At 37.4% G+C, this 243,985-nt stretch overlaps 1 protein-coding gene across 2 annotated transcripts; it reads right to left on the bottom strand.

The window, feature by feature from the left end:
* Positions 1 to 3,630: 3,630 nt before the first annotated feature.
* On the bottom strand, positions 3,631 to 236,982 carry cntfr (ciliary neurotrophic factor receptor). Of its 2 annotated transcripts, XM_088011037.1 has the most exons (13): positions 236,647 to 236,982; positions 196,359 to 196,399; positions 141,647 to 141,728; positions 105,138 to 105,371; positions 44,218 to 44,335; positions 42,293 to 42,459; positions 35,000 to 35,163; positions 16,949 to 17,017; positions 16,688 to 16,808; positions 15,766 to 15,795; positions 6,377 to 6,503; positions 5,211 to 5,238; positions 3,631 to 5,108 (listed from the first exon to the last, which is right to left on the bottom strand). In XM_088011037.1, coding segments are annotated over exons 2-12 (1,116 nt in total). In that variant the 5' UTR covers positions 196,362 to 196,399; positions 236,647 to 236,982; the 3' UTR covers positions 3,631 to 5,108; positions 5,211 to 5,237. The 2 variants fall into 2 exon arrangements, with proteins under 2 accessions (XP_087867163.1, XP_087867164.1); XM_088011038.1 differs by lacking the exon at positions 15,766 to 15,795 and having other exon boundaries at positions 3,631 to 5,238; positions 236,647 to 236,978.
* Positions 236,983 to 243,985: the final 7,003 nt, after the last annotated feature.

Below are 243,985 nucleotides of genomic sequence, written 5' to 3'. Positions count from 1 at the left end.
CCTGCTGTTCGTGCTACAGAGCCAGAAGACACTTGGCAAAAATAGGATGAAAACCTGAAAAGGTAAGAGATCCAGTGACCAGGTATCGTCAATGAATTCAACTACAAGGTAGGTTTAAGTGACCTTATCAATAGAATGAGGGGCTGAACAAGGAAATGGACACTTTACACATCTGGCTTCAGCCGACAGCTGTCTGCTGTACCAGACAGACCTCACTGTATGTGACACACCAAGGAGGAACGTCAAGCAGTTTCCTGAAATTTGTTTGGAAGTGGCCATGATTTTCTTCTCTCAGAATGACAACTCTGACTTTTCGGAGTGGGAAAAAGCATCGAGTGAAGGTCGTGCCCTGTGTCTCAGTCCTGAGGACGGGTAATGCCCATCTGCCAGAGGCGGTAAACCTGAAGAGAGCTGCAGAGCAAACGGTAGCTCTGGGAAAGCTTGAGTGCAGCGTTACATGCGAGGTGTTTCTCTTCTTACTGGCAGATCGCAACTGTTACAAAAGCCTTTCACTCCGAGCTTTAAACAGGAAAAAAAAGCTTGAGGTAGATTTGAAATGTTTCATGCTTCACGCCATGTTCAGGAGTTTAAATAAACAATTTAAACAGCAGCAATGGAAAATGTTTGGAGAGTTTTTCCTACTTTGAAGCGACATACGTCTTCCCATAGGTGTTAGCATCACTTTAAATGAGCCACATTGATCAAACGGGCACAATTATGGTTTAGCATTTTGTCTCGACACAGGCACACAATTACGCAGGCATCAAGGAAAGAGCTGTGCATGTCGTTACTCAGTTGTGACACGATTGTGCTCTATTGACATTTAAAACGAATGTGCTCATACGAGGACATCGTTTTTCCTCAGAAACTACATCAGCAACAAAGAGCAGATAATGTCCTAACAGTTTTTAGTGCTTTTTACTGCATTGTCAGCCATTGAGAAGGCAGAAAAAAATCCATTGTAAAACAACGTTCCTAAAACCATAAAAAAACATGGACATACAGTACAGCTTGTTCCTAAAACAGAGAATAGTAGTGGCTATGTCTATTTTCTCTTTAGAAACTAATATTCTATAGTTATCAAAAGGTTGAAGCTCTTTCCAGGATTTCATATTCATCTCTTTTGTTTCACAACTCGTGGCAGTGGGACATTTATATTACATGCTTGAATAGCTGCGAGTCAAAATACCATAAAAAATTTCCCTCTCTGTTATGTTTTTTTAGAGGCATGAACAGAGTTCATTTTGAAGCACCTGTAGGAAGTTTCCCAAGCTGCTGTGTTATTATCACTTTATTAAGTCAGAGGGTGTGGGAGAAATAATCTCCTTCGGCAGACCAATTAGTTTGGCTGCATCAAATACGAAATTGGCACTTTAGTCATAAAGCATTAAATCAACGTAGAACCTAGAGAGGAATGGAGGAGGAATGTACTTTAAGGTATTTTACTCATCTATACAAGGGTTAACAGTATGTGTAAAGAGCACTATGTTATAATTAACTGATCAAGTATAGCTTCCTTTTTGTCATGTTTCAATTCTTTAGACCATCTGACTATTTTTATGAACCCTTTTAACTTAGAGTAAGCTTATCGTTTTAGAAAGCTGAGTTTCTTTTTTCTAGCTACATCCAGGTCCAATTACACAACTTTCAGACTTAAGAAACACGTATATTGAAATTGTGTGTAAAAGACCCTTAAATGCAAAACTTTGCCGCAATCTAAGAAATTCAGGACTTGATGAGAAAGAAATCAATCGGCATCCGTCAGATTCACCCAGAACACAAAGAACGAGTTGTGGAAGGAATCACAGTGGCAGTGATCTAGACAACTTGCATTAATTGAACCATAATTCTGCATAGCGATCGTAATTGCACCACTAGTTATTAGGTAGAACTTATTCAAATATTTAGTTTTTTGTCTGGTACTTAATAGTTTTTCTTTAATGATCTCAAATATTTAAATGTGATACGAAGAGACAGGAAAGTCTGGTTTGTAAATGATTCAAGGAACATTTGGTCCAGTTATCTTTCTTTATGTGTGATGTAACAAAAAGATGATATAAATAAAGTAACAAAAAACCACATCTTGGTTCCAGAGATGAGGTGAAATAGACTTTACGGCAATGTCTGGAAGATATGTAAAGAATCTGGATGAGTTTATCAAAGTGCATTCTTTGAACGAAAAACAAAAACTCACTCTTTTCCTTCTCTTTCTCGCAGGGGAACAGAAGCTACTCATCTTTGCTGCGATGAATCACAAGATAAAGACTTTTATGACTCACCCGATTGTACTACGGCGTTAGTCGAGCTTGATTTGCTGACAGTGTTTTCATGCTGATCCCTTTTACTTTTCATGCGTCGACAACTTGATATTTATGACAAAAAAGTGTTTTTCGACATTTTTCACAAAGCCACTGTGAAAAGATGTACTGAACATAACAAACAGACATTAGTCAGATGATAACGCTGCTGTGTTTGAATTGGTTCAACACTTCTCTTGCCATCATTTTTCCCAGGCGTTTGATACCATTTGAAATGCTGAACATATGGTTGTTACTTATGCATTTGGTTTTTTCTTCTACTGTTCTTAATTTTTTGCACAGCACTTTCGTCCACTGTCATTTTTAATGTGCTTCACAAATAAAATGGATTGGATTGGATCAAGGCTGAAAACAAATGAATTTATTATTTTTTTTATTATATAAGGATTCCAGCAGTGAACCTACTGACAGTATGTGAATTATGACTTTTGTTTGACTTTTTGCTGAATCGATTGTCTTTATACCATTTCACAGAATTTCCTCAAGCTTTACGGAGATAATCCAGAAAGTATTATTTTTTTGATTTTAGAAACTCATGGATTGAGATCGATGCTCAATTGGGCTGAAAATGCTGTTAAATTATTTAAATTTTTATGCTTTTATCGCAACCCTTTGATAGTTACGCTTTATTTTCTGACTTTCCTTTGATGTTCAGTAAAGCACTTTGGATTGCATTGTGTACGAATTGGATTATAAACATTCATTATACCACTGATTTGTGATATGTCACAACAATAATAACTGATGAATATCAGACATGCACTTAATGAACATATTATTATTGGATTGGTCTCGAGCGCCATCTTACTTTTTTATTTGTGACCAAATCTCACACTCTCCTTTTCTGACATAAAATGTTAGAATTATAATATTTTATGTCAGAATTCTGAATTGTAGGTGATAAAACTTTGAACTTACGATATAAAGATAGATTTCTAATTAGTCAAAAAGAGCGTTCCTACTTTCCACCCAGTAATAGAATATAAAATTAAGCTTTGATTTATACGGTTGGCTTATATATTTTTTACTTTATCAAACATTTAATAGTCATTAGCTTGATAAAAAATATTAATGTCTGATTCAAAACAATTATTTCAAATTCTAAATACATAATATTTCTGGGAAACATGCAGAATCTGCTTTAATTTTGTGATTAAAGTTGCTAATTGGGGAGGAAAGAATGCATCTGTGTGACGACATTTTGATACGGTAAACTTTGAAGGTGATTATTAAAAGAGATGCACCAACTTGCTACATTTCCATTGCATCTTACTCTAAAAGGCGACATGAAAATGATGCCAGTTCATCAGAGTTCATTGTGAAATGGTCACATTTAATGGTTGAAACCTGTCATTGTATATACATCTATAAAAAAGACCTCAGGTACAGGTTACGACATTCTAATGCTAATACATACATTATTATTATCATTATTAATAATATTAAATAATAAACTTTGTTCATTGTTAAAGTTACATATCATAGTTTACAAAATAGAATCAAGAAAGTAAGCCATTATGAATGTCTGAAAAAACAAAAACAAAAAAAAAAACAAGGGGACAAACAAAAAACTAAAGCCCTATATGCATCTTTTTATTATTTGTCCATAAAATTCAAAAATTACAATAAACACATCAATATTCATTTGAATAACATAATAATACCTGCTGATATTGGCTATTAAAATGTAAACTGAAAAAATAATAAAAATGTTTGTAAAGGCGCCAGACTTTGGAAAGCAAACAGATTCATGTTACTGTTTTTTTTTTATTACAGCATAGAGCAGAAACAGAAACCAACATACTGTAGCTCATGTCAGACCCAAAACGCAACGTTGCTGTGAAAACAAAGTCAAACCAAACGCAAATTTGTGAGAAAACAAATGTTCCGTCTGAAAACCACTTTATTTTTGTTCTTTTTTATTTTTATTTAATTTTTATTTACCTTATTTTGTATTTTTTAGTTTTTATTTTTATTTAATTTTTTTTTTTACAATCCAGGTCCTTCTTATCAGTTGCTGTAAGCACAATGTAAAGCTAACGGTCTAAATAAGTCGAGCTACCATTACTGAATTCTTCAAAGTGTTAGTCCCCAGATCGAACAAAGGCTCCCTCCATCGGTTCGATTCAGTCGTCGGAGGCGTGCGGAGCACCGTCTGATGGAGGCTTACAGTGGCGTCTTTGTTAAAACGACATGTGTGTGTGTGTGTGTGTGTGTGTACACAAACAAGAGCTGCAGATATCCTCAGGTTTGATACATATAGCACTTTTCAGCATCACCACCCCACTTGCATATGTACACACTTTCTGAGCACAGGCACAAGCTTCGGGAAGCTCAGTGAAAGAATTTGGAGCCACTTGGTCGGGGTTGCTTATGAGTCTTTGGCATGATGGTTGAGCTGTATGTGGGGGCGCTACAGTAGCCACACACACAAAGGCACGACTGCGGTAAGTGTGCATTTGTCTGTGAAGCGCTCTGCAGTTTAGAAAGTAAGGGAGAAGGTCAATTAATGAATAAAAAAATAACAATGAGTTGGTTGTCCTGCTCGGAGAAGGAGCTTTCTGAACCAAACAAGCCAACAAATCAGTCTGCCGCGGCTCATCGAAGCCACAGGGGCGTAACATTAATCACTTTGATGCTGCTGCTGTCGTCGTGGTTGTTCTGCTGCCTCTGCTGCTGCTCTTGTTGTCGACGTTGTCGTTTGCAAAAGTTCCTCTGAAGAATGTCTTTGTCCCCCGTCAGCCAACAATGACTGTCTGATTTCCCCTCTTAAGAAATTTTGGTGAGTAACTGTGTGATGGACAGATATGATCAATGCACTGTATCCTCAAAAACATGTGCAAAATAGAAAAAACACCAGCCTCCGCCTCTTTATCTTGTTCTTCCTCCCACCTGTTGTCACTCCATGGGATTAAAACATCTGGAGAGGCAGAATGGAAAAAAATAAATACAAAAAAACAAAGCAATTTAAGCTGTGAAGCAGAAAAAGTGTTATCTCTCGTCTTTTTATAAACCTTCAAATCTGATTAGCAGTAACTTGACAAAGTATTCATACCACTTCAACTTGGAAGAGGTTATAAAAGCACATTTATTATTATTATTATTATTGGGATTTTATGTGGTAGACTTTATGGATGTTTGAAAATTACAAAGGAAAATCATTCAACGTTCAAAAAATCCTCAAAAAAAGAAGAGGAGACATAATTTCAATTTTAGGCCTAGATCTACGATGTAAAAGTGTGTAGGAAAACTAAAATTTCATATCAGCATGAGCACAATATCCTGAAATAAAACACAGTGGTGGCAGCATCATTAAATGGGGTTCCTTTGATTCAGCAGGAACAGAGACGTATCTTTGTGACCCAGTCAAAGTCAAGACAATATCCAACTATTATTTTATGGCAGAATTTGAAAATGGATCATGGATATTATCCCTCTGCCTGATCTTAATTGTGTTGCATAGAAGAATGGACAAAGAAAAACCAATCTGGCAAAACTAGCAAAACCTAAAACATGAAGCTGAAAGTCGGTTATTTAGAGAGTTAGTGCAGTTGGGTTGATTACACATGAAAGCTACACTTTCTGTTTTACAATTGTAAGAAAATGAAAAATCCATTTATCCTTTTGGATTTATTCTTCACAGATATGCACCACTTTGTTTTGATCTATCAAATCAAATACCAATACAAAACTGTGCTGTCAACTAAAAAAGAAAGAAAAAAAAGAGGAAAAATGCAAGTTGCATTTTTACATTTCCAAAGCTTCAAACACAATCAGACACTTGTACTGCGTTTTATTTCAACCTCAAATAGACTCTACAGAAGAAACTGTAAAAAAAAAAAATCTCCTGTGGTCATAAAATAAACTCCCCACACTGGAGTTACTCTTGGAATATAAAAACATTTTCATGACAATAAAGTCATGCATTGACATGTTGATGTATACTGTACCAGTGAAGTCCAAAATCAATTTGGATATGTATGTGTGTGTGTGTGTGTGTGTGTGTGTGTGTGTGTGTGTGTGTGTGTGTGTGTGTGCGTGTGTGTGTTGGTGCTCACCACATGAACAACAGCATCATCCCTAACAGCAAAGGAGAGAAAAATGTGACGACCCTGGCAGCTCTGCCCACCGGAGGCTCGGCCTTCTGCGGCGCTTTGGAGGACGGTATGGGAGAAGTCTTCGTCTCTGCAGAAAAACGAGTCACCAGATTGTTTTAGTCATTCCCTTACACACCTGGTCAGTTGGATTTGTTATTTAGCTGTTTGCTGAGGTTTTTTCCCCCCCTCCATTTGCACAGAGTACAATAGTGGAGATCCTGAGGGTGAAAATCTTTCAGTCCATCGTTCTGATGAATGGAGTGACGAAAATGCTCATCATAACGGGAAGGAGCAAACAGAAAGGAAAATACAGGGAAGAGCAAAATCAATTCTAATCTACAAGCACAATCAATGGGAGACTTGTCAAGGCAGTTATGAAGTGAACAAGACAAAAAAAAAATAGATCCATTCTGCATAGAGCGCAAACAGGGGGGAAGAGAAAAAAACTGGGGGACAAGGAAAAACAAGATAATAGTCAAAAAGGAAGGAGGAGTACACTATGGCCACATGAGTGCAGCTACAAGAGGACAGTAGAAATCCATTTATCCATACCGTACATTTATATCTTCCAGCTGGTACTTAGATTTAATTATCTAACAGATGCTGTGCAGACCTTTAGTTCTGTATTAAAAAATATCCAATGTACAGCAAAAGGATTACAAGATTCCTTCTGATCCTAATCAATAATCCCGGCTGTCTTAATCCTAAGAAACCTGGCATTATGCCAAAAGAAAAGAAAAAAAAGAAGCATTGTCTCATTGAATCATGGACTTGATCAGGACAATAGATCACAATTAGCCTATTGGTAAATTCTGGTGCCTTTCCCTAAATGTTAAGTGATGTGCTTTGTGTCTTCCAAATAAATTAATACAACTGCAGGCCTGATCAGTGCCAGACCTGTGGAACCAATGAACCCCTTTAAAATAAAACGTTTCTGACAACATGAAGTAGGCTAAAAGCTCTCAGAAAGGCAAGAAATTCAAGAAAAGACGATAAATAAATGACACGCATCTATCTGACAATGTAATTCCTGAGTTTTTTGCACTTCTGCAAACATGTGAGAACCATGATATTCATATGGAGAAAAAAAAAATGGAACAATCTTCCAAGGAATGGATGACCAAGAAAATGAACAGTAGAAGACATTGACTACTCATCCAGGCCACTTCTGAACAACTAACGCTGCAGTTCCCTTAGTTCAGTTCAGTCAAACTAACACAACATAACGTTGAAAGAAAATTATCTAACAAAAGGCAGGTTAACATGGTGGTGAGAGTGGCGTATATAATCAAGACAGAACAGCAGTAATACAATTTATTTAATGATCTGAACCATGTAAGTGTGACAAAGAGTCTGAAACAGAAGCAATCTGTAAGAGTGGAAATATTTTCCATGGCGCTAGTTGATGGAATTCATGGAGGATGGTGGGAGGCGAGGGGGGGTAATTAATGGCTTGTGGCAAACATAAATATATGCTAAAAGTCCCCACACACTGATGAATTTCTTAGCTCTACAGTTTGGTTTTACACTGCCAGACAAATTAAAATATCAAAGTTTAATGCTTTATAAAACTGGGCTATTGCTACAGCTGCAGGCAGCACAGCAGATATTAACTCATGCAGGATGTTTGCCGCTCGATCTGTGAAGAGAGTATATGATTTCCTTTTCCTTCCAATTAATGACTGTTGTGGTGTGCTGCGCTGGGAAGTCGGGAGATATATTAGACGGAAGCAACCAGGTGTGAAATAGCCAGAGAAAGAGGGAACCGGGGCTGCGCTTAACACGTTCAGCAGCACAGCCAGAGCAACGCTTCCTGCCTGCAGCAAAACATTCTGCTTAGGACCGGAGACGAAAACAAAAAATTATGCAGAAATAATGTGCCGGTGACAAGGAGAGACATTTATGGGGTGTACGGCAATTGTAACGAGCGAGGTGAGGACAGGTAAACAGAGGAGATGAGACAACGGAGAGAGAGACGGAAGATTGATAAACTCCGCCGTGCGGGAGGAGAAAAAAAAAAAAGCAGGTGAAGACGGAGAAAAACACTAGAAAGGAAGCTTTTAAAAAAAGCTAATATGACGAAAAAAAATGCTGAAGGACTTGAACTCCAACAGCCTCCCGTGTTTATGCAGATTATGTTGATCGCAGACGCTTTAGGTTGTCTGAATTTAAATGACAGCTGTGAGAAAATCATGAATACAGCATCTGTGATGATCCAGGTGTGTGTGTGTGTGTGTGTGTGTATATATATATATATATATATATATATATATATATATATATACATATATATATATATATATATATATATATATATATATATATATATATATATATATATATATATATATATATATATATATATATATGATTTATGACATGCAATATTTATTCATTCATATTCAGACACATATTTAGACTCTGCTCTTTGCCAAAACACATTCAAGTTATAAAAGCAAAGTGGTGAGGGTGATTGTTTTCACGCAACAATATTCAAATCTAAACCAAGTTTTATGAATCACAACAGTATTGTTATTACAACAACAAACCACTATTGTGGGTTTCAACCACATTCTAAAATACGTAAAAAACTCAGCATCGCTCTTTTAGGGATCTGATACCATAGTATATATAAATACCAGCAAAGCAAGGTAAATAAAGAATAGATTGCCCGATAGCAAAATAATAATAATAATAATAATAATAATAATAATAAAAACCTATTACAGAATATAAACTAAAAATGCTCCTTCTGTTAGACAGGTGACCGGAATCGGACGATTTTCAGCTTGACCTGTCTGGCTGGTGACCGGCAAACGAGACACCGAAAAATCAGATTTTCTTTTTCTTCGGTCAGTAAACACACCTTAAAACAGGAAAGCAGCATGCTGGCTCGTCATGCGGGATGTGTGGTGTTTTCTTTTTCTTCTTCTTTTTTTTCAAACAGGTAAAAAACAGAAAAAAATTACAGCTGGGATGAAAATCATGTGGGAGTGGGAGTCCTTGGGGAAAAAGTTTGTATTGTGGCATTTGTGTTTTTTTTTTTTATTACTATTATTTGGGAAATTTGGTACCTCAAAACCTCTTGAAACATAAATAGAGCTGATTCATATTTTTTTTAGCTATATTTTTCACTAATCAAAGTATCTGGAAACGAGTACATTCAATAATTCAGAGGTGTGTCGAGCTCCATAAATCGGTAATGCAGATCTGAGGAGAACCATATTTGTTGTAAAAGCTAAATGTAAAAAAAAGCTGAAAATGTGTCGCACCAGGTTGGATAAAACGTTTATTTCGACTGCCCATGCAGTGAAAAATGTGCTAACGAAGTTAAAAATATATCCAGCTGTTGCCATGGGAAACCAATGGTAAAGTGTGGTATGTTTGGGTCATCAGATATCCACAACAATTTTTCTTCACTATCAACCTAACAACTGGCTTTTCAGGAGCCATCCCATAAAAATAAATAAACAACAGAAAAAAAAACAATTTTGTGTGCGCAGTACTACTGAGACTACAACTCAGATTTGATATAACAGAGGATATTCATCAAGCATACTGTTGGGCACAGTGGAGGATCTGTGATGCTGTGGATCTGTTTCTCTTCCAAAGCACTCGGCTCCTTCACATAGAAACCCTGAGAGTCACATAATCTATGTAAAGGTTAAGAAAATTTCATTTAGAATAAACTCAAGTTAAATTCTGGATTATTCTAATGTTTTCAGAACATGAACTCCTGAGCTGTAGTTTACCACAGCAAAGGAGTCCTTCACTGTACCTTTCTACAGCAAAGGATGAATTTATTTTTTTCTGTCTTTTTTTTTTTTCCTTCTTCTTTCACCTCTAATTTTACAGCTCAGTATATTCTAACACATCTCAGTGTTTTCATAGCGGTGAGAGATTCGAAGGTGCAACCGTGTCTGTCACCTTTATGGTTGACTTTGGGGAAATGCGAATTTCACTCCAGTACATGTTGATTTGCTGATGTGTGTCGTCTAGTTTTACTGAATCTCTTCTCTTCCAGAGAACGTAATAGAAGAAAGGACCTTAAGTCACCTCAAGACCAACCTCAGTGCTGCAGGTCTAATGCTTGCCATGAAACGCAAACTAATCATGTATAAATAACATCAGACATGAAATATATTAGCAATATCTAATGTCACCTGGCCTGCTTGGTGCTAGACAGTGTACAGTTTCTGTCTGAGGGAGTGAGACAGGCAGAGATTTACATCGAAGAAGGTTACGACACAGAAGCTCCGCTGTGGATCTTCTTTTCACATCCTGGAATGTGGCGGGTAAGCACCAATATCTGAGGATGGGATTTCGAAATGCCGTGTCTGTCACCATGCTATTCCTTCCACCAGAAGTCTGTTGATGCCAAGAAACACAGCCAGCCACTACTCTCTGTGCAGTTTGAAACTCGGAGACACGCACACAGAAATAGACCGCCACAGAGCGGCGATAGAGACGGGAAGGAGGAAGGGAAGAGATCGAGAATACTTAAACATTTGCTTAGACTCACCAGCACAATCAATAAGTCAAAGGAAGTGTTTTCAATTACTGTTTGGATGAGCAGCCAGGAAATATCGGTCATGGTGGAGATGGTAATAAACTGAGAGGAAGTGAGGCCTGGCAGAACTTTTGTTTATTGGCCTTATTATGGACTGGAAATAAGACAGTTTCCTTTCTCCATACTAATGTGATTCTCCTTGAATAGCAAGAGTAAACTAGAGAATTAGAGGATACAAAGTTAGTAAAATTCTATGCAAATCTGAAATAACTGTAAAATGAATGGCTTTACTGCTACATGTTGTTTTGATGTCTCAAGAGATTTTCCTGTTTAAATCAAGGATTATAATGTTTTTATGTAAGGAAAACACATTCTGACTGCATTAAAAAATAACCAACCCACCAATGATGATCATAAATAAAGTTTCTAGAGTGTTTTTTAAGAAAAACAAATCCTTAGGGCAATAATTCACGACAATTTTGTTACATTAAATCACAAGCATTTCTAAGGTCTTCTTGTAGTAAACTAACGCAAAGTAGTGTTGAACAATATTTTTCAAGTACTAAAAACTATATATGAAAGTTTTGTCATGTGCTTAAAACTAGGCAATTCTTAATGTGATGCCCCTAAATAAAGTTGATTTCAAATTACTGCCTTCAGAAGTCACATAGTTCATCTCACAAAGCTCAGCTGGGAGATTCTATTAACAGGAAAACTTCAACCAGTCTTCAATAAGAAAACCACTGCTAAAAGAGAGTCATAAGAATTTTCATTCACAGTTCGCCACAAGCCACATAGAGCTGACAAAAAAATAGAATGAAATATGTGGAAAAACGTGCTCAAGTAAGGCCAAGAGCCAAAACTTTATGTGGGAGAAAACTAGCACAACATCACACCAAACACCTCATCCCCATGATGAAGCATGGAGGAGGCAGCATTGGACTGTGGGCATGTTGTTCATCAGATGAGAGCATCTGTTGAATGTGTGACTGTCATTCAATGACATGTTGATTTGCTGCTACCTGTCTGACCACAAATCTGATATTTATGCAACAGCAGCGATAAAAAGCAATAGGAAATGTTTTTAGCCGTGGATAACGGCAGAACAAATATTTGGCAGAAGAAACACATCATTCCATTGTGAAAAATAATAGCGATAGCATACTTCTGTGCTTCTTCTCTGCTTGTGTTTGGCGTAGAATCAGTCAGATCATTGAACTCCATGCCACACTTTTTAGTTCACAATCATGCTGTGTTTTGGTTGCATCGAGTCATAAATCCCTATAATCTCCTATTTAGTTTGCGTTTCTAAAATAATTTAACACCTTCTTAACTCCCCTCTGCAGGACAGACTCATCCAGTTCAACAACAGGCAAACATGAAGTCATTTTATGGATATCAGCGGAGCAACTGCAGCTGCCACACACAGTCCTCTGCACAGCTGGAATCAGTCACCCACCAAGTGACATCTTTAGAGAAGGGAGGAAAGAGAAAAGAGAGATTTGTTCCAAGTGTGGGGTGGCAAGAGGTAGGAGTGAGAGGAGTGACTGATCAATAGAAAGAAGTTAGAGAGAAACAGAGACCTAAAGGCAAAAAAAAAAAAGAAAAAAAAGAGAGAAACAGAGGGGAGAAGAGACAACAGGACGACGAGAGCAGAAAGGGAAGCAGCGAGGCGGCAGCTGGAACGGGCAGACGCATGAGGAGAATCCCAATAACCTGCTGTTCTTTCCTTGAGAGCGAGGATAATGCACTGTGTGCCGAGTGTTCAAGTGAGAGCGGACAAAGCGTGCCGTATTTGATTGGAGGGCCGTGTTTGTGTGTGGCTTTCTGACTGCGTGATTGTTTCCAGCAAATGTGTCAGAAGATGGCACATATGTGGAGGGTTGTTTTCCAGCCAGTGTTTGTCCCTCTGCAGGCATGCATGTGCTCATTAGGTGAGGACTGTGTGACAGTATACGTGTGCAGTGCTGCACTTCACCAAAAGAAGTCAGCCTTGTGCTGTAAAACTATCGCCACGTGTTATTGGACAGCCAGGCAGAGACGGACAACGACACAGCAAACAGGCTGACCGTTTGGATTTCATGGTGTAGATTCAACTCTAACGTCTTAGTGAAATTGCTCAATTTATCTTCTCGGTTTTCAGTTAATTAAGACAGATTATTAGCATCTGAACATGGAAGTGTTTAGGTATAACACGTAATTTAAAAAAACAAAAAAAAAAAGAATTGTAATTGGACAAGAAAATAACTCTAGTTTAGTTTAAGTGTGAGGTGTAGTCATAATTAGATCGCTGCCTTATCTCAGGCTGAGCATGACCCATGAAATTCTGAATCCTCTATCAAAAAAAAACAACCTTAGTTGCTGGATCAGAATTTGTAATGGGTTTGGACTTGTAAAATAGTGCCTGACCACTTTATTAGGTACACATGATTAACTCCTTTGTAACGCAAATGACGAATCAGCCACTGGCAGCAACTCGGTGCGGTTAGGCATCTAGATGTGGTGAAGTAGTTTTGCTGGAGTTCAATAAAAAGCATGCCAAAGAGGAAGGAAGGGTGTTGAAGTGGCTGTAACCACAGCATTGTTTTTGCCAAACAGGGTGCCTTGACTCGTTTCCAAAACTGCTGATCTACTGAGAATCTTTAATGCACAACAAACTCCTGAGCTCAGAGAGTGATCTGAAAATGAGAAAATATCCAGAGAGCGGCAGCTGTGTGGACAAAATATACCTTAAAAATGGTATTTCCCGGTACTTTTTATTAATATTAAAAGTAAGTATGTCGCAATAAGCAAAAAATGTAACTAACTGCATGATACATTACAATGAATTTGATGATTTCCATTCTGATCAGTAATATTTTCTGAAGGAAACTCCATAATCAATTTCTTTCATGGTTTCGGTTATGTGTGATTTGTATTTCCAATTTATTTATCATTCTTGGTCATTTAAAAAAAAAAAAAAAAAAATTCTTTTGGATTTATAAAATATCTTCCAGTTCCAGGAATGAAAGCGTACTGATCTCTGAGAGGGAGAAATTATATTATTACGTTATTGTTAAATTACTTGACAGTGATCTCAAAACAACAGTATTATAATTTATCACAATAATTTCTGGGACAATTTATTGTCCAGCAAAATTTGTTATTGTTAAAGGCCTAGTTAAAAGTGGATTTTTAAAAAATAATTTACTCCAGAAATCCCTCACAGTACAAATTTACACACAGTTAAATTACATCTTCATCTAATGCTGTGAAAAGGTGCTTGTCCCTTAAACATATCTTCTGCTCGAGCTTTTTTGTCACATTTTAATGTTGTAGTTTATCAAACAAACTTAAATATCAAAGATAAGTCAAGGATAAAGTCAGCTAAAACAATAATGATCTCATTTATTTAGGGAAGAGATTCATCAAAATCAAACTGGTCTTACTGTTTATGAAAATCTCACTGCCTCTGTTCATGAAATTACGAACTAACTGATATCAACCACAAAATATGAGTTCAGTTTTAAAAGTCACACCTGCAGAATCAAGAAATCACTTAAAATGAACCTTTCTGACAACAATGAGCTTGTTAAAATATCACAAACGTCAACGCGTCCTGATCTAAAGACGTTGAAGAAAAATTCAAGAAGACGAGAAACTAAGAATTTTCATCTGCCAGTCTGGAAAGGTTTAGGAAACCTTTCCCAAGGCTTTGGAGCTGCGCTGAACCACAGAGAGAGCTGTTATCCAGACACATGGTGTCGAACTTTTCCAGGAGCGGAGAGCCGGCTAAAATTACCCCGACTCTTCAGAGGTCACAGAAGAACCTGGAACAACTTGTGCTCTGCAGACTTCACTTCCCTTTGCCAGCATCATTGTTTCATGATTCCACCAAACAACGGGAAATAGGTAAAAATGTCATCCAAGTGAGAGTTCCAACACCAAAACTTCACTAAAAAGAATACAAAGTCCTGTCTCACATTTGCTGAAAATTATCTTGATGATCTTAGGGTGTTAACCTCTCTCAGGAAGCCAATATTGGCCTAATAGTGTTCAACAACATCATAAAATTCCTTCTCTTGTGTTTGTTTTGCACAAGACAACAACGGGTTTCTCTTCGATCATACGCCTCAGCAGCCCCAAAAGCATTTGTGATAGCCAGTTGCATACATTGTTCATCGTACGGTAATCTACTGATTTGATTATGGGACAAGGACAATCCTGGGCTACCCTGAATCAAATTCAACAGAGGGATCTGCACACAGCTAAATAACTTAATCATACAGAGTTATGCTTCTTCTTAACTACTGTGTGCCAGTAAGGAACACCATCTTCTCTGGCACTCATGCCTACACAGTGCAGTCTTTGTTAGGACTGCTTTTTATATGGAGATAATGTCAAAGTACAACGTCTTGCTCAACGGCGAACTCTCACAACCTCTCCTCACATTGCTAAATTCAGACACAGCTCCTTTTAATTTAGATTTCTAGAGTAAATCTAAAGTATACCATTGGTCAATTCTCCACATATATATTATATGTAACAATTAAAAACCAAAAATAAAGAGTTTTACAATTTTTTCCCCCTCTACTTCATAACAGACGTATATTCACCCAGTTACTATCCGAGGTTGTGATTGCAGTAAACATGGCTGTTGTCACTCAGTTATTTTTTGAATTATTTATATTTTATATTTATTGAATTATTTTTTACATACAAATCAATAGAGTTTTGTTATTGCAGTATTTCTAAAGTATGTTCAACAGAGTGTTCATCCCTGAAATACACTTCTTGGTGTTCAGGTGCTCCCAGTGTGCTACCAGAGTTTCACGCCTGACACACGTCGATGTCTACTTACCAACCTGTCTGCGGGTTTGGCAATACTCATCTAGGGGTGTAAAATGAAGAAAAAATTACATAAGAATAAACTGCAACAAAACACATTTGGAAAAATTCTTGTTATACTGCAAAGTACGCTGTAGTATTAGAGGCAGTCTGGAGTTGGATGAAATACGTGAGTGCTCTTTTAAAAGGTAGCACTGTTTTCCCCCTGAGGCAGTTTTCAGCAGCTCGGGTTGATACGTGACAGTTTGACTTGAGGCTGCTAGATTTTTATTTATTTTTTTACCTTGAACTGTAATAGAAGAAGCTAAAGCCTTACTTATAATGCTTAATGTGTACAAAGTGTTATCTAAATAAAACTGTTATGCAAATTATAATTTCATGGCAAGGTAATTATAAAGGCAATATTATTTAAAAGCTGAAGGCAGAAGGTGAATTATGAAAAGCTTCAATGGATAAATGTCAAAAAACTTTATAGAAATGGCTACAAAAAATACAGCAATTTGTAAAACATAATGGTGAGTTGTATTTGTGCCTAGTAAAAAAAAAATATTGTCTTAGTTTCCAGTGAAACACTGGAATTGATGAAGTCAAAATATGAATCTAAAAAAAAATGCATTTTTTTTTAGAATTAAGATTTTGTTGTTTGGTATCACTCTCTTTAAAATCACATAATGCTGTACAAGTACAATTTGTGAAAATATTTTCCTAGGTTTTTAACTAATTAACAAGTGAAAACTTTACTCGTTTTCTCCTGTGTCAACAGGATGCAAGTAGTCAGATACGTTGTGGAACTCCATCATGCAGATAATGGCGCCTTGAGGAACCTCACAGAGGATGTTTGTTCATTCAAATGTGGATCTTAACTGCAGCAATGCACTACAGTGTTCCTGTGCTCGTTCCTCAAAAGAGGAGACTTGATTTAGGCTTCAACCTACCATTAGGAAAGTCCACTTCGGTTGTGGTAGTGATTGGCAGAGGATCCTCAATCCAGGGTGTGGCATGTACAGCAACGCTCCAGTCACTCCATGTCCCAATCTCTGTGTCCTTAGCAGCTATCTGTTAATGCAAGGATAGCAGGAACAAAGATGTTTCTGACAATCGGTGTTATTAAGCGTTAATTAAGTATTGGTTTAACACCTTGTTTTTTGAGTTTTTTTTTTTTAAATGAAAGAAATAGGTTAAAAAAAATTGGTTACCTGTATGATATATTCCTTCCCAGCATAGGCATCGGTAATGGTATGCGAAGTGCTGTCAAGCAGCTCCACCTAAACAAAAAGCAACATAATTCCCCCAATTTAGAGCAAGAAACAGAATGGGAGTGAAATTGTATCATAAACTGGAATTAAAATCAACTAGTACGAGTTCTGCTCTTGCATATATGCATTTTTTTTTTTTCCTCAGACGTCAGCACTGTGAATAAGATTAATGCATTCTTGAAAGAACTCATACTTTTAAGCAGGCTGTGTGACCCTGGGGACACAAAGTGGTCTGAATTGTGAAAACTTCGAGCTTAAAAGGGCAACTATGAGGTCTTGAGTCAACATTTGATCCGGATGTCTAACCCTTCCATTGCCGTGTCCATAAATTATGATCTCAGTATAGAAATACTAGCTTGAGCTTTTAGCTTTTCGATGATTTATGGCGGGAAGACCTATTCACTATTCTGTGAATAGGTCAAGTGTGTGGCTTTAACCTTCAGGTGTTTTACACTCTGTTGATGAATTGACTGTAACCTGATGCCCCTCCGCAGCCTCCGCTCTCCACACATACAAAAACTCCTACAGAGGCGAATACATAATTGATGATTACACCAGAGAGAACTGGCATCAGTGCCACATAATTTTCTGACAGAGAATAAACTAAATGTTTGAGTAACAGGGGAGTGAATGGGAAAATGATTTGCTGCTCCTCTGTAATTTACGGTTAGAGCAGTGCGTGCGTGCGTGTATGTGTGTGTGTGTGTGTGTGTATGATTGTTTGCCGGTGGCCTGCTTCTGAAAGGGTGAAGGAAAAATAGTGAGAGGGAGGCAACTGCACTTTCTGTTTGCCCCCTGAAGTCAACACAAATCATTATGTGAATGCCAGATGCATTCTACAGCCAACAGTGTCGATGTTCCTAGATATAGAAAATTCTACTGCGTAGTTAACTATTTATATAAAGATGTTCAGCTTAATCTAGATCACATTACGGGAAAACCTTGACCAAAACTGAAATATTTCAACGAAGCAATTCTCTCACTGACAACAACTTCAAGTACTTGAGAATGTTATGGAATATTCCTTACATTTGTCTCAATATCAAGTTTATTTTTGCATTGCTTAGTTTCAATTCTGTTGATTTATACAGTCATACTCAATATAATAGAATATTATACAAAAATTGGTTTATTTTGGTAACTCAATTTCCAAAGCAAAAACATATGAAATAGATTATTTACACACAGACAGATGTTTTCGAGTCTGTTTTTCTGTTAATTATAATGAAAACACATTTAAAATGAAATTATACATCAGCCCAATACAGAAGATAAAATTAATACAGAAATGTTGACTTAGTGAAAAATATGTAGTTAATTTCAAAAGGCAATTTGAATATGACAGATGGACATTGTTGGGTTGCTTAGTTTCATTTACTGAGCAGGACTGTGTAGCACCAATCCATAACAAACATTCAAGGTAATTTGCATATCCAGATTTTAAAAAAAATCAAGTCAGTCTAATCAAATAAACAAGCAGTCATAGACTTTTACCACAAACTCTCACACTGAGTTAGTTCGTTGACAAATAAACCATATGTCATATTGCCATTACAATGTTCACAAAGCCATTCTACTAAACTAGTTAAAGTTATTGGTGAGTGAATGTTTTTTTTTCTTTTTTTTTAGATTTGCAATGTTTATGTAAGTCGGATCACCGTCATTAGAGTTTGAGTTATTTGCCGCCGTTTACCTCTTCGTTGCAGAGAGAAAAGTGTTTCAGAGTGAAAACAAAGCAGTGGAGCAGAAAGAATGGTCATTATTTCTGTAATACTGGATTTTGTCAGAAAACAGATATGGGAAATGTAAAAAAAAAAACAAAAACAAAAAAACAAAACAAATAAAAAAATGCATTTCAGCAACACTTCAAGAGGCCAAAAGGATAAAAGTGTCCGTCACTCTAAAATGGAATCTGTCATTGTGAATGAGATCGTGTTTCTTTTTCAGGAAAGAAGGATTATAAATAAAGGACAACCATCCAAGCAGCACTACACTAATCAGGTCTTTATAGTAAGAGGTGCCAGACACAAACCTAAAAGCCCCCTGACAGCCTCCTGGGAGTTTGCCAAATGGCTCCTGAATGACTCTCAGATCATGCAAAAGAACATCCTCTCCTTTTACAAAATGAAGACTGTACTATTCAGCCACAATTTCCAACTGTGAGAGTGGAGTAAAGCCAGGCACTGAGCATCACCTCATATACTGCTTCTTGGGTCAAACGTGGTAATATGATTTCTGGAGACCAGTTTGAATGGACGGAATAATTTCAGTGGTTGAACTTATCATATTAGGATACCAACTAGTGTAAGTACGAAGAATAAGGAGCATTCCTTCTGGTTTTGGAAGCTGTGCAGATGGGAATAATTGTGCAGTTGTTATGATGTGTAGCTGCATCAACAACATGTTGTTCTAACTTCTGGCAGCAGCTGATTAGCGTCTGAAAAGATCAAGTAATTCTTGAAATATGACTCCGGAAGAGTTGAAAAGGAGGCTTCAGGGAAAAACCTTCAGACGGAAAGACCAGAGAGGGAAGGAACTCAAACCATCTCTTCCATCAGTCATAATGGGCGAGAATTACATCCTCAACTCAAACATCTCAGCTCAGCTTTTTAACCATACGACCAGGCAAAGATTTAACAAGGACCAGCAAAAGCAAATGAGGAGGATTAGCAGTGATTCCTAACTACAAGCTATTAGCATGCTAGGACAGTCATGAAACAATACGGCAACTGTTGTCTTTCAAAGGCCTCTTCAGATTCGTTGAAAGACTGATTGCTACCAGAGCTCCTTCGTGCCTACAGCGTCACCATCAACAACGACTCTCGATAATATGAGTTACAAAAACAGTTGACTACCCTTTGGGATTAAAAAACAAAAACATTGAATTGAACTGAGTTAATGGGTCACAGCCCTATTTATACTCAGAGGAATGCATTTGCTTTATCATGTTAGCATCTCTAGTTAACTATGAGATTGAAGCATTTGTGTTTTTGCAGGAAAATTACAAAAATGGTTTATCGCTATACCAACACTTTCAAGATAATTTATTTTATTTTTGATCTCTCTTTCCAGAAAGGCTACTCTTATCATATTATATCATGCAGCGGCGTGATTCAGTACATTTAGCCTGAGTTAATGGAACATTTCGATTACGTAAATCTGGTGTTGTTTTAGATGGAAATGTGTGTGTTTTCTGGCTTTTCCCTGCAGTGTGAGCGTGCACGGAAGGGAGACCTGCTGCAACGCATATCCACTATTTCACTTTTAATCAACACTAAACAGATAAGCCCCCCAGACACGTGAGAAATGTAAATACACACTCACGCACAGGCAGCAGGGAGAGACAAATGCATTTTTATCACATTACCCTGTACCACCGCCATGGTACAAAGGCCTTTTTGGCAGCAAGGGCTACAGTCTTCAATCCATCTCCCAACTGCATCGCCACCCACCCAAACACCCTCCTGTACGGCACAAGATTAAGTGCCGTTTTCATTGCTCCCTGTTTAGCCACTTGGTGTCCCAGTAATGTATGCGTCTCTCTGGAAATGTTTATTCCAAGAAGTTTACGACATATTCTCCCAGCTGTTTAGATCCAAGAACTGTCAGATACACAAACAGGATTGTATCACAAAATGCTGTGAAAAAGTATGAAACCTCTTACAGATTTCTTCAGTTTTTTCTTCATAATGTTCCAGTGTCTGAGATAAAAAAAACAAAAAACAACTCTATGTTATAAATAGGCAAAATGAGAAGAAAGAAAATGCACTTATCAATTATCCATCCATATATATATATGGTTATGGGAAGGTTGGTGTCTATGTCCACCCTATATTGGGATAAGAAGCATGATGCCCTTGACACTTCACCAGTCCATTACATCAATAACCATTTTTTTTCAAGACAGAAAGCTCAAAAGTTCACCAGCTCTGGTTATTTACGAAGTAAGTTAAAAAGAGCCAGTCTGACAAAATGAAATAGACCAGAAGATCCCAAATAGCAACACATCAGGTTAAAATCTAAAGAAATTTAAGAAAGAATCGGAAGCGCAGTCAATGACATCTATTAGTCTGGAAGGGATTACAAAATCTTTTATAAGGCTTTTAGATCGCAGCAAACCATAGTGAGAGCAAATGTCTATTAATGGGGGGAGCATAGAACCATAGTCAACCTTTCCAGAGTTGGACGACCTATCGCGCTTACTCCAAGATCACAGCAATGACCCGTCCAGAAGGTCAGAACAATTTCTAAGAATAAAGCCTAAACTACTGCAGGTCTTTCCTCAGCTGAGGTCAGTGTTCATGATTCAAAACTAAGAAATACACCAGGAAAAAAAAAAAATAGCATCAAAAATAGAGCTCCAAGTTGAACATCTCTGATCAAAAATAACAAATAGGCCGATCTCACAATCACCAAAATAACATCTTGATGGACTAATAATTTGTGGGAATATTCTATCGATGAAAAACATACACCTTCGTTTGAAGGTGAATGTCCCATAATATCTGATGTGAAAACACACAATTTTGTTAAGTAATACCATACTGACAGTGAAATATGATGGGCTAGTATAATAGCCTTGGCCATTTTTTTACTGCTTAAAGACAAACAATTTGCTGCGACAATGGCATCATGAATTCTGTGCTCTAGCAGTAAATCCTGAAGGAAAATGCCAGCTGATCAGTTTGTGACCTCAAGCTCCAGCACACTTTGGTTATTAAGATGATTTGAAACAAACCAACAACTGCAGCTCTGAATGGCACCAGAAATACTTTTTCACTTTATTAAACATGTATCACATTGGCGTGCATAACAGTATGTGTTATGTGTTTTTTTTTTCTAAACATAGGCCCAAACACTCATGTACATATATAAGAGAAAATTAAAGAAATACAAACAAATTTGCAAAAACCCCAAATTAAACAAATGTGAGTAAAAGGCCAAATGTTGACGAGGTTTCACACCATAGACATCGATACGGAAATACACACACAAACGCACACAGACAACAAGGAATGCAGATAACGGCATTGGTTGGATATGCTGGTTAGACTACATCTAAACAACAGAAAAAAAAATCTGCCTCAGAGGAAACCCACACTTCTGCTCACACACTCACATTCACACATGGTATGCTCTACACTGACGAGTGACCGTACATGCAAACTGTGCACAACAGACTCGCATCCTGAAATGACGCGGTTGGAGCATACCGCTAATGGAATTAAGCCTAGAAATGTAGCGCTTGGTTAGGCAGATAAGACTAAAGACTCAGCTTCCTTCCAAACAGAGTGTGAGTTGGGGTTGGGGGGGGCAGCCAGGGGGTGGCAGACAAAGAGAGGCTGTTAACATGAAGGCCAACGTACAAGGATTTAACTCTGCTGAGAAGGTGAGCGATGAGACAGAGATTACAGACAAACAAAGGATGCATAAGTTCTTTGGGTCTATGAGTGGGTTAATTTGTCAGAGTGAATGTGGGTTTTCATATCCTGAAGAACAGAGGTGGGAAACTCCCACCTGCAGTCTAGCAGTTGTTGGTGGTGGGCAAAAATGATATGGTGAAATGCTTTTTCTGATCAAATAACAGGCTGCTTTAAACATGTACTGGTGATGTCACATGTCAGCTGATTCTGTGACTACTTTAATAGGATGTAAAGGAGAAAATTAAAACCGCCAACATTTTTGGGAATCACCTTTTGCAGGTGTAAGTCTGTTGAGGTACGCATCTCACCCAGGAGCCTGGGAGTCCAGCCCTGGGAGGGCAGTGTCCTGCAACATTTAAAAGCATCCCAACCACCTGAACCGAAAGGCTTAATTCCTTCTTCAGAATGAAGTCCAGTTGTATAGAGTACAGCTGATAACTTAAGCATTTGATTCAGGTGTAATGAAGCAAAAACATGCAGAACTGGAGTTTTGCACATCAACAGATGGAAATTTTTCAGGCCTAATCAGAAGGGATGGATAACATCAGTGATCAACTTTTAGATCTGGCAGCAGATTCTCATTTGGAACTGGGTGTTGACTCTAACGAATGGAAACACTTTGAATTCAATCATTGTATTGTCCTGCTACATCGTGAACTTTAAATTGAGCATCTTTAGGGTAGTCTCTTAACCTTGACTTTCTTCTTGGAACTCTTCCATAAAGGCCAGACATTTGCATCATACTGTTGACAGTTTCTCCCATCTGAGCTGTGAATCTCACTTTTTTACAAAAATGAAGCAAGTTAAAAGTTGGCCCTGGAGTCTTTCTATAGGTACAGCACTTACATCACCAGTGCTGTTCTATTTTGGGATAAAACTTCATGTAAGTACACAATTCTACGAGATAATGCACTAACTATGACAAACTGAAAAAGTATGGCTGAACACACAAATACTATGTCAAAATGAATGAGTTTGAGTGAAAGTGTGTGTCTGCAGAAAACAGTGAAGGAGAGATACTGGGAAATTCACTGTCACACATTCAACACATTGTTACAAGACATGCACACACACACACGCATTCTCAAATGCAATCCTACACAAATCTTAGACAATGTGAGGGGTAGAGAGAGAGAGAGAGAGAGAGATGTCCTCTGGGATCGCATAAGGAGCAAGAAGAAAAATAAGTAGACTTTTTGCTCTTCTCTACTCATGCCACCTCCTCTTCCCCACCCTTTCTCCTTTCTATCCTGTTATTCCTTGACACATATACTCTGTCTGGCACTTGTATTTAGAGTTGCAAAACTTCACATTATTTTTTGCTTGGGATCAATAAAGTTTAATCTCATCTCATATATATATATATATATATATATATATATGCTCATTGAAATGCCTCAGAGTAGCAAAGGGTGCAAGACGCTCCGAATAACCTCTATAATTACAAAAAGCGAGTAATCAAAGTTGCTCAAAAAAATGTTGTGAAGTGGCACTCAATTGTGACTTATTGAACTGAAGACAAGCTGCGTTTTTTTTCTCCAGCTGAAACCCTACATTACATGCACTGTGTAAAACGATGGATAGCATTCTTTTTCTTACTGTCTCACTAAATCAGACTAAACCTTTGCTGTTTAAAATCAGGCAGGTTACAGAGATAAAAACCACAGATGATGATGTCATGTAAGCTTCTGTTATTAATATTTCCTCGACCTTGGAGCTAAAATGAGACATGCCTGTTATATTTTTCTTTTGGAAAAATCTAAAGAAATTAGCCAAAAAAAAAAACAAAAAAAAATCTGGAAAAACGTCTATGACCTCCTCAATCTGGTTAATCCTTGAGTACAATTCCCAGAAGTCTGAAGAAGCCACATTCATCTGATCAAACAATTATATGTGAGTGTAAACAGCATGGGAATGTCTTGGCACTGTAGTGTGTGCAACATATTTTAGTGTGAAAGCTTTGTATCACCCCAAATGAAAATAAAAGACGTCAGCCGAAGCTTATAAATACACAGTTTGCATAAACACGCAGCAACAAAGACTTTAACTGCTGTATGAGACCTGTAAAGAATGAGTCATAACATTTTTTCATTAAATTTGAACTTTTAATGTGTAAGGCTGGGCAGGATTACCAAAATGTATTCTACAGACTAATGTAGTTATGCCTATCGTTATATTCTGATGAACAAGACAAAAAAAAAAAAAAACTTGGAAGCCTGAGAAGAAAAACCAAACTGTGGAGTTCAGGAGCGGCAGCATTATGTTGTGGGAGCTTTTTGCTGCAGGAGAGACTGCTGCACTTAACATTGTATGAACATATGAAATATAACTATTAGAAGTAAACAAATTATTTCTGATGTTTATTTAATAGAATAATGTTGGTAATTCTTACTGACCGATACAGGAACAGTTTAGTCTGATCTAATGTCAAATGCCGAGAAGAAAAAAAAAACAAAAAAACGTGAAATTAGACGTTTCACAAAAGTGATAGTTCAGAGGTGGAAAGAGCTATCGAACAAAAAAAAAAAACACCCAAGAACGGACTGACAGATAAAAAAAAAAAGTGCAAAAACAGAAAAAAAGAGACAGTACGAATGCAAAGAGAAGGAAAAGCACACAGAAGGAGACATGGAGGGAATTGGCGTCGGTGGTCAGATCTAATCCAGTGAGCATGTCTGTTGTCCTGGAAAGGAAACCCAATTATATGGCACTTCCACTGGCCCAATGGCTCTCTGTGTGTTTGTGTGTGTGTGTGTGCGCAGAGAAGGTTGGTCTCATTAGGCTGACTGACAGCTCCCATTTTTCCATAGCACTTTCCACCCATTTGAAAACTCACACACACGCATGCACATAAATGTTGGGTCCAGGGGTAATTTCTCAAACAGTATTTCTCTCTTTGAAACCCCAATCGCCATAGCTGCAATTACTGTAAAAGGGATCCAACCTCCACATACACATACACGCACACGCATGCGTGCACACACCCCAAAGGAAGTGAACTAATCCTTCTACCTTTAAAAAGCAGTGTGGTAATTTCAACACCACCACAGGAGAGGTGGCTTTACATTAATTGTGGTTTATGCTGTCATGTCAGCGTGTCAAAAATGTGAAGCATGAACATGTCATAAAATTCAAAACTGAGATCAGGATTTATCTCATTTTCCTCTCTTTCCTCTGGTATATTTCAATTTTTGTAAGCATGTACTTCATCCTCTCCCTCTGCAGATCTGGAGCAAATTAAACCTACAAAATTTTACAGGCAAACTGTCAGGTACCTCAACTTATTTGGATTATAATTCTGTGACGTGTTGTTGGGGGTTCTTACAGGATTTTTTAAATGGTTGCACAGACTTCTAATTTATGGCAGCCTTTGACACAGCGGATCATTCTGTTCTTTTGAACCACTAAGCCAGAATCCATGGCACAGCACTGAAGAGGTTCATATCCTTTCTGAAAGATAGAACTTTCTTTGTTTTTACTGTCTTGACTTAAATGCTTAAATAATCAAATGACTGCTGTAAATATTGTTCCTTATAGCAAGGAAAATAGGTAAAACATATAAATTTCTTACTAGATATGTATTGTAAAGGACCTCAATTTACCAAACTAATCTGTATTGAAAAAATATAAATTACTTGATAAAGTATCTGTGATCAATTAAAGTATTGGAAGGCAAAAATATTGAAAACATGAATAAGCAAAGTTGCAAAAACAAAACACAGAATCTGTTTTTAGGAATATTTAGAAACATGCCATAATGGATACAAGCAAATAAGACTTTCAAGACCTTCACTCATTGTTGCAAACCATGGTAACGCGTTACCATGGTAATACATTCAGAAGTATTTTTAAACTTCTGAATGTTTAAGTGGGGGCCATTGAGGCCATAACACGGAACAGAAACATATAATTTCACAACAATCCATCAATGATCAGGAGACCCTTGCAAGATTTCTGACAGATGAGTGAAAAATAAAATAAAATAAAATAGAGATTTTGAGATGAGGTCTTTCAAAAAGACAGCAAAGTGCTCAAACAACATGGCTTCCAAAAACACCTACTATAAAAAATCCACAGCTCAAGCTTGTTTACAGTGTATTGTGGTAGATTTAGACAAGCCAATAAAACACTGAGGGAATATAGTCAGGCCAGGTGAGAACACCGTGGATGTCACTGCACAGAATATTTCGTGGATGAATTGAAAAACCTATTGCCCCAGAAACACTGTGCCAACAGTAAACTTTAGAGCCAAGCGTATCATGGTATGGAGCTTTTTATGTCACTGGCAGAATTTGTATTACTGAAGAAAGGATGAAGGGACAGATTTATTATGACATGCTGTTTTAGGAGTCTGTAGCACAGCGGCCTCAAACTCCAGTCCTCAAGGTTCTGCAACTTTTAGATGTCTTTACTACAACTCACCTGGCTCTAATACTATTAGATCATTAGCAGAGCTCCATAAAGCTTGAATGTGTGATGCAGTTTCACCATTTAATTCAAATGTTTAGAAGGGACACGTCGAAAAGTTGTAGGACTCTGGGACTCGTGGACCGCGGTTTGCAACCACCGCTGTAATAATCCTATTTATAACCACAATGATCTGAATTACACAATCAATTGGTTTCAGAGGAGCAAAATAAAAGTGGCAGAAGAGCTGAGTCAATGAGCTGACTTGAAGCCAATTCAATAATTATGAACATAATTTGGGACTACATTTCATGAAATAGGGTCCAAGAAACTTGAGCATTTGAAGACGGTGTGTGTGGAGCATGGGGGCAGTTTTTTTCTAGTGAGTTTTTAGTGCATTTCAGTGAGTGTGTTCAAAATGTGTTTCCTGTGCAATCACACTTCACAGCATAACCTAATTTATGGACTTTTTAGAGCTGGCTCTTTGCATATGTTGACTACTTGGGTGGCAGCTGAAATCTAGTGGAAATTTTAGAACCAATAAGCAGATATTCACTGGAAAAAAAAAGAAAAAACCCTAGTAAATTCATAAGTCATTAGACACAAACTCTGAAAAAATGGGCATACGTGTTTGACAGGCTGAGGATTGACATGGTGATGTCAAAGTCGATAGAATCAGAGGAGAGGGTAGTGTTCAACATGGACTACAAAGTATCCACAAGCTGTTTTTTGTGACTTTCCTTTCTTTCATCTGTCTCTCTGTGACAGCTTTTGTACTTGTATTAAAAGATACCCTCTGAAAGCTTTGCACAGACATAGACTTTATTTTCTACCTAACAGAAGCACGCTTATTTGACAATGTCTTTGCGACTTGCGGTACATCAGTGCAAAATGCTTTGGAGCTAATGCACAAGATTCTCTCCATCTGTAATGCATTTTGACAGCAGAGCTTAATGATGATGACTTTCAAGTGTGACAGTGCTGGATTTAGCAGAGTGTGGGTCTCTTCAGTATGTTTGTGTGTTAAAACCATAGGATTTGATAAATGATCTGTCTGAAGCGGTGTCCTTTAGATGGGATGTTTTCCCCAAACAAGGTCTAAACATTTATCATGTGTACCCGTAAATTGATGGCTTGAGGGACGGATGGTTAGACAGGTGGCTTAACGCATGGGTGGTAGGATGCATGGATAGACGAAGGAGTGGGCGATAGCGAAACATTGGATTGTGAGGAGAGGCAGAGTGGGATGGGGAGGTGGAAAGCAAACTCAAATGAAGGATTTTGCAGGTTTATGAAAGGAAAAATACAGAACAAAAACTTTTTAAACAAGTTAGACGTTGACAAGATGAGAAAACAATTTATCTTTCTCAAAGATTTTGTCAGCTTGCGTTGAATAACATGCATTTAAACTGCGACGTTGGTTTTCCACGACAGTAATATTAACTTATCCTGCTTTTGTTGGCTTGAGACCTGTAATTTCAACCCATCTCATGTTATGGATAAATAAAAACCTGTCAAAGAAAAAAAATAAACTTAGATGTCATGTTTTCCTATCCAGCTCTTTTACTTTGAGACACTAAATTATGGGTGAGTACCATTTCACCATGTGTCCCTACCACTTAGTCATGACCATTCACACTGAGGGGTGGCTGACTACAACCACTCAATGAATGCAAGTTAGTTGTTAGCTACGAGATATTTCAGCAATTATCATAATGTCTCATTTCATGTATTTTATTCAACTGAGATTGCCAGCACAACTGATTTAGTCAGTTTAGTAATTAATAGTGTCCAATTTGGCACCTTCAGATGTGGTATAATTTGGTATCATATGCTTTGAAAAAACTCAACAAAAGCATATCAGTACTGGCATATTGGAACTCCAGCAAACATATTAAAGAAACTGGTAACAAGTGATAGTGATTTTGCCTGTTTAAAAGCCAGCAAAAGTGTCAACCACTAAGATTCACAACTTTAAATGATAGAACAAAGTGTCACTCCTTATCTGGACACACAGCAAGAGGCTGTACAAGGAAATAGGATTCAGCTTTGGATTTGCTGTTTGCAGTTGTCATTTTTACTCATCTGATTTATTCAGATCAGTCCAGCTGTGTGTAATGTAAGCTTAATATCTCTGAAGTACAGATAGCAACACTGACTGCAAGAGAAGTCTCAAAGTAAGGTAATGGAGGTATTAAAGGAAGATGAAATAGACAAAGGAGTTTAATTTAATGCCCGGGTGTAATGCAAAGAATAAAACTAAAAATATGAACAACACGTTTAAATAATGATCATTCAATCTGCATACTTTTTAGGTAACAGTGGAATAATTAATTTCCTGCTAATTCTACAACTTGTGATTTGTGATTTTCAAAGTCTTGATTTTACTTAAAGATAGATGGACTGGACGGTTCCTGGCAAGTTATAGACTAAAGAAAATATTTTAGTGTTTTTACTCAAGCGGTAACCGAACAGGCTGGAAAAGGACACACCCTTTAAAGCAGAAGATTTAATGAAAACATAAAATCTGGTAGGATGTTGAAGTAAGACAGAGAAAATGGGAAAGGCTTTATATATAAAAAACAATGTTTTAGGACATTTTGAGACATTTCTGTCTGTTGTTCATTCGTGTTATTTAACAAGAAGTGAGACTTCAGTGAATTACAGGAAAAATGCATATGTGATAAAGTTCTGTTTCAATCTGTGGAAGTCTTTTAGAAAACCTTCAGAGAATATAACAGGGACCAAGGCTGACAATTAGTGATGGTAATTGCTAATATTCAATGCTAAAGGCAGCTAAATATGTCAAATCTGTAATAAATTGTCTTTATTTAAAATGATGCTGACACTCTTGTTTACGGTTTTCTGTCAAACTATGGGATAAAATAGGTGGAATAAATAACCATCCCTTCTACAGATAACTAATGGCTGCTCATTGCAAAAAAATAAAAAATAAAAATAAATAAGCAATAGGAAATAGGATAGATGGATTTGAGTATTTTATAGTTAACAGTGGTTCAAGTCCAGACGTGTTTCTGTAGAAACAAATGTATGTCTCTGAAGTATGAATGAAGTGTTCCAGAATTATGAGGGGACTTTTGGCTAACACGTGTGGACCATTATTACATGGATCAGTTGGAGGACAGGATGAAAAGTCTGATATTAAAGTGAAACATTATATTAAAGAAATAGAAGCAAGAAGGAGAGAGGAGAATGACTAGGGGCTGAAAAACACAAATTCATAGTATAAGAGGTCAGAAGAAACCATGGGGAGAGGAAGGGAGATGGATGGCTGAGGGAGGAAGTGGAACGGCCGACAGAAGGAAAAGGGAGAACATATGTGGAATAAATAAATGAAGGGAAGGTTAAGCTGTGGTGGTCAAGCGAACACAGATTAAAGGAAAAATAATTTTAAGACCGCCTTCTTTCTCTGCTCTGGCTGCTTTACTCACTGTGCCCTCTTCTGTTTTGAGTTTTAGTAAATTGTTACTTTTTTACTCCATGTTGTGGATGAAAAACACAGATAATGTGTTTATAAAACAAGACAGAAATGAATTAAATGAATACAAAATCCTTCACTTCTTTAGGTGTTCTGACAACTATTTGGGCTTTTTATGCACAAGATAATTTGCTAATGTTTTTATGATCTGTTTTTAAAGAAGATTGATAAGCTATTTGATGGTTTTAGCTCTGCTCTTATGCATCCACGAGCCAATGGAAACCCAGGGCTTGATTGCATATTAGTCTTAGTAATTACAAAAACAAGAGTCTATATGCCAATGTTCAGCTACTTGTATACGTGCTTTCATGTGAGTAAATGCATCTGACTGTAAATATGAGTTCTCATGCATGGATACATGCACTGAAACATGGTCGAGTGGAGTTTGGCAGAATCTATAAAGGGCTAGTCCACCATAGCTGATGCAGTTACGTACAACGAGTTGAAAACGGAGCAGTCTGAAATTGTTTTTATCGCAGTTATCGGACCGTTGCTTTAATTGCTGCTCAAGTCTGAGTTCACATCTCTGTGAGGGAACAGTGCCACAAAGAGCCATGGGAAATAAACAAATTCACTGAACATTTACAGATGTACAGATATTTTTATTCTGATACAACTTCAAGTGAGTGAAAGATATAGCCTAAGCTATGATTTACTGTTTCACATTTAAGACCACCTAAGGTAAAAGTGGAAAAAATATGGAAACAGAAAAAAAAAACAACAACAAAAAAAAACAGGGTCTTAAATTGTTGTATTTGAGCAATTGTTTGTGTAAAATACACCAGAGCCAAAGAGCGAAGCTTGAATTTACACTGAAGAAAGAGATAGCTTATACTGCACACACAATGTGTTTACCTAGGGAGCAGTGGTGGCTAAATAGCCACTTCTCTGGAGCACTGATGCATGTAAAAAAAAAAAAAAAGAACAGTTAAACAATACAGATGTGCTGATGTTTCCTTCACTGCGGAAGTTGTGTAGTCATAGAACCTGGTCGATGTGCTGCATATTAAAGTATGAAAGAGTCATGCATTAAATTGGCTCAGTAGAAGAACAATAATCCCAAAATGCAGATCAGAGCAGCAAAATCATGAGGCTGAAAACCTTAAGATTCAGTCTGTTGTTATAAGTCCGTCATGACCTCTACCATTATGGAGACTTGATAACACTAAAAGGTTCTAAATGCATTTATTTTAGAGCAGTTTTTAGAACTATAATATATTTTTGTAAGTCCATTTCCTCAATTTAGCTTATCTTTAAAAATGTTTCCGTTAGAGGTTATTCCACTGTAGCTTAACATGAATTTCCTTTAATAATCTATTCACTTGTGTACAAGGAATGAGAATAAGCATGGAGAACGTGGTAGGTGCAATTCTGCATGATGTGTAAGCAATTTCAGTCCATCTTTCCTATATTATTTCAGGTGGTGTAACTTTTCATTTTTGCTCCCTCAAGCCGTTCATGTGCTTTCCTTGATCTTCAAACATCTACTAACCGACAGCTTTTAGAAATTCACTTTCAAAGCCCACACTAGAGCTTCCCCTTTCTTGATGTCTCTTGGATTGTCTGGCACCCACAATGCTCCTTACATCTGATCACACTGATCTCCATATGCCTCTTTCTCTTTTTGCTTTGTAGTTCTCTCACCAACCCTCCATTTGGCCGTCAACTTCAAGTATTATGATCTATGGCCCGTGTGTCTTTTCTTGCGTCATATATTTTCAAAAGAGGATTCTGAAGTATATAATATGTCAGTCACCTTTGTCCTCCACTGAAGTTAATATGCATCTTTGCACGACTGCTTGTATCATTTATATGTCCTGCTCATTTCACTTTTGGGTATCTACCAAAGTCTGCTATCCATTAACGCCTCTTCTGCTTCTCTGATGTGCTTCATTCATCTCTACTTCAAAACTTTTCCTCATTTTCCTGTATCCATCTGAATCTCCATCACTCTTGCGTATCTGGGGCCGTCATCTCTTCATTCCTCAAGACGATGGATGGTTTCCTCTAAAGATGACTCTGATCACAGCACAGCTTTCATTTCAGACTCCACACACATTTCATAATGTTCCATGTGAAAGCCATACACAAGCATCCCTGTTGTCTAACCACATCAAAGTCAAATTCCTGAGCAACAGTAACCACTTCAATTAACCTTTGAGGCTATGGTGATTGACGTGATGGTATAAGGCCAATGAGCAGCGTGTCTTATTTTAGAGGCTTCATTAAACTCTTTTAAATGAATTATGTCACAGCTCAATAACTTTTAGCAATAATGTTCAGTGCATCAGTGTGTATCCAAAGACAAATATTGAACACATCCACTCTAAAAGCAGTAATGAGTCATATGCTGCAATAACGAGGATAAAATGGTTCCAAAAATAGTGTGGCTTTGTCAGTATGATTGAACCAACGTTTTAAAACAGCCAAACCCACACATAAGGCTACCAGATCTCTAGAATCTATCGTAAATGACACATTAGCAAAATGAAAGTATGTTTGTTGTATTCAGCCTGGGAAGTATTATAAGGCAATTTCTAAACTTTTTAAACTATCATTCCATTGTGCATGATAGTTGTGTACAATGTGTACAATGACTTCGTTGTACACGCGAGGGAATAATCTCATGCGTACAATGTTCAAGGCAGTTCAAAGTAGACAAATTCAAAACAAATTCACCCCAATGTCAGATCAAGCAAAAAGCTCAAGAGGTACATCTCAGACTCTAATATTGGGGTTCATAATAATACAGTCAGATAGAAGATCATTCTTCTCTCTAAAAGAAAAAAAAATAAGATATCCCAATTTAAGTTTGCAATCTTGCAGTTTCCTTTTGACAGACGAGGCCAATGGAAAGATGTTTGAGTACAAAGTATAGCACCAATGTTCCATAGTGACTGTAGGTCATGGTGATGGTTTCAACCAAAGGTCACACAGTAGACATCAGGTTTACCATTAACTCATTTTTACACCAAAGTATTCTAGTCTCAGATATTCATTGGAGTCATAAATAAAATAAGAAATCTAATCTAACATGATGGAAAAGAAAATTACCAGACTGTTGGAAAGTGCCATTCAAAGTGTAAAGTTAAACATGATTCAAGTGATTTTCTTGAATCTGAAGACAGGTGTGCAGAAACAAATACTGCAAAATGATGACCTCAAGTTATAGAAGCTAATGATGTTTGTATTGAAAGGTAATGATTGTTTTTTTTTTTTACTCAACTACATATATTTTAAAATAAGATCAGCTACAACATTGTTTTTGAGGTGACCGCTTTGGCACAAAAATAAATGGCTGTCTAGTCCAGAGTTAAAATATGCAGAATTACCTTCAGGAAGCCACACTCACCACAGCTGAAATCAAGAACTTCAACCACAAAGATATTCATCAGAGCATACTACAGAGAAACAGGGAGTTTGGATGTCGTCAAACCTATTTATGCAATTTCAAAATTGCGTGTCGTTGCTCAATCCAAATATTGACTTAAGGTTTCCCACCTATGTTTGGTTCATTTGTTGATTAATTAGCAGTACAGAGGGAAAGAAAAGTTTCACTGTTTGTCAGGTTTAAATTTCACTTTTCCTTTTGCAAAGAATTGAGTCTGAATAACATCCTTATCCATTCCAGCCACTGAATGAGTGGTAAATATGGTGAAGAAAATAAAATTAATATAGCTGTATGAGGAAAGCCAACAGTCATATAAAAACAACCCTAAGCTTGATCAATTTCTTTAGAAACTACATCAATCTCTGTCCCTGAGGTGAAAACCTTTTCTGGTGCATGGCTGCAGCTTCACCTAGAAGAAAACCTGTTAACACACTTCAAATACATTTACTTCTATTGTTCGTCTTTGAAAGGAGGAACAACAATGCTAAGTGGGGCCATATATTTGGTGAACTTCATGGCAAATTTGAAACTGAAACAAATCAACTGCAGTGACAAGCAACCTCTAAATAACAAAATAAAATGACAACACCAGCAATACTGATAGAGACAGATATTAGAGAAGGTGTTGAAAGACATATGTATGGATTACTAGGATATATAAATGGTCTACAATTCTTGCATATAAGATTTCATTTGAGAGTTTGTAACCTTAGATCTTGGAACAACACCTTAGCAAACCACTGACAAGCACCATAATAACACTACAAGGTTCGACCTTGGTGGAAAGAGCTTTCATCCCTGGAATTCTATAGTGGACACATATGTTTTTGCTATAAGGAGCCCTTAGGGAAGTGAGCCCACAAAAATTACTCAAATGGAGTAACACACACCAAAGCAGCTGAGAAATGATCCCTGTGTTTCCAGGAATCAAACCAACGGCCACAATTGAAGTAATTTTACTAAAACTTTTCTCAGAGGCATTTCTTTGGAAAATTGTTTTCTTTCATAAAAAGTCTTGGTTTAATTAACTTTGAGCATGATTTCTGAACATATATAGAAGTATAGATCCGGTTGCCATGTAATTCTACGTGACTTCATGTCACATTAAAACCACAGACTTCAATGCAATTTATTTTTACCCTGACTCTGCCCCTAAACCTTAGCAACCGTAAGAACAATTAACACCTTAGTCCCAAACCTAAATCCCAACTCAAACACAATGCTGCAACAATGTAATAAATGCTAAAGCACAGACATACAGTCGTACTCACATGCTGCCACTTGTCATGTATGAGTGGCCGGTATCGAAGGAAGTACTTCAGAGGAAATGTGTCTATATCGGGCCATGTGGCAGGGCTGTGCCAGGACACCTCCAGCCTTCGAGGGTTTAAACGGATCGGGGATGCCGTCACGCGCTCCGGGGGGTCCGGTTTTACTGCAAAAGGTGGACAAAACCAGCATTATGGACAAAACCATAGCAGTCAGTCAATGGTGATGAACATCTTCCAATGTGTAACCCTGTAGTTCTTAAATATCACTGCGTAGCTGATATTTTAAATGTTTTTCCGCACAACACTGATATATTTTAGACTGACGTGGGGTTGGAAACAAAGTAAAGAGGAAAAATTGTATTGAAAATCAGAAAGGATGGTTATGTGTAATTATGGATGGTCACAAGTTAATGTTTTTAAATAATTTCCAACTTTTTATGCACTGCTTTTAGTGCATAGAACAGTTTATTTCTGTTCTATGTTTCAAGTAGAATGATTTAGACGACTACAAAGGTGTTTATGCTGTAGGAAATCAAGGCAGAAAGGAGAAACTGGAGGAAGTGTTGCAAGGGAAATATAAAAGGCCATCAGACCTGATGAGAAGGTATGTAAAAAAACTGTTCACTAAGAAAGCCCTGAATGATTGTGACATTGAGATTGTGACAATTCAATTTGGAGCTTTTCAGACTATATTGAATGACCCGGTCTTTGTTATATCATTCCCACAAGGGAGCCCACTGGCCTGCATCTTCAGCTACAGGAAACCCTTTGCTCAAGTAAATGCACAACTACACACACATCACAATGGGAAATGATAGATAGCCACAATTATAATCTGCATGTCTGATAAAATGGTGAAATGCATACCATCATACACACAGATTGGCAACCAAACGAGAAGCACACTGACAAATTCAAAGTAGCAGCAGACAGGAAGGCACAGACAAAATAAATAAGCAATTAAAAAGAAAATGTCAACAAAAAAGCCTTTTTAGCCCATCAAAAATAGGCATGATGACATGCAGTGTGGATTCGCAGTGTCTCGTGGAATATTGTTGAACAACTGACACAGAGATCTTTTAAATTTCAAATCATTGTATGAATGGGTGGCAGCTAATTAGAACTTAGCAACAGAGAAAAGGGAGACGGTAAACATTTTTCAGTAATAATTATTAATTGAGGGAAACGATGGTTGTGTGAGTGAGGACAGGAAGCTCAGGCAGGTTTCAAACATTTACTGTAACTGTGAGCATAAAGTTTGTCAAGTGAGCAGAAACATTCTGGTATAATGGATTTTAGATTTAGTTTTCCCTGTATGAAACATGAGGCTGGTGAAAATATAACCCGTTTCGTTTTGTGGCTTAAATGTGAATTAAACAGAGAAAATGTATAATTCACATTTTCTCTGTGTCTGAGCCAAATGAAGAGAGCATTTGACTGCAGACTGGTTTTATGCCAACATTTTAAGTTCCTTTCATTTTATAATATGTATGACATTAACTTAAAATGACTTTTTAGTGCAAAACAACATCAATATGGGGTGAAAACTTGGTGCAAACTGTAGCCAAATCATCACGAGTAAAACATGGATGGATTACCTTGAGAAAAGTAAAACTTGCATAACTGCTGTGTGACTTTCCAATTTTCCAACTGGAGATTGAGGTAACAAAACAGCAGCAGGGTGAAATGTGCCGACACATGGACACATCAGAGAAACGATGCATGTCAGAACGGGAGCAGAAAATATCTCTACATTTATGTTGTAAGAATTGTATTGTTTTGGTGAGCACTATTAGTATCATCATACAACAATGTAATGTAATAAACTCAAATTTCAGCTATGCATTTTATGATCACTACTTCTGGTTTAGTTGGTGCCTGTGTTATGCACTGATGCTAGGGTTATTCCAAATGTAATGTCATCATTCCCCAGTGCCTCATAGCTGTAAATCTCGGCTGCCTAGTGATTACTTTTTTTTATGCTTTATAACATATTTTGGTCCTGAAAATGAATATGAAGTTTGTCAGCTTAGAGTTTGAGCACAACTGAAAGATAAAATGAGTAAACATTATAATAAAAGCCTTACTAAAACATGCTTATATTTGTTAGAAAATATGTAAGATAGAAAAGGAAAAGAAGTAGATGCATTTCACATAAGTAAGATGAAACTAGGAAATATTATATTTTGCTCTTTGTCCCACGAAATGGATAAAAGAATATGCACATGAACAAACCAGATAAATCTGAGAATGGAGTGCCCAAAGGCTTTTAAAGTATCACTCCAACTTACAAAGAAATAAAAAAATGACAGCTTTTCATTGTATGAGTAAAAGAAAATCTTTGTTTATTCCAAAACCTCTTAAGAATAGTTCCTTTGAAGGTATTATTTCCAATGCAGCATCTGAAACACACTAAAAACAAGAAAAAGCAAAATGTAAAGATACAATCACCATGATTGAAAAAAAAAATCTCTTAATGATTATACAAATTTTAAAAAAAGGAAAACAAGGAACTTGATAAATTTGAGTGCAGATGTATTTGTGCATATGTGGATTTGGCTTTATAAACTTTACTTTCATTGCTATTATCCTGTCATGCCAACCCCTCTGTCGTTTGTTAATGAGATGCCTTGAAATCTGTGCTGTGATAAAAATCTGAGAGCTGTGTGACATACATTATCCGAGAACAGAAGAAAGGAAACAAAAGAAAAGCTGTCTTCGTTAAAGAAAAAGTTTCAATGTTCTGCTGAAGCTGAACAAAGATGTTTCTCTAAAAGCTAATTTTTTACGCACTTACTTTTACAAGAGTGAAGCATCTGAGAACAGTATTCATCCACTTTTTTTTCCCTTTTACACCATTATAGACTTGTCCTAATAAAAAGGCTTTCAGAAAATCTGGACTCTGATGCACCAGATGATGGGTTCTCACGCAGTACTTTGACAAACAATAAAGACGAAGCAAATCAGTGCTCTTTGGTTTCCCATGAAATCTTTCCAAAAAATCACTTCATAAAAGGAAATGGAACAGAAAAAAAAGCATATGTTGCTGACTCTATTGAAACCAGTCAAACGCAGGACACCCATTCATTCACAGACAAATGCAGCTAAGCTGTTTTCTAGTGTCAAAACTGTCCTGCAAGCAGTGAGCACTAAATTAAATTAAGTAAATGATAGCAAAGAAACTATTAAAATTGATTAAAGCACAGCCTTCTATTTTAAGGAACAAAAACACTTATCGCACCAGAGAGTTTGTCAAACAGCAATTATTCTGATTTACAGCGAATTAGATTGATCTTTTCCAAATGTACAGTTCCAGTGAGGTTTACATAGTCTCAGAAAAGACATATGAAATGTAGTTGTTTTTTTTTTACTTTTCAACAAAAAATCCAGACGTTTTCATGTAATGCAGGTATTCGCTAATGTCAAAGGTACATGCGAATGCTCACATGTTTACATACACTCACACTTTGGTTGAGAAGTTGCAACCTTGACCAAACTCATGCAAGATCCTTCAATATTTTTGCCTGAATTTTTACTGACACAACTCTTTGGAACACTTTCTTCCTTTTTTTTTTTGGCATGTACATGACTTTTAAGTATTGTCCACGGTATTTTCAAAACCTTGAGGCCAGAATGTTGGAAAGGCCATTCCTGAAGTTGACAGTTAATCTGCTTTATATATATTATCAGAACGAGTAAAAAAAAATATCACTCTATTGGGAATATCCAATTGTGCACAATGTTCAATCACTTTAAGGGAAAGTTGAAACACTGGTAAATAGTATTTTATTTTGAATATACTCTCCTGTGTTAAATAGTCAGCCCCATGCTTGTATGCACAGTGCTCTTGAAATGCTCACCTGGAATCCTTCACACCAGCTTCCCCTAAATGTAATTTCGAGCAATTAACTCCAATCCTTTCCACTGCTCATTTTCCCCTTTTGTAAATATTTGTTGAGTATGTTTAAAAGCCGAGTTTGTGCCAGAAAACCAATTAAAACGAGCTTGACCAATCCTGCCAAGTACCAACGGTGCATATCCAGTCAGAATTATGCAAGAATATTTTGAATGGAGGTTGTCTTGTAAACTTTCCTCTGAATAACAGTCGGTTTACAAGAGCACTTATAGCTTTTACACCTCTTCATTCATTTACTTTTAATAAGGTCATTTGCTGATATAATATTTAGAACCTACAGACATAATATTAGCTAACTAGTCTGGGGATTCTTTAAGCATTCAAGTTGTGACTGAATCAACACCAAGCACATGCATGGACACGCACATCTCCTCTCATCTAATTTTATCCAATTCTGGTTGGATGAACAGGGACAGTTGAGGAACATTTTCCTTCCACTCAGAATTGAGAAGTGCACAGGCAAGCATAAAATTGCTTTATTTATTTACGATTTGCCTCGTTGTCCCTGAAAATGAATGGCAGAATTAAAGTTAGAATAGCAAAGAAAGACTCTCAGCAAAGCAGGAATGAAGTGCAGATGAAGTAAAGAGAGACAGCATTTTGGTTTAGTGCAAGGGGAAAATGTCTTTTCAAAAACAAATTTTATATATATATATATATATATATGCAAAATATTTAGCGCAGAAAATAAAAGGTTGCTTTTGATCTATAACTTGTTTTTTGTCACCGAACATTTTCATTGTGCTAGGTGATTTACTTTTATAATTTACTTTCTACAGTTATTGTAGAAAGTAAATTAATTTAAAAATTGCAGTCTTATGAGTCTTACCAAAATTAGTGCGTTATAAGGTTTTAGGCTAAAAACAACTACACAAGAATGATTTTTGGCAAGTTTGCAAAACTTCACAAGATGCAGTTTGAAATCTTTGAGTGACAAACCTTTTTAGTCATTAAGTGCATGGAGCCCTTTTTAGCTGCAGCTGAGAGTTCCCAGTGACTGTTGGCTGGTCATGCTAGCTGGTTGGAAGCAATTCCAGTTCACACTTCTGCACAAATCAGCTCTAATCCTCAGATGCTGTTGGCTCTCTGGTTGTCGTCTGATTATTTTATTCGGTTTCTCTTGGGATGTCCTGACATTTATCTCAGTCTAATTCACTGCTAGAATTTCATTTATTACTGTAATAATGCTGAAGTACCTGTCCTGGCTGGGACTGTTACCTATTTTTTTTTATCAACCACTTTCACAGGTTGTGTCATTTGCTAGTGCAAGAATGTACCTTTTTTTTTATCGTTTTGTATGATTATCAAGATTAATGTGTTTTAATATATACCTGTGTAACACTATTGTGTATCCTGCTTACTTTTTCTGTGGTCTTAGATCTACTGCTTTCAATAAATAAAGTTAAACCCTCACCTTTCTATCCATCTGCAGCTGTGCCATATTTATTGTTCATAGAAAACTTCAGTCTAAGATGGTCTGAAGAGTATTTAGTATGGAAAAGAAGGACATGGGCAATTTTAGTGCCATAAGTTCATAGCTTACATTTGCAATTTGAAAGCAGGGTTTCAATTTGTAATAGTTACACACAAAACTGCTGTTCTCCTTCAAATATTTTCTATTCTGTTTTAGGGGAACCAGGTTTTTACAGCTTTTTCATTTCTGTTTTCATCCGACATCTTTTTTCTTCTAATTGTTCAGCAAAAATTCAACATATTTTTACACCACAAAAACCTAAAGCGTAAACTTTTTTTTTCTTAATAATACAATGTGTGCAACTGCACTCCATTTTCTGTTTTAAAGACATGAACGACAACCTGCTGATGTTTTTAGATCACATTTAACCAGAAAAAAACAAAAAAACATTCATTTCAAAAGGCTTGAGAAAAACAAAAAAAAAAGAAAAAAGAAAAGCACCACCTTGTTTTCCTTCTCATTGTAATGTACATGATTTGGCTCATGATGAAAGACAGAGAGCAAACAAAGGAGGGAGATGAAGGGGGGAGAGCAGAAAATGAATGTGAAGTTCCAAAAAGTGCATACAACGGGGAAAGTGAAAGCAGATGGAATGAAAAGGAAGTGGTGGGGTATTTCGATATCTCCAAAAGGGATATTTCCTCAGCCAAGGCGCTAATCCGGCTACCATTAGCATTTTCATGAGTCCCGTGTCTGGGGGCTGGCAGAGCATGTCACTCCTTCACTCGGTTGCTTGTATTCACACCCGCCCACACAGATACAACACAAACTTTCTCTTTCTAAATACCAAATGTTTTAAACCAACACACGTTAACACAGTCTCAGGGCCCTGTTGCTGCCTTTGTGCGTGTTTACGTGTCATGCAAGCCGGTGCCACGCTGGCAGTGCAACAGGGGGGAGGACTGCTCATAGCACTTACCCTTATCTATCAAAGTTTCCCCCCCAGTCCTCCCTTAAAACGAATTTCTCCCCTTCACTGCTTTTCCCTTTAGAGTTGCTGATGAATTCTATTACTGCTGTTATTATGTGATGTTCAGGACAAATTCCTCCCCATCAAACCTGCTCTTCTTTAAAGAAGATGTGAAAAAATAATTCAATGAAAGAACTGACGCTCAGGTTTATAAAATATGCTGGCATAGCAGCGGAATATTGACTTGCGATTCATTTGAATTAAATCAATTTAAGGCAGCACGAACGGCTGAAACTATGCTGCTTTATTATCTGGTGTTGTCAGTAATCACATGGGAGAACATCAGGTGATTGGCTCCTCAGACGGAATAAATAATAAAAAAAATTAAAAAATCCAGCATTCTCCTGAAGTTGTTTGACATTTATTTGCAGAGTGCATTTTCAATTCCCTTTGCCTCTCTGGCACCAACTATTGCTGTATGTGCAACAAAACTCCAAAGGAAACTAGAAGTGTCAGAAAATCAGTTATCTGTGGTCAAACGACAGCATTATTATGTTTTGAGTGTTGGCATCCTCAAAGGGTCGCTTTGACACACTTTTTTTTTCTTTTATTCATTTGCCAGAAACCTGTCAGCAATGGAACAAAGATGCTGGATCGGTCCCTGAACTAAGCTGTTGTAGAATTTCAATAAAACAAAAAAATAAAAAATAAAAATAAAAAATCTACTGCAGACTGGGGGAGTGATTTAAAAATGTCAGTTTCCTCTAAACCCCTTAAGCGCATAACCCAAATTAAAGCATTTAATTTTCAACGAAACTTCATCAGAAATTATAAGTGACACCCAAGCCCTGCAGTGCTGAAGCGGTGTGATTAATTTCCTGCCAAGCTTGTGCTTTAGTCACCTTTAGACACAACTGGTTTAAAAAGGAGAGGAAAACTCTAGCTGCATGGAACGTACACTAAATGAGAAACAGGAGAAAACATCCATCTTACCTATAGTGGACTCCTCAAAGGATAGGGTAGCGGAGGCTTTCCCTAAGGCGTTTACCGCTGTCACATTAACTTTGTATGGGCTGCTGGAGAAGACCTCTGGGAACTGAACATGACAGCGATTCTTGTGGACCGGATCTTTCTGCACATAGAGTGAGTGCTGGTTGTGTCTGAGGAGCAAAATTAAATGATAAGGTAAGGGGAGGAGGTGGATGAGGGAGGTGAAGGTTGTATGTGAAGAGAAGTTTTTGACTTATCCATCAAAGTTAGGATTTTATTTACATGAGACTGGTGATAGTGGAATTTTAATTAGACCAAAAACCTACATTTTTTCCAATTCTTAAACTCTACCAACCTTTGACAACAAAATTATATATATATATATATATATATATATATATATATATATATATATATATATATATATATATATATATATATATATATATGACTTTTTGATGTTAAAATTGCAGAGCCGATCCAAGGGTCCATGAGGCCAACGAACACACATTGCAGTGTGTTCAATTAGTTGTGGGAGTAATGTCACACCAGTGTCACACTTGCAAGTTGCTAACATTGTGGTGCTAACCGTTACTATCACAACAAAGAACTAACAATTAATATATTCTGCATTCAAACATGAAAGGGACATTGACAAATAAATGACCAAAGAAGAAGAAGGTCTCAGGTCCTAATAAGCAACTGAACTTTTACTACGTTTCATGTGTGTAGGGTAAATATTTGGTACTAAACTTCAGTGTCCATACATGTTTTACACATTATTCATTGTTATCTTGATTCTGAATCATGTTTGGGCCCGTTTACTCTTACAAATTATGATCCCGAATAAAAAGAAAATAACAGAGTCCCTGCTGGTTGATAGTTGTTGGAGTCATTTAACCATATTTAATTGCAGCATAATAGGTTTGATGCTCGGCCGACAAGAAATGTCCTTCAGAACATAGAGATGTCATTATGACATGACTAGAACTGCAAATGTATGAATAAAACAAAAGGACTGAATTGCTAATGGGTCGCTGTTACCCCATTATTCAAACTATTCACTAAAATAAGATGCTACCTAATCATTTAGTCTTTAGAGAACCACTGATTTATAGCGACTGCTCCATCACACACACAATGTGATGTCACTTCTGGGCCTCATTCAAAAAGCCAAGAAGAATAAACATGAATGCTGTCAATTATGGTTTGTAAAGAAAAATCTAAATCAGCTAAAATGAACATTGTCAGCTCAAAGCCACACGACAAAGTAGGGTTAGAAATGAGCCACAGATCTCCAACCATTGCCTTTCTGCTTTGTACTTTTTTTTCTCTTAATGAACGTTCTTATTTACTGCTCTGCATATGCATCTTCACTTTGACATTTGCCTGCAGGCTGAAGCCTGTTAAACCTCCCACACATTTGAAGTAAGCAGATCTACATTCCTTCAAGATCACTGAGTCAACAGTGAATCATAATGGAACACTTCATTTACTGCAGATAAAAGCCAGATGCCAGCGCCTAGCATCAGAGTTACGAGTGACAGTTAAAGTCCTGCTTCGGATTACAAACAGCCAGCTTGGAAGAACGCAGAGCTGAAAAAGCATCACCTTAGTGGTTGCATGCCACGCTGTTGGATCCCAAAACCACATAATTTTACTATCAAATTTACTGCTAATGTTTTTTTTATTATTATTATTTACCAATTTTTCTTGTCCTAGTTAAATTTTTAGCAAAATAATATTGTGCATGACACAAGAATCCAGTTGGTGCTCTAGAATCTGAAATCCTATTAAACATCATTCTGCTGGATCCTATGTAAAATAACTAGAACGATATACAATTTCAGATATATTTTTTGATATTTTATGCATTACTTATTTATAAAAAAAAAATTAAAAAGTGAATGAAAATGAATTAGACTTACTGAACATCCACTTCAAAGCTGGATGGTATGTACGTAGGATGTGTCAGGTGCCAGCTGCAGTAGAAACCTTTAGGGTAGGTGTTGGACCGACAGGTGACTTTGGGCTCCTGAGGGGGAACTACACAAAGCAGAAACAAAGGAGCACAGAGAAAGGTTAACAGAAAATACATTTTTAAGCAATATGCACAGTTTGAGGCATGTAAGGGAAAAAAAAAACACAGCAGAAGAAGAGATCTAATCGAAAATGCATTAATCAAATACAAAGCAGCTACGGCTAATTAAACATTACTTTATTGCATAATTCATTCTTTGATCTAATTTATTTTTTTATTAAAAATGCCACAGCTTCTTCGTTTGAATTAAGCTGTGTCTTTGGTACGTGTTATTTGAGATGATTTCACTTTATTTAACTTCCAATGCTGGCACATTTTCTTGCACTGTGCATCCATTTTTAATATCAAATCAATTAAAGTTTTATGAGGATGCTGATGAAAGAAAGGAAAAGCTTAATCGTGTGCCTAATTAAAATTTATATGTGCAGTCTCAAATCCTTTTACAGTTCCATATACTTTCTATAAACCTTAAGCTCACACATAAAAATTGTTTTGAGAAAGCCTCCTGGACCTGATGTGTCATTATCTATGAGTGTGCAGAAAGTATTGTATTATGCTTTTCTATTTTAGCATTAAAGCAGATTTATGATTTTGGACTTGCATACAAACTTTATTTATCTTAAATTATTTTTATAATAACTATTTTCTTAAGATGCTGGATGTTTTGTAAAGTGACATAATTAGCTGTGCAGCTGCTGGAGAAATCTTTACGTCAATATGTCATACTTAATAATTTGACAATAGCATAAATTTTAAGGGGAAGTTTTGAAGAGACGGGGAGAATAACTCAAAGTTAAAAACGTAAGGTACATGTAGAGAATGGAGGACAATCAATCTGATACATCCATAATTGCCACAATGTTTTGCCTAAATTTGTTCAGCAAACGTCCCACAACCAATTATCCCTATTTTGTTCATTAGTACTCTAATATATTTACTCAACAAAGGAGCAGAAACTGTGCTTGATCGAGTTATTTGCAGCATTTACTGAAAACAGCCCCTTCAAGCTACACTTGGCCAAACACACACTTACAACACACATCCACACATAAAAGGTTTGCTTAATTGGCTGCTATGGGGTCATTTAACTGTCGCACACAATCAACTGCGTCTTAGCGGTCACCACAGCAACTAATTAGCCTGTCAATAATAGATAATAATGGATACCAGGGACGGTATCCAATCGCGCTCAATTAATCACAGAGACTAATTGGGGCCATCTCAATCAATTGGCTTTTCATCTGAGAGCTTCAGTCAAAGTCACACTAAAGCACACTGTCGCACACAAGAATATCACTGCAGACAATTACTGTCGGAGTGTGGCAACACATACACTGCTCCTTCAGGCTCTGTAGAGCTAGTGGCAATCAGTCAAACCATCTTATTATCTTTGGAGAAAAGAAAAGCAATGAATGACTGGTTAAGGAATTATTAACAGCAATGAGGTCAAGAAAACCAAAAGGGGAAAAAAATTTGTATATGTGTGTTTAGAAAGTACAAAATAATGCAATATAAAGAAAACAACGTATATGAAATTAAAAAAAAAGAAGATAAACAGAAATATTTCCAAACTAGCATCAACACTGCAGCTACTTTCAAAACGAAGTTGGATCAAAAAGCTATTTAATATTTCTATGAAATATTATGTTATTAGCATAGAGCTAATTCACAACAAAAGTCATCTCAAGACACTTTACAAAAAAAAATCACTTCAATTCAATCACACAGTTGATCCTAGTTACCAAGCAGTACAGTATGCTCAATTGATTATTCAAAGCAGTTATTAGCTTTGAGAGCTTCTTAAAAGATCAAGTCTGTAAAAAGCCAGTAGAGAAAACTTGACAGAAGCAGAGCTCAAAGGGTTCGTCACAATGAAAAAAACAGGACATTTAAGTTATTTTAAGTGACATGTCATGGTTTTTAGTGGCAAATGAGCTGGTCCGAGTACGTCAGAAGCTGCAGATTTAAATCAATTTTCACTCACAACTCTTAGATGCACACAGAATGGCAGAATGGGAACATATGCAGTGGGCAGCAGGTTTTTTTTTTTTTGGATAAAAATGACTTTTTTGATCTCAGTGGTCAGAGGAGAACCTAGATGACACTACTATCGTCCAACAAACTGGACAATAGTAGATTAGAGAAAACATTGTCTGGTCAGGCAAATTTTGTTTTCAGCTTTGAGATCCAGATGACACCTTCAAAGTTTGGTGCAAGCAACATGAACAAATTGGCCGTCTGGCTTTGTTTCAGCAGTTATGCTGTTGGTGGTTATGGATATTGGACACAGTCATTTAACTGGTTAATACCAAGGTACCTAATAAAGTGGCAATGTGTGTAACAAAAAAGGTTACTATTATTTGACTTATTGAGCTATTTTCCAACATACAATGGTGGTGAATGAAACTGCCAAACCAGTGCAAGAAATTTTAAAGAGGAGAAAAAAAGAGGAATATTGAAAGCTGAAACATGAGAGCAAAATAAAAGTTGGGGGGGAAAAACAGACACAAAGGGAAGCATATCTGAAAAGACGAAAGGAAAAAGGGACAGAGCCAAAACAGCATTTACTTCAAATAAGACAAATGTGCTTTTAAAAGTTTTTTTTTTTGTTAGACAAAAACAAATGCATGGATATGCACAAAAAAACACCTGCTGCACAAATGCGTCAGTTACTTGAAAATATCAAAAGCTGTCCACACACACAGAGAACATAGATATTAAACAGAGAGCTGGAAACAACAAGGGAGAACACACCAGTTGGATAAAAAAAAAAAAAAACATGAGAACAAAGACAACATGAATATTAAAGCCCATGAAACAATAATTCAAATTAAAATTACATAGTGCAGGTTTCGACCTCTTTTGTGAACTGTGCTGACATATTACCTGAATCAATGGCACACAGGACACCGCTCATGAATAAATGTTATTTGAATTAGCCTACTTTTATCATCTGGTTTGGATTGTGGTATCAAATGGGATTGTGAAGATGTTTTTTGTTAGCCTCATGAAACCTACACCTGCACATGTGCACACGCGCACATGCACACGCGGCTGTTCGGGTTACTTTTAAGTGGTAATAGGTTGCAGACTGTGGCTCATAAATGATAATAAGGCTTAAAAAGATGGGGGAAGGTAGAACGGGCACATATGCATGTAAATCTTTTCACATCTTTTAAAAATTGGTAGCTATGTCAATTTTTTATGAATAAGTGTCTAATATAAAATATAACTGTAACATGAACACTGGAAGTTCTGTTTCAATTTTGCTTTACTTTGAATAGTGGCCATTTATTTTGCAAATTGTCACAAAGGGAGGAGATTAAGCCTAGCAAAGATGAGCGAAGCTGGAGGATTTTATTGACTGCATTTTAGGGGATTGTTGCCTTTCCAATTTTCCTATTCCTGAGGCTCAAATTAGGGAAGGTTTTAGAAATGGGAGACTCAAACCATATATTGACAATGTGGCCCCTAATAAACTTCTCATGATCTCTTTATTTGTAGCTTCCAAGTAACCAGATTTTCTTGTAATCTTTGACAAATGCCCTGACCAATAGTTCCCCTGGCTATCTAAAAGTAGTTTAACATTACTGTGTTGACACAACATTGTTTTTCTTTCTTTGAGTCTTGAGACTTTTCTTGTAGCAATGATTCATAGGTCAAAGCTGGGGAAATGAAAATTAAACACTTTCAGAAGTTCATAGGGAACCTTTCCAAGGAAAATACAGTGGAAGGAAAGTATTAATAAATCTTTTTTTTTTCCCACTGAAAGTGGAGATATGATCGTATCTCCAAATATGTTGTCTCTCCAGTGTGTGCATAAGAATTCATACCCTTTGAAACTGTTTAGCTATATTTTACTCCAATATTTTCACAGAGTTGTTCATACATTTAAAGTAAAAGGAAAGTGATGCGTTTTTTTTTGTTTGTTTTTGCAAATAAAATAAAAAATAATAATAAATTTACATGTACCCAAAAAGAGGGGGTTGAGTACATACATTCCACTAAATGCATTGCAGTTTAAGTCTAGGACTTGACAAAATAGCAAAAAGATCAAGGAATATCTTTGTAAGGCATGTCTATTTTGTTTTAAATAAGAGAAGGGCGTTTAGTTAAATCCTCTCCTCCCTAAATGAGCATACATTTTAAATAAGCAGACATGCTGAACACATAATAAGAACAAGGAACAACATTTGCTGAAGCCGGAGAATAACACAGACGTTCTTCGTATACACGGATTACATTGCATGATCAAAGTCAGGCTGTAATTAACCTCAGAGGAATGTATTTTTTTCTCCCCCCCTCTACATAATAACATCAGCCAACAGCTTCTTATCATTCTCTCTTTCTTTCCAAACTTTCTCTTCCTCTCTGCCATTAATCCAAACCTGTCACACAAAAATACCAGGTCTTGGTGTAAAGGATTTTTTTTTTTTTTTTTTTGGCACAGAGGGGTGTATACAAACATACACACTCACAAGTCAAGAAATGTGATGAAAGACAATGACATCCAGCAACCTGGTTGCTAGGATGCAGACAGAGTAGTAATTGCTATTTAGTTGTGTTGGTAGCCTCCCTGCTGCTTTGTTTCTTGAGTGTGTGTGTGTGCATATTAATTTATCTCTAGCATCGAGAGTGTTTGTTAGCGGTGAATTCTCTTGACGTTGTAGTAAAGACAGATGCATTCTTCTTCTTGATTGAAACTTCTCTTAATTGATCAACTTTGTAATGAAAATAAGATTTATCGCATCAACAGAAGCGGAACATTACTACTTTTCCCAAACCTATCATGGATAATACTTCTCACTTATGTTTCCCTTGACTGAATTTTTGCATGTGGAATCAATTTAACTTTGACTAACACGGTTAAGCGTGCGATAAACAAGCCGTGGATGTTTCTAACAACTAACGTATTCACCTATCAGTCCATTTATCTACTGTGTGCATCCTTTAATGTTTGATTCGGTGCTTTGTTCTTCTTAAAGATTACTGGATCCTCTTGAGCATGTGCTGCGTAACTCATTTAGGCACACGGCTCCACTCTCTGCGTGGCTTTGCCTGCCAACACCAGGCATTCTGCATTTTAGATCAGCTTAGCTGTGTGTGTGTGTGTGTGTGCGCGTGTCATGGGAGGAAGAGGAATGTAAATAAATTTGCAAGACAAAGTCATAAAGACACCGTGGTGCCTTTTGGTCCAGACCAGCTGCCATGGTTAAAGGTAATGTAATTGTAGTATAATATTTTTTATCTGGCACCCCAAAGCTATACAGATCTGCTGTGAGATCATCTATCTTATTTAAATTCTGCAAGTCATTACTGTGTAAGTGCAACATGAAGAGCAATATCTCAAATTGAAATCAGACCAGTTTCTGCTTTTAAAAGTACTTTTGCAGTTGTGATGCATTTTAAAAGCATCTGGACTTTGTCCTCACACACAAGGACAGCTTGCAAAACACTTTTTTTTGCAGTTTTTGCACGGCTCATCCACATAAAAACATTACTCCAATGAAACAAGTAAATTTTTCCTACATCTATTGTCCATTATAAGTTTATTTCTACAAAGCACTATTAATTAAAAAAATGTGAAACTCACTTTCTAAAGATGAAAGTGTTATCACCTTATTAGCCAAGTTTGTGAACACAAGCAAGGGATTTGACTTTTTTTGTTTTGTTTTTACTTTTACTTTTTTCTTGTGAAAATGTATAGATGTAGCACATTTACAGGTAGCGAGGAGGCACGCAGTTCAAATGCCCAACTATTTCCACCGATTCTTTCAACGCAGATGAGAAGCGGCTCGACTTCATGCTCCGTTTCTGATGACCCAGCTCCTCATCTTATCTTAAGTGCCGAGTCCGGCCGCCCTAAGGTGGAAGCTCATTTTAGCTGATTTTTATCTCTGATCTTTGCTCTTTTGGCCATGATCCATGTCCTTTGACCATAGGTGAAGGCTGGAATTTAGACAGGCAGGTAAATCAAGCAGCTTCTTGGGTCGGCCACGACTCTTTGAAACATAACGGATTCACCTCTGCCCCAGTCTGTTCGTCTCCACATGAGGCAGAAACCGAGGGTCACATTTGATTTAGTATGTTAGAGATGCTTACTTGTCCTGTTAACTTTATGTACTCTGCTGTTTTTTGTCTTTCTTATATACTCTTGGCTCAGAGCTAGTGTTTAGCTGTATCTCCTTCCTGGACAGAGAAATTTACAGACTATAGCTGCCACTGACTATGTCTCCTTTCTTTGTTTATCTATTACATAGACAGTAAGCCTGGTTCAGTGCAAATGTTGATCAGAGAACTTGCTGCGAACCTTCTTGAAAGGCTTCCCCATATTCCAGTTATATTCTATAACTCTGAATTCATGGCCAGTGGATATCGCTAAGCATCAGCATATAGGCAAAGAGATCGCCAAAGTGAAAACCCTAAAAATGGGATTTGGCAAAAGCAGCCTAAGTTCTTCATTTTTATTACCTCTTCTTTGTCTCCCTCTTTATCGGCATCTTTTCCCCAGCCTCCCATCTAATCTAACAGCCACCGTTCTTTAAAATCAGGGAGTGAATGATGGATAATGTGGGGGTGGGATGCAGCGACACGTACACACACACGCACACACACACACACGTACACACACTGCACAAAACAGTGATGCCCTGGCATTCCAAGAATGCCTCTAAGCCAAATGGAAACAGCCGAGTGTGAGATGAATGAATGGAAGGAGGGCGAAGACTTTATGAGAGCATCACAAGCTGATAAGTGAGAGGTAAGAAGAGACAGATAGAACAAAAGGCTCATGCGAGCATGTCGGAGAAGGTCAACTATCTGTTAGCTTTGCTCTGTCTTCAAAGTTCACCTGTTTAATGATTTGGTCCTGCTCCCTTATCTCTAATTATCTGTGCAAACACAGAAGTAATTATCAAGCCAAGATCCAAGCAGTAACAGGCCTGAATTATCATTTAAAAGCATTTAAAGAAACATGACAGTAGAGGGGATGTTGAAAAGTTTGCACTGATCTCTGCTGCTCTGAAGGAAGGTGAACATTAAGGCTTAGATTACTCTGTGTCACGCGTCGCCGTCCCCCTTTCGTAAAGACGCACTGTCTCAATCAGCAAACACTGGAACCATCGCTCAAAGCTCGAGACGAGCCGCACATTACAGAAAATACAAGACCATTTTAAAGCAGCTTCACACTTGGTAACAAAACCTCACCCCGAGCATGCTTCACTTGAAATTGTATTGACTTTTCAGCTATTTCCTGCAGCAGGGAAGATGTCTGATAAGAAAGGTTAGGAGATGATCGGATAGTTTCCATGACTTCAGAATTGCACAAATACTCAAAGAAGACTAATTCAAATAAATCAAATAATCTGACTTGTTAGAAATGAATACGTCACAAAAGAAGTATCCAGAACACAAGGTGAACGGAAACAATTTAGCAATTGTCACTGAAGAATTAAAATAGCTTACTTTAATTGTTTGCTACTGCCAATTTTTTAAACTCTATGGCCCTTTTCACCTATTTGCTTTCTATTTTACAAACTGTGTAACTCTAAGAATCACACACTAGTGGTATCCTCATGCAGAGAGTTTGAGCATGGAAAAAAAAGACAACAGCAACAAAAACGCTTACTCCAGGCAAAATGTCTGTAGAATCACACACGGTAAGAGTCTTTAAATATTTGCTCAAATTTATATCTTCTGTCTGTGTGCACTTAATTTGCCTCGGACCTCTGCAGAAACTAACCACATTTAATCCAGAGGCTTTAAAGAGGCCCAGAATTCCTTTCCTGGTGCTTCTTTTTTTAGCAATGGTTTGTTTTAATTTATCTTGTCAGAGCTGCATAAGCTGCCAGAAAGAAAAGTAAAGAAATGGAACAGTGGTTATTCTGGGACCATTTATCCACCTGTTGTCTACACTTGCTTCTCCTTGCAGGGCTGCAGGGAGGCTGGTTCCTATCCATGACCACTGAGCGAGAGGCAGGGTACAGGTCACCCGGGCAACACATGGACACATAGGACAAACGAGGATAATTTGGAGAAACCAATTAATATATTAGTCATGTTTTTGGACTGTGGAAGGAAGCCGGAGAACCCAGAGAGAACCCAAGCTTGAACAGAAAAAAAGCATGCAAAAAATGCCAAATCAAGTACAACACAAGCAAGTTTTATAAAGTCAGGCTGAAACCACGGAAAGTTTTGGCTGCTTGAAAAGGGAAATACGTTCAGCTGCTCAATTAGTTCATCTTTTTATGTCAGAAAAATCATGCAATCACTCTCAGAGTAGTTCCTAAAATGTTGGGCAGTTTCTGAATCCATACATGTTCAGTAGTGAATGTAACAAGTCTTAGAGTAGATTTGTTTCAGTGAATTATTTTGCATTGAATGAATAATAAGATAGCAAGAATTTGAAAATATTTTTTTATGTTTATTTTGCCTCATCTAGCAATTTTTCTGTCCTGTTGTCTCAAATGTTTGGTTCCTTCTAGTGCTATACATCTTTACTTTTAATTTGTTCATAATTGCTGCAGCAAACAGTCATCTTTCAATATGCAAAGAAACATTAAAACATTTTAACTTTATCTATCCCAATTTGAGAATTAATTAATCTATGCTCCAAGCTTCTCTGTATAAAAATAGAGGGAAAACATGAGACCATCAGACTCATGGTGAATAAAACACTTAGGGAAAATTGCAGATAAAGAGAATGGATTAAAGAGGCACCATTTGAGCTGGAGACAATGGAAGAGTCCCACTGAAGTCAGAAATGACTCAGAATGCTATATCAGTGCAACTAAGCTCTGTGCAGCCTTTTACATCACAAAACTAAAATTTGAACATTTTAAAGCTGTTGAGAGGAGATCCATCTCGTCTCAGTAAGAGTTACAGCTGTGTGTCACCGTGGCAATGATCGCCTGGGGGGGACTGTGTCACTGCTCTGCAACAGTTGCCTCTAAGCTGAACTGTCCAAGGTGGTGTGATGAGCGACAGGCAGGGATTGACCAGTCAGACGTGTCAATCTGCCACACGCACAAACAGCTAACTGCCTTTCACAGAAAGTGAGAGATGATGGAAGGCAGGTATCGCACGAATTTCTGGCAAGTGAGACGGAGGAGCTGACTTCTTTAAATTCAGCTGTCAGATTCAAAGCTTTAGACAGACAAAGAGACAAGCGGAATGAGATAAAAACGGTCATTTCTGTAAAACTCAGATATGCTGCTTCTAAATTAGCAAGAATCTGTGTGCAGTAGCGCTTCATATTCTGCTTACAGGAATTATTAAATGTGTCACATAGGCTCACAAACATGAAATGATTACAATGGAACTGAGAAAATAGCATAAAAGCAGCTGCATTCACCGCAAGAGCCGCTGAGGAAAGAAAAGAGTGGTTAGTTACAGCACGGCATATATCAATGTGGGCAAATCAGCCAATCAGTGCTAAGGAAAATTAGTAGTGCTCCTGGATTGGTTGCTTTGCAAATGCTAGCCAGTAGCATGTCAAGTGGCATGCATTGTGCCTAGGTATTTCAGTTTCTAAAGCTGACAAAGACGACTTGGTGAGTTGGTCAAAACAATCTTTAAGGAGGCTAGTAGTCCGTGCAAGTCTTCAAAAAAACAACAAAAAAAAACACTGGAATTGAATATCTATTCTGCTAAAAGAAAACTTTCCAAACAACAAACCAACCAGTTTTATGACTGTTCTGGTTTGATTTCTTCAACACATGTCTGTTTCCATTCATTATTCATTATTTTAGAACTGATCATTTCTAATGCAAACAGAATGAAAACTTGAAGGGCATCACGCTCAAGCTTTGAAAGAAAAGAAGCCAAGCAGACAGATGTTGAACCACTTCCAGTGACAAGTACAGATTGGTGTGACTTTTCCAAAGTCAAATGGGGAAACTTGAGCAAGGACATGGCTTTACAACCCTGAGAAATCATAGTGAAAAGTTAGATATAGTTAAAAAAAATAGGGAAAGTATTTGAAGCCATTATGTTCCAAAAAGATCTCATACAGATAAAATGTATTCTGACCTCCCAAGGACAGTCAAGTCAAAAAGAATAAAGCTTTACAGCAGAGAAACAAAAGTGTGAACAAAATATTTTCATTGCTTAAAATGCTGTGGTTTTACGTTTTTAGTGCCGTGGCACCAATAAAACAACAACAACAAAAAACTAGCATAGAAGGAAAGCTAAAATAAGGAGCTAAAACTGAAAGACGGCAGTCTGTAAGGTTCAGTTGTTGAGCAAACAACTCAAGTGCTGAAGGATCTCATTCCTTCAGCACTTTGGCAGAAGCCCACATACAACATGATGCTCTTATCTAACCTTTCTTCAGTCCTCCTGAGAGCTGTTGGACTGAGCAGCCATAGAAACAAATAAACACATAAACACAGACTTTGAGCTTAAGGTATGGAGGTAACACACAATTCTACTTTTGCCTGGTTTTGATCAGGTTTCTGCCAAAAGCTGCCCAAAGTGGAGACAAATAACTGCAGGCTTGAACCCAAACAGTAGGTGTATGTTGCTGAGACATTAAGAAATAATGATCAATGAAATAATACACAGTATTTGGTTATTTGAAATGAGATGATAAGAGTTTTGAATTTAAATCATTTCAAGCTGCCAATTTCAGTGTTTACAAAATCTAAAACTAAGTTGTTGTTTTTTTTTATCTTAAAATGGATTGAAAAGGTTAAACTTTTACATACACAGGTGAAAAAGAAAAAAAAATCACTATACTGAAGAGAACAATAAAAAAAAAACATGACAAAACTAGTACACAAACAGACTAATCATAATTAAACGCCTAACAATGAAAGAAAAAAAATGTAGGTAGAAGCACTAGCTTGTTCTACCTTCACTTTGGTATACATCAAAAACAAAACAGCAGAAACTTTTCTTTATATTTTTAAACACATCATGGAATTACAGCTAAGTCAGTAGACAAAAGCCTACAAGAAAACAACCAGACCTTAAAGGTTTTGTTTCTAATTACTTGTTTAGTGATCTAGTTCAGACTCGTTCACTCTAACCAAGTCTAATTCAAATTAGTTTGAATTAAAAATGAAAAACATGCAATGCAACTGAACAGATGAAACTAACATTATAAGCCACGAACAACTAAAGACTTAAATCTTATAGAGCTTATAAATCATTCATTCATATTTCTGCTTGGGAGCTAAATTGCTGCAACATGAGCAATTAAAAAGTGTGGTTATAGATTAGCTAGAAAGCTGTACTTGTTTGAACATAAGATTTTCTTCCAACTGGGTCTCCGTCAATGACTATATAACCTGCATTAAATACTTATTTAATTTAATTTTGGAGTTATAACTAGAGACGCTCAATGAGGGCAACAATATGATTCTTTTAATAAAATATTAATTAATGCATTAAATATTAATTTTGTTCTGTCTGTAGGTACTTTTTGAATAAATATCCTATGAGGTCCAAAGTACCATCCGCTCCTCTTAGATCGTTTCAGTAATAAACAATTTGTTTTATGGTAGTTGAATTAAATAGTTTGTTTATGTCATGTTTGTGCATTTACATTCTCTGTTGTGTCTTGTTATCAGGGCTGTGGAATTTTGCCAGTTTATGGTTGGACTCAGACGTTTTGCAGCTATTTTTCAAAGCTCCACATGTTGAGTATTTGACAGGAAGATCAACACGTTCTCTCTGTAAGAGTCAAAGAGAAAGGCTCTGGGCAGTACACAGTGTTTCTTTCATGATGTCCCTTTGTGTCCCTTTTCTGTCCAGAAAATATGTCATGAAATATTTCTCCTTCTTTTTCTGCTTTCCACTCATTTTGTCATAGCTTTCCCTTTCCATCCCTTTGTGTTTTCTCATCTGTCCCGAGTTCGAGTCGTGAAAGTCAACCAACATCGAACCTTTGATCTGTTGATTACAAACATCTCAGCAGTCTGGGCCTGCACTACGTTACAGCTGTTGAAGATGGCAACCTGTTATTAGATTCTGTCCAAGCTGTTTTTAATGGAGGAGCAGCTGAGGAAGGAGAAAAGCGACTTTTTTTTTTTTTTTCTTGTGAGAAATGATTTGTATGTTTATTGTTTCACTTCTAAAAAAAAAAAAAAAAAAAAAGTTTGACTCAGTATCGGAATTTAACCACAAAAGACAAGTCGGTGTCAGAAATTAAAACTAAAATGACATAAAAAAAAGAAAGTGAGTGGGAAAGACTGAAAAGAGGATAAATGACACTTATTGTTCCTTCCTTTTGCTGTCAGTTCTCAGTAATGCTAATCATTAGGATAATCTGACAGGATGACACACACACACACAGACCCACACACACGCACTCTATCCCCCCCCTCTTTCCCTCATGCTGCATTCCAGTGCCCACTGTCAATGAGAGGGAACCACCACATTACATGGTTGTTTGTTCCTTTTGTACGCTCGGCCGCAATGCTATTAGACCTCGAGAGTATGTATATGCATGTGTGTGTGAGCGTGCTTGAACAGCTATTTGTTATGAGAAACAGTTTTGAGTTTCAGAGTGCTGATTTTCATGAAAGTCCCCAGTTTTCTCACACAGCTTCAAAGGGCTGTTTGAGGTTTAAGACTTGGGTTTGGGATTATGGTGAGCATTAAACTAATGCTAAGGTTAGAGGAAGGTTTGTGGTTAGGCACTTAGTCATGACACTTATGGTTAGGTTTAGGGGGTTAGTGGATGCATCATGTCAGAAAACGCCGCAAAAAAAAAAAAAGATCGCAATGAGAACATGTGTGTGTCTGACTTAAAGCACTTTCAAGATGAAACCAGAGATGAAAAATGATTCTTAGATTCTAAGTTTGTGGAAGTTATGGCTTTTTTAATAGGACCACATTTTCCTTTGCAGGGGACAACAGCTGCAGTTTCTCAACCGAATGAGAAACTGCTTAATAACTGGCTTTAATTTAAACTAAACAAATTATATAAAAAATAAATATAACAGTTTTACATAAACTTGAAAATTTGAATCAGATTTTTCAGCAACTCAAGTCAACAAACAAAACTCATTTGTCATATACAATACAGTCATAAATTATGAACAGACTTTTTAAGTGTTAAAGTTGACAAAAAAATACACACTTTAAACATGTCACTGAGTGATACTTAAATTATGGAGATTCTCTTTGACCTTAAAGGGGCGCCATTGCTGCAAATTTCAGCCTAAAATATTATTTACAATCACATTCTTAGAAGCGTTGGTTCAAAGTAAACCGGACAATTGCTCTGAAATATGAACTGTCACAGTGTACCACCATTTCCTGCTATGCTTGTCCAACTTTCTGGAGACAAAGCCCCAGACTCCACTTTCTCACCTTTTATTTTCATCTCTTGTTCTTCTCAGCTATCAGGTACAAAGGGTGCTTGCAACAAAGGCTTAGCTCCACTTGTCTCACTACAAGTTCAGCATTTCAAAAAGCCAAGGTTCACCTGCAAGCCTGCTTCATTCTCTCAGTTTTGTTTTCTCCAGCTGTACAAGTTTGGGTTACATCCCCTCAAAAAGCTGACACCTCCAACTAAAGTGGACTTTAGAAGGAAAGTGCACATGACCAAGTGTTAAAGGTCAAGAAACATCGAAATCCCTTTTCTGAAAAATAAAAAGGTAGCCAAGTAATTGGAGTCGAAATGGGCAAGAGAGTCTGCTGTGAACAAAATAAGTTTGCACCAGAAGAGAAACAAATCCTCTTCTAAAATGTAGCAATGAAATTAAATGGGCATAGCATTAGTGCCAAACATGACTACAAATGTCTTATTGTTATGTTCCACTATGTTGTTCGTCATTCTTTGCTTTAGCCACAGCATCAATCTTGTAACAAGTTTAGTCTCGTCACACTGGGTGTGACACTGGGAAATCCCTCAGTATTTTGCCAAACTTGTCTCACACACAGACATAAACCCACCCACACACTCACACTTAAAAATTATTTGAATCTTTAATTGCAAATCAATCTTGAAAGTAGAATGGTAGAGGGAAGTCAATGGTATTTACGTTTGTTACAACACAATTTAATTTTGTTCTGCTCCACTATTAAAAAAGAGTATTTTGAATCGTTTGAAAAGAAGTGGCTAGTAAAACAGGCCAATAGAAATTTGAGAATGATGTAATTGCTGTTCGTTTTTAGTTTGTGGTTTCTGGGCGATGCCGTAAAAATGATTTATCATATTTGTAATTGTATTCATATTTTTTTTATTGATAACTAAAGACTGCCGTTAAACATGTATTAATGTTCTCCATTACCAGAACTTGTTCACATAGTGTAGTGTACACAGTCTTAAAAGTTCTTCATAAGACTCTTATCCCTGACAAATGAAAGTCTGTAGAAGCCCTTTGGAGGATTTGCGACAAGGACAAAAACGCTGGAATGACTGCACTCACTTTTTAATGGACTTATGACCCAAAGACTATCCTCACGATTTCTTCTACAATGTTAAAGTGAAAGACATAGATTCAGCGTTAAATCTCAGGATCCTCTTTTTGACCGAGTAAACAGGAAAAAAAAGTTCTCAAGTCTCCACAAGGTGAAATCATTCTTATTCTCAGTGCAAGTTGAAGAGGCCACACAGTCTTGGGCTTAAGTGGGATGCAGTACTGTTAAATAAGGGGTTGTGAGTGTGTATGCGTGTGTAGTTGTGTGTCCTAAGGGGAAACAGGGATCTTAGTTTAGAATAGGTAACAGTGGAATGTAATTGAGCTGAAAATTGAAAAGCGGAGCCATGGCAAAGCCGGGCCAGCGTGCATGCGTGTATGTGTGTGTTTACGTATCGCCATGTGTTGTGCGGGTACAAGCTTAGGAATGTGTGTTTCTGTGTGTAGCACCTGTGCTTGTTTGTGTTCTAAAACCAGAGAGGGATGCCAGTGTAATCCTTGCACAGCCGGACCCCCAAGGATAGCAGAATTTCACTGCGGAGTGGGTGAGCTGCGCAGGCATGCATATGTGAGTAAAAAAACCTAATACACACACAAAAAAAACACACACACACATGCATGTACTCACAGGCCCATGCCAACTACCTGAGAGACTGAAGAGGAGAAGATGAGTGCATGTCGAGCTCTTCCCTAAAACACTCACTTGGAAAATTGCAAACATCTTTGCCAGCTCCACTGAGCAACACTTCTGACGAATCAATCTGAATACTGCATACAAAAAACAAGTAGCCGTAGAAACTGATATGTAGCAACAACAATTGTGTTTAGTTGTCTGTTGGCACATTTGAATAACCTGGTTACATGATATTGCAGGTAAATCTTAAAATCAAAAAATAAGTATAGAAACAAAGCACAAGAACAAGAACACTAACTGACTGAGATAAAGTATAAAAAGAAAGAATTGTCACTTTGCAATGTAATCATTTGAGTTCTTGTAGGGTATTTACACTGCTTATGTTTAATTAACATTATTTAAAACAACTGTGCATGGTTTTCTTTCTTAGAAGACTTCTTAAATGTCCATTTCACTTCTTGGCCCTACCATTCACTGCTGGCTGCTTCTATGTTTCATGCAGGATTTTGCAAGACATTTTTTTTCCAGGTTTTCTAAAGTGTTTCCTCTTTGGTCTGAAGAATTTCACTTGAAGCCAAGTCTTAAGTTTTTCTCCCCAAGTCCAGGTAAAGTCTTTAAGATTTTTGCCCCAGTGTCACATCTCGATTCATTTACCTCTAGTCCAAGCCCAATATGAAATCTTAAAGGTCGAGTCCAAGCAAAATGACCAACACGCAACAAATTTAGCCTAATAATCTTAATGTCAATAGGTGTCACAAGCAGTAAAGCAGCCGTAGATAAACTGAATGTAAACAGACAGCTTTGCTTTGACTAAACAAGCTACAAATGAAGCCCAATGTAAACTAGAAAAACACACACTGAACTTCAAGCAGGTTGGGTTATTTTAGTTTCACTCCACTAGGCTTCACTTTATTCCCGTGCTAAATGAGTTTGTTTGACAACCCTGTCAAGTGGTCCGCACAACAAAAAGTAAGAGAAAAAGACAAAAGGAAGGAGCTTTTCCCTCCAGTTTTTACCTCTTCTCCTCCCAGTTCTTTACTGATTTAACCACTCAGCTTCGATCAGGTCTGCAACTCTCCCCGTTTTGGAAGTGTGATTGTATCCATGCAGGTTCTTGCCCTTTAGGTGTGGATTCGTGTGTGTGTGTGTGTGTGTGTGTGTGTGTGTGTGTGTGTGTGTGGTCTGCAGACAGTGGTTATTCGACCGCTTGATAAGCAAGACACAGAGGCAGTGACAGCTTCATCCATCAACATGTCTGTCTGACAGACAGGTCTCTGTAGAGAGGTCACCATTCACATGCTGGTCTCCGTGAATGTGTGTGTGTGTGTGGTCACTCAAACAATCCTGTGTTGGATCTTGATTTTAGCTGAGATTTGACTAAAAAGTCTGGGAAAGTCTCTTTCTTCTTCTCTAAATGTAAGACGATCTATTTGGCCTGATTTTTCGGTTTCCCTTTTCCTCGTTTGGTTATCATTATATTCCTTCTGCAGAGTGGGCTTTGTACCCCCTAACCTTGACAAGGATTGAAATAAAAATAAGGGGAAAACAGACCAATGTCTTTATATGTTTTATTCAAACCTTGGAAAAGATGTTCCATATTCATTCATTTTGCCCTGACAACGCTCTTATGACAGAACATGCCAGCAACAAAAAGAAAGACTACTGTCACTCACTTCCTGGCAGGACTGAAATGGTTCCCAAACACACAACAGGGTTCTTCTCCTTGGCAACACAAAAAGGGAAACAAACTAAAAGAGAAAAATGACCCTCAAATGAATTGACCCCTAAATTTGTTGAGACCTACTTATGCATTTTTCTTCTCCTAAAAACACCTTGCTGGTGGGAACACAAACAAATTCATGTCACTTGTCAGATAATTCCCTCAAAGCCAAGGGATGCCGGGAATGCATCACTAGCTGGCGCCATAGTAACCAAACAAAGATCTTATCTAATAAATAATTACTAACACTTTTTGTCATTAGCTCTCTGTCATTTTTTTGCAGGATGGGAATATGAAATTTGATTGTTAAAAAGATATAACCTCCACCATAACACAATTATACCCCACATAATGCAGTCTGTGCATTCTCTCACCCGGTGTGTGCTAGAGATAGCACCGGCCGACCCTCCCCATGACCCTGCAAGGATAAGCGGGTTTAGATAATGGGTGGATGGATGGCATTCTGTGGCGTCATGGAAACAAAGACAACACATATAACATAGAAATGTTAACACCGAATGTCTTATGCAGTATAAACGCTGGAGTTGTAACAAGACATTAAGCTCACAAAACAAGATGCTACAGCATACTGGATTCAAAGAAATGAGATGAGGAAAGCTTTGAGCAATGCATCTCTTATGTTGGTCTGCTTTTAGGGTGGTATTTATACCGAAGAGCATAGGAGATGTCTTTATTTCCCAAGCTAAATAGAGGCTTCATGAATCTCAAACTACATATAAAAGGAATCTCTGTTAAATGCAGACGTACCCAGTAAATGCTGCCCAGACTCATTAAAGACTAAAATAGCCCTTTAGTTACTACCAATACCAAGGTGTAAGGTAGATGCTAACTGTAGGGCATTAGCTGGACATTGTATCCTCACAGCACTTTCTAATTGTCTTCATGTCGTTTGTCACTTTGTCAAACGACATGAAAAAGAGTTTGACTCTTTCTTCCAATAGGCTTCTCAAAGACTGATACGACTGACTGTCGAGGACACACTTTCATATCTGGAGCTAATAATATTAAAATGGACTACTTTTACCAAACAAAGTAATGCTAACAGAAACAAAATATTTTTTTGTGAGTTTTGAGAGACTATTTTGAAAAAAAACACACAAAAAAAACAACATAAAATATATATATAATGTCTTATTGTCACTAAACAGCCATTACACAAAATAATCAAACAAAAGAAGAAATTAAAAAGCACTTCAGAAGTTCAACTTGTATGGTTGTTTGGTTATAAATAAGATCTAAAAGTACTTTTGCCTACTTTAGTGCAGACATGTGTGTTTAAAACAGTATTACAAATATAAGTCTGATGATTTTCTACAAGCTAGAAAATCAAAAGTCCTCTGGCATCAATTTGAGACTTTTTTCCAACCACCAATTAAGACCCAAAGTACCCAATTATTATACATGAGGGCACAAGAACAGGCTATATATTCCCAGGTATAATATTTACAGAGGTACAACTATCCTGCTGTGTTGAGCAAATAAATCAATTCAGGTTTTCTAAAGGTTGAGCTTCACTGACATTCGGACACTAAACCACATAAAAGAGGAAGAAATATGCCGCTATTGGCTCGTATTGCTCAAAGTGCATAGCCTGCTCCACAACAAGAGGTGAATCATACTCAGATTCCAGACTGCAGCTGCAATGTGTTTTATGCAGGTGTGATGTCATTACCAGATAAGAGCTTTGACTTTTAAGGCAATTCAAATGCACCATGTATTAGAGCTAGTTGAAATATTCTCACACAGTTTGTAATATTGTTTGAGTGTGTAGAAAGTTATTTTAATTAATCCATGACTTCCACTTCCCCTTGGATGCACATATGGCACAATACACAAGACAGACTACGGAATAAATTTGCCCATGTGTACAGATACTCACTACTTATTGAACATTTTCATTTTAACAGTTTTTGGTAGGGAAAAGGAATATGTTAAATAATATGTATCATTAATATGTACAAGCATTATTTATCTTCGCGTGGACAAGACATAAAAATCCTTTAGATATGTAATTACACTTTGGGAGATTCAAAAACATTGGACATTTTAACACATTTGTTTACAATTGACAGCGGACACAGACGGAAGTTGTAGCAGTTGTGCTAAATGGATTTAAACTAGCTTAATTACCTGCATAAACTCTGTGTCACAACAGCTCTCAATGTCTCAGCTGGTGACTATGGTACTAATGGAGCGTAACGACTGGTAAAATCCTAACAATTGACTTTGCTGTGTTTTTACAACACCAGCATGCACCTGTCCCTTTCACCTCCCCATTTAAACCCTTGTCTAAACCTCTTCAGTGCCCGTACAACTCTCCCACGCCCTGAGTTTTAATATACCTCACATTTCAGCTGAGATAAATGTTCGACAACATCATGAATATCGTTTATTTATTTTTTCTCAAACTGGAGATGAAACTGCTGCAAACTGCTCCATGTCGTCTGGGCACATCTAAAATATTTCAATGATCTGATCTTTTGTCTGTTTGGTTCCATTCATTGAGCTATTTTCATGCCTTTTAACATTTCCCCCATGTATTTAATTCTTTCCCACCCATTTTCTCTCAGAGTCAGCCCTTTCAGTCCAAACTACATTCCAGGGAAGCTTGGCTTTATTGTTCTGAATGACATCACAGACGTGAAGCCATGACAGGCCGGACAGGAGGAATGTGGCGCAAGAGGGGGATACAAACCATTAAAGATTGTAGAAAAAAAAAGAAAAAAGAAAAAGAGAATAACTAGTTGATGGAGAGACTTGGCCAGAGAGGGAATGAGAATATTTGAAAAAAAGAAAGAAAGAAAAAAAAAACAGAGGGGTGAAAGAATTCCATTCAGCAGGCCATGAATGGACTTCGTACAACTCTCTCCAAGCAACACACACACATTCTCACCTACCGTCTCTTCAGCCCTCCTCCCCATCAGCTCTCTCCCCTGCGGCCTCTCTCTCATCCCTCCGTCTCTGCCCTCCTTCCCTGTTTGTAGTCCTTTCATTAATCTCCTTTAGAGGCATCAGACAACGGCACCTCCTCACCAACACACAGATCCCAGGGGAGACCATTTTCTTTTTGCACAAGCAGCGGTTAGCACAAGGTCCAAGCAGTTGCACACTTTTTGGAGACCAACTTTTCACAACAAAGGCCTTGCTAAGCCCATGCATCAGTTATTAGGCTTACTCGACAGTCGTGTATTTACAAATCAACCAAAAGCAAGGCAAGGCAAGCATGAAAAAGATGAAAGTAAAACTAAACAAAGTGATCAGTTAATTAGATGTAGAAAAGTATGAACCTGGTGGTATCAGGAAATGCTTCTGTTGTGATTTGTACATGGCTTTTCACAGTTAGACGTGTAAAACGCTCTCAATAAATTTATCTTCTATTACAGTGGCTTCAGTTTGCAATGAAAATCCAATTTTTTTCAAAATCAAGAAATTGTTGTTTTTACAACAATCACCAGGTTCAGTTTTACTAAAAACAAATTTTGACTGAAGCAGTTTTATAATTAACCTGATACATTTGTAAGTTTATGAGACTGTTGAGGGTTTTCTTCCTCAACATGGCTTCATATTTGACTTGGATAAAAACATAAAATGATACTTAGGCCAATTTCTCAGTCCTTTTTTTTTAATGGAAAAGACGAGAATATTTCAGGAAAGTAAAGCAGATACGTCTTGATGGAGATTTTCAGCAAACATTTTGGTAAGTTTCTGGTTGAAACAAAAGTTAGAAATGGGGATGTTCTTTGAGAAGACCCAAGGGAATACCCAGGCTTCACTAGGGGGATTATATGTTCCTCCTGTCCTAAGAACACCTTGGTATTATCAAGAATAAAACTATAGAGCTGCAGTGCTGAATGTTTCATTTACCTCTTGCCTTCTTGGTCCATTGTTCAATTAGATGAATGTGTGGACAAATGTACGATTGGTTTAGCATGCGACCATTAAACCATCCCTTGTTGTCATGATCACAAAATAATTTTGTTTTGCAAAACATTAAAATAAAATGAAAGTTTGAAAGAAACAAAATTAATAAATAAAAATGCATATATATGAATGCTTCCACTTCTTATTCCATGCCAAAAAGTTAAAGCTTCTAAACGTTTTGATTGTCCAAAGTGCAAATCACTTGTTCAGCTTCACTTACAAAATTAGGTTTGCTTGTTTTTTTATAGAGACAGTAACAGAGGACCAGCCGCTTTTACAAGAGATATGGACTGCATGAGGACATGAGCGTAAATCATAGAAAATCTAATAAATATGTCATCAAGAAAAAGTGCAACGTGGATACTTGGCATCAGAGAGTCACTCTATTTATTTATACACTGTCTTCATTACAGACAACTTTGTTAGAAAGCACTTCATGTTATTAAAAAAAGTAGGATAACATCATAGGGGTGAATTATTCGCACATTAATAAAATAATGTAAACATTGAAAGCTGACATAATAAGACAACATAAGCAGCCTTCAAAGATAAATAGTATCTTAATTCTTTAAAAAGCATTTTTTGTGTGAATCAGCAACTTACTTGCATCACTTCATGAGGAGTTATTTAGAAAGAGCTACAGTAATCGGTGGGGACACGATGGCCTTCCACACGGATCACAAGCCGGAGACCAGAAAAATAGGATATATGCAGGATATGGGGACGTCCACAATGGCTAACTGTGTATGAAATTTATTCTAGTGACCACAGAATCACACATGGCAGATTGATTTCTCTTGGATTTCTCAGCAGAGCCACTTCAAGGAAAAGTCCGACAATGTGACGGAAATAAAAGGAGCAAAAGTTACCAAAAAAAGAAAGGGAGACTGTCAGACGAGTGAAACTGGAGCCTGGGAGAACGAATTGAATTATAGGAAGAAAGACGTCATATATTGAACAAAAGACAGGCACTAGAGTTGAAAAAAATATCAGAATTTGTCAACATTCAAATTCTTAGAAAACATTAATTAAGAAAACACAGATTCAGTCAAACTCACAGGCACAGTATAACCCCCTTAACTCACATTTAAGGGTTTAATGATATTGAGTGTGTGGATGAACATCTAGAAGCCTGTTTGCCAATTCAGTGAAATTATTTCACTCCATTAAAAACAGCAGAGGAACCTTAGCCAAACTAATTATAGGGATTTATGTCAAATGCAAGAAGAGCGAAGAGACAGTTGCAAAGGTAAACAATTTTCAGCCTGTGTGCCTCTTTGTTTATGTGTGTTTGCATAACTATACACAATCAAGCCGTCCCGTCATAATTATCCTGTCTGCAGACTGAACTCAGGGTTAATCCGGTACACAGAACCCAGAATCAGCTGCAAAAGTCTGAATCTTCTCCATCAAAAAATTAACCTGCTGATCCAGATAATTGGCAGCGGAATCATAGACAGGAATAATTACAGTATTCCAGACATATTGGCTCTCTTGATAAAGATATATAAAAAGCTAAAAAAAAAAAAAAAATAGTAGCATAATCCCTCACTGAAGAAGTTTGAAAAATGCCATCTTTAAATCGACTGAGTGCACACCTATTGAAACACATTGAAACACGTCACATTTGAAAATTTACATCAACCCTTACAAAACAAGCCTAAAAAAAACTGCCATTAAATTCAAAACAAAGCAAAACAAAAAATATAGCTTATATGAAAATACCTAACTGATAATCTACAAGTTTGTTTCCATGTGTTTAATATGACAAACAAGGGTGGAGACCTGTATGGACCTGCTAGTTAATTTTACTTTGAAATGTTCATTTTTAACTTTACAACTCTTAAGCCATCATGATATTTTAATCGTTTTCAGGCTGAAATTTATGATCAGTTCAATCCAGTTATGCAGACAAAAAATATGTAACATGTAATAAAGATGAGTGTAGTGGCACATAAACAATCAACAGTGCCCATGCAATGTGATGACTACCAGACTGAAAATAGAAAAACACTGAATACATTATCTGCAGACACCAAAACAGTGAGTGAGTGAGTCAGCTATTACCAGGTGAGTGATGGAGCGTTGTGTTTGAGCCGACTCAAAGCAACAGCCTGCCTCTGCTTCCAGGAATACTCAATTTTAGCTCATCTTTTCTCTCTGTGCCAACTGTCTGTTTTGTATAATATCCACTTTAGAGTGGACAAGGCTTAAATATTTGTTTTAAAAGTTTAAACATTTTTGTGGATTACAGAACAGAAGAGTTCAGTAGGCAAATTTGTAGTTTTCATTGAATGCACTATGGGCCAATTAAGCAGCATTGTACATGAAGGTTAAAACATTTGAAGTCTAAAGTTAAAAATTCAAATAATTTGGTTTTAAAGTTTCAATAAGATGCAGGACTTTTTCCCCCCCAGCTGTTTGGAGTATAGGTATAGGAATACACAGCTCAGACTGTTCTGCACCTGTTGCTGCACACCGTCAGTCTGCTGACTGAAGAAAGGCTCCCGCACTGTTTCTTTGATTTTAAAAAGGACAAATCAAAAAAGGTTTTGTATCACAACACACATCTGTAGTCATGGATATAACACAAAAGGCGAGCCATCCATCAATATAACTGGTTAAAACAATTAGCTAGTTATAATTTGCACATAAATTAAGTAGGGAACTGCTGGAAGCCTGATTAGTTTTTTTCAGCTAATAAGAGCTCGTTATATTTGTCTTTCTCTACAGAGAAACTGCTACTGTATTTAGTTTGTATTTATGCTACATTTTTGCTACAAATACATGTTAAAGGTATAAATATTAGGAGGATAATTATACAAAGTTTTACAAATGTATCTTAAATATTTGTGCTAATACAGCAATGATATTTTTTTTTACAACATAACCACACAACCTTACCCGGACATAGTACACAGTACAGATAACATAAAACTCAGCAAATCATGAGATGAACAGACGGCACTCTCACAGGATGAATAGCTCATCTTTTTTTTTTTTCTTTTACTTTATGGCTTGAAATATTAAATATTTGGTTTACAATAACGTTAAGTGGCCTAAGCCTGAGTTATGGTGCCATAGAGGCTTCTCTGTTTGTTTTCTTGTTTATGGTTTTGAAATATCAATCCCATGTTGTAGACTAATAAGACTAAGTGGTCTGGGTGAACGAATTATGGTCTGAGCACAAAGCGTTTTTTTTTTTCCTTTAAATGGAACACACTCACGTGCGCTCACACTGATGTTCTATCAGAGGTCGTTTCTGAATTGGACTGTCTGAATGTGTCTTCTTACGCATTCAGGCCTTGCAGCAAAGCACAAAATGATCCAGTTAAAAAGAAAAGAAAACAAAACAAATTGGATGCAATTTTATGTACTGAGCAGAGCTGGAGTAACAGTAAATCAAATGCTGTAGTGGACAGCTGGGATAAAACACCAGAATTACCTATAGTAATACAGTCCTGGATAATACTGGATAGTCAAAACTACTCGTCTGTTTTGATATATATTTTTAAAATCATAACCAGCTTGTGTGTCGAAATTAGTTACACTGTGCCCTTTTCTGCCGTTAAGAGTCCAAAGAGCCTCTTTGAATCCTTGATGGAGTTTAAGTTCAGAATGTTTTTTATAGATGAGACCTATTCTTCTCAAATGCCATCCCTGTAAAAGTTTGTGGGGCCCCTTTGTGTGAGCCCTTTTGGTTTCACTTCAAGGCATTTTCTGCACAAATTTACTGCAGCAAGTCCCAGAAGCTGTATAACATAACAGTTTATAAGCATGTTATCACTGAAACAATCATAAATAAGTGTTTTAATTAGCAAGCAGCTTGCTATTCATAGTATGCATGTGGGTTGAGGTGGGCAGTACTTTAAAATGTGGCCTACAAGTGTAATAAAAAGAAAAAAAAAGGTATATTTCCTGGTGAACTTCAGCCATTCAGGATAAAATGTCAATTGAGGACAGGGCTATTTTGCATCTTCAGAAGAGGCCAAAGTACCCAGAAAGAATCAGTCCTCAGAGAAGAGAAGACACAATTCTGCAAAGAACAGCATGCACAGATTAAATACAGAGCTTGAGGCAGTGAGGCCATTATGAATTATAGGCACGACACCATGAAACATGCAAACCCAGTGCTAACCCCTGCACCACTTTGCAAATGTAAACTACAGCATGCATTTCTCCGTAAACACACCGTCTATGGAGTGTTCTTAGAAGAAATTAAAATGATGGAAAGCTTCTAGTCTAAAATTTGTTTTAAAAAAATGACACATGTAAGTAAAAAAGAGAGTACATGTCCACAAATGTTCTAAATATCTTTTAAACTGCTACGCAAGTGCATAACATACAGATTCCACTGACAGATGAGCTATGACTTACAATATTCTGTTAGGACTAAAATTCAAAACTATTTCAGCATTTTTTACAAACGCATGTATTTCTCAACGTGTGGTTCGAGTCTTATGGGGGAATTATAATAGGGAAAATAATGTCTGTGTGATAATTAATGGGATTAAGAGATTAGACTGCAGATTTTGCTTTAGCTGACTACATCCCTGCAGCAAGCAAGACTGATGCAACGAAGATGGGAAGAAGAATCGAGATCTGGTAACTTGGCCAGGAAAAATCCTGCTGGTTGTGGATGAACCTCGTCAGAACCGAAAGACTTTGGACTGTTCACTCATGCCAAATTTGTGTTTTCCTTGATCAGAAAGGACGTACCTTAAGGCAACATTTTTCTACTTTAAGACTTTCAACTGAAAGAGAAGAACATGCTGTGAGGGAGGGTGTGTTGAACATCTGAAAACTATTTTTCCTAGAAGAAATAAAAGGGGGTTGTAGAAAAAAAAAGAAAAACTATTATATTTCTCAAAGGATATTTTGTATATTTGATCAGTTCAATAATACATGCTAGTTTATTTAAACATGGATAATAAAGACTTTTGTTTTGTTTTCTTTGACCTTCCATCACACTGTTATGCACAATGATGGACAGCCTTGAGGTAACAGTCTCACTGACTCACACTATTTAACTTTAAATAAAATAATAATAATAAAGACAGAGTTTGGGTTTCACATCTGGTGGGAACCCTGGGGGATCACACTCCGGTTTGACTGAAGTGAAGCCCAGATCGTTCTTCTGAGGTAGACCTGAGACAGTTCCTCCGCAGAGGACCTGGATTTGACACTGGTCACACTTCACCAAACGTAACGGACGAGCAGGGGAAGCAGCGAGGGTCCCGGGAAGAAAAACAATGTTTTAAGACCAAGGAGTCGAAAAGGCCAAGAGAGAGCTAACAAGAGACAGACAGCCTCAGTTTTTTTTTTTTTTTCCAGTGAGTACCATCCGACCACTTTCAGCGGTTTTATGTACAAACACACCGTCATTAAATTAAACTAATCTCTATTTCCTCCGTTGCTGCATGCTCCGAGCCACATCCTGCAGGATGTGTCCTCCGGTATTTTAATCATGCAAACTATTCCACATTTCTGTTTTTGTGTGTTTGCTGCTGAAGTGCTCTACTTCACCTCTTTGGAAGCAATAACACAACAGCGTCTAAAGTCTGTCCTGGATGTGGAATACATTGAGGTTTACGGCTTCATTTCCCATGCAGCTAAACACTACCTGCTACTATTAACAACCGTCGAGGCTGACTGTGCATCAATCATGTAGCCGCACAGTAACAGACTGGACAAGGCCAAGAACGGACCTGGCCAAGACCACAGGTCAGCAAATCGCTTGTCATAACAAGGCAGGCTCCTGTCTCGCTTCATCCTGGATATTTGTGGCCGGTTTGTGCTTGCTGTTTTAGTCTAAAGGAATTATGGGTTAGGCCTGTCAGAGGAAGTACATATCAGAGGTTGATGCACTTTTTTACAATTCAAACAATGGTAAACAACATGGCTGAAGCCTAAATTCTTAACAGGTTAACAGAATGACACTAAACTTTTAGCAATGGTACCTACAGGTAGAATCACCATTTTCTCTTTCCACAAATCATTTTAATTACAAATTGTGTTTTAACTGATTTCTATTCAATCTACAATAATGCAGTCCAGACTTTGAAAACTATGCAAATTATACTTTGATTACTTGCCTTATTCATGCTTTTATAGACTGCACCACTGGGCTGGTTTGATCTTCCTCTTGAGACCACATTTGTTATGAATTAGCATTACAAAAATAAACTGAACTCAAGGAAAGAGCCTATAACAAAACCCATCAACAATTATCTTTGTGCTTTCACAGGAGTCATCAACTTCCAGATTTCTTTCAGATGTGACCTGCTGAATTTCCAAAGACAAATGAAACCTGATTTTGTTTTATTTCAACAACTAAATGTAAATTTAAACAAATAAAAACTAAAAATACTTGAAAAAAGCATGTTGAGATTAAAGTAAACAATTACAGATGGATAATAAATAAATACATAAATAAATCATTTTAGATGAGATATCGGCTAAGGCTCCTTCAATGGTCAATGGGTATTTTCACAGATGCTGTCACATCTTAAGATGTTGTCTCAACCATCAAATCACATTTATTGCTCAGTGGGGCAGGAAACTACTATCAAACAAACGACTTTCCTTTGATAAATGCATTCCTTATATTGGTTATATTTAGCTTCTACTTCCCGATACAAATTCTGATTTTCTATGTGGCCTGACCTGCTGATTCACGTTTTTTAAAGTTGGTTTTATCTCAATAATGATTTCATTTTTGAAAGAAGCATTTTCATAGAGCTGAATAAAGAAAGCGCCTGATTTGCACAACACAGCCCGTTTTTTTTTTTTTTTTTTCTTTAATGCCTTTATTTCGGAAAAAGGAAACAAAAACGTTAAAAAAAGGTGCTCTGAGTCAAAACATAAGAAAATGTTTAGCCCAAATATAACAAAGACTCCTTTGCAAAGCATTGTGCAAGGCAGCTAAAAAGGAAGGAGTGCATTAAGAGAGCAGACATCAGTAATGATTCACTTTGAAATTCATTCATTGTGGCATTAGTAATAATACACTTGTTCCTCATTATAAACACATTAGTGTTCTTCTGGCAGGTTGAGCGGCTGGTCTGGGTCTGCTCTCCATTATGTTGAAATGGTACTAAAAAGGCTAGAGCCTCTTGTTCTCAGGCCCATTTAAATATTGCATATTCAAGTAGAGTTGAGATGCATTTGTTGGAAAGGTTAAAGCAGATTTAAACCGACAGTGAAAAAAAAAAAAAAAACTCAAACTAAGCCTTTTGGATCACATTAGGTTAGTCTCTTGTGAGTAATGACGGGGATCTCTGGAGGAAGTACAGTGTTACATAATTTGGATATTCTTTGTTGTTTCTCTTATTACGCTCTTGATCATCTTGCCCTGTGGCTGTCGTTTGTAAACAAGCAGTTATAATTACACACAGTCCCTCTTGCAGAAAGAGCCGAAGCAAAAGTCCTTGAAATTTTGCCAAGTTAAATGCAGATTTTTTTCCTTATAACGTATTCAAGCTCCATTTCTTATATTCCCGTTTTTCTAACATGAATACTAAGATTGGATTTTTTTTTTTTTGTCTTTAAAGAATTAGGTAAATAAAAGAACTTTTTCAGTTCATAAACTAATTAAAAAATGTAAAGAGGCGAGTTGTTTGATGTTTATGTATTAATTAAATCAGAATTGGAGAAAGAGCATTTTAAATGCGTTTGATTTTCTTTTAATGTTAAAAAATAATTTAAAACTAACCCGATGGCAAAGAAAAATATAAATTAGCCCACATATGTTTTGGGAGAACAAACTGAGGTTTGGCAGAATATGAGACTTGTTTTGTTTCTCTTTACCAGTGTTTATCCTTTTTTTTTAACCACAAAAACATGTTACTATCATTATCATTACTGCTGTTATTATTTTTATGATATCAGTTTTGTACTTGCGGGTGAGAATAGTGTATGTGCTGAAGTGAAGAAAAATCTTCAGATTTATTTGTAAACATTTTGTGGCTAGAAAAATTTAGTGTATTAGTAGATTTTAATGAAATGCAAAAAGATACATTTTGTAACTTGCTAGAGAGAAAATCATGTTTTATTTAAAAGTAAAAATTTAGTTATGAATCTGGATTAAATTATAGAGGCACTGGGGGGGAGGGGGAAATGTTTTTGGTTGTTGATCAGAACTTGGCCACAAACGTTTGGCCAGTGCATCTCTAAACGGTGATATTCCGACAATGTGAAATATGTCTCAGTTTGTTCTTTTTCTGCCACAACAAACTTGAAAAACAGCAAGTGAGAGCTTGTATGTCTGATTGTGTGTATTTGTGTATAAAAAGGGCCGGCTGTGGCGTTAGCTCGATGTGGATGGAATGTGACACAGCTAACCATTTTGTGGTGGAGCACAAAAATATAGCCAATGTCACCTAAGAAAGACATTTTCTATTCAATCGCCCAATATAAAAATCCCACTGACATGCACATAAATAAATTCAGACAATATAACACACTACAACGAGCAGGTAAAAGAGAGAGAGAGAAAAAAAAAGAATATTTGAAGGCTGCAATAGGGTTTTTGCTCAGAACTGAGCTGCTGTTGATTGTGCGGTCACTTTGAAGGGCAATTTCATCTGGCTGACGGAAATGTGTGTGAGGGAAGTGTGTATTTTTTCAGCATCAGGGGGTCAGTCACCTGGAGTGTTAGGGAATTTTCTATCCAAATATTCCTGTGTAATTGAAGAACTCTGGGTAGAGAGCTGATTGTGTGCATGTCAGTGCGCTCACCCATGTGGGCATTCATCTCGTCGAATTATTTTGCAAGTTATAGTCTTTAAATGGACTGTGTGTGTGCGTGCATGCATGCGTGCGAGTGTCGGGTTGGCACTGGGCCAAAGTGAATAGAAGCCTTGTTAGTGTTTTAAATGCCTTCTTGGATCTGACAGGACATGTGGAGGCATATAGGCATGCCAGTGAGCTGTGTATGTATGGCAGTGTGTTTGCATTTACTGTGCAGAGTCTGAAGGAGCCGCTCTGTCAAAGTCCCATAACTCTGATAGCATACGTGTGTCAAGAATACTTTCTTAAAAGGACTGTAATTAGACGTACCAAAAAGTGCACTTTTTATATTAAAATGTTGATATTCCGAAAACCTAAATTACACTTACAGCCAATATTTGATATTGACAAAAGGATACAAGTTGCTTTTAGGTTTTGTGGGGATATTGGAGCAAAATCTCTAATGGAAAACATTTCCCTTGTTGGTTTTCTTTCTTTTTTACAGTTTGCCCATTGTTTTTTGAATGTTTTTCTCAAACTTGAGAAACGAATCAAAGAAGCCTATCAAAACAAATCAAATGTCAAAAACAAGGCAGGGGTAGGGGGCTATTTTTTAATTGCACATATTTGAAACTATGCCAAAGTAATCTTAGAATGTTTGTGTCCTTTACAATTACCATGGGTTCCATGCTCATTTTACCAGTCATTTCATCATACCATGTCTAAGTACATAGAAATGTTTTGCATGTTATTGGAACAAGGCAGTTTCATTTGAAAATGGATTATGTTTTGGGTTTTGACAGACTGTACTGGGGGATGTTAACAGATAATTTGTAATCCAAACGCCTTTGCTGATTGGACTGTTCATTATCTGGCTGAAATGGAGAGGATACAACATTTTCGGTGGGTAAAGAACCATGTGTTTAAACTTTAAATAATATTTATTTTCTGTGAGTGAGCAACACCAAGTGACATATTTAACTTACAGTTTCCAACCAACAGGAAACTTCTGAAACTTTTGTGATAAACTCTACACCTTTCATTTCAACAACACTGGAAGACATGATGCTATCAGAAAACAACCCTGTTGCATCACCTTCCTGGACATTTAGCATTACAGCATGATGGTCGCATCTGATAGGCTACTGGGGAGTTTTTGGGTATGTCAAAAAAAAATTCTGCCACAAGTTTTACAGCTCTCATATGCCAAATCGGATGTGTACCACTGGTAATGACAAAATGGAAATATGAGTGACCAGTAATAAAACAATATTGATAACCTAATCCCATAATAGGCTATGCAAGTTTTAGACTCACCTGGGTCAGATAATCCTTTAATGTGAGGAAAAAAAAAAAAGTTGGTGACACACCAGCCAGGTGTTTGCCGATTTCTGCTGCCACTAGTCTAATGGAGCTGTGGATAAATAAGCAACCCTTTGCTCAAATAATCATACTGAATGGCTGCCCAGGGAGATCCAAGGATTTCTCAAACGTGCACAAATGAGTCAAGGCAACTTTCCATGTATGTTATAAACTTCTAACAACAGAGTCTGTGTAGATTTTAGCAACACAGAATGCACATTCTCCTGTGCCCGATTGGTTTTAGGAAAGCACATCTGTATTTATATATAAATAAGTCAGTGGGTTTTAGGACTGCTATTCCAAGGTTGAATTTGTGATCTTGATGCACCTCTTCAGAGAGAAAAAGGCTAAGCATTAAATATTAGATAAGGCAATGATACACGAAAAAAAAAAAAGTTAAGCTATAAAGATGAAGAGAAAAAGTAGGAAGTATAGAAAGTAATAAGCAGGGAAAATTTGAAGGCATAACAGGGCAGTATACTGGACAGTAGGTGTATAACTTAAAAAAAATCCCAGGGAAAGTGGAAGGAAACTTGTGGAAATCCACTGAAAAAAAAAGGACAGGAATAGCCTTGAAAATGTGAGAAAAGTGATTTAGAGAAATGGGCAGTGAAAGCACAGTGTGAATAAAGCAGTAGGACAGATATGAAAAAGAAAAGGGAGCATGGGAAAGAAGCAAAAAGAGGCTGATAGAAAAAAAAAAAACGCAGTGTGTTTGGGAGAGCTTTGGTGATGAAATCTTGAATGACCCCCCACCGTGGATCCTTCTTTGAGGAAAGCGTCCCTGCTCACATACACACATAAAAACAGATTTGAAGACAAACAAACACAAAGAAACAAAATGCTTGTTGGTCATACCGACACACACTCACACACACACACACACACACACACACACACACACGCACACGCACACACACACACACACACACACACTGAAACCTTAACACTAAATCCCATCTCAGCTGCCATCCAAAGCTCCCACACTGTTCTCATGGCTTTCTCCTCGTTCCCTTTCACATTTTTCTCCTCTCCATTGCTTGTTACGCTAAACTTAAGGTGACAGTCCGTAGCCAGAGAGGGATAGACTGACAGAGGGAGAGGCGAGAAAAGAGACAGAAAATCCAGAGGGCAGGCAACCTCTTGACAAGAGAAGGGATAAGGAACAAAAAGGTTTTAAATGGACAAATACCACAGCAGCCAACATGCCAGATTATTCTAATTTTCAGTCGTACCTTTGTCTGGAGTATTTCACTCAACTTCCTAGTATGGCCACGATATTACTGGTAAAATAAAAGCACTCGTATCACAATTTACTTCTCACAGAACACACATGGATTTAGGGGTTCAATGTAGCTTTTTAAAGATGCCACCGTTCAAAACCTGGAAAACAGTTTGTCATTCGGTACTACAGATTTCAAAGAATGGATCACAAAATCCAATCCCCTGTTATCGTGAGGTGTACAGGTTGGTCAAAGGAGGAAAAATCTCCAAAAAACTACTTCTCTCTGGCCAAGAGAAGAGAAGTAACTTTTGCCAAGGTAAAAACAACGGAATATAACATAACATAAATGTGGCTCAGTTACATAAAGAACATCATCCATTCCTAAAATGTTGCTGTTTTGCAAGAAATGCTGTCAAGAAGACAAACATATTAACATGCTGGTTAAGTCAAATTAACAGTTATGGCAATTCTCACCAAGTCAAACAATCGTTAGTCCCTCCTCTGCTTGGTTTACAAAAGAACCACTAATTGTAGCTGGAATCATGGAGACACTTTGTGGAATTAAAAACCAACTACAAATAAATGCAGTTTTAGAGTTTGTTGATAATATGTAAATATTATAAGAGGGCTACAAGAATCATAACTTGCATGGGATTTTTAAAGAAAAAAAATCCCATGCAACATGTTTTTTTTTAACATGTAAAAAAATTATGTTTTTACATGTCAAAAAACAACTAAATAAATAAAAATAAATAAATGAATATATCATGAATGTCTATTTTAACTACTGGTAGCCAATACGTAAAGATGTTATAAAATAACCTAAAGCCATGAGGGCATAAAAACATTTTATAACAAGCTGAATGTGAGGTACATTAGAGGAAAATGTCTCTTTGATGGAGCAAATGAAATACCGATAAATAAGCTTCCCATCAGACAGCTGCATCTAAATTTGCAGCCTGTGTTGTTAGAATATGTGATAAAAATGTGTGAAGTGCAATCACAGTTTCTTTTGATGCGATTGACAAGTTTTCGAGAATTCAAAAGGAGACTTGACATTAATCAACACTATTGGATGAGCCTGTCCAATCCTGTGAGGTGGTGTGCAGCTCAACATGCACACGTGTAGAAGACACATTTAGTTTCTAATTAAAATCGTGTCTAACAGTAATATTTTTTTCTCAAAACGCAATAAATGACATTCTTTAATCTCGCTCCATTCCTCAACCCATCCTAACAAAGGTGTGAATGCAACCATGCTGCATTGAGGATGGTTTTCTTCAGATCACCTTCAATGGTGACCTGGGCCAATTTTATCTGCTTTAGCTAGGCAGTTTCCATTTTGGGAAACATCAAAGGACCACCCACTGACATTACTCCCCTAACAGTGCCCCACACTTCAGCACAAAACATCCACTGTGTCTTAGAGGCACCAACTCATGCATTGCATTTGATGTGATGCTCTCCAGATGTGCTCTCCCATTATAGTGAAGGCTATCCACCCTTTAGAGGAAGCTCATTTTGTAACTATGAACAATGGAAGAGATCTCCAAATCTTTACTATGGCGGAAACAATGGTGATCTCGGGAGATTGGTTCCCGGTCCACATGTGTTTTGTGGTGTAGAATGGTGGCCGTGTCCTGAAAGGTACTCTGCAGGTGCTGCTTTCGAAGTATAGAATACAAGAAACACAGCTGAAGGGCTCTCTGTGCTCTTTTATGCCAAAACAATAGCCATGTCCATAATTTCAACACTAAGAATATTCACAGCGCTAGCCGGAATCTGTAGAGACCAGTATGCACCTTATTGATCTGAAAGGCCCATTGACAAAACCTCAAGATGTAGTTTGAGAGAGGAGGGTCCTTTGCTTTGCAGCTGAGGGGGATGTTGCTGGATATCGGATCAGTCCCATTTTCTCTGGGACCAGTAAATAGGTAGACTGCAACCCTCTAGTTGTATATCAGTTGCTGAGGTATTTTCTTGCGGGAGCTTCAAGTTTGGAGTGTTTAGCTAGTGGAATGACAGGAATGCTTCTTAGGACTATCTGGTCCTTGTAAAATCAAAGCATGAGGTAAGTGTTTTGGCACCGTATGTCTACATTCTCAAAAAAAGTGACAGCATGTTCATAATGAAGTTTGGCCTTCGCCAGGGCCGGCCCTCTTCACCGACACCATTTGTAGTGTTTATGAACAAGATTTTAAGCGGTAGGCATGGAGAGTGTTTGTTTTGGAATCTCAAAATATACCATCTTTTAGCTTCTTGGCTATTTTCAAGATGGAGTTGGCCCTCAGTGTGCACTGCAGGTGTTCACATACAAGTGTGAAGTAGATGGGATGAGATTCAGCTCCTCCAAGACTGAAACCATTGTTCCAAACAACAAAAAAGTAGACTGCTCCTTTCACTTTCTATCTCAAGCACAGGAGTTCAACTATCTATCTAAAAAAAAAGAACATAATTTTTAATTAGTAAAGATGATTTGATCCCTGCCCTGTGATTGATGATGTGTACCCAACCTCCCATCACTTGAATGCTGGAGATCGGCAACAACCCTCGGCAAACCAACAAGGATTAAGTGGGTTTGGATGATGGATGGGTGGCCTTGATTCTAGTAAAAAACTGTAACGTATGTTTTTTTTTTCTAATTGCAGATGTGTATGAGATAAAAATCAAGTAGTTTGTAATACACCATATGAATATTTTAAACATCCGTCTCCTGAAAATGCTTGGCCTTTTTATTTCTCTTTCCCTTCAACTCTTTAAGTAGCTAGCGTTAGATCGAGGGTGAGGTGGCAAAAAGTGAACAGTAAATATGATTCTTACACTATGTTCAAAATATGGTTGCCCTAAATCTCTCAAATCCTTTTATCAGACACACGCAGAGAATCAAGCTACACATTATACTGTGCAAACAACTGCATGCCAAGTTATAAATAACCGTGACGGTGCACTGTCATCTGTGTGAAGTTTAATTTGCCTTTTTATGGTGTTCTTGGGTTTATTGAAGCTATTTCAGAATATTGTTATTTTAACCAAATGTCTCTTTAAGAATCTGTGTACTCATTTGTTATCTTCAAAATGCCAATCCCACTACAATGATAATATTTTGGATCTCAGAAGAGAAGCTCACAGTCCTTACTCCCCTTTATTAGAAACAAAATCATAAGACAAAAGTCAAAAATCTAACAGCAAAAAAAAACAAAAAAAAAAAAAACAATCTCACCTTGTCTGAAAAATGCATTTCCCTCTCAAGTGAAAAATTCATTCAGACAAAGCAACAAAACAGACTTAAAGAAAAATCATTCTGCTGTCAAGTTAAATAAACAATTTTTACCCGGCACTAAACACACTTAAAATAACTGCCATTTTTTCCCTCTTTCTTTCTTTCTTGTGCTTGTGCTATTACAAAGAAATAAATCTCCTGTAAACATATCTAAGGCATTGGTATTTAAGGAATTCAGAGGATTTGTGTTCAGCTTTGCTCATTATTTGGAAATGATGACAGCAAACAGAGTACTGTGGCACCATTTCAAGGTGTCTGAACCTTAATTACATTTTTAATAAACTCCTTGGCATGTGTAAATGTACGTGCATGTTTATGGGTGCAAATTATACACACAGTTTCATGTGTGTTTGCGTGCTCCTCTGCTTTTGCTAAAGGGTAATTTGCAGCCTCACAGTCGCATCAATTCAGATGCAGATACATAGTGTGCACTCGCACACACAGAAACACACACACACACACACTCATGGATGGCCAGATGCTACATGAGCCGTATCTGGTGAACTCTAAGATACGATGATATTGAGGCTTCTAATGGCCATCATTTATCACGCGATACTAAATCACTTTAGAGATACAGAAAGATGGGGTAGGGATAGTGAAGGAAATAAAATGGGAAATGGGATGTAGGGCAGCAAGGGAAGTGAAAATGAACCTAAGCAGGCAAACAGAAAGTAAACGAAATGAAGGGGATGGAAAAAAAAGGATTGCCAATAAACAGCTGATGAACACTAATGTTAAAGATTTCACACACAAAACCTTCGCCTTAGCTTATCTGTTGTTGCAGTTTTGTAAACAATACCCGTTTATTCTGTGATAACCCAGATTGAGGTTAAAGAAAAAAAAACTAACTGGGTGGGCATGATATTGCTTTTGTGATAGCAGTTTTCACAAGGATATCATTCAAATTAAACATCAACACAAACTCAATTTCAGGCGTATTTGTCCATAGGAGATTAAACGGTTGTGATCTTATTTCACAACTTTTACATTGAACTATAGATGATGACTTATGTAAAGATAACAACAAATCCTTTAGAATGTTACATATTTTTTATTATACTTTCACATCCTTGATTTTTAACAGTTTGGTATCTTACCCTTGAGAAAAATACTTTTATGTTGCGCTTGATAAAAAGAGTTTGATGACATCAAAATACCAAAAGAAAAAAAGGTGATTCTAATTGTGACCACTTGATTTACTTGTTTATTTGTTTCATTTTCTTTGACATCGTTTTTAGTTGCAAGATAAATACTCGACCTTTGCTGCCATTTTCATTATTTGAAATCTTTAAATAAGTGTAAAGTAAGGTAAATAAGCATTTTCCTGAAACCATTTGCCAACTCATTATTACAACATCTAAATAATTTACTAAGATGTTCCCTTTTGTTTCCCATTTTGAAAAGTGGATGCACATCACATAATAGGCTTAATGAAACAACAGGCAAAGTTCTCAGGTTTCAATTTTGCAGCTTTTCACAAATGATGAAACACTGATATGTTTTTTTTATATATTATATATATTTGCTAAACATTGTTTTGGAACCCTGCGTGTTATGACCTTGCAAGACTGAGGCCTCAGAGCTACTGATAAGAAAAAAAAAAAGCTGTCAGATAACAGGCCCGTTATCTCATCTGATCCCTGGGTCAGGCCTGAGGTTCCACAAGCCCCTTTTTGCATTTGATAATGTAATTTTTCCCTTCTGCATTAAAACCACAGACAACAACCTTGCTATGTTTTCTCACATTAACACTGTAAACTCTTTTATTTAATAATTGTATTTTTGGGGGGAATTTTATGTGATGGGTCAACACAAGATTTGATGAAGTCATGATGTGGAAGGGCAATGAAACAGTTTGATGTTTGTTTTTTTAACAAATAAAACTATATATTTTTATATGCCTTTGTATAATGCAGAGTTACGATTTTTGCTGAAATAATTTCCCTTGGTTTAAATTAAAATTGATCTTTGCAAATCTACAGAAATTGCCAATTCTCATTTTCCAGGGTTTTTTTTTCCCCTTAGGTCTGGGCTTTGATTGGAACACAATAATATAAGATTATGCCTCATACATATCATTTAACATTTCCTCTGGCTGTATGTCTAGGATTGGTGCCCTACTGTTAGGTGAGCATCTGCCTGGTCTCAAGCATTTTGTGTGTGTGGCAGGTATTTTTTCAGGATTGTCCTGCATTTACCTTCATATATTATGATATACATCAACATTTATCGGGTTCTTCATTCCTCCTGAAAAGAAGCATTTCTCGGCATGATACTGCTATTACAAAATTTTCACAGTGGGAATGATGTGTTCATTGTGATTAGTAGTGTTACTTGTTCACCTACATGACTTTTTGGGTATTGGAAATAGAACTTCCTTTGAATTTCTTTCAATAGATTCTTTCTCCCTGCAACTGATCCTACAAGGTAGCTGTTGATTATTTTTGACTCCTCAGGGCTATCATTTTCTCAACGCTGGACAGCCATGTCTTAGCAGAATTTATGCGCTTTAATTTATTTGTTTTTTATTTTTGGAAGGGTTTTAAGTCTTCAATTTTGCTTTCAGTTGCAGTCATAAATTAAATAAATCACTCCAAACCACTTTTTAGCTGAAAAAATGAGGGGACATTCCAATAAGTCTTTTTAAATGGACACTGACTGATGCTGCAGGGTTTTTTTTTTTTTTTTTTTTTTTTTCAACAGCACAGAAGAAATTCTTTTGAGTGTGTGGAAAAACCAAATGTTGCACCCATGTCATTAGTAGTTTAGATAGTCGGACACACCCTGTATCTAACCCTTAAAGAACACTGAGCCAAAACACACCAGCCTTGAATGCGACCCAACAACCAAAAAGCACACATCTGCGTGGGTTCCTTCAGAGTGGCTAACTTCAGTGTGTGTGACTGAGCACATCACAAAACCGCTGTGTGAAGGCTAAATGACAGGTTCTGATCCCGCTGAGGAACATTCTCAGGTCAGATTATGTACAGATCAAATTTTTAGAGGGGTTTATGGGTGACCAGAAGTTTCTTTTTGTTTTGGCATTAACCCTCTATGGGAGAGAAATGTCATCACCAGTGCACAAATGTTCTTTTTAAAATAAAATCATTCCTTAACGGTGACATTTACTTCCTAAACATTTTGTGTTTGACATTGGAGATTGTTGTCTGTGGAGCCAATGTGCACTCAATGCATTTAGTAAAAGAAAAGTACTAAAAAAAAGGGACCTTCAGAGCCACAAATTAAAATTAATCTGGGAACACAAATTGATCCTTTGGATTGGAAGTCAATCTCTATCTCTTTTCAACACAAATTTTAACGACTTATCTCCTTGTGAAGTAGTTTCTCCTTTCTAACAAAACTAAGGTCATGTGGAATGAGGAATGGGTGGTAATGGGAACAAACATAAAGTGATTCCTCAAGGGCTGCACTTTCGGTTAATGAGTAAAGACACGGACTGAATGTCAACCTGAAAGGACTAAGAGGGCCCTTAACCCACTGGAGAGAAGAAGCTGATAAGAGCAGGAGTGGGGCGACGATCACTACAAGCAAGTAAGACAGAGCCTGCAGATCACAGCATCTAACTCATTACTCTGGTAGGACTCATTACTACCTTGTAGTTGGAGTTTTGTTTTCACTTCATCTGTTGCTAGAAAGTCAGATGCTTTAACAGAGGGGTGTCCAAATTCAGTCTTTGAGGGCTGGTATCCTGCATGTTTTAGTCATTTCCCTGGTTCCCTGGAATCCCATATTAGTAGATAAGAGACTCTATACTTTTGCATGAGACTGTTAAGTTTGATGATGTTCGTCTCAGGTGGCCATTTCAATCCAAGTTTGCCAAGAATAAAGTAAGCTTTTGGTTCTCATGATCACTGAGCAAATTTATCATTTGTACAATATACCCAAAGAAAATTGCTTGAAAATGATTTTGAGACTCAATAAACTTAGTTGATACTTTAGGCAATATAATTTAACATCCTAACAAAAACATTTTTTTTTTCCACTGACAAACAGCAACGGACTATTGGTTTCCTGTGAGTACATATTTGTTTAATATCTGCTAATGTAGTCCTATATCCAATAGATACAGGTACAGAACATTTTAATTTAACAACAAGTGCTCAGCATTTCACTTAAAAATCCAAACCATCCCTTTTAAAGCAGATAAGATCTGCCTTTGAGGAGTAGGTTTAGCCTAAACAACTTTGAAAGAGAGTTACAGCCAGGCTGAACAGTTACCATGTTCAAACAGGGTTTTAGTAGCCATTAAACCAAAGATCAGATGAATAATGGCATCCTGCATCATATTACCCCTGCAGCCTTCAGCCTGTGACACCAGTATGTATTCAAATAAATCATGTTCCATTTACACATGGGCCCATTAATCCCAGTTTAATGGCTTGGCTTTTGCATCTGATTTCAGTTTCAATAGCCTGTAAAACCCTTTACCTTTAAGTAGAGAAGAGGAGCAAGTGCTCTTTGAAAGGCTAAATCTCATGTGTTTTGAAAGGCACATATTGCCCTTGACATTGCTAGATTGTGAATTGTGAATTGGATAACCTACCACTCCCCAGCTTCCTGTATCCAAAGGATTATCTAAAGATATGAAAAATTGTTATGTAGGAGTCTCAGATGAATAATTCAGTTATGTTCAAACTGCAATGGACAGCAAGTCTCTCCTGAAATGTGTCCCGAACCTGGAAACGAGTCTGACCACTGAGATTGAATTCTGTAATGACACAAGCGGGGAGATCTAATAAGCTTTTCTAATACCTTTTCTAAAAGGGTATTTGATGCTGGAGGTGTTTGATGTTGGGCCATCATTAACCTGGAGGTCAGAGGTTTATGACAGGAAGGAGAAAGAAAGAATTTGCCGCACTTGGTTGCATAATTTAAAATGGTCAAAGTAACAAAAGAGACTTTAAGAAATCCCAATTATCTTACAAAGGACATCAAGGAGAGGCTAAATCTAAACCACTGCCTATTAAACATTTTCATTATAGTTATTTTTGGTGGGCCAGATTATAGCAAGCAACCGTTTTGTTTGTCAGAAGTAAGCCACCATCAAGCTCACAAAGAGACACAGCATCCACACTGCAAACACGTTCTTGAAACAGCTTTGAGCAATTTGTGATGTCGGAGCTGTAATCATCTTCAATGAAAGATTATATTTCAAAGACAGATATTGGGTCTCTTCTTGTCATTGAGTTTCAAGTAAACAACAGACCCACCTATAATTAACTTTGATATCAAAAACTGCTGGAGACAGTTGCAATAACTTGCTGGTGGATGCTTTAGTGTGTGTAGTCAAATACGCCAAAAGACCATCATGCCTGGAAGGTACTGTGGTTATTCCAGGAAGTATATCTACCCTTTTTCAAGTAGGAAATATCTGTCCCCCCCTGTGTAGCTTGTTATAGTTTTGATGAGGAAAGGTGATGGGGGATAGAGCAGTAGACACTGAAGGCAATGGAGGGCTTGTGGGAGAGTATGTAGCACCTACACACCTCTGCTCAGCAGTCAGGTAAAGAGAAAATTCGCCCTGGACCGGCCTCTAGTCAAACAAAGAGCAAAATGAATACATTTGCAACAAAGAATTTGCCTAACAGAACATTAAAGTCTCAAATTAACCTAACAGCCATATTGTGTTGGACTATGAAGTATGGGGATTACATGTGTGTGCATAAGAAGAACATATAAGCTCTATGGACTTCCAGTTCTGATTCAAACTTATTACAGGAAACAAGGCTGAAAATAATCGGGTACATCTGATGTTACAACCAAAATATACATTAATTAGGATTTGACAGACCAGTACAAAGTAGCACATAATTGTAAAGAGGAATGAAAAATACATATGCTTTGCAAAATGTTTAAATTGAGATGTGTATTATGCATTTATCCCCCACTACACCAATTTTGGCTGCAAGTACAGCTGCAAGTCATTTGATATTTGTCTCTATCAGCTTTGTACATCTAGACACCCGGACACTGGTTCACTTTTTTGGGGGCAAAATAACTCAAGTCCCCTCAAATTAGATGGACAGAGTTTATAAATATAGTTTATCAATTTCTCTGTCAACTCTAAGCAGTTTTCCTGTGAATGACGAAAAAAAAAAAATCTCTAAAGCATGATACATTTTGCATGTAGGCTAAAAAGTTTAATGCTGATCTCACCCAGCATTCTCTTCTACATGTTTGCTGTATCACTAATGCAACTGGTGACCAACTGGATTTTCAGTTTTAATATAAATAAAATCTAAGTAAAAGGTGTTAAAGCCCTGCTTGTATTAGGAAAAAAAATATATGGAAAAGTCAAAAGGTGTGAACACTTTTGCAAGGATGTGTATTTATATTTACTATGTCTATACTGACTTACCTTCAGGGTATCATTTTGTTTTCTGTAAGAGAGTGTATATCCATCTCCCTGGGAGTGTTACATGTCTAATTGCTGTACACTTTAATAATTTACACTTACGGGTCTCTTATGCCCATCATTAAGAAATGGAGCAGTCATTCCCAGTCGCATGTCTGGCTGTGTGGAGATGTGTGTGTGTGGGTGTGTGTGTGTGGGTGTGTGCGTGTGCGTGCGTGTGTGTGCACATGCCGTTATGTCTGTGTCTGTGCACGCTGGGTCGGGTGAGCTCATACATTCTTGATAAAGTGTCTAAGTGTGTGCATACAATTAGGGAAGTTTGCTAATGTACGTTGTAGGGTTTGTGCAAGCATGAGCTAATCAGCGCACACGTCTGTGTTTATACATGTTTGTGTACATGCCTGGCTCTGGCGTATGCGTGTTCTGCACCTTCTCTAGCCATTAAGGTGAGTGTGCATTATTCATTGTGGCCTGACAAGATCATTATCAACAGGATGAGCAGGAGGAAATGAAGGGCTGAAGGAGGAACTGAAGAGTGTTTGCTCCTTCAGATAAAAGTCACAACATTTCACCTTTCATCACCAATTACAGCCTAATCAAACTTTTTTTTTGGCCTAACTCTTATTTAATCTAACTACCTGAACACAAACAGTATTTGAACTCATCTTAGATGATTATTTCCATCTTTGAAAAGATGGAAATAATTGCACACAATATATTGGATGTTGAACATTGAGCATGTTCTATAAAACCACAGTCATTTGTGCCCATTATTCATTTTCATTTGCTTTGGTATTTCAAAACATTACCTTCAAGACTTGACTCATATTGTGGTAATGAATTGCACACCCAGAACAACAGTGCAATGTTATCATTAATTTCTGTATTCATTTCCCAAAAGTGTTTTCACACTGTCCACTATCTCTCCCTTCTTTGTAAGTCAGTAATATGAAATACCATTTGGGAAATCTGCCTGAAGCAAAAGTGAAAGAGGTTAATTATTTCTTAATGAGCTTTAGAATGATAATACAACAGGGCTGCATGGGAGAGGCAGTGTTTCTTCAAATCAATGTTTTCAGATTAAAAACCACTTGAAAGATGACATGGACAAACTCAGGAGAATAGAGACAAAATTTAGATTTGTTGCAGAAAATGGAAAAGATGAAGTGGAAATCGAGACAGACATGCATTGTTATTATTAAGCCTAAAGACAACAAATACAATTAGTGTTTCATTCCGAATGCCAAACGTCCATGTTGCGATTTGCAAAAAAAAAAGATCTCTGCGAATTCGTAGGATTATACTGGGTAAAGATCTGCTGTCATCACAACGCTGGCTGTCAAAGAAACAACTCGGGCGTAAACATGCTGAGTGATGGCTGCTTTTCTATCAACAAAATCCTTTTAGAGAGGACACTTAATCCACTTCCTGGATGTGGAAAAAGAAGAGCTTTATTCCAGCGTTTCTTTCTATGCACATTCATTGTGTACCACCTGACAAAAGGAAAATCAGCACACACACACAAACACACACAGGCAAAATTTTAGTGACTTTTTTTTTGAAGAGGCATGGGAGATTCTTGTAGTCTGCTAAAATGGAGTGCATATATCAGTTTTACAGAATTGACACAAAAAAAAAAAGAAAAACATCCTAAATGATGTAGAAAGCAGAAGTTACTCTTACTGGTGCTAAAAAATTGATATATTTATTATTTAACTTATAGTCATGTTATCTGTCACACTCATTTCTGCTCATGTAGATTGTGATCTACATGACTTTCATCAAAACATAGAATAATCACCTGCTAAATAAACAGTGGTGCCTTTTTTAAAGTTCAAAGCTCAGAGTACCTTCTGGATGTTTTGCACAACAAGCTGATAGAACATGATTAGTTGGGCTTGTCCTGCTTTTCCACGGCAAAATATTTCCCAGCATTCAGTTTGTCATTTTTATTACCAAGTAAACACTGTAGTTGCCATTTTTCAGCCAGCAAACCCCTCAATGTTCCCCAACTGTTATATGACGCTTTCTAGAACCAGAGGAAACTGAACAATCTGGAACTTTCCATGCCTCCTCATTAAAGAATGGGTGTCCTGTTCTAGGCCTCAAGGGTCTGTGTCCTGCCAACTTTAAATGTGTTTCTGCTCCAACACAACTTATTTAAATGGTCTGACTATATCAGCAGCATGTCAAAGTTCGGCAGAGGCCTGCTAATGAACCGTCATTTGATTCAGGTGTGTTGAACCTTGGGAAGACCGATAACATGAAGGGTATTAGCCCTTGTGGACTGACTTTGGACACTACTGCATTAGAGATTTTCTAGTGAAGAAATTGGATAATGAAACATTTTGTGGTTTTAAAATGGCAACTTTTTTTTTCTTTTAAATCTCGTAATAACTTAAGACTGGTACCTTCCCATGCCAGTTTATAAGTGAGAAAATAGCATTTTAAAGAGTATGCAAATTTCCCTTATTAAAAAAAGTTTCCCTCTCCTGAGATATGTTTTTATATGCAACTTTCTGATGAAGGTAATTTGGATTGTACACAGTCTTTCTTTTTTCTCCAGTTTTATTGTTAACACAAGTTTGATTTATACAGTTAATTTCAAGGTTAGCTGTCTTTAATTGAGTTTCACAGTAACAAGGTTGATCAACTTTAAAAGAATTCTTTTAAAAACTGAAAAATTTAAGAATAAGAAGTAAATCTGAGCTGGAAAGGTTCCAGGATTTGATTTCATGAATATTGTAAAAAGGGTGAGCTTCATAAGGCAGGATTTAAATTGATAATTTTTATGAGCTTCGAATGTTTAGTGGAAAATTACAAGTATAACATCTATAAAACACACATGTTAAGGCAGAAATGTCGGCATGTTTATAAGGATGTTAATGGACTACACCTAGTACTTGTTTTAGCCTCATTAACTCCCGCACCAGTGGATATTCTGAGGTTATGAAGATGTCCAGTTTGCCTTATTAGTGCCTTTGAGCTTGTCTGCATTGCTGAGTCTGGTGTTTCTAATATTCCTTATGACAATACCCAGTAGATATTCAACAGAGCTATCGGTCAGCTTGACAAAATGTCCTCTAAAATATCCTTGTAGACGACCATGATGACTCAGACTTCATAAAATACAGCAGATAATTCAGCTCTCCAAATCATCACTGGTTATGGGAACTTCACTCAAATTCTGTCAATTTATGCCCAATGAACTTTCATTGGGCATAAATGAAAGTTATGCCCAATGACTCAAACAGTTAGCTCGCATAGGTGCGAGCTAACTGTTTGAGGATGATTTTTGACTGTTTAGCAGCGGTACCATATTTTCTTTTTATTTGTATAATTCAAATGGCTATGTTCCATAACCCTCAAAAGGCTATTGTTTACCTGTTGCTCTACCCTTATGTTCTACTATACTTTTCAACTATTTTTATTAAAAAAAAAACTATTATTTGGACCTATGTATTCCTAAACCTTTGTGATAAACTGCAGGTTCAGTTGTAAATAGCTGTAAACCAACAAAAAACAACAGAAACAATTCTGGATATACCTGTAATCATTTGCTTAAAATCATTATCCATGTGAAACAAAAAGTACAAATATTCTTAAACAGTATTGTCACACACACATCTACGTTGAGGTTACAATGATATTTAAGAGAACAGGCGTGAGAAACAGAATCACAGGCTAAAAAGAGAATAATGCAACGTAAATACACAGCTCCAACTTAGAGTAAAGATATGAAATTCTAAAATAAAATAAATCCCACAACCTTTTTTTTTGTTTTACAACTAGTACGATGTCAAAACTGTCATAATTACTAGAACTCTCCAACAGATAATTAGATTTGCGCCGAGTGTGTTTACTATGAGGGGCCGTTTAGGACAAAATTTACGTTTCGTCTCTCACACACTACCAAAAACTCTCGCATACTCCAAAAAAATAGCCTCGCATACTCAAAAAAATTACGTTTTGTCTCTCACACACTACCAAAAACTCTCGCATACTCCAAAAAAATAGCCTCGCATACTCAAAAAAATTACGTTTTGTCTCTCACACACTACCAAAAACTCTCCCATACTCCAAAAAAGTAGCCACGCACACTCAAAAAAATTACGTTTCGTCTCTCACACACTACCAAAAACTCTCGCACACTCAAAAAAATTACGTTTTGTCTCTCACACACTACCAAAAACTCTCGCATACTCCAAAAAAATAGCCACGCACACACAAACGTTAACTTTCTCGCTCACATACACCAGTACCAGCTCGCTCACATACACTACCAGCTCGCGCACATACACACAAACGTTAACTTTCTCGCTCACATACACTACTAACAGCTCGCACATTCACAAACGTTCACTGTCTCGCACACATACACTAACAGCTCGCACATTCACAAACGTTAACTGTCTCGCACACATACACTAACAGCTCGCACATTCACAAACGTTAACTGTCTCGCTCACATACACTACTAACAGCTCGCACATTCACAAACGTTAACTGTCTCGCTCACATACACTACTAACAGCTCGCACATTCACAAACGTTAACTGTCTCGCACACATACACTACTAACAGCTCGCACATTCACAAACGTTAACTGTCTCGCTCACATACACTACTAACAGCTCGCACATTCACAAACGTTAACTGTCTCGCTCACATACACTACTAACAGCTCGCACATTCACAAACGTTAACTGTCTCGCACACATACACTAACAGCTCGCACATTCACAAACGTTAACTGTCTCGCACACATACACTAACAGCTCGCACATTCACAAACGTTAACTGTCTCGCACACATACACTACTAACAGCTCGCGCACACACACACACAGACGTTTATCTCTCACATACACAAGACTAAAGTTGAACACACAGTACTAAGACTCGTTTTTTGAATGTGTGAGAGCGAAACTCTTTTTAAATGTGTGAGAGCGAGACTTTTTTTGAATGTGTGAGAGTTGTCACGGAAGAGGCGGGGCATAATTTTTGGATCAAACTGCGCATGCGTAGATCCTAAACTATAATTTTCCATTTTTGACTCACTGTATGTTGTATTACTTAGTATATTTGTGTTTTTAAATATATATAAATATATTGAAACTATCTTTCAATAGCTACCTTATATTAAACTATGTTAAGGACAAATGTCAAACATAGTGCAAATATTTTGAAAACAAAGTAAAAGATCTTGCAGGTATATTAATCTCCTTCCTCCTTCATCAGAAATGAAAAATTATAAATGCACACTATGTGTTGGGAACCTGTGTTTGTTGACTGACTTTTATTTGTCAGGCTTACGAGACAAAAGCTGAAAAAAGATCGATTTTCTTCGCTTTCAAAATAACACAAAACAGCGAAAAAAGACCTCCACACCGGACCTCGTTTATTTATGTATGTATTTTTATTTTGATAGCTGCCGATTAAACTGAAAGTTACACATTGATATGATCATATGAGTAGTTTTTACCGAGAAATCGATCAGAAGCGCCATGAAAATGGTCAGATTCACCGGATCCACGTCTCTGGCTGCAATGCGCGCTCCCGTCACAGGGGGAACAGATTTTCACGGGGGAACAGAATTTCTCACAAGACCTCTTAATAATTCCTGTAATGCTGGCACCCAGTGGACAGATTGTACTACAGCAATTTTGCTATTTTTAATCAATCAATCAAATTCATTTATTTCTATAGCACATTTAATCTACAAGAAAATTAAACGTTCTATATATATTTAAAATATATATATATATATTTAAAATATATATAGCAATATACTAAGTAATACAACATACAGTGAGTCAAAAATGGAAAATTATAGTTTAGGATCTACGCATGCGCAGTTTGATCCAAAAATTATGCCCCGCCTCTTCCGTGACAACTCTCACACATTCAAAAAAAGTCTCGCTCTCACACATTCAAAAAGAGTTTCGCTCTCACACATTCAAAAAACGAGTCTTAGTACTGTGTGTTCAACTTTAGTCTTGTGTATGTGAGAGATAAACGTCTGTGTGTGTGTGTGTGCGAGCTGGTAGCAGTGTATGTGAGCGAGACAGTTAACGTTTGTGAATGTGCGAGCTGTTAGTGTATGTGTGCGAGACAGTTAACGTTTGTGAATGTGCGAGCTGTTAGTAGTGTATGTGTGCGAGACAGTTAACGTTTGTGAATGTGCGAGCTGTTAGTAGTGTATGTGTGCGAGACAGTTAACGTTTGTGAATGTGCGAGCTGTTAGTAGTGTATGTGTGCGAGACAGTTAACGTTTGTGAATGTGCGAGCTGTTAGTAGTGTATGTGAGCGAGACAGTTAACGTTTGTGAATGTGCGAGCTGTTAGTGTATGTGTGCGAGACAGTTAACGTTTGTGAATGTGCGAGCTGTTAGTAGTGTATGTGTGCGAGACAGTTAACGTTTGTGAATGTGCGAGCTGTTAGTGTATGTGTGCGAGACAGTTAACGTTTGTGAATGTGCGAGCTGTTAGTAGTGTATGTGTGCGAGACAGTTAACGTTTGTGAATGTGCGAGCTGTTAGTAGTGTATGTGTGCGAGACAGTTAACGTTTGTGAATGTGCGAGCTGTTAGTGTATGTGTGCGAGACAGTTAACGTTTGTGAATGTGCGAGCTGTTAGTAGTGTATGTGTGCGAGACAGTTAACGTTTGTGAATGTGCGAGCTGTTAGTGTATGTGTGCGAGACAGTTAACGTTTGTGAATGTGCGAGCTGTTAGTAGTGTATGTGTGCGAGAAAGTTAACGTTTGTGTGTGTGTGACATTTTAGTATTTTTTTTAGTGTGCGTGGCTATTTTTTTGGAGTGTGCGAGAGTTTCTGGTAGTGTGTGAGAGACGAAACGTAATTTTTTGGAGTATGCGAGGCAACTTTTTTGGAGTGTGCGAGAGTTTCTGGTAGTGTGTGAGAGACAAAACGTAATTTTTTTGAGTATGCGAGGCTACTTTTTTTGAGTGTGCGAGAGTTTCTGGTAGTGTGTGAGAGACAAAACGTAATTTTTGGAGTGTGCGAGAGTTTCTGGTAGTGTGTGAGAGACGAAACGTAATTTTTTTGAGTATGCGAGGCAACTTTTTTGGAGTATGCGAGAGTTTCTGGTAGTGTGTGAGAGACGAAACGTAATTTTTTTGAGTATGCGAGGCAACTTTTTTGGAGTATGCGAGAGTTTCTGGTAGTGTGTGAGAGACGAAACGTAATTTTTTTGAGTGTGCGAGGCAACTTTTTTTGAGTATGCGAGACTTTTTGGTAGTGTGTGAGAGACAAAACGTAAATTTTGTCCTAAACGGCCCCTCATATATATAGGTGCGAGCTAACTGTTTGAAGCAAAGCTTTTACAAATAACTGAGATTTTACCGGTTACACACACACACACACACACACACACACACACACACACCATGCACACACACTTTCAGAGCACCGAGTCGGCTCACATTCCTGTCCGGCCAAGACCAACATCCCTGTGTTTTTCCACAATACGAGTGGCTCATTCGACACAGGAGCTTGTGTGTGTGCGAAACTCCTTTCATCCACCCACCGCAACATGTGTGCATGGGTCCGTCTGAGGACGCTTCTGGTGGTGGTGTTTGAGTGTCTGCAAGTCCAGGAGGCAGTGTTTGTTTATCCAAAACACAAGATGTCTCAGTCCCTATATGCAATTCTGTGAAACTCTGAAATCTGTCTTGTTTTATTTTTTCAGAGATTTTCTGTTCAGTATATTCTGAGTCTCACAGTGGAAAGAAATTATCTCATATATCCACAGTCCAGGCTCAGAGCTGCCTTCGCTCCAGACCAGCATCCTCGAAAACTCCGTTAGAGCAGCAATTGTCGAGATATCAGCTGATTTTATTATTATTATTATTATTATTATTATTATTATTATTATTATTATTATTATTATTATTATTATTATTATTATTATTATTTAATGAGGGAAAGCTTAGTTTAATAAATCTACAACTTTGAGCAATTATTTCAAGAATGCATCTAGGTAGAAAAGGGAACAGTGACAGAGAAGATATTTAAGATTTATAAAAATTGTAAGAATTCAATTAGCTAACCATAAGCTGGTACCAAGTGTAAAGTTGGAATTTGCATTGACTTCTTATTGTTACTAAACTTCATAACTTTAACAATTTTTGCACCTCTTATGGTTAAACCTAAATTAGATAATCACCGTTACCACATATTACATTTTACGTCTTTGCCGCTCAATATCAAAAGTAAATTTAACTGGGATAGAAAACAAATATAAAAGATGATGCCCTCAAATTCAAGTCCTGTCAAGAAGTATATGCGAAACATAATGCTTTAACTAAAACATTTTGAGTAATGAATGCTTACAATTTTTAAGTTAGACTTTTTCCATCTACTGTTAACTAAAAACTGAATGTTTTTTATGTTCTTCTTTTGTGTTTCACAGCAGTTCCCATTTCCCTCTAGGAATTTAGTCAGGATAATATACGCCTTGCTCAGGAGTGAAAACGGCAGAATATTTTCCTCTCTCTTATTTTTCATAGAGGCACAAGCAGAGTTCATTTTTGAAGCACATGTAGGAGGCATATCAGGCTGCCTGTATGTTATTATCGGTTTAATAAGTCAGGGAGTGAGTGAGGACCAATCTCCTTCAGCAGACCAGATTAGTTTGGCTGCATCAAATACAAATTGCCCCAGTAGACTAAATAGAGAAGGCATTTTTATCATGAAGCATGAAATAATCTTAGAGCCTAGTCCATTACATACATGCATAGGGACCTATGCAAGAAAATATGATTTATGAATATGCAAGTTGAACATACGAGGCTCCAAAGCATATCTGTTTTTTTGTTTGTAAATACATTTATTTAAAGTCAGTGTATTGTTGCACAGATACCTAATAAAAAATGATTTTTTTTTCTAACTTCAACAAAATATGCAGTAAGTGAAATGAGGAACATTGTTAATATCTTCAAAAAATAGAAATATTTCCATGTGACACATGCCATTTGTCATGATTAATTGCCCAGGGCTGTGGCAGAATATGAAAGTAATAACGATAAATGGCATTCTGTTTTTGATTATTTCTGCTTGTCATGAAAATGTCTAAAAGTAATGAGGAAAATGTCAGACATGCATCAGGGGTTTACATTATATTTTTAGCTTCATTTCTGTGGCTTTTATATCTTATTTATGTGTGTGAGTGGTAGTTTGCGTCTAAACAGTGGCATAACCACTGAACTATAAAGTCAATAAACAGAGAGGCTTTCAGGTAGAAAACACAAATGCATTCCACATTCTACACTCATTGACAACACTGGTGGCTGAAAGAATAAAACAAAAAAACTATATTAGCATAGCAAAATCTGACACTGACAATTTTAGTCCTTTAATTGGACTTTCAATAAATATATTAAGAAATACTAGAAATTTAAAAAAGTTACTGGTTCAACTATTATTGTCAACCAGAACAATCCCTATAATATAAATATAAATGATTGCCCCTAGACACAAGATAAACTTTATTCTGTTTTCAACGTAGTCTAGAGACCGGAATGACAACCTGAACTATCAGCAGATTTTGCACAGTCTCCAGTGCAAAATCTGGAGAGATTGTTCAAAAAGGAATGGTCAAAGATCCCTCTCCCTGTTTGCTTTAAACTTATGAAATGTCATTGGGGAAGACTAAATGCTATCCTATTGGTCAAGATGGCATTGTACAAATTATGCATGGCAAGAGTGCAAATGAGCTTGGCTAACAAGAATCATTCAATCCAGTCCCCTTTGCTGCTTTCTTCAGCAGGGGGACATTTAAATGCTCATAAGCTGAATATAATAGCTCTATGTACTCTGCTATATATACACACACACACACACAGTTTGCTTAGAAAAAGTAAAAGGGAGGTATTGCTCAGATTGGTTGCCTTCTGACCAAGCTGTGTATTTGTGTAGATGGCTTCAGGACCACAAGGGAGGAGGGAAAGAAGCTTTTTTTTTTTTCTCAAACATTTTTTAAATTAGATTTTGTTGTGCACTTGTTTTTCACTACCGAGGTGCAAATAAGGATTGAGGGCAATTAAAAGCCGTTATGAAGTATGAACAGTCAGTAAAAAAAGAAATGCTCCAGTTGAAAGCATTTTGTTTCACTCAAAAGTTCCTGAGTTCTTGTTGTATATTTCTCTTCCAAAACAATCTTTATTTCTAAATGAATCGGACTAAAGAAAATGTGATATGCATGTGGCTAAACAGAAGTGTACATTTGCACACGTCTCAAACATATCTGACATGTGGATCTTTTTTGCAGACATATCCACATAAACATTCACAGAGTGACCATGTTTTCATATCTGACCATTCACAGTTGTTTGACGTCAGAGAACAAAACTGCTCAACCTCACCGCTGGACACTGAGCCAGAGGGAATAGTTTCTGGTCAAAGTCTCCCCCCCGCCCCCTCTATCTTTCTCTCTCCAGTACACACAGATACACATGGGGATTGTAAAGGGCAGAGGCAAAGCAGAAATTTCTTTCTCACTGGGCACTAATCAAGAGGGCATAGACCTTCACCTTCTTGGCAGATGTACAAAACAAAATGGCAACCAAGAGAAACCTTACAGGGAAAAGCACTACAGCACCATGTATGCCATGCAGTTATATGTGCTAGTTAATTGGCAAAAGAGAGAGATAGAGAGAGGTCAATTGTGACAGAGCAAATAAAGAAAGATGTAAAAACATCAAAGGGTGACTGACTGTAAGGAGTGTGCTGACAAAACGGCGATGTTAGCAAAATGGAGCAGAATACCAAAATGTTTTGAGCAGCAGTGCCAATTACCAGATATACTTCATGTCTTTTTTTTCCCGTCTGCAGAACATTTGAGTGAACTGAAGCTGGAGAAGTAAAAATTTAATTGGATTGGGAGGAAATATTTTGGAAGACTAGAAGTGATGCTCAAGCAGCAAAAGTTTGCTCCAATTAGTTAAAATTCCCTCAAAAAAACAAAAAAAAGTTTCAATTTTGTCACAGAAATGTGTTGATTTTAGGTTGACCAATTCTCAACTTCAGTTTTATCACTCAACAATGCCACACAGCAGATGCTACACCTTGCTATAATTTGTGAAAGCATTTCGAGCTTCCCCACACTTTATCTAAAACTATAAGTTTCAGTGTATTCTGTTTATATTAGCTGATAGACCAACACAAAGTAGCGCATCTTTAAGAACCAAAAAGACATGGGAACAAAGATTTAAAATCTCTTAATCTCTTAAAAGTGGTCAGTAGACGTGCACTTCATTTTGCCTCACCCCAAAATAAAATAAAAACATTTACGTGTAAGGATTTAGCTTATACCGAAACACAACTAAGAACTTGTAGAATGACTCGATGCTCACATAGCTCACATACATTAAATCTTACTGAGTTATGTTGAATGTAAATGCACAATAAACATGCATAATTTTCCTTATTCGTTAGTTTTAACAGAAACGTCTAATAAAAACAATATTTGGTTGTAACATGACTAAAGGGGAAACGGCTCTAGGGGCTTGAGTATTTCTGCAAAACACTATAATCCATATTGTTTTTGGCCGACAACATGCACCACCTGTGCGGTGCATTTTCTCATCACTCTGCATACTCTCTCACTTTTGGAAAAAAAAAAAAAATCCTCATAAGGATCCTGGAGCCTTCTTTCTGCCTGCACCATTTCCTGTGTTAGGCTGCAGTTCTTCAAACTAAGCCCCCCTGTCTGTTGCAAAGCTTAACTCAACTTCACTTCTACCTCCACTTCAACTTCTTCCCAGCTAGACTTTTTCTTGACTCAGCTGACTTGATCATATCTCTGTTCGCAACTTCTCCTTCATACATTTTAAAGCTTACAGTGTTCTATCCTGTCGAACCTGTCTAAGTTTCTGAAAGAGAGAGAGAGAGAGAAAGTGAAGCTTGACAATCTATGTGGCTATCTGACAATCTCCCTCTCTTCAAACTTACTACAATGTATTCCATTCTCAGTATTTATTCCTAAGGTGGACATATTAGCAACATGGATAATATTTAAATTTACACAGAATCTAATATGATTATTTTACAGCTACAGAAAAGGTATATTTGAGAGTGTCAGGAGCAGTCAAAAAAACTACTTTGACAAAAATGACAAGAAAAGAAGAGAGTAATAGGTTGGATGTGACAAACTGGGGGGTGCTGTAAGAGGATTAGCAGATGAAAACGAGAGAATTGAATGAGATGCACTCCGAATCGTACAGGCGGAAATTTAAGATACGAGACCTGTGCTGACGGATGTGCAGCAGGAAATGATACGAGATGAATAAGTGTGATAAATAAGAAGAGAAGATTTGGACTGAGGTAAAATAATGTAATGTGTAGATTTGAATATCCGACTTCAGTCTTCTTGAGAAACATTAGCAAAACTGCAAAATGTTTCAAATGGTATTTTTCCCCTTCAGTTCGACTTTGCAGAAGATGAAGCCTAATCTGACTCCGAGTCAAGATGCATAAACAACTTGAACTCGGGGCATCCCTGATGCTGCTAATGATTTTTTTTTCCCGCCTCAACGTCTCCTTTGGACAAAATAGCATTGAGAAAAAATGAAGGGATAAACAGTCTGCCTCTCCAGATTAAAGGCGATACCCAGCATATATACATAGAAAAACACACAAACACATTCTTCTGCTCATATGTATTCCAGTTCATTTTGTAGCTCCACACTGAGTTTCTAAACCAGGCCCATTTCCCCAATTGTTATGGTTGTCTGTTACAATAAAATGATGAGCGTTGCTGCTGTCTTGCAAGCAGAGCAGGAAATGGAGAAGAGGAAATTTAGAATATAGAGCAGAACAAAAAAAAAGAGTGAACTGGAAAATAAGGAGAGAACTGGGAAACAATGTGGGCAGGGATAAGTAGATTTTTTTTTTTTTTTCGAGGGGGCGGGGGGCAGACTGAGCCTAAGGACAAACATGGCAAGATGTTATTGTCCCTGCCTATGTAACCCACATGCCTCATATGCAGCCACAACACATAGTCGACTTAAATAAATATCCAAACAAATCTGAATTTAGATGCAAACACAAAAAAAACATATCTTTTTGCCATTTTGCTCTTTGCGAAGTATTTTTGGAGCCTGACAAGTTGATGTTCGGAAGTTAACCAAAACCTGTTGCCAACATTTGTTTGAACATTTGCTGCCCTAAAATACAAGTGGAAATGCATCAAGTTTCATACTTTTCTGCTATTAGAAATGTTTACAAACAATTGGCTTCATGAAATTTGCGGTGGGAAACTGTTGGTAAAAAGTAGAAAACTTTAATGGGATTCCTGTCTACAGTAGGTGTGCTGCTAACTGACGGCTCAGTTTAATGGGATTCCCTGGTTTTGGTTTCTAACCGCAGCTGACTGATTCCTTTGTTCAGTGGGTCTTCATGCTCTAGGTATCTATCCATCTAATTCTCTGTGTTTTACAAGGGCTGCACCATTCAAGAAAAAATACATAAAGTGGTTGACTACTCCAAAGGCAGTAATAACTGCAGTTCACCCATATTTTCATCACTTTTTCTTTCCCATGATCATGGTCACTAATATCTATGTCTGCAAAAATAAAACAAAAAGATCAAGCATTAATTAGATCAAGTAATTTCTCAACTTCATGCTTTTATGTCCATCTAGAATGGATGCACTGGATTTGACACTGTAAGACAATATTTATCCATCAAGATTTTTTTTTTAATCTACAGCTGCTTCAGTTGTCCGAAACACAAATCAATTAGCAAAGATTGATAAAGATACAATTGTAGTTCTAAGTGTTTGCAAGTTCTCTATAAGTTATATTTACCAGTAATGATTAGACACTGGAGCAAGAAAGAGGAGTAATTAACCAAAAAGCTCAATAGTTCCACCAGTGACCTTACACGCAGGGCCAAATACTCCCCAGTTTAAAGAGGAAGTCCCAGCAGAGCTGCATTAGTTCCTCCTCCTCCATCGTGATCTGTCTGCAAAGAGACAATTCCATTACCCCGCAATGTAGCGCAGATCCCCAGAGTGAATGGGTGTGTGTGCAGGGATTACGCCAAAACAAGCTGCCCAGGAAAAGGAAACGGACACTAATTGGTGTGCATGTGCATGTATGAGCGCATATCAATTTAACAAGATAACTCACTCCTCCTCCTTTCAGTACATAATTTATTGCCATTTTACGTTTGTCCAGATGTTCCTACATGCTGGTTAACATACAACCTAAAAACCTGACTTGGTTACACTAATTTTGTCTTGAGGAAAAGGCCAGAATTTCAGCAAGATGTCATGAGAAACTTGTGGAAGGAAACCTGAAATTTGTTCAACCCAAGTCATATGATTCAAATCCATTCCTACTAAATGCAGAAGAAATGTATGCAGACTTCTGATTTTGAAGAACATTAATAATTAAATATCTAACTTATTATTTCTGTCATTACTGAGGAGTTTAGAAAATAGAGATACTTTTGATAATTCTTACTGGCCTCAAACAGAGCGTTGGTCTGATCCAACTTCAGACAGTGAGAAATAAGGTATATGTTTCTTTTTGTTAAATGTAAGCACATTTCTGGTTTCAACTGTATCTTTAGAATTAGATACACTTTAGAGCCTCATGTGGAACTAAAATAGTCAGCAGAAACCTCCAATGAATAAATCTGCTGCTCTCTGTCAGTTGCCTCTCTCTAAGCGCCTTTTTAAGTTGAAACAAGGATGATGCTGCTACTTATAGAAATGGTTTGGATAAGCCTATTTTTTCACATTCCTTACTTTAAGATAAAAAAAAATAAGGATAAGGAAAGGAAATTCCCCATCTTCCATCAGCTGGCATGCTGAGTGACTGAGTAGCAGAATAACAATCAACGAGGTGTTAGACTTTGCAAGATTTGTCATGCCTGGAGGGGGATGGAGGGTTATGACAATTTCACTGCTAAATGCCAGATCACAGGATTTGTGAAATGATGGCTTCCATGACGGAGGAGGTGACTCCTTTAACCCCATATATTTTTGTCCATGCAGTTCAATTTACTGTGCAAGGCTGTTGGATTCTCAGAGATTTACAAAGTCAAATTCAGAAGAAATAACATTTTCTCAAACTTGCATGTAAAACCCAAAGATCAATCATCTTGGTGGTTTAAGGCAGGGATGTCACTGGTCCTAAGTTACAGCTCAAGATCCCTGTCAAAGCATGTTTGTGTGATGCAGAGTGAATTGTGTGTCATTCATACATCTATGATCTATGCAGCATTATTTTTGCTGCATTACGTTTATACAAATTTGTCTATTCTGAGGTTCGTTGCTTGTATTGTTGATTCTAAGAATCTAGGTTTTACATTTTGCAAACAAGCTCACAGTGGAAGAAATCGTATCGGCTGCAGCAATTTTCTAGCTGTGTCATGCGACCTGCGCCGCACACTGCGACAATATTTGGCCAGTTTAAGAAAAGTACTATTTATGATGAAGGGAAACAACTTCGTCTGTAACCCAAACAAGTCAAATCGTCAGTCAAAACAAATATGGGAAATTACACACCAGGAGCAGAACTTAGGGTTAGAGAAGATTGTAGGTGCATTTGCATAGCCAGAATTATATTTAAAAACAAAAGGCACTCCTTTAGAAACTGCTGTTGGTTCAAAATATCTCATCTGTTTTTACAGAAATCATAATTCAGCACCTGAAACACCATAGCAAAATTAACGGGGACAGAATCACACTAATGTAAACTATACCGATAGAACCGGGCCTGCTGTTATACTCTATATTAAATAATATTTTTAACGAACTAGGACTTCCTACTCTTAAATGACTTGAATAACTATCAGGACAGAAACATTGCTGCTCTAGTTCCAGCACCAAGGGCAAGTTGCCTCTCATGTCCCCAGCTCATTTTATTTTCAAACTATTTTTTTAAATAACTTCCGAGGATTGAGGAATGCATTACAGGCTTGACTCTGACTCCATATTTCCTGTATCACCACCTCTGGTTTGGGTCTACAGTCCCCTCTGCCCACAATTTAGTAGAATATCTTAGATTTGAACTAGATTATGTTAAAATGCAGTCCAGATATTTTTATAAAACATCCAAGTAGCCTTTTATTTTAGCACCATGTTGCAAGCTAAGAATCTGATACTAACTTCAGCTTCATTTGCTCCTCATGATAAACACTCATATTTTAATCCAGTGCCCCCTGTACTGATTATTCCCACTTGACACACTAAACAACAAGCGACAGACAACTTGTTTAGGACTCAACTGCCTGACAATTTTTTTACTTACATTAATTCTGCCTCCTTTCAAAGTGCTCCGTATGTTTAACCAAATGTGTCATCAAAAATCACCACTCTCTAAAGACCCCACTGATTACCACACACCTTGTGGCCCATGTAGGGTAGTGTATCTATTCACATCCATGCTGCTACGCCATCTGACATTCATGCTTACTGCCGTGTACTTTTTTGAAGCCACTCAAGCTTTGTTTGTATCTAAAGTGTCAGAGAAAATGTAAGCATCCCACGCTTTTACAAAGTGTTGAAATAATGCAAAGAGGAAGGGAAGGAGACATTGCATCGGCACGAGAATTTTCCACAACACACAATTGCTGTCTCCTTGCGCTGACATTTTGTTGACACGGTTCATAAATTCAGCAGGCACACACAGAGAGTTAGCGGATGACGTCATCTGTTGTTAATGTGAACCAGTGTAAACAAAAAACTAACAAATGTGGCCACGAACTGAAGTCGGAGAACAGGAAAAGTGAAGGCAGACAGCACTTGCGGTATCGATCCTTTGTCTGAAATAAGATTTTATCTCAGGATTTCAAAGGAATGAAGAAAAAAAAAAAAACATTGTTGAGATAAACCGAAAAATGAATTAAAAAATAAAACTAGACAGATGGCTTTGTGGTATTCTCCAGATCACACTGCTATCTTTCAGAAACATAACAAGCCCCTGGTGTGAGTTATAAACACTGCATAAAATCAAACTATCATCATGATGGTAATCACAAGAACTGTAGCCTGCCATGACTGCGTGTCACATTCAACCTCTGGAGGTGACACTCAGTGTAATGGAAATGCAGACGCCCTACAGAGATGAATTTGGAGATCAGATGAAGAACAAACAGACTGATAAGAGTTTCTCCAGTATACAGTAACAGGATTAATGTTGCTCCAGTGTGTGTCTTGAACATGTCATAAAATCAGCAACTCTTAACAAGGCAATTAAACCCAATGCCAGGCTAGACCACAAAGGTATTGTTCTCACAGAGTCATAATTGACCCCTGATGAATGGTTACACAATGAAAGTCTGTTTTTCTCTTGCATGCATAGTTTGAGACCACCAAAGTGTCATTATGATGCAGAAACACAACGCCTGGCGAAGGGAAACGCACTCATGCACTGGGCTGCACAGAGACATGTAGTACACATCTGCATTTCAGTCCTTTTTCTCCATCTCCATCCACAAATTTTCTGGACTGTTTATGTATTGCATCATTCACCCTGCTGACACAATCTACCATAACATAAAAGTCTCATTAATTCAGTATTGTTTTAGCATTTGGTAATTCATCATTGCCAATATGATTAACCAAACTGTCACGCTCCCATATAGTCTCATTCATCAAACATTTGCATGGAAATGTTACATTTAACAGCAATACGGCAGTGCAATTTTGATGGGGGGTGGGGTGGTGCTTGGCTTACTATCGACTCTGTTGACAAGCAGATGCAATAACACAGGCAGGATTTACTAATGAAATGAAGTGAGATTATAACTGACCCCGTTTTTCAAAATAATTTCATACTTGTGTTGCTTTAGCTTAATTTACTTCTGTTTGTTTATACTTTAATTACTTTAGCACAAATAGGTGTAGGTGGCAGTCGTTCATTTCCAAAGCCCCTTTGGAGTGACTAGGAAAACATCATAACTAAAGTGGCTTCTCAAAAGAAGAAAAAAAAATAAATCAGTCTTCATCATCAGCTCAAATGTGATTTGTAGAACTGTTCAAGATAACAGAAATAAAAACAACATGGCAATAATTTTTTATCATATTATATGTAGTCCTATCATAGGCTGCACAGTGGCGCAGCTGTTGCCTTGCAGCAAGAAGGTTCTGGGTTCGATTCCCGGCCCCGGTCCTTCTTCATGGAGTTTGCATGTTCTCCCTGTGCATGCGTGGATTTTCTCCGGGTACTCCGGTTTCCTCCCACAGTCCAAAAACATGTCAGGTTAATTGGCCTCTCCAAATTGCCCCTAGGTGTGAGTGTATGCATGTTTGTTTGTCTCTGTGTTGCCCTGCGACAGACTGCCTCTCGCCCGGAACGTTAGCTGGAGATAGGCACCAGCACCCCTCCTGACCCCACTAAGAGAAATATCCCACCAGATCTTCCAAACTGATAGGATTATACATGGATTACATACACTGTAATCTATATGCTTAACATAATGACAGTATTCAGTTTCCATTATGCAACGTACACAATGGAATTCAACCAATGCAAGAATTAAAATATGCTATTCACGCAATGCAGCAGACATGTTTTCAGGGTTTTATTTCTGATTTCCTTATTTTTTTCCCCCACAATGAAGCTTCTATATATGACAAAGACATTTTCAATCCAACCATCCTCAGGGGGGTCCTATCATTCACAAGTCAATCCCACCTCAACAGCATTACTATGCAGAGACTGAGCGTATAAAACCATCCCCATCAAAATAATGGATCTCAAAGGAGGCTGCTGCCATCACACAGGCCATTCAGAAATGCTGTTAAATTGACACTTAAACATCTTTTGTATGACTACTAAAATAGCCAGTCATAACGGCAAAAAGACCAAATGTCATTTTAACAACTAATTATTATAACTTGTCATCTAGTGTAAGGCACAACACTAAGGAATGCCATGACAATTCCTGGTTAATACCAACATAACAAATATGAAAGAGTATTCAAATGTTAAAATGTATTATAAAGATTGTCACTTAGCTAAAGAGTGTTACGGCGAAAACAACAAAATGCTAAAACAAAATGTCACTTGTAACAGATATCGCTCTTAAATAAAAACACAAATAAAGACTAAGTGTATTACATTTATTATCTTTGCTTGCAGAAGAACTGTAGAAATCTCATTTTGGAGAATAATACTCGGTTACTTACTTCCAATGTGGAGGAGGATCGTGTCACGTCTTTCTCCATGCGGGTTCTGAAAGCAGCTGTAGAGTCCATTGTGGTCAAGGTCAACCTGGGTCAGAATCAGTTTGGGTCCATTCAGCTGGTGCTGGGCCTCGATGTCTGTCCCGTTCACCTTCCATGACACCGACGCGTCGCTTTCCAGGGAGCCGCACTGCATGGTGACATCGCTGCCCCTCCGCTCGTACTGGTTCCTTGCAACTGAAAACCAAACAAGTGACAACAAAAAAAGTTTGAGCAACGGCAGAAGTAATAAGAAATGAGCGATGGCAATTTCGTCCCTTTATAATTTTGTATTATTTTGTACCTAACATTTACCATTTATCTTTTATGAACTCGACCCCACTAGGGGAATGTTTCACAACATTAAGTCACCAAAGCAAATAAGGTGTAATATGAAGTCGTTGGGAAGGAAAAAAAAACACACACATACAAATTACAGCATACTTCTGATTGATGATTTATGACCTTCACATACGCTCCAAAAATATGACTTGTGACTGAAAGAACGAGATTCCAGGTCCAAGTAACTAAACTGAGGATCCTCTGCCAGGTGGCCAGAGTAGAGCTGTTGCTTTTCCACTTTGAAAGGAGTCAATTGATGTGCTTCTGGCATCTAGTGAGAAAGCTTCATGGATGCCTTCCTTTATAGGTTGTTCAAGTACATTACACTGTGAAGAGACTCAGGGGCAAACCCACAACACACTGGAAAGACTATATATTATTTCTAGCCTCGGTAGACCTCATGGTCTGCCAGAAGGAGCAGAGTAATCTTGATCTATTGTAGCATTGTCTCTCCAAGTCTATCGTGGATAGGTGGAAAACAATGAATACATGGATGAGGAAAGAAAAAAAAAGTATTTGTTAGTGGGTACAATGTGGAAGTAGACTGAAATGCAAATATTAGGTGTGTAATCTAAGTTGGTAAAAGGTCGTAGTGACCCAGAACTTTAAAAACAAGCATGCCAGTATAGAGCCAGCACTGCCACTCTGTGCATGCTGGCTGCAGGCTAATGAGCAGATACAGTCATAAGGAAAACATCTATATTTCTCAATGAGCAACTGTTTTCCTTTTACCAGTACTCTTAGAAACTGAGAAAATAAAAAATTCCTTTCCTGGCAACAATTTTTAACCAATCTAAAAACGGTGAAGGAAAAATATTGGTACAAGAAATATATCTGTATTCAATCACTGTTTGGCTTCACTGTCCCACTGAAAGCCTTACTTAGCATCAGATTTATTGTAGCACAGAAAGAGAATGTGGAAAAACTGGAGTTTTAAAGGAATTTTGAAGTCTATTAATAGCACTGGGCTTTTCCCCCTCTCTGTTTGAAGTGAGGTAAAGAGTTCACATCCTATTCTATACAGAGAGCCTTACCAGAAATAAGAGAATTACTGAAAATCGCTATTATACTCTTATCCTCATGTCAACTGCCTTGCTACTGAAGTCAACAGCAGTTTGTCAGAAAACTTGTAGGTACCATGACCTCTAGGGTTAAGGGATTTATGTGAGTCTAATAGGAGCTTCAGCTGGGACATCAGGGGTTAGCAGCCCTGCTCTGTTGATAAGTCTCAAGAGACTTGTCGTGACCGCGAGGAGTGAAGACCTCAGATTAAGACTCAAGCGGAGCCGATCAGCAGCACAAGAAGAAACAACAATAAAAAATATTGATCCCCATCTCAGGAAAGAAAACTGTGGATGGAGAAAAGAGGGGAAAAAAGATGCCCCAACTGGCCTCAGATCAAATACTGTCATGTTCCTTGTCTTGTTTAGATATCTTTTTTTTTTTCCCCCACAGTCTTTCTTTGTGTTTCTGTACCTCCCTCCTTGTTTCTCTCCACAATACCTCTTTTTTTTCCCAACTGGAGTACTCTTCCTCCTATTGGTCTACTCAGACATCGCTCTTAACACAGAGGATATAGATGTCAACGCAGTGTTTCATGTATATTTCATGTCCCATAACAGAGTCATCTATATTTAATAGGACAAGATCCTTGGCCCTATTAACATTAACCTGACACTGTTTGTTCTCTCTGCCTTCTGCCGTCTTTCACTCTCTCTCAGCCACCCTAACTCTCCCTCTCTATTCTTGCATCCTGTCATCCCATACTATCTCTCCGTTTCTTGCTCTGCTCATCTCAGTTACCTTCCATGGTTACCCCTCCACATTTTCTGAAATAATGTGAGCACATGTACGCACATTAGTGCCAAGAAATGCCAATTTCCTTTGATCTCCCTCTCTTGTCAAGTTACTCTGAGCGAGCCTGTGTGACTTTATTTACATAAAAAGCTATTTGCATCTGAGCAAAAAAAACCATACGGTTTTACTTTGATGTCAGCTTTGATGATGATGCCGGTGCCCCATGGCTCTATGTGACAAGTATGAGAAGTGAAACTTGAGAAAAGTATTAAATCAAGTGCTCCATCTAAGTAAGTGAAGATGTTCTTCAGAACTTTTATAATAAAGGAAAGATTGGCGTTCAGAATACCTCAGTCCACTTTCACACACACCATTAAGAAGGTGTGTATGAATCACTCTTGCTCTGATTCTAGCGCAAGAATTGAATCAGAATTATCTTTAGGAGTATCAAGTTTTCAATAATAATGAAAAAAAAAAACATGTTAAATAAGATCTTAATTTCCATACCTAGACAATATCCAGTCACGCTTTCAGTTGTGTCGTTTTTTAAAGTTCTTATTGTTTTTCTTTTATTATATCAAAATTCACACCCTCTTCTTCCTCCTTTCACTCTGAGTTAGTGGCTGTCTTATCCTCTGTCCCATTTCCTTGCTTTCCTCCCACTCATATGGTTCTATGGATGTCCTAGTTTCCACCCGCTTTTCTAGCTTACTCTTTTGTCAACCATCTTATATAATGTGAACATAAAGTCTGAGACACCAGACAAAACTTTTCAAGTATTAATTATTAACTAGTTATTGGGCGCTGGCTGGCTCAGTTGGTAGTGTGTATGCACCATGTCCAAAAGGCTGCAGTCATCAATGTGCTGTGATCCTCAATGACCCGTTCTCTGGCCCTGGCTGCATATCTTCCCCTTCTGTCTTCTCCGTTTTTCCTGTCCATTTACCGTACAGTAAAAGGCAAACAAAGACTGAACAATTCTTCACCAACATTGCATAACCAGCTAGCTTAGAGTAGCTAGGGTCTAACTCATAGTTTCTCTAACACATTTAAGTTATTTGGATATAGTGCAGAGAATTTGTATTTTCCTGTCACGCTATTGCATATCTTCCTAACAGTTCAGTGGCATAAATAACTGCATGGCCACTACTCAGGCCTAGGCGTGACTGGTAAAATTTATTTTGAAAAAATGGTTAATCATGGTTACTTTATGATTCAACAAAGGGGGGCAGTACTTTCCTATATAATTACTGATACAGCCAACAGTATGGGTCCCTGTCATCCCTATAATGTTTCCCTTCTTTTTACATTAAATACTCACAACTTAGCAAAGGTGAGTTTTTCCCTGTTACTACATTTTCTTGGCACACCTGGAAGACAGTCACATCACCATGATGGATAATTGGACTGGCTGACACAGCAGGGTAGTTATAGGGTAGTCCTCAAAATCTTAACACACTTCAGTAAAAAGTTTAAATAAATCCAACATCTCCAGTCTATAGGATTTAACCATATCTATATTTAAGCTTGTCCTTCTTCCCTTACTATCAGTCCTTCTCACATTGCAGCTACACTGACTCCATATTGATTGTGTTAAAACTTTACCATTCTCCAGTAGTATATCCCTGATCATCAGCAGTCTGCACGTACACCACTCATGCATAATAAACATGGGAGCAACAGTGGAAACACAGGCAGATACTTATGATTACACTCATGTACTCACTCACACATAAGAACGCTCCCCTGCATAATGCCCTCATTTCTCATGACCATGCAGACAAGCAGCCCTAATAACCATAATGACATTCAACTCAAGTGCTATTGATCTCTTGGTAATGGACCAAGCACTATGAGGAGCATCAGAGGACTTTTATTTCCCACCAAAATGCAAATAAAAACGAACAAAACCATTTTTTACACATCATTCTTCTTATTTATGTTGATGTCACACAGCCATAACAGATAAACAGTTTATGTCCTTTGGAGAGGAAAAGCAGATGAGCCAACTCGTGCTGTCTTTATATTTAGATAAATTTTGTCCTGATGAAAGATTCAAGTGAGATAAACCTTAGAGAGAGAAAAGCAATTGAAAACTGAAGAAATGATGGCAGCCAAAGAGAGCTGCATACACTTTACCGCAGCATTTGAGAGTCATATGTGATCAAGTTTAAATGGGATTACGCTGCAATATTTTAACACGTCAGCCAGGATATTTTTCTACTGGTTGGAATTTGGTCCAATACACAAAAGTTTAACTTTACATCCAACATGAGCATTGGTTTCTTTGATTCTATTGCAATTTTTGGCAGCCATGTGTTGTTTCCCCAAAGATGTGTATAACCACAAAGAGTCAACATGATGATAATCATCTTGTGTTAAGGTCACTGATGCCACCTTTTGTACAGAACACGATCCCCGCTCAAAGGCAAATCAATTGATTCCAAACACACATTCCTGCCGACTCATGCATACACACAGACACACCTTTGCATAATAAAATGCATATTAAAGTCAATGCACTGCCAAACTGTCTGACAGAAGGAGCCAATCATGCACAACACATGCCACTACACTTACATGTATACACATTCTCTAAAGTGAGCATTCAGGTGAACTTTGATATAGAATTGTTTGAGTACAAATATAATTAGCATTTGTTTGCACATGCATCTACAACAGAGACGTTACCAAGTCATTTTCCCAAACCCATGTGACGTTTGTGAGGTTTTATGTGAGGAAAATCAAATTCAAGTCAAGTTTTCAGGGGGCAACTCCTTTGACCCCAAGAACAAGTCAAGTCATTGCCCAGAATAAATTGATCTTTTTTTTTTTCATTAAATGCACAACGTCTAGTCCAACAGTGACACTGCATTGCTATAAGTTAGGATGACAAATCTTTTACTGTTTGCCTTTAGATCCAATTCAATAAATTAACATTTAACCAACACTGCTTCATCTTTGAGCACTTAACAGATAACTTTTAATATTTACTTGAGCATTTGAAAAGGAAAACTCTTATGTGATGTCTAAATCTGAAAATTGTAAAGGTATGCACTAACATTAGAAAAAAAATGCTTAAATGCTTAAATAAAAATAACGGAAATAAATTCTTTTTCAATTGTGAATATCTGAATAAATTACACAACTTTTTTTGTAAATATCCAAGTTAGACTTGAGATGACAACGTGTCTTACATTCCCACCAAAAGTTTCATATCATTGTTCAAGGAGTTCAAGTTGATCAATCTGAATAATTTTTCAAACACTGTCAACATCTTTATATCATCAGGTGCTTGCCGTTTAAATTGCGTCAATAAATTAAACTGGTGATATTAGCGAAGATGTTTTTGCAGAGATACTTAGACAAATAATGAAAACGGTGTTACTGCAGGGCAATAATTCACAAAAAGGAAAAACTGATTACTGGACATTGACTGGAACATGCTGCAGTTATGGACTGACACAATGTTGGCTGTCTGGTTGCAGAAAAGGAAACCACAGAACCAGTTAGGAAGTGGCACCACCATGATGACGAAACAAAAAAAAGGACATATCTTCATTAAGTGAGTCAAGCTCGAAGAGGAAAGTGATTCAGTGCTCAACATGCTATATGCAAATTGACAAACGGGAATCCATCTCTTAATTCATTCTATGTTGATCAGGCATTACAACCGTACATAAATTAGTTAGGGGCGAGGATGTTCCTAAGCGACGACTTGATTAGCTGATTTACCACTGGTAAAATTACCTGTTAAATAAAAGCACCATTCGGCATGACAATGTTCTAGTCTCAGTTGTATTATCAGATGCCAGGAGGAGTTCAGATACTGAACCCATTTAATTTTCTTTTTTTATATAAATATGAAAATAAGACCATGTTTAAGATTAACAGAATAAAATTGACTTGCTGTTTTGATAAATATATGACTAATGTATATCTGTTCTGTGATATAAATACACTACAATTGTAAAACAGCTAACAGTAGAGCTGATATCTTTTCAAATTACATATTTACACATCAGAACTAATGCGACAACAACAATGCCTGCATGCACACACACACACACACACACACACACACAGAGCTGACCAGAGCGACACTGATGCAAACTCATGCAGAGATGCACCCAGAGAGCGCACAACTCATTAAACAAGCATGCACGCCCTCTTGAGTTGATTAGATTACTGATGAAGTTTGATTATGGAGAACCAGCTGTGAAGGGCTGTGACTGGATGTTTTTGCATTTCAATTTGAACAATATATACACTTGCACGGCTTTATCATTCTGCATCCACGGCTTCTGTCATGCATGCGTGGATATTTTTTAAAGTACGACTCCGAGGGAGCAACCACCTGTAAGTTATGATCTGGCTGCACAGCGGAGACATGAAATGAAATTGAAATTCAGTCTGATTTACCATCTCAAAGTGTCACGTTCTTGTGACAGTGCGCGCCTGTGTAAGTGCTCCACGCGCATCCGGCCCTCCTCGTTGATTCATTGGCAAGACCCCATCAGGCCACGTTAGAGGGTGTTGTGTTTCACCATTCTCAAATAAACTTGGAACGTTTATCAGTAAATCCCATTTTTATGCTCAAGGGGAGCCGTGGCTTTTCAAAGTTCAACAGTGAAACGCTTGATTTGCTGACATATGCAGACGGAGCCCCGGAAAATGATCAGCTTAGTTTAAGCGGATCAATTTTTCTCACTTGCTGGTGACAAACAATGAACACTTTTTGAATACTTCTTGGTCATAATTGATTTTTCTCTTAGAAATATGTGAAAGATGCATTTTAGAAGCTCTATTTACCTTTTAACAGAATGAATGACAAATCTTTCAACATGTGATTTCTAACTTTTGAGAACAACTGCTCTGTGTAAAGGCCCTATTGTAGGAGGCTGTGGCAGATGACAGGGTTTGCGTTATGGATTTGACCCAGCATACTGGGTTAGGTGTTCAGTGTTAAAAAGGGAACCAATGTCTCACACTATGGCTACCCATGTGTGAGTTGCAGCGTTGCAACAGCACTAACAACTGTGCTTCTGTGCAACCATGAATAATTTAACTACATGGGACCTGTTAATATATCAAGTCTGACGCTTGGAAGTTTCAACTCCAAGTATAAATGGCACATGTAATTTAACTGCCTCCTTTCAGATATTTTTACATTTCCGGTTGTAACATACCTCATTGAATAAGTTCTGAGACATTAGAAATGCTTTCTGTGCAATGATGTGCAGGGAAATCTTTGGTTCTCCAGTTAAATTATTGTTAAGATCAAAGGTAAAAAAAAAAAAAAAAAAAAATCTAACACTGCCCCCATTGAAAGCATTCCAGCAATATGACAAAGAATCAAATTCCCAAGTTACAAATCTTAACAAGCTTCTGTGTAAAGACAACTTTTTAAACTATTGTTGCTTAAGGTTTGCTTAACTGACTCATCTTAGATGGATTCTATATAAAAAAAAAACATTGATTTAAACTCAAACACAGTGTTGCACCAGGGTTAGCTCTTCTCTGTTTATTTCCAGTTACCCTAAAGCCTTCTATCATATGCTGCAGTTGCTATTTGCAGCGTAAACAACGTCAAAACAAAGAGGATTTTCCACACCGTTTCAAACAGATAACAGATATGTTATCTTCATCTTTGCATGCACTCTTTGCATGTGTTTTCATTCAGACACGAATGAAAACACACGCAAACTAGTTTTTGGCTAATCTGGCACATCAGAGTTTCACTAGTGTTAAGCAACGCTCTGAAATGATGCTTTCATGTGAAAACGCACGCTTCCACGTTTTAGAAAGAGAAACTCACAATAAATCAGCTTGGACATCTCTGCTTTCATATAAGTGCTGTACTGTCTCACCTAAACACCAAACTTATGAATATGCAAGGTGGGTCAGATTTCAAAAGTGTAAAGAACATAACTTCTCCATCAATCCATCATGACCAGATGTTCCTTGCAACATTTTTGACAGATAAGAGAGGAATAAACAAAATTGTTACCCAAGAGCAATTCACACAAAGCTTTAGAAAGATCTGAAATTCACAAGTTTTTTTTTTTTTTTTGTTTTGTTTGGTTTGTTTGTTTGATTTCTTTCACAAAAACAAAAACCAATGCAATCACCCGCCATATCCACTATGCACATTCACTATACAAGACTCATCTGCTGGAAAATAAACAAGTTGAAGCTTATCATCTAAAGAACCTTCTGCCCAAAATTGAAGCCTGTGGATGCGACTGCACACACCGTGTTTAGAGAAAGAAAAACATCGTACTTCACTCCAAAAAAACATTAAACCAGGAGTACAATATGAAAGGGAGGAATAAACATATATGCACCAGATTTTGTTTAAAAAATCTGTAGATTCCAACAAAAGTTGCTTTTAATGCAAGACAATGATCCCAAACACACAACCAGCAAAATCCAGTCAGATTCTAAAGTGACCAATTCAATCATTTAACTTAAATCCAATTGGCAATTTACTTAAAGAAATGGAGAGTAGTTATTATTTGTGTCACTCCATCTGGTAGTGTTTATGTTCATAGCCAAACTATAACCATATTTACTGAGAAAAGTGTTCAGTACTTTTCCCTGTGCTGCTGCTGTCATTTTATGAGTTTTATTTTATTATTTTTATTTCAACAAGGAGATCACCCTCGCTTTCACATTTACCGTGTAGCTCTGCTAGTCAGGTTCGTCCAGTGCTCAAGAGGTATGACACAGCAAAACGGTAAATCCCTCTGCCGATTTAAAAGCCAAGGATCCGATTAACTGCAGCATGACATAAGTATCTGCAATAAACTCCTGTTGACACTTTCACAGTCTGGCGCTGATAAAGATGCACTCAGCCCACGTGCGCTTTAATGTACTCTCACACACTCACCCGGGACATGTTATTGTGGAAGAAGCAGGAAAAAAAAAAACACTTGGTTAGAACTATGCGCGCACATGCTCTCACATATTCACTTCCTTTCCAAACATATTGGAATGAAGTTATCACTTTATCCTCTCCTGTCTCTTTCCCACAGAGAGATTAACATTCACTCCCCCCCACAACTCTTTCTGCATTTGCCTCTCCTTTCATGTGAACACTGAGTCAGCTGCAGCTGTGCGAGTATTTGTGTGTGAGTGCATTTGTGTGTTTTCTCTACATGTCTGTGTCTGAGTCGGGGGCAGCAAAGCTCAAATAAATCCACTTCCTGTTTCCTGTCCATCTTATCTCGGGCCCCACCGCTGCATGTAAACGTACGGAGATTTTCGTGCGATTTGGTCCGATCATTGCCTTCCATCATCTAGCTGCCGGTGAAGATTCGCAGGCAGGCGGGGGTTAATTGATACTTCATCTAGGATGTCTGTGTTCTGAGATGAGCCACAGAAGCGAGCGAGATAAGAGGAGCGAGGGGAGAGGGAAGAAAAAAAGAAGAGAGGAGGAAGTGAGATGGAGTGAAAAGATGACGAGCAGAGGGAGGTTTGAAATGAAAATGGGTACACCAGAGGAAGGAGGATGAATGGTGAGCAGCGAGCGAAGGGCAGTTAATATTTTACAAGGCTGGATTAGAGAGGTCGTGAAATAAGGAATGGGAGAAAGATTCCTGAGAGTCAGATACAGCAGAATGAGAGAACAGGAGTGGGACAGCTGCATAGCTTTGATCAGAAACATCTGTACTTTTCAAGACACAGGAAAAAAAAAAAAAACACTGCCAGAAGTGGAAGAGAATTTACTGCATTCTGCTTCATCCGTTTGTCTTGACAACTTTCAGTTAATCCATTCCTTCTTTTGTTTGTTTTTTTGTTGCCCTGTGCAGGTTGTTGAGTACACATTTAATTGGGCCACTCTTGCATGCAAATCACATTTATGTAAGCTATGTAGCTCTTTGTAAAGTCACAGAATTCCTCAAGATGTCCTGCTGACAATAAATACCATGTAAAACACACTACCTCTAACATCCAGGATAATATAATGCAGTACTTAAGCAGTGCCGTTGACCTTTTCCCAAATAGCACCATTAGTTTTTGAATTGATTTCCCATCCGTGCAGCCTTTGCTTTGGAGCTTGAGTCAACTTACAGAGCAGAGATGAGTCTTTCAGGAAACAGGTGATCCATCGTATTGAGTTTTCAACATGTTTTTATTGCACCAGAAAGGAGCAAATATAAATTGTCTACACCTTTTGTAAAGTGAAAAGGCAGCAGTGATTTTTGGTGGAATATTTCATCCTGTGGCACACTTGACTATTTTTTCCACAAACAGAATAGATAATAAATAATAATAGATTTTGTTTAAAGGCTCCCTTCAAGACATAATTAATATTCAAGTAATCACAAACTATGTCCTTTCAACAATTCATGCCATAATGTAATATATCCATACACTGTAAATTCATTTCAACCATTTTATCCCCTTAAACAAACCATTTGGTGTCACCGTACTTAAATTATAAGATAACTATAACTACAAGGTGGCAGACACTTATATTTATGGAAAGGTCAGAGAGGAACTAAGTATGACAGGGGCAAAAGGCCAAAATAACCATCGCTGATCTAAGTGCAGTGCAAAACATCCCCCTCCAAGTTTGAATGTTATCAATACTGGAGTAGGAGTGATTCACAGTTCAGTCCTGATTCATTACAAAACACATAAGTACCTGTTGCTGAAGCTGCTAATCGAATCCAAGCTTCAACATCATTGGCCACCCATGGTTCAACTGTAATCAAGCTGTTTACCATGTTATGTGGGAGTTCAGTCACTTCATCTTAATGTAACATGCAATAGATACGCCTTGAATATAGTGTCTAACAGATAACCCTTTTTATTTAGATTATTCATACCACCCCCAAATCTGCACTACTGTAGGTGGTGAACGACAGTTCTTGTATCAAAACCAGGCTTGGATTAGATACACAGTTCAGCTCATGGCAGACTGAATTTTTGAGGTTTTCACTGTTCCAATTAGAAACAGTTTCATCGCCAAGGATCTTATTATTGTCTTTTAAAGTTGAATAATAATGAAAAACAACATTAGTGGGAGCATGATAACCACACAAAATGTGGATGTGATAAATCCGCTTTCAGAACAGTGTGTATCTTTTTTTTTTTTTTTTTTACCTTAGCTGGGCTTCAATAATAATCAGATCCAGGCCTGCAGAAGCCTCCCTTGCAGTTCTAATCTTGTTGGTTAAACACATGGCTAACATCTCCCTAAGTCTCCCTCAAGAGCCCAACAGAGAAGGTCAGCGCTAATATCAATCCTCTCATTTATTAAACAACATGAGCATAGGGAGACAGAAGAGAAGGAGAGAGACGGCTTAAAATAAAAGAGGGACATGGAGAAAGATAAAAACTAGTCATTGAGGGAGATCAAGATAAAAGGAGAACAACGAAGGTCAGATTAATGAGTATATGGGGTAAGAAAGAGGACATGTAGGAAGTTAAGGTGAAAAAAAGAAAAAAAAATTAAGTGATGAGAGATGAAGGAGAAATGGGGGAGGAAAAGGTTTCAAAGGAGATGAGAAGAGGGGATGAGAGAATGATCGCCTTAATTAATGGACTGTAATATATGACAATATTTCTGGGTTCCAAGATAATATCAGCAAAAATTACTGCCTTCATCATGGGAACATTCTGCAAATATACTGCCTGACCTTGTCAAGGGAGCTTAAGCTGCGGAAAAAAATCAAAAACTTTTGACAAGGACGAAACGTGACTTTTCCACAAAAATATTTTTTTACTGATTTAGGGGGTGGGGGGGCGGGGGGGGGGAGGATGCATCAAAAGAATGGAAAGTTAGGCTGAAATGTTCTTTGCTTGTATAATTTGATTTTATTTTATTAAACAGAGCACATCATTCCACTTCCACTTCTGAAGTTGTTATACTGTCTCCTCGCAACTCTGAGGATATTTTGTTAAAAAAAAAAAAAATACATTACAGATCTGGTGTTGCTCTATTACCCCGTCAGACCACTCAGATGTTCTGGTCCAAGTCCACTCGGCTTCTCCAGAGTCAGAACCAAACACAGAGTTCCTCTGAATCAAAGCTAAAAATCCAGCTTTTGATTCATATTAACTGAAACATGTTTAATTTCAGTCTTTAGTCCAAACTGTATTTGCTTTCCCTTATTGCGACACTAAAATGTACTCATTTTCATGACTTCATCATATAACACCCTTTGAATTGTCCTGCTGCTGAAATGTGCAAATAGACTCATCTTGTCTTGCCTTATCGGTGGCAATACATGCTTCAAGGATATGTGAGCCACATTCGATCATCACTGTGACATGCACATGGACTTTCATTGTGTCGTCTTACTAGTCATGAGTAGTTAGATACTTTCTAAAACGGCCCACAGCAGCAATGTAATAATGGCTGACAGTGATGGTGGTGAGGGCCTGGAAGATTCACCTGCTTGTTGTAATTCAGCAACTTGCAAAAATGTCAAGCTTATGATGATGCAGGCCAAGCGGTGGGGAGCGAGTAATACGTTTATGGCAAGGCATTGCACCATTTATTTGTACAGTTTGCAGCAATTCCTGGAATCTAATAAAGTTAAATACATCACCAGGAATTCCATAATACAACTAAATAAGCATCACCAGGCATGTGATTTTTATTTAGTTTGTTCAAAGCTCTTTAATTCTGTTCTGCTTCATATTGTGCAAAGTTAAAGTCAAATTTCGTAATACGGAGAAACCTTGGAAGCCGATCAAATGTTTTACACTGTTTATTTCAAAGTGTATGAACATTATTAGAATGTTTTCACCGTTTACTGTAACCAGTCAACATATTCTAGCTTGATAACTCACTCTGCGAAAGAATCATTTTTGTCGTGATGAATCCGTACTGAACTTCGACCTCAATACAAAGCTTGCAATCCAAGATAGAGATGGCAAAACTGACTAAACAAAAATGCTTCAAATAAAAAAATGAAAGTAAACAGCAATACAATACATTGAATCTCATTTACAGAATTACTAATAAGATGTAAAAAATCTCCTGATTCCTCCTTAAAGATGCAATAAGGATCTCACAATGCAAAGGTCAACAGTTCATCCCACAGATTTATTTCTGAAGCGTCACACCGATCATTTCGTGAGCAATCATTTAAACACACAGATGTTAATAGATGTTATAATGGACAAGAACGAGCATCGTTCTGCTGCTAACTCGCAATCATAACAGCTGCCGCAGAGCTATCAGTCACCTAGTCTTACAACAGCAATCAGCCTGCTTCAAAGGTTTGTACCTGCAGCAGCTAAATGGAAATCCGTATTTCATCCGTATTTTTTATTTTTATTTTTTTGCTACGAGTCAGCAATCACAGAAACACCATTGCAAGCTCGTTTCCTGTCACGACAGAGGTTCAATGAAACTCAACACTGATTTTTATTTTTTTTTATGACATTGTGACTGCAGTGTTGGCTTAGCACCACTAGCAACAGCAGCTAATGATCTGGAAAAGTAGAATGACTGAGTGCCTCTGTGTAGTTATACACCAAATGTTAAAAATTGAAAATAAACAGATTGCATACTCAAATATGTGCACATCTACCTTCTCTTGGTGCATTTAAGTCTCAACTAAGGCGTACCCACACACAAAACCGACTACAAAACACATCGTCATATCTGTAATATGAGGAGCTGAGGAGACACAGATGAGTCCTCATCCTTCTCAGTTTCAGCTGGCAAGTAATAAAGGAACTGCAAAAGAAGGTGCGAATGAAACAAATAACTTCAGAGGAGCCCGGCAGAGCGCAAACACACACACACACACGCACACGCACACGCACACGCACACACACACGAAGACACACAAACTGTTCCAGACACATGGATTTATTTATACTGGAAGAGAGCCTGCAGTGTTGTAGCTCTGTGCCTGGCCCTAAAGTTTACTTACAGTTTCACACTCATCATTTGTCAGAGAAAGACTGAGAATGCTGAACAGAACATCAGCCACAATGAAAATCATTATCATTGAAAAATCTTCTTTGACAGCACTGACTTTCTAGTAGTCCTCATGAATACAGTTGACTTCAAAGAGAAACTTGACAAAGGAAAAACTGCGGTGTACTGTTTCCACTGTGTTCTGTTGTCGGTGGTTCAAAGGAATTTGGGTAAATGAATACAGCAGGTTATAATGATGATTAGGAATAATGTCCATGCTAATGATAAGATCAAAGCTGAGCTCTTAGACAACACAAATGAACATTTAATTAGACTAATCACATCATTAATTAAAATCATCGTCAGACACCCTTGATGCAATCCACTGCATTACCCAAGTACTCAAGCCCCTTAAGATTTTTTTTTTCTCCACATTTTGTGATTTAACAACTACAAACTTCAATGCTTTTTACAGGGACTTCATGTGATAAAACAAGAGCGGAGTTATGAAGTGGAAAGAGAATAAGAGATTTTTTATTTTTTATTTTTTTTATATCTATTACCAAAGAAAAGCTGTGATGCGTGAAGGGAATTTCACTGCAGTTACATTTGTAAGTCTGTTGGGTTGTCTCTCCCAGCTTTGTTTGACTGCAGACTGATATTTTTTGCCCATTCTTCTTTCTATACTACATTAAATTCAGACTAAATGGGGAATGTCTGCTGACATTTATTTTCAAGTCTTGCTTGGTCTGAACTTTAATTGGGCTATTACAACATAACCCAATGCTTGATCTGAAGGATTTCTTTGTAACTCTGGTTGTGTGTTTGAAGTGGTTCTCCTACTGGAAAGTAAACTATTTCCAAAATCTCAAGTCTTCACTTTTAACCCAGGAGCTATGCATCTTTTAGAAGCATCTGTGCTTCAACATACCTTAAACAATTACATAGCAAATTAGCTAGTCTCTCTAGAATATAATTGCATTTTCAGAAGAAAACTGAGCCATCTGTATAAAATGAAATGGACCAGGGATACATCTAATAGTTGCAGGGCACCGATCATTGACTAGCAGAGTTACTACATGTTTTCTCCTGGAATTGCTTTGAGTTTTGATTATTCCATCGTTTCATCAACGTTGAAGCGCTTTCTTATCCCTGTTGAAGAAAAGCCTCCCTCATGCGTCTGTGACCACTATTTTCACCATCAGGATGGTGTTAAGGGTTATGTGTGTGATTGTTTTTCTGCTACACAAATTGTTATGCATGTTGGCCAAAAGCATCAACTTTTGGTCTCGACAGTCCTAAACACCTCCTCCCGTGTTTGTGCTAAATTGCAAACAGGATTTCTTTTGACTTTCATTTCAGAAATGCTTTCTTCTTGCAAATCTCCCATAAATGAAACTTTTGTGGCATGCACTACTAATAGTCCTGAAGTCAACCTAATCTGGGGACCTCTGCATCTCCTCTGGGTTTGCAATCCATACCATTGGATGGTAGATTGAACAGAGCTCTCCAAGATGTGCAAATCTTTGAATACTGTTTAATAAACCAACTTTAAACTTCTCTGCAGCTTCAGCCCTGACCAGTCTGGTGCTTTCACTGGTCATCATGCTGTTAGATAATGTGCTAATGAGGTCACTCTTTAGCTAATTAGACAATTGGTTTCACTAGATTATTTAGGGGTATCAGAGTAAATGGAGTGGAATACAAATGCATGCACTTTTCAGATCTTTTTTTTTTTCCAAATGCTTTTTAAAACATGCATAATTTTATATTTGCTTAGCAATTCTCCATACCTTTGCATTAAACGTACATAAAATCTGACGAAAATGCATCCACGTTCATCCCTGTAAGGTGACATAATACAAAAAGTTCAAGGGGCATGAATATTTTTGCAAGGCATATATTACCAAACAAACTTCTGTGAGTATTGGAACATCTTATGTGAGAAGGTGTTGAAGGGTTGACCGGATTGGCTTCTCTCTAATGCAAACAGACACATCAGCAGAACAGTAAGCACCTCTAATCCCTAAGCATACATGGTCCACACGCTCAACTTGGAAAAAGACATGTGACGACAAAAAAAACAAGGCGAAGGAAAGTCTCAAAGATGTTTATGCACTCCTGTGTAATGCGGAATGTATGCAGCTTGCCTGTGTGTGAATGGAATAACAGAATAAGTTCGAAGAAAGCGTTTGCATATCTGTCTGCAATCTGTGCAACTCAGTAGTGCACACAAATGGGTCAACACGCTTTTAAATAAGCATTTGTTCTGACTGCATGCACAGGTAAATGACAGCATATAAGCTGATGCACTGCTACTTCAGTTCAGCAGCAGTTTGTATTAGTAAATGTATATTCTCCCTTCTGATTCAAAGAACTAAGATAATTGGGTTTTTTTCTCAGAGCATAATGGAATAAGAATTTGCATATCCTAACGTGTCATTAAAAAAAAAAGATAACTTATCCACTAAAAATAAACTCTGCAGTGTACATGAAAAGCAGTTCTAAAGTGGTCAATAACAAGTGGAAAGCAGCAGGCATGGCAGACAGAGCCAGAATCGATGGAGTTCTGTAATGGCTGAAATGTCAGTTATTTACAACTTCCTACTTAAAAAAAAAAGAAAGAAGGAAAAAGAAAATCTTTATCATTTCCTATATTGCTTTCTCTTTGAAGCAGGCGCTTTCGCTTCTGAATTTGTCACAGCAAGTGTGGTTCTGCTTTTTATTTGTGGGTGTGCATTTCAGCAGTTATACACCAATGAGCAGAGGTTCAGCAGCATCAACATCATCACAGCCTACGAAGTGAAACTTAGAAACACAAACAAACAAGTTTTATTACTCAAATTAACCTTCATTTGCCTCCGCACTCAGTCAGCAGATATGCACAGAAACACACAGATACGTATGAGCGCGCGCACACGCACACACACTCATGCTCCTCTGGCCACAGACAGGTCAGGCTTTTTGTTTCAGACTGTGAAACCACAGAAATGAAGAAATGTCAGAGCTGCTACAGCGGGCCAAGCAAAAGAAGGAAATTAAGGGGCTTTGTTTGTGTTTAAAGGTAATGTCAAAACACATGTTTTATGGATGAATGCGTGCGGTGAGCATTCTCTGAAGGAATAGAGAGAATTCGAACAGAAAAAAATGAGGAGGGAAAAATGGCAACCGACAAGATTTAGCGCCGTGAAGGAAAGCATTTTAATATGTATTTATTTCCGTGTCACATTTGTCGCCCCGTTTATCCACAACGGACAAAATGAAAAATTGCCACTGTCTTTATGTGCCCTGAGAAACACTGTTGCGCTCATCCGCTGGCATGCAAAGAAGAAAAACTTCACATGTGAGCACTTGTATAAATAAAAGGCATATGCTTACATGCACGCATTTTCACCGAGCGCGGTTACAGGCCTCCGTGTTCCGGCGAAAGGCCAGTCTGCAGCCCGCGCTATAATGACATCCAGGTATGTTTGCTCTTCATTTTACACGGCTCATCGCAGCTCCAAACAGAGTACCGGCGCAGGGGTGGGAAGCTGGAGGGGGGAGTCTGTGTTTCTGCATGTGGACGTCAGTACTGAGCATTTCCCTGCACATACCAGGGCCCACTGTGAACATCTGCGCTATGGTCCACACTCTGAATGAGCGTTGCAGAACATTTCTGTGTTTTTACCCTCCGGTGAGCTAATTTCATTGAATTCACACAGACACACACGGGCACACAACGAGGCTTCTCCCTGGCTTGTTGACATTCCAGTAGCTTGGCCTCTTTGTCTGCTCGAAATTCTCCTCATTCAAAACAGACCTCCGCACTTTCTTTTCTCTCACTCACTCATTTGCTCTCCTGCTCACTGGCACACACAAACACCCATACATTTCCAGCCCCTGTTCCATCTAGAACCATATCAATGAAAACAAACAGATCATTCCAGCAATCATAACTGAATGCCTCTTTTTTTTTTTTTTATTTTGGAAGAAAAGGACGCACACTACAACAGGAGGGCGGGAAGATTTTCAATGACTTTTGCTAACGATGCACCAATAAAGCAGCAGTTTTTCCTCAGGACTATAACATGCAGATTCATATATGCAAACTTGTTTTAAATTAGTACTGAAATATAGCAAGCGTTGGAAAAAGAAATGCTGTCCAGCAGTTTTCGTGATAGTAGTGTTGAGTTCTACACAAAATGAAGGAATTACAAAATCATTAAAGGGTATTATGCAAACTTTAATTTTCAGAAGATCTAAATAAACTGCACACAACATGATGCTATAAACTGAAAAACAAGGACATTGATTCAGTTGGGGAGTAACCACGCCCCCCTAAAATAAATAAGGATTTTTCTTTTTTTGGCTCATGCAACTTTTTTTACCTGAAATAATAAGAAGTGGTTCAAAAATAAAACATGCATATAAATATGTAGAGCGATTATACTTGCAGATATATTTAAATAAGCAGGTTCAGCATCCTGGGTGAATCGTCATCTACACGCTGGAGAGGGAGAGTGAGGTTAGAAAAAAAAAAGTCACATTGAAAGCAACAAGGCAGATCTGGGGGATTTCAGGCACAGATTTGTCACATGTTTTAGGGGAATGAACTTCTTGTTTTGCTGACGTTTACACAGAGGGTTGCTTGTCAAAGAAATGTCTAATGTTGAGGCCCGAGGACAAAAAAACAAAAAAAATCTCAGGTGTGATGAACTCGTGTTTTCAGGCACATTCAGACTGAGTAAAAACACAAGATGGATGGATGATGAGGAAAGTTTTCATTTGTCAAACAAGCGTCTGTGCTCAGACTGAACAGTTTCATATTTGTATCTCATTTGATAGCTACTATGTGTGAGATGGACCAGTCAACTAATCTTCCCAGTGACCAGCTGCCACAGTTTAACTGGCTGCTTTATGAGTAAGGTGAACTGCACAATTTCATTTCTGACACTACCTGAAAATATGACGCACCGCCGACATCCACAAACATCAGAAAGTGTTGTTTGAGGATGTCGACCCCATCCAATTCAATATTAATGTCATCCTCCTCACACTGAGCCGCATGAGCCTATCAAATGCCTGAGAAAGTATGCCAGGGTCTAGAAAATAATTCAGTTCAGTTATTCAGCAGAATATATAAAATTAACACATTGGATTGTTAATTTTGCACACGACATATTCTCCTTTTTTTTTTTTAACACATGCCTTCTGCTGGAGCTAAGAAGCCTGAACCTGTACATTTCCCTGTTGGGAGATACAGACACTTTGTATCTCAGTGCTGAAGACATGAGTGTGCATGTGTTAAACCCACAGCTGAAGAAAGAAGCATTCATGTTTTAGGTGCTCGTCAAAAGAAAAGAGGGATTCAATGTGTCAATTTCTATGAGCAGACATGCGCCCACATGCTTCACTATTCTACTGGAGGCAGGCATGTATCTGACTGAGAAGTAATGAGGCCTGACTGTGAGTAATGAGGTCTCTTCTGAAAATACAAAAATCTACCAAATCACAAGTCCGTGAAAATCACAAGCAACAACTTTGAATCGTTAAATGTGGAATTAAAAGCTTCATTTTTGGGATTAGAATGCCGAGATGATCCAAAAGAAAGCACGCAGACAAAAGAGCTAATGTTTGTTCAAGATTAGATTTTGATTGAAATTTGATTTAGAGGTTGATTTAGAGGTTTCTGTCCTTCAGTTTTACAGTCTCAGTTGGAAAAAAGTCAGTTTATGCAAAGTTTATTGAGTTGTCATTATTTTTGCAGCCTTGAAAAACTAGCATGTGCCCACAGGTATTTTTTTTGCTTTTATTACTGCTGATAAAAACAGCAGTTGAGCCAGGACAGGTCCTCATTTGCACCAAAAGTTTGGTTTTAGCAGTGTCCAGATGCTGCTGCAGTAAAGTACTGTCAAAGCACCTATATCCACATGTTGCTGTGACTCTTTCACATGCGATGTAGACGAGATATCAGGTTAAGTAGCATGAAAGGACTACATATGAGATCTTGATGAATGTAACTGTCTTCATGACCTGCTTAGTCAACCTTTCACTGTAGTTGTTTCTTGATATTGTACAAACACAATCCTTACATAGCTAACATCTGTTGAATTTGTACTCCATGGCAGTAAAACTGAAGTACATCAAAAGTCAGGTAATAAAACCAGGAGTATATTCCAGGTGGACATTGTGACCTTTTCCAACAGATGAATATAATGCAGGAAAGAAGAGAAAAGATTTAGGGAAATGGCAAATGTGGAGGCAGATGTTTCACATGTTGATATGTGAGGGAGAGAGAGAGAGAGGGGAGAAGCTTTCATTCAGAAATTTGCATATGAAAAAAGGAAGGAAACGTTACCATCTCATGCCACATCAGCCTGTCACCTCCTGTCTAAATCAAGAGAGGCTCAAGAGAAACATGACGGGAAGATCACATTGGACATGCTCAAATTAAAGAACATAATAAATGCAAAAAAAAAGAAAAAAGACTAATCCAGCCTGGGTTTTTAAAGCAGCTTAATGCAAATTAGGACCCATTTTAATCTGTTATCAGAAAATAATGATAAAGTGCTGGAAAAAACAAAACAGATTTTTGTTTTTTAGAAGATGGCACAAAGAGGATAAGCTTGGTTTACTGGTTTGCTTGATAGCTTTTAAAAACAGAAAATCCTACAATTACACAAAAGCATTACTTGAGAATTCAAGGTGTGAAGTCTGATTAATAGCATTCCATGACATGCTTCTTAACATTTATTGTAATTAATTAATTGATACATTAAAATTAACCAGCTTGTCACAATTTATCACCATTTCTTTTTCTTTGCATGTCTTATTTTACATAGATGGACAAAGGTGTTTCTGATGTGAAATGCTCGCAGTGTTGAAAAAGGTACAGAATCCAAGTTCAAGCAGAAGGTTAATACTTCCTCTGCCAGATTTCCTCAACAGTGTGTGTGTGTGTGTGTGTGTGTGTGTGTGTGTGTGTGTGTGTGTGTGAGGTCCTGTGTTGAATGCAGTGTGTTATTAATCTGACAGATCAGGGTGCTTGTTATTGTGTTGAAGAAATATGACACATATACCCTCCAGATACAGGCAAGATGGTGACTGGGTATAGCGGTATGCTTTTGCTGTGATTTCCCTCCGTTTTGTGTATTTTGAAAACATTGTTTTGTTATGTTAGCGTGTCTCGGGGTCGTTTACATCTGATCTCTTTGCTACGATAAACTGCATCTGTATTATTTTATCATTACTGAGTTAAATGATAAGAACATTATCTTTCCGGTTACAAAACATTTAGAATGCTTTTACTAGCTTACATTACTTTACATTATTATAGTGTTGAAAGACTTGATAACTGTTCTATTTATTGAGACAATTAGAAGCCATCTTTCAGAAAGTATTTAAAGCCCTTGAACTTCATATTTTGTTTCCTATGTCCATATTCTGTAAAAAAAAAAATAAAATAAAAAAAATATGGGGATTGTATAGTAAAAATCAAGTTACAGAAGTGTATATTTGTAAAGTGTAAAGAAAATATATACTTTTTTGCTTTGTTTTTATAGACATCACTTTGAAAGTCTCAGTCTTAGTACATAGATGGTTTTTAAGCAGTGATAAGGATGTTGGTCAGAGTTGACTGGACAATTGATGGAATTGAACACAAGGTAATACTGATCAATACTGTTAGAGACTACGCAAGACAAAAAACAAACAAAAAAAAAACTATGCATAACGAATAGTTCACAACAAAGCAAAATTACCTTATTGTTAGAATGGCCTAACCAAAGTTCAGACAAAAATCTCTCTCAGAGTATAAGTTCCCATTTGTAAAATGCAGGATGTAAATAGTTTTTCAATTTATTTTATGCTGCAAACAAGACAGTGCCTGACACTGGGCTTTAGCGATTGACAATGTGGTGTTCACCATGCTTTAGCTGTTAAGTCACACGCTGCCTTATGATGCATGGGAGGCTAGTTATGTATGGAGAACAAATATTGACAGCCTATTTTTGTGTACATGCTAATACCTGTTTTGTCTTTCCTATTTCAATAATATCTTACCTATTTTAACTATTTGACTGTCACGATGATACCAGTGTCCACATGGATCTTTTGACTGAAATGTCGGAATTTTTGAGCGTGGCAGTTAAGGGGTTAATTTAATTTGCTTTTAATATTGATGTCCATATTTTTAGGAACATTGACTGGAAATGAGTGGTCAGAGGGATTTTGCAACTCTACTTTTGAGTGAGTTGCAATGAAACATTTCTTTCTGGGTTGAAATTCCTGGTACTTTATCTGAGACTGACATTACCCTTTTTAAGGTCTCTGAATGACATACCTCATTTCGATTCCTGTGGTTGGTCACCTGGGCTATGACAGGACATTAAGCTTCACAATGACCCGTTAGTCCTAGTGGATTATGCAATCCAGAGTCCCAAGGAAATGGCGATGCTGCATGCCTGACAATGACGGAACAATCTCCACTACTGTCTCTTGCTGAAGGGCAAATGCATTTTGTTCAGAACCAGGCTGCCATCTATTAATAATGGGACAATCTTCCAAACCATTAGCCCATGCTGCTACTTGTAAAATATGTGTAAAAATAAATACATAAATAAATAAAACTTGGTTGAGAAGAACTCCCACTCCCATTGTGCCCATCAAGCTACACAAATAAAGTAAGAAATCTAATTGTCTTTTTTTGTTGGCTTTTGTTTTCTAGACCAGTAAAACAAAAATATGTTTCCTAAGTTTTAGCACTTTGAAATATGTTGTTGCTGTATAGATGGAAAGTTTTTCTTTTGTAAAACTATATGATGTATACTTTAGTTTGAAAGAAAAAAACAATCTTTGTTTTAGGTTTTGAAAAACGTGGCTGTTACTCATTTGTGACTGGACAGCTGCAGAGCCATGTGGAGTCCCAAGCATGATCTTTTAATGGAATCTCAATACTGTCATACTGAGATGTGAACGAAAGTACAAATGTGTTTTTAATATCGCAACAAATGCTAATGTTATAAATATCTTTTGCTTTATTTGATTGTTTTAACTTGATTAGCTAAGTGCTTTAAATAACCATAGCTATTGCTATTTAGCACATCTAGCTATTGCTAGATGTGCTAAATAAAAGAAAAAAATAAAAATAAAATCACGAACAATTGACTCCTTCCACAGCAAGCCACACTGTTGATCAAACAGCCTTGATTCCAATATACAACTATACAAAACTGGGGATCTTAACCGACGCCTGTATTTTCTACACCTGGCAAGGCATTCTGTTTTACTATATATACTAAAATGTGTTTTTAGATACAGCAGCTTTACAACTTCAGACATGTATAAATATAGTTTTGCGTCAGATGTAAAATAAGTATTGAGTCCTCCCAGCGTAATAATAAACTTTCGACTAACATGGCCCCACTGATGTATGAATCTAATCAACACGTTTATTTTTGCTTGGATGCTAAATATGAAATTTGATTAACTCCTTATGACTGTAAATACATGGGCCTGATTTGCTATGTGGCAGAAGCAGCCAATGCCACGTTATTTTAAGCCTCCACACACATCTCACGTTAAGATGTACAATACTGGAAATTGTTTTCGCAATTTCCAGTATTCTTGGTGGTAGAGCTTTGGGAATTAGAATTCAAAGAGACAGAAGAGAGGAAAAGCTATCGTCCCCTGACAATAAAGTTTCAGGGATTGGGGAGCAAATGGTTCGTGTATGAATCCATTCCACAGCAACAAATCATTCTTCAACAAAGACAGATAGGACTGTCCTTGCACAATGTCATGGGCAATAAACACAAACGGCCAAAACAGTCGAGCACATGCACACAAGCGAGCTACGCTTCATGTTTGCCTTTGTCGCCACTCGTCTACAAGGACGCAGGGTTCTTTTAGAAAAGGTGTAGTGTTTTGTTGTTGCTGTTTTATTCCACCTTTTTATGGAGCTCAGTCAGCACTGCTTCACGTCTACTGGCTCAGAGCCAAATATCCAGAAATGGGCTTTTCAAACAGAAAAGTTTTCAACAGGAAAGTTTTCAACAGAAATGCAAAATGACAAAGACATGAGCTCAAAGTGACAGGACACAACAACCCTCTTTCATGCCAGGCACCATGAAAGAAAAAGATTCTTCAGCTTGCAAAGCAATCAAAGGTAGAATGTACTCTGGGAGCTATTTCTATGACACCACCCTTCTACTGATTCTCATATCCCAAGATACAACCCTTTAAATGTTTTACCGTCTTTGTCAAAGTGATGAGTTTTAGTCTGAAAAGACATAACAATGGGTGAGATGTCTCTGAAAGACAAAACCAAGTTACTGTAGATGGAACACTATCTTAGGGGTTTGAGATTGTGCAAATTAAAGAATTAAAGTATCATTATCAGTTTGTATTTAAAGATTAGCTTTGATTTTTTTTGGGCCTTCTAAACCTCCAATGAATGTTTCAGACACTGTTAGATCTATACTACACACATGCCTATTGACCACCAACCAACCGAATACTGTCCTTATTTTTTCTTTTCCAAATACATCTTATGTTAGAGGTCTGTTTGCTCACAACATATCAGATAAACAGAAGAGAGGAAAAGGTATATATATATATATATATATATATATATATATATATATATATATATATATATATATACACAAGTCTCAGACTCTAGAGCCCACTTTGAAAACCTGGAGAGTCACTTCTTGGCACAAAGTTTTACTGCAAAACAACATTAGCCAAACTTCTACTTAAACTGTCTGGAAAAACATTTGATTCCTGGCAGCATTAACTTATTGAACAGTTTATCAGGAAGAATTGGGGACAATCAGAAGGGGCTCTCTGATTTTTAAACAGCCCAAGAATACATAAGTTTGGATTTAATGGATTTGGATCAGCAAAATGGCTTTGGAAACAGAACATGTGTCTCCCAAATGGTCTCTCAATTCAATATTAGGGGGCTTTTTGGCAATCCATGAATGAAAAGCCCCTTTTTAATGACTAGACAAGTTAAATTGATTTGTTAAGTGTATTTCTTTGAAATTACAGCACACTCTTTCATTTCCAGTATCGACTCTGCCAAAGTGTCCTCATTGAAACACAGAATATATGAAGCTTTTTTCAAACCCCAGTTAAAGAAATGTGACCTTATCTGTAGCCACTGTACGTGAACCTTATTTCCATACATTAATCAAACTTTGCTGGGCACTCACTACAGGATATATATATAACACTTGGTACTTTGAGAAAACCTGTTAAGTGCTCTACAAATAAAATATATTACTGTTATTACTAATAAAAACTTCCCGATGTTCTGTGTTCTAATACTTACAGCCATATATTTTTACTTTTACAAAGAAAAAAACCTCCCTTACTGCATTTGGAAAATCCATCTCAAAAGTTCCACTCAAGCTTTAGTGCAGCATTAAAATGAAACACTAAGATGATAAAATACTTAAACTATCAAAGAATATATTACTAGGTATATTCAGTAGCTGTTTAACAAAGCATGATAAATGAAGATGATATTTCACAACTGCTTAGCTTTCTTATCTGAAATAGTGCTTGGGAATATGTTTAGTTGGCTTGTAATCTATTATATAGCAATGATTACTAAAACTACCACTTTGTTTAAAGTTAGAATTTAAAACTTAAGATAATGATGTGTCCACTACACACATCAATAGTTACTCACCATTCATTTCTAGATTTTAAAGAAGTCTTTATGAATTCTAAAACGCTTATACACTTCTAGGTCAATGCAAGTCATTTTTTGCAGAAAGCCACATTAAACAGATATGAACCAACAAACTAGATTTAGCTGGGAGTGGTAAGGGTAAATACATGCATTTGCACATGCACACAAAGCAAATGTGGAGCTGAAGATACCATTTTAGAAGTTTTATTCTCATCATAGTTGAGAATCAAAGTTGAGAATAGCTGATGAGAACAGAAGTCCTGATCTCATCAGCGCCATAAGATGGGAAGAGCAATCGGAAAGTGGGTTTGACTCCAGATTCCTCCTGCTACCTGTCAATGTGCCCCTGGGCAAGGCACTTACCCTAAGTTGCTCACCAATCTCCATATCTGTGTATGAATGTGTCCATGTTTGTAAATGCAATTTGGTGCAAGTGATTAGTGTAAAGTGCTTTGAGGGGCCAGGATGACTAGAAAAGCTCTATATAGCTTAAGTATATCTATGTGCTCAGACTGTTTTCATAAAAATGCTTTAGCCAAAGAGCAACATACTCTTTATAACATATTATTGTCATTTCTTTAGAAAAAGTCAATTTAATTCAATATTCTATGACATTCTGAAGGCACTGGCCAGCTTGCATGACTCAACAGAACTTATTTATCATTCTATACAGCAGGTTAAATAAGTACTGAACAAATTACAATTTTTCATGGTAAACATATTTCTAAAGGTGATCAAATTTTGTGGGGGAGGGAGGATTTAGAAACTATGTAACATATCAAAAAATCAATATTCAATAAGAGCCAAAAATTAGCCACATTAAAGTCTCGCTACAGAATCACTGATCAGATTATGAGGTGTTGGTCATTTATTAATTAGCATAACACCTCAAGAAACATGTATGTCCATCTGAACCTTATCCTCAGTGTTTTCATGGCACAAAAAAAAAAAAATGTTCCGAGGCAAAATTCACTTTGTCAACTTCAAAATGCTAAACTCTCTCTGACCCTTCAATCGTCACGTCACATTATTGAGTAGGTTTTTCTTGTCATCAAAGGCTGACTGGTTGTGACCCACTGTAAGCCTCATTAGACTTCACTTCAACAAATGACTCACTTGTAACTACACACACCCATCAGCCTCCTTGTATTAGTTTGTTCTTTGAAAATTGTGCAAGCCGAGGTGAGTGTGTGTAGCCTGACTGGTGAAGTATAATAGTCAAGGACAGTTTTGCTCAGACCTTGTTCTCTGCTTTAATCTTGAGTGTATTTGAAGAGATGGACATGTACGTGAAGACGAACAAAAGGGTAATAATGAGTAGCATGGCACTTTATACTTTGATGGGTTCAATGTAAGAAATCAAGGAATATTTCTTACACTGAATTTGCTGCTGAATAGGGTGAATGAAAGCGATACAGCAATTTTATTTTGTATTTATTTTGCAGGCGCGGAGGATGCATTTCATGTATTACATTCCACACAGGCTGATGTTTTCATGCCATTATGTTTTGGCATTTAAGATTGGAATTATTAGCTCAAGCCCAGAGAAAAATTATACTGAAATGTGGGCTTGATGAAAAGCATGCTTAGTACCTGCTGAAAGCATGCTTTATACTTTTAATGTTAGAAATGAGCCTCATAGAAAGGATATTCCAATTTACTGAATTGAATGTATACCAGACATTGTTGCCAAAGACAAAGTATTCCTGTTTCTGAATAGATTCTTCAATACAACAACTTTGCACAGAGGCTAGAAATGCGATTTGGATTATCTGAATGGCATTTTGCAGAGTTTATATCAGGAATCAGTATCTTAGCAGCAGCATAAAGTAGTGAGTTTGTGAAATTTGGAGAAAAAAAAACTAACTTTAACCTGATAGCTGAAGAAAGACAAGTTAATTTCAAAAGGATTAGTGCTATCTGAAAACTAACAGAGAAATTGAATTTATCACTAACATCACCAAGCTGCTACAGGTGTTACACAGAATATATAACCCTATATATATAAACCCTATGGATACTCTGCTACATATGTGCACCACTGCTACATACTCATAGCAAATTGAACTCCGTTAATACAACAATAACCAAATAATAAACTAAATATTTAAATTAGCTGCTTTACTTGCCGTCTCATGTACAGGGCTTATTAATTCCTGACCGCCCCCAGGTCATTCCAAAAGCATTCAAATTTTCTTTCCACATGATTAGCTGAGTCTTTAATAGGTCGGGGAAAAGCAAAACGCTAGTTAAGCAGAACATCCAGTTCTGCACAAATTTTGCAAGTACATGTACTGTCCAATAGACGTGTATTTCAAAGACTTAACATGGCTTTATGTTTCAGAAATTCCTTCTGTTTTTGCTCTTGCTTATATCCACATGATGTGTGTTTCAAAAAAACACTGAAATTCATTGCCATGCAGGAAACAGTGTAGGAAAAAGTACAACTGTCATTGAAAATCCATTTCCTCTATAAAAAAAAGTGTGTGGAAGGAGTGTCATGGTTTGGAGCTGCATGATTGTGGCTGGCTGTGAGGAGTCAAAAAGTGAATGCCAACATGTTCTATGACATACAGAAGCATCACAGCATCCAGAGGTGCTGGAGTGGCCAAGCATGTCTCCAGACATATTGAGCATTAGTGGGGCATCCTCAAATGGAGGATGGAGGAGTGTGAGGTTTCTAGCATCCACCAACTCTGAATGCATCATGGAGGAGTAGAATAGGATTCTAGTAGCAAACTGGGAAGCTCTATACATTTAAATATAAAATTTCACATATCTAAAGAAAACATACTGCGTAAATCAATTATTTTTAATATTCGGGAAGGTGCCAGTTGAAAAAAAACAAAAAAAAACAAACAAATGGGGAGAGTGACGCTTGACGGACGCCTTACTGGGAATTCCTTCTTAACGATTGATGAGATAAGAGTTTCACAACAACAGAGACACAAATACACACCAGACCGGACGTAACACAAATAGACAGAAACACTCAGACAGCGAGATTTGGAGATTCCATATCTTCGTGAAAAACACTGCAATTGGTTGGAAATGGTCCATTACATGAAAGATTTTATCAGGCAGTCGGGAATTCTGAATCTGTAGTGGTCAAATTACAGAACTCGCACAAAAAATATTGGATTCTACAGACATTTTGTCATTTGTTTCTCCTATCTGACGTTTTTCTGTCACAGTGAATTCTAATGTCCGACACTTAAGGGAAGACAATTGAAACTAATTGACAGAGTGGATAAGTTTTTTATTTTCTTCCTGGATAGTAATCAAATGTTTATAAGGAATCCATTTCCAGGAAGTTTGTTTTATCCTCATTTTTCTTTTGCACTGTAATATTACAATCAAATCAAAATAGCTTGATAGTGAGAAAATATTTTTTTTACTTACCAATCTTCATACTAAAATAAACACATTTATATAAAGACAAGTTTACAAAACCTAACAAGTTTTTTTTTTTTTTTTTTTTTCCTCTAGCCAGGTATATTACGGCTCTATTGAGAAGAGGGGCAAAAGAGGCTCACTGAGCTTTGAATGTTGCTTTTTGTTGCCTTAGGCAGCAATTCATAACACCCATATCAAAACCACAACCTCAGAAAAGCAAGCAGCTTGATTTAGGGCGGCTCTAATAAAACCCAGGTATGGGTCTGATTTCTTTCAAAAAAATATGTCTGCACTTATAGTTTACCTGGCAGTGACACCCCCAGATGATACCTTATTATGCTCCTTCTGGTGTCTGAAATTCTTGAATTCCTAATGGTGTTTCTACTTGCTTTAATTTGACTATCAGACATTCCAATGCCCCAAAATTATATGATGTAACGGCTTACCATACTCCCGCAGCTGGCTCCCCGCTTTATTCAGAGAACCAGAAACTTGACATATTTGCTTTCAAGTTGCTAATTCGACTTGAAGACAAACATAATGCATACATATTATCAAAGGATTACTTTTTGGTAGTTGGAGGCCTAATTCATCAAGAGTTTTCAAGGAAATATATATATATATATTTTTTTAATTTCTTAAAATTTAGAAATATTTGGAGTAAATTTCGTCATGTATTATGAAGGGTTCATGCTTGTGCTTTTTCATCCCTAAACCACAAGTAAATAGGATCAGTATCACTTCACTCAGCCTGTCTGCCAGTCTCAGAGTCAGTCAGACTGTAATTCATCTGCCAATGCTGTCAGTCAATCAACCGGATGAGCTCCATGTTGGATTTATTGCACGCTGCCTGCCAAACAGAGAGCACTGATTGCATTGAGTGCTACTCTGGATAATGAGAACGATAGAGGTTCCCCCACTGCACAAACATTACATGGCTTAAACAAAAACACATGATTTTTGTGCTTCTTTACTTGTTTCTTCCTGCTGTCTGTTTTCTCTGATGACACATCAGAGAGCAGTTATCCTTCATGAATAATTGATTACATTTAGCTGTCTGGAACTGTCTTTTGCTGTGATTTGTGCAGAGACGCACAAATTATGGCATGTTTTGGGGGAAAAAACACTTTAACAACAATGTCCTCCAAGTCCATGATTTTGTAGGGTTTTTTTTTTTTTTTAATAGATACACCAAAGTTCAAAATGTGCAAGTACTTAATTAGAAAAAAACAATAGAAGTGTGCTATATAGGGTATGTAATATTCTACATAATGAAATATCTAGAATGTTAATTCAGCAGCCAACAGAATAATTAATCTCTTATCTTGCGCGCCAGACGACTCAAGCAATAATGCATGTCATATGTCTGAGCACATAAATCTATATCTACTAAAATTAATCAAAAAAAATATATGGAATGTTTCTACAATAGATGACAGTGTTTGTTTTCTGTCTGACATCTTGCTTTCAAAGAGTTTGTATCAATGCTAATTTCATCTGTCTATATGAGCCTCCACGCACGAATTAAATTAGACTCAGCTGTCATGCATGATAGAGGTCGGCTACAAGATTGCAAGAATTAATTTGGTTTAAACAATTTACACAATCCATTCGCAGGAATGGATAAATAGGTCTGTGTAGCAAAGCAAACGCCCAGGCATGTTGAGGAGTCACCAACGTGTGTTGAATGCTCGAGAAATAAATACAGCTATGACAGCCGTAATACCATGGAATTAGTTGGGGAGTTAAACTCTTACTTCCTGCTGTCTCTCATTTGCTCTCAGTCCCCCTGGCTTTGGACTGCCTTAGCTTTTCGTTTCTTAACCCTTCACTCTTTTGTTGGTAGAAATTAGACAGAATGTGAGGTTAGGAGTTGGATCAAAGGTAAGAAATATAGTACACCAGCTTTTTTAGTCACATGAAGAAAAGGTAAATGGTACCATGGGTGGCAGACCTTCTTTGTATCACTATGTCTTTATTAAGGGGTAAAACAATGAGAAGGAGAGTCCAGAGCAAGGATTTCCAGGGGACAAAAGTGTAGACAATGTGCAAGAAAGGGAAAGAGAATGGAGTATTGCATCAGAGTCATTATAGGTGGAAATTTTCACCTCCTTCTGCCCCCTACAAGATGCCGTCCTGGGCGGTCAGTGGCCTTATGGTAACAACTCAAATTGGAATAAAACCCAAATATTATCAACCAAGCTTCCTGAAGTGGGACTAGTTATGAAAAGTTAGACAACCACTGCCCTAAGCTATTTGTATTCTTGTTGTGCTTCATCACAGTATTTAAACATTTACTGGGGAGGTACCCACTTCTTGAAATACTAAATGCCTTTAAAAAACATTCTGGGGATTTCTCAGGTTTAAAAACAAACCAAAAAAGCATACAGAAAGAGAAATATATAGCAAATAAACAGCTACATTAAGGAGGCAGAAGATCCCATACTGGAGTAAAAAGAAAAAAAACAGTTTTTCCTCCCGGTGTCAATATTCGGGTCCTCAGTGCAGGTGAAGATTGACTTTTAAATAGAATATGATTGACTCTATCGCTATTAGAAAAACGTAATCTGGAAGAAACAGAGACATCCAGGCATCAACAGTTTAATGAGCCCTTCAATCATCCAACCCTTCTTCTCATAGCTGACCAATTTTAAAGTAAAGCTGCTTATCAGTGCTTTAAGAGTTGTCAAAGTATATCCAGTTTATACGTACAAATACAAGAATATCAACAAATAACTTTCATAATTTACAAGTATGAACAAATAATATCAAGGTTGTATGTTGTATAAAAAAATAGTATAATATTACTCAAGAATATAACAAGACTCTAAATAGAACAGTGCTGTTCACAATATATTCGCTATGCAAACGTAAAGTCACTATGTAAAAATATACAATATGTGAGTCAGTCTACAAGTGCATGGCAATAGCTGTAGAATATATCGTTTCTTTTTTTTTAAAGCAGTATAACAACACTATGTGGACATGAATTATAAAAAGAGTTGTATAAAGAACAGTATACTCAAACAGTCATTTTATTTTATGCATGTGTTTCATTAGGTTCAGGGCCTTGTCAGGGTTTGCTCCTTCTCTTTAACAAATGACATTTTAAAAAGAAAAAAAAAATAATGGTACAAACATTTTAGTTGACACATTGTTAAAACATTACTGCAGCATTTTAAATCCAGAGGATGTCCAACAAAAATCCTGGTTGGAACAAACTACATGTTTGACCAGAACATTGTAATTTCATTTTCAGACACACTGTGGTTTAATTTTTGCTTTCATATGTTTGGAGATATTGTTTAACATGAGTTTGAATAAATGTAACATGTTTGTCACCGTCATAAAAAACATGATACACTAATGTTATGAATCAAGTGTGAGTATGAGAGGCCCCATGGGGCAAAACTTACAAACCCTCTCACACATACTATCAAACTCTCTTACAGAGTTTGATTGCAACGGAAGTTAACTTAAAATTTCAGTTTCTGATTGGACCCCAGGCAGGAGAAGGCGGGTTTTCACAGAGAGAAAAATAGCTGAGAGGCAGTGACTCACAGAGGCAATGAATATTTTAAATGACATCGTTAGCGCTCCTACAGTAATGTCAGCATTATCAGAAGTGTTGGACAGAAGCCGACAGCCAGCATCGGAAACCCCATCTATCAATTCGGTAAAGCCAGCCTGCACTGGATTTCAATGTGCATGACGGAGAGAAGTTTAAAGTGTGAATCAAACACAAACCGGAGGTGCGCTTTTATTATGAAAGGAGAGTGCCGTAACTTGTGCTGTCGCGCACATTAACACGTATGTGAGTTCACCAGGACACACTCAAGCTAACAGACCATGTAACACTGGTGAAATGTAGTGTGTGTAGCTAAATGCATAATTATGCATTTATCTATGTATTGCATGCACACTGGAAAGTCAAACTCACAATTTAAGTCAATTAATTGATTTAAATAATAAAACTGAAATTCATTCAATTTAATAAAGCCTTGAGATGTGCAAAGCTGAGTTATTTCCCATCAGCGACACTGTCCTGCCTACAGAAAGCTTCCATTTTTATGAATCACCGCTCCACCTGCAAAACATCCTGCTTTTACGTCAATAATAATGACTAAAAATAAGGTTTTTCTTCTTTAGAAGTAAGGTTATTTATACCTTTCTTTCAATCATAACTGGGATGCTAAAAGTTCAAGTTCAGCTCAGCGATGCAGCATGTGTGGATCTAAGACTTCTCTGACCTTGTTTACAATGATTGCTTTAAGTTGGCATCAGGTTTGTTTTGTGCAGAAGCGAGAGATGATGTTATTACTCATTTGCATGCGTTCTTTTTCCCCATTTTCTTTTGATAAATCATAGTTTGTCATTTTCAGAGAAGGATTAAATATCATGCATAATTTACTCTTCCTAGACGAGTATCTTTTTCTTCACATTATCAGCTCTTATGTATTTTACCTTACAACTATCCATCTTAAGTCTTTTCCACCAACTTAGTATTTAACTCTCATTTTCAAAGCATCTGAATGTCTGTTTTTGTACTAGGAATATTCAACACAGCTTAATTGGCCTTACCTTGGAGCCTGCCTCCCTTTCTCTCAGTGGGCTTTTGCCTTTCAATTATTTTCATTTTTCTCTGTTGTTTCAAGTGATGTTTTATTGAGGGACTGCCTTTTGTGGGGCTCAGATTTCCATCCAATGTTCTTTTGCCAAATTTTTTGTCAGCATGAATCTTTAACTGAGCTCAGTAGATATTCAGTATGCAGACCTAAACACCAGAGCGCTTGGCTTTATGCTTAAGGAGTCTTGCTGGTGAGGAAATAATTCCTACATCCTGCAGTAACTAATGTGTCTGACATGTGGTGTTAGACACTGGAAATGGTCATTTTGTGGCAGTTTAAATGCCAGCTAAAATATTAGGATTCCTGAACTTTTTAAAAATTGCTTTAACATCAGGTCCAGTAAAAAATTGCACATGTAAACTTGCCAATTTTGCTAAATGTATTCTTTCTGCAGATAAATAGTTTCACAGGATCTCGTTCTTTCTTCTACGATTTATGGCTGTCAATAATCCAGAAGTCTCAAATGGACCCATTACCCTCTGGATAGCACAGGCATACACAACTTCATTTGCAAACAGTGTGTGCCTTTATCAGTCTGTAAGTTTCTAACAGATGGATCCCAGCCCAATAGAGGGTTTTTTTCCCCCATTTACTTAAAATGTAAATGAATAGCTGTTTGCACACATGAACTGCATTAAGTGAGCATTTGTGTGGCTTCAGAGAGACAAACCCTGGAGATGTATGTCACTCAAACATGGTGAGAAATCAGTGTTTGGAAATCAGAAATGTGATAAATGGTGCAAATCACAAAAAGTGTATTTATTACTCTAATCCAAATGCTATATTAAAATAAGGAAGGATTTTATTTTGGGTTAGGTAGTATCCTAACAAGAAAAGGAAGATAACTTGGATAGCAAGCATAATTGATACCAAAACTTGGTTTTAGTCCATAAAAAGGTATATTTTTATGCATATATACCTTAGTTTATGCAGCAGAGTTAAGAGTTGCCAAAACAACACAAACATTTATTTTCCAAAGTTGAAACTATTTATGACTCATCGCACTGTTTATATATTTTAGCTCCTCAAGTGTGACCCTCTTGTCTGTTTTGATTTAATTTCTTTTTCTTTTTTTTTTTTTTTCAGAAGAGCACAAAACAAAACATACTTTGAATTTGTGTTGAAAGATATCTCAATAATTTTGATCATGAAAGTGACTAGGTTCTAAAAAAGAACACAAGTGGAGTATGTCTGTCTCTCTCACATAACCAAATGTTTGATATTGCTCTCAGTTTCTTTCAGATCGTGACCCAGCAACCTTTCCCTTCCGGCGTTAATTACTGCTGTGGCTGACTTTCTGTCTTACACTGCCCGTTTCTGTTTTTACTTCACTTCTCTTAAATCTAACTTTTCTGTGCTTTGCAGTAATCCTCAAATTCATTACTCCTGTTACAAAATATACTGTGTGTCTGCGTGTTCGTGTGAGAGTCTTGTGACACAGTGACGTGCGTCACTGTGGACTTATTGACATCCTTGGAGTCTTTTTTTGGGTCAGCTGACCTAAATAGTCCATTCTCATAGGTTATTAAGTCGAGGCCAATCTTCACTAAGAGTCAAGTGACATACTGACTTGTGTGTTAAGCTCACACCCTTTAATGGCTTGGCCAGATTTAACCTCGTGCATTTTGTGCAAGCTCTCAGAGGAGCAGCTACCATATCTTGTTTCAGCTTTGATTTGAAACGTTCTGGGAATGACCAAAACAATGTATGGATGCCAACTCATCTAAAGCAGACAACAAATATTGCACCTTACTGCTGCAAAATGTCACAAAGTACAAGTACAGTTATCATTCAGTGAGGTAAATTAGAAATCTAAATTCAAGAAAAAATGACAAACATAAATGCATGCAGAAAAATGGATGACATTCATAAGGGATGGTACGAGATTCACAGTAAAATGATAATAATATTGTAACATGATTTATTTTTATTTTGATACAAGCACAACATAACATCTAAACTTAGTAATAGTTTTGTAGAGCTTACAAAGGAAAATATATTTGTCCAGTTTTCTTTTTGTGCTTAACATAGGTTCACCGATTAGTAACTGATATTAGTTGGGATAACTACCGACATAGAGCCAAAACTTTCTATATGATAGATGGGCGGTGGCCCTTTCGATTTTCACACCACCATGTGTTTGTCACCAGAAACATTTCCAAACAAACCTTCATCTTTATTTAATAAAAGCCTTCTTTTCAGCCAAGTGATAGGTGTGTAAAAAAAAACAAAAAAAACAAAACATGGAGGACGGGGAATGATGCTTTACACAACTTGGAAAAAGTCGGATGACTACTGCATTTTTCTTCTAGGTCATTAAGAGGACTTTTGATAAAATATTTAAAATGATATAATGGACAGAATGTGATTTACAAATTCTAACCCCTTAAAACATTGGTATACCAGATACCATTATTTCAGCTCATGATACTTGTTTTTTTAAGACCATGTAAAAAAAAAAAAAAAACTGGAATCTTCAGCTGCAGACAAAGAGGGAAAAAAAAGAGAAAATCTGGAAACCATTAAGAAAACTGAGGCACCAGTGAGACAAAACAGAAAAAAGGATAAAGATAAGAGTCCAAAAAAGTATGCAAAGTTAAGAGGAAGTGGAAAATCAAGTCGAATAAATCTGGTTTGAAATCATATTTACTTTTAGAAAAAAAAGAAAAAAAAGAGGTTAAGGCTTGATATGAAGGTGGATTTCTGTTGTAAAAAAGATAAAATGCAAACTCACCAAGCTGACTGCGTCTCTGAGCGTAGGCTACCACCACTGCGGCCAGAACTACACAGCACAACGATGTCACAAGGTTTGCCATCTGTAAACACACACACAGCAAAGTCAGGAGTGCGTGTGAAAGCAGGAGAGCGTGTGTGTGCGCCTGTCTTCCTGACTGACGGACGGACGGACCCATAGTCAGCCCCATTGTAAGAGATGGAGAGATAACCATTTCCTGCCTTCTCTGAATCTTGTACTGTCTATCTTTTTTCACTTCATTACACTCCCTAATGTGTCCTTTTTTGTGTACTTCAGATATTTAAATCAAGTTATCTCATTCCCCTGTTCTTCTTGTCCTCACTAAAGTTGTTCATATTAGTGGTTGTTTCTATTTGCTGTGATGTACATTCCCCCTCTGTTTCTGTCGCTTTCCCTCCATTCATCAGCCTAATGGGCCCATCCTTACTGGGATGGGCCACGGCCAGCGGCCCTTAAAGGTATAGCACAAAACAAGCAAATACGGCTTTCACATATAAAAAAAAACATGCATGGATAATCATTTGCTTCACAAAATAAATGCAAGTGCCCACATTTTACTATGTGACTCAATTCTAATTATATGACAAGCTCCTAAACAGGCTTTTTGAGAGTTTAAGGATTTTTTATTATTATTATTATTATTATTATTATTATTATTATTATTATTATTATTATTATTATTAAATGTATTTTTATAATCTCATCTTCTACAGTAAGCAAAATGTGCTTATTTGTCACCAGTAAATTATAAATTGAATCATTTGGAAATAAATCTTTACATTGAGATGTTGACTTTTTTCCACGCCTAGCTTACATTGCAAGACGTTAAGAGTTAAAACAATAGCTGGAGCTCCCTGGAATTCCTGACTATGTCCAAGTACAGCTGAGCTGCGTGAAGTCATGCCAGCAAAGGGACTTGAACCCAAATCTTCCCTTCAAATTGTGTCTTTTCCTTCGACTATCCATCTCCTCTACCGTCTCTTGGCTGTTCCCGCGTCTCCTTCCTCTGTTCGTCAAAAAGAAATAGTTGGCACTCATACACACAAAGGTTGTCTGCGGGTCTGCCTACTGCTGAGATTTGCACTGAGTAAGGTGTGTGCGTGAAGAACAGAGTGAACACTTTAAATAGAGCCAAAGAAAGGAAGTGAATTTCCTTGTACTTTTGAGGCAAAGCTCCAGCTGATACTAACGTCTGTCATATCCCATTTGCTCTTGCTCTATGTTTAGCTTCAGCTATGAACTTACTTTTTTAAAATTCTGTTTCTTGCTTTTTTTCTACTTTCTGACTATTGCTTGCAGTCTCTCTCTCTCTCTCTCTCTCTCTGTCTGTGTCTTCATCTCCCAATTCCCAACTACATATCGTATCCTTCACTCATTATATGTTAGGCGGAACGTGAAACCCACAACAACATGTTAAAGCATCTCACAAAGGGGGGGAAAAAAAAGAAAACATACCTGCAAGCACTGGATTGAAGTTTAGCAACATGAAAAAGCTTTTATGGAGGGAATAAAATGTCAGAAGGATAAAGAACGGTGCAAGACATTGCACACTCAAGGGATTTTTCATGAATTACCAATTATAAGGGGTTTAAGAAAAACATTCCAAAGGTCTAAGGAAAAAAGATAAGGTACTTGTTTAAGAATCATTTGGGAAGACTAATTAGGGTAGTGCTAAAGAGCTCAGAAAACCTTAAAATTGACTCTGGAGGTATTTACTAAAATGTATGCTGTTCAGGGACAAAAAAAACCCAAAAACTAAATGCTGTTAATGACGGGTAGAAATGTTACAATAATAAGATTAAGTGTATTCCATGAACAGTTCTATGAATTCTGTCATCAATATTAAGTGTTTACTTTAGAAAACCACCAAGTCCTCATTAGCAAAGAGGGCTGATGGGTAATGCTTGTGAGTGCGATGCTTTCAACCTCAGCGCTTCATTTCACCGTTGCAATTTAGCGTTTCCTCCTCCCATTAATTATATTTCCGAGTGATTGTTGTTTATATGTTTTAACATCCTGGACAAGGTCAGGCTGCACAATATTCTGGCTCGGTTTGGGCTATAAACTCTTATCCTAAAAATACAGTGTTTCAAAAAGTATTTTAGTGAGGCAACTTCCTGTCTTACTGATCACCAAATGGCGGATGATGCCTGTGGTAGAGGAAGTTTTAGCACACCAAGGTGGATAGGTAGTTCTAAACCAATTTACTTTGATAAATTCTTACCATAAAATCTTAAAAGTAATTCTGTAATGTCAGTATCATTCCTTGAGTTTTCCACAACTACTGTCAATCTATAGTTTTGCTCTCTGCTTTGTGTGCGTGCATCTGTGAAAGACGGAAATAGCTACTGAAAGTTTGCATGCATACGAATGTGAGTTTGCGTGATCACATGTGCACTTCGGTGCCTGTTTGTATTTGCGAGTGATTGGCAGTTCACATGTATTTCATCTGAAGATATATTGGGGAGAGTGACAGGGGATGAAATTAAAATTGCATCCTTGTCAGAGCATCACAATCCTCTTCGCTGGTCATCATTTCCTAAGTACTGGTTAGCCCATCGCCATCATAGCTAAAATATTTGTGTGCATTCTTTGTGTGTTTCTAAATGCATGTGCATCTAGAAACATTTTGTATCCATTGAGTGCAACTGTGTGAGCATGATGATGTGTGTATGCGAGTGCTGGGATCTCCAGGGGTATTTAGCCTGTCTATCAGAAAACAATACATTTTTGAAATCTGACAGCTTCAGATCGCTCACATAATGACAGGCAACAGGCGCTCAGAGCTGCAATTTCACAAACTCAATCCAACCCTCCTCATCCACGTCCTTCCCATCATCTCTTTCTCCATTTAGCCCCCTTCCACTACTTCCTTATTCCATATTTATTTATTCATTTCTCACTGGAGAGGAAAGGGCTGAATAGGCGTGATTCTTTTGGCTGCTTAATTAAAATATATAATTCATCTGCATTAAATGATTTTGCCTGTGCATTTTTTATATCTTTTTTTGGAGTCCGATTTGGGAACATTTGCATTTAAATTGGAAAGCCAGGAGGGAAATAGACTAGACAGACTGGGTTGTGTGTAAAAATAGAAGACATTCTTTGTTTAATTATTTTTTTACTACATACTTCATTTATTTTTTTGCCAAAAATAAGAAAAAAGGGACTGATGTGCAGTAACTTTCTAAAAAGATCAGTTTGTTTGTATGTTACCGAAACATCTCAAACAAATAAAAACTTGTTGCAGATAAAAGCTAAGCAGCAGTGAAAGGATAGAAAGGAATAAATGGTTTTCAAAAGAAAAAAAATAACTGAAAACATGTCACATGAATTATTTTCCAGACTACAAATGTGAGCAATATGGAAGACTAGATATAAGAACACCGCTGTTGGGGGGAGGGGGGGGGGAAACACCAGCGTCTCATTTAGATTTTGACAAAAAAAGAAAAAAAACATATGGATGATGCAAGGACATGGAAAACAGCACTCTGATTAGATGTAGACCATTGGCTGACATTCAAAATGGCGTGCATGGTGGAAAGTTAAAACTGCCTATTAACCTGAGCGGACCATCCACGGTCCGGTGGAGCATTATGCTGTGGGGATGCTTTACTTTCAGCATAGACAGAAAAACTGATTAAAGCTAAATGAGGTGTATTCCTAGAAGATACCAATTTTGTCCCCTATGTACAGGTCTCACAATAATAAAAGAGCAATCTGGAAAAATAGAATAAGCAAAGTGTCTTTAGTGAAAACAAGTATCAGAATTTGGGTAATAAACATATTTTGTTTTCTAGCAAAAACAGCGAGTTGTAGCCCTCAGGAACACCAACCATTGTTTTCAAATTTTCAAAAAGAGATAACTACAGATGACTCTGATGATTGTCTCCAAGCCTAACAGAAGGAAACTGCATTGTGAGGAGTTTTTGTCGCTAAGTAAAACATCCATCATGTGGGAGAATGTTCCCTGTTCCCCCAACAACATAAAATCAAAACAAATGATTTGGCTCTTAAGGTACCTTTTTTATTAAGTAATGCGCTGGATTGAGATTTATGGATTGTACAGGCAATTACTGAGAATGTGATGCTGAGAGACCGAGGTGCATTATCCAGCTGGGTCCTAGCTGGAGGTGGTTTGTTATTTAGCCAAAACCATCTCGTCTGGTACCACAAAGAATGATGAAAGTCTATAAAATCACACCTTACCCTCCGCCTGTTTTATGCAATAAATCACAGTAACACTATTCTCCATCTGTCGGCACGGGTTGCGAAGAGAGAAAAAAAAAACACTGCCTTGTATGTGTGTGTATGTCTGTGATGGGGGCGTGCAAAAAAGAAGCTAAGACATTGGTTTGTTTGGGAACTTTGAGAGGACAAGTCTCTTGAAAAACAAAACTTCCCTTGCAAAGTCAGGGAGTTACAGTGGAGACTTGAAATGATGGTATTTATCCAAGAAACCTAGTCTGAGACAAAGAGACTGAGAAAAAATCTTCACACTCTTTGAGGGGGACAACTGTAATTCTAACATTAATCTGTGAGTTGAAAAAGGACATCTGATCTTTAGAGAGCTCAGTGTAGTAACTAAAAGACTTACCTTTAAACACATTTGTCCTTCCTTCAGGCAAGGACAGGAAAGTCTACCCAGCTATAAGTGGTTTTCTTGGATTTTATTCCATGTCAAGTTTCTGAGTTCACATTGAGAACATAAAGAATGCCAAAAATGACAGAGTATTCATACAAAACATATGCAACTAATATCGGCATTTCTGTTACCGATATTTTACTTGACATTTACTTAATATCAAGTAAAATGCCACAAAATTAAATCATTCACTGTAGCTATATAATCTCATTTTTTTAGGGAAAAAATATTAATTTGAGGTCATTTACTTAGATGGGGCAAAAAAAACAAAAGAAAAACAAATCCATTGACCCATCCTTTGTTACTTATTGTAGATCGGTTCACAATGGTGCCATGTCCAGAGGGAAAAGCCAGACAATATTATCTCCTCAGCAACACTCTACAGCTCTATGTCCAACTCTCACACTTTCATTTTCCTGCTCATCCCAAAGTCTTCCCAGAGCAGACGTACATTAAATTCTGGGACTATCCTGGGGTTTCCTCCCAGGGGGCATGTACAGTAAACTTATAAAGCGAGAGCCCCAGGAGACATCCGGCTAAGATGCCAGAACTACCTCAACTGACTACTTTGGAGTTTACAAACAAGTATTCTTCTTAAAGCATCTGTTTAAATAGCTATTAGCACCTTGCTGTAAATACATGGTGGAATGCCTTTTTGCCATTACAACAGCGTATAAACTTCTCATGTAACATCTCATCAGACTGGCACAAACTGAGAGAGTGATTGTTCTTTTTCTTCAGACTCCTGGGTTCTCACTTATATAATATTCTGTACAACTTTACTCACAGGATATATTGGGACTAGGAAGTAAGAGGTCATTGGGCAAGGTTGCGTTTGTGTCTGACTCGTTTGTATTATCCTGGTGAAAGACCCAATGGTGACCAAATGATGATCTTGCAAAGGATACCAGATTTTTATTTAAAATCCCATGGTATTTCACAAATTCATGACGAAATAAACTCTACAATTATTCTACTGACTCTAGATGTTGTCTTGTGGGTATTTGAATAACAAAAGAAAAGTCTTGCTTGTAATGAAAACTGCACAATGATCAACTTTTAATTTCATTCAATTTAGGTATGTAATACCTCTTCACCATATTTTTCTTTTAACGCGTACAATGTCTACTTCAAAATGTCTATTATAGATTAATTAATTTTAAGGATTTTTATATATTATCAAAATTGCAAATAACTGAATAGTGTTCTAATTATAAATTGTAATATGAAATTCACGCTGAATATGTCAGCATCAACCTTGGTGTTGGGATTACACCTCCACATTAAAGCCTGATTCACAAGTTTGTTAGTTTTCTAAATGTGAAAAAAGTAATGTGTAAAAAAAAAAAAAATGGAACAGGTTTTTGTTTCCACTCTTCCAGCTGCAATAACATTTATCCAATATTTAAGAGTGATGTTACTAACTGACAGGTGTTTATCCACACAGGTCTCCAACGTTAATTAGCTTAAATGTTAATGAGTTTATCCTGCCTGTGACCCAGATGGCAATAACACCAGAAAAATAAGCATTCACGGCACACTCATCCATCAATAACTGTCCCGAGCCAACTCACACTTACACAAAAACACATAACTAATCACACATAAGTAGCACCGACTGTAACCTTTAATGTCAAGCTCCACATCCAGTAGTGCAGCTTCCTCATTCCCATAATGCTTTGCTTTGCTGTGCTCGGTAACACTAATTCTCTCATCAATCACACCGCGTTGCGGCAGATTAACTACAAGCACTGAGGAGGAAGCGGTGGGGTGGAGGGTCCAGGGCTGATAGTGTGTCTTCTGGCATTTTGGGAACAGCGCACACAACTGGCATTTAGTGCCGAGTGTTGATAGCTGGACGGCTGTGACCTTTTTCACAGTCGTGCTGACTATAATTGCTCACTAAAGACAACGTCAGGCGCATCTCAAGAGGTAGCACAGGTTGAGCACTTCAATATACACACTTACATGCAAGTACACAAGGATTTAAATGCTTGGAGCTCTTTTGAATGACAGCTTTTTTTGGTTTGGGTGATAAATTTAGCAACTGATCACATGTGACTGCTTTCAGCTGGTTGAGATTTAGAGCACCTGAGCATGTTGGCAACTGTGTATAATGTGTCAGAGAACAGTATAGCCGCTCCTGCTGCTGCAGGTCCAACGTCACAGAGCTACAATGCTGTAAACCTCAAGAGCCAGGCGTATGTGCTCATCCTAAATTGTCTCATTAAAGGACGTTATGAACACTACAGTTTTAGACCTTTGAAATTAGCTTAATCCTCAACAGAATGGACCACTTTGCTCCAAATGTTCTGCTTTGGCCTGTACACAAATCTCAAACTTTTGCATGTTGACCCGTTTTGAGGAGTATTTTCAGGTTTTAAAAGTGACTATAAATGTATATGTGTGAGAGGTGTGTTTTTGTCTCCACCCAGCCATCTGGACCTCCTTGTGTGTGTGGAAGCAGATTTAGGTGGTTAGAGAGCTCTGGAAAAACACACTGTTACCTCCAGCCCTCTCACCTCTGAACTCTATAAGTGTATCAAAGCTAAGAAAACAGAGCACTTTGTGTGTCTGCATGCGTGCATGTGTATGTGTAAATGAGTGTGTGCGTGTCAGCATTCTTAAGTCCTACAAGGCTTTGAATGATGGGTGTAGGCTCCCCCCTTTGTGAACAGCGAGCCTCCAGGAGCTGCGCAGCATGTGTGTGTTGGTGTGTGTGACGGGGAAGAGTGTGTGATGTACAGGCTGTGATGTTCTGAACAGAGGTGTTTTTACTGGGAGTTAATCAGAACCAGAGCTCAGGACTTGCCCACTGTGGGTCAAACACTCACAGACGCTGTCCCACCTTTTTTCACCCAAATTCAAGAGCACAGGTCTGCATCCAACTCACAATGGTTGGTGCTTGTACTGTATATTAAAAGAATTAAAAAAAACATGAGACCATGCATGATTTTTGATTTCATACATATTTTTTTGTCATTAGACAACAATTAAATGTGGTCGAGAGCATTGGTAGATTTATTAGTCATTTCAATTATGTCATTGTTTCTGAAAAAGAAATATCAAAGTCAGGGCTGCAAATTACAAGTTTGTACCAACCACTGAGAAATTGTGTAAGTCAGTGTTTGGTTTTATTTGATATGATAATGAATGAGTTTTTGTAATTATTATTATTTGTTTCCATTAGTTCCTTATTCTGTATAAAGAACTGTTGTAAAACAGATGTCGCAATACAGCCTAGATTCCATCCAGCCATAACATTTGCTTATCTTTGCAAATGTGACCTGTCCACATTCTGTAAACCTCAATTTAAAACTGGATAATTAAATACAGTTGATTTCTTTAGCTTTCACAGACAACGCCGCTGCAAAGCACTGTGCAAAAATTTAATTAAAAACAAATTTTACAAATTAAATCCTATAAAACTGAAGAAACTTTGGAATTTTTAAATGGGGGGAAAAAAACGAAACAAAACAAAACAAATGAGACAGTTTTCACATGCGAGCTGAAGCTTGTTCAAGAATCACAAATTAAAGGAAGTTTTTGATTAGCAGATTAGGAGCTGGGCTAAACTGTGAAATTGTGTCTATTTCAGGAAGAGCTGTAAGGAGTTGCATCACTTTTCAAGTTTCGTTCAACAATTTCCAACAAATTTTAAAAAATATTCAGCATTTACAATGGGAACGCAGAAAATGAGTTGAGTCTCGACTATTTATTTACAGCTGTCATGTTCCAAATCACTTTACTGTAATCATTACAGAAAAACAATGGTTACAAGTAATTAATTCATTAATTGCTATTCAGCTAATCAAGCAAAAACACATTCTGTTGTACAGATGAACAATTTGCATTAAATTAACAATGCATTAAGATAAGCATGGACAACATAAAAGATAAGGTGTTACTGCAGATCAACGTAAAGGAAATTGGACCCCAACTCAAATTTTCCTTAATTACCCATACAAACCAACTATTGTACTAGGCTGTGCAACCATATTTCACAATAAGTGCTCTCAACAGTGGTTCACAACTTTTGGGTAGCTTGACAATGCTATGCATTTACTGTACATGGGGTAGTTTGCTAAATTTACATCTATACTAACCAACTAAACTCTGTGGTAATGACTTATATTGGAAAATTATGTGCAAGCTGTCCTTAAAAATAGAGAAATTATTTTATCCTGGACTGGAAAGTTTTGTCACCATTACATCTCAGTTTATTCATTTAAGCCAAAAAAAAAAAAAAAAAAAAGCCTCTTTTAAAGAGCAAAGCAATCACTCATTCACAAGCCAAGATCAAGCATTCCTTATGGCCAGTATGATTAAGGGTTCTTTTCTTCCAAAACCTAGTCGACGTTATTTAGGGAATAATTGCTTATTCCACTGTCCCAAAAGCAGTCCACCCTCGGGTGGACAGTTCTCCATTCAATATCAAAATGACTAAATGCTACATATCTATTTAATAAGATACTGCAAGTATAAAAAAGAATCAGTTGCAACATTGGCATTTTATGTGCACCTCTGTAGTATAAAGATTGCAGTTTAAACACAGGCCTTAAGGGCAAAACCATAACATCACATGAGGTGGGCTGTAAGTCAGAACTATGTTTAGTCTACATTTTCAAATAGATACCCTTATGAAGACTAAACAGTAAAAATTAGAGAAAAAAAATAGAAAGCTGACACATTCTCTTGTTGACTGACTCCAGTATTGTGCATGCTAAAAGTGCGTGTGTGTTTACTCGGCATGTTTGCCAAGTCGACTCGGTAAACATAGCAGATACAGTTCCAGCACAGATCAGGCTTGAACACACTCCAACACCCATTACACATTCACACAACCATCCACACATCCACTGCACAAATGCTATCTGTTAAAGTGTCCACTGAATTTTTACCACCAGAGGCTATTTGTGGAGTTCACTCCTCCGACAGTTTGGCCTGGATGGAGGTCCAATTATCAGTTGGGTGGCCTTCTACAGTTGGGTGGCACACAAACACATACAGCCCACACATGTGATATGTAAAAAAACAAAAAAAACAAAGTGCAGTTTAAAGACAGACACTTAAGGTAATTATTCTTGTTAGGTAAACATGTCCTAAAATATCCACAAAACATATATACCTGTTTTTATTTATCTATGCCACAAATTAAATGCAAACATCCATCGCTAACCTAATATGAAGGCGGATCACAGTTCAATTAAAGATGTTATGAAAACACAAGTGAACAAAAAAAACTAATATTTTCCATTAATTTCCCCATGCTATAAAAGAGGCATCATAGAACTAAAAAAGAAAGAAGAAAAAAAAAACATTATTTGATTCAATTTTGATTTACTTATTTGCAAAAGTAAGACATAAATAGACAACCTACTCACCTCGTTTGACACTGTTTAAATGCTAGGTGGTGCTTTTTAAGTATAGTGGTCTGTAGTGGCACATTTATGGGCATTTGTTAAACTCTAAACAGCATATGGCAACTTAAATGGAAGGTCTTCAGCTTCCAGCAGCATCTTTATTCTCAGCCGTTCCTGCACTGGTTTGGTGTGGATTGCTTTGCAAAATATCTTGATGTACCCTTTGCTTTTTTCAGATGTAAATTAAAAAGAACCCGGCTTATGAGAAGTCCTAAAAGCATTTTCACATTGTGGTAAAACAGGAAAATGGCTTTATCTTTGTAACTATGGTAAACTATGAACCATCTGGAAATTGTTTACTACTTTCCATTATTTTTGACCAAGAACACAAGCTATAAGTTCTCAGAAATATGCATAGAAAAAACCTCTGCCAGGATTTTAACTTGCAACACTCTTTCTGTAGCAATTGTGCAGGATGTTCATGTTACCAAAAGTTAAGTAAGTATACATACAGGTATAGTCAACCTGTAATTGGTAGATAGTTGTGACCGTCCACCAATTATTTTTAATGAGGATCCTGTACTTCGAAAATAAACAAAGTCCCATAGTAATTACCTGAAGGACCATCCATGTATCCAACAGCGTAGCTTCCTGAGAGATGTAGATCTAGGCACCAAAATGAAACCTTAATTTCAGAGTGGGTGAAGTAAATTTGATGGCCAAGAACCTCAGCAACCAGATAAACATGTTAACTATACTGGAGCATTCACTAAAGTACAGTTGCTCTCTGTTGCTTTTCTGTGAATAAATATAGTTTATGGCTAAAATAGCGGCGCTGGAGCTCATGGGCTTGCCTTATGCCATCGTTCCCTTACTTGCTCGCTTGATTTACTTATGAAAATGCATGAGTACATAATGTACTTGTATAACGTTTTTTTATTTGAAATGTTGTAACGATGTTGCACCTAGCTCTCTGTGTAAAGCACTGAAATGTAAGAGCAAGGTAATGGAATGGAAATGATGGCGTTATCAAACTAAAAAGAACTTAGGGATGCTTTATACCATAAAAATGATATACAAGAGGAAAGGCTGGGTGTGATTTCATAGTCATGCACACCCAGTGATAATGATGACTCAGGCGTGCTAAATGTAAACCTGCTGAACAATGAGAACACTGCATTACATCACAACTGCATGCTTAGTCACCCCAGAACGGGTCACCTACTGCTGAACACCACTATTCCGGAGATCCACACTTAGTCATCGCTGACTTAACACAGATGTCATCATCTGAGCCCACCTTGCATCTGAATCTGCATGTACACCTGTGTATGTTTTCACCGAGCGCTGGCAAGAGAGGAAAGCTTATTCATTATCTCGGTCAGCTCCCTCTGTTCCCCGCCAGCCCTTAAGGCACGCATCCTGACAGCCGCTCTCTCTTACTTTCTGTCTCTCTCCGTGAAGCTATAATTCAACATTTAAACTTGGGCTTTCTGTCTCACTTAATACACACCTCATTCCACGTTTTCCCTTTTCACCTTCTGTCCCTCCTGTCTGTCATCTTCTCCAGGTTTTCAGTGAGTTTTCACTGTTCCTTTCTTATTAGGTCTCCCCTTTTGCCTCACACAATTCTATTAACTATTCAGATCTCTTCCTTCCTAATGATTCATTCTGTTCGTTCTCTCGCTCTACCTCCGGTAAATGCTGATGACAGCATACAGCCTCCGCCACAGTTATTGGCACCCAAAGTAAAAATGTATAAAAAGCTTGAAACTGAATTGGTCTTTTATGGCAGTATCATAACCACACATTAAAAATTTAGAACAAATCAATTCGAGTACATTTATTTGTTGCAGAAAAATATTCCACCTTTTTTTTTTTTTTTTTAACATCACTGTGGCCACAATTCTTATGTATAAATGTAACATTTTGTGACTGATTTTGCAACTTTAGAATATTTACAGTAGCTAGAATTATAAATGAATAATCCATCACTGTTTTCTATTTTCTTAGAGTATAAGTATGACATGTATATTAAGCTAGACAAAACTTATCTTTGACATATAAAAATGGGGGTTGAAGAAGGTAAAGAAAACCAAAAGAAACACAAGGCTCACTGTTCGATAACTTCACCAAGAGGGAGTTTTCAAAAACTCTACTGGGGCTTTAAATAGAACTGTGTGCTTTGGTTAGATGAGGCTAAGATGAGGTTTGCAATCAGCAAACACTCCAGGTGGGTTTGACCTAAAGAAATATTGATATGTGGAAAAGCACCCAATGCCCACTGATCTGTGGGGTCTCCTTTCTTCCAAAAGGTCCTCCAGCTCTTGTCAGAGTGCATGACTTCATTAATTTAAAATAAATTACTGTGGTGGCTTCTGTCAGAAAATTGGAAATGTGACATCATGGGTTGTTTCGGCAGATGAAATGTTATGGTCCATTCAACACAGAAACATTCATCAGGCATGCACAGAATCAGCTTCCTGTAAACGCCTTCTCAGTTCCCAAGCCTAAATGCTGCAAAATGTGTGGGATGAGCCGAAAGGAACGGAGCATAAGAGAGGACTCAGGACAATGTAGAGAGATTTTACAGAGGAATGCTTTACCTTCGTCAAAAAATGAGATTGTACAAAGGACTAAGAGCAGGTTTGAAAATAACTGTATCCATGCATACTTAGTTAAAAAAAAATCTATACCAAAATAAATGTTGAATTTATCCCCCAACTAAAAAAAAAAAAAACATAAATGTAGGCTGGTATTTTTGTCCGAATTTAAGGGGGGTTGATATATTTATACTTATCTTTATCAGCGGATTCTGGTGAGGTTGCCGTTTCATTTAATGCAGAATGTTAAAAACTTGCATAAATGTAAATATCTATTCATGCATAAAAGAATAATGCAAATTGGGCTCCACAGTGGTGCTTTTATTTATAGCTGCCTTGTTGCGAGAATAGTCTGGGTTTGAATTCCAGCCAGTAGATTTCGGAATGGAATTGGCATGTTGTTCCTGTGCATGCACAGGCTCCCTTTGGGTACTCCTACTGGGCCCCACAGTCCAAAAACAATAAAACAATAATGCTAAGTTAATTGGACATTGCAAACTTCACTCAAGTCTGAGTGCATATCCATGTGCTTTTCTTTTATTGTGTGTGTAGGTCTGTGATATGTATTGGAGGCATAATTGAGTGTATATAAAATGGTGATATATATATAAATCATCATATATGGCTAAATAAGGTCACTTAATCACAGAGTGTGCCCCTATAAAGCTGCCCTGTGGCTAACAACTGTATTCCTAATGTGGCTCCTAGTTATTAACATGCGTAGCAACACAAATGTGACTCAAAGCACTGGAGAGTGAAGCGTTGAAGCTAAATCAAAATTACCTGAATAAATAAAGGTTAAAATATATACTTTAATTTCCCTCAGCCTGGGGTGGTTTCAGGGTAATCACCTGAATTCTTATTACATTGTTCAAATTGTTGGTTACCCACACAGGCTATGGTTATGAGAAGTTTCAAATTGTATTTATTCATTGTGGCTGCTTGGAAAGTCGCTGGGTTATTCAGAATAAGTGGCTGTTTTCACCCAGGTCATTATTTATACAAAAACAGGAGAGCTGAAAGGAATACAAAGCGGTAATGCATAAAAAGAAACATTCCGTCAACAGCAGTGAGATGTTGCATCCCAACAATGATGCCGAGAGCAATCTCTTAACAGAGTATGTTACAGTAGGTAACTGTGCGAGTTCAGGTATCCCCTGAGACTGTAGTGCTTCAAACGCTTGACTCACGAAGGTCTTGACAGAACTATTAGCATTCTCGTCTCGCTCGCCTTCCTTCCAACACACTCGCACACAGACACAGCGACACGCCCCTACCACTTTGCCTCCTGCTCTTTCATAGTTTATTAGCGAGGCAATCTGTTACCCAGGTTTGGCCGAGCGTCGGCAGGGCTCGGTCCGTTTGTGCACATCCTGCGTCCACCCTCGCCGCATCTAAATGATCTGCTGTGGGGAAATATCCCATCAGAGTTGCTGCCACTCTCCTCACTGCATTATCAATCTTCAAGCGTTGAGAGAGGCGAGGGAGAAGTGGCAAACAAAACGGTAGCAAATATTGAAGAAAAAATAAGGAGGAGGATGGAACCGGACAACTAGAAGATGAGGAAACAAAAACACGATGACCACCTGAAAAGAGTGTGGAAAATTGTTAAGACAGCTTGAGCAAGAACTGAGGTAAGCAGTTCTAAAGTAACTGGACGTAAGAAGATGACCTATTTGAAAATCTGTCTCAATACAGTTTCATTGATAAGTCATAATAAAACCGTCTATGCTATATTTATTGTTGTATGGGTGTAGATAGACTCTGCATATATGATAGTCACTAATGCCTGTTGAAGAACGTTCCACTCTTACTTCATATTAAAAAGCATTTCACTATTCATACTGTTGCAAATTCACATACTAAATACCTTCATTAATATTTTCATATTAGCTTGATTAGCTGAATTTTTTATTTTTTTTTTGCTTAATTTATTTGAAGATAAAAAACAGAAGAACTATGTTTACATATAAATGTAAACAAAGTAGTGGTTTGTAGGCATTTGTTAATTGTTTAATCTTCTAAACATTATTTTACTTGGATAAAAACCCATTGAAACCTTTTTTTCTAAGGGAGGTCTGACCAAGAGGCAGTGCATTTACTGCATAATAGGGGGGAGGGCAGCTCTGTATTACTTTACTTCAAGAGTCTAAGCCAAACTAATGACATGATGTTTGCAGGATCTTACTATGAACACCTCGATTTACCCAAATACATCAGTAAACACCTCATGATGATTAGCAATTATGCCAAATCTGATTTTTTTCAGAATGTCTGTGGTTCTTCCTGCTGTCTTCCCACAAATCTATTATGAGACATGCTTAAAAGCACTGTGAGTCTGATTTTACTGAAAGCGACTCGTCTGATAATTTTCCCATAAACAGGCAGGGTGACCAGAATACTCTCTGTAATGTCCTTTAGCTAAAAAGGCAGTGAAAAACAATAGTATAACCTGTACTGAAAAAAAAAGAAAAAAAAAAAAGAAAAATTCAGCTCTTCATGTTGGACGTTGCACATGATGAGGTGGGAAGCCTCACACTAGACAAAACATTCTCTGCAGCACACACAAACACTCAGAAAAGCAAACAGATGGTCTCATTTAAGAGGCTTATGTAATAGCACTTAAGTTATTTAGCCTAACATTCAAAGTCATTTGTCTCACATGGAAAATGGAAATTCCAACCCTGACCCTCCATTTCTACAGTAAGATTACACTAAGACACGAAAATAGATAAGTTAGATAAAATCTACAAATGAGAATAAAACAGTACAGCAGAATTTTTAACAGTGACTTTAAAGTGGTTATATTGCAAAAAGGTAAATATCATTTTAGGATATTCTAAAATAAAAAAAAAATAAAAAAAACCATGCTCTAGTTATCTCTAACCTTTCAATTTAAAATACAGATGTATAAGTGGGAATTTTTGCATGAATGGCCATCTTAGTACCACCACTGAAGTGAACTTCTGTTTCTTCCTTATTTCCACTTTTAAGGGTACAGCCAGTCAGCGTCACAGAAAATGAATGGCACTCATGCATTGGCTGCTTTGCAAATGCCAGCCAGTGGCTTTTAAACAAACAGCATTGCACCTAGATATTTTAGCTTACGCAGCTTCATTTTCTTTCAAATATTTTAGAAAAAAAAAAATCCACGAAAAAGCACATTTTCTGCAAATACTTTGGAGTTTTGTTCCACAGAAAAATCAATGAATAGGTGAATCTGAGAAAACCGAACCACAAAAAGGCAGAATCCACTGTTTTGATCTTATTTAAGAGGAATAAACAAAATACATTTTTACATGGAATAGAAAAATTATAATTGGCATACAAACCAAAGATTTAAGTAAATTACAAGGAAGAAGAATTGTCATTTTTGATTTTATGTTGCACGTGACATATTCCCTACTGAAATTGCTAATAAGTTGTTACAAACTACAGCTTAAAATGTAGTTGTGGGAGCTGATTAAAACTGTTGAGAACTCGGAAGTGTTTTTAACTAACTCTGGAGTCATTTAAATTGAACAAAGGAGTTCTTTCAAAGCTTCCAAGAGCAAAAAACAAAGGTTTGCAAAACTAATTTGTATGAAATACATATAGGTTGGCTTCCTCATTAGAAACTTTCCACTAAAATCGCTGCATCATTAGTTTAAGAGCTGTTTCAGAGAGATAGTGCTCACCCCCCGTCCCCTCCAAATAAGTCATTTGGTGTTATAGTTCTGAAATATTTGGCCTTTTCTACTTATCAAATTTACTAGCATGAGGCAAGTAAATTGGAGCCAAATAGAAGGATATGTTGTGTAAATATCTCACTGTTGCACTGGGGGATGCTTGCTTCTGATTAGCTGAGTAAAGCCCAAGGACTTAGATTGTAATGAACATGTGATGCAGAATGAGAAGCCCTTGAAGTATTTTCTGTCAGTCTGCTTGGTCTCATGAAAATCCCTCTGCAGCCAATAATCCTTAGATCAGCAACAATAACTGAAATGATGATGAAGAGTATAATTATCAAAAATGGACTTGGGCGACTAAATGAGAAACTATCGATCTGAGCTCAACAGCACACTGGACTAGACAGTAAATCACATTCACTAATTAACCATTGGGCCACAAATGACTCAACCCAGAAATGGGTTAAGTCCTCAATATTGAGGGACTTGGGCTCCCAATGTTGAGGCTGATGAAAAGTGGGGAGAAAAGAATAAAATAACTAAATAAGTGCAGTTAGTGCCAAAATATAAGCTTTTTATTTTCTGTTTAATTCTGCATTAAAACTTTTCAGAATAAAATAAAAGCAAAATTCTCATTTTGCTTGATAAAATGTATAGTGACAAAATTAGAGCATATTAAAAGCTGACATGGTTAATAATGATATCATGGCTACCTGAAAAAAAACAAAAAATGTTTAGTATATGTTTGAGAAACTAATCTCTTTATTTCCCCTTTTTGATTAGTCTTTTTGACATAAAAAAAATATTTGTCTACAACACTGAAATAGGAAGTACAGCATTGCTGTAATGCAAACCACTAAAAGAGCTGCAGTACTTCCTGCCCACAGCCATCAGCATCTACCACAACTCTTCAAAGAACCTCGAATTAATACGAGTTACAACATTTATTTTTACTGTTTTCAATACAGTATTTTTGATTTGAACTGATCGTTTGCTAAACACTGAGGGGGGCAACAGTTTGCAAATAGCTTTAAGTTAATCAAGACAAATGACAATATTTGGACATTGTGAGCTGCATAGCATCAGCATGGATACACAGCTCAATTCTTAAGTTTCTGCTTATAACAACCTTTCCCCAAGCTGCTGAGTGCACTTCATGAAGTTAGACACACTGGATATCAGTTAGATTTTCCTTAGCATAAACGTCTGAGAAAACATTTGGAATCAGGGCCAACAACTGATTAAAAAAAGCTGTGGCTACAATTGTTCTGTAAAGACTTTCTGTACGCTTTTTAATTCTGCTTAAGTTTCACATAAACTGTAAAGCACATTAACATTTAAAACAGCTGTACCATAAATAACAAAGTAAACAATTAAATACAGCTAATACAGAGGACAGTGTTACACAACTGACTATTTTTATTTTAAATAAACAGCTTAAAGACATAATTTTGCTCCTTGGGACTGTAAATGTGTTTGTGCTTTTTTTTTTGTTTATTTCCAGTTCAGTTTTATTATAGCTAGGGATTCTTAACATGTTGATTTTTCTGTTTATCATTTTTATTGTTAACTGAAAAGGGTTTAATTTTAGTTTAGTTTTTTTTTGGGGGGGTGGGGGGTTATGTGACGGTGAAGTTGGAATATTATACAAAACAGCTTACTTCCTATCTTAGTATATTCTTGTTGAGACAGTTTTGTGAGAAAAAAGTAAAAACAGAAAAAAAGACAACTACTTTCTGCTGATGTATAAAAGATGAGAAATTACATTACTTGATTAATCAAAAATATGTACAAAAGACAAAACCACTTCTTTGAGTTTCTCTTCAAACTCAAACTGAAACACTCTTCAGATCAGAGGTTTGCTGAACATTAAATGACTTATGTCTGGATGTCCTACCCACACATTTCTTTAAGAAAGTCCTGCCTGTCGTTGCTAATGATCTGCTCCATATAGTAAACACATCGTTGTCTTCAGGTGTTTTCCCCCAGACTTTGAAAACAGCAGTTATCAAACCACTGATAAAAAAGAACAATCTAGACAAATCACTACTGCAGAATTACAGGCCGATCTCCAACCTCCCATTCATCAGCAAAGTTATTGAAAAAGCAGTTTTTAAACAATTAAATAACTTCTTAACAATAATGAATCGCTTTGACTCCTTCCAGTCTGGTTTTCGTGCTCACCACAGCACGGAGACGGCCCTTGTAAAAGTGTTCAATGACATCCATATAAACACAGACTGTGGGAGAACCACAGTGCTGGTTCTGTTGGACCTCAGTGCAGCTTTCGACACTGTTGACCATGACATTTTACTGAATCGACTGGAGAGTTGGGTCGGACTCTCTGGTCCAGTGCTCAACTGGTTTGAATCTTACATAAAGAACAGGAATTTCTTTGTTTCAATTGGAAACTTCTCATCAGAGAGGTCAAAGGTCACATGTGGGGTACCCCAAGGCTCAATCCTAGGACCCCTTCTTTTCAATATTTATATGCTCCCGCTGGCTCAGGTTATAGCAGGAAATAGGATTAGCTACCATAACTATGCGGATGATACACAGCTCTACATCACGATGTCACCAGGTGACTCTGAACCCATCCAATCACTGAACAGATGCTTAGATCAGATAAATGTGTGGATGGGCCAAAACTTTCTCCAGCTGAACAGAAACAAAACTGAAGTTATTATCTTTGGACCTAAAGAGGAACGAACTAGAATCAATGCTCAGCTTCAGTTATTACAACTGAAAACCAGGGATCAGGCCCGAAACCTGGGAGTAGTGATGGACTCTGACTTGAACCTTCAGAGCCACATAAAGACAGTCACAAAGTCGGCCTTCTATCACCTGAAGAACATCTCCAGGATTAGAGGACTAATGTCTCAGCAGGATCTAGAGAAACTCATCCATGCGTTTATCTTTAGCCGTATTGATTACTGCAACAGCGTCTTCACAGGTCTGACTAATAAATCAATCAAACAGCTGCAGCTGATCCAGAACGCTGCTGCTCGCGTTCTCACTAGAACCAGGAAGATAGAGCACATAACACCAGTTCTAAAGTCCCTACACTGGCTCCCTGTAGCTCAAAGAATAGACTTTAAAATACTGTTGTTAGTTTATAAATCACTGAACGGTTTAGCACCACAATACATTAAAGATCTGTTGTTGCTGTACCAACCATCTAGACCCCTCAGATCTTCTGGTTCTGGTCTGCTCTGCATCCCCAGAACCAGAACCAAACGAGGAGAAGCAGCATTCAGTTTCTATGCACCACGGATTTGGAACAAACTTCCAGAAAACTGTAAAACAGCTGAAACACTGGGTGCCTTTAAATCTCAACTTAAAACCCACCTGTTTACAGTTGCTTATGGCAATTGATGCCTTCTATGTATTTGCGAGTGACTGGGAGTCATTGCGCGTATATAAAACCCTGTAAATTCTAGACTAACAGGTAACCAATTAATGCACAAAATCCGCGTAGGACAGCGAAAGTCCTAGCGCAAAATTTTTGCGAAACAGGCGGACGGAGCCTGGTGCTGCAAGGCTGGAGGCCTTGTCCTGTTAGGCTGTGATTTTATTATCTTTTTATTACTTTCTTTTTCTTTCTCACTGTTTAACCCTGTAAATTCTAGACTAACAGGTAACCAATTAATGCACAAAATCCGCGTAGGACAGCGAAAGTCCTAGCGCAAAATTTTCGCGAAACAGGCGGACGGAGCCTGGTGCTGCAAGGCTGGAGGCCTTGTCCTGTTAGGCTGTGATTTTATCTTTTCTTTTTATCTTTTTATTACTTTCTTTTTTTTTCTCACTGTTTAAAATTATGTAAAGCACTTTGAAATGCCTTGCTGCTGAAATGTGCTATACAAATAAAATTTGATTGATTGATTGATTATGTCCCAACAGCATAAAACTAACATTTCATTTTTTTTGAGTGGAGGATAATAAAAATCTGAAAACTGGACTTTAACCTAAAATTGATTAAAGAAAAAAGAAAAAAAAAAAACAGGATTCCAGTTTACGAAGGATGTTGTGAAGCCATTCTTCGTACTAAGAATAGAGACATAAAAGAATGAAATATGACTGAGCAAGCACGTAATCTTGACATGTTAAGTGGCACAACAGGATGACAAAAGCTTGAGAGAGTAAAGCAGAGGGACTGGGATGACTTTTAATGTTGGAAAGTCATTGAGAGAGGCGATGCGAAGATGGATGTTAATCAAAGGCTTTCTAGCCTCTTTATCCATACATATAAATGAGCATAGGCACACACACTGCTTTTTGCTGCTCTACTTTATATTTCGTTGCCCATGTGTGATGACTGACAATTGCTGTCAGATTCCACTCTATTACTCGAGTGCACTTTCTCTCATACACACAAGCATATATATATTGATTTCTAAAGTCTGCAGCCTGTGGAGTGGAGCCAGCGTTGAGTGGGCAAGTGAGAGAGACGATGCATACACAAGAACAAGGGAAGCTAAACAAGGACAGATTTTATGCATCCGTCTGTCACCAACACTCAGAAGCTTGCATATGTTAATCATGAATAACCTAAAAGTGGTGTCTCGTTTTATACACCACCGAAGAAGAAAACAAAAGGAAGTGCTCTATCAAATTCAGCCTATAGACATTCTCACAATATACCAGTCTTGTCAGATTGTTAGTTAATTTCCTTTTGCCTTCACCACAAAACATTTTAATTGTTTTGCACAACTACAGTGGTAACCCAACATACACACTGCAAAAAGTGTTCAAGAAACAGTTTGAGGAATTGTTTTGTAGGGTTTGTAGGAGAGAAAATATTGTCAAACAAAATTGTGAGATAGGCAATAGTTGAGGTAAGAAATAATACAGAAAAAGCTCTGATTTTCACAACCGGCGGCACACAAACATTTCACGAGAGGCCACAATGCTTCTGCCACTTCAGATTTACCTTTTTCACCTCAGCCCTCCATTTGTACCATTTTACTAACACCCACCCCGCCCCAATCTGTCTGCCTCTGATTGTCAAACTTTCCGTATTTGGTGTTTGCGTGTGTTTTTTGCTGCCTCCACGATGGAGAATTTTGGCTGCACAAGGTGTGAAATGACACTATATTGATCCGTCTGCCTGTGTGGAAGTGTGTTTATATGTGAGTTTGTGGCTGTGAGTGTTTCAGAGGGAAAAACGTGAAAGAGTTACCCTCAGTGTCATGTTAGATCAGTACATTTTTCACAGCAGTGTACACACAGACAATGACATCGTTAGGCATGAGATGAAAACATGTATTTTAAAACTGCTTCTTTTGTCACTGTATCGTTGTCACACTGCGAGGCATACTTTTTCTAACCATGCCTACTGCATATGGTTATTTTGTTTAATCATAGTCTTTCTAAAAGTGAACGATTGCGCTCGGTAGTCTTGAAATAAATTAGTGCAATGGCCCTGCAGGAAGACAATGATTCAGTAAAAGATGTATCAGATAAAGACAAATTGTGCTGAAACGGCATCAAAGAGCGAGCCAAGAAGGATGCTGTCTTATCTGTGAGGGTGTGATACTCATCACAGTTCACAGACCACACATTTTCCTACCCACTGACCAAAAGAGCCACAATTCCTGTCTCAACGTGAGCCAAGCAGATGGCAATAAATCACAAATGAAGTAAATATTAGCCGTGTTTCTGAACAGCTGTGCTTAGTTTAGTCGCTTGGACTGTTTGTTCCACAAGCCTTTGTTGCTGCCACTTTTGTATTCAAGTCACTCTGCTCCTCTGTTTGGCTCCAAACTCTGGACCACCTGAATCTTTCTTCCTCCAACATAGACTCTTCTATTGTTTTGCTCAATTTAAATAAAGAGATTAGTAGAAGATGTTTAGTACTTAAATGTGGCAATATAACATACATTATATATTGTTAATCTGATTAATAAAATCCAGTGTCCCTTCTCTTTAGATGTCACTCAATAACAAATCAAGAGGGGAAAACAGATCCATACTTTCAATTTTTTTTTTATATGCCTTGGCCTATTGGTTCTTGATGTGCTTAATACACACCACACACATTTTATATAGTTACATTAGTTACATAAGTTACTTAGATAGAGCTTTTGGGAAATTTCTGTTTTTTTTTTTTTGCTTTTTGTTGTTTTTTTTTTACTAACAACATTTTTATGAGTCAGAAGTTAGTAGATACTTAAATTACTCAATAAGAAAAATTGGCTCAGTGACTGATCACGAACATTTACAAACAAAAAATCTAATCAAGTAAGACACAATCTCCATCTCCATCAAAGCACAGCGGCAAATATGCATTTTTAATTGTTTTTTTGTTGTTTTTTTTCCTAAAAATTTTTTGGGGGAAAACAAACGTGTTGACAACATTTATACAAACATTTAAGTAGTGTATGAATGCATCATTGTATTGGGGCATATCAAGGTTTTAAAAAGGGATAACTTCAAAACTCTTCCTAAAGTTTAAAATGTTTTTGTTGAGATGCCTGAGAGTGTCCCTGAGTGACTGAGTAATGCTGCAGTGCTCCCCCTCCCACACCTGTTTCTGTGCATAGTTGGTTAATTGACAAAAAGAAGGCTATTGCACTATTCACTAACAAATAAAACAAATTCACTTATTGGGTTATGTTTTAAATTAATTATTATTATTATTATTATATTTATTTTTTGTTTTCTTTTTTACTTTTTTTTGCACTCAAAATTTCTGTCTGAGTGCCAAGGTGAAGTCCTGCAGATTTATGGCTTTTCAGATAGATTAGGTTGATGTTTTAAATGATTTACTCTGCCAACTATTCACCATGTAAAACATCTGCATAACACCAGTCAAACAGAAATTCAGGCTAAAAGATAATACCCGGCTGCCTCAACCTACACCATTTCCAACCAATAATCGGACCAATTACACCATACTGTGGGTGTCTTCTGCTCCCCTTTGACTTCTTTTTTTATTACTGCTTTGCTGGATGCATCTCACATCCACCACTCTCACCCCATTTACCCCTTATCCCTCACTTCCTCTGCATTCTATCCTCTGCCTTCATCTCTCCTTTCACTCCATCCCTCCCCTGCACTCCCACCTCCTCACCTCATCTCCCTCCCCCTTCACTTGTAAGATAATACATTTGCAGCCTGAGTGATCTATTGATTTCGTTGAGCCCCCAGCACCTTTCAGAAAGGTTTTTTTTTTGAGAAGGGAAGAAGATTAGACAAAAAAGCAGCACATTTTCAAGGTTAACCTTACTCCGCTTGCTTTACTCCTCGATGTACAACAGCACTACTTTTTAATGAGGGTGAAGGGAAATGAGTGACTGTGGAGTTTCTCTGTGCACATTCACATACAGCACGGAGTTACTTTGCTGATCTGACTTGTGAACTTCAGAGGAAAGCAAAATTTATACACCACAGATTTGTTTCTGTTGGTAAAAGGGTTGTGAATTTGCAAAGTAAAAAAAAAAGAAGAAAAAAGTAGGTTCCAGTACCAGAGGAACTGTTTAGTTGTTGAAACACCCAAAACGATTCATTGACAAGTTTTGTTTCTCGATAGCTAACCAGTCCAAGTATCTGAAATGTTGAAATGCATATTTTTGTACATCTAGACCATTATTTAAATTAAATTTGTAAGACTATACAAATTTAAAAAGTATAAAAGTTGGGCATCCATCACTAAACCTATTGATAAAAAGGAACTGGTGAATAATAGGAGAAATTATCAAATGAGCTGATAGAAATTCTTATTATAAACTAATTATCCTAAAAGATTTCCAAATGTTCATAAAAGCAGTAGATGTCTCAAATAGAGAACATGATTGTGCTCTAGGAAATTAGAGTTCACTTTAATTTTTGAAAGATAAATTGAAAAAAAAAAAAAAATCAACGTATCTGTTTGATACTACACTAACATAATGAGTATTCTTCATCTCCCAAACTTAGCAGTTCAAAAACCTACAGAAGCTCCAGCTTTATATTCTAGGCAATAATTCCTTTCATTCTATTTTCAGTCACTGTGAACAGTTAGTCTACTCCAGAGGTTCCCAAACTGTGGGGCACGCCTTGCCATTGCAGGGGAGGTGCGGGCACCCGTCTGGATGAATAAAAAAAAAAAACATTGACGCTAACGTTTTTACCTTAGAATGGCCAACTCTCTGTTATTCCTCTGTCAATTTGATACAGTAGAGGCTTCCACACTTCCCATATCTGTGTCCTCTGCCACTTTTATCAGCAGTTAAAACTGTTTAATCCGTTGTTAACATGTGGTAACCTGTTTTTCCGAGCCGCCTTTAAACGCAACATGAGCGCTACGACTGCGCTGGGTTTACACCTGTGCGGCAGTGAAGGAGACCTGCTGCTGCTGTGCGGAGCTAAGCAGGTGTGTTAGAATCATGGCAGCAAACCAGCAAAACGCAAAGAACTTTTCAGTTTTCCCCCAAACTAACCGACTGAGTTGAGTGAAGCTGTTGGATGCAGATAAAGTTAGCTAAAAGATGACTAGCTAATATCAATACAGCACCTTAAGCTTGTTAACAAGTAGCTTGTAGGCTACTGGTGTTGTCTATGTTCAGTTACGATTCATTTTGCCCCCCAAAAAGTTGATTCGTCTGTTCAACTTTTGTTCGTCTGGAGTCGGGGCTGAGTCTCTAAGAATCTACTCCCCAACCCCTTCGCTCACACACATCGTTCAACCAGACAGCTATTTGTAAACCATTGGGAGGGCTCAGAAATAGTTTGGAAACCACTGGGGGGGTCCCAGGAAAAAAAGTTTGGGAACCACTGGTCTACTCCATTATGAAAAGGCCACATTCTTATTGCTGTCCTGATATGATAGAAATGATATCTATCCAAAAAATTACAGATATATCTTTATATGCATTGGCAAAAGCCTCCCTCTTAAACATGCCCAGGACTTTTTGGTTCTTTGGCCAGAGCCTATTATTATCATCACTACTCCAAATGTAAAGAGTCACAAATCTGAATGTTTACAGAGAAATATTCCAGTCATCCTTAGATTATCATTAAAGAGAGAGGCTTTCTGACACATTCCCTTCATATTTAAGTGACGTAAAGGTCAAACTTAAAAGATTTATTTTGCAATGAATTACTAGGTGCACAGGTGAATGTAATATAAAGTCTGCTGCTTTAATGGCTCCTTCAAATGACTGAGCGTGCTTGCAGGCACACTTATAATTTGCTTAAAATGTCTGTTTTTACTTGGCAAATGACAAAAACTAAACAAAGTCAAAATGAGCAGGACAGATGTAGGAAAAATAATAACAAAAAGGAAATTGGTATTGGGCATTTAAAGTCAGAGTTCATATAGATTCAATGCGTCATGTCATATGTACATTTGAATTAATTTAATCCTTAACCATTTGAACCCAAAAAGCTTTTGATGATAGAATATCAAAAAATTCAACAATAGCAGCTGTTAACCTTTTTTGTTTATTTATTTTAGTTTTCTATGGTGATAAATTCATGCGTTAATGTTATGTAAAAAAAAAAAAATACAAGTTTATTGTTTAGGTACAAAACATGAACATGAAGTTCAATTCATGATCTACAGAAACTCAATGTTTACGGCTAAATAGATTGCATTCATTTGTCAGAGAACATTTATTTGTGGTCATTTGGAAATGTTGGTTTGAGCAAAACGGCTCAAACCAACATGGACATGAACATTTTATCATTCTGTAGTAGTTGCGTGGCTTTGGAGGCTGCTGCTCTCCTTCTGACAAGAATAAGATTAGGCTGTGAAAGGTAGGAGAGGGAGAATGAAGATAAAAGTGAAAAAGAGGAGATATAGGTAGGTGGCTATGAGGGACAATGGAAAAAAATGAAGGACAAACTAGAAATAGCTTAGAGTGAGGGCAAAATTAATGAAATTGAAAAATAAAAAACCGAGATAAAATGTCTCCAAAGAAGTTGGGAGACAGATAAAGAGCCACATGATGATGGAGAATAATTTAGTATTCACGTGAGCAGATCTAATACCAATGAGAGCCCTCTTTCATCCACTTCTTTATTTATCTGACTATTTTCCTTCTCAGCCTTTTTTCACCTCTCTCCTGGGAAAGAGGACAAGTCGTTATCAAAAGAAATGGGTCCTAGTGAAAATACTGCACTTATCTATAATGGCAGGCAATCAAATAAATTCTACTGTTTTCTGTCGAGGATCTGATAGTGCTCACTGTCTTTTAGCTCTCAGGCGACTGCAGCTTCAGAAAAACATATCTTATTTTCCTTACTTTGGTCTTATTTTCTCTGCCTATTATTCTAAAGTTTGACTTTTTCAGTTGATGACCTCATTTAACTCTCGTCACAATTCAACATTATTTTCCATCCATCCATTGTCTATATCTGCTTATATCTCCTCACAGGGTCGGGAGGTGGGTGGCCAGAACCTATTTCCAGCAATCATTGGTTAAACCCTGGACAGTCCATCACTTTATATCCCATTAAGAACAAATTAAGTGGAATATTACAGGTCCCTATATGTTAATTCCTCTCCTCTTCTTTACTACGATTTAGTTTTATCTCCTTCTTTACTACCAGAACCTCTTTATGATGGATGAAGCACCTTAGTTGCTCCGTAAAGGCGTTATATTAAAAGATATAGTTCTCTGACATTAAGACTGCATGTCATGTCAACTAAATTTTTTAATCAGTCCAGTAAAATGGAACATTTAGACACGTGAACGCTTAGGTGTGCAAAGGAGATTATTTGGGCAAATGAGAAACCAGCTAAGATAAAAACAGCCAGTTGACAGACAGTGATAAAGCTACGGATGGTGTTAAAAAAAAAAGAGTTTGAACACCATCCCAGTGGTGTAATACAGAGGTGGCAACATTATGTTGTATGGCTGTATCCGTACTGCAGAAGGACAAGTAGACTCAGCAAAGTAGGCGGTCTGAAGTGACAAATCAGGACAGGAAGTTAAATATTTAGTGCAATAGTTCTTACAAGTGCAAAATGATTCTGATCAGACAAATTACTTACAACGTAGCTGAAGAGTAACACAGTGTACGCTTTGGGCATCACGTCACACAACCCTCATTGTAGTCGCATAGACATACATGCAAAGCTGAAAAGTCAAATGTTGCAGCAGCCTGCAAACATGACCAAGTTCCACCTATGCATTCTGGAGGAATGGGTCAAAATTTCAGCAAGCTATTCTAAGAAATGAGCTGAAACATACTCAGAACAACTGAGCCTCTCCATTTACCTTAAAAAACAATTCTACCAAATACTAAGAAAATATTTATAGATTTCAGATTTTTTTTTTTGTATTTAGAAAAATTGCTCATTGTTCTGCCATTTAGCAATTTTAAAATTATTTTCTGTTGACATATCTGACAATGTGATGATTTAACATCCAAAAGTGAGAAAAGAACTGTGCGTTTTTAATAGCATGCTATCCGATTCCAACTGCATGGAGAGAAAAACAGAGAAAACCAAGAGAAACTGACAGCATTTACAAAACATTTCTAAAGCCTGACAAACAGCTTATGGCAAAGTGTTGTAGCAGATGGCCAATAATAATTAGTGACAAGATGGGATCCACTATGCACCACTGGGTTTAGCTAATTCATAATAAGTCAGATGCATTGCACCTGTTCACTTCTGCAAGGACAATTAGATTTTAGTCAAATGTCCAAAATCCTGTAAAAGAATTGAAAAAAATAAGTTCAGCAAGATTGAATAACAAAATGTAATGTTTTCTAAAAGTGATTGTAACATTCAAAGAGATGTTATTCCTTCATATTCTACCCAATGCTCCAATAATAAAAGTATTTTTGCCTGCAAGCATAGGGCGCTTAGTGGAAAAACAGCAATTTATTAAAGCTACTTAATAAATTAATCCGATCAAATGAATTATTAACTGTCAAACAGTAGCACATGGAGAAAAATCTTCTATCTTGATTGGCTCTAAAAATTGACACAATCTTTTCCAAATGTTATTGTTGCGACCAGTCTAGGGGTGGCCAGGTCGCAACAAGAAGGATCCATCCTCCTCAGATCTCAACAACCGACACGCACAAAGTTGAACAGTTGATAATTATTTATTTTAAAAAAGATGTATTTTTGATAAAGATGTTACAATCAGAGTATTTGGCTTCAGAGTGAGCTATAGCCGAAAACAACAAACAAAAGGAAACTATCTAAATAGTAACAGAAACTTACCTAATTGAAAGTAAATAAACCAAAGGATAAAAACTTATCTTCCTAACGAAGAAAAACATGAGAAAATTAAGAAAACATAAATAGCAGCTCACTCCTACACTCCAGAACTCTCACAACAGATGAACAAAAGAAAGAGGTGGAAATGAGTAGAGGAGGGAACACAGGAAGTCCGCTTCAGCAGCCTTTATATTCGTCACCTCCGGGAAGCAGCCAATCAGATGTTTCTGTCGTCTTCTGGAGAGCCAATCAGGGACGGGTACCTGCACACTCATGTTTGTATAATTAACCTTGCGACCCCAGTCGTAACAGTTATTTAATAAGGTGTGGTGATTGTTGCACAATCTTGAGGATTGGGAGCCAAGCAAATGGCAATGACCGCAAACTAAGTTATTACTTTCCCGTGGGAAGAAGTGCCATAAATTTACCCATATCTTCGTAAAAGACGGCTGAACTCTGTTGAAAACTTCTGCGTCTGGATTGGATCTTCCACATTCGCATAACTCAAACATTATCCATGTCTTTCTGTGAACTGGCAGCTGTAATAAAGCCGAAAAGCAATACTCTGGGGAGATCATTGGCCAACAGAGCTGAGGCAAAGCAGTATTAACAAAGTTTCCTGAAAGAGTCAGAAGGGAAAAGATGAGCAGTCACATTGAACACTATATAAGAGACCATGAGAGACGTGTGTGCATAGTTTTACTTGAACCACAGCAATATGAAAGGTGAACAGAGATGGAGTGAAATAAGTGAATTGCTGTATTATAATAATGGGAAGCTAGCAGAGTAGGTAAAAATGAACTCTTGACTGTAATAAAATATGTGGTGCACAGCAAGATGATACCCTCTTCCTTGGCTCTTATTCATATTCCACCTAATTCTCCTCCTTCCCTTTCACAGTAACTCATCAGAGTCTGGCCTAAAACCCAGGGCTTGCAGACCGGCGGGTGGATTAACGCCCCTGCTTTTCCGCTGCTCTCTGCTTGATGCCTCTGTGGTTTTTACACTGAAAGCAGGGGACAAGGAGCAGGGGAGCTGATTGCATAGCGGCTTCTGTCAGATTAGATAGGAAGTTGGAGAGGATGCCAAAAGAGCTTGGAACACCTTTCACCCGTCTCTTGCAGCGCTATCTGTTTATGCTCTCTATGACTGTGGGGTTGTGAGTCTATTTTATTAATATCTATTTCTGTCTGTTCCAATGTCATCTGACCTCAGTTCAACTTTATGAACTCTTGTCTTATTCATTTCCCTGTGTTTGGGGGTTTTGACTTCATATTCGTTCAAATATGGAAAGTCAACTTTCTGAGAGGAGCTCCAAATGATCTGTTATTTTTTAAATATATATATATATGTTCAAAATGACTTTTTCAATTTGTTTTAGCCCAGCACCATGTAATTTGCTTTTTCAGCTTGACATACTGGATCAATTTTAACAACACTCTCTACAGACTTTTGTGGTAAAACGTAATGAAAGTCTTGTATTTTCTTTGATCACAGGAGTCTTTCTTATATATTCACTCCTTCTACACACCCTTTATAAAGGAATGCCTGAGTCCCTGTAAGCTGAAAATCTCCCTTGGCAGGCTTGAATTTCACCTTTGGCTGGCTTGTACATGTTTAACTTCCCACATGAGAGAATCTGTTTGAAATATGGTCTTCTCCATTTATGTGCTGCGCTTAGAAGACTAGGGATAGAAAAGAGAAGCAAAGTAACGGCTGTGAAATTCTGACATTTAAGATCTCTGTTGCATTGATAGCACAGGCTATATAAGGCCATATGTACTGCATAGACACAGACTATATTAATCATCAGTTGTTCAATGGAAACCGTAGGAGAAAGAGCGCAACATGTGGCAAGCTAGGGTACACAGCTGATAAAAGTGCTCAACTGAAAACTACCATTTAAACAAAACAAGTAAAGCGAGTTTTATTGGTAAACCAAAAAATGAAACAGCAACATATTTACAAGTATTGGCTAGCATGCTAACATTAGCGAACATTTTAGCTACAAGCACTGTGCATATTCCACAACAACATATTTGCTCTAGACATTTGGCATGTCAACAATAGTGCTGGTCTTTGAGAATTGGACGCCTTTACTTCTTACAATCTTAAAATCTCTCTCTTTCTCATTGTCTATTCAATGTCACATGCTGTTTTTATTTTAATTATGTAAAGCACTTTGAAATGCCTTGCTGCTGAAATGTGCTATACAAATAAAATTTGATTGATTGCTTGATTACAAATAAACATCAACATCTACACTGCAACAACTCGGCTTTATTTTCCAAAAGTGTATGAAGAGCAGATTTCCTTAAGTTAAGGCTTTGTGAAAAATTGCAGTGTCCATTTTTTGCATGAGAAAAGCAACAAGCAGATATTTGAGTAGGTATCGGATAGAAAAAGTTATCTGATGCTACAAATGCCAGAATAGTTATACATTATTTAGAGAAAAAAAGAATCCAAAAAGAATCCTATGACGAAGCAAAAAAAAAAAAAAAAGAAATGCTTAGACCAAATGCAAAATGTGTTAAATCATTGTCGTTTCCAAAAAGGTCCAGGGGACATAAGCTGTATAAATACAAAATATTTTCACAGCATAAAGTCTTCCGGCCACTGGATGTGTTAAAACTCAAATTAGCCATAATTGCCAGGAGAAGGCAATCAGTTTAACCTTGATGCAACATCCACAGCTAAAATGTGCAAGGTCTGAAACAGCTTTCCCTTGCTGATAAACACATCCTTGTGTTTGGTTAGATTTCGTCATGACTTATTGCTTCTCCATAAACAGGCCATCTAATGACTGAAAACATCACAAACACTGTGAGAGTTGCATAAGAACTAACTCTAAAATGCAATGGGAGGGAAACACACACAGACACACGCATTTAAATCTAAACGCTGATTTCAGCAAACATTACCATGTTCACAAACATAAATCCAGCACATTTTCCTACCTCACTGAAAATGCACATAACCAAGAATACACATGAGCATACTGTTATCTGTAATCCTTGACATTAGGCTTCTGCAAATAAATAATTACATAAATTCACAGAATAGGTACATGCACATCAATATGAGACATGGAAATTAAAAAACATCAGTGATATTAAATAATGATATTATTTAATCCTCATGATGGATCAGTCACTGGAGGGCAACCTGTGTACTGCCTGACTGAAACTATGGTGAAGAATGAGGACCTGTGTGTAGGCGTCGGGGTTAGTTGGCTGCCTGGTGGCTATGCCTCTACAACTTAGGTGAACTGAGGTCAGATCAAGCTCAGCTCATGGACACAGCTATTTCCTGAAGAGCCTTTTGGATAAGATGAACACTGACTCAAAAGAAAATTGAAATTTTCACGAGGCAAACTGTATGACATGTTCTACTGAGTGTTATTGGGAGGATTTTGTGATCCAATCTTAAGGTATACATCTTGTTTAATTAAAGAAAAGTAAAGTATTACTAAACTGAAGGAGAATTTCTGTCTATATGACATCTAGAGCTTGCTGGGCTCCAAGAAAAATTATGGGCACAAGCCGTGCCAATAAAGCAACACTGTACAGGAATTGTAGTGTTGAATACCAGATTTAAAATATTACAGTGATAGTTTCCAGGCTTCCTATAAGGAGAATGTGAAGTGCCTTATTCCTAGTCAGTGATTTGTGAGCCTGTTTGGCAGTCATGTGCTGCAATAAACCAAAGGAAAACCAACAGGGTTTGCAGACATTAAAAACAAGCCTAGTCAGTGTTTCAATAATGGCAGCGTGGCAGAGGTTAAACTGTGAACGAAAGTGTTGCCAAGCCGGTAAAAGAAGAATTGCAGGGCAAAGAGATGGCTAAGAGCAAAAGATGTTTGAAGCAAGACGGTAATAAGTTCCCATAAAAGGAAGTCAGGAAAATATTTCAGTAAATTCAGCATCACTTCACTCAGAAAAAGTTGCATAGTGTTCTAAATTTGTATACGATTTTAAAAATACTAACCTGTGCATATAAAACTCAAGTATTAGTTCATTATGCAAAGACAATTAACAAAGAACATATCAATAAATAACTGAAACAGAGCATTAAGGGTTTAAATGGTTGGTATTAAAAGGTAATATTGTGGAACACTGGTTTTGGTTTCCTCAGCCAAATACAGCAACAAAATTAAATGAAGCCCTAAATCAAAGAGCAACTTGGTAATTATTGTCTTTACTGTTATGCTTCTCAGGAAAACTCATCAGGAAAAGTATTCCATATGCGATAATTACCGCCAAAGCATATGGATCATAACCACAAACTTCAGATCTGCCTTTGGAGATTTTATGTGATAGACTTAACACTTGATTCTGAAGGAAAAGGAAACAAAGAAAATTAAGGTATTCAACATAAGCTTCTACGTCTCAACATACAAAGCTTAAATATTTGTTTTATAAGAACAAAAAGGACAAGGGAGTGGTGTGCTTATGTATTCAGCCCCTTATATTCGGAGTAAAATCCATTCCAATTGATTACCTTCAGCATTCACCTAAGTACTAGAGCCAATCTATGTGAGATTTAAAAAGGCTATCCACCATGTGGTATTGCAGTATTGCTTGAAATACTCATTGCATGCTGACACAGAAGCAGACAAGAGACTTACAGTGACTTTGGAAAAGGCTGTAGAGATCAGCAGTTCAGAATCTAACAACAGGACACCTGTTATCCCTGCACTCTAGAAATCTGGAAAAGCTGCAAGAAAAAAAAATACTGAAAGACAAAAGTATCACTTACAATTTGTAGCAATCGATATAGAAGACACTTCAAACACGTGGAAGAAGGTACCCGTCAGATGAGACCAATATTTAAACTCATGGCATACACGCAAATCTCTACACATCTCCCTGAACGCAAGGAAATTGGTCAAAGAGGATGATGAATGCAGGGCAATTCTAGTTTGAAACCTCTTGGATGGAGCATAAAACTCAACAAGGTACATACAAGCTCAATCACAAAAGAATATTATGGGTCAGAGTATAGTAATGTATTAGAATGATCCAGTCAAAGTTGGGATCTAAGTCTAACTGAGAAAGTACAGAATGTCTTGAAAATTGCTGTTCACAGACAGTCTCATCCAGCTTGACTGAGTTTAGCCTCAAAAAAGGTCCTTAGATGTGCAAAGCTGATATATTCCCCAAAAGTCTGACAGTTTTAACTGCTACAAATGGGGTTTCACAAGATATTGACTCATGGGTACCGAATACAAAAGAACCTCTCACTTTTCAGATTTTTATTCGTAAGATATTTGTGAAAACCATTATTTTCCCTCCTCATCACAATTATGCGCTACTTTTTCTTGTTCTTAAAGTAAATCCCAAATGATGGAAATTAAAGTTTGAGGTTTCAATGTAGCAAAATAAGGAAAAGTTATAAGATATGATTAGTTTTGCACAAGTATATATTCATTGTCGTCTGTTTTTTTTATGTCGTCTCTGATGTCTGAAACTATGTGTGTGTGTCTCGTTGAGGGCTGAGGTAAGAGGTTCCTGTGCTGCAGAGTGAGACGGAGGGCATTAGTCAGATTTGACCAACAAAGAGGCGGTGAGCACACAGCCAGGGGATTAGACCAACACCACAGACTTTCATTAGTCTGCAGAGAGGAAGAGGAAAAGAAAGAGCAACAGAAAGGTGGAGGGAGAGAGACACTGGATTACAGAGATAGTGGGGGGCTTTCATTAGAAAGGGGTAAGGGAGAAATGTTGAGATGGAGGATGAGCAGTGAGATACAGAGAAATGAAGCGAGGGAGACATCGAACACGCCGCTACTGGATTAGTCCAATACCAAGGGCTTTCATTAAATGGGAGGCAGGCAGATAGATTGATAGAGCCTGAAAATAAGTGAGGCAGAGAAAGAGAAGGATATGGAGAGCGAGATGGAAACAAAATTAGATGAATATGCACGCATGGGAAGGGAGAAAAAAAGAGTAATAAAGAGATGCAGTACAAAAAGGACCAAATGGTAAAGCAGAGTCGCAAAATCTGAGAAAGAGAGAGGAATCACTGGAGAAACAAATAAAAAGAAAAAGAAAAAAGAAAAAACACAGGAGATTAGAAAACAGTGTCTAAGAAAAGAAGTGAAAGTCTGGGCCATTGGTGTAGAACAACAAGTTAGGATTAACCACTCTGCTACACCCCCCTCCCTGTCTCCCCAACACCCCAACCCCACTACACCACAAACCTAGAGTCAGATCCTTTGCTACTAACTAAGCTACTGTGCACATGAACTGTAACATATTCTCTGGAGAACATGGACTCAGATCTGAGAATGTGCTTTAAATCTTTATATTGTGTGTGTGTGTGCGCTTGTTTGTAATACCTTGTGGGGACGATTTTCCTGACATATACTATGTTGTGGGGACCAATTGCTCCTCGTGGGGACCTGAGCCTGGTCCCCACAAGGGGAAACCCTGTTTTTGGGTCAGGGGTCAGAGTTAGGGCTAAGGTATGAATTGAGTTTTGGTTAGGGTTAGGTATGTGATGGTTAGGGTTAGGAAAAGGGTAAAGGTAAGGTTTAGGCTGTAGAAATGAATGGAAGTCAATGGAAAGTCCCCACAAAGATAGCAAAACAAACGTGTTTGTGTGTGTGTGTGTGTGTGTGTGTGTGTGTGTGTGTGTGTGTGTGTGTGTGTGTGTGTAGGGGGGAGATGTTAAACATCTACACTCCGCAAAACAAACTATTAACAAAATGATATGACAGCAGCATCACAGCAGAAATTATTCGTCTGATCTTGGTACATGTTAAAGAATGATGGCCTTTATACCCGTTGGTGGTGGCCAGGTTGTTCTGAAATGGCTGTAGATTTTTGGTCATTACTTTTATTTTTTAGAACCAATTTGTTCTTGGTTTATTCTACAGTTAACCACATGAAAATTTGATATAAAAACCACAGAATCTTTACTGATAACATGCATTTAATAATCTACTGTTTTTGCTTCCTAGAAAGAGTTACTTGAATCTCAAAATGCCAAACATAATGCCTTACTTAAAATTATTTTAAAACATCAGTTAAATCAGAAGTGATTAGTTCTGTTGGTGCAAAAATACTAAACTTAAAAAAAAAAAAAAAAAAAAAAAAAAGTCTCATAAATGTCAAATGGCTGCAGAACTGCACTTAAATTGGTGGTCGTGTCCCACATGACAAAGAAGAAATCAGATTTCTTACTCTCTTGGAGCTTTGTTGGACTTTATTGACCTTTCTGATCCATTTTCAGGAGTAACCTGTTCATTCATTCATTCTGGCAGGGAGATGGCTTAAATGGACTGGATTGATGTATGGTAGCCCTTTTCCCTGCCCCTTTGGGCTCTCAGAGTGCTTTATTCTGCAGGTCTCTACTTTTAGATTTTTTATAAAAAATGCTCAGAAAGATGGTATTAAGTAACAGTTCAATAAACATAAACAAGGAATCCAATTCAGAAAATACCTACAGTGGATATATGTTTGACTTCTGATGCACATGAAAAAAGAATCCAAATGCACCATAAGAAAATATAGATTTACTTGTTTTCTGTGAGCATACATATTAGTTTGAACTGTTTGTGAATCTTGCATCACCGTCACACTAACATATGTGATTACAAAAAGCAACATCATGGATTTACCGTTGCAGCTTTAGCCAGAGGTTCACTGAAGTCAGAACATCATGAGGAAGTTTGTCTTCTGAGGTTTTCTCTCGGGGGCTTTGTGTTGCATTAGGAAAAAGGATTATACGATTTCAAATAAGCCTGTTTTAATTTAACTCAGCAGGAAGGTAAGTTAACCCTACCCGCTACAGCCCTGGAAAAAAGATTTGGAGATTAATATTTTTGGGAACAGAAATGTTCATTTTACTTTTGTGTACTCTCAATGCACTGTCAAAAGCAGTGCATGAAAAGGCTGTAAATAAATTGTAGTTTTTTACTCTCTGATTCCAGCTGTTATTCTTCTCAGATTAATCATACATTAAAAAAAATAGTTATTGAAGCTTGTTGGCTAATTTGCACTCATCTTTCTCCATTGATGGCCCCTTGCTTGTGTCTTAGCAATTCATAGCCTAGCAGAGCATTCACTTTTTCTTTTCTTCAGCTCCGCTCTTATAACTGCCTTAAATATAAAATTAAACTACAAAGGCAAAATACAAAGCTTATATAAAGTGCACTGATGGCACCCAGAATGCAAGTGTTTAAAACATGTGTCTCACGTAATGCACCTTTACTATAATTTGTCATTCATGCACAACATTCACAAACTGAAAGTTGGTAATTTACTTAAAAGGAAATGCATCTTAAACCACAATTAGCGGCAGCGCTAAGGACAAAATGTTCTTTCTGTGTTTAAAACTCATGGTCAGCAGGCTGCAATACACTATTAAACTGACACGTAGTTAATGGATGATCTCAAAGCATCACAAACAATAGGATGCTGACACTGTCCTCTTTGGTTGTTGTTTAGAACAGAGTTCAGAGTTTGATCTGACAGGGTAATGCAGCATCCACGCAGACTTTCGGGTTGACGCATCAAATGCACCACCAGATGTTGCTTTTGTCATAATGTGTTTTTAATCACCATTCCTGAAGTCAGATACCAGCAGGCAGCTTCTCATCCGATCTACATCACTTGCTCTCCCTCATCCCTCCTTAACAACAGAGAGGGACTGCGGGCATCAATCACCGTTAACTAGCAATCCCGTCAGACAGTTCGAAATCTAGGGCTCGGCGCATATGCGCGATAAATAAAAGTGTATTATAAAGTTCAAGGATTCCATGGGAATTTTTATGGTTACATCTATCGAACATTTACCTATAATGCAGACACGTAGTTTGTAATCTATGCACAAGTTTTCTGCTTCTTCTCCAATTAGTCCAGTGTTGTTTTCCAATTTTGACAAAATATATTAAACTCATTACACTTGACCTGAGGGTGAACACATTACAATTCACTACATGTTGCTTTTATCTCATGTAGATCTATGAATGCAAGAACAGAGTTTATCCTTATGACCCTCTAAATTTGAGGCCATACATAATTTAAATTAAACTGTGGAGCTTTACAACATTATTCAACATAACTATACTTTTGGTGATTTTGTGTGTGTGTGTGTGTGTGTGTGTGTGTGTGTGTGTGTGTGTGTGCGTGCGTGTGTGTGTGTGTGTGGTAGAGCGACAAAATGTTGCACTCCTGAAAAGTGTCGCATGCATAATGTGGTCTGTATCTCTCAAAGATTTGTACGTCTTGCGCCAGAAATGTTTGCTCATTCTTCGTTGTGAAACACATCAACCAACATACATCTACAGTCACATAACATGTGCCCTTGGAGAAACTCTCAAAAAATAGGAAAAATATGCTTTTAAAAGTCATAAAAAAAAACATTTTTTTTCAACCTAACAATGACAGATTAATTCTTCCAATTTCAAACATTCTTTACTGCATGAATAAAAATGACTAATAAAAAGTTAAACGATTTTCTTTCTGCTTTACCTCTACACACCAAGCAGGCTGCCCTTTATCTGTGTTGGGAGTGTTTTTACTCGCTACTGTTTTTCTTTCCTGTCTGTTGCAGTAAATCACTGCTTTCTTGTTTTCTTTCCTTTCATCATACAAACATTGCCATACAACATCAAAGGCATTCTGTGTACTTTAGAGACTACTTCTAGACCACCGCAGAGTGCTGCGTTCCTAGAAATATACAACTGCACAAGGGAGAGATACATATTAGATATTCTTGATATGATTCAGTGTTTCAGCGCGATGTTGTGGAGGCCACAACCTACATGAAAAAAATAAATCATTAGGAATTACACCACAGAGAATGTAGTGCAGATATCAGCAAGCTCAGTGAAAATTAGCATGCACATGTTTAACATAAATTAACACCTGATGCAAAACCAAGACCTCCGTGACCTCATGGTTAAATGCTTGACATGCTTTTCTGCTTCTAATTACTCTTGGGCTCGTTATTAATCCTATAATACATATCACAAAACATGTTTTAATTCCTTCACTAAAAGGTCTACCCAAGTCATTTCCAAAACATTTTAAATGTTTTATGCCTCTTTATGAAAAGGGTAATTCTTGTATGGCCGCTTTTTTTTTTCCAAATGTTCTTGCTGCATAGCAGTAGTAGTTTCTCTCTGCTGATACCCACAGTTCAGAAGTGGGATTGTAGAGAGTGGAACGATTTTTATCAACAGTTGCACCACTTGTAACGACTCATCTGCTTAATTCTGAATGAGCAGCAACATTCTGAGTACAGTAAAACCCATGCCTTTGCTGAAATAACTTATTTGTTTACCCAAATGCAATCAAGACTTCAAATTCTGGCACATCCCAAACATACTGGGCTGGAAAGCAGAGAAACGTTTAAGCAGTCTGTTCAGCCTTCTTGTTATCTGCTGTAGACCTGCTCTTTCGAATAGCATGAATGAACTGCAGACACGTCTCAACATGTAGAAACAATGGCTTCCTGATAGCTTCTAACATCTCTATTTGAAAATCTCGAGTCTTCTTCTGATAGAAACAACCTCTACATGGAGGAATGTTAACAGACCAACTAAGTAACGAGTAAAGACGTTATGTTCACAGATCATAAAATGATTGGATATTTCAGTTTCTAACCAGCCAGTCACTTGTCAAACGACAAAAGCTGAAAATAGGCCAATTTCAGTCAATAGAGAATTTCTTTGTGTACTTTTGTTTGGAATGATTATTTTTTGTAATTTCCATACCCCTTCAGTGGAGCAGCAGGGCTGAGATGCTGAGGAAATACAGTTTGCCGCATGATCTAGGACCTGAAAAGGACAGTCTGTTCGAAAACAAACTGCATATTAATTTTAAAAGTACATGAACAAATACAATTATTTTGTAAATAATGGTAAATGGAACGCAACACCTTTAGTTGCAAAGAAAAGCTCATATTTCGTCATTGTTTCCATTTTCTGTTATTTTGACTTTGTAAGTTTTTCTTACATACATAAGTGTTATTTTTGCTTTACATGGTCCTATTGAATAAATGACAATATAAAACAAAAATATGAATACATTGCGAGTACCATGTGCCATTGCAGTTCTTGCTAATCACAATTAAAAAATCTGAAATATTTTTTAAGCAATACTCTTTCCTCAACAATACCAAATCAGGACATTTTAGAAAACTACTTCATCATGCTATAGATTTTATACCACTGAAAACAAGATGTGTCTGATCATTGTGTTAGCTTTAGAAGATCAACACAATTAATACTAACAACAAGGACCTTTCAGGAAATGATTCTGTAACTTTGTAAGTTTGAAGAAATTGTTTATGAAAATATAACCAACATAATTAAAATCTAGGCCCTTGAGGCATTCAGCCATTGAAGCATATTCTAAATAAATGAAAATTCAACAAAATTGTAATCATGTTTTGAGTCTAAATTTCAGATATACTTTTATTTATTTATTTTTTTTGCCTTGCATTGCTTATTTAACTTGAGTGGTCAACATTTTTATATGCTTAATATGACAGAAAACAATCAGTATGAGTCCGTTTCAGCAGGGGGGAAACCGCCTGGTAACCTCTGTGCGCGTAGTGTGCCCCTTCTGAGTCAAGGAGGGTCCTTAGGCAACACTTAAAGCCCCAATCAGTGCTCTTTAAAACTTGTCATCTCCCAGGAAGGCTCGTTTTGCTGTGACATACCCCCCACACCTCTCCTTTCTCTGTCTCTCACTTCCCTCTCATCTCTGCACTGCCTTGAGAGGCTGAAACATGATATTTCAAGCACCTTGTTTATGCCAAGGGGTCTTTCCCTTTCTCTTCCTTGTCTTTCATTTCATCCTCTTTCTGATCATCTCTGCTTCTTCCCATTCTCTCCTTTAGCATACTGCAACCATTCTCCAGATTGCTTCTTACAGTTCATGCATTTAGAAGGAGCTCTGTGCATTAATATCTCTCTAACTGAAAGCCATGTAGTTAACAAGCGGTAAGCCATGGTAAGTTCCCTTCGCTTTTTAACATCGTGTCCCTCCTACCCTCAACAAATCTTATTTCTTCCCTTATTTTTTTTTTCCAATTCTACTTTTGGTCTCCTTTTCATCCTCCCGTACTGCACCCAACCCAAGCACTCGTCTCTTCACTGGCCTCTTCAAAGGTAAAACAGTCTGTCGGCACAACTTCAGGGGAAGAGGACTGCACCTTCGATCAGACACGTCAGCACCTCCATTGCACGCGGATGCGTCAGCACTTCAAATATACGCACCAAGGCGCACAAAACACACATGCACATGTCAGCACCTTCAATAAAACACACACACGCACACACACGCAGGTCCACATGTCATTAGGGAGGTCCACATGGCTCATATAAAAACCCCGTCCTGCAGGAACAGAGCAGGAGCACCAAGGGAGGAAACGAAAGGTCGTGGGGTGAGTTACAGCAGAGACAGAAGAAAGGAGGACAAAGGTGATGAAGGGATGACAGAGAGAGAGAAAAAAATGTAGAAAACAGGAAAGATGTGTGGTTTAATATTCACTTGAGAGTCTATTATGCGGGGTGAATGCATATGAGCATGCTGTGGCCTCTTCATCAGCTTTGTATTTATTTTCAGCTCATCTATAGCACATTCTGACACACAGCACAAAAAAAACATCAAAGCTTTGTGTCACAATGCTCTGTTGTAAGAATTGCTTCTTTCCATCTCTTCTGTCACAGTCTTTAGTTAACGTACTTAAGCACATTTCTTAAGATATCTACCTTAAATAAACACTTTTTTCATTGCCCAAATCTCATCATTAATTTCTATTTTAGTGGAGTGTTAGGGTACATTCAAACAGTAGGAATAAAACAAAAAAAAATATTTTTTCAATATTTAAAAAATATATAAGATGGAATACTTTGGTTCAGGTTTGAGAAAATGTTTTAAGTATCAATTTTGTAATTTTATGATATTTTTTTAGTTGTTTAAAATTTTAATAAATTAATTCAAAGTAGCTAAATTTATATGAAATCACTCCTAAAGATTTCTTTTTAAAAAATTATACGTAAATTATTCTTTTTGTTAATTGATCAGAGTATCTGGGAACTTGTGCTTAATAATGTGTGACGTCCCATCATGTTGGGTATAAAATGTAGTGCGAGACAGAAACTTAGTACTGGCACCCACAATGTTAAATAGGAAAGACATGAAAACATGCCATTCACATCAGAAAATGGCAAACACAAATTAGCTGCTCACCTGAACTTGCTATATACCAACCAAAAGCAAAAGAAGCCAAATCCATAAGTTTTGTAAATAATCTGGTCAATAATCAATCTCAAAATGGCGTTCCCATGTATTGTATTTTATGTTCATTATAGTCTTTGTTGCAAATGTGAATACCCTATTTTTTTACATGTAGTATAAAAGTGATCAAATTACTCTTCATTAAATTCATGTTAAGTAAAGAATTGTCCAGTTAGCCTTTGAAAGATACAATGACTCAATCAAATTAAAAAGCCATAAGGGGAAGCCATAAAGCAGATGCTAAATTTAACATTAACAGCTAATGGCATTCAGACAGTGATCACAAATTGATCACATATCTGATTATGTAACAAAGATCCTAAAGCTCAGGGTCAGAAGAGGGGACATGATGGAGGAAATGACAGAAAGTAGAGAAGGAAATGTGGGTTAATGGCAATCAATACCTTCATCACAATACTCAATAACAACACTGCAATGTCATGTTTCCCTGTTAGTGTACAGCTCCACATTCAGCGCTACATCACCTTATCAAAAGGTTGATCTTGCTTCCCTCCAATAATCCTCATCTTACCTTTATAATATTTTTTTTCATCTAAACCACTTTTTTTTTTTCATTATCATGCATAATTGCGGAAAGGATGGAAAAGTAGAAAATACAGAGAGGCTATCCAAGAGGACAGTCTGAAGAGAAGTGAAGGAAATAAAGAGGCAGAGGAAGAATGGGTTATTTTTGGCAGACAAGGATAATAAACAGAGATGTGGCACCAGAAAATGCAGCCACAAGAGGAGAGAGAGAGAGAGGGAGAGAGAGAGAGAGCTCTGTTGCCAGATACAAACAGCCAGAGGAGAAGAGGTAAGAGAAATGGCCAACGGAGAGAAAATGTATGATATAATAAGAGAGGGGGTGGCAGATCACAAGAATACAAAACTTCATGTAGGAGGTTAGGCTGGAGATGGCATAAAGATTGGAAAAAAGAGAGAGGTTGAGATTGGGGGGTGAGGGCGAGATGGTGGGACAGAGACAGTGTGGGAGAGCACTAAAAGAGAACGGAGAGGAGAGCCTGAGGAGAGAGCCTATACCCGGATCAATGGATAGCCTGTCCTCTGCTGTGTCTGCATTTCCTCTGGGCTCTCACACTAAGGCCCTCTAACTACACTTGGGAATAAGAGTGAGTGTGTGTGCGTGAGAGAGTGGGTTTTATTTTTGCGTCCATGCTCATGTGTGTGAGGAGTGAGAGGAGCTCTTTCTCCACTGGTCATTTCTGTAAATCAGTGGTCAATACTTGGTCTTTCAATGGACATTTGCAGTTTTTTACAGAAACCCACGAGTTTGAATCGTATTCTACGTGACTAAACGCTCTGTCGGAATGATTAGAAAATTCTAGGCATGTACCAAAAAAATCCAGCTCATGAAACAGAATTAAACCCAAAATTGGATTCACAAGAATTAAAGAATGATTCACAAGTTATAAAGGCATCTAAATAATTGACAATCAGTGTAGAATAAGCAATTTCATGTCTGATCCACCCTTAACCGGATGTTATGCTTGTCCAATAGAAATATGGTTCTAAAACCAAAAATATAAAAATGTCCCAGTTCTATGTCTTCACAAATAGAATAGTGGTTCATAAATCTCAAACTGAGTTGTAAAAAAATCTCTCTTAAAATATGTTCAATTCACATTTGTCCAAATGTGTATGAACAAATGAAGAACTATTGTATTTCTTACTTAAAAACGAACGTCTCAAATATAGATGCAACTCTTTGTACAACTTAAAGCATCCACCTTCAAATCGGGGTTTCATAATAACAGCTTAGACTTTATTTTTTTATTTTATTTTTTTTTAATCAGATGAGTTCACATACTTGCAGTGAGTAGATAAATATACTTGAGTCAGGCTTTATTTTGGCAATAAAAGTCATGGCAACTCGACATTTCAAGAACCTCAATAACATTTCCGTGTTTTGTGTGATCATTCAGTATCCGATGCAGCTGATATGGCTGTTTGTAGCTGTAAGATCAAAGTTAGTAAGCAGAAGGGTTATCACACCAAATGATTTTTTTTATGTCCAAAAAGCTTCACTTTGGTTGTTAAGCCAAGCCAAACAATGCATAAAAGGAAAGGGATGATGAATGTGGAATATAAATAGGGTTTATGTCTTTCAGGGAGTGAATGTGAGCATCGTGACATGTGCAGGCTTGAGGCAGTTTGGCTGACCCTTCTGAATCCTCAGCTCACTGTGACTTACAAGAAAAAAAAAAAAAAAATATGAACGTATCATCCGCTGATCTGATTTCAAAGCCATATCTGAGACTTTTCTGCTGGCTTGCTGAAATAATGCCTACTGAACTTTCCATCTCTTGCTTTGTTAAAATGGAAATTTTACTTGAGCGAATGAACACATTTAATGGGCTTCAGAAGGAAAGCCAGCAGCCTAAAAGAACAGTAGTTGCCTTCCTGCAAAAATCACAGAAGCATCTGTAATGTGTAATCTCCAAAATCACGGGACTACCAATCAATTTAGTCACAGCCGACCGCGGGGCGTCCCATTTGCCTAAAATGAAGAGCTGTTCCATTGATTAACCTCAGAGAGGATTCCTGTGATTGCGCACAACTCTGGTTTAATTCTGGACACATGGCATTTGGCCAGAGACAGACAGCAGACGACTTGCAGGTAGTCAGAGTACACCAGAAGAAGGCCACGGCCACACATCTGACCTGCACAAGGGTATCAGCTCACAGGAGTGTGTGCAGGGGGAAAAAGAGAGATGGGGTGAGACAGTCTGTGACGAGGTGTGTGCATGTGTGTCCTCCAGCAGCCATGATGCATTAGTGTAACCGGATGCCTCTCCTCCCCTGTGAGCCCTAACCTTGAGACAGACAGGGAGGGAGGCTGGCTGCAAAGGCGTATTCTGTTATAAATGAAGCTGTCTTCAGTGCCAAATTTGTTGACTAATAGGCAGCTAAGACACTTCAAGTAATAAAAAGACATTTTAGCCAAAAGACCATTTAGTGAACTACGAAAAAATGTCAATGCTGAACTTGTTGACCTAAATATGCAAGTCTGAAAGCTATTTTTTGCATTATTATACAAGTTTTTGATATTTATGTGTAAAATTTTATATTTCACGGTTTATATTCAAACTATATAACACTACACAGCCTGTGTTGTTAGTCAGTATGTGAAAGAGGATCAAATCCTTTCTTGTTCAGATATATTTCAGTCGTCATTTTCTGGTATTAGCACAATGGCTCACCACTCAGAGCAGCACATTCATGAGGGTGGCACAAGCCTCAATAAAATATAACATTCTAAATAGTAGTGGTTGTTGTTGTAGTATCCCTATAACTTTATTTCACTCTAAATAGTATTCTACTGACTTCTGAAATTGCAATACGGACGCCAGTACTTCTGCCATTGAATAACTGTAGCTATAATAATCTGACTAACGTTGTATGTTTAAAATTGTCTGTGCTAATTACAATTAATCTTGCTCCCTTTTGCTGCTAGCTGATTAGCACCAAAGAATAATTATGCAGAATTATGTCTTAAAACATAAAATACTAATTTTACTTTCCTGCTGGACTCCGAATAAAGCATTAGCGAAGGGAAGACATTGTATTAAACCTTTTTTCAAACTAAATATCATTGTGAAAAGCCATATTATGCCTTGGAGCTTTTTCTTTCATTAAGAAACCTGGGTCATTATTGGCCGAAGTATAAAGAAAATTACAGTTCAAATTCCTCAACTTGAGGAATTCCTCATTTCATAATAATAGGGTTTCATTTCCCATTTTATTCTCCTGCATTAAATAATACTATTCCCAGAGCCCATTAAGATACTTAATCATCACCAGATGAAATACACTCTGCCAAGATAATTATGGTCGACGACATTCACAGATAATTCACAGAAAAGATAATTTCTTTGTCTTTTTTTTTTTTTTTTTAAACCTTCACCTTTACGGTTTCACTTGCAGCTGCCAGACTCACAATTCTCTCTTGGTTGTAAGCTTACAAACAAGAAAAACAAAAAAAAAATGAAATAGGACAAAAAGGAGATGAAACCACAAAAAGAGACAAAGGGTATAAAAATAGACAGGAAGCTGGAAGAACAATAAATCATTTACAAAGATATGGAGAGTAGGGTCACTGGAGGTTAAATATTCATTATAGGTGTTGAGTCAAAGCTTTTAAAGTCTTAGTGGGAAACATTTTATTTCTCCCCTCATTCCATGTTTATGTTTGCTGAATCATGCATCAAAACCCATGTCATAACTCTTTTTTTTTTTTTTTTTTTCACCGTCTCTGTGAGGACCTGTTCTTGAGAGCCGGTGGCATTGTCTGAGGTTGCAGTAAATCCAGCTGCAGCCACCATCGGTATCCAGGGCATTGTGAGACACATGGGGGGGGAAGCATTCACACTCGCTTTAATTCTAAGGAAATGAAATGAAGCACTGGTTGTCTTTTCATCTAAGCGATTAAGCTGCCAAACTGGACATTAGTCGTGATATTTGTAAAGATAAACCGTGTAATTCAAGTTTTAAAAGTCTCATCTTTTCATTTTACGATAGATGAACAGAGAATTTGTGTGAATATTTTGGAACAAAAACAGAAGGATAGATGCTGTTAAAGACGATAGCTTTGAAAAAAATAAAAATGCCCCTCAGTTCTTGTCTAATTTTCACCTGTTGCCACCAGAATCACAACAATTCCCACTTCTCTGACCGTTTTTCACCTGCCTTATTCGTTTCCTTCTGTGTTCTTCCACTCCCCTGTGTCACCTAATTTATCACTCCCCACATCTACTCTCCTTTCCCATTTCCAACCCTCATGTGCTCCTACTTTTTAGCCCCCCCATCCATCTCTCCCCAATCTTTTTCCCTATTCCTTCCTCCTTTTTCTCACTTTGTCTCCCTCTCTACTCTCCGCTGGGTGTCCTGTTCCCTCTCTCTCTGGGACTGCCAGACCTCCTGACGGCTTAGTATTGATCCTTCTATCTCCTCACTAGCTATCTCTCTCTCCTTTGCTCTCTGTCTTTCTGACTCACTCTCTCTCTCCCACACACACACAAACACACACACACACACATTAGGGTGACAAGATAAAAGGGTCTGTTATGCCCCAAGGCAAAGCCAGCTAAACAAGAGACCAGAGGCTCTCAGTGTCTAGTGTGCGTATCAAGAACAGAAACACTTAACAAACCCAAGGCAACAGACTTGCATCCATATCTCTGACAAGAGCTGTCCAAATTACCATTTGGTATATTTACAAGCTCACTTTTATCCAAGAGTCGAGCTCCGCATGAAAAAATACGAATCAAGAATCCTGGCGGTCTGAACATTCTTAGTCTGTTGCCTCAGAAAACTGAAGGCAACAAGCACTTTTTGTTGTTTTTTTTTTGTTTTTTTTGTTTCTTTGAAAGAAATTTTCTGGCTAATGGTGCTATTTTTAAATGTTTCCTTTGGCCAGAAACACTTGGGTAACAGTAAGTTCCTTGTGGTTTTGTTGATAAAGAGACACTGTTCGACCAAAGCAGTCTCAGAGAATGTAGATACTATTACATAAGAAAAAAAGATTAAACTGAGATTCGAGTTTAAATTTGCCTGTTGCCGTTGCCGACTTGTACACATCTCATAAGTTTGTTCGCAATTTCTAATGCGCCTGAGATCAGGGTTTTATGATGGCTGCTCCAAACAATTGATTTTATTGCCATTATGCCTCCTTGTACCTAATTTGGCATAATGCTGAGAGTCGTTGTCCATTTAGATCTGAAAGTTTGTAAGCTTTAGCTTCGTCGATGATGTCTTAAATGGATATTCTAAGACATTATGTTAACTTGTGTTTTGGCATGATGTTATTTTCTCACAATACCATCTATTTTGTTCAGTTCACCACTCCCTCCTGCAATAAACCCTCAAATAACCAGGCTGTAGTTAAGCACATGCTTTACAGTTGAGGTTGTGTTCTCCTTGCCAAATTTTCCTTTTTTCTCCAATGTCACAATGGTCCTTTCACACAGACAGCTTCATTTTTGTTTTGGTGGGGCCCAGGGCATGTCTCCAAAGATTATGATATTTGAGTGTATTTGCAATTTTCTGCTGCTTTTGAAGTTATGGCTTCTTCGTGGCTGAATTGTCTTTCAGTTTATGTTTATACTGAACTTGTTTTCATCGGAGGATGACATGTTCTTACCAGGTTCAGCCAGCACACCCATGCAACTTTAGTTTTTTGTGTGTTGCCTTTATACACACATTTTGCACCTAATATGCTTTTCCCTGTGACACAGGACTCTCCTTCCTGAATTCATTAAAGGCTGGACATTGCATGCTCATTATAGTTGCATATAGTTATTATACAGATGAGTGTGCATTCTCTGGGTCTTACAGACATGTTATGATGAAACTGCTATCTAATGTTGAGTCACATCTAATTTAGGCCACCGTGTAGGTATTCCTCAGTGTGATAACTTTCTGCTCATTATTGTTGAGTTTTAATGCCATTCTGCTTCTCGCGTCCTAACTAGTAAGTTCTGAAGCTAAACGGTGGATTTTCCGAGCAGTTCTTTGATAGAAAATAGGAAGGACAGATGTTTAAAAATGTATGTTTTTGGTAAAACTGTGATCTGTTTTAAAAGCTATTTGTGAAATAAAAAGTTGTTCTAGTTTTATTATGTCAGACAGTGATTTTTGCGGCTTTAATTGGAGCACATCATGAACTTTAGAGTTCGTAATGCTACTTTGTAATATAAGAAAAGAGAGGATAAAGACAAGGAACACCAGAAAAGCTCTATTTTACATCAAGCAACAAGAAAAAATGTTATATTTGGAGAAAAAGAAAAAGCATCTCTAAATAGTTAGGCAGGGTGAAAAATACCATTGAAAGATCTGATTGTTTACATTGGGTGTCTTTTCCCCATGAATTAGGAGAGTTAGGAGAGAACTATATTTTTAATTGTAAGATTACAATAATATTCAATAAATTAAGAGATGTGATCCAATTAGGCTTGTTTGCCAGATTAAAAGTATCTTTTGAAAATCAGTCTTTAAGCAGTTTCATAAGCTCATTGTCCTGTATTGAAAATGCTTCTCTGATCTGATGTATTATTTAAAATATTAGCATCAAGTGGAAAATCATCGTAATAAAATAAAGGGTTAGAGTTTGGGTTAATCTATTTAAAGTGTTTCACTTAGTGAAACGAGTCACTGAAACAAATTAACTTCTTAATAGTATTCTAATTGATTGAACATGACAAAGCATATTGTGAACTCATTCTGCAGTTTTGTGTAGCTGTGTTCTAAAATTAGTGTCCCGTTTTCCATACTGAACATTTAAACTGTAGTGCTTTTGTTTAGAAGTCAAACGTATTTCAGATGGGAATACGAGCCTAACTTTCCGCTGTGCCAGCCCTTGTGCCACGCCGTACACTGTGCGCTCGGAGCTAACAAGAGTCTGTCAGGAATCGATATCTGGCATGAAAAACGATGTGACTTTCAGCTGGCGTGGCCGCATCAATCACACCATTACCATCAGCTCATCTCTCGACACCAACTTGGAGTCATCCTTCCCGCCCTGCCCTCCGTGCTCTCTCCTCAGCTATATCCCATTTTTTTCCTCTCGTCTCCTCTTCATCCAACCTCTCTTTCTCGCTCACTCTCTCTCCTCCTTTTTCCTCCCTCTCTCCCTCCCTGCCAACTCAGCGGATGCCCCTTGTCACAGCTCCTATTTCAGCCTTCTGAAGTTTCCTAATTGATCGCAATTAGAGCTGCTGCAGAGCAAAGCGATGAAGAGGAGGAGGAGGAGGGAGGGGAATGGGTGGGCACAGAAACTGAGATGTGGACAGAAAGTGAGCGTGCATGTGTTTTAAATGACACGCGGAAAGTGATAAAAATGAATCATCTTCTTTTAAGGTCGTATACACTGCATATTGTACAGTTATTGTTGCTGCTGGACTAAGTTTGACCACACATTGTTTTTATTGTGGGTTTCAGGAAAGGTCAGAAAATATTATATAAAAAGCCAGATGGGATATAGTAGGAGGAGAGGATAAAGGAGAAAGACATAAAAAAGTGATACAAGGCATAAGACAAAAACAACGGTTAAGTAAACACAGGATATTGGATTGGTCCCGTTTTATGATGTTCTAGAATGTTTTGATGTATTTGAGTGTGTGTCAAAGTGCAAGAACTTCTCCATTGAAGCAGTATTTAGATTTTAGTAATGCAAATGTGACATTAAGTTTTGACCATGTTTAGAAAATGTTTTCAGCAACAATCAGAATCTCTTTTATAATCAATGAGATAAGGGCTTCATAAATCACAAGCTTGTTTAAAAAATCTGCAATTAGTTTAAAATGTTCTAACAGGAGTCTAAGTAAAATCAAAATAAGTAAATCTTTAATTTGATTACTACTCTAAGAAATGACTTCGCACAGCAAAAAAAAAAAAATCAGCGCAGTTAAAGACCAGATCAAATATTTAGATAAAATAAATGGAATTGATCTATATGTCTTTTTGTGTTGTATATTGATTCTAGAAGCGTTTTTGTAATCCATGACTTGACCTGTGTCCCTTCATGTTCATCTTAGCCATTCTACAACCCAAACTAAGAAATGCTAAAGATATGAAAACTCAGAAGTAAACAAAGAGAAAGATAAAAGTGCATGAAAAACAACATGTTTGGGAAAATTCTTCAGAGGCGGACTGCAACCATTTTTTATTTATTTATTTTTTTAAAGAAATGTGACAGCCGAGGGTGACAGACAGAGCAAGCAGAAGATTTGTAATAGGCAGATAAAGAGATAGAGAGGCAGAATGACAAAGAGGAGGAATGACAATGGTGCCAAAGCTCCTTCCATCCTTCTTGCAAACATCACTGATCCCCCTTTTTCTCTCATTTAAATTCCTTTCTATTGTCATTTCAATCCAGGCCTAACCCCCACTGCCTGGCAAATACACACGCACACAATCACTCGCAAACACTCACGGACATTAGAGCGCACATGTATTGACCTCCGGCAGCAAGCGGGACAATCCCAAGGCGCAGAGCTCACACATCTCTGATAATCCTTATCAGTGAGCACACGCTGACAGTGTCTGCTGGAAAGAGAGGCTCAAGTTTCACCAGACTGCAGATGTCTGTGAGACCCTATCCATGCTAACATGGGTGGGGGAACGGGGAGCAGCTTGTCACCAAACATCCCCACTCTTGTCAGCCACACAAGGGCAAGCAGAGTAGCACGGCGCTCAGCTGTGCCTTGTCAACATGTATTGTTGACATGGCTAACTTTATTCTCTTCCTCGCCTAACACGGTGCAAAGACTTGTCAGCAGGCATGCTGCTATCAGTAGTGGCCGCTTGAAACATACTCAAGGCATCTAATAGCACAAACAAGCCTCGAGTGGAATGTCTAGTCAGCATGGTTAGGACATGGTTCATTATTGCAAATTCGGGGCGCATCATTACCTTGTCAGCACCTCATTGTCAGAAATGAAAGCTGATCCTGGCCTAAATGCTGTGGAGGCAAACGGCAAAGGAATTTTCTAAATGTAGAGCATTAATAGGTTTGTATAATTTATTTCATTAATGCTCCATTAATGAAAAATGTCAAGTCAAATATTGGACTTGCGGACAAATGATCTAGCATGTGTTGTAGATGAGACACATTCCATTTATCAACAGAATCGGAGTCAGAGTTCCAGGATTGAACAGTTTTCCACAGCAGGTCATTTAAATGTAATGGACTGTCAGAGGCAGGGGTCAAAGAGAACCATGGCAGTGATACACTTACTGCAGACTGGAAAGATGATAGAAAGAGCTATGACAGAAAGACAAACACCAAGCTATTTATTTGAAGTTTGACAAAACTTCATTGACAAAAAGGGTGTCAAGAAAGAGACACTTATTCAATCATAATTACATAACGGATACAAATTATTCCTGTATTGCTGTCACTAAATGAAAACTATTGCCGTCTATTCTTTCTGAAATGTCCCTCAACTACATCTGTTTGTTTAGAACGTTAACTAGTACACTCTATTAAGAGTTGTTATGGGGAAAAATGAAAGAAAATTACCCATTCTGAAGAGGAGGAAAATTTATCCTGACGCCTGACATAATGAGTGAACTTGGAAGAGCTCTCAGGTCATTTTGAATCCATTAGGACAGAACAGGCTTTTAGGTAACACACACACACCCACGCAGACACACACACACAGATCTGCACACTTGTTGGTGAAACAGCGGCTGACGCAAGCACAGGCAAAGATGAAGAAAATCATTTTTAAGAAATGTACTTGTCATAATTGTAGAACCCAAAATTCAATTTCAAAGACAATTAAATGGCAAAACTCACTTGCAAAGGAGGAAATCAGGAAGTGAAACAGACAAATCAATGCCAATATGATTTGAAAGGAAAACATGAATCTGTGCGTATGAGTCTTTCTGAGGGACTGCATGCATGTGTAAAGGTGATTCTGCCGCCCATGCAACCCAGGGAGATCAAAACACAAACTCTCACATTACTGGTGACCCGTCCAGCCCCCCTGCCAGTGCCAACCATCAAAAACACCACCACACACAGACACACTCATCAGCAGGGGATCCATGCACTTTGCAGAGAAGCATGTCAGTGGGAACTGTTGCGGTGGTCAAAAACAGAAAGGAAGGGTTGCATCTCCATGGGCTGTCTCACATCTACAAATGATGGAGGCTTCTTTAAATGCTAAGTGAATAGTTATGAGGCAGAATATACATCACTCTTTTAGCTATTCCTTCTGATCTCCACTCCCTAACACCAGGATTGTATTGCAGAACGTTTTAGAAATGATAAATCAAATGGTCAATTTAATGCTTTTTGGTAGTTTATTATTTAGCCCTCTACTTACAACACTAGAACCCTTTAAATGAAAACTACCAGAATGTGAGCTCATTCCCATTGTAAAGTTGCTCATTTATACAAACTGTGAAGTAAATACTTCATACCTCTTGATGCCATCTCCATAGTCCAATAAGGACAAAAGAAAATACAAATATAAAATTCCACATGTCATTTTACCTGTAAAAACACGTTAAACGCTGTTCTGAATTTTATTTCCTCTAAAGGTTACCTAGTGTCTGCACATATGAGCATGTGAAAAAGTCTAGTTTCTTGTTTGTGCAGACAATCTTGGCCAATGAAGTTGATTCAAATTCTGCAGCTCAACATTTTTTTTACAACAGAATTTTGATTGGTTGATTAGGTATTTGCTATTTTACAGGTTATTAATTAAACTTGAGAATTTATTTTGGACTGATAAAGAGAATAGTTCTCTAAATTTTGACAAATGTGAGCTATTTATACCCGTTTACATCCTGTCCTATTCACATTTTCAATACTTAACCATAGTGTCTTTCCATTTTATTGCATAAAAACTAATGTCTTTCTTTTTTTGCACCTGTGGATTGCATGCATCGTTACCAGATCCAATATGTGCTTCATTTCTTTAGTCTCTCTATATATGATATATTATTATAATACACATTCATTTGTCCAATACAAATTTTCCTGCTGTATCAACAATGGACTCTGTTAAATCTCAAATTATGTAAATAACCTTCAACTTCTGAGAGATTTTTTCAGTGACAGAGTATTTGTTTCCTCATCATTTCACATATCCAACATTTCTGCATTTTGCTCGCGTCTTGTAAAAGCGCATCATTGCAACCACCGGGCCACAAGACAGACGATCCCGAGGGAGAGAATAAATTCTTGAACTTGGACTCAATTATGGCAATGGCTGAAAAGAGATTCTCAGAGTAATTATACTGCATTACACCTGTTTTTCAGCATAAGCCTAGAGCTTCAGCAGTCTACTGGTTAAATCCATTGGCACAGGGGAAATCTAAGTGGGGGGGGGGCGAAGCACATATGCAATGCCTACCAACCCCCCAACCCCCACCCCCACCCCACCCACCACAACTGAAGACAAGCTGCCCAAAAGCAAGGCTCATAAACTCACGTTTGTTGTCTGCAGCAGTCAAGTGGAAAACAATTTGCATTTGGTAACTCTTTATGCAAATAGTCTTCATTTATGTATAAATCTATTATGAACGACTTCAGGCAATTTTTTTTTTTATAATTTATTTTTGTAATATTTAATTTTAGCTTCAGCTCTGGATGAGTGAATAAAAGTGTGTAAGCATACTATCCTTGTTCAAAGTAGTGCGGCAGGCTTGGACTTCCCTGTATGTAACCCAATAGTCCTGAGGTGTCTGAATGCGCTGCAGTGGCCTGCATGGAATCTGGATATCTGTCTACATGTGTGTCCATGCCGTCTGCATATTTCGTGTGTGCGCGTGTGTGCATGCGTGTACAGGCATGCCAGAAAGTTCCTCCCGGGTGGAGGGTAAAATCGGCATTCCAACTTTTTCTGTATCTGACCGTCGACATATGCATGTCGCTGGCATTTCTGGTCAGAGGAACTTTATACGGCTCCCCAGAGTTCTTTCAACACCGACCGCTCCGCGCACACACTCACAGACTCACACATCCTTCTGCTGACACATGCATGTCACCACGGCAACCAGATACAACCGAAGATGTGACATAGACAGAGTAGCAACAGTACCGATGGTCTCAGAGGCTCCAAACATACAGATTTCTCCTAATCATTTTAGAGAAAAACACTTGAGAATCTTGAATATTCTACAAATCTTAGAGTGTAGGGTTATTATTATTATTATGTACCAACTATTGTACACACTGTGGGTTTTTTCTCACACATGGCTCGCATTGTTAACTTGAACTTGAGTGTTCGTTGTGATTGTAAGCTGCTTCAAAAGAATAAAAGGTTTTGGAATTGATGGAACAAAATCATAAAATGTTGCAGCAATAGCTTATTGAGAAGATTTTTATTTTTATTATTCATTCAAGGTTTTCACTCTCAAAAACTGTGAAAAAGTTCAGAAATACAGAAAGGGAGAATCAGGAATGGAAAAAAACAAACTTTCATCTATGTAAAAATATAGAAAGACAAGAATGAGACTTACCATAGACCAGGGTAAACGTTGGCTGTGTCTTCCTCTTCACCCTGTCAGATAAAACGTACTTAGGCATAATGTTCAGGATTGGGGTTCAGTTTAAATGTATCTCATCTGGAAAATGATTCAGCAGAAGGTAGAAAAGAGGATTTAATAACTAGCCACACAGCTTAACAATAATGCAGAATTTAAGGATATCCAGCAACAATGCCTTGCAAAACATATTCAAAAAACTTGAATGTTTTCACATTTTTTCATATTACAACTGGTAATATTGGTACTGGTAATTAACAACAGGTTAATTAATCTCTCCAAATTGTTCTTATGAATCAGTTTCTGTTCTTTGACAGATTGTCAACCTCCATCCTGAATCCCTGCAATCCCTGTCTTCACAATCCCACTCCTATCCATGACTCTGCAAGGATAAATGGGTCTAGATAATAAATTAATCAAATAAATTAGGGAAAAGTCACATTACACTTTTCAGATTGTGTGAACTCTTCCAACTTTGAACTCAAACATATACATTTCTGAATTTCTGAATAGAAATGCTGAATCAGTTTAGCCTTTCATCTATCTAATAAAAACATTAAAAACAACAAAAAGTGGACTAAGGCGGCTTAAGCTCCACCACAAATGAACCAGACTTATGCAGAGATTTATAGATGGCTGAACAGAGTAAAGCAGTGTTGAAAACAACCACACCTTTATTTATTTTTTGATAGAAAATAATATTCAGCTATGGACCTCATACGCTGCTGGAGGGAGATGCACTGCCCCTCAAAAAAATTTTGGTTTAGGTGCTAATGGGGAAAAAAAAGGTTAACTAATGCTTTCAATACTGAACACTTTGCAGCAGCCTTATCTCCACAGTGCATTCGCCATTTCTATCCATCTGGTTTCAATTCTTTCCACCTGCCCATCAGTCTGCAGCCATGGATAGGTGAGCCTATTACACGCTTCTCACACTGTTCAGTAGACACACTTCTACATGCATGCGCACACCTCCACTCCCACAATATACACACCAGCTTTTACTTTATGGTAATTTAACTTGTCATGCACATCAGCCAAATCTGCTCCTCTGTAAAACGGCTGTTAGTGAAGCCACAACAGGGCCCTGATGAAGTGATTCAGCGTCCAGAACGAGGAGCTCAAACAACCACTGGGCACAAAATAGCACAAAGTCATAGCCTATATTGTGTTTTAGAATACCATTCTAACCTCAGGGATTCTCAGAACAACTTGGAGGAGAGTGCCAGATAAATAAACTGAAATTAAATGCAGGTAGGCAATGCAAGTCCGACTTGCTTACTTGTTTAACTCAAGTAGCATTAAATGTACAGACATTCTATGAATGAAAGGTAAAATGATTAACTATCTGCTGGAAAATTAGACACTTGATCCTAAAGTTCAAGATTTATTTGAGGATACCATATCAGCTAAAAGCCAATTATAATGTGATTTATCATTGCAACAGCACATTCCTCATAATTAATCCTAAGCATGAAAGAATTAAATCCTTTTCTTTTTTTTATAGTCTTTAATTGATGTCTTTTCATAATTTATCATCTTTAAAATGTTGTTTTAAATATTTGTTTTTATCCTAACATGTATTTCATATTAAGTTTGATTTAATTTAACTCAATTTGATAAGTAACTAACAAATTAGTTGCCTATCAAATTATGTGTTGACCTGCCACATAAAATCACAAAAACATTCATTACAGTTGTACAATGACAAAATATCTGGGGATTTTATGAAGCATAACGCTTGTTTTTATTCATTTATCTATTGGAGCACAGAGTTAAGGGTCGCCATCATATATGTAACTCAGGGCATCAGTGTCTTCAAGGCTATTTATTTCTTTCCAGAATCCCTGTCCCAGGCCAAGGCTGCCTGTTTCACTTGCAGACAAAAGAGGAAATAAATAAATAAAGGCAAAGTGAATTTGCTGATACTGCTGAGCTCCAATGTTGCAGGATGTGCCATCATGTGAAACATCACTTTTCAGTCAACTACACACTTTCTCTGCACACACAGTATGTTTATTGCACCTCAATCCACCTCTCAGGTTGTCTTGACCTCCTTTGCTCTCTGTCTCTTTGCCCCACTATGAGTTTTTCAAGCTCCAAAAGCACTTTTTGTCTATTTATGTTGTGTCAGTGTTCCCCCAGACCTTGACACCAGCTGCACTATTTCAGTTCAGCAGTTCCTGAACTCTCTGTGTGACATGCTAAGCTCCATGCAAGCTGAGAACAAACAAATATTGTCAGAGCTGAATAATAATACAACAAATAACACAAAAATAAAACCAAGTACATCAGCAAAAAAAAATAAAAAATCCCATAGGCCTCTTTGCAGTTCCAAAGAGATTGCATTAGCAGGCAAGTCTAAAATTGTTTACGAGAAGACTGAATCGTGATCACGCAAGGAAAAAAAAAATACAAGAGAATAAGTGAAAGGGCTAAATATGCTGTAGCTACGAGAGAAGGGATTAAAATAGATTGGAGAGAGTATGAATAGTGAGAGACGACTCTCAGAGATAATTACACACTCAGCATGTGTCTTTTCACCACCCCGATAACAGATCACATGGTTTCACAGCCAGACACACCAAAAGTCCATTCCCATTAACTTTTAATAATATACAGTCACAAAACTATGGCACATCAGCATGGGAGAATTGTCATTTCAAAGGGCAAAACTTGATAAAAAAAAAAAAAAAAAAAATCTTTGAATCACGCTGCAACATTTTGATTTATGGAATACTCAAAGTCTAATAGTAAGCTTGGTCTCCAACAGTGGCATGGCTGCTTGCCTTGTTTCCCAGTCATATAATACACTTTGCAAACAGATGTTTAAGCCGCCAGCTAAAAGATGGGATTATGTGCATGAAATTTTTCTGCTTCTTTTCGTCGATAAACAGAGGGAAAAAAAGACTTTTGGGAAGAGTACATGATTCATTCACTGACCTACAGGATGGCTGATGCTGTAGCACTCATTCAGTCCAAAGAGAAAAGTGTGAATTCATAATCACAAAAATTGTTTCAACTTTATTCAATATCTTCATATTGTACCAATTTTCACCAGTTACTGCAACTGTAAGACAAACCTGACCCATCAGTACCCCATATTCCTGCCTTATTTCACTTTCTGAATACATCTTTAGAGTCGAGCCTGACAAACTATGTGTGCAGTGCAGTAATGCTCATAATCGCCATCAAATATTAAGGCTGAAAGTGGCCTAATACAAATTCCTGAAGTATACAGATGATGGAAGGTTTATCTACATCATATGCAACATTGTAATGGTACAAAGAAAAAACAAATATTGTAAAGCAGTCTGCAAACTTGTCCTCACAGGAACTAGAAACATTAATTGTATGTTTATGAAAAGTTGGTCAAAATATGATGTCTTAGGGTGGGGAATCTAAACGTAAAGAAATAAATCACACTTGTGAATTTCTTTCAGTTAAGTACATGGTAAGTACATTTTTGTGCAAGTATGTGCATCATTCACGCGCCACCATTTTGTATAACACAAGTATATTTGAATGATGTGAGAAACATAATCTGCTACCTTTGCTATATTACACCATGTCAGTGTTGTTGTTTTGTTTTGTTTTTTTGTACTTTTATGTACTCATTACTTGACCACCTGGAGGACAGAGGTAAATCTTTTATGTACAATCTGAGTTTATTAAAGCAACTTAATTGATAGCTGTAGGAAACAGGTCCAGTTCCCCTTCTATCTCAGTCACTTCAAGGGATAAGCATGCAGAGGTGAGTGAATCTCCAATGCGGACAGAACCTCTGCATACTAATCAGAAGCATCATTGTACTGAAATTTGCCCAGATATTCTAAATTTTGAAAAGTTTGGCGTCGTTGTAAGGCTTATTTCATTAGCATTACGACGCTAATGAAATAAGGCTTTGCTGGAGATTAAATTTCAGTCATTTATTTCAGCAAAGCTACTACTATCATATGCATAGAAATACATACTGATGTTATGTACTATAGTTGTGCATCTTTGTTCTCCAATAAAAAGGGCAGGTATGCAATAGTCTCAAAGGTGATATGATAATAACAGACTTACATACTTAGCGACCATTAGAGTAACCAATTAACCTAAAATCCATACTTTGGGGGTGTGGGAGGAAGCCAGAGGCCATGGAGGGATCACATACATCCACCTGGAGAACATGCACACTCCATGCAGAATGGCTCCAGATAGAACTGAAACACAATATATTCTTGGTAGAGAACACTGCGGACAACTGCCCTGCAATTAGCACGTAAAAGAACGTAAAAGTTGCATTCACCTTATCCAGAGTGGACATAAGTTTGGATAAAAAGCTAAAGTCAAGACAGACAATTATAAGGTTATGCTTGCATGCTGCCCCTTTAAATCAATGCACTTAAAGAAGTCCTAAAAGCAAGTGAGCAGAGCATTGTAGGAAATCCAATACGAATTTAGCTGGCAGCTCACCGATTATTTACTTCTTCCCTCTTTCTCTTTTTGTTCTCTCAGAGTGAGGCCTATAATTAGCCAACTGCAAGAAAAGGTTAGGAAAGAGTGTAGAGAGACACTGTATGCAACTGCTGTTGTAGTTAAAGGTAAGATCCTTTAAAACATAAGGCTGTCGAATACATTCAGCAAAGTACACAAAGGTCAAAGGCAAGATTGCTTCTTCCAAAACGGCAACATATTTATGCACTCTGTCTAAAACGAGCTGCAGCATAAGTGCTATCAAATATAAGCTATCCTACTGGATTTAAAAAATCTGCAATGATAGAGTAGAGATGCCCAATCTGTGCCACTAAGCAGTTTTCTAAATCCCATCTATACATGCTAAAGTGAACAGCTGTGTCCACAGAAATAGTACCAGAGTGGTGGCTGAAACAGCATCTGCAAAATCTCATCGGTAATAGAGCACATGGGACATAGAATTACAAAAGAACATAAACAGGAGCAGGAGGATCTTAATTGTGCCCCGTCTCTAAATTTGCAAGTCATCTTAAGGGTCATAAAAAAATATAAAAAGTTTTCCACCTTCAGATTTAGTTTCGTTTTAACTTCTTTGTTGCATTGAAATGAATCAGGTCATTAAACAAAGCTGATCGGAAAAAAGAACCTGAGAAGAAAGAAGTTTTTAAATGGTCATTTCATTTTTTTAGGAGGAAAAAACTCAATTGAAACCAACTTGACCCTATATGAAAAGATAATTCTCCAGTCTAATAAATTATGAAATAACTGTTTAACCACATTTTTGGGGTCAGACTATGTAATTACATGCAGGCCTTAGTCCAGATCTGGAGAATTATAAAATCATAGAATTCACTTAAATCTCAAAATGCAACACAGCATACAACAATCCATAAAAACTGACAAACATCTTAGAAACAAAGTCTTTGAAATATGTCAATCTGGAAATGCTACAAACCAATTTCTAAGTCTTCAGGATGAAAGAGAACTACAGTGAATTGTGACCCACACAACATGGAACAGTGGTGAACCTTATCAGGATCAGCTGGCCAATGATCGTATGAGCTGTTGATATTATTCAGAAAGTAAAGGAAGAACATCACCTGAGGCATGTCAGTCTTCACTTGCCTCAGTTAAAGTCAGTGCTTATGATAAAAAAAAGAGACTGTACAACAAAATTGGATCCATGGGAAAATTATAAGATTAAATCCACCGCTGACCAAAAGGAACACCAGAATCTGACAAACATTTTCCAAAAACCGTCTTGACAACCCACAAGACCACTTTTTTGTGGACCTAGAAATACTGCTGATTGAAAAAAACAAAACTGGAACGTTTTGGAATACGTGTTACAATGTGTAAACAAATACATCATTACAAAAAAAAAGGACATTCTGCTGACACTTCACCAAACTATGGGAGAACCAAACTACCACCACAATGCAAACATATAGGGAATAGTGTGATGTTCTGGAGCTAATTTGCTGCTTCAAGATCTGGATGTCTTTGCATAACTGGTTGATTCCTGCTGTTAAGCACACATGGGTTATGAACAGTTTTTAAAAAAACGAAGGGACAGTTTTGAAGTGGACCAATTAAATCTGTTTGTCTGGACTTAAATCCAGTCACATTGCTGTGGCATGACCTTAAACATACTGCTCATGCTAAAAAAAATACCTCCCCAATGTAGCTGAATTGAAGCAATTCAAAAAATATTTTTAACATTTAAGTGCAACAAAGGAAAACCAGAGATCTGCAAGGGGGTGAATACATTTTCACAAAAACACATTGCAGAGTTTGGACATCACAGGTTAAAACAGCAAACAGGACGTGGAGGGTTCACTTTGCAAGAACCATAATCGGCTTCATAACCGTCATCTGAAAGAGCAGATCACCGAGCAGATGCGCTTTGCTAACGTAAAAGGATGATTGAGGTCTTTGTTATGGTGTGGTGTGAAGCAAACAGAAAGGACAGAGAGGGGAAGGCAAATGAGGACTTTTATCAGCCCAGTAAAGATTAAAGGGAGTAAATGAGAGTCTCACAGCCATAAGGCCATGCAAAGCAAATGTGGCCATTAATACAAAGCCAACATGGACTGTATGTTCACTGTATAATGCATTTGAAATACAAACTAAGTAGTCATCTTTAAAAGCTGCATACAAGCTGCTCTTTTCTTTGTATAAAAAAAAATTATAATCATCCACATATCCATATACAGTACTAAAAGACATTACCCCTCCATATGTGTGTTCGTCATTTCTCTAATGATGGAAATATGAAACCTGCATGGAGTCTGAGCCTTTGAACAAACAGTAGGAGACATGGTAAAAATGGAACATTTGGAAAGGCAAATTTAAACTACTTCAATTTCTCAGTCCAATGACTAAAACTTTACTTTAATTGTATCATTGTACATTTACAGAGACCTGCGTGACACTGTCATGGCTGCTAAAATGTGTCATTATAAGACAAAGTGATTTGTTTCTCACAGAGACCAAGGCGTGAAAATGAAGCCCTTTATTTACAGTGTGTCTTCCTGCCTGACTTGCTTTTCCTTCACGCATTGATAAACACCAGAGGGGCTTTATAGATCCTGCCGGAGATCATGGTCAGAATAGAGGTCAGCCAAGCTTCAACTGCCGGTGAGGGTTGTGCCTACAGTTAACTTACAGTTACCTGTAAGTCACACATAGCTCTTTTTGCAGAGTGAAGTGATTAATACATATAATTAGAAACAATTAAGACATGTTTCTGATGTACAAATCCACTGTGACATCTTTTACAGTTATATTCAACAAATTAGAATATGCAATCCGATGAGGTTTGTTTGTCAGATATAATGTACCTTTTTAAAAATAATAACCTCTGAATATGTTTTAAACATGCTTCTTATTAATTCCACATTTCTGAACTTATTTTTTTTCTTGATGCGATTTTTTTTTTATTTTAAACATGCTTTCATTAGCTGTATGAGCAGAAAGTCCTCATCATAATTAACAGAAATAAAGAATAATTAGTTTCACTCACAGATTTGAGTTACTGAAATGAATTCAGTTTTTAATTATATTCTTATTTACTGAAGTGGTCTTTATATCTATTTATCCCAAAATGTGGAACTTAAACAGGTCAAAGCTTAGGTTTCTGTACCCATCAATAAACAATTAGAATGTGTTTCATACACATTTCCAATATTCATAGACATTCAATGGAGTTTGACGAGTGGTCATTGTCACATCCCCATGTCCAGGGTTTGGTTTAATTAACACCATGTTGACTATAAAATAAATAAGCCTGGCATAAAAGGCTTTACAGTACAAAAAAAGTACATTCGGTGCATGGTAGATCTCTTCTTTCAGTTTTACAGCTTAATACGCATTGGCTCCATTTGACTTAGGCAGCAACAAGGGGTTAACAAGACAAAAAAGAAAATTGATCCAATAATTGCATCCATTACAACAGATGTAGAGATTGGTTTGGAGTGAAATGGGGCTCACTTTTCTACTTTATAATGTTCTACACCAGTCTGATTGTTGGTGGGCTTGGAGCTGAAATTTCAGCATGGAAGGTGAAGGCACTCTTCCCTACAATTATCATCTAAAACACCGGTTGCCGTTTACAGATTGATCTGTATTCGGCCAGCGCTGCCGCTGAAACATTCTGAGACTCTTCCACCAAAACATAGCCTAATGCAAGTAAAGGTGATTTAAGCCAGATTAAAAAAAATGGACATACGGTAGAAAGGTTAGGTGACTCAAGAGCAAGAAAAGAAAAAGACAGCATTTATCGCTATCTTGTTCAAAGAGTTACTTTAAAGAATCAGTAAGGTCAACGTACGAAGATGTACACTTTCTCAGTTGTTGTTACATAATAATCACAAGCTTCAGTGCATTTTTTTTTTTGCTACTGCGTGACGGAGGAGCTGTCACGAGCTAAAACGTAGTCCAACAGTAAAGTCCGAGCCGACATGCAACACGCACACCCGAAATAACTTACTTTTTGGTGTCAGCAAAAATGGCGCGGTGCAGTGCACACATGGTATTACTGCCTCAGTTGTCATGTTCATTCTAACTTGTAGCTTAGAGCGTAAAGACATTTTCCCGGTCCAAATATTCAAGTCAGCTGTTTCCAAGTTGAGGCGCGCCGCAAGGGATCACGTGACAACTTGTTTGTGACGTCATCGGGACGTTGCGTTAATTGAGTGTTCTATTTTGGAAACAGGTTGTCTTTTTTTCCCTTTTTTTCAGTGTTATCATTATGTTATTTGTTTTGTTTTGTCTATGTCTTCCTGTGGGCAGAGCCTGAGGCTGTAAAAGAGGGCTCTGCCCCCCACATGGAGTCAAACTGAGTTTAAACTCTCAACAGGTCATGCTGAAGGTGATGGACTTTTGAGCTGCTATAAAGGCACTGCAGTTTTTTGGATTGTTTTGTTTTTTGTGTCTGTTTTTAACATGTCTGGACATCCATTGTAAATATGCTGCACAGCTTCTTGACCTTTTTTTCACCTGAAGATGAGCACAATAGTGAACTACGGCATCGGCCTATCATTTTTGACCAAGTCCTAATAGAACCCTGTCACACATAAGACAAATTGTCAAGTTAAAAGAACACTAAAGGTTCATAAATTGATTTTTCCTTGGAGCACATAAAAATCTCAAAATTAAACAGCTCATAAAATAAGACATTTTGAAAAAATAGTACTGTGTGAAATGTAGCTTGTGTGCATGTATTAAACCCCTCCAAGCAAGTTCCAGTGCAAAAAGAGAAGCCGGGGGTAAGTTGGTAAAATAAGGGAAAGATTTTGTTATTCATTAATTTTCTAAAATGTGTGTTTTGTGGGCAAAACGTGAGGGAGCAAGATAGCAAATTCCGCCAAGGTTGTTCAAACAACACAGTGACTGATCGTACAGCCAACTGGGTACCGAGCAAGATCAAAATAGCTTGTGGATTTGAAAACGGAAGCATGCAGGGGAACTGAAAATGAAGAACTGGGCCAAAATGAGCTTACACTGTCTATCAAAAAGAGTGGTGGGACAGTGGGGGGGCCAGGGTAGGGACCAAGAGAGAGCAGCAAACTGACATGAAAATGAGGCAGTGCTTGGGGAAACGCAAGCAGGTTGTGACACCTGAGGTTTGTGAGGGGTTTTGGGTAGGTTGGCTCAGGACGATAAGATGACTGCCACCTTATCTGTTGTCGTCAGGCTGTTAGCACACACACACACACATCCACGCGGACATATGAACACAAATGTGGGCTCACACAAAATCTGGCCAGGAAATGGTAGACGAAACACAGTTGGAAGATTGGCAGACAGGTGTTTGGGACTGTGACTGGAATTGACTCAGATGTCCATTTGTGTAGTGCTACTTGTGTGGTCTTGTGTATGCATGCATGCATGTGTGTGTGTGTGTGTGTGTGTGTGTGGGGGGGTGTGTGTGTGTGTGTGTGTGTGTGTGTGTATACTTTACAAAAGACACAGAAGGTTAAACCAATTAAAAAATGACAGGACAGGGATTCCAGGAAATCCAAGAGTAAATTAGCATCTCATTTCATTTTTGAGCTTTTATATCAACTTCATTAGATGCAGAGCAAAATGAATCCGGATGTAATCAAAGCACAAGAAACAGACACCATGCCAGATGTTGGATATTAGACAGGTTGATATGAACATATGATCCTCATACGAAGCAGTCACATTAGTTCAGCCTATTTAAATAGATCTGACCACAATTAGTAGCAGAAATCTTTACGAAATGTTTTGCTTTGACAACGACCCTCTTTACATTGCAGCTCCAATAAACCTGCCACACAAAAAGCCCAGTATTTTGAAACTTTTTGCATTGATGTTGTTTCTTATTTTATTTTTATTCTCAATTTTAGCTCCACTCCAGTGTTTTGTTTGTTTATGCTCAGTAGTAGAGAATTCCAAACGTTTCTGCAGTCCTGGCTGAGTGTGAAAGGCCTCGTAAAAACTGAGGAAAATTCTTCAGATGTACAGAGAAGGAGCCATGTTTGTTCACCAAATGACAAATGTAAGTACTTTCTAAGTTAACACATTTTGATTTTGCTGTACCACTGTATTAAGTGTATTGCCTAGCTTAGAGTGTCATTTATTCTGATTAACATTTGCCAACATGAAAGCCAGGCTGATATTCTAATGTGTTTAGCTTAATATCATTGTCAGTTCTTCTCTACAATAAATAAATATATTTCAAATAAATAAATAAAAAATATTACACTTGGGGGAAAACAGTGATTGGATTTGTCTGTTTAAATTATCCAAATTAAAATTAAAGTGTGGGATGCATTTCTATGAATCCCCCTACCCCCTTTAAAACCTAAAATAAAATTTAATACCACCAGTTTTCATCAGAAGTACTAGAATCAAGTTATGTGTGAGTAAAGGGCACTTTGAATACAGCTGTTATGTGAAAGGGGGTTGTTTTTTAAAAGCAGTGAACAAACTGCATAAAGACCAATGAGCAACCCAGGCAGGTCTGGGAGAATGTTGTGAAGAAGTTTAAAACAGGGTTTTTCATATAATATGCCATAAGCATTGAATGTCTCCGAACACTGTTGAGTCTATAGTGTGAAAACAGAAAGAATATGATAAGTGCAAACCAGCACAGAGCAAGGGAAAGAAAAGCACTGATGAGAAAAGAAGCTAAGAGCCCCACAGTGACCCTGTAAGAGCTGCAGAGATCATCTGCTTAGGTGGGAGAATCTGTTGTTAGGAAAACTTTTTATTGAACATTTTAGAAAGATGGCCTTGATAGATTTCTGGCAAGAATAAAAGGCTTGTTAAAAGAATGTTTAAGAGGTTTTGCTTAAGATTTGCTATACGTAATGCATAGAAAGCAGAAAACATGGGAAAACTCACCTAAGTTTACATGCGAATCACTATTGTGTCAGAAATTGAACATTTTCACAGAAAATGTGCTTATCCTGAGCACAGGATTGGCATGGTACAATATAGTTATCACAGTGTGGTGCTATGGGGATACAAGAATACAGGAGACCCTTGGAAGAAATGTGTTATATTAGTACTTGAGAATGAAATCCAGAGGTCCAACTTCCTAAAATAATAAAGAGAGTGGTCAAGAGAGGAAGACGATATGTAAATCAAAAGTAAGTAGGAAAAAACTGGAGACAAATTACAAATGACCAAATGTATTCACATCACCTACTGAATTTTAATGACACTTTTAGACACTGACTGACAATCTCCATGTTTTCTTCAAACTACATGGCAAATAAACACACTTGAATGTGCACAGTAAATGATTTTAGATGTTTAAGTATGTTTTACCTATTAACATGTAGAGAACATTTGGACTGAGACAATGAATTGAAGCTGCTGTAAAACCATTCCAATTGCAAAGGCATGGGGAAACAACTGTGCACACAAATAAACCCCTTTTGGCATTACCTTGTGGGATCCCACACACTCACTCCTCAATTTTCCAAACACCCATTGATCACACACCAACTCTGGGACAAACTGTACCTCTCCAAAGGGGAATGCAATGGTTTATTTTCATATTATGAAAAAAATCAACTTCATGATCCATTATTATTACTTTGGCAGACAGTGAGAGATGGAGAATCCATTTTTTAAGCTCTGGTTGTTTTAATGTGAAGGCTTTGGGATGCAGTCTAGTGATTCAGTGGTCATCTGCCACCATAAATATTAATTACCAGCTATAGCTTAGCTATTGGACATTCATGTTATGCACTAGCCAAAAGGAAAGTTTTATATAAAAAAATGTATACATATACATGTGGATGTCATAAGTGGTCACATTGAGTGCTTGGCTGTGCTTCATTGGTGTGTGTGCAGGTTCATGTGAGATAATGTGCAAATGTCTGCGTGTTCCAAGGACAGGCGATGATGGGAATTGTCCCTAAGGCTCCGCGGCCCTTCTCTAATATACAGTAATAAGCCATCAGCACAGTGTATAACTAGTTAGACACATCATGACATTGTTAAAAAAAGCTTGAACAAAGTCAGGTAAAAGTCAAAGCCTCACCACATGGAAGATTACACTCACATTAGGTCAGCTATAACAGCAAGTGCACTAAAGGCCAAACAATAACTGCATGATATGATAAAAGGTGTTGTTAGCATAAAAAAATTGTCAGTTAATTTTAATTAAGACTTTTTAGTCTTGGCTCAGTCTTGCATGTCTAATTAAAGTTCAAATAATAAATTAGCTTTACCCTTGTTTTTAGAAAACACTGCTGATGGAGACAAATCATAATTTTTCTATCTGCTACTTCATCCCTCCGTTCTCTCTTCATGCCTGATCTATCAGTCCATTTATCCATTCTTCCTCCTGCATCCACTGGTCTCCCTCTCCCTTTATCCTCTTATCTACTTAAATGTATTGTACAGCACCATTCCAGGCCTGGTGTAGTATATACTGGCCATGAAGATATTGAACAGGACTCTGAATCACTGTCTCCGTTTACCCGTTTACCAAACAGATACAAGAAAAGCCCCAGTGTTGAAGCCACGGTTCAGCAGTTTCTAATTATGTGTTGAAGCCTAGACAGCATATTTCATATAGGTCCATAAAGAAGGGATAAGAGAAAAAGGAATGAAATGACAAACACTGAAGCAGGAGAGTGGTAAACCAAAATTGTGACAGAAATAGGTTGAAGGGAAACTACAGACTTTATCATTCAGTCAAGTCAGTTGTACTTTTTTTTTTTTTTTGCGACAGCTCAATGTTTTGTTTGGACTGCAACCATTCTATGTAACAGCCATTATGGTAGTAATATCTGGAACCAAAAGTACAATGCACATTCACTGGAAGATACATCAGTTTCCCATGAGCATAAATTTTAGTTTATAAGACACTATACATGAAAATGATGTACTAACTACTGAGTAAATTTGTTATTGGTTCTGCTATTAAGATTTTCAAACTGATAGTTAGCAGTTACGTCATTAACAAAGGGAGAACAGGTAAAAATGATCAATTTCTTGGAAGATGTTGAGTTATCCTAACACTCATATCAATGGAGGCAAATTAAAAAACAATTTAATCTCAATAATATTGCAAACTATTCATTAGAGAGGATGGAAAAACTGGCTGATGACTAGAATCAGACAATTTTATATTTGACTAGTCCTGATAGGTGACAGACTAGTCAGAAATTCAAATAGGAATCAGTGAATGTATCACACACTTCAACACTCCCACTTTAAGACAGCGACACTCTTCAGAGTGGAAACTGTTACTGAGTAAGGAAGACTAAAGGTTTGCCATTTTCAGCATCTGTCAGGCATTCACATTTGAATTTTGAGCAATCGAAATCAAAATGTGAGAAGTACTTCATAGGGAACGTATGTTTTCCACAGAGGCTCACTGGGCATTTATTCAGGAGAAATATATACCAGAGACATTTACAGCATATGCTATTGATTTAGCTCATTTTCTGTTTCATAGAGTTTTGTTTTTGTACAACAGGTGAAAAAAATAAGCCATCTGCCACATGTCAATTCTGAAGCATGCTTGGGGCATTTTGCAGAATTCTTGAACGAGCAAATTGACAGATAACAGAAAAGTTGAAGATAGTACAGTAATGTTCCTGTGTTATTTTCTATTCAGCTCTTTCATTCTAATCTGTCAAAGATGTCAGATTTTGAAACTCTGTCATCCTTTTTGACATCTCCAAGTAACAGTAACAGCATGTTATTTAGAGAAGATGCACTAAAAATCCTGTTAAAAATTAGTTATGCTAACATTTTTTATTATAATCAATATCTACTATAAGATAGTAAAGGGTGTTTAAAATATTAACTTAATCATTTTGTGGGGGGGTTTAAACAGTGAAACTGTTCTCAATCACCCATTGTTTATCTTCTAATATTGTTTTAGAAAAAATACTGTCAGAATTTTAAAGGTTTGAATAAGTGCCTTCAAATAACTATTGAATAAACAAATGCAAATTACGGTATTTGGAATAAGTGTTGACGGTTTGCTTATTTTGGTACACTGAACTCTGGTTTCCGTAAGGTTCAAAAGCATTGACCTGACATAGATATCCCCTGGCTTAAACATGTATATATAAGCTCAGAATCAACCTTTCAGTCTTTTAGAAATGCCAGTCCAACTTCATCCACATTATGAAGCAGTGCTAATGTACATTTACATCTAACCCTCAGCCCTATCCAGGCTACAAGTCTGCATTTATTCCCTTGTCTAAACCTTAACCCAGAGGCAAGGTTTGAAGATCACAAAGTGAAGGTTAAAATGTGTCCCGACTTTGCCTTTCGGCAATTTCACATTAATTAGCAAACCTCTATGACTTTGATAGTACAGCTAAATGTGAAACACTCACTCACGCACACACCAAACCACACGCACACACCCCATCAGGAGGACATGCACACGCACACACAGCAGCTCTTCCCAGGGCTCGTTAATGAGTGATGTCATTAATGTTGGTGTACGGTTGCCAGCTGTAATATTTCCTGTGGTCATTAGACCATCTGGTGGCCTGACTCCTTGCATATCTCTATTTGTCCCCACTTCTGCTGTTCAGTATTTCTGGTGGTTCAAAGCTCATGTGTCTTTATTTCTTTATATATTAGAGCAACTTTAAGTTAAATGATTCAATGGATATATTTTTTTAGAGGTATTTATTTCTGGGCTTTTCTTTTCATGGTCTATTAATCTTCAGTGCTTTTTTTTCCTGCTAACTTTAATCAGTTACTAAAGAGCGAAACTTATTATTTGGAGTTCTAACATATTACGAAATGAATGAAACAACATCAGAGTTTTATAGCGCTTTTCAACCCTCAAAGGGTTCTCAGACACTTCACATTATTTAGATATACCTTGATGCTGATTGTATTGTCCTTCTTTTAAAAGAAGTTATTGCACCATCAAATTACAAGCAAATTCCCTGGAGTGCTGCAGTATTTCTAATCCAATGCTACCATTTTTTTTATCCTTGCACATTTTCAGCTTATAAGGTTATTTTTACAAATTGAACTGGAAGGGAACACCCTTCTGAGACTAGGTTGTGGAAAAAAATTGGTCCAGGAGGAAAACCCAGACATGCTTATTTATAGAAGGGATAGTCCACTCTGGGCTTTGCTACCAGTGGGATATTCCCCAAAAATTTCCATAGCGAGGTGCCTAGGAGGGCTCCTTACGAAATGTCTGAACCACATCAACTTATTCCCTTTGGTATAAAAGAGTAGTGGCTCTACTCTGAGCTTCCCCTGAATGACAGAGTTACAACTTTATCTCTTGGGCTGAAGCAAGTCACCCTATGCAGGAAGCTAATTTCATCCACTTGTAATCCAGGTTTGATACGTAATGCCATGATCCTTAACGTCTTATGAGCACAGGTGAGAACGTGAACTGGTTAATCAAAACCCAAGCTGTCCTGTTCAGACCTTTTCACATCAGTATCAGACAGAACAGGGGCATCAATCTGTTTATTTCCTGCTTCATCTCCTAGATATATTACCAACCTCTGACCCACAGGAGGAAATGTATTTTGTTTCTGGCTGATATCTAATCAGTATTCAGATCCCTCAAACATACTTTGTGTAATGACAAATTTAGGAACGGTTTTTAATGTTACTGGAGACTTTTGAAGACTTGCACATAAAAGAATGTACATTTTTCACTCTTTTCAATGAGGAGCAGCGGCTGGTGCCACGGGCCCCTCCTCCGTCACAAAGCATTAACGATCAGCCCAGTCCAGCAGTCCCTCCCAGCTGGAATCAGAGCAGGAGATGTACACCCCTCCAAGTCCTGACTGTAAATGAAATCATCCATGCGAAAATATCCACCACTGTTGTTGCGTGTTCTTTTGTGCCAAGTTTAAAATCAAACCAGACATAACTAACTTGAAAACCAAAAAAAAAAAAAAAAACAATTACAATTGCCTCCAGAAATGTGTAAATAAAAAACCCATCCTCTTTTTGTTTTAGCCTTAGCCAGTCCCAAGCCCAAAGGAATGCTGGATTTGTGATAGTAAATAAAAACTCAAGAGAAATACATTAATATGTATAGACAGTATAGACATGCAACATTCATGTGGATATAAACTAAAAATTACACCCCTTGAAACTTTCTTTGCACATTTCTGTCACTTTGTTAATCAATGCCTTGTCATATAACTTAAAAGCTAAATATTGTATACAATACATATGAGCCCAGGTAACACAGTTACCACGTGTCATTGTTGTGTCTTTGCTTCAACACAATAGTTTTTTTTTTCCTTTTCTTTTCTTCCAGATCCAAAGACACAATCACAACAGTATTGATTAAAAACAACCACCAAAGGGGCTCAAATCTCAAAAATGTGACTTTTGTTCTGTATCTCATATTCAAAAGATGGAATTGCCACTTACTGCAGAAAAGGGCAAAACTCCCAAAACTAATTAATTTTCTGTTTTCTACACTCCAGTCTACCTGTATCTCACTTTGCGTGAAGCAAAAGAAAAAGGAAAAAAAAAAAGAAAAATCAGATACAGCACCAGATTGCTTGTCTCCCCGCTTCTTACAATTTTAATAAGAAGGGTTCTTTGAAGTACATGAGAAGCACTTTTATAATCTACAACCAATTTCTGTATCAAATGTTTTCTTTTCCTCAAAATACACCGGTGTTAAATTCACCTGCTCTCTTTCTTTAGTCTTTTTAATAACATTTTATACCACAGAGCATGACAGTCTGTTTTGATAACTCAAACAACTGCTCAAACGTTTCTTGCTGACGATTTTTGTAGCAATGTTGCTGTTCTATCATTTTAAATCCATACCACTGATCTGTAATAAAAGTTTCTAGTTTTGTTTTTTTTTTCATAGAAGTCAAAGTCACATATTCTCAAATATTTTCCTGATCAAACAACATGAAAATATTGCTTCAAAAACGCTATGTGTAAAATCTTTGAAACAACTACAAGTTCCTTTTGCATCCAAAGCTCACTTGTGTCTTGACCCATCCAGCTTTCCCTTGACTCTGCTTTATTAAAAAAATCATCCCCAAAGCATAATTCTGCCACCGCCATATTTCTCACTACTGGGATGATGGGTTCACATCTCAAACATTTAAAGATTTTGATTTTTTGTATCAACAGAACAAGTTACAACTTGGACCAACTGCTGGAAAACCTGCCTCACCCTCGGCACAACTGTGGATGTAATTTTCATCCATTCTCTATCTGCATCTGGTCAGCACTCAGAAATATATCGGTCTGCTTCTGCCTTGGGCAAAAAAATGACTTTTTTCTTGTTTTTATGAGAAAGTCCAAAGTTCACAATATGCTTATTATAGTTTAATGAAGTAATTACATTTTTTGATTTGCCTGAGCCCAAATCTTCTTCCTCTATAACTTCCTGAGAGCTCCTGTATGTCCGAGCTACTGAAACATACGTCTGTTCAAGAAAAAGATTTTCTTACAGCCAAGTGTCCTAGAAGGTCCATGGGTATACAAAAGCCGAGAGAGATTCAAAGTGTGTACAGAATCGAATTTTATATTGCAGACAGCAGTTCCTTATAGTCAAAACAGAAAATACGCACTGTCCATTCATCTTCTAGCAAAACTGTCATTGTTCTTATCTTCATATATTTTACGTGTTAGAGTTTGATTTGTTGATTATTTGAACAGCAAGGACAGTAAATCATGCATGTCTTTAATTTATGCAGTTTGATTATGCATTGTAGATGTTCCCACCTTTCAAATGCACATCATTTAAGTCCAGCCAACAATTTACGATGTTGCGTATCTGTCTTACAATTCTACAGCTCCAGGACAATGGAATCCAGGTCAGGCTGTATCCCTTTTAGGCGCAGCAGCATGGTCTCACTGCAATAAATCTGTCAGTGTCTCCTGCAGGGAGTGCATTGCTTTTAAAGCAAATTAGACCAGTTGATTTGATTGGCAATGATTGATGCTGGTCTCCAGCATCCCCACTGATAATGCATGTCTTCCTCAGACACTGTTTCCAAATCTGCTACAGGTGTACTCAGCTTTCTAAATATTGCATACAGTTGTCTCAACATCACAATTATACTTGCAAATGAATCTGTATTACAAATATAACCGTATATTTTATTTGACTTTTATGTGACCAGCCAAGTCAGAGTGCATATCTGTGAACATCAATTCTAATGTTTTGTTTTAGGTTTGAATTTAGACTGAGTCATTTTCACACACAAATGATTTGAAACAGGGAAGTTATGCTTAGAGTTATTTCTCTGTGGGAAAGTGAACATTCCCTGAATCTATCTAATTTTTGGAGCACCTAAACCATGTTTAAAGATTTCTTAAATTTACCTTTACCCATCATTCCATCAATTCTGGCCATCTTTCCTGTCTTTGCTGAATAAAAGCATCTTCACAGGATATGATGTGCCACAAATTTGTTTCACAGTTGTGCTGGTGTGTTAAGGTTGATGTATGTAGTTTTCGCCCATTATTTTGGATGTAAGTCATTGTACCATAGTCCTTTCTCAGGCTTGTAGCTACAGCCTCCACATGGTTTGGGGTACATGCCACACTTTTCAGACATATATTAGTAAAATAAAAAATGAAATACACGTCCTTTTATTTCCTCTTTACTATATTCTTTTCTACCACACATAAGTCTGATAAAATATATCCACATTTGAAATAGAGCGCTGCCCACACCAACATGGGTTGCTTGAAAAAAATAAAATAAATAAAAATAAACTATTTTGCACTTCTATATATAAACAGAATTTGTAGTTCTCACAATATTTATAGACACTTGTGTTTGTAGCTCATATATCCATATTGAATAAGTGGTGTTTTTTTACAAAACAATTAAGTGCCATTATCTGCACTAAAACCTAAAACATTTATGTATTTTGGTATTATTTGAGCAAAATATTTGCTCCGTTTTTGTCTTGAACACAGCACCATCTTCCACATGTTGCTGCCTATAGCAAATCTGATGTCTTGTGACATTCATTCAACGGTGACTCTCCTTTTGTCAATCCAAAGGTCAGTTTTGTGAAATGTTGGAATAAAGGTTATGCTGACAACAAATTCTCCCACCTAAGCTGCAGCTCTGTGCGTCTCTTCCAGTTTTAACATCTCAGAATAATGCTCACGTTGTTGCTGCCGGGGCTCTGCTTTCTTCATGGTAGAGTTACTTTAGCAATATTTCCTGTTAAGTGTAGATTGCTATTTATGTGACTTCTCAAGGCAATCGGTATTAACAGGTATCAGTACACTTACATAAACTTATTACTTAAACTAATAAAACTCGATAAAATTTGTGGTTGTTATAAAACCTTTAAAGGGTACGAATACTTTTTCAAAGCACTATTTATTTGTGTGAATTAATTTTGGTTGAATCGTGGAGTTAATAGACAGTGAATATATAGAAATTTGTATTATGCCTTAAAGATATGTTTTAACAAACACTACATTGCAGAGGCACAGACCAGAAGTGAACAGCCCAAGCTGTCCCACTCCGTGTTAATTTGGCTAGTTTAAAGCAGAGAGCAGTTATTTGAATTTAAAATAGGATTTACTTGGCTACTAAATGAACACAAGTTGGGTTGTCGGCTTGAGAAACCATGACCAAAAAAAAAAAAGGAGAAAAAAAAAAAGAAGAAAAATCTGGTTTAATTTCACAGTACAATCTTCAGGCAGAGCTCCAAAACCTCACTGGGGGTTACAATTTAAGTACAATCTGTCTAAGCCGCTGCAGGCAGGGACAACAGGGCTAATGCCTGTTTCTGACTTCGTGTGTGTGCTGTGGGAATAGTATTCCTAATGGGAATGTCACAGCCTCATGAGAATCCCGTATGCCTGTCTATTGAAAATAAAAGCCATTTAAAAGCCTCTTCCACATGAAAAACGACTTGAAAAGCTAAGTCAAGTACAGCCTACAGCATAATGTGGGAATTATTGTGAAGAAAAAAAAAAGACAGGTAGTGTTATTACAGTGAAATTTATAATCCCACCCCAGAGGTTATCTGTATGTGCTGAGTGCGTACATACACTGGAGTTAAATAACTGGATGGTAAGCGTGTCTAATGTGAACAAGGTCAACCAAGCACAACGTTGAATGCTTCATATTTCTTTTATTTATTTATTTATTGTCTTAATGGTTTTACATATTTATCCATTGCAGCTTAGGCTCATTCTCCCTCATATATAGGCACATCTAAAAAAAAAAAAATCGAATTGAATATTCTGAAAAAGTCCACTGTTGTCACCCGTCTCAAAATGTCAAAAATTTCAAGCCTTTATGTCTTTGAGTTTTGCCAGATATTTCGTACAAATGATGAAAAAACTGGACAGTTTCTCCGTGGTTTGGATTTTTAGATGAATGTAGAGTTCATATTTAGTTTGGGAATCAAGATTCCAGATTCCGGAGGAACACCTGAGAACCTCAAAATTCTTGCTGAGGTCCAGTGTGAATTTTCTCAGTTGCTAATGATTTGAGTTGCTTTGTCATCTGCTGGTGTTTTATTTAGTCCAGTATTTATGAAATTTTAGGGCATTTTGTGCTGCTGACAAGTTTTATGAGGATGCTGATTTTAGTTTCCAGGGACCAAGAGCTGCTTCATTGGCCATTGGTGTTACCCTTTCTGATTGGTCATTAATCTTGACTGACTTTAACCTGGTGGAGAATTGATGGGACATTGTCAAGAGGAAGACGAGAGAAACCAGACCCAATAATGCAAGTTACCTGAAGCCCAGCATTATCCTTACCAGGGCTTCCGTCACACCGCAGCAGTGCAACAGGCTGACCGTCTCCATGCCACACCACTCCGATGTAGTAATTTATGCAAAAGGAGGTCCAGGCAAGTATTGAGTGTACAGAAATGTACAAACTTTTCAGAAACCAAATATTTCTGTCTAAAATGTACTTTTTCGTTGATCTTCTGTAATATTCTACTCTTCCAAGACACTGAATTTTGTGTTTCCATTATCTGCAAACCATTATTGTCATAATTACAAGAAGTAAAGGCTTAAAATATTTCACTTTTTGTAATTTTTGCTTTCTGAAATAAGCAACAAAAATTATTGATTTTTGTTTGCGATATTCTTACTCTTTTATACGTGCCCACTTATACGTGCTTTTGTCACACAAATTATTCAAGAACTGCATTGCAGATCAAAGCCTGGCTTGTCTCACTTTAAAGCCCATTTAGTATTGCGTTGTGACCCGCATTACTGAATCAGAGGGTTTTTTAATGACAGAGAGATAGACACCGTTGTCAGAGCCATTGTGATGTGCTGATCTTCTAGAGATTTTAAACTCATGCTTACTCAAATCCCATTGTTTCATAATAAGCCTCACTCAGAGCCGTTTATCAGCAAAATTAGGCTGGAGCTGAGGCTGTTCATGAACACTGACACAGCACAATATGCTTCTTGTTCACATACTTTGGTCCTGAATCCGAGGTGATGAAAAAAATGAATTATTTAAAAGTAATTAATGGCACTCCAGCAGGAAAAAAAAAGGGGCGAGGAGAGGCCACCGTGCTATTTTGGAAACTTTTCAGGGCAACTGTGATGCAAAGTGGTGTAGCCAAAGGTCAAGTTGAGGGGGCCATAGTTTTCTAATCTTGTCTGGTCTTTTTTCAGTTCATTTTCTCCAATAAATGAATACCTCACAAACCAATCTTTCAATTCACAACTGCTTGTTAGCGACTGATTTTTTTTAAGTATGTATGTTACATTTCCATATGGTCTGAGGTCCAGGGAACCGAAGTTACACCCAGTACATGCCACCATCTCAAAGGAACTTTCCAGTCTGCACTCCTCGATTTTCTGATTATTATAATGTAATTGTGGCAGTTAATGGGCAATCTCATATTTCATGTAGATTTTTTGTGGAAAAAATATCCAAGTTTGAGGCCATATTACATGTAAGTAGGCAATTAAAACAAATTGCTTCTAGTAATGGGAAAATATGGTTTCTTGTGATAAGTTCCATATGGACTTTTTCTTTTCTTTTTTAACATTCTGTCAGACTGAGCTATACCTCCAAGACTTTGTGTGTGTGTGTTTGTGTGTGTGTGGGGGGGGGGGGGGTGTGCGTGTGCGTATGTGGTGGGGAAATAGCAGTGATATCCATTCCTACCACACAAAGCACACTTTATTTAGCATTAGGAATGTAAAAAAATAAATAAATAAAATAAAATACATTTTTCAGTCAGGAGGTGTAAGGATTTGCAGATGAGTTGATGCAAATAATAAATTTAATTGGGTTCAATATAACACAATAAGAAATGCTTTCATCAATATTTTTTTTTGGAAAACTAAGAATCAACATTTTTACTTTGTTTTTCACAAATAGAGTGACAGCTCCACAATTCAGAAAATAGACTTTGAAGAATCTGAAATCAGCACAAAATAATACAGTACAGATTTGGCAACGCTATCAATGGCAGACTTTTTATTGTTTTGTTTTTTATTGTTATTTTCTTAGTGCCAACAAAAAAAAAAAAAACTTGATTCCCTATTGTTGTATTTTCACAAGCAGAACAAAGGTTTAATCAATTTTAAACAGTTTGTTAAAGAATCTCTGTTTATAGTAGACATCATATTTCAGCTAAAGTTGTTCCACCGTGGCTGAAATAAACAAAAACATGCTAAAGCTTAACAAGTCATGGTGTTGTTACAGCACATAAGTCTTTGTATCTATTTTTTTTTCTTTTCTGTTTCTTTATGCTTTAGTTTAGGGGTTTAGGGAGGAGAAGAAGCTGCAAAGTGAATGGTAACTTTTTTTCAAACTAGGGTTCTGAGAAATGATCTCAGGATAGTTGGCTCTCCAAAATGTGACAAATAGACTCACCAGGCAATCTGGCAAACTACTACTGCGACTAAGTCATTTCCCTGCAATTTTAAAATACCCTTGGTACAAAAATGTCATTGAGTTATGGAATTTCTGATTCACCAACCTTGACATTGGCAAGATTATAGCACAGCCAGTTATTTACATGGCTGTAGTTATGGCCAGCCACCAGCGATCGACTCTCTGGTATGAACAAACATCAGTTTTTACTAAATTAAATGACACCATGGAATAACAACTAAGGCAGGTAAGACAAAAAGTGTTCATAAACTCCTCATGGAACCCCATATAAAGATATTTTAACTATCTACTCTTTAAACAAAGAGATTGTTTTTTTATTATTATTTATTCAAAACAGTAAATTAGTCTTTATTTTTCCATATTGAATCCTACTTTCGTTTGCCTATTTTTCTCCTTTTCCTCGCTTAAGCACAGGAGCAATTTGATACTTCCCACACTTTGTCGCTCAAACTATGTGGGACCATGTAATGTCCATGACCAATAATGCAACAGGAATGTGTTGTGAGGAAATCGAGGAATTTGTCATGGGGAGGGAAAGCTGAAAGTGTGGCAGGAAATTGATGGACCGTTCAACATGCCTTTGCAATGAAATCAAATTCAGTCTTCTCTCTCAAATGAACATTGTAACATTTATTCATTTTGTCAAACATATATGCGCATATATTGTAGCTATAGATTCCGTGCTTCTGTGTTTAGTTTGTAAAAGTTAAGTATGTTTCTTTGTTTTAACGTAAAACATAATGGAAACCATTTGGAAGATTGGGAAGAGATTGCTGCAGCTTTCCTGAAAGAGTACTTCGAAAAAGTGTCTGTATTACACATACATGCAAAAACGAACAGAGACATAAAATAATATGTTACTAAAACGGAGGTTCTGCTTTTGGCCTTTTACTAACTCAGCCACAGCAGGTGGCTACAGAGAACAATCAGTCACAGATGGACAAACTGAAAGCTGCATCTGGAGGAAAAGATGCTAAACCAATAGCATGACATCACAGCCCTTAGGCTTTGTGTTTATATGTTTTCATGGTTTGTAAAAGAACCAAAAAAAAAACCCTAAAAAAACAGAATCAACTTTTGGCCAGAATGATATGAAGGAACTAGCATATAATTTGTCTCCTTTTTGATATGCTGCTCTGTGTGCAATTACATTAAATAATGTTTTGCTTTGACGTGTTATGGATATGGTTATCCTTAGTACAGGCTGCTAAAAATTTTATCTGTACACAAAAAGACAAACTTTTAATCAATAAAATGCCAAATAGTTAGAAAAACAAATCAACACAAAAAAGCTAAAAAGGAAAACAAAAGTCATGCTTTCGAAAAGCTGCGCTGAAACACCAAAAGCAGCAATGTGGCAGAAAATAGCATGGTGCCCCTGCAATGACAAGGGAAATAAAGTAAATGAAAACGTGCACCCCTCTGAAGAGCAGAATTGCAGAGAAACAGATGGTGTGTTCAGCTGGTGCTTGGACCCGGGTTTTTATCCACTACACATTAATTTGTTGGCTGGAAAACTGTGAAGCTTTGGGTAGTCAGTTTACGCCTGGCATCCAGCTTTAGATTTGCCAGAGTTGCTTCAGTAACGGCAATCTTTAGTTTCCTGCCGACGTCACTGTGAAATGCACGCATCTCCGTCTCGTTTTTTGTTAGAAAACCTTCCGGACTAGCATCTCAGCTTTCTGAAATGTTTGTTGAATGATTCCATTCCAGGAAATAAATCATGCTAGAGGCTAAAGATATGCTTCCATACAAAGCAGATACACATCCACGTATACATTTGTCTTTGTAGTTGGTTAAAGATGAATCTTAGAAATAATGTCACATTTTATTATAGTGGCATAATCTTAAACTCAAAATTTAAAAGACTCCAACCTTTAATTTAAGCACAGCTATGAGTGTTGAAAAACCCCAAATTAGAAAATAATTGCTTTCAACAAGTTCAGCAGTGGCACGAGTATTTGTACACCCAACAATCCTGTAACAGAAGACTTTTTTATCTTTTATACTTTACTGTTTTTGAGTTGATGTGAGTTTCCAGGACTTCAGGTTTTGTAATCAATGACTGGATGTTTCTTTGGGCATCAATACGGTAAAATTCTTGGTCCCACTGCTCTTAATACTTTGTACAGTGCATCTTCTACAACATTTACAAGGTTGTAGCATTCAGACAGATGGACGTTTGACATCTGTAACCCGCCCAGGGTCTTGCATTTGTCTTATGCACCACCTGGGGTTTCTTGTCAAAAAGCTTCATGATATTAGGGATGGCTGTTTCTCACTAGGAGAAGTATGGTATGGTGGATTCCAGCCTCCAATGTTACATGTCTATGCACAAATATGAAGTAAAATGCATGTTTATACAGGAAATTAAAAAGAATGATATGCATGTGCCAGATTTTTAAAAATCATTCATCCTGATTAGAAAGCACTTCTTTCTTACCTCTGCTACTTATAAAACGGAATGTTTTTTCAAAAGACAAATCTCGAATTCGGCATATCAATGTGTTTGCATACAGTGGTTTAATTTCCACGCAATTGAGTTGTTTGTATGCCAGTCGACGTTCACGTGTCAGTGCAGCTCCACTGAATGCATGCATTTATTTTTTTAAGTAATGACTGTTTGGATGTGCGGTTGCCTGGAGTTATTTAGCATATTTACCTGCACGTTTTCCAGCGTGTCACGGATCTGTGACAGGGTGACTGTTGGCTGCAAGTTATCTGTCTTTACAGCTACAGGTGCAAAGAGATGCTGACACTGCTCACACTGTCTCACGTATTCGAGAGGGATTTTATTTTGTCTCTCTAGTCCTGACACAGACATGATGCACACACACTCGGCAACTCAACAAGACAGTAAAAAAAAAAAAAAACTCAGCTGCATACGCGCCGAGGGAGACGAACATGCCCACAAACATACAAATAAACATGCCGCCTTGAATTTGTGCTCGCACATCTGGGATGCGTATGAAATCTCAGGCACCTCGCCAAGGTAAATAGAGGAAGCTGCCAGGTCTGACATTTTTTGGCATTAGGAGATGCTTTTCAAGGTGACAGCCATCACTTGCTGTAGGATGGGGTTGCGTTTAACAGTCCCCACATTGTTGTTTGGTATCTATGCATGCAGTTGAGTGTGGGTGAAAGCATTCCTACTTGCACGAGTCGGGTGTGTTTAGGGTGAGCAGATAGGTTTCACCATTTAGATAACTTCTACAACAAAGACATCAAAATTAAGAACCCGATTTAACTTTCTTGTTTTTGAATGTAATGTAGGTTTTGCTTGGGATTTGATTTATAAAGCACATTCCAAGGTTAGAACTTTGCCTCAGATAAAGCAACACCGTGGTAAACTGTCTGCCACTAGTCCAGCCTTTGAGTACAGTTATTACGGTGTCACAGGTATAAGTAGATCACTTACAATCCCTTTGGCAGCTACCTTCAAAGGTCTGACTTTTCTTTCATTGTGAAAATGCCCATGTCAAGTAGAACTAATAGGTCAACCTGCCCTCACATTCTGAAGAGATTAAGTGTTTTATGAGCAAAATACAGCAAAAAAAATAAAAAACTTTCACTTTCTGCTTTGAGCGGAGTCAGACCTCACTAACAATTTTGGCAAAACTCTCTGCAAACTAAAGCCTCACGTTTTATACTTGTTTGCATCAAAATGAACATGATTGCCCTTGATGGAACTGGGGCATATGCAGTATGATACGCAACATACTGACCTTTTGTCAATTGCAATTTTTAATATGGGCAATATGCACTCATCTGGGCAGAGATCTCTGAGGTGATGTTGCACTGAGGAGTACTTCCCATATGAGCCTGTCATCCTCCATTATTCTGAGTAATGTCTCCCACTTTTACTGGTAAACCTTTAGCACATACTCAGTACATCTGTACACCATTCCCACGACCTGGACAAGGCCTTCAATGTACAATATACCTATCAGCATCTTGGACCTGGCTGTGTGAGCTGGATAGTGTCAGCCCCATCTTTGCAAATGCATTGCGTTTTCAGTCATGTCTGTCCTTTATTGCTTAAGTTTCTCTTGTATTGATCAGATTCAGCTGTCAAATGAAATAATGAAGCCTATTAAGCTTTTATTTACCTTGGCTCTCTTCCCCCTTGATAGTTAGAAACTAAGAGAAAATTGGCAATTTGTTTTAGCTGATCAGTCATTCTCCCAAGGATTCATTCAAAATGAGTAGATGATACTTGCAGCACAAAACCTATGCCATAATGTTTTTTTTGTTTTGTTTTGTTTTTTTAATCTTGGCATGTGCATCTGAAATGCATTTTATGTGGGTCTAAATGTCAAGAAATAAAGTCCATTACGTGAAACATTACACATCCTATCACATTTATCAAACATGCATGTCATTTGTGATGCACTCCCTGCTAAATGCAATGCATTCATGTTGAAATGAAAGGTAAAACAGCTTCTATTGCTAAGAACTCTCTCTCTCCTTTTCTATAACGGAAATATATTAATCTAAGTGGTCAGCAGCTGATTTAACTAGAAAATACTCCCGTTAAGGCTGCAGTGAAATGGATCTTCATCAAAGTGTCTGCATCAGAAAGCACATGATTAAGTAGCATCATTATACGATCATTGTTGTGCCATTTGTGAATTTAATTTCACCCTTGGTGACATTTTAATATGTCAAAATTATCCGTGGGAGTACGTCTTAACTTGTAATCAGACATATTTGGTGGTTGATGACAATATTGGCAAAAATGTTGGAAATTTCTTCTTAGATAACACTGTGGAAACACACACACACACACACATATATATATAGTGTTTGTTTTTTGTTTTATTAAATAAATGCCTAGCTGTTGCACACAGTTTATTATAATTTGGATCCCCAAAAATAAAAAAGCAAATCCAGCAACAATACGTACGTATATTGAGTTTTTTAGATGACAAGAATATGGGGTATGAGGAAAAACTCAGATGAGCAGAGACTATTTGTAACCAATTCATAACCAAATTTTAGTTTTATTTTCCTCTCACAAAATTTCAAAGACACAATAAAACTCTACTCTTTTACAAAGTGCCTTCATGACATACAATATTTTTCATTTCTTAAATTTTCCATCTCCCCACTTTCCCTGTTCCTCCGTTCAAGCTTCAGTCCCTATTCCTTTACTACTTTCCTTTCCTCTGCCTGCAGTGGCTGTCCAATAAAGGATGTTGTTAATATCATTAGGCAGACTTCCTCTCCGGCCAAGCACCCGGCCCACTCCCTTTCAGCCATAATCAAGCGTGCACACTAACTATCAAAGTAGACATTGCTAATAAACTACCACAGTGGAGCGGAAAAACACACACACGTATGGTCCTTCAGAGAAAGTACTGTCGGGTGAGCGCAGTTAAATAAAAGCGCGTGTGCTCGGTGGGTGTGGGCCGCCTGTAAGGGGGTTTGTCCAGACACCACCAATAAAAGGAACTCCGAAAGCAGGCCCAGTGTAATGCAAATCTCCTACTTAAGTATACAAAATTAATTAAGACTGACTGAGAGACATGTACATAAGCAGACATGACTAATGAAGTGGGCTCTACGAAGAGGCAAATACTGCCAGTTCAGAAGGTTTAAATTAGGGAAAGAAACGTAAGAGCGATCATGACTTCTAGTTGTGCAGCAGTCATTTGCTGTAAATCGTCCTTAAAAAGGAAAGCAAAGTGACAGCTGCATAGTAGAAGGACTTATCTTCCTACAACTTAAAGCTAAGATCAATATATCAGGAGTTAAACATAGTGTAAAGGGTAATATGAAATGCAATACAGCGAGCGTGGAGCAGTACATTTACAGAGGAGGAAGAGGGGAGAGAGGCTGTTAAAATAGAAATATATAATATTAACAGGCATTCAGATTCACACGTTACTGTCAAGCACAAACGATATTATTTGCGAAGACATGTCAGGCAGGTCATGCATTGTTTTGTTTTTTTTTAAGTTAAACTTCATTCTTTTAATAATTTAACTAGCACAAAGATGCCACTATTTATCCAGATAAGTTACAAAGCAGTTTTGTATGAATGGATCATTTTAGTTTTGCTTCAATATAAAAGAAAAACCACTGAAAGAGGAGTGGAACATTTTCTAAGATGCTAAAATCCATCACAGTTTTTGGATAAGTTTGATGTATCTTTAAAGTTAGAGCTTTTCAGTTAATATTCATATCCGATTGGGGTGTTGGTATGCCATGTTAGGTGACTATGGTTACCAGAAGAATAAAACAGTATTTCGACTTCATGTAGGTAATAAAGCTTTTGTTTTGTTCCTGATTCCTACTTAGAGTATAAAGATATTTGGTTTCACAGAAAACAATAAATAAGTAAAAGTTTTTCAGAATGGACAATTTAAACCAAATATATCAATGCACAGTTTTTTTTTCCTTCCTTGGAGTGTAATTAAGAGAAGCTTCAGGATTCTTGCACAATATGTGGTGACTATTGAGCTCCGTCTGTCATGCTTTATTTACCGCTTTCCACATGTACATTAATGGAAATAGAAAGGGTGGCATTGATTAGGGTTTAGACATCAGGCTTTTATAGATTCAAAGCTCCCAGCTCAGAGAGAGGCACTCACCCTTCCATTTCCATAGTGCTGAAAAAAAAAGCAGTCCAGACAATGGAAATCATATACTTGGACAGGTGTGGACAAAAATGGGCATAAACAATAACACACTTTACAGAACGCAGCTTCATTAGAGTGGACAAAGACACTCAACACAAAAATGCATGGACAGACGCATCACGCGTGCAGACAGCACTGCCGCAGGCAGAACCCCAAGCCTTTCAACAAGCCATGCATATTTCATAACTAAGATAAATAAATATATCAGGAAAAATATCCTTAAACCAGGAATGAATTATTTGGTCTCTATTATAAACGAGGGACTCCATGCTGAGACTGATAAATATATCAGGAACTTTCCAGTTGATGGAAAATGGTACATTATTAATAAGGTGCCTCACTAAAAGACTGGTGAACACTTTCTGTGCACAGGGGTGGTGAGAAGCAAACATTGAAACAAATGAGAACTAATGTGTCAGCTGAAAAAAAATAAAAGAAAATACTGAAACACTGTCTCTCTGAAGCACCAGATTTGTTTAAGTTACTTTGTTTTAGAACAATCGAGGACACAGGTTAACCGCCTCCTCTCACCTGTTCACCAAGATTATTTTCCAACTACACTTTTATTTGTCCCATGTGCAATGACCTTTGTCTTGCCTGCAAAAAATACCTAAAGTGTGAATCCATTCAACCTGTCCCCTTTTATTTCCTCTAATCGTTGGACTATTTTTTTCTACCATGACCTCAATCACACAAGTGGCCTTAAAGGTGTTAGACTCATGAGTGCTCCTTCATTCTCATTTCTACCCACCCTTACCTCTGGCCGACAAACATTTGTAATTGTCAAAGCCTCATCTATGGTATTTCTGAACCTCTCAGTTTCTAACTCAATTTCCTAATGTTTCCTTTTTTTTTCTCTACCAGGGGCTGGAAGGCACTCTTTCAAATTAAAGTCTTATTCGAAAAAAAAATAAAAATAATAATAATAATAATAAATTCCCATAACCAGAACGTTGCACATTAATCATCCTGCAACATCTTAAGACATCAACAACTACAAAAGGTCTTACAGTGGACAATGATCCCAAACGTGGTGCCTGAAGGACAGCAAAGTCAGTGTTTTTGACTGGTCATCAGAAAAATCTGATCTCAGTCCCATAACGAATTTGTGAGCAGAGCTGTGTGAGCCAGGAGGCCAACAAACCCAACCAGATTTGGAAATAGGCATAATCCTAAATTCAAGCAAAAAATTGTGAGAAACTTGCAGAAGGCTACCCTAAATATTTGGTTATAGTCATACAGTTTAACACTAATGTTACCAAATTTGAAGGAAATATGTGTACTCTTCTGAGTCCTGAGCCTGAGGACTCTGCTAATTAGCTATTAAATGTTTTTTTTTTTTGTTTTTTTTAAATCCTAGCTGACATAAAACAAAAAAAGATTGAATCTGTTTTATTGTAAGCCAGGTTGTGTGTATCTGCATAGTGTTTAAATCTCTGTTGAAGTCCTCTAAATGCAGTTGCCCTTTTAGCCCCGCCCCTTTAGCCCCGCCCCTTGTTGGTGCCACTACAGCCATGTTAAAATACATGGATAATACTCCTACATCTTGTTTTCATTCTTTTCTCAATGTTTTTCTCTGAACGCAGCCCTTTGTTTCTTTCTCTTCATCTCTTGAGTTGTCATTGTAAGTCCTTAAATCCATCTCTTAAAATAAAAAAAGAAAAAAAAAATTGCTGTTACCCACCTTCCCTTAGCTGCCTGAGTTAACATCCTTGGTATTCATTGGGGCATGCCATTAGCAATGCATAAGGAGAGCAGTGACTGACCTGCGAAGCAGGTCAGTCACTGCAGAAGGTCAGAACTACAACATGGCTCTCACAGAGCAGAAGGTCAGAACTACAACATGGCGGAACACTCAATTATTACAGAGGAGGCCTGAGCTGGCAGTTAGAACTACTTCCTGTTTTGGGCATTATACAGGTGGATTAACCAAACCACTGTTACACATTGGATTAGTGTGGTTATGAAAATTAAGTTTACTGAAAGTTTCAAAATAAAACTCTGAAAATTGCACTGACAAAAGTGCATCGCCGTAGGCGATGCAAAAATGAAAATCTTTTTTTTATGTTTTTTTTCTCAGGATAGTGAACTGCCTTGCGCAGCAAGGCAGTTCATTAACATTAGCATTTCATGGTTGTCTTAAAGATTGAAATCCTTCCCCAGCTTTCTGTCTCACACACACAGCAGTTGGCTGAGGGCCAATCGCTAGAGCAACAGAATCCAGAGAAAGGCTGCTGGTTTGAACTACAAACCAGCAGCCATAACTGCCATAACTGTAGTTCTATCTATGGCCAAGACTCAGTTAAAATAGAGGCCTGACCAGCATGTCAGAACTACAACATGGCGGAACACTCAATTATTACAGAGGAGGAGTTGGCTGGTATTATAAACAACTTGTGCTTTGAGCATTATATAACTGATTTAACCTGATCACTATTACACATGAAATTAGTGTGGCAATTTCAAATGAAGCTTATTGAAATTTTTCAAAATAAAAGCCTTGACAATTTTTACATCATGTAATTGCTCTTTTTACATACATTTCTGCAAAAAGTTCTGAGCTCAGCGCACACCATTTTTCTCTCATCACTGCAATTACTGTGAATGAGCTACAGATATGAATCGCGGTACTAAATGAGACGACAAATAGCCCTCTCATACGCTTCAAACGGTTTTCGAATACGTATCACGGTTCCCGAATGGAAAGGAGTTGTTCGAACAGCTTTTTGGAGTGAAACTGGCTGGCTCAAACAGATAGAATTGTTTCTCCCCCTGTCTGGAGAAACACAGGGGGAGGCTTGATCACTATAGCAACAGAACACAGACAAAAGCCAAACTGCTCCTTAGGACTACAAAAACACCATCTTTGTAGTTCTAAACACGATGGAACACTTTACTACAGAGGCCTGAGCAGAAGGTCGGAAGGTCAACATGGTGGAACCCTCAATCATTACAAAGGAGGGCTGAGCTGGCAGTTAAGAAGTACATAATGGTGGAACTCTGACTTATTACAGAAAGAAGGTGAGCAGAATGTTATAACTACAGACAGGGCAGAATGTTCTGGGCATTATATATAAACTGGTTTAACCCAACCACTGTTAGATATTGGATTAGTGTGGCCATTTAAAATGAAGCTTACTGAAAATTTCAAAATAAAAGCCTGAATATTCCTCTTGGGCCTTTATTATGTTTTTCTCTCAGGTTAGTGCAGAGACAACTACAGATTTAAATCGTGTTTCCATCGGAGACAAGAAATTGCCCTCTTATATGCTTCAAAAAGTTTTCGGATTGCTCTTATGGATGCTGAACAGTAAGCCGCTTTGATCAGAAAAACTAACTGCTTCAAACAGTTAGAATTCTCTCTCCCTGTGTGTCTCACTAACATGATAGTTGAGCTGCTCTTTAGAACTACAATGACTGAAGGTCAGAACTACAACATGGCGGAACTTTCAGATACCACAGATTAGGGCTGAACTGGCATTTAGAACTACTTGCTGTTTTGGGCATTATATAGTTGGATTAACCCAACCACTGTTACACATTTTATTGCTGTGGTCAATTAAAATGAAGCTTAATGAAAATTTCAAAATAAAAGCCTTGATATTTTTCACATCAGCTTTGGGCTTTATGTGAAATGTTTAAACAAACTACTTTTACACATTGAATTGGTGTGGTGGTTAAAATGAAGCCTACTGAAAGTTTCAAAATAAAAGTCTGCATATTCCTCTCATGCTAGTGCAACGCCGTAGGCGTTGCAATAATATTAAGCTTTTTTCGCATTTTTTTTCCTCAGGATAGTGAACTGCCTTGCGCAGCAAGGCAGTTCATTAACATTAGCACAAGTTTAGCATTTTACTGCCCCCACTAGTGCACTGCCTTGCGCAGCAAGGCAGTGCATTAGCATTAGCATTAGCCTTTTCCCTAAAGGTAGCTATTAGATAATTTTCTTACTTATTAGCGATGTTCAGTATACTGAATGGAGTAAATCAATGACAGAAAACATGCTAGTGATGCCACACATCCTACATGAATATTAGTCTTCATGCTAATATTAGCATTTTGGCTTATGCATTAATTTCAACATACTGAATGGTACAGGTACAGTTTAGTCAACATGTTTCTGACTCACCACAGGTTATTGACTACATTGCAGCTTTCTTTAGCATTAATGCTAATTTTTTGCATCAGAAGGCTTGATTAAAAAGCGACGGGCACACTTTGGCATGCCCCTCAAAATTTCTGCGGAATTTTCTAGTTGTTTCTGGTATTCTTCAAGTCTGCCAGAGTTTGAGCCTTCTTGCCTGGTATAAATCTTATGTTCTCTCCTTTGCCTGACCTCCTATTATCCTCAAGTAGTGGCCATAGTCTGATGTTATCCACAGCTGACCTCTCCTTGTCACACTTCTTAAATTATCAGCCTCTCTCTCAATTCCAAGGCGAAAGTGGCACTCTACCTCTCTTTCCTCATTTACCACATTGTACTTGGAAACAGGGCACCCTGCATTCTGAAAACAAGTGCTATATTCCTTTCTTTTATGTTCCATTTTTATGCTTTGACATAATTTTAAAGCATGTTTAAAAAAAACAAAAAACTTTTCAAACCTAATGCTGAAAGGTCCTAAATTTTCTATCTAGAAAATTGATTTCTAGATAGGTTTAAAAGGCCAGAACAACTTGTGTTGTGCGAGTCCATTTTATCAAATTTTCTGCCTACATTGATTTGTCTTTGATCACATCCCACTTTAAGTGTTGACAATAAGAAATAATGAGCACTGGAATATTAAAAGAAATGTGAACTTAAGCTTGATTACATAAATGCCTTGACAAGCAAATGATGGTCATTATATATAGTTGAAATTGACCATATATACTATATGGTCAATGTTTTCTCTCTGCCTCTTCTGATCTACCACAGATTACTTGAGATTGAGAAATCATCTATAATATTTTAACTACACTTCATCTAAAATACACCAGACTTTATTTTATTTCTAAAGGACACTTACTACCCGTATGACTATAAAAACACACTTGCCACTCCAATGAGGTGTACAGTGTTGGCTGGATCCATATTAACTTCAAACTTTTGAGAATTATTTTTGAGAAGTTGCCCAATTCTACCTAATATTATTAACATTTTACAATACAGTTATATTTGATGTTAGAAATAAAACTAATAAAAACAAGATTTATCGACTAGATCTAAACTATAACATCCAGGATTAAACTAATTATCTTGAAAGACCACCATCTTCCTGTAGTTTCACGCCTAGACTAAATCAAATGCAAGTGAAAACTAAATTTACAAGGGTGTTGCTTTGTAACAACAAAGCAACACTCATGAGAAAATAAGAAGAAAGACATTGGCAATGATTGCTTTTCATGTCTTGTGTGTAAATCTCTTCACTCAGTAGCTGGCCAACTTACAATGCAGTCACAGTGGCGGACAGCTACAAGAAGCACAACACTTCATGTATCCACTCTTCCCAGAATGCTAATGACGTTCTCCTATGACATTTCTATATTGCATGCATGCGGTTCTAGATTGCACCATTGCCTGGAGGCAGTTTTCACAAATATGTTGTTCTCATGACGTATTCGTACGCCATATTTGCATGTGGCTGAAGAAGGTATTTTACATACTTAATGGAGCTCAATTTCTTGACAGAATGCAAATATATCTGAGTGCAGGTGTCTCACATGTGCAAGTAAAGCATTGAATAGTTCTCTAGTTTTGTCTGGTATTTGTGTATACCAGGTCAAGCTCTTGTTTTAGGAGGGGCTTAGAGTTGCATATTTTTTTTCTCTATTTGTTCCTCCATCCATTCCTTATTTGCTTTATTCTGAAACTGAGAGCAGTCAAACCAATGGATCTCCTGCAGCAACAAGAACTCCAAAGAGGTGAATGAAGTTGTGTGTAAAGAGAGAAATATTCAATTGGAATGTAAGTTTCCCAACAAAACACGTAAAAATGCTGCTTCTAAAAGGTGAAGGGAAGATACATACACAGTGCTGGACAGAAAGGTGAAAAAAATTACCAACAAAATAAAAGTTCATTATTAAGAACTTTTCACCGCTTTGACTATATTAGCAGTTATATACCGAACAATAAGCAATGACACAAGGGGGATGCTGAATATCTATTTGCCCTCCCCATATTAAAGGGGACAAAGAAACCATGTAGGGTTCCCACAGATAACTAAAATAATTACAAAGTTTCCCTCTAAGCCACATTTCACGGCCTGTTGAGTAGAGAGAAAATGGTTGTAAAATCCATATCTTGGAAATGTAAGTAAGGCGGCTTAATTGGGGCCAAATTCCGACAAATCGTGTCATGTTTTTACACCTTCAGGTACAGTTAGATAAAAGCACACAACAAGTGGCATTTTCTATCGAAAGACACAGAAAGAATAAGACAGAGAAAGCGTGGGAGCTGCATCTCACCAGAGAGGAACGTTGGCTTTTTAATGTCTCTCTGTTTGGAGGCTTTCTGCATCTAAGGCCCTCACCTGCATTTGTTTCCACAGAGGCAAGCAAAATTTCTCTGTTCTGTGTGCATGTTCACACAAATGCGCTCGTCGAAAATATCTTTTTATATTTTCACACCTTAGATGCAGTTGGAAGGCAATGCACAACAAGAATTGAAAAAGAAAAAAGAAAAAGAAAAGAAAACCAATGTGCCACCACGGTGTTTTCAGCATAAATCTAACTGAGCATTGACTGAACTTTAAAGAAAAGAGATGATAAATTTGAAAATGCATAAAACTGAAAAAAAAAAAAAGTTGAATTAAACACAAAAAGAATTTGGTTTTAAATTTCTGATAAAGAGCTTAACTGATGCAAATCTCACAAAAGACTGCTTTGTTCAAATTTAAAACAAATAAAGATCAAACGTAGGGTTTCACAAGGCTGTTTTAAGCCCACGTTTGTTCAGTTTCTACATGCTCCACATAATTCAGATTATGAAGTTTTATAACTGCAGTGATCACACTCAACTTTGAAACACATTGCAAAAGACTTTATCGCACTAAAGTAGTTCTTCAATGCATTGACTGAAGAGGATCTGGATGCAAATGACCATAACATTTTCAGTAACCATCTGTGATGTCCTTCCACTACACAAATATGCACCCATTTGCTTTGGATTATCATATAAAAGTAAAAAAAAAAAATAATTAATTAATTAAATTTGAGGTTAATGTTTGAACAAATTCAGAACAGGAAAGAGAGAAATACAGTATAAATTGGGAAAGAATATTGTTAAAAAAACTTAATTTATACAGTTCTTTTATCATTTTACCCATATTAACCAAGTCACATATGCATTCATACACCAATACATAGATCGGTAGGGAACATGGGGTTAAGCCCCTTAAACATGGGAACAATTTTCCCAATGCAAGACATCTACTGCACCCACTCTGACACAGATGTACCCAGACAATGAGGAGAAAACCTGACAGGCAAAAATAGAGAAGTTTAGAAATATTACACATTTTTAATCAAGCCTACCCCTCATTAAATGTTCATAAGCATTAGTTCCCAATCATTTGTTAAGCTACAATAACCACCATTATTTTTGTTCCGACATTTACCCCTTCCTCCTTTGCTAATAAGAACTACCATTACTTTGAGTAACTGAAACTGTTTCAATAAAAAGAAATAAAACATCCAATTTCAGGATCAATGCCCAAACGTCTAGACTGCTTTTAGCAGCCTGAAAAATCAATATGCAGTTTACAGGCATCTCTGTGTGCTGCTTGGTATACAGGCATATGGGCACACAGATGCTCAACATACACTCGCAAGCACTGCTCTGCTTTTCTGTAGTCTGTGTTTCTCACACATGCACACACACACATACACACCTGTCTCTTCCCTTTCAATGTTTCTTCCAAACCAACGCTGTACAGGAGCTGGTCTGCACTGCATGCCCAGCAATATGGGCATACTAGAAACGTACATTGCTGGTCTTTCTGGTCTCAGTCGAACTGTCAGCCTGAGCGCTTGTCTTCTTGTATCTACTTCTCTGTGCATTTGACTTTTCTTATTCAAACTTTTTTTACCTTCTGCCTATTAATCATGACCATCAGTCTGCCTATCCTCTATAATCTTCTTGCCTGTGTCACTCTGAGATGTCCCCCTTTTCTCAGCCTGTCTTTCCGTCTGACCACCCCTCCCATCCGCGGACTCTTTCTGTCAGTCTTTCTACTTGCACACCCTCCTCCTCTTCTTTCCCCTGTCCCCTCATCCCTCCTATGAATCCCTCCCACTCCACCACCAACTAGGCATGAAAACGGTGCTCCATTAGGAGCACCGGGGCTAAGCCCAGTCTGACACATACTGCTTTGATCAGCCGTGAGCTGGGCTAAACACCCCACCAAACCCCCAGTCTGAGGAAGCGTAGTCGGGAAGGAGGAGCGGAGGGGGGTTGCATGTTTAGAGGAAAGCAAAAGTAGCTGGAATTAGAGGGACATTTGACCAAGGAGATAAAAACTTGTGCACAAGAAAAGAGAAGCACAACTCTGTAAATTAAAGATATGTCCCACAATTCTGAGACCATTCTACTTTCATCAAGTTTTAGTTGATTTTTTTTTTCTTTTCAACATCACTTGATTCCCACAATGTTGCCTTAAGTCTTTGTTTTTTCTCCCTCCCTTCCATCACCTCCAGGTAGCCTCTGAATGCACCACCAACAAATCACTGCAGGTGCACAGCTCAAAACTCTGAGGCTAAAGAAAGCGTCTAATGTGAAAACAACCTCAGATGAGATTTCTGAATATCAGAAATTGTCATGACAACTTATCTGACGTGACAAATTAAAAAAAATAAAATAAAATACTGCAGTTACTGAAAATGCATGAAACATGCCATTGTGGTATAGTTTGAATTTCAGAAAGACTTTTATAGCTTTTTTCCCTCCACATTATTTGCTTTCTTTTCCAGGATTACAAGGTCTCCACAACCCTCTGTGAGTCTTAGTATCTTAGTTATTAAGATCTATATCACGTGTATAAAAGTCAATGTAAGTTCATGTAAATTTTGCATATAGGTTGTGCTTTGAGATTGTGATTTTTCATACATTTATGTTATGATTCAAATTGCTGTGCAGCTCTGCTTTCAGGATTTTATAAAGAGTAAATCAACAGGTAACAAAGAAAAAAAAACATTTTTGAGAGGTTTCAGTATTTAAACAGACAGATACTAAACCTGCAGCAGTAAAAGGACAAAAACTTTGTCTTTTTCTCCCAAGGACTGAGGAGAAAAGGGATTTCCGCTCACTGCTAATCAATCAGGCTGTGATAATGGCTCCCATGCCTAGCTGTCGACTGGAAGGGTCAAGGCATCCCGTGACCCAACGCCCAGGGCCCAGGGGCCAAAGCTCCTCTCAGAATAGCACCCCAGGACAGACTCCCTGGGCTAATTGTCCAAGCCAGTGTCAGCCTTTTCAATGCCCCCCTCCCCAGCCTTCCCCAGTCTTTCCACTTTCTCTGTCATTCCTCTCTTTCTTCTCCCCCTCTCTCACTACCCATTCTGCCCTCCTCGCAACTCTGCGATCTTCTCCGTTTCAGCATAACTGAAGAATCTATACCAGCTATATCGGCATACAGGAGCGTGTTGGGCGACGAAAATACTACTTACAGCTTGGGCAACACAGACAAACAGAAGGCGGCTGGTGAAAAGCAGAGAAAGTTAATGCAATGAAAGAGACATGGGAGGAGAGTGAGAAATTGGACAGCGTGTCAGAAAAACATAAGTGACAGGAGCAAAAGCAACACAAAGACAAAGAATACTGAGGGAGGGAAGAAAAGAAAAGAAGAATGTAAAGGACATAGTGGGACATATGGATAGACAGTCATAGAGATGCTCATCCCTTTTATTACCGGAGTGCATTGGCCAGTCTATCCACTTCCAAATGGATATCAATTGGTTTCAGGAAATCTGCTCAACATCATTCTGACAGAGTACGAGTCTGAACACACACAGAGCAAGAGTCCAAAGCCGACTCTACTCCAGCTCTGTGCAAAGACATTCCTGTCATTCCAAGCGCACACTGCTAATTAACATCATTAGATCCCACAGACAGAGGGAGAGCGTGATGAAGAGGTAGTCCACGGTTGCACTAGCTCCACATCTCTTCTCACTTCTGTCACCCTTTTTTCATCTTCCTTGTATGCCTCTGCACACTTCCGTCAATCAAACTCACTTTCTCCCCTCAGAGTCTCTGTCAGGATCTCGGCCAAAGAGCGCTGAAGTGGAGCAAAGTCCCCCCCCCCCAAAAAAAAAATGCAAACATAAGAGATGATAATTGAAATCAGCTACTCACTGGGAATCTTTAGCTTTTTCTGTATTTTCTTTTTTCCTGATCTGTCACTCCTTATCCTCTTCTTCAGTGGGGAATGGGAGTGTGCTATCCTGGCGAGTGTGTAGTGTCAGTCCGATAGAGGGAAGTTGCCTTCTGCGTGCATGAGCATGTGTCAGTGTGTGCGTGGAGGAAGGCAGAGAGAGTGTGAGTGTCTGTCTCTGTGCCTTGCACTGCTCTGACTGAGAGAGCTGAGGCTGTTTTAAACAGGCTGCTCTCCCCATGTGACCAGCCCAGCCACAGGCAGGAATACATTACGGAGACACACACACACACACACACACGCACACTCGCTCTATCTCCCCCTTCTCTCTCTCTGTCAAACGTACACACACCGTGTCCACATTGCACCCCCTAGCCACCGCTTGGGGTACTGGAGAGAGAGAGAGAGAGAGAAGCTCTCACAAACAGACACACACACAAACAAATTTGCCATGCATACTATCGGGCATTACAAAAAGTGTTAAAAATTGGAATAATCTTGCCAGATATGCAACAATTTCTTCACAAACAAAAACAAACATAGCAGAAGACGTCATGATATTGGTTTGAGTGGTGGAGGTTTTGGCCGGTTAAGAAATTCCCTTTAGACAAAAATCAAGAACTGATTCATTCAAAATTAAATCAATACTATTATTAATAAATAAATGTCCTTATTAAATATATATTCATAATCGAGAGCTTGTTTAGTCAGAAATGGCTTTACTTAATTTTTTATCCTGAAATATGTTGCAAGATTTATTTTTGTAGACTCAAATTTCAAAATAAAAGTGCATGCACAGAAGAAACAAATTATGTTGGGGAAAACTACCGTGGTACGACAAAGTAGAATCAGATGCTTGGCTTCAGACCTTGACCAGACCTGCACCACAGAAAAACCTGCCTTGTCCTTTGAAAAAAAGAACATGAATTAAAAAGAACCTGCAATTGAAATGGAGTTAAAGAAAAAATTCTCAGAAATACCTAAAGTAGCTTTACAAAATAAGTGTCACAAAATAAACCACATTTTGGAAACAAATAAATTATAAAAAATATGCACAGATTCTGAAATAAATAAATAAGAATAAAAAAAGTAAAACTGTGATTGACAAAATAAACTCCTTTAATTACAAAGTCATATTTATTTTAAGTCATATTTGGTATATACAGCATGTTTCTAAAACCTGAAGTTAACAGTCACTTAACAGTGAAATGACACTATGTGGCTGGAAAACAAGTAAAATTGCACCTTTACCAAATCTAGCTGATTTAAAATGATTTAAATAAACCACCAAGTTGGATTTTTGATTGAAATGAGACAGACATCTCCCAAAAGATAATAAAATACTGTTAATGAAGTATCCAAAATGGAAAAAAATTCATAATGTTATGCATCATAACAAAGGGAACTCTGCTCTTCCTATTCTGTACATTGGTCATACTAAAATCTCCAGTTTCCTATAGTGATGTCTAACAGAGAGTTTATAGCTCTTTCAAAGACCTCCATAGCTAATCAGGGTAATTGCTATTTCTCTGCTGGACCTTTTACCTATATCAAACTGACTCATTGGTTTTCCTTTGATCATGAATTTGAATGTCATTGTCAGACTTATCTAGTAATTTATAGTTGGTAATAGTGTGCCCTCTTGTTCAGGTTATTCTCTTGAAAGGGATGTTAATCACAAGGGACTTCCTGGTAATACAAGATAAATAAAAACACAAAATACTATACCCCAATTAGGTCCAGTTCATCCAAGCATATTAATATGCATACTGTATCTGTAAGCTGTTTCCTTCCTATGATTTAGACTCTTCAGTGTTGGCTGTGGTAATCTATCACACCTGGAAGCACTGACCTTTTCAGTAATGAAAACCTTTTAAAGCTGCCCTTCTGTTTCAAGAAATATGGCTGCATAAGAGCTCCTATATCTTACAAGAAAAGTGAAACATACATTACACCAATTTTTTAAAAGCCACAACTCATGTAATCTCAATATCATAAAGTTCTCACATGAAACTGTGACCTGGGAAATATACAGATGGTCTACTTTTGTTTCTTCCCAGGTACAGAATGGACAAGAAATGAAACAATAAATACGTTTCATTATTCTTTCTAAAACATTGCAGCACATGCAATATTTGGACTGCATGCCAAGAAATGGATGGATGACCACCTCCTAACACATTTTTCCTGTAATGTTCAGGAAAAATTTCTGGACTACTCAGCTCCAGCATGTTGGACTGAAATAAATATCTTCCAAAAAGGTGCAAACTTATTATTATAAATATTACCAGGACATTCTGTTATTATCACAACCACTTCCAATACCAAATAAAGGCCAAATATTATCGATAAATCTGAATAACAAAGGAATTCCTCAAAACAAATGCACGTTTCAATATTATAAACAAAGTATTAGTAATGACAATTTTATTTTATTTTTTTGCTGTTAATGATCATTTGCAACTATCTTCTTATGTGAACTTCCAGCAGGGTAATGCACCATGTCCAAAAGCTAATGCCATGTCAAACTGGTTTATTGACCATGACAATGATCTGTAGCAATAGTGGCCATTATTGACCGTAATGAGACAGGAAATGGGCAGAGAAAGAAGGTGGTAATACAAGTCTTAAGGCTGGGAAGCACATTTCAGAGGGCTTTGTTGAGGATTACTGGCCACAAAATATGGGGTGCGGTGCACTGGTTCATCACAAACTGCCCCATTGTTTGTCACTTTTGCTGTCACATCACTGTCTTCCTTTATTTGTCCTTTTCATATTTAATCACCATCTCATTATCTTGGTAATAAATTTCAGTGTTCTACAAGTGCCTCTAAATGGTCAGATAATTAGTGGAATTATAGAATAATTACATTTTGTGAAAGAGACCATGCTTACCGACTCCCACTCTAAGCTCACAACTCATTCTAAAAGCTTGTCATTCAGTAGCTTCTAAACAAGGAATCCTCACACACTCCTCTTTCACCTCTGATTATTATCCTTATTTTTTGTTGTTTTTTTTTTCAATACATAGGAGGGTTAAAGGCTTGTCCAGCTTACTTGTCCAGCAAAATAGTAAAATTATTCATATTGTAGGGTCAAGACATCAGGGGTTTTTTTTCAGTTTCCAGCACCTGGCATGCCATGGTCGGTGAACTTTCATTAGTGCAGAAACCGCAGTAATGTCTAACATTAAATAATGTTTTTTTTTTTTTTTTTGGTCGTTGCTTTGAAATTTGATCTGAAATTGCACAAATCCTGTAACAGTGATGTTCATGTGCAGATTACATGGTCTTTTAAAGCTGAAGCAGTATTGTATATTCTAGAGTTTTAAAAAAAATCGTGGCAGCCCAGCTCATCTGGCGATCACATTGTGCAGACTAAATTGCCAAATGTGTAGTTAAACATATGCTGCAGCATAATATATGGCATCAAGTCTTCCTACGCCATTAAAGCAAAAGTCAGACATGCAATAATGTGACAGGGGTAAAAACCTGATATTATGGTTCTATGAATCTAAAAGAAGACATCTTTTAAACATGTTCGCTGTGAAATTTCTCTGCAGATTTTTCAGTCTTTCACAAAGGTCAGCTAAAAGTAACTCGCCCCGGGAAGTGAAGGGTAGCTTATCAGCATTCTGGATAAATAGCAGTTGTCCAGTACTATTTGGCTTCAGGGAGTCTCCACCATCTTTAATCCAGGTAGCTCAGACGTCTGCAGGGCAGTTTTGTAAATGTGTACTGTTGAGCACAGTGGAGAACCAAAATTAGTATACGAGCTAGAAGGGCTTCACCTGACAGATGTTGATTAATACATTGGACAGGAAGGCAGATACATTGCAACTAAAGATAGACGGCCTTCATCATTAGGTCATTTAATTTATTGCCAAAATTCAGCCACTGATGTAGGCTGCCCATATTATATCCATATTGCAATAATTATTTTGGACAATTTTCTGTTTAGGTTCTTTCCTGGTAAATATTCCTACTACTGCCTATTGAACAACTAACTACCAAGTCTGTACACACTGATGTGCACACAAAGGCACACACGAATTTCTTTGCAGAATGTTTCTCCCTACACAAATCTGTTGACCTCCTCCAGCTGCCAACTTAGTTCAGGAGTGAGAAAGCAAGTGTGACATTTGTGACAGCCAGTTACAGTCTTTATATGGATGCTGTCTCTGCTGCAATTTTGGCGCGTCAGGATGCAATGGTGTGTTCCATGAAGGTGGCCCAGGCTTTAATTAAAGAGAAATAATACCTATAGATCCATTTAGAACATACAAACTTAATGCTTTGACTTTAACTACCCTTTCCTGGTGAGTCCAATCTTGCTTTCTAACATATATTTTATATATCCTATCAAAAAAATACCCGACGTGTTGCTTTAATTCTTACATGTATGTTTGAGAAATCATAGAATTTCCTGTGGCTGCTTAAATGCTTATTACCACAAAGCACCGCCTATTTCCACAAAGCTCCTCCTTGCGTCATTCTCCAGCTGAACATCCGCCTCTCGGAGCACCCTTTCCTCTGCACCAGAGGTTCAGCTGCAGTCGTCTGTGACCTGCAGTGTTCACAATTGCATTTGAAAGCCTCCATAACTCTTTAACACGCTGTCAGCTCCCAGGAAGTGAGATGCATTGAGTACAGTGTCCATATCTGAGATGATGCTCAGATGATCTCATGGGAAACATTTCTGATCGATCTAATTACCAGCGTTCTGTATATAAAGTAGAAAATGTCTGTGATGCTTCATAACCTGCTCTAGATGAACAGATTAACAGAGAAGGTGTCCTTTTTGGTCATAAATTGGCTGAAAAATGGAAATTCAATTACTGGTGTTTTTTCAAAACTGATTTTTTTTTTGTATGAAACATTTTTAATAAACTGGAGATGCATACATGAAATTATTTAATCCATATCTATTTTAAATGAATAATAAAAAAAATTATATTTTTACAACTCACATACATATGCCTCATGGTCATGTTCTGCAAAATATTGTGAATTTATTTTATCTCATTACTGGAGATTATTACAGCTCAAGGAGGGCAAAAAAAATACTACAGAGAAGTTGAGGAATCAAATTTGCTGGGTTTTCCTTTAGTAATGCACTAGAACAGTTTAAGTGATCTCATTTTATCCTTCAGCACATGAAGCAAAACATAGTTTTAAGAATGTATGATTCAAATTTCTAGATTCAATGTGAAAAATGTTAAAAACAAAGAATGGAACAGATAAGAAGGTGAAGATGGTGATGCTTTTTAAATGTTGCATGATAATCATTTTGCTACTCGGCTACATTTTTGGCTCACAACACCTTGTTCAGGTCGGGCTGTTTTCTGAGAATTCAAGACAGATTGAAGGACCCAAAAATCAGTCAGCACCAGCTGATGTGTTTTCTTAATCTGATTAAATAGGGATCATGTGACATGCATGTGAATGCACAGACCCAAGTTTCTTTGTTGTAATGTTGTGTTAAAACAAAGGTAATCAATGTGATTCCCTTCACCTGTCAATATTTTCAATCAAGGCTTAAATGTGGATTTGTAGAGATGAGGGCTATGGTTTAAAAGGTTTCCATTTGAAAAGCTGAAAAGTAAGTTAATAATACAATTTGTGTTAATATGGAAACAGTGCTCTAAATTATGTAAAAAAAGAGAGAAATGCTTCAAAAATAGCCAGTAGAAGTTTTAAGATAGCGATTTTTTTCCCTTGTAGAAAAGTTTTACTTTACTTACTCAGAAAGTGTTTTTGTACTACAATTGGGCGATAAAACAAGATTCAAAAAGGAAGTGAAGAATTATGATAACTGGTTATGATATTTTACTGAACTTTATTAAGTTTTGTACTGCAGGTAAAAACTTCAAAATCTTTCACATTGTATTTTTTTTTTTTTTTTTTTTTCTTAATCACTGGCAGCTTAGGGAAACCTAACTGTTGGTCTAGTTGACTTGCAGGCAAATTTCACAGAAGAAATGGAGAGGGGGAAATTCTATTGATTAGAAATTGAACTAAAGGCATGATAGATCATCATTGCTACAGGTCATAAAGTGGATAGGGTGTGACACAGCCCCACCACCAAGACTATTAGCAACCCCCCAAACTTATAGTATGTACATGATGCACAGGTATCATGCTACAGTACGGCAACCAACAACACATCTACGTCCAAGACCTCCCAGTAAGGCCAAAGAAACAACAACCCACCTGACGGCATCAAACCCTGTGCATAAACAACAATGCGGGTCATACCTCATTTAGTGAATAGGTGGTCCCCATGCAACACATGCCCCACAAAAGTGCCACAAGTAACAAGCCCCTCATTCAAGTTACCACCTACCCAGAGTGGCCACCCTGGTCACAATAACTGACAAAGGCCACCAGTCCTGAAAGTAGAAGGTAACGCCTATAAGTAAATGTAGAAAAAATATTTTCCAAAGATGGCATGAGGGTAAACACTTAGGCTGATATGATAGTATTTGGAATTAATGTCATTCAGAGATATGCTTAAAGATTCTAGCTAAAATCCTGTATATTAAAAGAAAAAATCAGAACAAATAAACTCTGAGCTCTGGCTCAAGTCAAAAAATATTAGATGGCAAAATCAATGGACTAAAAACCTCCTAAGGGCACTTTAAAACTTCCAATATTCCTTTGAAAGTAGGAGTGATTGCTGGAAAATTTAAAGATGCTATCTGTGAAGTTTTCTGAGAACACAGCTCAAGGAGACATTCTTCAAAGCAAGTTAAAAGCGAGCTGTAAATTACTGTATGTGTCAAAAAGTTTGGAATAAAATATCTTTTAATTTTATAAAAATTAGCATAGGCTCTGAGTTTTGTGGCTATCACAAATCACAAAATGTAGCTTTCATGGATCACTGACTTCATCCTCTAGACACAGCTGAGTAAGTGGCCTAATCACAGCTGCAACAAAAAGACTCAAAACTTTTATTGGAGTAGGAGGCAGGATCAATTTTTTTCATGACCATTTTTTTTTTCCAAGACTCCAATTTGCGGTGAAATATTGTCCTTGATGTCTGCAGGAAAAGCTCCTGATAGGTATCATTGATTATTCTGAGCATACTTTCATCTCATTTGAGAGTGTAAGGCTGTATGAGTCTGAAAGAGTCCGTTGCCTTACTAATTGAGCCTGTGAAAGCCATTGGGAGGTATACTGAAGATTGAGCTCTTGTGAGTGTGTGGCATTTTATGTTGGTATTTAAATCAATATGCTGACGATAACGGAAAGACTTAAAATACAGGTGTCTCATCTGTTCCTACAACTGTGATTCTGAACAGCTTCTGGAACCAGTTAG

This window comes from Poecilia mexicana, unplaced genomic scaffold (genome assembly GCF_051168715.1).
Source record: "Poecilia mexicana isolate PSO_F unplaced genomic scaffold, ASM5116871v1 scaffold_12, whole genome shotgun sequence".
Lineage (NCBI taxonomy): Eukaryota > Metazoa > Chordata > Actinopteri > Cyprinodontiformes > Poeciliidae > Poecilia > Poecilia mexicana.
Note: the sequence above shows the minus strand (reverse complement) of the source record. Positions and strands in the feature narration are given on the sequence as shown.

Excerpts from the sequence above, each read along its gene's own strand:
- cntfr (XM_088011037.1), bottom strand. Across the intron at positions 35,164-42,292 it reads CTTTGAGGAGTCCACTATAG|TAAAACCGGACCCCCCGGAG; the intron begins GTAAGATGGATG and ends CACCTTTTGCAG. Across the intron at positions 17,018-34,999 it reads TACATGACAAGTGGCAGCAT|GTGGAGCTGCTTGACAGCAC; the intron begins GTGAGTACGACT and ends CTTTTTGTTTAG.